Source organism: Bufo bufo, chromosome 6 (assembly GCF_905171765.1).
Source record: "Bufo bufo chromosome 6, aBufBuf1.1, whole genome shotgun sequence".
Taxonomy (NCBI): Eukaryota; Metazoa; Chordata; class Amphibia; order Anura; family Bufonidae; genus Bufo; species Bufo bufo.
In genome coordinates, this window is record NC_053394.1 from 38,749,227 (window position 1) to 38,998,922 (window position 249,696).

The window sequence follows — 249,696 nt, forward strand, 5'->3', positions numbered from 1 at the left end:
ACTGCTACATCTAATACACATGACAGCTGCCCCTGCACACTCAGCTCTGCTACATCTATACACATGACAGCTGCCCAAACACACCCAGCTATGATACATCTATACACATGACAGCTGTCCCAGCACACCCAGCTCTGCTACATCTATATATCTCTAAGTATTGCTATACAGTAGATAGATATATAGAGATATAGCAGTGCTGAGTGTGATGGGGCAGCTGTCATGTGTATAGCTGTAGCAAAGCTGGGTGTGTTTCGGCAGCTGTCATGTGTATAGATGTAGCAGAGCTGGGTTTGCTGGGGCAGCTGTCATATATAGAGATATAGTAGAGCTGAGTGTGCTGGTGCAGCTGTCATGTGTATAATATGTAGCAGAGCTGGGTGTTCTGGGGCAGCTATCATTTATAGAGATATAGCAGAGCTGAGTGTGCTGGGACAGCTGTCATATAGAGATATAATAGTGCTGGGTGTGTTGGGGCAGCTGTCATGTGTATAGATGTAGCAGAGCTGGGTTTGCTGGAGCAGCTGTCATATATAGAGATATAGTAGAGCTGAGTGTGCTGGTGCAGCTGTCATGTGTATTAGATGTAGCAGTGCTGGGTGTGTTGGGGCAGCTGTCATGTGTATAGATGTAGCAGAGCTGGGTTTGCTGGAGCAGCTGTCATATATAGAGATATAGTAGAGCTGAGTGTGCTGGTGCAGCTGTCATGTGTATTAGATGTAGCAGTGCTGGGTTTGCTGGGGCAGCTGTCATATATAGAGATATAGTAGGCTGAGTGTGCTGGTGCAGCTGTCATGTGTATAGATCTAGCAGAGCTGGGTGTGTTAGGGCAGCTGTCATGTGTATAGATGTAGCAGAGCTGGGTTTGCTGGAGCAGCTGTCATATATAGAGATATAGTAGTGCTGAGTGTGCTGGAACAGCTGTCATGTGTATTAGATGTAGCAGAGCTGGGTGTGCTGGGGCAGCTATCATTTATAGAGATATAGCAGAGCTGAGTGTGCTGGGACAGCTGTCATATAGAGATATAGCAGTGCTGGGTGTGTTGGGGCAGCTGGCATGTGTATAGATGTAGCAGAGCTGGGTGTGTTTGGGCAGCTGTCATGTGTGTAGATGTAGCATAGCTGGGTTTTCTGGGGCAGCTGTCATATATAGAGATATAGTAGAGCTGAGTGTGCTGGTGCAGCTGTCATGTGTATAATATGTAGCAGAGCTGGGTGTTCTGGGGCAGCTATCATTTATAGAGATATAGCAGAGCTGAGTGTGCTGGGACAGCTGTCATATAGAGATATAGCAGTGCTGTGTGTGTTAGGGCAGCTGTCATGTGTATAGATGTACACTTAGCCAGCTATAACAGTAGAAGTCTCATATTTTTTCAGTCAGTAGCAAGGCTGCTCTTATGGCTGTGTGGTTAAATGCTATGCCTCTGATACAGAAGATCGTGGGTTCGAATCCCAGCAGAAACTTTTCTGAAATACACAAGCACTGACTCCATATATGGACATACAGGGCGGGACACAGGAAGAGGCTGCATTGCATCGCTGACATGGAGGTAAGTAGAAGTGTTTTTTTTTAATACCCGACTGTTACTGCCATGGGGGGAGCGGGAGGCACTTGATACTGGCACATGGGGGGAGGGGGGTTGGCACCTGATACTGGCACATGGGGGGGGAGATGGCATGGCACTATGATACTGGGACATGGGGGGGGGAGAGAGGCACTTGATACTGGCACTTTTTGGGGGGGGTGAGATGGAATGGCACTATGATACTGGGACATGGGGGGGGAGGCACTTGATACTGGCACTTTTGGGGGGGGGGAGATGGCATGGCACTATGATACTGGGACATGTGGGGGGGGGGAGAGAGGCACTTCATACTGGCACATTGGGGGGGGCATCTATGGGGACACTAGGCCGGCAGCCTATCAGAGGCCGGACACTGAGAGCATCTACTGGCGCACTATATATGGGGCATTTTATACTGGTATATTATGGGGGGCACTAGCAGGAAGGGGGGAGAGGAGTACTATGGGGGAATTCACTGGGGGCACTATATAGGGGTATTTTATACTGGGACATTATGGGGGCATTAGCTCAATTGGGGGCATTACAAGGGGGTATTTTTTGCACTGTCACATTAAAAGGAGAATTATTTCTACTAGGGGGGGATGGGGCATTATGGTGGGCTTTATTACTCCCCCATGGTATGACCCCCTAGTAGAAGCACCAGCCTCTCCCTGCTCTGCTATCCCTCTGCCCCTTCTCCAAATCCTTATTATGAAATCTTTCTTATTAGGATAAAGCACAACATCAGCTCCGCCGAGCCCCCGACCAAAGTGTGGAAGTGGCGTCCGAGATCCCCAAGGGCCAAGCCAAGTAACTGTAAGTGTTCATGTGAAATATGTTTATGTTATACACATATAGCCTACACGGTGCCACACAATATACAGTATACCGCTACACTGTGCCCCACAATATACAGTATACCGCTACACTGTGCCACACAATATACAGTATACCTCTACACTGTGCCCCACAATATACAGTATACCTCTACACTGTGCCCCACAATATACAGTATACCTCTACACTGTGCCCCACAATATACAGTATACCGCTACACTGTGCCACACAATATACAGTATACCTCTACACTAATGCCCCACAATATACAGTATACCGCTACACTGTGCCACACAATATACAGTATACCTCTACACTGTGCCACACAATGTACAGTATACCGCTACACTGTGCCCCACAATATACAGTATACCGCTACAATGTGCCACACAATATACAGTATACCTCTACACTGTGCCCCACAATATACAGTATACCTCTACATTGTGCCCCACAATATACAGTATACCGCTACACTGTGCCCCACAATATACTGTATCCCTTTACACTGTGCCACACAATGTACAGTATACCGCTGCAATGTGCCACACAATATACAGTATACCGCTACAATGTGCCACACAATATAGAGTATACCTCTACACTGTGCCCCACAATATTGTCACGGAACCATGAACCAGACGTACAACAAGAGATAAGTGAAAATAAGAAGGCTTTATTGAAAATAAAGCTGTAAAGCAAAAGTCCAAACGGATGGTGAAACCGAGCAGAGTCTTTGCGAAGCCAGAGGTCAGGAACCAGAAGGGTAGTCAGACGAAGCCAGGATCAGGAACCAGCAGGGTAGTCAGACGAAGCCAGGATCAGGAACCAGCAGGGTAGTCAGACGAAGCCAGGATCAGGAACCAGCAGGGTAGTCAGACGAAGCCAGGATCAGGAACCAGCAGGGTAGTCAGACGAAGCCAGGATCAGGAACCAGAAGCAGCAGCAGTCTTAGAAGCATGTGAACACAAGAGGACCAAGCAAGGAACTGAAGCCACAGACCTCCTATATATATGAGCTAGGCATCCAGCTCCTCCCAGGGGAAGGAGGAGCCGCAGGGTGGAAGGCTACAAGAAACCCAGAAACCAAGATGGCCGCCAGCACATGTCAAACGAAGGAGAGCAGCAAGCAGGTAAGACCATGACAGTACCTCCCCCTCAAGGGCCCCTCCTCCGCGGAGCACAAAACGGTTTCTGAGGGAAGCGTGCGTGGAAGGCTCGGAGCAAGGCAGGAGCATGGACATCTGCGGAGGGAACCCAGGAACGCTCCTCTGGACCATAACCACGCCAATGGACCAAAAACTGCAACCGACCGCGGACCAGGCGTGAGTCCAGGATATTGCTCACCTCATATTCCTCACGATTGCCCACTTGGACCGGACGAGGCCGAGGAACCGAGGAAGTGAAACGATTACACACCAGTGGCTTCAACAGGGAGACATGAAACACGTTGGAGATCCGCATGCCAGGAGGAAGCGCAAGGGCATAGGCTACCGGGTTTACCCTGCGAAGCACTCGGAAGGGACCAACAAAGCGAGGCGCCAGCTTGGGAGTGGGCACTCGAAGGTTGAGGTTGCGGGTGGACAACCATACACGGTCTCCGACCTGGTAGGAAGGAGCAGGCGCTCGTCTGCGATCAGCCTGGAGTCTCTGGCGCTGCGCAGAGACCTCAAGGGACTTCTGGATCTGTACCCAAGAAGCACGTAGGACGGAAAGGTGATCCTCCACAGCCGGAATATCCTGGGGAGAGAATACCTCCGGTAACACGGCAGGTTGGAACCCATAATTGGCCATGAAGGGAGACGTCCCAGAGGAAGAGTTCACCGCCGTGTTCCTGGCAAACTCAGCCCAAGGCAGGAGGTCAACCCAATTGTCTTGGTGATCGGAGACATAGCAACGAAGGAATTGCTCCAAGGCCTGATTGGATCGTTCTGCGGCCCCATTGGACTGAGGGTGGTAGGCCGAGGAGAAGGAGAGATGAATCCCCAACTGGGAGCAAAAGGCGCGCCAGAACCTGGACACAAACTGACTCCCCCGATCCGACACAATCTCCTTAGGCAAACCGTGCAACCGGAAGACCTCCCTGGCAAAAATCGTGGCCAACTCTTGTGCAGAGGGTAACTTCTTGAGAGGAACACAGTGGCACATTTTGGAAAACCGATCCACAATCATGAGAATGACCGTATGGCCTCGGGATGCAGGGAGGTCCACAATGAAATCCATCCCCAGGTGTGACCATGGGCGCTCCCCGGTGGCTATGGGTTGCAGAAGGCCCAACGGAAGGTGCCGAGGGGACTTACTCTGGGCACAAACGGAGCATGCCGCTACATATGCGGCGATGTCGGAACGTAGGGAAGGCCACCAGAACAGACGTGAAACAGCCCAGGACAGCTGATTCTTTCCAGGATGCCCCGCGGTCTTGGAGTTATGGTAGGTTCGCAACAACCGAGTGCGCAACTCCTCAGGCACAAAACATCTGCCGTTGGGTCTCCCAGAGGGAGCACCAGATTGAGCCGCCAAAATCTGCTCACCCAGGGGAGAGGTCAGGCTGGTGCGAATGGCGGCCAGGATCTGATTCGGAGGTATGACCGAAGTCGGAATCGACTCCTCCCTGGACAGCTCGGAGTACTGCCATGATAAGGCATCCGCCCTGATGTTCTTGGAACCGGGTAGGTAGGAGACCACGTAATTAAAACGTGACAAGAACAGAGCCCATCTGGCCTGACGTGGTGTCAATCTCTTGGCCTCAGAAAGGTAGGTCAGATTCTTGTGGTCCGTCAGGATGAGAACCGGAACCACCGAACCCTCGAGCAAGTGCCTCCATTCTTTAAGGGCCTGCACGATGGCCAATAACTCCCTGTCACCAATCTGATAGTTGCACTCCGCGGAAGACAGTTTCCGGGAGTAAAACCCACAAGGAAGCAGAGGACCCTCTGGTGTTCTACGCTGAGACAGAAGGGCGCCTACTCCCGTCTCAGACGCGTCCACCTCGAGGACAAAGGGCAACCCAGGGTTGGGATGCGACAGAATCGGAGCCGACACAAAAGCGGACTTTAGGGCCTCAAAAGCTCGGATGGCCTCGAGCGGCCAGACCTGGGAATTACTGCCCTTCCTGGTCAGATCCGTGAGAGGCTTGGCCAGCATGGAAAAGTCCCTGATGAACTTCCGATAATAATTGGCGAAGCCCAAAAAGCGCTGCAGGGAACGAAGACCACTGGGCTGGGGCCACTGTAAGACAGCCGAAACCTTCTCAGGATCCATGGAGAACCCCTCAGCGGAAATGATGTAACCTAAGAAGGTTACCTGGGATCGGTGAAATTCGCATTTCTCAAGCTTACCGAACAGCTTGTTCTCTCGTAACCGTTGCAACACTCGTCTGACATCCAGAATGTGGGCCTCCATGGATTCAGAATATACCAAGATGTCATCCAAATAGACTACCACACACTGCTGCAACAGGTCACGGAAAACATCGTTGATGAATTCCTGAAAGACTGCGGGCGCATTGCACAACCCAAAGGGCATAACCAAGGATTCGTAATGACCGGTCCTGGTGTTAAACGCAGTCTTCCACTCATCGCCCGCCTTGATCCTTACCAGGTTATATGCCGCCCTCAGGTCGAGTTTGGTAAAGACCGTGGCCCCTTTAAGGCGATCGAACAGCTCGGAAATCAAGGGTATCGGGTAAGCGTTCTTGATCGTGATGCGATTGAGACCCCTGTAATCGATGCAAGGCCTCAACTCACCGCCCTTCTTTTTCACAAAGAAAAATCCAGCCCCTGCCGGGGACGAAGATTTGCGAATGTGTCCGCGTGAAAGCGCCTCCCTCACGTACTCCTCCATGGCCTCATTCTCCGCTACCGACAGTGGATAGACTTTGCCACGAGGAGGAACGGCACCAGATTGTAACTCTATGGCACAATCGTATGGGCGGTGCGGAGGTAGGGCAACCGCGCGCACCTTATCGAATACATCCCGGTACTCCTCGTATTCAGGAGGCAACAGAGAGTCCGAGGAAGTACACAGCAACCTGACAGACCCATGGATGCAACTAGCCCCACACTGCGGTGACCACGAGAGGATCTCGACCGATCTCCAATCGAAAGTCGGATTATGCTTCTGGAGCCAGGGGTACCCCAAGACCACCGAGTAGTGTGGAGACGAAATAACCTGGAGGCAGACCGACTCTCTGTGAACGGCACCAATGGCTATCCCCACTGGAAGGGTCTCATGAGTCACGTGTGGCGGCAGAAGGGGTCTGCCGTCTATCGCCTCAAGAGCCAGTGGGGAACCTCGAGCCTGCAGAGGAATGGAATTGGCGGCAGCGAACACACTATCAATGAACAAACCACCAGCACCAGAGTCCACCAACGCCTGGGTCGTCACCGAGCCCCCGACCCAGGAGAGGACAACAGTGATCAGTGGTTTGTCAACACGGGAAACCGGGGACGAGGAGACTCCACCCAAGATCTGCCCCCGACAGGATCTCAGGGTACGAGCGTCTCCCGGACGGTTCGGACATGCCAACCGAAAATGCCCACCGAGACCACAGTACATGCATCGGCCCTCGCGTCTCCGGAGTGCCCTCTCCCCCTCGGACAGGCGAGCAAACCCCAGCTGCATGAGTTCACCCCCAGACAAGTCATCCCCAGGAGGCGTGGGAGGAGAGGGAGGCACGGGTGGGACAGCAAACGTAGGCACCAATCTGTTAGAAGACCTCCGCAGGTTCTCCTTAAAGGAAGGTCTCTCCCTGAGTCTGGTGTCAATCAAAATCAGGAAAGAAATAAGAGACTCGAGCTCAACTGGTAGGTCCTTAGCTGCAACCTCATCCTTCAAGGCATCCGAGAGACCATGAGAGAAAGCAGCGACCAGAGCCTCATTATTCCAGCCCACCTCTGCTGCCAGGGTACGAAACTCAATGGCGTATTCAGCTACGGATCGTGAACCCTGTCTGATGGACATAAGGAGCTTCGCAGCAGAGGCAGCACGAGCCGGCACATCGAATACCTTCCGAAGAGAAGCAACAAAACCGGAAAACTCGGCAACCACCGGATTGTTGTTCTCCCATAAAGGGCTGGCCCAGGCCAAGGCCTTGTCCGAGAGCAGCGAGATCAAGAAGCCCACCTTTGATCTCTCAGTAGGAAAGGCATGTGGCAGCAACTCGAAATAAATGCCCACCTGGTTATGGAAACTTCGGCACTGAGTTGGCTCTCCCCCAAAGCGCTGTGGAAGAGGGGCAGAACCGGTCATACCCCAAAACACCGCAGGCGCAACAACAGGTGTCGGGGTAGACTCTGGCGCAACAACCGGAGCGGCAGTAGGAGCGAGCCCAGGAGCGACAACCGACCCATCGGCAACGGGAGCGAAATGAGCCGTGCGTTCAAGCAGGGTTTGCAACGCCACAGCGAACCGACCCAACAGGTGATCCTGCTGATCAAGTCTGGCAACCAGCGTGGGTAGCGAGGATGGCCCTGTACCGTCAGAATTCATGGCTTGGTCCTAATGTCACGGAACCATGAACCAGACGTACAACAAGAGATAAGTGAAAATAAGAAGGCTTTATTGAAAATAAAGCTGTAAAGCAAAAGTCCAAACGGATGGTGAAACCGAGCAGAGTCTTTGCGAAGCCAGAGGTCAGGAACCAGAAGGGTAGTCAGACGAAGCCAGGATCAGGAACCAGCAGGGTAGTCAGACGAAGCCAGGATCAGGAACCAGCAGGGTAGTCAGACGAAGCCAGGATCAGGAACCAGCAGGGTAGTCAGACGAAGCCAGGATCAGGAACCAGCAGGGTAGTCAGACGAAGCCAGGATCAGGAACCAGAAGCAGCAGCAGTCTTAGAAGCATGTGAACACAAGAGGACCAAGCAAGGAACTGAAGCCACAGACCTCCTATATATATGAGCTAGGCATCCAGCTCCTCCCAGGGGAAGGAGAAGCCGCAGGGTGGAAGGCTACAAGAAACCCAGAAACCAAGATGGCCGCCAGCACATGTCAAACGAAGGAGAGCAGCAAGCAGGTAAGACCATGACAAATATACAGTATACCTCTACATTGTGCCCCACAATATACAGTATACCTCTACATTGTGCCCCACAATATACAGTATACCGCTACACTGTGCCCCACAATATACAGTATACCGCTACACTGTGCCCCACAATATACAGTATACCTCTACACTGTGCCACACAATGTACAGTATACCTCTACACTGTGCCCCACAATATACAGTATACCTCTACACTGTGCCCCACAATATACAGTATACCTCTACACTGTGCCACACAATGTACAGTATACCGCTACACTGTGCCCCACGATATACAGTATACCTCTACACTGTGCCCCACGATATACAGTATACCTCTACACTGTGCCACACGATATACAGTATACCTCTACACTGTGCCACACAATATACAGTATACCTCTACACTGTGCACCACAATATATAGTATACCGCTACACTGTGCCCCACAATATACAGTATACCGCTACACTGTGCCCCACAATATACAGTATACCTCTACACTGTGCCACACAATATACAGTATACCTCTACACTGTGCCACACAATGTACAGTATACATCTACACTGTTCCACACAATATACAGTATACCGCTACACTGTGGAGTCTGTTCTATAAGCACCATTGTTTTGTGGTGGCGGACAGAAAATAATCTGGAAGTGCCCCTCCCGAGACCAGGCTCTGACTGTTAGGGGGGGTCTGCTGAGCTAACGGATGCCCCCTATGGCAGTAGCACCACCATAGCCCCCATATATGGCAAAAAAAAATTGCTTCGGGGGGGGGAAAGGGTGACACCATTTTCTACTGCACCGGGTGACACCAGCCCTAGCAACGCCACTGGAAACAAGAGCTGCATCCAATTCACTGAAAAATGAAAGGCCGGTCACCTGAAAATGAACTGTTCAATCTGGAAAGCTGAGCAGCGAAAGCGGGAGCTACCCACGAAAGAAAGAGCAAAAGTGGTCATGAAAGAAAATGAAAGTGCATCATGGAGTGGTGGTACTTTAAAAGTGACTCACACGGATGGTACATTGATTCAGAGCAACAAGTCCCATGACAAGTGACGAGACATTCTTCACAGAAATTGATTTTAGTGTAAAAGACAAAGACTTCCTAGCAAATGGGAAAAGTATTACAGCGGAAGGTAATGGTCAGGGGTTTCTGAGCTGCAAAATGTCATCAGGGGCAAGCAGAGCATCCTTGTAAAGAATGTTCTGTGTGTCCCAAGTCTAGAAGGAAACCTCCTATCAGTTAAAACCCTTGCAAGCAATGGACTCGCTGTCCAGTTCAGAGGTAATGAATGCACAATTCAAAATGGAAAGCAAATTCTAGCAAGAGGAAGGTTAAATGAACATCTGTACAAACTCGTCACTGAAAGTGAGAAAGCTAAAGCGGCAACTCATAACCCACATGACAAGTGCATCGATTGGGGCATCGAAACCCAGAAGCTATAAAGAACTTTGCAAAGAGAGGTCTATCAGAAGACATGAAAATATTGCCTTGCAACACACTCAGCAAGTGCACGTGTTGCATCAAAGCAAAGGCTCTCAGTCAGAGAAAAACCATTAAACCTATGGGACTGATACTGTAATGGGGAGCCAGCGACGCGCTTCCTCCTAGCGCCGCCGCCGGCATCCCGCATCTGTGCAGGAGCGAGGACGCGGCCGCGCACGCCTCCTGTCACGGAACCATGAACCAGACGTACAACAAGAGATAAGTGAAAATAAGAAGGCTTTATTGAAAATAAAGCTGTAAAGCAAAAGTCCAAACGAATGGTGAAACCGAAGCAGAGTCTTTGAGAGGCCAGAGATCAGGAACCAGAAGGGTAGTCAGACGAAGCCAGGATCAGGAACCAGCAGGGTAGTCAGACGAAGCCAGGATCAGGAACCAGCAGGGTAGTCAGACGAAGCCAGGATCAGGAACCAGAAGCAGCAGCAGTCTTAGAAGCATGTGAACACAGGAGGACCAAGCAAGGAACTGAAGCCACAGACCTCCTATATATATGAGCTAGGCATCCAGCTCCTCCCAGTGGGAAGGAGGAGCCGCAGGGTGGAAGGCTACAAGAAACCCAGAAACCAAGATGGCCGCCAGCACATGTCAAACGAAGGAGAACAGCAAGAAGGTAAGACCATGACAGTACCTCCCCCTCAAGGGCCCCTCCTCCGCGGAGCAAAAAACGGTTTCTGAGGGAAGCGTGCGTGGAAGGCTCGGAGCAAGGCAGGAGCATGGACATCTGCGGAGGGAACCCAGGAACGCTCCTCTGGACCATAACCACGCCAATGGACCAAAAACTGCACCCGACCGCGGACCAGGCGTGAGTCCAGGATATTGCTCACCTCATACTCCTCATGATTGCCCACTCGGACCGGACGAGGCCGAGGAACCGAGGAAGTGAAACGATTACACACCAGTGGCTTCAACAGGGAGACATGAAACACGTTAGAGATCCGCATGCCAGGAGGAAGCGCAAGGGCATAGGCTACCGGGTTTACCCTGCGAAGCACTCGGAAGGGACCAACAAAGCGAGGCGCCAGCTTGGGAGTGGGCACTCGAAGGTTGAGGTTGTGGGTGGACAACCATACACGGTCTCCGACCTGGTAGGAAGGAGCAGGCGCTCGTCTGCGATCAGCCTGGAGTCTCTGGCGCTGCGCAGAGGCCTCAAGGGACTTCTGGATCTGTACCCAAGAAGCACGTAGGACGGAAAGGTGATCCTCCACAGCCGGAATATCCTGGGGAGAGAATACCTCCGGTAACACGGCAGGTTGGAACCCATAATTGGCCATGAAGGGAGACGTCCCAGAGGAAGAGTTCACCGCCGTGTTCCTGGCAAACTCAGCCCAAGGCAGGAGGTCAACCCAATTGTCTTGGTGATCGGAGACATAGCAACGAAGGAATTGCTCCAAGGCCTGATTGGATCGTTCTGCGGCCCCATTGGACTGAGGGTGGTAGGCCGAGGAGAAGGAGAGATGAATCCCCAACTGGGAGCAAAAGGCGCGCCAGAACCTGGACACAAACTGACTCCCCCGATCCGACACAATCTCCTTGGGCAAACCGTGCAAACGGAAGACCTCCCTGGCAAAAATCGTGGCCAACTCTTGTGCAGAGGGTAACTTCTTGAGAGGAACACAGTGGCACATTTTGGAAAACCGATCCACAATCATGAGAATGACCGTATGGCCTCGGGATGCAGGGAGGTCCACAATGAAATCCATCCCCAGGTGTGACCATGGGCGCTCCCCGGTGGCTATGGGTTGCAGAAGGCCCAACGGAAGGTGCCGAGGGGACTTACTCTGGGCACAAACGGAGCATGCCGCTACATATGCGGCGATGTCGGAACGTAGGGAAGGCCACCAGAACAGACGTGAAACAGCCCAGGACAGCTGATTCTTTCCAGGATGCCCCGCGGTCTTGGAGTTATGGTAGGTTCGCAACAACCGAGTGCGCAACTCCTCAGGCACAAAACATCTGCCGTTGGGTCTCCCAGAGGGAGCACCAGATTGAGCCGCCAAAATCTGCTCACCCAGGGGAGAGGTCAGGCTGGTGCGAATGGCGGCCAGGATCTGATTCGGAGGTATGACCGAAGTCGGAATCGACTCCTCCCTGGACAGCTCGGAGTACTGCCGTGATAGGGCATCCGCCCTGATGTTCTTGGAACCGGGTAGGTAGGAGACCACGTAATTAAAACGTGACAAGAACAGAGCCCATCTGGCCTGACGTGGTGTCAATCTCTTGGCCTCAGAAAGGTAGGTCAGATTCTTATGGTCCGTCAGGATGAGAACCGGAACCACCGAACCCTCGAGCAAGTGCCTCCATTCTTTAAGGGCCTGCACGATGGCCAATAACTCCCTGTCACCAATCTGATAGTTGCACTCCGCGGAAGACAGTTTCCGGGAGTAAAACCCACAAGGAAGCAGAGGACCCTCTGGTGTTCTACGCTGAGACAGAAGGGCGCCTACTCCCGTCTCAGACGCGTCCACCTCGAGGACAAAGGGCAACCCAGGGTTGGGATGCGACAGAATCGGAGCCGACACAAAAGCGGACTTTAGGGCCTCAAAAGCTCGGATGGCCTCGAGCGGCCAGACCTGGGAATTACTGCCCTTCCTGGTCAGATCCGTGAGAGGCTTGGCCAGCATGGAAAAGTCCCTGATGAACTTCCGATAATAATTGGCGAAGCCCAAAAAGCGCTGCAGGGAACGAAGACCACTGGGCTGGGGCCACTGTAAGACAGCCGAAACCTTCTCAGGATCCATGGAGAACCCCTCAGCGGAAATGATGTAACCTAAGAAGGTTACCTGGGATCGGTGAAATTCGCATTTCTCAAGCTTACCGAACAGCTTGTTCTCTCGTAACCGTTGCAACACTCGTCTGACATCCAGAATGTGGGCCTCCATGGATTCAGAATATACCAAGATGTCATCCAAATAGACCACCACACACTGCTGCAACAGGTCACTGAAAACATCGTTGATGAATTCCTGAAAGACTGCGGGCGCATTGCACAACCCAAAGGGCATAACCAAGGATTCATAATGACCGGTCCTGGTGTTAAACGCGGTCTTCCACTCATCGCCCGCCTTGATCCTTACCAGGTTATATGCCGCCCTCAGGTCGAGTTTGGTAAAGACCGTGGCCCCTTTAAGGCGATCGAACAGCTCGGAAATCAAGGGTATCGGGTAAGCGTTCTTGATCGTGATGCGATTGAGACCCCTGTAATCGATGCAAGGCCTCAACTCACCGCCCTTCTTTTTCACAAAGAAAAATCCAGCCCCTGCCGGGGACGAGGATTTGCGAATGTGTCCGCGTGAAAGCGCCTCCCTCACGTACTCCTCCATGGCCTCATTCTCCGCTACCGACAGTGGATAGACTTTGCCACGAGGAGGAACGGCACCAGGTTGTAACTCTATGGCACAATCGTATGGGCGGTGCGGAGGTAGGGCAACCGCGCGCACCTTATCGAATACATCCCGGTACTCCTCGTATTCGGGAGGCAACAGGGAGTCCGAGGAAGTACACAGCAACTTGACAGACCCATGGATGCAACTAGCCCCACACTGCGGTGACCACGAGAGGATCTCGGCCGATCTCCAATCGAAAGTCGGATTATGCTTCTGGAGCCAGGGGTACCCCAAGACCACCGAGTAGTGTGGAGACGAAATAACCTGGATGCAGACCGATTCTCTGTGAACGGCACCAATGGCTATCCCCACTGGAAGGGTCTCATGAGTCACGTGTGACGACAGAAGGGGTCTGCCGTCTATCGCCTCAAGAGCCAGTGGGGAACCTCGAGCCTGCAGAGGAATGGAATTGGCGGCAGCGAACACACTATCAATGAACAACCCACCAGCACCAGAGTCCACCAACGCCTGGGTCGTCACCGAGCCCCCGACCCAGGAGAGGACAACAGTGATCAGTGGTTTGTCAACACGGGAAACCGGGGACGAGGAGACTCCACCCAAGATCTGCCCCCGACAGGATCTCAGGTACGAGCGTTTCCCGGACGGTTCGGACATGCCAACCGAAAATGCCCACCGAGACCACAGTACATGCATCGGCCCTCGCGTCTCCGGAGTACCCTCTCCCCCTCGGACAGGCGAGCAAACCCCAGCTGCATGGGTTCACCCCCAGACAAGTCATCCCCAGGAGGCGTGGGAGGAGAGGGAGGCACGGGTGGGACAGCAAACGTAGCCGCCAATCTGTTAGAAGACCTCCGCAGGCTCTCCTTAAAGGAAGGTCTCTCCCTGAGTCTGGTGTCAATCAAAATCAGGAAAGAAATAAGAGACTCGAGCTCCACTGGTAGGTCCTTAGCTGCAACCTCATCCTTCAAGGCATCCGAGAGACCATGAGAGAAAGCAGCGACCAGAGCCTCATTATTCCAGCCCACCTCTGCTGCCAGGGTACGAAACTCAATGGCGTATTCAGCTACGGATCGTGAACCCTGTCTGATGGACATAAGGAGCTTCGCAGCAGAGGCAGCACGAGCCGGCACATCGAATACCTTCCGAAGAGAAGCAACAAAACCGGAAAACTCGGCAACCACCGGATTGTTGTTCTCCCATAAAGGGCTGGCCCAGGCCAAGGCCTTGTCCGAGAGCAGCGAGATCAAGAAGCCCACCTTTGATCTCTCAGTAGAAAGGCATGTGGCAGCAACTCGAAATAAATGCCCACCTGGTTAAGGAAACCTCGGCACTGAGTTGGCTCTCCCCCAAAGCGCTGTGGAAGAGGGGCAGATCCGGTCATACCCCGAAACACCGCAGGCGCAACAACAGGTGTCGGGGTAGACTCTGGCGCAACAACCGGAGCGGCAGTAGGAGCGACAACCGACCCATCGGCAACGGGAGCGAAATGAGCCGTGCGTTCAAGCAGGGTTTGCAACGCCACAGCGAACCGACCCAACAGGTGATCCTGCTGATCAAGTCTGGCAACCAGCATGGGTAGCGAGGATGGCCCTGTACCGTCAGAACTCATGGCTTGGTCCTAATGTCACGGAACCATGAACCAGACGTACAACAAGAGATAAGTGAAAATAAGAAGGCTTTATTGAAAATAAAGCTGTAAAGCAAAAGTCCAAACGAATGGTGAAACCGAAGCAGAGTCTTTGAGAGGCCAGAGATCAGGAACCAGAAGGGTAGTCAGACGAAGCCAGGATCAGGAACCAGCAGGGTAGTCAGACGAAGCCAGGATCAGGAACCAGCAGGGTAGTCAGACGAAGCCAGGATCAGGAACCAGAAGCAGCAGCAGTCTTAGAAGCATGTGAACACAGGAGGACCAAGCAAGGAACTGAAGCCACAGACCTCCTATATATATGAGCTAGGCATCCAGCTCCTCCCAGTGGGAAGGAGGAGCCGCAGGGTGGAAGGCTACAAGAAACCCAGAAACCAAGATGGCCGCCAGCACATGTCAAACGAAGGAGAACAGCAAGAAGGTAAGACCATGACACCTCCTCAGAGCGGCCGGCATCCTCCTAGCTGAAAGAGGTACTGAGCGCCGATCGCAATATATATCGGTACTCAGATGGTTTGGGTTAGACTTGGGTCACGTGACGCTGGCCATGTCACTTGACCCGCTTGTTCTGGTAGCCTGTAAATGGTCTTGCTACCCTCACCAGCATTTTCGTATTGTGCCTTCTGTGTGTTTTGGACCTCGGCTCTGTTTTTGACCTTGACCTTGTAACCTCCCTGGAATTGACGTGACCTCTTGGCTTCAGACTCCGGATTGTGTTTTGACTTCGTTATCGGATTGCTCCCTGTGTACCTGCGTGACCTCCTGGCTTTGACTTTGGCTTGTCTGACTCTGTTACGGTACTTCTGTTATCTTCTTATGCCCCTGCACATATCTAAGCGAGGGACTGCCGCCAAGTTGTACGCCGTTGGTTAGGACGAGCCGTGCAAGTAGGCAGGGACAGAGGTGGGGTGGAGTTTAGGGCTGCACTTCTCCCTCCCTACACAGTGATGTGCGCGGACCAATGAAAACCACCACACCCGGCGGGAACAGATATTTACTGACTTTCATTGATGATTATTCCAGGTACTCAATAACGTATCTAATGAAGCACAAAAGGGAGACATTAAAAAAACCTTTTTTTTTCAAGAGTTTGTAGCTATGACAAGCAACAAGTTTCAAAGGAAACCTGGAATAATACGCACTGACAATGGAGGGGAATATATGAGTACAGAGATGGAATCATACCTAAAGAAACCAGGTATTATACACCAAACAACTGTACCATACACTCCTGAGCAAAACGGCGTAGCAAAAAGAAAGAATCGCACTCTTGTAGAAATGACCAGATGCATGATTTCAGACGCTGCCTTACCTAACAAATACTGGGGAGAAGCGATAATGACTGCAACATACCCGCAAAACAGGCTCCCATCAAAAGCTATTGAAAGTACACCATATGAAATGTGGAATGGATCAAAACCTAACGTAGGGCACATCAGAGTGTTTGGCTGTAAAGCATAGGCCTACATTCCAAGTGAGAAACGCTCCAAGTTGGAGAACAAAGCCATAGAAGGCATTCTAGTGGGCTACAGTGAGCAGAGTAAGGGAGATAGAATCCTTTGTCCAAAGACCAACAAGGTCACAGTAAGCCGCAGTGTTTATTTTGATGAAAGCGAAGCACCGGATAATACAATTCTTGAAAAATGTGGAGAGGATTTGTGCGCTGAATCAGCAAGAAACGCTGACCCATGCGAAGCAGGACAAGAGCCAGAACAAGAAGTGGAACTTACAATCAACGAGCCAGTAGAACCCACTAAACAACAAGAAATCAGAAGATCCTCTTGGATGACAAAAGGGATACCACCCCGCAGGTTATCATACGCTGCTAAAACAGATCAAACACAGGAGCCAACATCCTGGGAAGACATAGAAACTTTGCCAAGGGAACGTCATTGTTTTCCAAAAAATATATAATTATGCACATGCTGTTGAGAAGGGGTGTTGGGGATGCTACAGCATGTACCATATACAGTATTGTGTACATTTATCACTTGACCAGTAGATGGCGCTGTACATTAAGGTTACCAGTTTTGTATATCTGTTAAAACTTGTTGGTTTCTCTTTCTCTCTCTCTCTCTCTCTTTATACCAAGATGGCTGCTGTTACAGTTTGCTGAAATGTTTTGTATGTTTGGAACTTAATCCACACAAGTAAACCAAGTTTTGCCTCATCACAAGCTCCTAGTGTTTTCTCTAATACATAACCAACAGTAAGAACATCTGATATGAGGAAGTGGTTTTATACAAGAGCTGTCATAGAATTACCAAACGCGAGTCATTAACGGCTTTAGTCACTAATTAAATGCACTCAATGTTAGTCCATTTCAGTATCATTTTAAAAGAAATATCATATGTCATACAACAGGTTCTCCGTGTGGACCACGCTAGGTCATGTTACTGGCCGAGAGATCCTACTGACATCCCATGTCGGGATGAAACGCATCAGGATAGGGACAACAATGGGTCAGGTTCCTGCATTTCTGACCCCCACCCGTAATTGTAAAATTGTTAAAGGCCCTTTTACAATTAGCCTTCATAAGAACACTGGTTCCCCATCATTGCCCCGAGCAAACACTCTGCTGATCGGATGTTTTATCTGAGCATAAAAATGCTTATCGGTAACCATTGCTCTGCATGTAAATAGGGGACGCGCTGCCGACATAATGTGAAGTCTGTGGGGGATGAATTAGCGTAGTAGCTATCGATGATCCTCCATCCTGCATCAGTGATCCTGTCCATCAAGAAAGGGAGGGAAGGCTGGAGGAGCAAGGGTGCACAGAGTGGCTTGCACCCACCCTTGGTGAACTTAACTTCTCATTTGCATATAAATTAAAAGTACTTTTTCTCAAAAATGAAGGATGGGATCACTGGAGACAGATTCTGTAAGTTCACATTTGCGTACTTTTTACTTTAACTTGTCCAAATGCATTTAAGAACTGATCACAAAAATGAACTTGTCTGCTTACACATGAAAATATTGGAACTTCAGAAGGCCTAAGGCCGGGTTCACATCACCGTTTAGTTTTACGTTCCTTTGATCCGTCAAAAGAAAATATAAAAAAGTATCATTTTGAGCATCTGTTGTGCTTATTTTGCATTTATTTTAGCCATTTCTGTCTGAGATATGTTATTTTTGACGGCTGAAAAAGTCACTTGTTGAGGACTTTTTCTCCCATCAAAAATAAGGGATGCTCGAAATAAAGGATCTTTAAAAAAATATAAAAATTCTGTTCTTCTGACGGATCAAAAGAACGGAAAACTAAACAGTGATGTGAACCTAACCAAAGATGTGTATGGGCAGACGGATATAAGAGCTGGGTGACCTTAGTAAGGTGCATGGACATCTGAAATGGGCACAGTCTTCATCGACCTTCTCATGAGAACCATGTGGCCTCGTGGTGGGACTGAAGTCTCTGCTCACACATGGTGACTTCCAGAATTGTAGATGTCTTCTATACTGCATACAGTATAAATCTTCTGAGACCTGTATATGATGGTTATTATAGTAAATGTGATGACAGAGCGTGATACACATTGCCTCATTCCCCTAAGGAGGTGATTACAATAATACGCTGTTAAGAATAACATAGGTTTATAGGTCTTACCCGGCTTAGGCCTGCTTGTCATTACTGATGTCATTAGCACTGAAGAAAAAACCTAAATGGTGAATGTTTGCAATGTATTAACATACACAGATCAGCTATACCATCAAAACCCTGACCCACTGAGCCACAGGCTCCGCAATACCTCTGAAGGTGTCCTGTGGTATTCTGGCACCAAGACAATACCTTCTAATTCATGTAAATTGCAAGGAGCGGCCTTCCTGGATCGGTCTTGTTTTTCCAGCACATCATAAAAAGATGACAATCAGGTTAAGATCTAAGGAAGTTGACACCTTGAATTTCTTGACATGTTCTTCAAACCATTCCAGAGAAATGTGCTTTGGCCGGGGTATAATCCTGCTGAAAGAGACCGCTGCCATTAGAAAATACCAGTGCCATGAAGGGGGTACTTGTCTGTGCAATGTTTAGGTAGGTGGTGTCTACTACAGTAGCTTCTCTCTAGGATCGGACCAGTCAGGCTAGCCTTTGCTCCTCACCAGCATCAATAAGTCTCAAAAGGGTTTTCCAACACTTAAATACTGATCACCTATCCTCTGGAGAGGTCATCAGTATCTGATCGGTGGGACACCGGGGACCCCCGCCAATCAGCTGTTTGAAAAGGCACCGCTGTTCCTGTGAGGTCCACGGCCTTTTCTCAGCTCACCATGCTGTACATAGTATAGCGGCTGTGCTTGCTATCGTAGTTCAGCCCCACTTCTATGGGGCTAAGCTGCTCCTAGGCCACATGACCGATGAACGTTTCCTCACATGACCTAGCGAAAGCTAAGAGTAGGCACTGTGAGCGCTGGTGCCTTCTCAAACAGCTGATCAGCGGGGGTCCCGGGTGTCGTACCTCCACCAATCAGGTACTGATTACCTATCCAGAGGATAGGCCATCAGTATTAAAGTCTCGGAAAACCCCTTTAGGCATCCATGACCCCGCTGACGGTTTACCAGTCGTCCTTCTTTGGACCATTTTTGGTATGTACTAAGGTTAGTTTCACATCTGCGGCCGGCTGTTCCAGCCACCTGATCTGGCAGAGGCACGCAAAGGTTTTGTCCGGCTGATTGTCAGCATATTTGCCGGGTAGGGCCCGGATCTCTGCCTGACCCGATTATAATGGGGTCCGGCAGGCAGCAGTATCCAGCACTGCCGGATCTGGAGAACTCCGGCAGTCTGTTCCCTACCGGAACAGCCTCCGTGAGGCTTTGCTGCAGATAGGAAACTAGCCTAACCAGTGCATACTGTGAAAACCCACCCACAAGAATTGCTGTTTTGGAAATACTCCGACCTGGTCATCTAATTATTACAGTTTGGCCCCCTCAAAATCAATAAGGTCCTTACTCTTGCCCATTTTTCTTGTTTCTAACACATCACAGTTCATGAACTGATCACTTGCTGCCTACTATAGTAGAAACCAGGCCTCTCTTAACCTAGGTCTTTGTAACTGCAGCATTCCAGTAAATGAGCCTGAGCTGCAATTCCCGTCATGGCCAATGGACAAGAGTGGTGCTGATTCTTGAAAAAAAAAAAATCTGATTCTTTTTAGTTATTCCAAGCAATTCCTTTTGTTAAGCTTGGCAGGGAATAGAGAAGAAAACAGAAAATAACTAAAAATGTACAAATTAAGGTCCATTGCCCATAATACCTAAAGAGGTTCTCTCATCTGGACGTTTATGTCGGATAGGTGTAGGTCCCACCTCTGGGACTCTCAAGACCAGGGACCTGCCAGCAATAGTCAGCACTGCGCGCATGCATGGTTTTCTCCATTGTCTGCTGTGGGATTTCCACTAAGTCTCATAGCAGTGGATTGAGAGGACACCCACACACCCATGGTCACACTTCCATTCACCACTATGGGACTTCCAAAAAATTGCCCAGCCAGCGCTTTTCCATTTTCAGAACTCCCATAGCAGTGAACAGAGAAAGCCGTGCATGCGCAGTGTGCTTTCCGTTCATGGTGGGGCCCTGTTCTTGACATAGGAGGGGCATGGGGCCTGGTGACTGAGGCGGGCCAAAGGACTCTTGATACATCGGTATTATAAATGACACATGGATAGCGGGGGCCTTGTTATACCTTTTGCATCAGGCCCTTCGACTTACATAAAAATCTTCATGACCTGAAAGCAGTAAGATAATATTACACAGTAAAACATTTCACAGAAGAAGTACAATGGCTGATTATACCTATTGGGAATTGAACAGCCGACAACTGTGGTTCCCACTGAAACCAATAGGCAGCGGGGCTGGCTTCCAGCGCGAGGATACGGCTGACTCATATTTCTTATTCTGTGAACCTAAAAGCCTCCAGAAGCTCCAGCCGCGGGATGAATACCGTCACACAATGAACGACGTCTCTGATGTTACAACTAAAGGCCTTATTATAAACCCTGCGGGATAAAGGCGCGCTCCACTGAAGAGTCATCTGTGTCTCCTTTGGTCCCAAATAGCGTGCCTTCAGTATGATGCTTAAGTCGTGACATGAGATTCCAGGCAAAACGATGACTTTCTCCAGTTTATCTTCGTGCTAAGGATATTTTGGATAAAGAACAATGGAAAAAATAGATGACTTGTATGATAATTAGCTGGAAGTCACGACGACATGTGGCCGAGGCCTCCAAGGAAGGAACATGCTGCCAAAAGGCTGCTTTCATGCCAACGTGCCGTAATAGACACACAATCATAGGCACCGTGACTTTACAATTACACACAGTTCGAAGGTCAAATTTAAAAAATGAAGGTATGAAGTCAGGGGTATACTGAAAACATAGGAAGTACCACTGCAAAGATCACACCAATATGTAGAGGACTATGGCGCGGGTTGGCAGCCGCTGGTAGGCGAGGAGGATGGATGGCAGGGTTCATCCCTCGCCTAACATACTTGCCTGTGGTCTCGATTGTCATGTGTATGGGGAGTGATTTATGCAAATTTGCATTAAAGGGGTTTTCCAAGATTTTAATACTGACGACTTATTTCCTGGATAAGTCATCGGTATCTGACCGGTGGGGGTCTTACACCCGGGACCCCCGCCTGATCAGCTGTTTGAGAAGGCACTGGCTCTTGCAGTAGCGCTGCAGCCTTCTCTCAGCTTTTCCTAGGCCTAGGAGCAGCTCAGCTCCATAGAAGTGAATGGGGCTAAGTGATATACCAATGATACAGTATATATATATATCTTCCCCATGTTTTTTTTTTCAATTTGGACTTCCCTGACCCGTTTTTGCCATGTGAACCAATCCTTCTAATTTGTTTCCTTCCTGTTTGTAGCACTTCCCTGTTCCTATATCTAACCAAACCCATAATGCACCTCTCCGTTCTCTGCCACAGCTCCAGCACCGCCCCTATCATCCAGTTATTTATAGCCCCTCCCACTTAGCTAGTTACACAGACACTCCCCTATCACTGCCCCGCCCATGGACACGACATCACAGGAAATAAGCAAGAGCTGCATGGACAAGATCACAGCCCAGAACAGAAGAAAGGAGCAATAAAGTTAAAAGAAATACATTACAAAATTACAGCGACCTTCAAAAATGATTGTTTTACAGGATGTTAATGTAAACCAGAAAACCCCTTTAAATACATTTTGTACAGGATATGCCATAAATGCCTAAAATATGTGGGTCCCACCCTCAGGATCTGCACCCATCTCCAGACTCCACAGTAGGAGTACCCCAATCCCTCTTCTGTCTGGTGTTGAGGACGCTGGTTGCTGCAAAAGACATGAAGCAAAGGTCTTGTATATCTGCAGCTCTCACCATTGGGAGTCACAGAAAGTGCCGAGGACTTTTGCTCATCGAAAGCCCATAGGAGTCAGAAGGGTGTTACCAGTTGGGGGAGGGGGGTGTCCCTGCACACTCTGACATTATCCAATCAGTGCTGCCACTATTAGACTGGTCAGAGACACCTGCCCCCCCGCCCTCCCCCCAAACTGGTAACACCCATCTGGTTCTTTGCTGCAAACTGATAGCAATCCATTCACAATAATAGAATAATATATGAATGGCACAACAAGAATAGATTCTCCAGAATTGTGATCACATGGGGAAGGCAAGTAGTTACTAAATCAGACATGTCAGGAGAGGTGACAGGTAAAATCACTGGTTATAACTATAGGTGGAGCTGTAAATGTATTCCACTTCTGAAGAAACGAGCAATCATCCTTCCAGCTCATTACCACTGTATACTCGGGCCATTAAGAGGATTCATAAGTCACATTGTTATGGTCTGGATGTCATCAGTGTGTTTAGCTTTTAAATAGGAAATTAATGTGATATTAATGGCAGGCGGGAAACGAACCAAGGAATTACACAATGGTTTACTGACTGCTAAATACTAAGGGGGTCATTTAATATACTGAAGTATGCCTATATTAGGTGCACTTTAGGCGCAGATGGCCGCCTACTTTTTTAGACCTGGCGTGAGTGGTTAAAAGTCGCAGATTGCGGCGCAACTAACTGTTGCACCGCATTCTGCGACTTCTCCCCACTCACGCCAGGTCTAAAAAAGTAGGCCTGGCATGGGCGGGGAAGGAGACGGGCCTGCCAGCCCATCTCATTCATCATTTACTACGCCTGTTTAGGCGTCGAAAATGGTCTAAATGTAAGACAGGAAGGAAGCTGGCTTACTATAACTTCGGCGGATCCACTGCCACATATAGGGATTATCAAGACCGGCGTCTAAAACGCCGGTCTTAATAAATGACCCCCTAATATTCTACTTGCACATAGGGGGAGATTTATCTAAACTAGTGCAAATGAAAGCTGGCTTAGTTTCCCATAGCAGCCAATCAAATTCCACTGTAATGACCGGCGTCACCAAAGGGAGGGAAAAGGAAAAGCCCTGCCCAAGGGAGAGGGAAAGGTGGTGACCCCTAACTCACTTTGCGGCTGGCACCTGACTGCCCTGACGTCCCTAGACGGGTTCCTCACCCGTACGCCGATCACGTGCCTAAACCCTGGCTTTCCCTAAGATGAGCCCTATGTAGTGAACGGGGCGGTGGGATCACTAGTCCGCACCACTAACACTAAGAGGAAAACACCAAGGAGAGGACAGACAATACAGACAAACATATAATCCCAGGTGGGCGACAACAGCAGACCACAAAGGCCCAACAGGGATCCGGAGGGTAACACTCTGGAACAACAACCAGGGATCTCAGCTACTCATCTCCAGTGGGTCAGTATAGAAGTCCAGGTAGGAAGCTCTATATCTGGCAACCAGAGAAGTGGGAGAGGGGAATATAAGGAGGTTGGGAGTGCTGGACAAGAAACAGCTGAGGAGGAGAAGCTACGGATCCCTGAGTGAACCAAAAAGGATTGCAAGGCAAACCCAGAAAGCTACCATTACGAAACAGCACTATCTTTATACATAGAGTGCGCAGCCACCCGCTGCGACTTCCTGACCCCTGGTATAACGGAGTCAGACGTGGCTCTTGACACCCTCGTGACATCCACCTTATATTTTTAAGAGCTCATTTAGAAAATGAAAGGTAGAATATGATTGGACAATTAAGTCAGTTTACCTTTACACCAGTTTTGATAAATCTCCCCCACAATGTTCATGCAAAAAACATCATAGAAACTGTCCGAGTTTTCCCCTGTAAGGCTTTTTTTTTCTGCCATTTTCCCCATATAGGGAAAACACCAACATTTACAAATAGCTGCTAATTAAATGAAATGCCAGAGACCCAAAGACTCTACCTGTTATCACGGGGTAATGTGGATAACAGGTACACCAGATAAACAGACGGCATAGGATAACAGTCTAGGCCTTGAAATTAGTGAGGGAGAGATGGTTACCTCCTAGCAATCCCTGAGTCTCTCCCTGACTCCTGACAGTATGTGCAAGCCCTGATGGTGGACGAACACATACACTCGTACCTAGACCCTGCTAATACTGTAGCAAACCCTAGATTAGGGAACGGGGAGTGAGACTGCCGATACCTTCCACAGTGAAGGGGCGAGCGTCTCCCTGAGACCTAGACTGACACAAACAACACAGAGCAAAAGTGGAACTTAGCTTGGGAAGAGTGAGGAACAAGGGATCCACAAACAACCAGCAGGAACTCCAGAAGGAAATATCAACCACATGGTGAGAAGTCAGAGGTAGACTGAAATAGAGCCTCTAACAAGCAAACGAGCGGAACCTGTGTAGAGGTGGGATCCGGCCCACAACAACAAACTGAAAGGAAACACCTAGACCCTGTCAGATAGACTCACGTGCAGCAAGTCTATCTGATCTCCTCAGATCTCTCACAGGGCCGGCAGTGACAACACCTTTTTTTTTTAAATAGTGGGGGGGAATCGCAGTACGTCTTATAAAGCAAATACTAATGAGCGCTTGCATTATGGAAGGGCTCACTAGTATGCAGGAGGTGCGGGGAGCAATGAGTGTAGCTCTGCTAATGCTACCTGTACTCGCCGCTCCTGGCTGTCTCCGGCCACTGCACTGTCCTTACTGCATCAGGACACTGTGCGATGTTGTCACGGAACCATGAACCAGACGTACAACAAGGGATAAGTGAAAATAAGAAGGCTTTATTGAAAATAAAGCTGTAAAGCAAAAGTCCAAACGGATGGCGAAACCGAAGCAGAGTCTTTGCGAAGCCAGAGGTCAGGAACCAGAAGGGTAGTCAGACGAAGCCAGGATCAGGAACCAGCAGGGTAGTCAGACGAAGCCAGGATCAGGAACCAGCAGGGTAGTCGGACGAAACCAGGATCAGGAACCAGAAGCAGCAGCAGTCTAGAAGCATGTGAACACAGGAGGACCAAGCAAGGAACTGAAGCCACAGACCTCCTATATATATGAGCTGGGCATCCAGCTCCTCCCAGTGGGAAGGAGGAGCCGCAGGGTGGGAGGCTACAAGAAACCCAGAAACCAAGATGGCCGCCAGCACATGTCAAACGAAGGAGAACAGCAAGAAGGTAAGACCATGACAGTACCTCCCCCTCAAGGGCCCCTCCTCCGCGGAGTAAAGAACGGTTTCTGAGGGAAGCGTGCGTGGAAGGCTCGGAGCAAGGCAGGAGCATGGACATCTGCGGAGGGAACCCAGGAACGCTCCTCTGGACTATAACCACGCCAATGGACCAAAAACTGCACCCGACCGCGGACCAGGCGTGAGTCCAGGATATTGCTCACCTCATACTCCTCACGATTACCCACTTGGACCGGACGAGGCCGAGGAACCGAGGAAGTGAAACGATTACACACCAGTGGCTTCAACAGGGAGACATGAAACACGTTGGAGATCCGCATGCCAGGAGGAAGCGCAAGGGCATAGGCTACCGGGTTTACCCTGCGAAGCACTCGGAAGGGACCAACAAAGCGAGGCGCCAGCTTGGGAGTGGGCACTCGAAGGTTGAGGTTGCGGGTGGACAACCATACACGGTCTCCGACCTGGTAGGAAGGAGCAGGCGCTCGTCTGCGATCAGCCTGGAGTCTCTGGCGCTGCGCAGAGACCTCAAGGGACTTCTGGATCAGTACCCAAGAAGCACGTAGGACGGAAAGGTGATCCTCCACAGCCGGAATATCCTGGGGAGAGAATACCTCCGGTAACACGGCAGGTTGGAACCCATAATTGGCCATGAAGGGAGACGTCCCAGAGGAAGAGTTCACCGCCGTGTTCCTGGCAAACTCAGCCCAAGGCAGGAGGTCAACCCAATTGTCTTGGTGATCGGAGACATAGCAACGAAGGAATTGCTCCAAGGCCTGATTGGATCGTTCTGCGGCCCCATTGGACTGAGGGTGGTAGGCCGAGGAGAAGGAGAGATGAATCCCCAACTGGGAGCAAAAGGCGCGCCAGAACCTGGACACAAACTGACTCCCCCGATCCGACACAATCTCCTTGGGCAAACCGTGCAACCGGAAGACCTCCCTGGCAAAAATCGTGGCCAACTCTTGTGCAGAGGGTAACTTCTTGAGAGGAACACAGTGGCACATTTTGGAAAACCGATCCACAATCATGAGAATGACCGTATGGCCTCGGGATGCAGGGAGGTCCACAATGAAATCCATCCCCAGGTGTGACCATGGGCGCTCCCCGGTGGCTATGGGTTGCAGAAGGCCCAACGGAAGGTGCCGAGGGGACTTACTCTGGGCACAAACGGAGCATGCCGCTACATATGCGGCGATGTCGGAACGTAGGGAAGGCCACCAGAACAGACGTGAAACAGCCCAGGACAGCTGATTCTTTCCAGGATGCCCCGCGGTCTTGGAGTTATGGTAGGTTCGCAACAACCGAGTGCGCAACTCCTCAGGCACAAAACATCTGCCGTTGGGTCTCCCAGAGGGAGCACCAGATTGAGCCGCCAAAATCTGCTCACCCAGGGGAGAGGTCAGGCTGGTGCGAATGGCGGCCAAGATCTGATTCGGAGGTATGACCGAAGTCGGAATCGACTCCTCCCTGGACAGCTCGGAGTACTGCCGTGATAAGGCATCCGCCCTGATGTTCTTGGAACCGGGTAGGTAGGAGACCACGTAATTAAAACGTGACAAGAACAGAGCCCATCTGGCCTGACGTGGTGTCAATCTCTTGGCCTCAGAAAGGTAGGGCAGATTCTTGTGGTCCGTCAGGATGAGGACCGGAACCACCGAACCCTCGAGCAAGTGCCTCCATTCTTTAAGGGCCTGCACGATGGCCAATAACTCCCTGTCACCAATCTGATAGTTGCACTCCGCGGAAGACAGTTTCCGGGAGTAAAACCCACAAGGAAGCAGAGGACCCTCTGGTGTTCTACGCTGAGACAGAAGGGCGCCTACTCCCGTCTCAGACGCGTCCACCTCGAGGACAAAGGGCAACCCAGGGTTGGGATGCGACAGAATCGGAGCCGACACAAAGGCGGACTTTAGAGCCTCAAAAGCTCGGATGGCCTCGAGCGGCCAGACCTGGGAATTACTGCCCTTCCTGGTCAGATCCGTGAGAGGCTTGGCTAGCATGGAAAAGTCCCTGATGAACTTCCGATAATAATTGGCGAAGCCCAAAAAGCGCTGCAGGGAACGAAGACCACTGGGCTGGGGCCACTGTAAGACAGCCGAAACCTTCTCAGGATCCATGGAGAACCCCTCAGCGGAAATGATGTAACCTAAGAAGGTTACCTGGGCTCGGTGAAATTCGCATTTCTCAAGCTTACCGAACAGCTTGTTCTCTCGTAACCGTTGCAACACTCGTCTGACATCCAGAATGTGGGCCTCCATGGATTCAGAATATACCAAGATGTCATCCAAATAGACCACCACACACTGCTGCAACAGGTCACGGAAAACATCGTTGATGAATTCCTGAAAGACTGCGGGCGCATTGCACAACCCAAAGGGCATAACCAAGGATTCATAATGACCGGTCCTGGTGTTAAACGCGGTCTTCCACTCATCGCCCGCCTTGATCCTTACCAGGTTATATGCCGCCCTCAGGTCGAGTTTGGTAAAGACCGTGGCCCCTTTAAGGCGATCGAACAGCTCGGAAATCAAGGGTATCGGATAAGCGTTCTTGATCGTGATGCGATTGAGACCCCTGTAATCGATGCAAGGCCTCAACTCACCGCCCTTCTTTTTCACAAAGAAAAATCCAGCCCCTGCCGGGGACGAGGATTTGCGAATGTGTCCGCGTGAAAGCGCCTCCCTCACGTACTCCTCCATGGCCTTATTCTCCGCTACCGACAGTGGATAGACTTTGCCACGAGGAGGAACGGCACCAGATTGTAACTCTATGGCACAATCGTATGGGCGGTGCGGAGGTAGGGCAACCGCGCGCACCTTATCGAATACATCCCGGTACTCCTCGTATTCAGGAGGCAACAGAGAGTCCGAGGAAGTACACAGCAACTTGACAGACCCATGGATGCAACTAGCCCCACACTGCGGTGACCACGAGAGGATCTCGGCCGATCTCCAATCGAAAGTCGGATTATGCTTCCGGAGCCAGGGGTACCCCAAGACCACCGAGTAGTGTGGAGACGAAATAACCTGGAGGCAGACCGACTCTCTGTGAACGGCACCAATGGCTATCCCCACTGGAAGGGTCTCATAAGTCACGTGTGGCAGCAGAAGGGGTCTGCCGTCTATCGCCTCAAGAGCCAGTGGGGAACCTCGAGCCTGCAGAGGAATGGAATTGGCGGCAGCGAACACATTATCAATGAACAAACCACCAGCACCAGAGTCCACCAACGCCTGGGTCGTCACCGAGCCCCCGACCCAGGAGAGGACAACAGTGATCAGTGGTTTGTCAACACGGGAAACCGGGGACGAGGAGACTCCACCCAAGATCTGCCCCCGACAGGATCTCAGGTGCGAGCGTTTCCCGGACGGTTCGGACATGCCAACCGAAAATGCCCACCGAGACCACAGTACATGCATCGGCCCTCGCGTCTCCGGAGTACCCTCTCCCCCTCGGACAGGCGAGCAAACCCCAGCTGCATGGGTTCACCCCCAGACAAGTCATCCCCAGGAGGCGTGGGAGGAGAGGGAGGCACGGGTGGGACAGCAAACGTAGGCGCCCATCTGTTAGAAAACCTCCGCAGGCTCTCCTTAAAGGAAGGTCTCTCCCTGAGTCTGGTGTCAATCAAAATCAGGAAAGAAATAAGAGACTCGAGCTCCACTGGTAGGTCCTTAGCTGCAACCTCATCCTTCAAGGCATCCGAGAGACCATGAGAGAAAGCAGCGACCAGAGCCTCATTATTCCAGCCCACCTCTGCTGCCAGGGTACGAAACTCAATGGCGTATTCAGCTACGGATCGTGAACCCTGTCTGATGGACATAAGGAGCTTCGCAGCAGAGGCAGCACGAGCCAGCACATCGAATACCTTCCGAAGAGAAGCAACAAAACCGGAAAACTCGGCAACCACCGGATTGTTGTTCTCCCATAAAGGGCTGGCCCAGGCCAAGGCCTTGTCCGAGAGCAGCGAGATCAAGAAGCCCACCTTTGATCTCTCAGTGGGAAAGGCATGTGGCAGCAACTCAAAATAAATGCCCACCTGGTTAAGGAAACCTCGGCACTGAGTTGGCTCTCCCCCAAAGCGCTGTGGAAGAGGGGCAGAACCGGTCATACCTCGAAACACCGCAGGTGCAACAACAGGTGTCGGGGTAGACTCTGGCGCAACAACCGGAGCGGCAGTAGGAGCGGGCCCAGGAGCGACAACCGACCCATCGGCAACGGGAGCGAAATGAGCCGTGCGTTCAAGCAGGGTTTGCAACGCCACAGCGAACCGACCCAACAGGTGATCCTGCTGATCAAGTCTGGCAACCAGCGTGGGTAGCGAGGATGGCCCTGTACCGTCAGAATTCATGGCTTGGTCCTAATGTCACGGAACCATGAACCAGACGTACAACAAGGGATAAGTGAAAATAAGAAGGCTTTATTGAAAATAAAGCTGTAAAGCAAAAGTCCAAACGGATGGCGAAACCGAAGCAGAGTCTTTGCGAAGCCAGAGGTCAGGAACCAGAAGGGTAGTCAGACGAAGCCAGGATCAGGAACCAGCAGGGTAGTCAGACGAAGCCAGGATCAGGAACCAGCAGGGTAGTCGGACGAAACCAGGATCAGGAACCAGCAGGGTAGTCGGACGAAACCAGGATCAGGAACCAGAAGCAGCAGCAGTCTAGAAGCATGTGAACACAGGAGGACCAAGCAAGGAACTGAAGCCACAGACCTCCTATATATATGAGCTGGGCATCCAGCTCCTCCCAGTGGGAAGGAGGAGCCGCAGGGTGGGAGGCTACAAGAAACCCAGAAACCAAGATGGCCGCCAGCACATGTCAAACGAAGGAGAACAGCAAGAAGGTAAGACCATGACAGATGTCAGGTTACAGTGCAGCGTGGGGCCTGGAAGAAGACCAGGGAGCAGTGAATGCAGGAAGAGAGGTTGGATGTGCAGGATGGCAGCACCATCAGAAGCGGTGAGTTCATTTACCGTAGTTATTTTATCTGATCTGAGGTCTGATATGGCTATCTGATCTGAGGTCTGATATGGCTATCTGATCTGGGGATCTGATCTGAGGTCTGATATTGAGGTCTGATCTGGGGATCTGATCTGAGGTCTGACATTGAGGCCTGATCTCGGGATTTAATCTGAGGTCTGATATGGGGATCTGATATTGAGGTCTAATCTGAAGTCAGACTTCAGGATATGTCTGAGGTCCTGATATTGGGGTCTGATCTGAGGTTGGATATGGGGGTCTAATTTGGGGTATTTTTTCAAATTTTCCTCCTCTAAAACCTAGATTACCCCTCTTCCTTACCAGGCCAATTTTTCAGTTTAGCAATGGGCCTATCTAACTGCAAATAACAATTTTATTTCTGAGCCAACCTACATGTATATGATATGATTTTTCACAGGACATCTTAGACCTTTCTTTTGTGCCATTAGATGGCAGAATTTAATATTTAAAAATAATATTTAAAAAAATGCAGGACCTGAGTCATGTGATGGTTTCTTTAGCAACATATACAAACAGGCCCCATGTGGTTCTAGCATCCTGGTCACCTGACCTGTCGATCGGGTGATACATCCGCTCATAGAAGACTGCCTATATCGGAAGGATTGCGGAAGCAGCATTGCGCAGGCGCAGTTGTTTCTACACCTCGCCAAATCTCCATGTGTCGCTCGGATCCGAATCAGGTTACAAACGTTCAACCTTTGTTTTTAATAATGTTATTTATTAGATCAGCTGGGTTTTAATGAGTGGCTTAATTAATATGAAATATGACTTTTAGTCTCTTATGTATTGTTGAGGATACATTCATCGATGTCACTTACATGCTATGTATGGTTTTCACTTGGGTTTTGATTGTACAATTTGATTGTGATTTATACTTTTATGAAATTTATTATATTTTTTACTTAATTATTTTATTGATTAATTGACACTGAACGTGCTATATACAGTACAGACCAAAAGTTTGGACACACCTTCTCATTCAAAGAGTTTTCTTTATTTTCATGACTATGAAAATTGTAGATTCACACTGAAGGCATCAAAACTATGAATTAACACATGTGGAATTATATACATAACAAACAAGTGTGAAACAACTGAAAATATGTCATATTCTAGGTTCTTCAAAGTAGCCACCTTTTGCTTTGATTACTGCTTTGCACACTCTTGGCATTCTCTTGATGAACTTCAAGAGGTAGTCCCCTGAAATGGTTTTCACTTCACAGGTGTGCCTTGTCAGGTTTAATAAGTGGGATTTCTTGCCTTATAAATGGGGTTGGGACCATCAGTGGCATTGAGGAGAAGTCAGGTGGATACACAGCTGATAGTCCTACTGAATAGACTGTTAGAATTGGTATTATGGCAAGAAAAAAGCAGCTAAGTAAAGAAAAACGAGTGGCCATCATTACTTTAAGAAATGAAGGTCAGTCAGTCAGCCGAAAAATTGGGAAAACTTTGAAAGTATAGGCTATTTGACCATGAAGGAGAGTGATGGGGTGCTGCGCCAGATGACCTGGCCTCCACAGTCACCGGACCTAAACCCAATCGAGATGTTTTCGGGTGAGCTGGACCGCAGAGTGAAGGCAAAAGGGCCAACAAGTGCTAAGCATCTCTGGGAACTCCTTCAAGACTGTTGGAAGACCATTTCAGGGGACTACCTCTTGAAGCTCATCAAGAGAATGCCAAGAGTGTTCAAAGCAGTAATCAAAGCAAAAGGTGGCTACTTTGAAGAACCTAGAATATGACATATTTTCAGTTGTTTCACACTTGTTTGTTATGTATATAATTCCACATGTGTTAATTCATAGTTTTGATGCCTTCATAGTCATGAAAATAAAGAAAACTCTTTGAATGAGAAGGTGTGTCCAAACATTTGGTCTGTACTGTATATGCTATGTGCACTCCCTTTTTGTATCACTGCTTGAGAAAGGTTCCAGTGTGCGAACCAAAACGTTGCTATTGGTGAATAAAACTACCCGTTTTTACTAAGGAAGTGCCGTGGATTTTCTGGGATTATTTAAAGAAAGACATGTATATTTTTTTATAAATTAAAAAATATATATATCATTGCATTTGTAAATTTTATGCCCCCCTGAAACCCCCCCCCCCCCAAAAAAAAAAACACTATACTAAATATAGCTAAAAGAAGTACCTATATCTTTAGAATTTTTTATGAGGGAAAAAAAATATGCGCACGTTTGTATATTTAACACACTTAACACACTTAAAAATTTGCTATATATACTAAAACTATATTATTTAACTAGCCCGCCTCCATTATCTCCAAATCAAAGTGCCTAGTAGTAAATCAGTCTTAGTTGCCCATAGCAACAAATCAGGGCTCAGCTTTCATTTTTTTCAGAGCCTTGCAGGAACAGGAAGCTGAGCTCTGATTGGTTGCTACGGACAGCTAAGAACAATTTATTATTCAGTTTGATAAAAGAGGCCTATTGTGTTAGAAAGGTGGTGTTCTTCCTGGAACAGCAAATAGTGAATGTGGAAGGCGATGTGCGAAGCAGATTGATTAAGGAAACACAAGAGACCTTTGCCGACAAGTACCCAGGAACGTAACCACCAGCTAAACGTTATATTTAGAGTCTGGTTCAGAAATGGCATCACACATGAAGAAACCGAGGCTTCCATCGATCAGGACGGCTGAAGTTGTGCATAAAATTCGTCAGCACATTGCAGGTAGCCCCCAAAAATCATCTCGATGACGGTCTCAGCAAGTTGGTGTTTCAGGAACGAAGCTGAAATCTCTGAACCTGAAACCGCACCGTATAACGTGTGTGCAGGAACTGAAAGTGTCCGACAAAGCAAAAAGGCGGAAATGACTGGACTTGGTTGCTGACAGACATTTGGACCCATTGCTGGACTTCATGACGGACGAAGCTTGGTTTCATTTATTAGGTCACGTAAACTCGCAGTGTGAGGTGTCGGACCCCCGCTGATCTGATATTGATGACCTTTCCTGAGGAAAGGTGTTCAAATATTAAAAATGTGGACAACCCCTGGAACAAAATGTCTTTTTTTCATGTTTTTTTTTTATGTGGTGGACTTTCTTGTAGTGCTTGCAGTGCAATAGTAAAACAGTGAAAGGATAGGAGATAAATGTTCTGAGGAAACCCCTTTAATGTACACTATTCCGGTTCAGGCACAAAATTCTGTGCTAATTAATACATCTATCTTGGTCTTTCGAACATCCTGATAAGATTATGGAGGACATGTAGAGATGGTAAATGCATATGTATTTATATAGCTGTCAATGTATAAATAGGAAGACAATGAGCTCCCCCCAGTGGTGGCCGCAGGTAGTCATTCTGACAGTGTTATAGTACTGCAGTTCAATATCAGGCGCATGAACTAAGTAAAATTGTCTGAGTTCAATAAAAACTCAGGTAGCCCGTGTCGATGTGGTACAATAACAAAATAATCAATACTCACCCCTGCAGCTTCCAACGCTAAAGCTGTTTTACACTCTACTTGAGGCCTCTTGCACATTTCCGTGTCAGTGACACGTCTGTGAAAAAAGCGTACATGTTTCATCCGTGAAGCTGTCCGTGAAGGATCCGTGTGTCCATTTTTACCATCCATGTGTCATCCGTAATTCACTGACGTTGCTCAGCTGAAAATTAATTTCCAAAGAATCTCCTATCAGTCTTCAGTGTTGTGCCATTCGTGTTGTGTCTGTGATTTTCACGGACCCATAGACTTCTATGGGCGTGCTTGGTCCGCATCACGGATCAAAGTAGTGCGTGTCTCCGTCATTTTTTTACTGACCCACAGTCAGTAAAAAATACTGAAATATGAAAAGACACATTTAAATCAATGGGTACGTTTGCTGTCCGTGGAAAATGCGGACAGCACAAGTCAGTGAAAAATGTAAACGTGGACGAGGCCTTACACTGCAGGCTGCTCTGTACAAATATATGCCCATTTCAAAGTTAAAGGGGTTCTCCAGGAATAAAGAAAATGAAAATACTTACATATTACTTTATTATAAATACATTCCAAAATTCCTTTCATTAGTTATAATGGCTTGTTTTGTCTGGGGAGCAATCATTAGGAGAAATAAAATGGCCGCCGTCCTATTAGTACACACAAAACCTGTCCTAATCACACAGCAGGACAAGTTACTTCACAACACTGAGCTAAAGAGCTGCCTCATCCTCCTCTCTTCTCTGCTTGTCAGGGATTATGATCCTGAATACAGCGGATAAGATCTTCAGCTGAATCTCTGTAGGAATGGAGTTCATGAGGAGACATGAAGCACAGAGAGAAGGTGGGGGTGTGGATAATGAGCAGCAGCACTTGTATGCAGTCTCCATTACCACAGCCTGTCTGTCCGTCCTCTCTGTACTTCTTGTCTCCTCATGGGCTCCATTCCCCAGAGATTCAGCTAAAGATCTTATCAACTGTGTTCATGATCATAATCCCTGACAAGCAGAGCAGAGAGGTGGATGAGGCAGCTCTGTAGCTCACTGCTCTGAAGTAACTTGTCCTCCTGCCTGGTTAGGACAGGTTTTGTGTAACCATCAGTGTCTGTAGCCTGCAGGACCCTGTCTATGCATAAAGAGCTGATTTATATTACAAAACTAATCAGCAAGGGGCCTAGAATGAAATAATTATAACATAAGGTATATTATAATATGTCATATATATATGTCAGACTTCCACATCCGGTGCCAGACTATCCGAGGCTGACTTACAAAGGAGCTGGATTGTTATGCATAGTTGCCAACTCAAATGTCAAATTTTCGAGGAGTGTCCCTAATTTTCAGAGAAGGCCTAAGCAAAAAATGTGCAGGGCTTATGTAAATCCCATCCATAAGTGAGTGGTCCCCATGGATTTTGGAATTCCAGGGTTAAATGTCCCGAATTTACCTACAATGTTGGTAAGTATGTGCTGCCCGTTACAGCAATCACTATCACTAAGCATGCTGAATGACATAAAAAAAAAATTAATCTCTCAACACAAATGACAAAACCTGCCGTCGATCCAATGTTAAATACTTAATGGTATGGAAAATTAATTTTAGTTATTGAATGACCTAGTAAGAATGGAATGGGACCTATAGTAGAAGTGATAAGAAGAGGCGAAGCTGATCTCCCTGCGATTAGTGCTGAACCTGAAGAGCTAGCTTTATTCTTAAAGGGAACCTGTCAGAACGTTTTTTGCCACTAGTACCTGCCCGGTGATTTTCCAAAGGTATCCTTAGGCTGGTTTCACACGGGCGTTGCAGGAAAAGGTGCGGGTGCGTTGCGGGAACATGCACAATTTTTCCGTGCGAGTGCAAAACATTGTAATGCGTTTTGCACGCGCGTAAGAAAAATCTGCATGTTTGGTACCCAAACCCAAACTTCTTCACAGAAGTTCGGGTTTGGGTTAGGTGTTCTGTAGATTGTATTATTTGGGTTATAAGGGAAAATAATAGCATTCTTAATACAGAATGCTTAGTACAATAGGGCTGGAGGGGTTAAAAAAATAATAATAATTTAACTCACCTTAATCCACTTGATCGCGCAGCCGGCATCTCTTCTGTCTTCTTCTTTGCTGTGCACAGGAATAGGACCTTTGATGACGTCACTGTGCTCATCACATGGTCCAATCACATGGTACATCACCGTGGTGAGGGACCATGTGATTGGATCATGTGATGTGACGTCACCACAGGTCCTTAGCCGGCAGCTCAACATTACAGAAGAAGACAGAGATCCGCAACTAAGCGATCAAGTGGACTCGGTGAGCTAATTTCTATTTATTTTTTAACCCCTCTATCACTATTTTACTTTGCATTCTGTATTCAGAATGCTATTATTTTCCCTTATAACCATGTTATAAGGGAAAATAATACAGATCGGGTCCCCAGCCCGATCATTACCTAGCAACCATGCGCGAAAATCGCACCGCATCCGCACTTGCTTGCGGATGCTTGCGATTTTCACGCGGCCCCATTCACTTCTATAGGGCCTGCGTTGCGTGAAAAACGCAGAATATAGAGCATGCTGCGATTTTCACGCAACGCACAAGTGATGCGTGAAAATCACTGCTCATGTGCACAGCCCCATAGAAATGAATGGGTCCGGATTCAGTGCGGGTGCAATGCGTTCAACTCATGCATTGCACCCGCGCGGAATACTCGCCCGTGTGAAAGGGGTCTTAGTGTTCCAAAAATGAGACTAATCATGCAGAAAATTGAGTTTACATCCCGCTCTTGCTGTATGCTGATTAGGTCTTTAGAGTCAAGGAGGAGGTGCCGCTGCCAATATGCAGTGCCCCACTAGGCCAGTGCCGGTGGTTAAGGCAGGGATATTCTATAGACTTCTATATTATGTGATGTATTTCTGATGTTTTGCGTTGTTTTATAATGTTTTGTGCCATCTGCATAGAAAACATAGGCTATAAGCTGAAGGGGTTTTCTGAGACTTTTAAACTGATGACTAGTGATGAGCGAATTATTGAAAAGTTCAATTCGGCTGCTTCGGGGCAAATTACTTCGTCACAAATTTCATTTCTTTTTCAGTAGTGGGTGCAATGACAGAGAAAGGTGATTGCACTGCTCCCAGTCATTGTACTCCTCAGATGCCGCGTTCATACATGATCAGGGCATCTGAGTGTAAAAATGCAGTGTAAAATGTAAAAAAATAAATAATCCATCCTGATCTATTTGCTCACAGAATTTCTTGCGTGGTGATTTTAGGCGGGATCTTCTTCATGCAAGATGGCGTCCAGCCCATTGCGAGCAAATGGATCAGGTAAGTATGATTTTTTTTTTTACACTATTTCAGGTTAATTTGATTCGCTACCATGAAGCACAAGAAAATTTGGCTTCGCATAGAATCGAATTTATCCTGAAATTCGGATTGAAGTCCACCTCTGGATAGGTCATCGGTATCTGATTGGTGGTGGTCCAAGGCCATGTGACTTACGAACAGGATTTCACATGGCCTAGGCTAAGCTGCAAGGAGACCATGCGACTGCTGTGGGGCCCAGTCTTAGTTGGGATTATCTCCTAAAGGAGGTGAAAACTTGGTCAGGACTCTACCCTCTAAAAAAAACTACTTTTAGCAAATGAGGCAGTGGAAAAATGGCCCAAGGGTCATTGAAAGGGGTTTAGGCAGAAACCATTCTGTCCTGTGTGGGGGGCCTGGTTTTTTCTTTGTTTTCGGGCCCTTACTTCTATATGTACACCACTGGTTGATGGGAAGGGGTCCAGTTGTCGGACCACAACAGAGGACGGGTCATCAGTATAAAAGTTTCGGAAAACCTCTTTAAGCTCTTAAGTTCGGCGTCTCTTTGGTTCATTTACAGTCTGCGTTGTACCAGGGATGCTGATATAGCAACTTCCAGTCCTGTCAGTCAGCATCAGCCCCAAAGGACTCCAGTGAAGCCCTGAGATTGCGGGATTTAGTCTGTGAAGGTAACGCACGTCTACAGCTAACAGACCTAGCTCTCTGGGTATTTTAGATTTCCGGTTGCCCTTTTCTACAAGTTGGCAGATGTCATTGCTGCTTTTTGAGTCTGCATTTAGAAGTTAGGAACTGCTGACATTGCAGAAGAAATTGGATTTGTGTAGCCCCCCCCCCCCCCCCAGTTGGAATGGTATGCAAGGAATTGCTATATAAGGATTTGCATCTTGGAGGCATTTTGGAGGTAACCCATGGTTCAGCCAGAAATTGTTGGAGCTGTTTTGCTAAGATTTGTGCCTCCATTTTGTGTCAAAATGTTTTGCTTCTACTCTTCAAGTAAAGACTCCACTCTGGTCTCCGCACCTCACCATCAAGGGCCCCCACCTTCCACCAACCAGGAGACTTTGCACAGGGTATGCCCTGAGGAACTAATACTCTTATATTGCGGACCCCCTCTTCACTGTGCCAGACCTGGGAGTGAACAACAGGTCGGAAATCTTATAATGCATAGGTCTGGTCTGTGGTCTTATAATTAGAGGGTCTGGTTAAATTAGGGAACTGATAATTTGGGGGTTTAAGGTCTGATAATTTAGGTATCTGAGGTCTGGCATTTAATTGAATGGGGTTTGATTTGATGTCTGAATTAAATTAGGTATTGGAATTGGTCTGTGAGCTGAATGAATTGATGGGTTTCATCTGGGTTCTGATGTATTTTGGAGTCTGGTCTCGGGTCTGAATCAATTTCCATATATTGTCTGGGGTCTAATTTACTGTTATACTCAAGGACAGACCCATTTTCTAGTTACTCCCCTGTATCAAGACCTTTTGCAAAGTTGCTTAAAGGGGTTGTGCACCTGTTTGTATTGATGACTTATCCTCAGGATAGGTCATCAATATCTGATCGGGGGAAGTCCAACAACTGGCACCCCTGCCGATCAGCTGTTTGAAGAGGAAGTGGTGCTCTATGCGAGCTCTGCTTCCTCTTCATTACACTGTTCGTTGTCTCCCTTGTGGTGGTAGCACAGTGTAACTACAAGTACTGCTCCATTCAAGTGAAGTAGAGCGAGTCCTTGGAACGGGCAGTGTTATGAAGAGGAAGTGGGGCTCCTCCTCTTGAAACAGCTGATCGGCGGGGGTGCCGGGTGTTGGACCCCCACTGTTCAGATATCAATGACCTATTCTGAGGATAGGTCATCGATACAAACAGGCTGCAAGACCCCTTTAATTTATTTTTAGATGCATTGGCTGCAGAAGTATACACACCCATTAATACTTCAGCCCTCAGCTCCCTCCTACTTGGATGAGCCCTTACTAGTATCTCAGATGAAACTATTTTCCACTACTGCTAATCTCAGTGAGAACCAACATGTCTGTCGCTCATTTATCTGTTTGACTTTTTGTCTTTGCTCACTCAATTTCCATGCCAATGTGAAAACAGTTTACGGAGTTCTGTTCCGAATCCTCAGCGTTGTGATCGCAAAAACAGAATTTCCCTTTTTTATTCATACATCTACACATATTCCATAGTAATAATGTGGGGAATTTCTCTATAAAACGAAATCAATGACCAACTGTTCGCTGTGACTTTTGAGCAGATTGCGCCTGATCCTGGGAATTATACTGACCCATCTAAAATACAAAGTTTCAAATAGAAATATTGAAAGTGTATCAACAATTAGAATGCAAAATATAGTAGAACCTCTCTGAGACTACCACTCAAGATTACAATGAAAAGTGGTCTTTTCAAGGAGAAGTGGGCCACAAAATGGATTGGATTCTACAGCTGGACTATTAAAATTTGAGATTTGCATAAAACCAGTGGCATACCTAAAAATGACTATGGGACCCAGGGGAGCTTGGTGAATAGAACTTTTTTACAGCTTCTAGTGAGCTAAACGGTAACTGTATAAATTCCTATGCACTTAGCTCCCTCTAGTGGTGGCTGTAGGAAGCTGGTTTTATCATGTGCTATGTGAATGGAATTTGGGGGAGATTTATCAATGTATTGACACCAGTTGTTTGGTGTAAGTACGCTGAGCAATATGGTGAGCGTCGGATCATGTTTTTTTTTTAAAGAGTAACCAAACTTTTAAACATCAGGAGTCCGCTCTTCGCAGCTGAAAGTTCTCCTGTAATGAAGTGCTATTCAGAGATTTCAATTGAGCGAGGGGGGCTCAGGCAGGATCCAGCTCCACTCAGCTAAATCCTGGCATAGCACATCGGTAAGTGTAAGTTCCTCTTTAAATTAAAAATCATAATTTGTTTTATATCTCATAGGGGGAGGCCATACTAAAATGAGCTATGGGGCCCTATGAGATCTCTGTATGCCTCTGGTTCTGTGTCCAATCCTAGGGCAAGTCGTGAGATTTGAAGAAGTTTTCTGACTTTTTTTTTATACTGATCCTCTGGATAGGTCACAACTATCTGATCGGTGGAGGTCCTGGGTGTCAGACTGTTTGAGAAGGCACCAGCGCTCACAGTAGCACCACGGGCTTCTCACGGCTCACCAAGAACAGCACCGTACATTGCATAGTAGCTGTGCTTGGTATGGGACTGAGCTGCGTCTAGGCCACGTGCCCGATGAATGTGACATCACTGGCGAAGGGTAAGATGCGAGAAGGCCACTGCGCTCCTGTTCTCAAACAGCTGATTGGTGGGAGTTTCGAGTGTCAGACCCCCAGCCATCAGTATAAAAAAAGTTGGAGAACTCCTTTAAGGCAGCTGATTTCTATTACCATTGTGTGTGATTGCATTCGTTTTTCAGGGCTCCATACTGTGCGTCTTCCCTGGTTATCAGACTTCTGGCTTCTTTTTGGATTATCCTTGTGGTTATTGCTCCTGCTTATATCTACTTTTCTGGTAATGACTCTGACCAGTCTTTGGATTAACCTCTCATGTTCTTCATTCATCCTGCTTGTTGACTTCTCCTTTTCTTCGCTGGTCATTCTGGTCTGCCACTTGTGTGCCCGCACCAGTATTCTGTTATTAGCTCTGCAGACATATCCTGGGTCACTAGCAGCCGAGTCCATCCTGGTAGCAGTATTGGGGTTCACTGGTGGTGGTCCGGAAGATGAGGGTAGTGCTTCCTACCAGCACCCCTATAGAGCACAATGGAAATGATGAATTATAGGTACATGGGTAAAAGAAGTTGCCATTTAAAAAAAATATATATATTTCCTATGTCGCCATCTAGTGGTAGAAATAGAATTAGCAAGTGGTGTGGTATTCCAGTACTGCATAGTGGAAGCACAAAATTCATTTAGTGTATATTGAGGTAGACAGGTGAAGATCTATTGTTGTAACCAAGGAAGGTCTTCAGATCTGCTAGGTGATAGGTTGTGACAGGATCATACAGGATAATACAGGGGCACAGGCAAAATACATGACAATTACATTCAGTGATTCACAGGTGACATCTTCTACTCAACAGTAATAGGGCAATATCTCCAAAAGTGACTGTGCCAGGATGCAACATAGTAATACTGTCCCCAAAAGTGCTGCCAACAGTAATAATTATCCCCTCAGAGAGTTCATTAGTAATAGTTATCCCCCATAGTTCCCCAAATGCTCCCCATATGTGCCACTATTACTAATAATGCCCCCAAAATTAATTGGAAAAAAATAAACACTTTCCTAACCTTGTTAGTAATAGTGCAGCACCTTCTATATAAGACAAGTGGTACTGTGCAATGTTTACACGTATATATTGTGACACAGTGAGAGGTTTGGTTTGGGAAAACAGGTATTTTCCTCCCAGCATGTGCTGCTGGGCTGATTTACAGCCAGGTGAGGTCAAATACCGGACCGGATTTTAAATGCTGGTCCGGGTTTTAGCAGCACCTGGCTGTCCTTAAATAGGCAGCTGGGCTCAGAAGCGATGTCTCTGTGTTAGGATCTGGGAACCTTGTGTCTGGATGAAGGCTTGCTATCTGTTTGGCGTGAAAACAGGTTGGTGCTGCTATCAGCAAGGACTCTTTGAGGCAGAATTGCCGCATGGTGTGAATTACCACCAACACCGCAAGGTGACTTTTTGTTTGAATATGACTGCTTGTTTTGTCACTTGCCTAAAGTGTGAATAAAACACTGAACTGTTTCATCCAAAGAACTTGTTGCCTCTATACTGCGTCCGTTAATCCTGTCTACCAGAGCAATACCCCACAATACACTGACTATCAAATGGTAACAATGTTTCAAACTTTTGACTTTGACTTCTCCATATCTCACCATCCACTACAGCTTTGAACATTAGACTCCCATCATTTTATAGACATCTTGGCTATCTCATACATAAATTGGACCTGCAACTATTTAGCATATGATTAGTTCTGCAGATTCTTGTAATGTAACTGCATTGTTACTGTTTTGCTCCTAAAATTCAAAATTTACATTTTTATTATTTTGTTATTATTTTGTAAATCCATCTTTGGCTTTCAACACTGCCTGAATCCTTCTGGGCATGCTCTCGATCAGATTCAAGCATGTCTCGACTGAAATCTGTTCCCAGGTCTCTTCTACACGTTCCCAATATTGGTGCATACTGGTCAACTCACTTGGGCACGAATACAGCATTTTCTTCAACTCTACCCACAAGTGTTCATTTAGGTTGAGGTCTGGGGACTGTGGGAGCCAATCCAGCACCTAACAACTCTACTTCATTTACATTGAACCATTTCTTCACCAATCTCGATGTATGCTTCGGGTTGTTGTCCTGCTGGAACACTATGTCGTCCTTTTCATACCCATAGTACTCAAGTGTATGAAGTAACTCATCTTGTAGGATACTCACATATGGCTCAGCATTGAGACCACCATTGATCCTTTGGCTGTGAAACAACCCCATATCCTCAGGCTTCCTCCACCAAACTTTACAGTTCCTTCAGTTTCCCGATCCGTTAGCCCCCTTTTCCCTTGTTCCTTCAGACCAATTTGCACCCATCAGAGCCCGGTCTATTGACTTTCGTCTCATGGCTCCAAATCACCCGTTTCCAATCTTCTACTGTCCACTGTTCATACTTTTTTACAAACTTGAGCCGACAATTCTTATGAGGATAGTGAAGTTAAGGCTTCTTCACCTTTTTTTGGGCCACCATTCCAGAATTGTGTAATGCATATTGAATGGTGCTTGCATGGATGCCTGTGATCTCACTATTATGAGACATACGAGCCACCTTCACTGCCGTGTTTGTCGTGCCAGAACTGATAGACCTTGTAATGAGCCGACTTGACTGATATTTTGCCTGGATGTCCACCTCTTGGCTTTGGAATGGATGGACGGACTTCATTTCGTATTCTTCCGTCATGACGCTCACATTTTCCTGCCAGAAATACCGCTATCGATGAGCTGGATGATGCTGTTTCTCTTTTCTTGGGAAATCTTCTTCATGGCTGCTCCTGGATTCAAACCAGTGACCTTTTACTTGGGAATCAACTTAACAACACACGGAGCTATTAGGGAATGTGAGAACAGGTTGTAATTTGTAGTCTGCAAGAAGAAAAAGACTGTTCCACCACCAGGAGCGAAACAGTAACAATGCAGAACTAATGATGTGCTAAATATTTGCAAGTCCAATTTATGTATGAGATAGTCAAGATGATTGTCTGTAAAATGATGCACTTTCTGAACAGACCTGGAAACAAAAGGCATAGCAGTGTCGCACATTGGCTAGGCATTAGAGACAGTAGCAGGTTGTAGGAATGGTAGTGCCCGCTCTGGGGTACTACAGTAGTTTCAGGTTCGAAGCTGTAGTGGATGGCCGGAAAGTCAAAACATTGTTACTCTGTTGCTCGTCAGTGTGTACCTTGGGTAGGATGGGATGAACATTGTAGATGAGCGACACTTGTGTGTAATAAACTGTAAGTATGAGTTTATTGCATTGGGATTCTGCACATATATTGCACTAGGGCCGCCTCCAGTGATAGTATAACGAGATGAACGAGCAAGTGGATTGTTTTTTTTGTTTTTTATTACCCACAACCTTTCTAACACAATAGGCCTCTTTTATCGAACTGAATAATAAATCAGTCTTAGTTGCCCATAGCAACCAATCAGAGCTCAGCTTTCAGTTTCTACAGGGTTCTGGAAAAATGAAAGCTGAGCTGTGATTGGTTGCTATGGACAACTAAGACATATTTACTTTTAGGCAGTTTGATTTGGAGATATTGGAGGCCGGCTAATTTTTCATGGGCCACCCTGAATAAATGTATGCAGTGTGTATATATGTGTGTTGTGAGCTGAGGTTATGCTGCCATCTGCTGACCAGCTGTATTATTACTGATGGATAATATACATGAGTGCAAGCCTTTTTAGGTCCTTAAAGGGATATTCCAATTATATTAAAGGGGTATTCCGGTAATATTCAGTTAACCACTATCCACAGGATAGGGGAAAACTATTAAAATTGTGGGGGGGAAGGGGGGGGTCCTACCACTGGGATCCCCACCAATCACAAGAATAGGGTCCCCATACCCCGTGGAGCATGCCGAAAAATGAGCAGGGTAGCTAATTGGGCATGTGCACAGCTGCTTCATTCATCTCTATGGAACCTGCCAGAAATAGTCGGGCGCTGTACTTGGCGATCTAGAACGCTCCCAAAGAAATGAATAGAGCGTCCAGCAGCTCTATTTGGTTTTTTTTGGGGGGGGGGGGGGGGCTCCAGGGAGTATAGTTAGGACCCCTCACCAATCTAATAGTTATCCCCTAACCTGTGTATAAGGGATAGCTTCTTATAACCAGCATATCCCTTTAAAGGGTTTTCCCGAGATTTTGATGACCTCTCCCTCAGGTGGACCCCCGCCGATCTGCTGTTTGAGAAGGAGTTGGTTCTTCTGTTAGCGCCACGCTCTACTCGCAGCTTAGCAAGCACAGCGCCATACATTGTATAGCGACTGTGTTTGTTATCGCGCTCAGCCCCGTTCACAGCCAATACCAAGCACAATGTACAGTACAGCGCTGTGCTTGGTAAACTGCGAGACGGCCGCGGCGCTCCCAGGAGAACCGGTGCCTTCTCAAACAACTGATCAGCAGGGTCCCGGGTGTCGGACCTCCACTGATCAGATACTGATGACCTATCCTGAGGATAGGTCATCAGTATCAAAGTCTCAGAAGAAATTAGGATAACTATTAGATCGGTGGGGTCCTACTGCTGGGACCAATAATGAAAACGCGGTTCACTTACCATGTGGTGCCCCCTGAAATGAGCAGAGTTGCTGATCAAAAATGCCCTCAGCCGATTCACTCATTTCTATGTGTTCCAGAGATTGTCAAGCACTGTACTTGACTATCACTGGAACAGCAGACACAAACCGGGTGCAATACTGTGTGATGGAAAGAAGAGCATACTGTAACTGTACTGATTGACCAGGCAATGGCAACGCAGCCAGAGAGGAGCTGACCACAAAAATTTGTAGAACTTGTGTGCAAAAGGAGCAATGGTGACGCCCTCACTGCACCAAAGGCATCATTTGCATATTAGGAAAAAGTATCATAACTCGGGAAAGGAGCCTCAGATCAACAAAAGAAAAAACTGAGTTTTAACCCCTTAAAGACTGGGCCTATTTTAATTTTTATATTTTTGGTTTCTCCTTCCCACGTTCCAATAGCCATAACTTTTTTATTTTTCAGTTCACATAGCCATACGAGGGCTCATTTTATGCGGGACAAGATGCATTTTTTTTTTTTTTAAATCAGATAATTTTTATTTGACATTTTTTGAAAATTACAAAAATACAAAGAAAGAAATTGGCCTGTACATTATACATGCATCAGTTGATAATATCAGTATCATAGTATTACAAACCGGATTCCAAAAAAGTTGGGACACTAAACAAATTGTGAATAAAAACTGAATGCAATGATGTGGAGATGGCAAATGTCAATATTTTATTTGTAATAGAACGTAGATGACAGATCAAATGTTTAATCCGAGTAAATGTATCATTTTAAAGGAAAAATACGTTGATTCCAATTTTCACGGTGTCAACAAATGCCAAAAAAGTTGGGACAAGTAGCAATAAGAGGCTGGAAAAAGTAAATTTGAGCATAACGAAGAGCTGGAAGACCAATTAACACTAATTAGGTCAATTGGCAACATGATTGGGTATAAAAAGAGCTTCTCAGAGTGGCAGTGTCTCTCAGAAGCCAAGATGGGTAGAGGATCACCAATTCCCACAATGTTGCGCAGAAAGATAGTGGAGCAATATCAGAAAGGTGTTACCCAGCGAAAAATTGCAAAGACTTTGCATCTATCATCATCAACTGTGCATAACATCATCCGAAGATTCAGAGAATCTGGAACAATCTCTGTGCGTAAGGGTCAAGGCCGTAAAACCATACTGGATGCCCGTGATCTCCGGGCCCTTAAACGGCACTGCACCACAAACAGGAATGCTACTGTAAAGGAAATCACAGAATGAGCTCAGGAATACTTCCAGAAACCATTGTCAGTGAACACAATCCACCGTGCCATCCGCCGTTGCCAGCTTAAACTCTACAGTGCAAAGAAGAAGCCATTTCTAAGCAAGATCCACAAGCTCAGGCGTTTTCACTGGGCCAGGGATCATTTAAAATTGAGTGTGGCAAAATGGAAGACTGTTCTGTGGTCAGACGAGTCACGATTCGAAGTTCTTCTGGGACGCCATGTCATCCGGACCAAAGAGGACAAGGACAACCCAAGTTGTTATCAACGCTCAGTTCAGAAGCCTGCATCTCTGATGGTATGGGGTTGCATGAGTGCGTGTGGCATGGGCAGCTTGCATGTCTGGAAAGGCACCATCAATGCAGAAAAATATATTCAGGTTCTAGAACAACATATGCTCCCATCCAGACGTCATCTCTTTCAGGGAAGACCCTGCATTTTTCAACAAGATAATGCCAGACCACATTCTCCATCAATCACAACATCATGGCTGCGTAGGAGAAGGATCCGGGTACTGAAATGGCCAGTCTGCAGTCCAGATCTTTCACCTATAGAGAACATTTGGCGCATCATAAAGAGGAAGGTGCAACAAAGAAGGCCCAAGACGATTGAACAGTTAGAGGCCTGTATTAGACAAGAATGGGAGAGCATTCCTATTTCTAAACTTGAGAAACTGGTCTCCTCGGTCCCCAGACGTCTGTTGAGTGTTGTAAGAAGAAGGGGAGATGCCACACAGTGGTGAAAATGGCCTTGTCCCAACTTTTTGGGGATTTGTTGACACCATGAAATTCTGATTCAACATATTTTTCCCTTAAAATGGTACATTTTCTCAGTTTAAACTTTTGTTCCGTGATTTATGTTCTATTCTGAATAACATATTAGAAGTTGGCACCTCCACATCATTGCATTCAGTTTTTATTCACGATTTGTATAGTGTCCCAACTTTTTTGGAATCCGGTTTGTACATGATCGGCAAAGAGTTACTTCCATGAGTATGTAATATGATAACAGGCATATCATAAGATGCACCTAAGATCAAGTAATCTAGTTACACAGTATACCATGTACAAACCACCTTTCCATCCATTGTAATTAATGAACATAGGATCAACCCTCCCTGCCCAACAATAACCCAATTCCCCCCCCCCCCCTTACCCGAGCGATGGAACGGATCCGATCTCCAACATCAGTTATTTTATTAATGTATCTTAATCATAGCCTTTGGTGTACATCTCCTATCTGTTTAACATTCTTCTTCACACCCATCCTGTGTAATGCTGAACACTTTCATACATCTTACGTCTATAGCTGATTAAGCTGAAGAACAAAAGAAATCAGGGACTGTGCCTCTACCTTCTCATAGTTCACCTAAGATGAGAGGCTAATCCGGACACTGTATCCGAAATTTCTCCCACTTATCCCATATTTTGGTAAACTTTGTTACACATTGCCTTTTAACATATACACCTTTTTCTAGGCGTATTATATCTGACATCCTATTAAGGAATTCTCCCCTAGACGGTGGTTGAGGTCTAAGCCAGAATCTGGCTATTAATTTCCTAGCCTGGAATAACAGACGCTGCACTCCCAAACGGTGATGGCGATTTTTGATGTCTAATATTCCTACTACACATGTTCTCGGACCAGGCGGAACCGTGATATTAAATGCGTCTTTTATTAAGGCCAGAACTGAGGACCAGAAATTCCGGAGCTCTGCACAATCCTAGAACATGTGTATCAAGGTAGCAGGGCTCAAGCCACATCTAGGACAATCCGCATCCTCCCGAACACCTATCCGACATAAAAACTCTGGCGTCCTATACACCCGGTGTAATAAAAACAACTGGGACATACGCTGCCCCTCACAAACTGCGGGCTGAGTGCTAGGATCATCTTCCACTGCTCTTCTGAAATCGGCCCAACCTCGCTTTCCCATTTAGATTTAACTGCTAAAACCTCTTGTTTAATTGACTTCACATATAAGTTCCTGTAGGTAGATGATATTAAACCGCTCGAGGAACTGTTAGTAAGAAGTTGCTGAAACAATGGGACCGTAGTACATTTCAATGATATAGAGCTAGCCTGTTTCTGAAAGGCATGCCGTAGTTGCAAAAATTGATAGAAGGCCGTATTTGGGAGACCAAATTCAGTTCTCAACTGCTGCTGTTGACGTAGATACCTCACTCCTTTGCGCTCCCAGGGTGAAAAGCCATCTAATTGGAATAGTTCAGGAAGATGCCTATTCCTCCAGATAGGGGAAAACTGTGTAAATCCTTTTACTGATAACAGCGCCCAACATTTCTGCCAAACTTTGTATATCATGGAAAGTGTGGGATGCCCTGGCAGCTTACCAACAATTCCGCTATTTTCCAACAAGACCACCGGTGAGTCGTGACCGATAATGTGCGCCACTAATCTGGCTGAGGCAACGTCTCCAGGAGTCCTCCCCCATCCCCTCAACTGTTGCAACTGTGCTGAAATGTAGTAGAGCCATGCATTCGGTACAGACAGCCCTCCCTCCTCTTTTCCTCTTTGCAGACTATCTAGTTTAATCCGTGCTTTTTTATGGCGCCAAATCAGATCCCTAAATAACCTATACATTTTTATGAATATCCTACGAGGAATCCATACTGGGGAATTATGCAATAGATACATGAGCTTGGGCATGAGAATCATTTTAAGAAGATTGCTCCTCCCAATTTCAGATAACGGCAACTTGCACCAAGCCTTGATTTTATCCAACATTGTGATTAAGAGCGGCTCTATATTAAGTTTAATATAGCTGTTAGGATTTGCTGTAACTATTATACCCAAATACTTGACCTGATGCACAATTTGCAACGGACTGGATCTGGGGACGAGATTCACAGCAGAGTCATCTAATGGTAAGAGAATGGACTTGTCCCAGTTGATACGGAGCCCAGACCTATCACCAAATTCCCATATAAGAGCCATGACAGGACTTAAAGACTGTTCCACATTACCTAAGTAAATTAACATGTCATCAGCGTAAAGGGACACTCTCTCCTCCCAAGAGCCACAGGGAAATCCTACAATCTTATCAGATGAGCGCAGCAGGCAAGCCAGTGGCTCAATTGCAATAGCAAACAGGAGGGGGGATAGTGGACATCCCTGACGGGTCCCTCTTCCCAATCTGAATGACTCCGATGTTCCCCCATTCGCCCGTATCCTAGCCGAAGGGCCGTTATATAACAATTGGACCCAGGAGATAAAGGTCCTCCCAAATCCCATGACTCGCAGCACTTCCCAAAGATAGCTCCATTCAACATTGTCAAAGGCTTTAGCTGCATCCAATGAAAGAATGGCACGACCTCCGATAGACTCAACTCTTCTCTGAGTATTAAGAAAAAGGCGTCTAAGATTTACTGAAGTAGATTTGTCAGGCATGAAACCCGCCTGATCGCTATGAATAATAGTGGAAATGACGGACTGTAGACAAGATGCATTTTTTAATGGCGCCATATAATTTACCATGTCTTGTATTGGAAAAAAATAAAATAAATCTTTGTGGGTTAAAATAAAATAAAAAAAAGGGTTTTGACATTGTCATTCACTGTGCACTAAAAATGACCTGACGTCCTTATTCAGTGGCTCAATACAATTGTGGCGATACCAAACTTGTATAGTTTTTATTTTGTTTAATTCTTTGAAATAAATCAATTTTCTTTGCATTTCCTTATTCTGACAGCCATAACTTTTTTATATTTTGGTCTACAGAGATGTATGGGGGCTTGATTTTTGCATAACAGACTGTAGTTTTTATTGGTACCATTTTTATGGTATGAACAACTTTTTGATCACTGTTATTTAATTTTTGGAGAGGATAAGACGACAAAAAATTTTTTTTAAATACACTGCTCAAAAAAATAAAGGGAACACTTAAACAACACACTGTAACTCCAAATCAATCACAATTCTGTGAAATCAAACTGTCCACTTAGGAAGCAACACTGAGTGACAATCAATTTCACATGCTGTTGTGCAAATGGGATAGACAACAGGTGGAAATTATAGTCAATTAGCAAGACACCCCCAATAAAGGAGTGGTTCTGCAGGTGGTGACCACAGACCACTTCTCAGTTCCTATGCTTCCTGGCTGATGTTTTGGTCACTTTTGAATGCTGGCGGTGCTTTCACTCTAGTGGTAGCATGAGACGGAGTCTACAACCCACACAAGTGGCTCAGGTAGTGCAGCTTATCCAGGATGGCACATCAATGCGAGCTGTGGCAAGAAGGTTTGCTGTGTCTGTGTCACAACCAGACAGTTGAGAAGCTCTGACAGGAGCTTTCCAGATCCTCCTCCTTGAGTTTCTTTGTTTTGGTTAAGTTCCCCATCTCGTTAGTCTATCTCAGCTGTCATGCAGTTGGACTGATTGCTGCCCTTTAAGTTCCTCCCCAGAATGCAGTAGTGTGCGGCTTATACAACTTCCTGGAGTGTGTGTGCATGCTGTTCCTAGTTCCCAGTCCACAGTCCCCAGTCGTCTGCAAGATAAGTTCTGTTTATGTATTTATGATTTTCTGTTTTCTGGATCCAGGTGACCCTGACTCCCTCCGTGTCTGTGTAGGGAGCCGGTGGTCGTGTCCCCTCACTATTGTAGGGTCTTCAGGTGTAAGATAGTCGAGGTACGTGGATATGCGCCCATCCACCTTTGGGGTGGTCGCATAGGCTGAGCAATAAGGGAGAGCGGCAGATCTCTTGCAGGGGTCTCCCTTTTGTTCCTTAGTTGTGGATCCAGTGAGTCATTGTTTATTTTGTATTGTCTTGTTTCCTGTACACCATCCGTGACATTATAAGCCGCCAAAACCGTCTCAAGCATGGATCCGGTTTCACTTTTGGCTGAGCGCTTCCAGGGTATTTCATTGGAGGTAGCTGATCTCCGTAAGACTTTTTCTCAGTTTCAAGTGACCGGTTCAGCTTGCGTTCATGGAGTTTGTTCTGAGCCTAAGATCTCGCTCCCGGATACGTTCTCCGGGGGTAGTGAGTATTTTGTGCGTTTTAGAGAGGCTTGCAAACTCCATTTTCGCCTTCTTCCCCATTCCTCTGGTGATGAAGAACGGAGGGTGGGGATCATTATATCGCTGCTCAGGGGTAACGCTCAATCCTGGGCCTTTTCGCTGCCGGAGAGGGCACGGCCCCTCCGTTCAGTGGATGAATTCTTTTTAGCCCTGGGTCAGATATATGATGATCCGGATCGTATTGCTCTGGCTGAGTCTAGACTACGTCTGTTATGCCAGGGTAAACAATCCGCAGAGATATACTGCTCAGAATTTCGGAGATGGGCAGCTGATACTGGTTGGAATGATGCTGCACTCCGAAGTCAATTTTGCCATGGTCTTTCAGAGAGATTGAAAGATGCATTTGCCTTTCATGAGAGACCTACCTCCTTGGATTCTGCTATGTCTCAGGCCGTTCGTATTGGCAGACGTCTTAGAGAGAGAGGAGAGATCTCTCCTTCCTGTCATACTCAGTCCCGGGACAGTGCAGCGGTCTCTTTCTGTGCGCAGGGGTCTCAGTCGCTGTCAGCCCCTTCTGAGCAGGAGCCCATGCAGCTGGGGTTGATTGCCTCTGACAATAGAAGATTCAGCCCGCATGGGAGGGTTTGTTTTTGTTGTGGAGGTATAAATCATTTGGCAAATGTTTGTCCCTCTAGGAGATTCAGGCAGTTTTCTGGGAGTAATAAAGAAACAAAAAGGAAAAAATCTTTTAAAAATGTTCCGTCTGTTACTATTGGCAGGGTTGAGGCGGAAATTGAAGGTTTTCCGTTTGCTTGTAGTTCCCGTTTTGTCCTGCCTGCTAGGGTGGCGCTAGAGAGCAAAAGCATTTTTTGTGAGATTTTTGTGGATAGTGGAGCAGCTGTCAATCTCATTGATAATCAATTTGCAATAACTCATGGTTTCCAGGTATGCACTTTGGGAAAGGATATTCCTGTTTTTGCTATTGATTCCGCTCCACTTTCTCAGAAATCATTAAAGGGCATAGTTCACAATATCCGTTTAATTGTGAGTGATGCTCATGTTGAGGATGTGTCATGTTTCGTCCTTAGCGGTTTGCCTACTCCTCTAGTGTTGGGGCTACCCTGGCTCACTAAACATAACCCCACCATTGATTGGCAAGCGAGGCAAATAAATGGTTGGAGTGACTTTTGCAGAGAGAATTGCCTCATGACATCTGTTTCTGACGTTTCTACTAAGACTGTACCACCTTTCCTCTCTGAATTTTCGGATGTCTTCTCTGAGAGTGGAGTTCAGGATTTGCCCCCGCACAGGGAGTACGATTGCCCTAATAATCTCATCCCAGGCGCCAAGCTGCCTAAATCTCGTTTATACAATCTCTCCCAACCTGAGAGGGTCGCTATGCGTGCTTATATCTCTGAGAGTCTGATAAAAGGACACATACGACCCTCGAAGTCACCTGTTGCAGCTGGTTTTTTCTTTGTTAAGAAAAAAGATGGTTCTTTAAGACCTTGTCTGGATTTCAGGGAGCTGAACAGTATCACTATTCGTGACCCTTATCCGCTTCCTCTGATCCCGGACCTGTTTAACCAGGTTGTTGGGGCTAAAGTCTTTTCCAAATTAGACCTAAGAGGGGCATACAACCTGGTCAGGGTCAGAGAAGGAGACGAATGGAAGACGGCTTTCAATACCCCTGAGGGCCATTTTGAGAATTTGGTTATGCCTTTTGGTTTGATGAATGCCCCAGCCGTTTTTCAGCATTTCGTGAACAGCATTTTTTATCATTTAATGGGAAAATTTGTATTAGTGTATTTGGATGACATTTTGATTTTTTCTCCTGATTTCAAGACTCATAAGGAACATTTACGTCAGGTCTTGCTCATCCTGCGGGAGAATAAATTATATGCGAAACTGGAAAAATGTGTGTTTGCGGTTCCAGAAATTCAATTTCTGGGGTTTCTTCTCTCCGCTTCTGGTTTTCGCATGGACCCCGAGAAGGTCCGCGCTGTGCTTGAGTGGGAGCTTCCTGAGAATCAGAAGGCGCTGATGCGTTTTTTGGGCTTTGCCAATTATTACAGGAAATTTATTTTGAATTATTCCTCTGTTGTTAAACCACTCACTGATATGACCAGAAAGGGGGTAGATTTTTCTTCCTGGTCGGTAGAGGTGCGTAAGGCCTTTTCTAATATCAAGGAGAGTTTTGCTTCCGCTCCCATCCTGGTACAACCTGATATTTCGTTACCCTTCATAGTTGAGGTTGATGCTTCTGAGGTAGGGGTGGGTGCGGTCTTGTCTCAGGGTTCCTCTCCTGCCAAATGGCAACCGTGTGCCTTTTTCTCAAAGAAACTCTCCTCCGCAGAGAGAAATTATGATGTGGGAGATAGGGAATTGTTGGCCATCAAGTTGGCTTTTGAAGAATGGCGCCATTGGCTAGAGGGAGCCAGACACCCTATTACTATGTTTACTGACCATAAAAATCTGGCCTACTTGGAGTCAGCCAAGCGTCTGAACCCGAGACAGGCCAGATGGTCTTTGTTCTTTTCAAGGTTTAATTTTGTTGTCACGTTCCGCCCTGGGGTTAAGAATGTGAAGGCAGATGCCCTGTCACGTTGTTTTCCGGGAGGTGGGAATTTTGAAGACCCGGGTCCCATTTTGGCTGAAGGTGTGGTGGTCTCTGCTCTTTTTCCTGGGAGGTTGTTTGTGCCTCTCGCTTTGAGACACAAGATTTTTAAGGAACACCACGATACGGTCCTTGCTGGGCACCCGGGGGCAAGAGCCACACTGGATCTCATCGCTCGGAGATTCTGGTGGCCTGCGCTTCGTAAGTCGGTTGAGGGTTTTGTGGCAGCTTGCGAGACTTGCGCTCGTGCCAAAGTCCCTCATTCACGGCCATCAGGTCCTCTCCTTCCCTTACCCATTCCTTCCCGTCCTTGGACACATCTGTCCATGGACTTCATAACGGACTTGCCTCGTTTCTCGGGGAAGACTGTGATTCTGGTGGTGGTGGACCGTTTTAGCAAAATGGTGCATTTCATCCCTTTTCCTGGTTTGCCCAATGCTAAGACGCTGGCGCAGGCATTTATTGACCACATTGTCAAATTGCATGGTATTCCTTCAGACATAGTCTCTGATAGGGGCACGCAGTTTGTTTCCAGATTCTGGAAGGCTTTCTGTTCTCGCTTGGGGGTTCGGTTGTCATTCTCTTCTGCTTTCCACCCGCAGTCGAATGGCCAGACGGAGCGCGTCAATCAGAATCTGGAGACATATCTGCGCTGTTTTGTGGCGGAGAATCAGGAGGATTGGTGTTCTTTTTTGTCCCTTGCTGAGTTTGCTTTAAATAACCGTCGTCAGGAGTCCTCTGATAAGTCACCATTTTTTGGTGCAGTTTGGGACTTTCTCGGGAGAGGGGTCTTCTGGTTTACCTGATGAGGACAGATTCTCCTCGTCTTTGTCATCTATTTGGCAAAAGATTCAGGATAATCTAAAGAGCATGAGTGAGAGATATAAGCGTGTGGCAGATAAGAGACGTGTGCCTGGTCCGGACCTGAATGTTGGTGATCTGGTGTGGTTGTCTACCAAGAATATCAAATTGAAGGTTCCCTCCTGGAAGTTGGGTCCTAGGTTTATTGGGCCTTACAAGATCCTGTCTGTCATCAATCCTGTTGCCTACCGTCTTGATCTTCCTCAGACTTGGAAGATCCATAATGTTTTTCATAAGTCCTTATTGAAACCTTATGTTCAACCTATTGTACCCTCGCCTTTGCCTCCTCCTCCGATTATGGTTGATGGAAATCTTGAATTTCAGGTCTCTAGGATTGTGGATTCTCGTCTTGTCCGCGGTTCCCTCCAGTACCTCGTTCATTGGGAGGGTTATGGTCCTGAGGAGAGGATGTGGGTCCCAGTGACGGACATTAAGGCCACTCGTCTCATCAGGGCTTTCCATAGGTCCCATCCTGAGAAGGTGGGCCCTGAGTGTCCGGAGTCCACTCGTAGAGGGAGGGGTACTGTCACAACCAGGCAGTTGAGAAGCTCTGACAGGAGCTTTCCAGATCCTCCTCCTTGAGTTTCTTTGTTTTGGTTAAGTTCCCCATCTCGTTAGTCTATCTCAGCTGTCATGCAGTTGGACTGATTGCTGCCCTTTAAGTTCCTCCCCAGAATGCAGTAGTGTGCGGCTTATACAACTTCCTGGAGTGTGTGTGCATGCTGTTCCTAGTTCCCAGTCCACAGTCCCCAGTCGTCTGCAAGATAAGTTCTGTTTATGTATTTATGATTTTCTGTTTTCTGGATCCAGGTGACCCTGACTCCCTCCGTGTCTGTGTAGGGAGCCGGTGGTCATGTCCCCTCACTATTGTAGGGTCTTCAGGTGTAAGATAGTCGAGGTACGTGGATATGCGCCCATCCACCTTTGGGGTGGTCGCATAGGCTGAGCAATAAGGGACACTTAAGTATGCCCCCGCCCTGACCCCTTCTGGACGTCTGGGTGGTGATATACCCCCCCCCCTTTTTTTCCCTGTGTTCATTACATATATATCATCACTGTATTCCAAAGCAGCACCCTGTTCCCCTTTTGTCTATGACCAGGGCCTGACTAGGGTCACTTATCAGGATTAGAGTTCCTGTCTGGGCCACCCCTTGCGGGGTTTTTTGGACCCCGTCCTTTGGATACTTTATAGGGTTTACAGGACAAGTAGGGAGGTACTAGGGCCAGTGGGCAATATACACCGTTACCCCTATCGCCCAATCTGACCTTCCACTTTGTACTTATTTCCCGAGTGAGATATATGTCTGTGTGTTGTGCCTCTTTTGGGCACGTCTTATTTGTTGTTAGTCTAGTAGGGGCTATTTTATCTCCTTAATTAATTAAAAGCGAAGTTTTACCCAGTTTACTGCCCCTTTAGTTTTTCAATTGCATTATTTGAGCAGTATATCAGGGAGGCTCTGACTGCCCCTCCTGAACGACCACTACTTGTGCAATAAGGGAGAGCGGCAGATCTCTTTCAGGGGTCTCCCTTTTGTTCCTTAGTTGTGGATCCAGTGAGTCATTGTTTATTTTGTATTGTCTTGTTTCCTGTACACCATCCGTGACAGTCTGTCAGCGTAGTGTCCAGAGCATGGAGGCGCTACCAGGAGACAGGCCAGTACATCAGGAGACGTGGAGGAGGCCGTAGGAGGGCAACAACCCAGCAGCAGGACCGCTACCTCCGCCTTTGTGAAACGGTCAGAAACAGACTCCATGAGGGTGATATGAGGGCCCGACGTCCACAGGTGGGGGTTGTGCTTACAGCCCAACACCGTGCAGGACGTTTGGCATTTGCCAGAGAACACCAAGATTGGCAAATTCGCCACTGGCGCCCTGTGCTCTTCACAGATGAAAGCAGGTTCACACTGAGCACATGTGACAGACGTGACAGAGTCTGGAGACGCCGTGGAGAACATTCTGCTGCCTGCAACATCCTCCAGCATGACCGGTTTGGCATTTGGTCAGTAATGGTGTGGGGTGGCATTTCTTCGGAGGGCCGCACAGCCCTCCATGTGCTCGCCAGAGGTAGCCTGACTGCCATTAGGTACCGAGATGAGATCCTCAGAACCCTTGTGAGACCATATGCTGGTGCGGTTGGCCCTGGGTTCCTCCTAATGCAAGACAATGCTAGACCTCATGTGGTTGTAGTGTGTCAGCAGTTCCTGCAAGACGAAGGCATTGATGCTATGGACTGGCCCGCCCGTTCCCCAGACCTGAATCCAATTGAGCACATCTGGGACATCACGTCTCGCTCTATCCACCAACGTCACGTTGCACCACATACTGTCCAGGAGTTGGCAGATGCTTTAGTCCAGGTCTGGGAGGAGATCCCTCAGGAGACCGTCCGCCACCTCATCAGGAGCATGCACAGGCGTTGTAGGGAGGTCATACAGGCACGTGGAGGCCACACACACTACTGAGCCTCATTTTGACTTGTTTTAAGGACATTACATCAAAGTTGGATCAGCCTGTAGTGTGTTTTTTCACTTTAATTTTGAGTGTGACTCCAAATCCAGACCTCCATGGGCTGAAAAATTTGATTTCCATTTTTTTATTTTTGTGTGATTTTGTTGTTAGCACATTCAACTATGTAAAGAACAAAGTATTTCAGAAGAATATTTAATTAATTCAGATCTAGGATGTGTTATTTTTGTGTTCCCTTTATTTTTTTGATCAGTGTATTTTAATAGTTCAGACATTTTCAGATGCGGCGATACCTAATAGGTTTACAGTACTTTTTAAATTGTTTATATATTTTTAAATGTAAAATTGGCAAAGGAGGTGATTTAGGGTACTTTCACATTAGCGTTTTTCTTTTCCGGCATAGAGTTCCGTTCTAGGGGCTCTATACCGGAAAAGAACGGATCCGGCATTTTTTTCCATAGGAATGTTGCCGGATCCGTCCTTCCGATCTGCGCATGCGCAGACCTTTAAAAATGTGAAAAAAAATAGAAACGGATCTGTTTGTCCGTATGACAAACAGACAGACAGATCCGTTCTTGCAATGCATTTGTGAGACGGATCCGGATCCGTCTACAAATGCTGTCCGTTTGCATGCAGATTGCCCGATCCGGCAGGCAGTTCCGGCAATGGAACTGCTTGCCGGATCACTCTGCCGCAAGTGTGAAAGTACCCTTAAACTTTTAGTATTTTGGTTATTTTTTTTATTTATTTTTTACTTTCTTTTATTTCTTATTTATTGACTATTAGTCCCCTTAAGGGGCTAGACTCTAAGTTCTTTTGATCCCTTATCCTATTCACCCTAATAGATAAAATAGGATGAATAGGATTTTTACACTGTCCATGCCACACCATTGCACTGTAGGGCAGGGACGCTCAACCTGCGGCCCTCCAACTCCCACCATGCCCTGCTGTAGGTTGATAGCTGTAGGCTGCCCAGGCATGCTGGGAGTTTTAGTTTTACAACAGCTGGAGGGCCGCAAGTTGAGCATCCCTGCTGTAGGGGATTAGAAGGCAGAGGGAACTGCATCCCTCTGCCTTACCTCACAGATGCCGCAATCAGCGTTGATCGAGGCATCTGAAGGGTAAAATGACGGGGTTCGGCGGGATCGCCATTCCCCGTGATTGCGGCCCGGTGCCTGCTGTATTATACAGCAGCCGCAGTGTATGGAGCGGGCTCAATACAATGTACAGAATTGTGTTTTAAGGGGTTAATCAGGTGAACCACAGCAATGTGTCCATGGAGAGTTTGAGGGAGGTCGCTGGTGACAGGTCCTCCCGTTTCTCAATGGGTGTCTCCTTCTCCAATCACAGCGGAGAGCGTCACAGCCAGGGAGAAGTGTAGTGTACGGGAACTGTAATACCCGTCACTACCAAAGTGTCACTTGGTGTGCTGTCGTCCCTCCTAATTATGGGGAAGTTGTTATATGTCAGTTTTATAAAATGTCATGTAATGCAATGTTATGTATTTCCCTGTTACTGTGAAACTTGCATGTACAGGCCTGCAGGGGTGTCATTCCAGCTTCTAGTCGCTAGAGGGAGCTAGGGAGCCCTAGTTTATATAAGGCCCAGTCAGGCAAGTGCAAGGCAGACGGAGTCTAGTGTCTGTAATCTACAGTTGGAGATTAGACAATGTCTGAGACAAGTCCAGGCCTGAAGCCTGCTGTCCAGGAGAAGATTCCCTCCTGAATTCCCATATGCAGAAACAGGAATATGTTAGCTCAAGAGCCTGAGGAAGTTTCCAGAAGCTGAGAGAGACAGAGGCAAAGATCAGGAAAGCCAGAGGTACTCAGAAAGACAGAGGAGGTACTTATAGAAGCCATAGCCAAGGATATAAAGCCAGAATTAGGTTAATGGGCCTTGGTGAAGAATTGCTGTATTCCAGGATCAGACAGAATTAGAGTGCAAGCTCCTGTGCTGCAAGTCCTGTGTTCAACACTCTGTAATTACCCTGCTATAACTGAATTGCCTGCATCGACCGAATTGCAAAATCGACTGTATGCTTAGGAACTGCATTTCCAATATTGTCTCTGCTTGCAAAACTACTAAAGTTGGAGTTCTGTTTTAAGACCACGTTTCCTCGATTTATTCCTGCATCCGCAAACGGCGTGCCACCGCTTACTTGGCACTGGCGTCACGAACTATTTCTACCTATACCTGCCCTTGCAGAGAGTCAGCTGTACCAGGTTAGTGTATATTGCACTACATCACCCAGAAACACCTATTGCACACAACTTGAGTACGCTGCACCTCTCTTTTGGCGTCACGAACAGGATACGCACGCTTTCTAGTGCAAGAAGCGTGAACTTTGTGCCTTATACCGTTGCCCTGTGACCAAAGTGACAATTTTCCTGTTTATTGCAAGTGGACTTTGTGGACTGAAAATCATACCCAAAGTGTACCAAAAAACTCTAAAAAGCGCTGTGCAGTGTTGCGCTACACAGAGGAAGAAAATCGCCGCATTGGAGTGTGGTTTTGTGGACTTTTTACAATCCTGCTTGCTGTCAGTGAATAGACAGCGTTTATACCCAAAGATGGCTGCTGGGCTTGCTGAATTTACTGCTGCGTCACCTTCATCCCGAAAAGGCGGGAAAAATTGGCGCCTTTCTGAGGAAAAAGCGGGAAGAAGGTCAAGGGCAGGCGCCACGGCTTATCTGGACATTTGCATGTCTGCCAGCATGGACACCGCCTTCCATATACTGGAATACCTGGGGGGCGGCTCCCCAGAGCAGTGGGAGGAGCTGGCTGCTGTAATTGACGCGACCCTATCGCTCTCCTCAGAAGGATCGAGCATGTTGGATAGTGAGCAGAGTGTTACTGTAGCGTCCGCACCTGAAATTGCAAAGATGACTGATATCGGTGTAGAGCCAGAAGAGGCTCCACCAGCCTACTCTCCGGGACCGGAGCAACCCGCCTGCCGCCCAAGGGAGAAAGAACCCGAGCCCTCCTATGGCTCGTGGAGGGACGTTTCCCAACCATCTTTCAAATGGTCCTCCCTGATGGCGGAGATCCGAGAGGCCGCTATCAAGCGGAATACAAAGACCAAAATCATCTATGAGGAACTAACCAAGACCATACATGAGAAGCATACGCACACCCAACCCCGCCTGGAAAGGAGAAAGGGAGTGGTGCTGTCATTTGACAAACCCCGTGGCTACGGGTTTATTCAGGACTATCTAACTGGCAGAGACCTCTATGTTAATCGAAGGTCTGTCAAAAGAGACTACCTCCCTTCGTACCAGCACAGCCTCCGCGAGGGAGAGGAAGTGGAGTACACCCCTGCCGAGAGCCTACGAGGCCCTTATGCAACTGCCGTGACCCGTCCCAAGCGAGCTCCTGAGGACTGGGAGGCAGAAGAAGGAGAAGACTACTCTGGCTGCGAGCGGGAACCGGAACGCTCTCCAGAGCCGGCCCATCACGCCTTCCAGGAGCGGAGCTCCTTCATTGGGCCTACCAACCGTGGCAGCCAACCGTGTTGGAGAAATGGGTGAGCCCCTATCCTTCCCCCGAACTGCCTCGTCGGGAGAAGACCATATCTGAGCTGGAGCAGTTAAAAGGACTTAGTGCTACCTTTCAGAACATCCGGATGGGACGGAGACCAGACGCATCGCCAGAACCTGCAGAGGCCGAGTCCGCGTCATCGGTGACTGTACCTGCGCCGGCGGCGCCAGCAGAGGACAGCGACTCCGACACAGAGAGCATCGGTGAGCAGATCGTCCGGCTGGAGGAGAAGTTGCGGGAGTTGCGCAAGACATACACCGCCAGGATCCAGACACCGCCGAGGAAGGATGAGGTAAGGGTGCCTGTCACCACCCGTAGACCGCCTTCTGTTGCCACCGCTCCGTCAGTGCCCCAGACCGGACCCGCGATTGCCGTAAACTGCTGCACCCAGAGCACCGGACCGCTTGCTGCGGCGGTGCCAAGCGCATTACACCCTGCAGTGATCATGCAAGGACCGGCAAGGTCCACCAGAGGGTTCACCCCTAGGCCTAATGGGCCAATACCTATTAGGGGCCCCTTTACCCTACAGCTGCCCCCTGACACTGTTATGTGGGCACACCCTCCTGTAGAAGAATACTACAGACGATACCTGCCAGCGGAGCCAAGTGGATATGATATGCCACTGTAATCAGCCTGCTAGGCCTTTGATTTACTTCACTGCAGAAGTTTGATGTTAACCCTTCCAGGACAGGAGTCCTATGTTTCTGGTCCTTTGTTGCGGCTGCCAGTTTGTCCACGGCTCAGTGGTAGGTGTTGACCACTGAAATCACAAAGTCAGCAAGGCCACGTTTGTTTCCAGGATCTCCTGCCTGCTTTTGCTACCCACGCCAAGTTGTGCCTGTTCCTTTAGTTGCACCTTTTACCCTTCACCCCCTTTTCAGGTTGATCAGGGGTATTACAGCACTTGTCTTTGCTGTCCTTTTATTGTGCAACTTCATACTAAGGAACCGTGCCCGGAGACAGACTCAAAAGTACCTGAGCCTCTGAGATTCTTATTCTTTTAAAAGTAATGTGCCCAGAGATGGACTCCACCGCATGAGAGCCTCTGTGATTAATAAGAAATAACCTGGGTACGGACTCATGTTTGTTCTTTGAGCCTCCAAGAACTTTTATACTGTTTTATCTATTTTGCCGTTCTATCATGGACTTATTCATTGTCATGGACTATCCTGGTTATAATGTTACGCTGTGCCAGGTCAGCGCCCCTGTTCCATTCATTATCCTGAGAGAAGAGAACGACGCCCCTTGTCACCACACTTCACCTTTGCCAATTGGACCTGATGTAAATATAAATGCAGATGAATTACATGTATGTATGCCTGCATGTCTCTTTTTCTATTTCAGGTAGAGATCCCAGTTGGGCGACCCATGATGGAGTACGAGGTCGTACTCAGCTTAAAGCAGTGGGGTATGTAGTGTACGGGGACTGTAATACCCGTCACTACCAAAGTGTCACTTGGTGTGCTGTCGTCCCTCCTAATTATGGGGAAGTTGTTATATGTCAGTTTTATAAAATGTCATGTAATGCAATGTTATGTATTTCCCTGTTACTGTGAAACTTGCATGTACAGGCCTGCTAGGGGTGTCATTCCAGCTTCTAGTCGCTAGAGGGAGCTAGGGAGCCCTAGTTTATATAAGGCCCAGTCAGGGAAGTGCAAGGCAGACGGAGTCTAGTGTCTGTAATCTACAGTTGGAGATTAGACAATGTCTGAGACAAGTCCAGGCCTGAAGCCTGCTGTCCAGGAGAAGATTCCCTCCTGAATTCCCATATGCAGAAACAGGAATATGTTAGCTCAAGAGCCTGAGGAAGTTTCCAGAAGCTGAGAGAGACAGAGGCAAAGATCAGGAAAGCCAGAGGTACTCAGAAAGACAGAGGAGGTACTTATAGAAGCCATAGCCAAGGATATAAAGCCAGAATTAGGTTAATGGGCCTTGGTGAAGAATTGCTGTATTCCAGGATCAGACAGAATTAGAGTGCAAGCTCCTGTGCTGCAAGTCCTGTGTTCAACACTCTGTAATTACCCTGCTATAACTGAATTGCCTGCATCGACCGAATTGCAAAATCGACTGTATGCTTAGGAACTGCATTTCCAATATTGTCTCTGCTTGCAAAACTACTAAAGTTGGAGTTCTGTTTTAAGACCACGTTTCCTCGATTTATTCCTGCATCCGCAAACGGCGTGCCACCGTTTACTTGGCACTGGCGTCACGAACTATTTCTACCTATACCTGCCCTTGCAGAGAGTCAGCTGTACCAGGTTAGTGTATATTGCACTACATCACCCAGAAACACCTATTGCACACAACTTGAGTACGCTGCAGAAGGTGAGGTTTTTTTTTTCTCCCTGGCTGTGACGCTCTCCGCTGCGCCCATTGAGAAACAGGGCAGTCTCCTCCTCCCTGTACCGATGCTATTCATTAGCATACCAGGCGGGAAAAGTGAATGGGAGCACAGAGGGCGAACGGAGCGGCGCCCACAGAAACTAATAAGCGATATTACATGCCTGCACTATGCCCTACATAACCTTTTAGTTATTTCATATTGTCTGGACCCCTGAAAGGTTCCCTTTAAGTAGAAGCAGCAATGGCGATTTCCTAATCTCAAACAATTTATTGAAACAAAAGCCAACACCAGTGGTGGGTATACCCCACAAAATGTCAGTGGCCTTGAGCATCAATTAAAGCTTGACAACGACGTCTCATGCTTTTACAAGACTTATTCTCTGTTTTGGCATGGCACGGCCCTCAGGTTATTGAGGTTCTGAGGTACATAGTTACGAGCCTCTACAGGGCAACTCAGCTGATCCCATAGGTTTTCAATGGGATTCAGGGCTGGAGAAAGTGCAGGCCACTCCATTTAAGGTACCCCAGTCTCCAGCAGCCGGTCCCTAATGATGTGACCTTGATGAGCTGGTGTATTGTCGTCCATGAAGATGGAATTAGGCTTGTGTTGTTCATGCAGAGGCACAATGACTGGATTAATGACGTTCTTCAAGTAGTATGGGCTTGTCACTGTACCATTCACAAAGTGTAGGGCAGTTCCGTATTGACTACACCCACCTGCCCACACTGTAGCAACACCACCACCATGGCTGATGCATAGCCCTCTCCTTGACGTCTCCAACATCATTGCCAGCAATCATTTCTGCTCAGTGTGAATTGACTTTCATCAGTGAACCGCACTGAGGCTCACTGGTCCATGCAAGACGATGACGCCTCTGCCTGGTGATGTGGACGCTTGCAGGTCGTCTAGCTTGCAGACCACGCTGATGTAAATGGTTTTGAATGGTCTGATGTGACACTTGGTGCCTCTAACCCCCCCTAAATGTGCCTGGAGTTGTGTGGCATTCATCATCCGGTTCCGCAGGGCATTGTTCACAATGAAGCAGTCATCAGTTTGGGATGTGGCCAAAGCACGTCCACTTCCATGTCTTTCTGTATCTCCGATACAACCTGCTGATGACACTCTGTGACATTCTAAGCTCAAGGGCCACTTCCGTCTGAGGACATCCTGCTTGAAGCCTGGCAATGACGAGGTACTGTTGATCAATAGTTAGGTGTCTTCTTGGTCTCAGGATGTCAACATGTGAACAGCATGATGAGGAGGACTGTTTAAATACCAATTCTATTGAACCAGGAAATTTATTGGGCGATTCATGGATCAAACACCTGCTGTGAACTTACAGTTCAGCCAGATCGCAGCCAAGACAAGTAATCAGTTCATGTTATCCACAACACACGACTTGCAGGGTGTAATCTGCAGCCTCTCACACAACAGTCACACCCTGCCTCATGCTGCTGACTTTTAAACACAATCGTGGACATGGGCCATGTATAAACCCGGAGTGGATTGTGGGGAATAAGCACCCATCCAACTCTTTGCTTACTCCCAGTAAAAGCCAGTCCCGGATTAGCTGTTACCAGCTATACTAGGTAACAACAGTGTTCACTATCTATCTTAGTGGACACTCTATCTTCTGGCTTCCACTCCACCAAGGCCGGGTACCTTGGTGGCACTTCTCAGGTGCACCACAGCAAACCACAATATGTATCTCCTTAAAGCCTCTTGCACACGACTGTATGGATTTTTCAGTATTTTGCGGTCCGCAAAAAACAAATCCGCAAAAAATATGGATGACGTCCGTGTGCATTCCGTTTTTTGCGGAACGGAACAGCTGGCCCCTGATAGAACAGTACTATACTTGTCCATTATGCAGACAATAATAGGACATGTTCTATCTTTTAACGGAACGGAAAAACTGAAATACGGAAACGAATGAATGGTTCCGTATACGGTCCATATACAGAACGCAAAAAACAGAACGTAAACGGGGGAAAAAAACTTTCGTGTGCAAAAGACCTAATAGGTTTCCTGCACCATTCTGGGAGATACATACCTTCCTTCATATATGAGCCCTGTTACTGCCTCACATACCCCACCCCTCTGTTCAAACCTGTGGAGGGTGAACATTTGCACCAAAACATGATGCTCGTGACAGGGCATCCGAATTATCCTGTAGTTTTCCAGCTCGATGTTCCACCAAAAATTAAAATTCCGTAAGAAGAGAAACCACCTGGTGACCTGAGCATTTCTCTCCTTGGAATTTTTCATCCAGGCCTACGGTGAATGGTCCGTCACCAGGCGAAAATGTCGCCCTAGCAGGTAGTACCTTAAGGACTCCAAGGCCCACTGAATAGCTAGGCACTACGCTGTAGTTCTTTTCTGCTGGAGTAAGCTTTCTACTCCAATGGCACTAGTAGCTGCTCCACTACCTCCTGTCGGACCGTGTTGACACGGTACAATAAGCCCTGGGAAACAGCCATATGGAGAAACACCGCTTCTGCGCCCGGTTGTTGGGCTACCCCAATAACTACAGTCACTCTCTCTCTGGCCCATACCAGAGTGGGGTCCTGGAGTTGGGTGGTCCCGAACTTGTCCCGGGACACCTCCAGCTCCGGGATAGATGTGGCCTCTGCGGCATCACCGGCCAATATCTCTAGAGGAAACCTATCGGGGTTACACTCTGGCCCTATGATTGGGACCCCTACGGCCGGTACCCAGGAATCGGGGTCTTCGGGTTTAGGACCCGGAGAGTCTTTCTTCACAAGAGATAGTGCTCCGCCCTTCCAAAAGGACCAGAATATGGGTAAGTCTCTTCCCAAAGTAGCCCCGTATGGAAGATTCTTTACCACTCCCACCACGTGCTGTACCTCCCCGCCCGGTGTGACCATGACATCCATCGCCGTCGGATACTCTCGGATATCCCCATGGATACAGATAACAGAGACCTTTTGTTCAGAGGGATTTTTCTGACAAACCAGTGACTCGTGCACTAGGTTCACTAGACTCCCGGAGTCTAACATCTCGTTTATGCGGTACCCGTTAATGGACACCTGGCACATGGGAGCAGGGCCGGACTGGCCATAGGGCAGACCGGGCATTTGCTCGGTGGGCCGGGCCGCCTGGTGGGCCGGGCCGAACACAATCAGCAGGGCCGCCGGCTGAGTTTTATTTATTTTTTTTATTAATGTGGCAGCAGCCGGGCAGGAGTGGAGATGAGCGCTCATCTCCATATTCATCTGTATCGCCGTCCTCAGGACAGCGATACAGATGAATGGAGCAGGGGAGAGGCGTCTCCCTTGCCCATTCCTCTGATAGGCTACAGGCACTGGGCCTGTAGCCTATCAGAGGACGGTGCAGGCGGAGCGATGACATAATTGCGCGCGCCGCCCGAGCCGTACAGCGCGGGACACAGGCCGGAAAAGGCCTGCATCGCATCGCTGACAGCAGCATGGAGGTAAGTATATGAGTTTATTGTTTTTATTATTTAATTTTATACTATACTGTGGCAAGAAGGGGGGTGGGGGCCCTATATACTGGCACAATATAGGGGGGGGTCGGCACTATGGAGAAGAGGGGAAGCACTATGGGGCCATATATACTGGCACAATAGGGGGGGCCTATATACTGGCACAACATGGGGGGCACTATGGAGAAGAGGGGAAGCACTATAGGGCCCTATATACTGGCACAATATAGGGGGGGCACTATGGGGCCCTATATACTGGCACAACATGGGGAGGGACTATGGAGAAGAGGGGAAGCACTATGGGGCCATATATACTGGCACAATGTGGGGGGGGGGCACTATGGGGCCCTATATACTGGCACAATATGGGGGGGACACTATGCAGAAGAGGGGAAGCACTATGGGGCCATATATACTGGCACAATATGGGGGGGCCTATATACTGGCACAACATGGGGGGGCACTATGGAGAAGAGGGGAAGCACTATGGGGCCCTATATACTGGCACAATATGGGGGGGACACTATGCAGAAGAGGGGAAGCACTATGGGGCCCTATATACTGGCACAATATAGGGGGGGTCGGCACTATGGAGAAGAGGGGAAGCACTATGGGGCCATATATACTGGCACAATAGGGGGGGCCTATATACTGGCACAACATGGGGGGGCACTATGGAGAAGAGGGGAAGCACTATGGGGCCCTATATACTGGCACAATATGGGGGGGGCACTATGGGGCCCTATATACTAGCACAATATGGGGGGGCACTATGGAGAAGAGGGGAAGCACTATGGGGCCATATATACTGGCACAATAGGGGGGGCACTATGGGGCCCTATATACTGGCACAACATGGGGGGGGCACTATGGAGAAGAGGGGAAGCACTATGGGGCCATATATACTGGCACAATATGGGGGGGGCACTATGGGGCCCTATATACTGGCACAATATGGGGGGGACACTGTGCAGAAGAGGGGAAGCACTATGGGGCCATATATACTGGCACAATATGGGGGGGCCTATATACTGGCACAACATGGGGGGGCACTATGGAGAAGAGGGGAAGCACTATGGGGCCCTATATACTGGCACAATATGTGGGGGGCACTATGGGGCCCTATATACTGGCACAATATGGGGGGGACACTATGCAGAAGAGGGGAAGCACTATGGGGCCCTATATACTGGCACAATATGGGGGGGGTCGGCACTAAGGAGAAGAGGGGAAGCACTATGGGGCCATATATACTGGCACATTATGGGGGGCACTATGGAGAAGAGGGGAAGGAGCACTATGGGGGCATCTTCTGGGGGGACTATATAGGAGTATTTTATACTGGCACAAATTATAAGGTCACTATGGGCACCTAAGCTCAACTGGTGGCACTAAGTGTTTTTTGTAGTGGCACACAGTACGGGTCATTGGAACACATGAGGGCACTCTGGAGACATTGGCTCTACTGGGGGCACTAAGAGGAGGTATTTCTTTTTTTACTGCCACACAACGGGGCATTTTTTGTACTGGTGCACATTATAAGGGGGGGGGGGTTCTACTGTCACACATTATAAAGATAATTATTACTATTGGGGCATTATGGTGGGCTTTATTACAACTGGGGGACTATGGGAGCATTATTACTTGTGGGACACAATTACTGTTGGGGGCACTGTAGGAGCACTATTACTACTAAATGCACTCTGGCAAAGAAATAATTACTATTGTTGGGACTTTGGGGGCACCCTGGCACAGCATCAGCTTAGCACAGTTCTTTTTGCAGTATAGTTTTGGGGAGCACAGCTTCTCAGTATTGGGGGTGCATGATGGGATGTTAATTGGAGAATGATGGAAAAATAGGAAACTAAGAAACTAAAACTCTGCAGAGAGAAGAGATGGCTGAAAGAAATCATCATGGCGGTCTGGTCTGAATGGAGAAGATGAAGAAAGAGAACATCTACATCAGAGGAGACGTCACTGGATATAAGAGGTATGGGGCGCTGTATTAGGCTACTTTCACATCTGCATTAGTGATCCTGGCGGCTGTTCCAGCTGAGAATTCACTGGATCCGGCACTGCTGGATGCAGACAGAATGCCCGCCAGCCCCATTAACTATAATGGGGTACGGCAGAGATCCGGCCACAATCTGGGAAAAATGCAGAGAATCAGCAGGACATAAACCGCTGCATGCTGTGCTTTGTGTCCAGTCGATTCCTTTCATTTTGTGCCAGATTAGGTGGCCGGATCGTACTAAGACCCCTAATGTCACCTGGGGACCCCCAAAGACGCTTGTGTGTTGGCTGAAGCCTTCCTATCTTACTGGTGGCTGGCCCTGCCTCTCAATTGTGCTTCTGGTTTTGGCTCCGCCTCTAGACTGTAAGGGGGTGGGGCCTGTTGGGGGTCATGTGATTGGGCTGCTCAGTCAAAAATGCCCGGGCCTATTTTTTGTCCCAGTCCGGCCCTGCATGGGAGGTTCCCCAGCGCTCAGCAGAGTGTCTGCGGTACAGGCAAGCCTGGTGTAGAATGAGGACCGCTGAGCAAACCCGCAGTCCATGGGTTAAGTGGTCAAGGGGCAGTTAGCAGTCCTATGTGCAGGCCCCAGGCTGACCAACTGGGTCCGCCTGACCCACCCAATGCTGAATGGCCATTTGCAGAGTACACACAAAGCGATCCACCATCTGGGCTGGCCCAAAGTCGCAGGCTGGAGCCACTTTTTCTTGAGGTGCAACAAATCATAAGCCTGACACCTAGCGGGCCAAGATTCTACAAATGCCCACTGGTATACTTGCTGGGCCCACACATATGTATTGACCCCCATGGGGGCCAGGACCTCACCTTTTAAGCGTCCCATAGTTCTGGGCGTCCTCGCGGCTAAGGTCAAAGTAGAAATGTGGGTGATTCAGTCAGCACAACCATATATGCAGGTGCACATACCTGCCTCCATGCTGGATGAGGCATTGGTGTACATTTTGGCCAAAGCGTAATAAGCCACTCACCACGTCAAGGTCACCTCTATGGAGTGGTCCCTAACACTAGTTCCTACCTGTTTATGGGCCATGACAGCCACACAAAGTCCAGGGAATGCAGGTATAGCATGCACGCCAAGCACACTCTGCTTTTAACCCCGTCCGGTGCCATTACAGCTTTCATCGGATCCAGGGATGCAAGTACCAACATGCATGCTGAGCCCACTATATACTTCTCCTGGAGCCAAATGGCTACTGGTAGGTGCTATATAAGCAAACTGAGTCAGGAAGGAACTAGTGTTAGGGACCACTCCATAGAGGCGACCTTGACGTGGTGAGTGGCTTATTACGCTTTGGCCAAAATGTACACCAATGCCTCATCCAGCATAGAGGCAGGGCAGAATGCTGGTTGCAGAGTGCTATTGCATTTGTGTTCTTTTCTTTGCATATGTATTTCGCCATAGCGATGTGCACCTGCATATAGGGTTGTGCTGACTGAATCACCCACATTTTTTCTTTGTAGTATATATTGGAGGCGTGGCGATCTCCTTTGAGTCATGCACACCTGACCAGTCAATCTGTCCTGGAGGCTGGTTTTAAAGTCAGTATAAAACTGAGTCTGCATATATAGCACCTACCAGTAGCCATTTGGCTCCAGGAGAAGTATATAGTGGGCTCAACATGCATGTTGGTACTTGCATCCCTGGATCCGATGAAAGCTGTAATGGCACCGGACGGGGTTAAAAGCAGAGTGTGCTTGGCGTGCATGCTGCACCTGCATTCCCTGGACTTTGTGTGGCTGTCATGACCCATAAACAGGTAGGAACTAGTGTTAGGGACCACTCCAATGCCTCATCCAGCATAGAGGCAGGGCAGAGTGCTGGTTGCAGAGTGCTATTGCATTTGTGTTCTTTTCTTTGCAAGGTCAAAGTAGGCCTTCTGTGCATCCCCCACCAGAAACGGAGCCAGCACTTCAAGCCCACTGGTCGGACGGCAAAGTCACTTTAATACAGTTTATTGCTTGTTCCAGCCAACTTGGGCTTCGTTCGCATCAGCGTTCAGCCTTTCCGTTCTCCTACTCCGTTATAGGGGCAGGAAAAATGGATTCGGCACATAACTGAGCCGAACGGAGCCTACGGACCCATAGACTATATTGGGGTCCGTTAGGTTTACGCTCAGAAGATGATTTTGGAGCGGAGACAAAAGTAGTGCATGCAGGATTTTTATCTCCGCTTCAAAAATCTTCCTCTGGGCGGAAACCTAATGGACCCCATTATAGTCTATAGGGGTCTATGGGGTCTGTAGGCTCCGTTCGGCTCAGTTATGTGCCGAATCCGTCCTTTCCGTTTTTCCTCCCCCTATAACGGAGTAGGAGAACGGAAAGGCTGAACGCTGATGTGAACTTAGCCTAACAGTTCAGTTCAGCCGGGTCGCAGCCGGGACATCAGTTCATGTCATCCACAATAAAGTCAAGCAGTCTCGGGGGTCCTTTAGAAGCGTCCACAGGCTAGTGTTTGCGTCACACATGCTGTGTAGGGTGTAATCTGCAGCCTCTCACACAACAGACACACCCTGCCTCATGCTGCTGACTTTTAAACGCAATCGTGGACATGGGCCATGTATGAACTCCGGAGTGACTCGTGGGGAGCAGAGGTCGCACTACATTTTTTCCAGAAGAGTAAAAATACTCCTCTTAACAATTTTGAGGAGTATTTTAAGCCGAGGAGGAGTACGAATTTTGCGGGTAATTCATATATATAATGCATAGGCCCACATATTGTTATGAGGCTGATATTTCTGCAGGGAAACCATTGCTAGTCTCCCATGCAGACAATTTTACATTTATCCAACATTACACACTAAACATAAGACCACTGCTGCCATACACAGCGCCCACCTGACGCTGCCATACACATCGCCCACCTGGCGCTGCCTTAACTGCACCCACCTGATGCTGCCATACACAGCGCCCACCTGACGCTGCCATACATAGTGCCCACCTGACGCTGCCATACACAGTGCCCACCTGACACTGCCATACACAGCGCCCACCTGACGCTGCCATACACAGCTCCCACCTGACGCTGCCATACAGTACGCCCACCTGACGCTGTCATACACAGCGCCCACCTGACGCTGCCATACACAGCGCCCACCTGACGCCGCCATACACTGCGCCCACCTGACGCCGCCATACACAGCTCCCACCTGACGCTGCCATACAGTACGCCTACCTGACGCTGTCATACACAGCGCCCACCTGACGCTGCCATACACAGCGCCCACCTGACGCTGCCATACACAGCGCCCACCTGACGCCGCCATACACTGCGCCCACCTGACGCCGCCATACACTGCGCCCACCTGACGCTGCCATACACAGCACCCACCTGACACTACTATATACATATTACATACACAGCTCTACCACATGCCCGTTACACAGATAGTTTACTATATACACATTGCACACACAGCTCTGCTACATGTTCATTACACAGATAGAACTACTGTGTGCACATTACACACAGAAAACTGTACAATAGATTGGTTACACTGACATAGCCCTGCTTAATACACACCTTCCATATATAAAGTACCTCTGCATTCTCCACCAGCACAGTCCTACAGGGAGCCTGTGTTCCCTAACTCCTCCTACACACATGGCTGATCACATGACTGTGACATCACCACAGGTCCTGTAACCACAATGTAGTGTTTAGTCCAGACTCTGGAGCTGCTCCTGGTGAGAGAGATGTCCGTGAGGGGCGGGACTTCATGTGTGCCGGACCTGGCAGCTTCTGATACAGCGCTCCTGACTAGAAAAAGACCATGGGTAAAAATACGCATGAGTCTTTTTCCAGAGAGTAAAATGGCCTCTATGGCGCTTGTACAGGCGTTATTGCGACCTCTGGTGGGGAGTAAGCACCCACCCAGCTCTTTGCTTACTCCCAGTAAAAGCCAGGCCCGGATTAGCTGTTACCAGCTATACTAACATTGTCCACTATCTATCTTAGTGGACACTCTAGCTAGGCCGGGTACCTTGGTGGAATGTCTCAGGTGCACCACAGCACACCACAATATGTATCTCCTTAATAGGTTTCCTGCACCATTTTGGGAAATACATACGAGGCCTGGAGATACATATATGAAGCATGTCACAGTCTCTGGTGTTGGGGGTCTGAACAGCCCAGGGCTAAGATTGCAGTGTGAGGGAAGGTCACCGGCCCACAATCGGTATCAGTCTCTCCCTACTTTGTGATGCCCACCTTCAAGCCCCTGTCCAGTGGGTGCTGCGGGCACTTGCCTCTGCGACAGTAGGACTCCTCTGACCTCCTTGGCGGTTGTCCCTGCTCTGCTATGTGCATCTCTTCAGCAATACACGCAACTAGTCCATAGAACCTCCAGCGGGCTATCCAAATCCACTCTCCGCAGCAGTCTGACTCAGTAAGCTACTTCCTCTGGCTCCTCAGCATATGGCTGGAGCCGTCTGTGCTTCTCTCTTCACTTGATGAAGGTGCTATACCTCTGCATGGCCACCCTCTGCAGCTCTCCCTTCAGCTGCTCGATTCTCACATAGGCACATGTGCAGTGACCCACCGGGAGTGCAGTGACCCATCGGGGAGAGCAGTGACCCACCGGGGAGAGCAGTGAAGATTACAAGAGTGATAGTGGTGGCACACATAGGAGTAGAAGTGTTTTATGGTGGCTGTCCTCACCCTGGTTCTCCTTCAGTAATTGATTTTTAAAGTGGAAAATCACTTTAAAACTTGAAACCGAACTCAGGTTCGGTTCCGACTGGTACCTCGGAAACCGAAACCGAGTTCGGTTCCAAGTTTTAAAGTGTTTTTCTACTTCAAAAATCAACTACTGAAGTTATTCAACGAAGTCGAGCGCAAGTTTGCGAATAACTAACTTCGGCTCATCCGATCCCATACATTCTAATACTGTACAGATGTATTAAACAAAATCCCAAATGCAAGGATCATAAAATAAGGTTACATACACTCAGCCCAGAAGCCGAGACCCCTGTGTTGCACATCACGGCGCCCTTCGATGGTAGCCGAAAAACACTTGAGCAAATTTACCTACTGCGAGCAGAGTTAGCACTGCCTCTCCATACCTGTTATTACCCTAAAGAACAGGAACAATTATTTGGGGTGTAAGGTACAGGCTAGCCCGCGGTGCAACACAGCTGCTTACAATCTTACCAGATTATACAGTAATTTCCCCCTTCCTTTTCCCAAAACTGGTAATGTGGCACGTGCCAAATATATCACTCCCGATAAACACGCTGGGATAACTGGAGATTATGATGAAGACCTCTCTATTTTCCGGAGAGAACCACAACTTTAACTGTTAAGTCCTTGTGATAAATAAGCAGCAATTCTTTGTAGCCTGCCACACAGCAACACTAACTAACTACCGGCAGGTTTGATCTCAGTCTCTAGTATTTTAGGCGCCAATCCTATATTGAGGTGCGTGCATGATTTGTCTTACCGACCCGGGTCTGCTCTGTCTCCACTGATGATTTCGAACCGAACAAGCAGTCTTTCAAACGAACATGCGGTACCACAGAATGGGTAATTTGTTCCTCAGGTCTCATCAGCACTCCTGGCAGATGTCCTCTGTCTCCTGGGCAGCAGTACTCCTCTTTCTGGACGAGATCCGGGTCCTAGACACATTCAGCTCCCCTGTGCTGCAGTTCTGGATGCCAAAGAACACTTCCAAACACTTGGATGCGCCCCCTATCCTTGTAATTCCCGTGGAAATAATTGGAGTGGCCGCACACATGCTCGACAAGCAGCTCTGTTCATTTTAGGGGGTTATGGGACCCCCGGTCTCATGATCGGTGGGTATCCTATCCTGTGGATAAGGGACAACTTCTAACAACCGGAATACCCCTTTAACCCCTTAGTGACCACCCATACGTGTTTTTACGGCGGTCATTAAGGGGCCTTAGCCGCGGCCCTGCTCTAACAGCCTGGACCGGCAGGAGTGCCGATCCGGGATGTTTAACACTTTACATGCCGCAAGCAATGGTGCCCACCGCATGTAAAGTGCTGACAGAGGGAGCGGACTCCCTGTGTCTCCCAACGGCAGGGTGCCGATGTGTGTAAAGGCAGGCTGGGTTCTCATGTAAGCCCCAGACCAGCCTCGAGTAATTTTCAGCAGGCTGCACCTCTCTGGCGCTAAATACTGTCTGTTATAATTGGAGCGGCCGCACACATGCTCGACAAGCAGCTCTGTTCATTTCAGGGGGTTATGGGACCCCCGCTCTCATGATCGGTGGGTATCCTATCCTGTGGATAAGGGACAACTTCTAACAACCGGAATACCCCTTTAACCCCTTAGTGACCACCCATACGTGTTTTTACGGCGGTCATTAAGGGGCCTTAGCCGCGGCCCTGCTCTAACAGCCTGGACCGGCAGGAGTGCCCGATTCGGGATGTTTAACACTTTACATGCCGCAAGCAATGGTGCCCACTGCATGTAAAGTGCTGACAGAGGGAGCAGACTCCCTGTGTCTCCCAACGGCACCCCGCAAATGCGATCGCAGGGTGCCGATGTGTGTAAAGGCTGGCTGGGTTCTCATGTAAGCCCCAGACCAGCCTCGAGTAATTTTCAGCAGGCTGCACCTCTCTGGCGCTAAATACTGTCTGTTATAGTCCCCTTGTGGAACTATTAAGTGGTAAAAAAAAAACTGAAAAAAACCCCACTTTCATTAAATTAAAAAAATTCATTAAAAAATACGCTTTTTTTCTATTGAAAATATGCTTTTTTCAATTAAAAAAATTGCCAAAAAAAAATCTACCCCATATGATTGGTATTTCCATGACCAAGACTACATAAATATCACGTAAATTATCCCCTACGGTGAACGCCGTAAAAAAATAAAAATAAAAAAATGACAGAATTGATCATTTATTCCTAGTTGCCACCAAAAAAAACTTAATAACAAGCGATCAAAAAGCGTAATTTACTCCAAAATGATACCAATTTAAAATACAAGTCGTCCGCAAAAATCAAGCCCTCACACAACTCCATAGAAAGAAAAAGAAAAAAGTTATGGGTCTTGGGAAGCGGAGATGCAAAAAGATTTTTTTTACTTTAAAAAAAAAAAAACGGGGTTTATTGCAAAAAAGTAGTAAAACTTAAAAAAAAAAAATATGTATTTGGTATCACTGTAATCGTACTGACCCAGAGGATAAAGATATTATGTTATTTCTACTAAAAAAATGAACGCCGTAAAATTTATAAGGTAAAAACGCAGTGGCAGAATTGCTGTTTTTCCCATCTCCCTCCCAGAAAAAGTTAATAAAAGTTAATCAGAAAGTTATATGTAAGCCCAAAATGGCGCAATTAAAAACGATAACTTTTCCCGCAAAAAAACAAGCCCTCATACAGCTATATAGACGGAAAAATAAAAAAGTTATAGCTCTTGGAAGGTGACAATGAAAAAAAGGAAGAAAAAAGCTTGGTCACTAAGGGGTTAAGGCAGGTAGCCCTCAGGAGCTAGTCTACCACAACCCTTTGCCTGCTTCTTCAGCCATTTCAAATAGGTGACAACTTCAATACTGCAGCCATATTGGTTATCACCCAGCTTTCCCAGAAACATCATTATTCACTAAATTTTACTCATATTTATTTTTAATAAGGAGAATATTTTCGTGTCAGCCCTAACACACAGCACGCTGACACGTCGACATGGTTACAGCTTCCGAGGAAGGAACTCCCCTCCAAGGCGCTGCCGCCGGTTGTCACGCAGGCGCGCCCGCCTCACTGCGCATGCGCAGAGCTGGGGCTTTGGCGGCGTGATGGAGGAAATCTTCCGCGCATGCGCGTCAGGTCTTGCGTGCGTGTGCCCGGCGCATGTGCAGTGGACCATGCCAGCCGGGACGCTTTTTTGTGCTTGATAAATTGTAGTGAATCCGTTTTTTTTTTTTTTTTGGTTTTTGCTGCTGGGACTGTGCGGACTCCGCAGGCGGTGAGGGGGTAAGCAGGGGCGGCAGGTCACCTGCGACTTTTGTGGATGGGTGAAACCATTTGCATAGTCAGCAATGTGCGCCATATGAAAGGTGCTGCGTGCGACGCTTTGTCTGCCGTGGTTGGGTTTACAGAATTTTGGGTTGCAGCGTGTGTTTGTGGTGTGCACGGTGTGCAGATCCTCTCTGGATGTAGGAAGTTTGTAACAATGTTGCAGTTTGTATTTAGATACATGTGTCATGTCCACTGGTGGACGACGTGGCAGAGGAGTGGGGGCACCGTCACTGCCAGGCTACCCAAGTGCAACCTGCTAGATCAGAGAGGCACACTACAACTCCCAGCATGCACACTTGCTTAGCTGTTTACAGAACTCCCATGGAAGTGAATGAAGCATGCTGGGAGTTGTAGTTTCACCAAATCAGAAGTGCTGAAGGTTGCTGACCCCCCCCCCCCCCCCCTGTGCTAGATGATTTAAAGGGGGTAATGCATTAAATCGGTTTTCGTAAATTTGACCCCTTGTTGCCATTGTGCTTCCGTCATCACTTTCTTTATCCGCTGCCGCGTTGTGATTTACATTGCGCCAAATCGGGGGCCCAAATGGGCGCGTGACCTCATGGACGTGATGGCGTGTCACACACCTGTGAGCCGGAGGCAACCTCTTGTGAAACTACAACTCCCAGCATGCACACTTGTACCGTACGAGTCAGTGGGGCATGCTAGGAGTTGTAGTTTCATGGTACCTGTAATGTTGGTGCGTGCTGACGGACACGTCACTGGGTATCCTGGTTGTGAGAAGTTATCCTCTGCCCATAGAACTATTTGACCGTTCGGGTGTCCCTGAAATAAACGCACTGACGGGTCAGGCCTGAGTACTGCTGCTCCAGTCATCTCTACGAGAATTTTAGAGACCGCGCTCGGCTATTTCCGGAGCAAGATGAATGGAGCAGCAGTACTCCTGTCTGATCTGTCACGCCATTCATTTCAAGGGGACCCCATTCTCATGATCAGTTGGGGGGGGGGGGGGGGGGCCGGCCCACTAGTAAAACTCCCACTGCTCTAATAGTTAATTCCTATCCTGAGGATACCCCTCACGTTTTACTCGCTGGGAGCTGAAACCACTATCTTGGCACCCAGCGCGTAGTTGCGTCTCTCCGTGACTGCTGTCAGTCTGTACATCCCCCTTTAAGAGGTGCAGCATAGGACCATAGATTTTGTGTCCAGCATAAAACCTAGACCTGCCGTCAGGCTGAATTCAGATACAGCGTTCCTGCTACTAATTGCTGCGCAGCCGTACCATTTTTGCCGCATGATCCTCCGTCATGTAGTAAGAACCGCGGCCGCCACGTCTGAATACAACCCTAGTAATTAGAAACGTTGTAATCCTAATACCGATTCATGGCCAGTGATGGTGTACCAGAGATTCTACCCTTGTATTATAAGCAGTGAGAGTGGGACAGGATCAGGACGGGTTTCAGCTTCCATTCACTGAGAGGAAGCAGAGATCTTGAAAACGGTGACCAACTCAAACGCAAAGTGTGTTAGAAAGTTGCAGAAAATAGTTTTAAAGTGTCCCTTGAGAAATTATATTTATTTATTTAAAATCTGCTTTTGCACCTCCCACAGTGTGTTGCCAGACACTGGCTGTCAGAACATGCTGGGAGTAGTAGTTGCAGATCAGCTTGAGAGTTGGGTCCAGCTTTGCACCGGGTGCTGCTGACACAGGGTTTGCCTCCTGGCATCACGCCGCGGTGCATTGTCTGGTGGTGCGTCCTGCACATTCTGTTTATTGCCCATTGCTGTGTGATCTCCTGCAATCCTGCACGAGGGTTTCATCATCTCCCGTGTGTTCATCGTCCTGCTGAGCTCATAGGCTGCTGCTTCAGTCCATGCAGCCTATCACTGCACATGCAAACAGTGGGGGTAGGACTCTGGTCGGCTCTAGACGTGGTGGGTGACGGGACTGTCAGAGGCGGGCAGGGCATCTTTAATGTCTCGCAGATCAGGATTCCTGCGTCCAGCCTAGGGGATCACATAGTTAAAATTCAGATTTCCGTTTCTGGAAAAGCTGGAATAAAGACCAGTATGCCCATCATTCTATCTTCTACTGGAGTTGACCTCCAGCTTTCCTAGAATACAGAGTGGCAGATCTGCCTCCTTACAGCCACCCAAGTTGCCAGAAAAATTTAAATATATTGGCAAGTCCCCTCGGATTTAAGGTAGTGAATGGTCTAATTTCTATATCCCCTATATCTCATGTTTATGGCGGTGAAAAATGTTAATGACCCCATCCCTGGAGGTCTAGTATGGTGAGGAGGTTAATATCTGCATCCTTGGTGGTATAGGGCAGTGGTGGACTAGAGCAGTGGAAGGGTTAATCTTTCATATGATCACATGAGTGCGGGACAATAGCCCTGCGGGGGGGTGGGGGGGGGGGGGGGGCGACGTGCACAGCGTCATTGTAGTCTATGATGCTGTGCGCTGCCGTGCGCACGATCAATGCCGCTCCGGGACATATGGCCCGCTCACGGAGGCCTTAGGGCTCATTCACACGGCCATTGGTCTGGCGGGTCCGCAAATTGCATCAGAGATGCGGACCCATTCACGTGAAGCACTACGGAGGGTTTCTGTCCGTGCCTCCGCACCGCTCTATTTTTTTTTTTGCAGTGCGGGTGGATGACGGACCCATTCAAGTTAAATGGGTCTGTATCCATCGTGGCAGCCGTAGGGATGGTGCCTGTGCATTGGGGACCGCAAATTGCGGGCCACCAACACACGGAACGGCCAATACTTTCACCCTATGACAACACTTACCCTGGGTTCACACCTGAGCGTTCTGAAAGGAGCGCTCTGTATGCGCGATTGTACGGGCGTTTACAATCGCGCATACAGAGACAAGCGAACACACATTGTCGCGCGTTCCCAAAAGTCTATGTACGGGAACGCGCGACAAAACGCCCCAAAGAAGCTCAAGTACTTGAGCGTCGGGCGTTTTACAGCGCGATCGTACACGCTGTAAAACGCCCAGGTGAGAACCATTCCCATAGGGAAGCATTGGTTTCTCCTTGTTGAGCGTTTTACAGCGCGTAGGAACGTGCTGTAAAACGCTCAGGTGTGAATTTAGGGTTATTGTCCTGTGTGAATCCTAATCTACGTTCTAATGAGATTGGGAATGTGTAGACATTGATGCGTCTGGAGAATCTGAGCCACACCATGTCCCTATAACGAGGCTAGGGCGCTGGTAAGCGGTTTTGTATTTTGGACAAAGGCATAAAGCTGGGGTCAGCAACCTTCGGCACCCCAGCTGCTGTTTAAACTACAACTCCTAGCATGCACACTTGCTCGACTCTTCTTGTAACTCCTATAGAAGTGAGAAGATTTTACTTGTCTACTTGGCGTGGTTGAAGAACCCTTTCCGTGGCACCTTAGCTACCTCCGCAGTGTGCGATTCCGTTCTGTTGAGCCTATAGAAGTGAAGGAGGATTCTGGGAGTTGTAGTTTAGGACAGCTGCAGTGCTGGAGGTGGCTGATCCCTGGCGTAAAGGATCTCTTTATGGAACCCCTTGTGTTGACCTTTATCTGGACTTTTATATGGACCTTCTCTCTGCACAAAGTAAACTGCTGCCGGGGCTGATTTTCCTTCCGATGTCCAACCCTTTTATAGACTTTGAGGTGTGTTATATACTGTACTGACTCTGCTTCTAGTAACTACTCATCCCTTCTCTTCTAGCAAAATGTTGAGCCGGGCTGCACTGAGTTGTCGGGGCCCCATCCATGGCCCATGTCTGTTTTCCCGGGTTCGCACTACAGTATCTTCTCATATGAAATGTAAGTAGATTTCTGCGTTTTTGGCTTTGTCTTCCTGCTCGGAGTGTTTTATGTGGAGCTGTGATGTCAGCAGGATGTGGCTGATCCAGTTCAGTTGTATGTAATATACCCCCAGGAGTGGCGTGTGGTCACATGCTATGGTCGTATGGCCTCCTTTCTTTTTTTTTTTCTTTCCATTAATTACATGTAAATACAGCCCTAGGGATCATGCACACAAACGTATTTTCTTTCCCTGTCCATTCGTTTTTTTTTGGCGGTTTTTTGCGGACCGTATGCAGAACCATTCATTTCAATGGGTCTGCAAAAAAAAAAAAATAGAACGTCCTTTTATTGTCCACATTACGGATAGGACTGTTCTATTAGGGGCCAGCTGTTCCGTTCTGCAAAATACGGAATGCACACGGACGTCATCCGTATTTTTTGCGGACCGCAAAATGCATACGGTCATGTGAATAAGGCCTTAGTCCCTGTGATCATAGGCACCTGACGCCTAAAGATAGCAGAGCTGCTAGAATGGGGTCCCAGGGTTGTTCCTGTGGATAGGCATTAAAGGTCTGAGATGGTGAAATCTCGTTATAGCTCTGTGTGCTTTTATTGTGTAAAAAAAATACGATTTGATACATATGCAAATTAACCGGAGATGAGTCCTGTCCCTGACTCCTCTCACGTACAGGACTCATCTCAGGTTAATTTGCATATGTATCAAATCGTTTTTTTTTTATGCAATAAAAGCACACAGAGCTATGGGGACTGGGTATTGCGGATGTGCGGCCATCTAGCAACCCATGTCCTCAGCTCTATACACAAAATCCCGGTGACAGGTTCCCTTTAACGAGATTTCACCATCTCAGACCTTTAATGCCTATCCATGCCTTTGCACGCGTGTGAGAAAAATCGGCATGTTTGGTACCCAGACCCAAACTTCTTCACAGAAGAACATGGTTATAAGGGAAAATAATAGCATTCTTAATACAGAATGCATAGTACAATAGGGATGGAGGGGGTTAAAAAAAAAAAAAAAAATAATTATTTAACTCGCCTCATCCACTTGTTCGCGCAGCCCGGCTTCTCTTCTGTCTTCTTCTTTGATGATCTGTGAGGAAAAGGACCTGTGGTGACGTCACTTCCCTTATCACATGGTCCATCACCATGGTGATGGACCATGTGATGAGCGCAGTGACGTCACCACAGGTACTTTTCCTGAAAGAAGAGAATTTTTTATATATTTTTTTTTTTTAACCCCTCCATCCCTATTTAATAAGGATTCTGTATTAAGAATGCTATTATTTTCCCTTCTAACCATGTTATAAGGGAAAATAATAAAGATCGGGTCTCCATACCGATCATCTCCTAGCAACCGTGCGTGAAAATCGCACTGCATCCGCACTTGCTTGCAGATGCTTGCGATTTTCACGCAGCCCCATTTACTTCTATGGGGCCTGCGTTGCGTGAAAAACGCACAATATAGAGCTTGCTGCGATTTTTCACGCAACGCACAAGTGATGCGTGAAAATCACCGCTCCTGTGCACAGCCCCATAGAAATGAATGGGTCCGGATTCAGTGCGGGTGCAATGCGTTCACATCACGTTTTTTGTCCGTTCTGGTTTTTTTTTTTTTTTTTTTTCTTAACAGCCCGTGTGCGGAACCATTTATTTCAATGGGGCCGCATAAAACAACGTAAGTGTGCATTCCGTATGTCCGCAAGTCCGTTCCGCAAAAAAATAGAACATGTCCTATTCTTGTCCATTTTGCGGACAAGGACAGGCATTGTTACAATGAATCAGCAAAAAACTGATGTCACACGAACGTCATCCCTTTATTTGTGGATCCATGTTTTGCGGACCGCAAAATACAAACTGTCTCATGTGCATGAGCGCTAATAAAAAGGTGGTGTGATCCATCCAGAGGATAGCACGTCAGTTTAAAAATCTCGGAAAACCCCTTTAATGTCAGCATCCCTACTGGTCTAAAGCTGTAATGGCTTAATGTCAGCATCCCTGTGGTCTACTGCAGTAAGCAGTTGACTTCCCTGGTTGTCTAGGGTAGTGAGGGCTTAGTCAGTATTCCTACTTGTCTAGAACTGTAAAGATTTCATTTCAGCATCCCTGGTGGTTTAGGGTAGTAACGAGTTAATGTAGGCGTCCTGGTGGCTTAGGGCAGTAAGGGGTTAGTCAGCTTCCCTATTGGTCTAGGCAGTAAGAAGTTAATGTCAGAATCCCTACTGGTCTAGGACTTTTATTGATTTATTTTCAGCCTCACTAGTGGTCTAGGGCAGCAAGAAGTTAGTGACACCTTCCTGGTGGCTCAGGAGGGCAACAAGGAATTATTCTGCTTTGTGGTCTATGGTTTTGATTTTCAGTATCCCTGCTCCCTGGTGGTCTAGGGCAATAAGGAGTTAGTGTCATCTTCCTTGGCACTGTCGGTCTGTAAGAGGTTAGTCAGCATCCCTAGTGGTCTAGGGCAGCCAGGCGTTAATGTCAGCATTCCTGGTGGGATACCTTCCCAATTCTTACTTATCAGGGTGGATGAACTATCATTTATTAATACTATGTTCATGATCTAGAGAGGAAGTTTGCGGTCTGTTTGGATGATGGGTGTTGTGGTTCTAATCAGTGTTTGGTTTGTAATGCAGGTGTTCCAGCCTCCATCTCTGCCCGGCAATGGAGCAACATTCCTTTTATGACTATGCCTCTTATCCGCTCACATGGAAAGCCGTTCGCGCACCGCAGCGAGCTGAAGCACGCCAAGCGTATTGTGGTAAAGCTCGGGAGCGCTGTGGTGACACGAGGAGATGAGTGCGGCTTAGCACTAGGTCGGTTGGCATCCATCGTAGAGCAGGTGAGCAACATTGGCATGTGACAGGAGAATGGCTGTAGAAAGTTACCTTTGGACTGAATGCAGACCTATTATAAAACCTGTATCGTTATAACCAGAGGACATGCGACAGATTATAATCTACAAAACTGAGCTGTATGACGGGGATCTCTGCCCTGCAAGCTCTTCCTTTAAAGGGGTTTTTCGGGAATTAAGAAAATGCTTAAATATTAGTTTATTATAAATATATTCCCAAATACATTTCATTAGTTATAATGGCTCTTCCTGTCTGGGGAGTGATCTTTAGGAGAAATAAAATGGCCGCCGTCCTATTAGTACAGATAAAACCTGTCCTAATCACACAGGGGGACATGCTACTTCACAACACTGAGGTAAAGAGCTGCCTCATCCTTCTCTCTGTTCTGCTTGTCAGGGATTATCATCCTGAATACAGCTGATAACATGAATCTCTGTAGGAATGAAGTTCATGAGGAGACATGAAGTAGAGAGAGAAGGTGGGGATGTGGTAATGAGCAGCATCCAATGGCAGACGGGACGAGCCTCCCTAGCATCGCGGGTGACTCTAGGGAGGCTCGCCCCTGCCTGCCATTGGCTGCTCCCGAATGTTTTTATCTGTGTTCAGGGAGAAGGGGCCCGGCACATGTGGGGAGGTTTTAAGAAATTGGATAACCCCCTTTAAATATTTTCATTTTCTTAATTCCAGGAGAATCCCTTCAAGGTCCCTTTCCTCGCCTGCTCATCAGTGAAGGAGAGACCGCTCTATTTACATGCAGTGATCTCCTCCACAGTATGGGGAGCAGTCATCGCTAATGCCATCGCTCTTCCCCCATACTGTCTCGTAGTTTGCCAGCAGCAGAGCTTGTTTAGACACCATGATCTGCTGCTAGTAAACGATAATTTTTGTATGTGCACAAATGATCTAAACGTTCGTTCATCGGGTAATCGGCGGTACATTTACACTGCCAGATAATCGCTAATGAGCATTTTATAGGAATTATCAGCCTGTGTAAAGGGCCCTTGAGGCTTTTGCTGCCTTGCGTTCACATGACTGTTTAGGCCAGAGGTCAGCAGCCTCCTGCACGCCAGTCGTTGTGGAACTACAACTCCCAGCAACAGTTTTACATGCTGGGAGTTGTAGTTTCACAACAGCTGGAACACTGAAGGTTGCTGATCCCTGATTTAGCCTCTGTCTGGGCTGGATTCATAGATCCCATGTTTGCTAGATATACAGTATTTACAGGCAAGATAGCCTTCACCTCACCTCTTGCAAAGTGAAGAAACGCGTCGGACGGTGACGTGGGGGGGGGGGGGGGGGGCGGCGCATCTGTATTCCTACAGACATGTCTCTCTCTGGTCAGCATAGGCTCCTGTAGTGACTGCTGGTGCTATTTAGAACTATATGGAGGGGTTTATATAGCCCGATTACTCTGACTGGTGCAATCATTTATGGCAGTGATGCCCAACCTGCGGCCCTCCAGCTGTTGCAAAACTACAACTCCCATCATGCCCTGCTGTAGGCTGTCTGGGCATGTGGGGAGACGGGAGTTGTAGTTTTACAACAGCTGGAGGGCCGCAGGTTGGGCATCTCTGATTTATGGTGTTTAGCACCTATTTCTAATTCAGTATTCGCTGACTGACTATTTATTAATATTTTTTGCATTATACCCTCAGATACGTTGGACGGCCCTTTTTATATTTTTCTGTATTACGTTCTTCACCTGTCATATGTTTTTTATGGGGCTTGTGTATAGCTTGCCAATTAATGAAGTTATTTTGGTATAATAATCTGTATTTATGGTTACCCTGGTATTTAAAAATTTGGTTTGTTATACATTTTAAAGAAGTTGGTCCATCTCATACATTGGGAAATATCGCGGAGCCTGCAAAGTGAAGGAGAGCGGACTGGCCACCCTCCACCCTTTTCTATGGGGCTGCTGAAAATAGCGGAGCACTAGCTTGGCTATTCCCGTCAGCCCAATAGAAGTGAATGGAGCAGTGGCCGCCCCGCGTACTTCCACTGAAATTAATGTAGAGTGGCCGCGTATTTGGTCTGCTCTCCTACACTTTGTGTGCTCCGTTCTAGGGATGGGTCCAGGTCCCACCTTTGGTACCCATCCCTATCAGACATTGGGGGTCATATGCTCGCAATATGCCCCCAATGTATGTGATGGGCCAACCCCTTTAATGGCCTAGTTATTTATTTATTTTCGTAGATTGGCTAAGGGTACTTTCACACTTGCGGCAGGACGGATCCGACATGCTGTTCACCATGTCGGATCTGTCCTGCGGCTATTTCGCCGTGCCTCCGGACCGCACCTCCGTCCCCATTGACTATAATGGGGACTGGGGCGGAGCTCCGGCGCAGCACGGCAGTGCACGGCGAAAGGCCGCCGGACTAAAATTACTGCATGTCAGGTTTTTTAGTCCGGCGGCTTTCGCCGTGCTGCGCCGGAGCTCTGCCCCCGTCCCCATTATAGTCAATGGGGACGGAGCGGCGGTCCAGAGGCACGGCGAAATAGCCGCAGGACGGATCCGACATGGTGAACAGCATATCGGATCCGTCCTGCCGCAAGTGTAAAAGTAGCCTTAGTATTAGTTACATACACCCATTAAATTGCGTCCCCTATCTGAGATAGCGATACGTGCTTGGTCGGTGCGTTCTGCCGCTCCATTCATCTCTATGGGACTGCTGGAGATGGGTGAGAGCTGTATTTGGGTGGTCCCATAGAGATGAATGGAGCGGCAGCACGCCTGATTGACCGCAGCTTCATTTATATGTGGAGACCCAGGGCCCCGGTAATCATGGTGGGTAGAGTCTTAGGCTCCATTCACACGTCCAAGGTGTGTTGCGGACCCGCAAATTGGGGATCCGCAACACACCCGCCCGGCACCCCTATAGAAATGCCGCAAGCTGCGGACAAGAATAGGACATGTTCTATCTTTTGCGGAGCTGCGGACCTGAAGATCGAGGCTGCGCTCCGCAAATGCGGACAGCACACTGTGTGCTGTCCGCATCCATTCCGTCCCCATAGAAAATGAATGGGTCCGCACCCGTTCTGCAAAATTGCGGAACGGATGCGGAACCATTTGCGGACGTGTGAATGGAGCCTTAGAGGGTATTGTAATTGACTGTAGTTTGGAAAGTCTGTACAAACCCATTTGTAAGGGGATTGTGATGTTCCACCCCCACCCTTTCAGCCGCTCAGTGTCACCGGAACATACTGCTCTTCTGCCGCAGGTGTCTGTTCTGCAGAACCAAGGACGGGAAATGATGATCGTCACCAGCGGGGCCGTGGCTTTTGGGAAGCAGCGTCTCCGCCATGAAATTCTATTGTCGCAGAGCGTGAGACAAGCCTTGCATTCGGGGCAGAACCAGCTGAAAGACATGGTGAGCAATACAACCACCATATAGCTGTATAGCCTTCAAAGCGGATGTGTGCGTGAATTCTAATTAGTATTTATTAGTATTATGTAGCAGTATTATAATAAGTATTTTTATTTTATTTTTTCCTTTTTTTTTCAGCAAGTTCCGGTACTGGAGGCACGAGCCTGTGCAGCGGCCGGGCAGAGCGGGCTTATGGCTCTCTATGAAGCTATGTTCACCCAGTACAGTATATGTGCCGCACAGGTGAGTGGCGGTGCAGTATCAATAACCTCTTTCTATAGATCAAGGTGGGTCCACCTTCTATATGCCGGAGCCGACAGGGGCTAACAAGCAGCAGGTCTGTGTATCCGGTAGAAGATAGGTTGTTTGAATGGCAACATGTAGAAGTACATCTCTCCTATAGCCGTCACTGCAGGGGTAGTAAACAGGAGACGGTCACTTCCACCAGTAAAACCAGCTGTTTGCCAGTGGTGTTTGGAACTGGATCCATGGCAATCGGACTGATAGAGACCACCGTAGTGCTTTTACAAACAGTCTGCAATGGTAAAATGGCACCTCTGTCTGGCACCCAAAATCCCCGCTGATGAGCTTTTGTCAGCGTTTCCTCGCAGCTCGCCAAGCACAGCGCTGTCCATTGTATCCTGCATGTGCTTGGTATCGTAGCTCGAGCCCATTGTCTTAATTGGCGCTGAGCTGTGCCTAGGCCATGTGACCGATGGATGTGACGTCACTGGCCAAGGAAGAAGCTGCTGCGCCCACTAAACACTGTAGCCTCTTCAAATAGCTGATCGGCAGGGATGCCAGGAGTCGGAGCCCACCGATCCGATATTGATGACCTAACCTGAGGGCAGGTCATTAGTATCAAACACTTGGACAACCATCTGGCTGCAAATTTTTGGGGATTTTTTTATTTTATTTTTTTCCTGAAAGCTGTATTTTACCACCCTAAGGGTAAAATCCATTGTGGAACCCATGAGTCCCATTCAGTGTGGCTAATCAGATAGCGGCCACCCACCATGGTTTCCGTGCAGAAACAGCAGCAACAATTGACTCTCTGCAGCGTCATTGCTAATTCACATGTGGAAAAATTCCAAGGGAAGCGGAATACAAGTGGTTTTCGGTGTGGAATATGTGCCGAAATCTATCATGTGAACCTAAGGGGTTGCATGCGATGAAACAAACCCTTTTAAAGAATTGCATTGTAATATGGTTTGTGAGGCTGAAATAAGAGCTGCGTCCATCCACTTCAGACTGTTCACCTGCAATGTTGATCCAGAGGAAGGCAAAAAAAATCCCCATGAGGTAGAAAACGTGGACACCGGCCATGTGCGTTTTGCACTTTGCTGACCGCACGTGGCCGGCCCTGTTATAGACATGCCTATTCTTGTCCGTGGCTGCGGACCACAATAGGACATGCTGTATCTTTTTTGCAGGGCCGCGGAACGGGACTGCGGATGCGGACAGTACACAGTGTGCCGTTCACATCTTTTACGACCCCATAATTGAAATGAATTTGCCCGCCCCATACCACAAAATTGTGGAACGGATGCGGACCCGTTCATACGCAGGGCCGTTTCTAGGGGCGGGCGGGACAGGCGGCCGCCCGGGGCGCTGTCAGAAGGGGGGCGCCGGCAGGGGCGCCCTCTTGTCGTTTCTCTGCCGTGCGCCCTGTGTGGTGTAAAAAAAAAAAAAAATTGGTTATATATAATTGCCGGCCGGCGGCGCCCGTCATGCTGCGCCTCCTGAGCGCTTGCCGCTCCTCTAAAGAATCTCCTGCCTGCTGTCTCTGCTCTGTGCTCATGTTAATGTAGCGTGGCCGAGCTCTGTTCGGTCCGCGGTACAGGAGCATTTGTTTCCTGTACCCGGCCGGACTGACAGGAAGTGCTCACTTAGTGTGCACTTCCTTTCAGTCCGGCCGGGTACAGGAAGCAAATGCTCCTGTACCGCGGACCGAACAGAGCTCGGCCACGCTACACTAGAGGTGACAATAGAATGGAAATTAGTGACAAGGGGGGGGGGGGAATGGAAATTAGTGACAAGGGGGGGGAGAATGGAAATTAGTGACAAGGGGGGGGGGGAGAATGGAAATTAGTGACAAGGGGGGGGGGAGAATGGAAATTAGTGACAAGGGGGGGGAGAATGGAAATTAGTGACAAGGGGGGGGGGAGAATGGAAATTAGTGACAAGGGGGGGGGGAGAATGGAAATTAGTGACAAGGGGGGGGGGAGAATGGAAATTAGTGACAAGGGGGGGGAATGGAAATTAGTGACATGGGGGGGGGATGGAAATTAGTGACAAGGGGGGGGGAATGGAAATTAGTGGCAAGGGGGGGGGGGAGAATGGAAATTAGTGACAAGGGGGGGGGGGGGGGGGAGAATGGAAATGAGTGACAAGGGAGGGATGGAAATGAGTGACAAGGGGGGAATGGAAATGAGAGTGACAAGGGGGGGGGGTGGAAATGAGTGACAAGGGGGGGGAATGGAAATGAGTGACAAGGGGGGGATGGAAATGAGTGATAAGGGGGGGAATGGAAATGAGTGACAAGGGGGGGGGGGGATGGAAATGAGAGTGACAGGGATGGGGATGGAAATGAGAGTGACAAGGGGGGGGATGGGAGTGACAAGGGGGGGGGTGGAAATGAGTGACAAGGGGGGGATGGAAATGAGTGACAAGGGGGGGGGATGGAAATGAGAGTGACAAGGGGGGGGATGGAAATGAGAGTGACAAGGGGGGAATGGAAATGAGTGACAAGGGGGGGGGGATGGAAATGAGTGACAAGGGGGGGGGATGGAAATGAGAGTGACAAGGGGGGGAATGGGAGTGACAAGGGAGGGGGGGAGGAAATGAGAGTGACAAGGGGAGGGGAATGGGAGTGACAAGGGAGGGGAGGTAGAATGAGAGTGACAAGGGAGGGGAGGTAGAATGAGAGTGACAAGGGAGGGGAGGTAGAATGAGAGTGACAAGGGAGGGGGGGAGGAAATGAGAGTGACAAGGGAGGGGGGGTAGAATGAGAGTGACAAGGGAGGGGGGGTAGAATGAGAGTGACAAGGGAGGGAGGGGGGGTAGAATGAGAGTGACAAGGGAGGGGGGGGGGGAGAAGAGAGTGACAAGGGAGGGGGGGGGGGGGGGGAGAAGAGAGTGACAAGGGAGTCCCCAGAGCCAGACTGCAGCCAGAGACCAGATCATCTTATTGTCCTGGTGGTAAGTAGACAATGCAATATGTTTATTATTTAATTGTTTAGTTATTAATACTACATTGGAGACTAATTTACCTCACATTTAGGGTCCATTCACACGTCCGTATGTGTTTTGCGGATCCACAAAACACGGACAGCGGCAATGTGCGTTCCACATTTTGCGGACCGCACATTGCCGGCACTAAGAGAATATGCCTATTCTTGTCCGCTATTGTGGACAAGAATAGGACATGTTCTATTTTTTTCAGGATCGGAATTGCGGCCCCATAGAAATGTATGAGTCCGCAATTCCATTCCGCAAAAAGACAGCTACAAGAAGCTGGATTAACCGTAAGGGAAGCATAGCAGTTATTTTAATTTAAAAGCTGAGAAAGGGGTGGAACATATGTGATGTCTGATAAGGGGGGGGGGCAGCAATTTTTATCTTGCCTAGGGCGGCAAAAATCCTCGCACCGACCCTGCCTCCCTCTGACATCTCGCCTGACCTGTGCCCGAGTGCCGAGTCCTCTCACTCTTCAGACAGTGCGGGCGGCACTTACTGACGTCACGCGCCTGCTCCTCCCACTAGGCGGCGCAGGCGTGTGACATACAGTAAGTGAGTGAGCGCCGCACTGCCTGCCTGTTACCGCCCGCCCTGAGCCCCTGAGCAGTGCTGATGCCTGCTGTGAGGCGAGTGATGGTCTGGGGGGAGCATTAATTACAATGGGGGGGCATTAATTACAATGGGGGGGGGCATTAATTACAATGGGGGGGGACATTAATTACAATGGGGGGGGGGCCACTGTGGGAGACATGAAAATGGGGGCCACTGTCACTGTGGGGGACATTAAGTTTAATAAGGATCACTATGGACATTATTTAGAATGGAGGCTGCTGTTGGTGTCATTACTCATTATAACTGTATAATGTCTGATAGGCCTAGTCCTGAGTTATATCACCCTGCCCTGTATAATAATGTACCCATCCCTGATACCCCTTAGTTATATTACCCCGCTGGAGTAATATAACTAAGGGGTATCAGGGTACATTATTATACAGGGCAGGGTAATATAACTCAGGACTAGGCCTATCAGACATTATACAGTTATAATGACACCCACAGCAGCCTCCATTCTAAATAATGTCCATAGTGATCCTTATTAAAAATAATGTCCCCCCACAGGCAGGCAGTGCGGGCGGCGGCGCTCACTCACTGTACCTCACGCACTGCGTGACGTACAGTAGTGAGGTGAGCACCGCCGCCCGCACTGCCTGCCTGTTACCGCCCGGAGCAGTGCTGAGAAAGAAGCCTGCTGTGAGTGAGAGCCTGAGTCTGTGGGACAGTGCGTCACTGGGTGCGTCACTGTGACCGTCCGTGCAATGTGGTTCCACATTTTTTACAATGGGGAGACACTTATTTCATCGAGCAGTTTTGAGGGGGGGGGGGGGGGAGTTTTTTTGACACTCGCCCTGAGAGAAATTTTACCTAGAAACTGCACTGTTCATACGGATGTGTGAATGGCACCTAACTGTAGATTAACACTTCTCCAGAAATCTAGTAGCTATAGTCTGTAATATTATTACACTCCAGAAATACATCCAGGCCCCTCTTGAATTCCTTTATTGTACTCCCCATCACCACCTCCTCAGGCAGAGAGTTCCATAGTCTCACTGCTCTTACCGTAAAGAATCCTCTTCTATGTTTGTGTAGAAACCTTCTTTCCCGTAGTCGTAGAGGATGTCCCCTTGGTATAAACAGATGATGGGAGAGATCTCTGTATTGACCTTCGATATTTTTATACATGGTAATTAGGTAATCGGGGAGTTCAGTTATGGCCATGCAAGTCTATCCGCAGAATGTAGTTTACTGCACTCAGTATTCAGATTGTGAAGCTGTCAGCAGTCATTAGTAAAATCGTCTGTATCTAATATGGGATGGCAATAATAGAAGTTTTGTAGGGAATCGTTATTTCTGTAATTGCCTATCCCACATGTCTTGGCTTTTTACCCTTATCTCCATGTTGGTCCTGCGCCCTCTGTAGACCTTGTCCTTACTGGAAAGCAGACCTGGCAGCGTCATAAACCAGACCTTTCTGTATTATTATCCTCATCTACTTCAGATGGTGGAATTTGGAATATGTGATATTTCTATTGACATTCTCTCCATGTGATTTTTCACCTGAACAGACCCTTTGGCGGAGGAGGTGACTTGGCTCTATGAATAGAATGGAAAAAAAAAAATCTAAGTCTGGGCTTTTTGCCAGCAGCCGGGTCTTGTGCTGTGCCCTGTGGAGTATAGGTCACGGACCTAAAGAGGAGCCGTCGCCTCTCCTGACCTGTCCGCTTTAGGAACGACTTGCATTCCCTATGTAATAGCAACACTGGAGCATCTATTCCTTTATTATTCCTGCTAGAAGTTATGAAGGAATTACTAGCTGTTTGCACGGATTGTCTAGCTGGGTGTTACCAGTTGGGGGGGTGTCCTGTACAGTCTGACACTATCAATCAGTGCTGCCAGTGTTGGGCTACTTTCAGACTTGCATTACTAATTCTGGTATTGAGGCTCCAAAAAAAAATAAAAATGATTCATCACTAGAATTCGTTTGCGATTTGTTTACTCGTAAAAGCAGAATTGCGTCATGGATTCCGTTACCACACGGACCGTAACGCAATTCTATGACGGAATGCATAATGGGATGCCTTTAGAGGCATTCTGTTATTCATTCCGTCATAATAGAAGTCTATGGGCTGCCTGACGGATCCGTCCTAATTCCGTTATGCAGGAAAGGACTCCCCTGCATAACGGAAACGGGACGGATCTGTTTTGCAGCCCATAGACTTCTATTATGATGGAATGAATAACGGAATGCCTCTGAAGGCATTACATTGTTTTCAGTGCCAGATCTGTTTTTTAAAATTTTTATGACCGTTTGCAGCGGTTTTGTGTCTGGTCACAAAACAGAATGCTGCCGGAACGGATCTCTTTCCATTCAGAATGCATTGGGACTAAACAGAACCGTCTTTTTCCCCGGTATCGAGATCCTCTGCCGGATCTCAATACCGGAAAACTATACAACACAAGTGTGAAAGTAGCCTTGGACTGTGCAGGTACGCACCCCCCAACACATTAAACCCAATTGAGGGTCCTTTCCTTTCAGTGCATCCTTGTCCTTCCCTCCTCTCCCCAAGCGAGTACTACTCTTGCTTGGCCAGGATTTCTGCGCATGTGCATTACATCCTCTCATTCCTACCCTACAGAGGAGAAGATTACTGCGCATGTGGCACTACTGGGCTTGGCCAAGGGATCTTAAACATTTTTAGATGTAAAGTCATCTTTTGAATGTGTTTTTCCTCATAGATCCTGGTCACGAACCTGGATTTCCACGATGAGCAGAAAAGACGGAATTTAAACGGCACTTTACACGAGCTGCTGCGGATGAACATCGTGCCGATTATTAATACCAATGACGCGGTTGTTCCTCCTCCAGAACCAAATAGTGATCTACAGGGGGTAAATGTGGGTGAAGTATTTCTGTGGGCTGTATGCAGAGCTGCCCTAGTAATAGTGCATGGCTTGGCTAACTAACATGGGGAGTGCTACAGATGGCGAAAGTAGGTGACGTATACATCTGCCGAGGGGCGTTATGTGCTTCCGAAGTTTCAGTGCATAGGAAAATGGTCAAATCCTGACTGTGCGAGTCATCCTGTATGAGGAGCATTAATGCTAGCATTGCATGTGCATCTAATCTGCAAACTAATTCCTATGCTTCACATGCATAATTCACGCTTCAAAGGAGCTGCTCATAGAAATGTGTGGGTACGTGCCGAACCTCCGATTCCTGATGGAGGCCTCTGCAGATGAAAAAATAAATAAATCTATGAGCATCTCCTCTAAATTTCACTTACAATGTTCCTCTATACGGGGCGTATAGTCTTATGTTTTTGAGGTGCTGCCTTATACAGGGCGTGTAGTCTTATGTTTTTGGGGTGCTGCCTTATACAGGGCGTGTAGTCTTATGTTTTTGGGGTGCTGCCTTATACAGGGCGTGTAGTCTTATGTTTTTGGGGTGCTGCCTTATACAGGGCGTGTAGTCTTATGTTTTTGGGGTGCTGCCTTATACAGGGCGTGTAGTCTTATGTTTTTGGGGTGCTGCCTTATACAGGGCGTGTAGTCTTATGTTTTTGAGGTGCTGCCTTATACAGGGCGTGTAGTCTTATGTTTTTGGGGTGCTGCCTTATACAGGGCGTGTAGTCTTATGTTTTTGGGGTGCTGCCTTATACAGGGCGTGTAGTCTTATGTTTTTGAGGTGCTGCCTTATACAGGGCGTGTAGTCTTATGTTTTTGGGGTGCTGCCTTATACAGGGCGTGTAGTCTTATGTTTTTGGGGTGCTGCCTTATACAGGGCGTGTAGTCTTATGTTTTTGAGGTGCTGCCTTATACAGGGCGTGTAGTCTTATGTTTTTGGGGTGCTGCCTTATACAGGGCGTGTAGTCTTATGTTTTTGGGGTGCTGCCTTATACAGGGCGTGTAGTCTTATGTTTTTGAGGTGCTGCCTTATACAGGGCGTGTAGTCTTATGTTTTTGAGGTGCTGCCTTATACAGGGCGTGTAGTCTTATGTTTTTGGGGTGCTGCCTTATACAGGGCGTGTAGTCTTATGTTTTTGGGGTGCTGCCTTATACAGGGCGTGTAGTCTTATGTTTTTGGGGTGCTGCCTTATACAGGGCGTGTAGTCTTATGTTTTTGGGGTGCTGCCTTATACAGGGCGTGTAGTCTTATGTTTTTGGGGTGCTGCCTTATACAGGGCGTGTAGTCTTATGTTTTTGGGGTGCTGCCTTATACATTGCGTGAAGTCTTATGTTTTTGGGGTGCTGCCTTATACAGGGCGTGTAGTCTTATGTTTTTGAGGTGCTGCCTTATACAGGGCGTGTAGTCTTATGTTTTTGGGGTGCTGCCTTATGCAGGGCGTGTAGTCTTATGTTTTTGAGGTGCTGCCTTATGCAGGGCGTGTAGTCTTATGTTTTTGGGGTGCTGCCTTATGCAGGGCGTGTAGTCTTATGTTTTTGGGGTGCTGCCTTCTCCTGCCCTTGGCTCGTATCCATCTCAAACCCCACATGCAGTATGGCAGAGCTCAGACTTCCACACCACTGGCTTCTCTTGCTTCGTTTCCCCTTTACATCCCGCCTGTCTTCTCACTTGATATGCAGGTTTTCTTCGCTGACGTTGGTTTCCTCCGCAGGTGATCAGCATCAAGGACAACGACAGCCTGGCAGCCCGACTAGCTGTTGAAATGAAGGCCGATTTAATCATCGTCCTATCTGATGTGGAAGGTAATTTTCGTGATATTACTGTATAGCTTGCCAGGGTTCGGCGCCGATAACTGGACGTGACCCCATTAACTGGCCTTAATGTCCTCCTATCATGAGGCGTCATAAAACAATAAATGAGTCTGAGAATACTTTGAACATTTGCATGTGGTGCCCTTCTGGGTGTCCCTTTTGGGTGTGGTGGGGGGATGACTTTGGACATCTGGTTTTTCGCCTACTTTCACACCTGCGTTAGGTGCGGATCCGTCTGGTATCTGCACAGACGGATCCGCACCTATAATGCAAACGCTTAGATCCGTTCAGAACGAATCCGTTTGCATTACCATGAACAAAAAAATAATAATTTTTTTTTTGTTCATGATAATGCAAACGGATCCGTTTTGACTTTACATTGAAAGTCAATGGGGGACGGATCCGTTTGAAAATTGAGCCATATTGTGTCAACTTCAAACGGATCCGTCCCCATTGACTTACATTGTAAGTCTGGACGGATCCGTTTGCCTCCGCACGGCCAGGCGGACACCCGAACGCTGCAATCTGCGTTCAGGGGTCCGCCTGCTGAGCGGAGGACAAACGGAGCCAGACTGATGCATTCTGAGCGGATCCGCATCCACTCAGAATGCATTAGGGCTGGACGGATCCGTTCGGGGCCGCTTGTGAGAGCCTTCAAACGGAGCTCACAAGCGGAGCCCCGAACGCTAGTGTGAAAGTAGCCTAAGCCAAAACTTCGTTTTTAGGACTGGTGGGTGTGTGGAGGGCCACGTATGCAAGTGCTGGACCGAAGATGGGAACTCTGTAAGCTTGGTCAAAAAAAGGCCAATGGTTCTTTTGCAGGGCCTTCAGACTCGGGGTTGGGGTATATGTCCGGGGACCATTTTCCTTTTGGAGACTCTCTTCTTTGTTTCATTGGCAGTTGTAGGTAATCTCTGCACTTCTTGCCTGCAGGACTTTTCGACAGCCCACCAGGGTCTGATGATGCCAAACTTATTGACATTTTCTATCCGGGAGATCAGCAGTCGGTGACGTTTGGGACTAAATCAAGAGTCGGTATGGGAGGCATGGAGGCCAAGGTACGTCTCCACTTTATACTGGTGTTCTCTTATTTTATTTTTAGTATATATTTCTAGATGGGGATTTTGGTCATGTGGAGAAGAGGTGTAATGTCACATACTTTCATCCTTTGATCATTAGGCCATTTACTGTTAAAGGGTTTGTCCCACGGAAAATATTCTACAGTTTTTAAACCAGCACTTGGATCTGAATACTTTTGTAATAATTATAAATTTTGCATAGGCACTGGGCTATTAAATAAAATGTATCTGTATAGCACCACCTGCTGTCGGTTTTTTTTCTTTTCCTTATTTCTTGGTCCTGCTCACTGAGAAGGCCGCACATGCTCAGCTTCATCCTTCATCTGCCCCCTGAGCTGTGATAGGGAGAGCTGAGACACGCCCCCTGAGCTGTGATAGGGAGAGCTGAGACACGCCCCCTGAGCTGTGATGGGGAGAGCTGAGACACGCCCCCTGAGCTGTGACGGGGAGAGCTGAGACACGCCCCCTGAGCTGTGACGGGGAGAGCTGAGACACGCCCCCTGAGCTGTGACGGGGAGAGCTGAGACACGCCCCCTGAGCTGTGACGGGGAGAGCTGAGACACGCCCCCTGAGCTGTGACGGGGAGAGCTGAGACACGCCCCCTGAGCTGTGACGGGGAGAGCTGAGACACGCCCCCTGAGCTGTGACGGGGAGAGCTGAGACACGCCCCCTGAGCTGTGACGGGGAGAGCTGAGACACGCCCCCTGAGCTGTGACGGGGAGAGCTGAGACACGCCCCCTGAGCTGTGACGGGGAGAGCTGAGACACGCCCCCTGAGCTGTGACGGGGAGAGCTGAGACACGCCCCCTGAGCTGTGACGGGGAGAGCTGAGACACGCCCCCTGAGCTGTGACGGGGAGAGCTGAGACACGCCCCCTGAGCTGTGACGGGGAGAGCTGAGACACGCCCCCTGAGCTGTGACGGGGAGAGCTGAGACACGCCCCCTGAGCTGTGACGGGGAGAGCTGAGACACGCCCCCTGAGCTGTGACGGGGAGAGCTGAGACACGCCCCCTGAGCTGTGACGGGGAGAGCTGAGACACGCCCCCTGAGCTGTGACGGGGAGAGCTGAGACACGCCCCCTGAGCTGTGACGGGGAGAGCTGAGACACGCCCCCTGAGCTGTGACGGGGAGAGCTGAGACACGCCCCCTGAGCTGTGACGGGGAGAGCTGAGACACGCCCCCTGAGCTGTGACGGGGAGAGCTGAGACACGCCCCCTGAGCTGTGACGGGGAGAGCTGAGACACGCCCCCTGAGCTGTGACGGGGAGAGCTGAGACACGCCCCCTGAGCTGTGACGGGGAGAGCTGAGACACGCCCCCTGAGCTGTGACGGGGAGAGCTGAGACACGCCCCCTGAGCTGTGACGGGGAGAGCTGAGACACGCCCCCTGAGCTGTGACGGGGAGAGCTGAGACACGCCCCCTGAGCTGTGACGGGGAGAGCTGAGACACGCCCCCTGAGCTTTCAGCTTGATATAAATCTGTGGATCAATGTGAGGTACAGGGCTGGTTGTAGCTTTGTTAGAAAGATGGTCGTGTACTATATGATGTCTGATTTTAAGTTTTTATATTAGTCATGGGATAACCCCTTTAAGGTAGAGCTCTGGTAAATCTCCAGTTTGATGGCGAGAACTCCTATATGTACTTGTTTCTTTATTTCAGGCGGACTATCTTTAGGCTATAATAACTGTTTTTTTTTTATTTTTTGCTACAGGTGAAGGCTGCCCTTTGGGCCTTACAGGGTGGCACCTCAGTTGTAATTGCCAATGGAACGCATCCAAAAATATCAGGCCACGTAATCGCTGATATTGTTGATGGGAAAAAAGTTGGAACGTTCTTTTCAGAAGTAAAACCTGCTGGTGAGTTAAAAAAAAAAAAAAACAGGGGCCTTAAAGGGGATTTCCAGCTGTAGTGATCTTTTTTACTTCCAGCCAATACTGTGCTGTACACAAATATAGGAAATCCTGATGCTCTGCTCTGATACAGAGGCTCCTCTCAGCGATGCTTGCGGTCCTAGACTTGGTCATGTGCATTGCTGTCGCCAATCGCTGACCTCAGCAGTGACATGTCCCCAAGCAATGTCGCCTAAAAGTGACTTGGCGCTTGAGGACATGTCACTGCTAAGTCCAATGATTTGCTGTTTGGATGTGTAAATGCCTGGGACTGGAATCCTCCCTGAGAAGTGCCTCTGCGCTGGAACTGATCAGTGAAGCACAGGTAAGTGGTTTTCTTTCTTCAGAGTAGTACTGACTAGAAGTCCAAAGCTTGAGTACACCTTTAACATTTTATGGAACTCCACCGTTCATGTACGGTGGAGGTCCAGTCTTTAAAGATGGTGCCAGCTTGCGAGCACAGCAGGTGCCATAACCACCTGGTTTGTGCTGTTTTAAACAGCAGAGGCCTGGGGCTAATGTCTGCGATCGGCAAAAATTCTGATCGGAGACATTTGACCTCTTATACCATGTTCAAATCTGACCACGGCATCGAAGAGCACTAAAACTGGAAACCACGTGCTTCCTAGATCGGTCTGCCTTCCCCTGTCTGAGATTGGAGAAGACATTTCATACTAGTAATAGGCCTCAGCCTGTACAAGGCTACCAGACCGATTACAAGTATATTCCAATGCTGGCCTGCGGGTGGCAGTGCTGCGTTATGCTTAATCTTGTATTCTGTAGTGAATAGAGATCTATTACAGAATACATGTGGCAATCTAATGATTGCTTGTTATAGTCACCTAGAATTTCTCCAGAATGATTAAAAACAAAAAACTATAAAAGATAAACATGATGGGTATCACCGCATCCAAAAATGCTCATACTATTTCGTTGTAACATGAAAAAATGTCCCATTCGCCACTTTTCTTTTGATGGGGGTCAGAATGTGGGGATTTATTTATTTTCAGCATTATAACACAAGAAAAACTATATAATTGTGGTATCGCCATAATTGTACTGACCCAGAGAATGAAGGGAACAGGTAAGTTTTACCACATAGGGAACCCCGTAAAACAAAACCCATAAAACTGTGGCGGAAATATTATTATTTTTTATTTTTTTTCAATTCCACTCCATTTAGAATTTATTTCCAACTTTCCACCACATTGCATACAGTATTAAATCGTGCCATTAACATGTACAACTTGTCCCCCCAAAAAGCAATCGTTCATACTGCTATGTGAACAGAAAAATAATAAAGTTATGGCTCCGAGAAGTCAGTGGGGAAAAAAAAAAGAAACCGCCAAAATGGAAAATTGCATGGTCCTGAAGTAGTTAATGTGCAAAGCCAGTGTCTTGCCTTACCAGCTAGGAAAACTGTAGTCTCTCTGTATGTAAAGCAGAACTCTGCGTTTATCTCTGGGTCTTGCCTGATCTTTTTTCAGGGCCCACTGTGGAGCAACAGGCTGAAATGGCCCGGACAGGCGGAAGGAGTCTGGCAACGCTGAAGCCCGAGCAGGTGATGGAACGATCGATACATCTTTTCCTTTTGTTATTTAGAAATACTGCCCGTTATCTATGGCTAGGCCCCTATTTACACCTGACAGAGCCCAAAAGAGCGTCATATTATCTCTCTATCAGGTCGATGTATCTGTATACTTTTATTTATTTATTTTTGTTTGTTTTTCTTTTTTTCTATGGGCGGTTGTAGAATAGCAAAGTCAACTAGGCTATAAAGTAAAAAATAAAGCGTATACCGTGCAGTACGTAGTTTATTTTTAACGTGGGAGCTTATGGCTGACAGACGCCTCCGTATGCCTGCACAGCGGTATGCGTCGGTGGAATCCCTCCAGTGCATACCTCTGATGTATGCTGTGAATGCCCCTTAAGACGTTCTTTGGAGTAGGGCTGGCCGATATGGCCTAAAATCTATATCTCGATATAATTTGAACCATGTGTGAAAACGATAGATATCGCGATATATTATTTTCAGCGCCATCTGCCCCATGTCCTAGCCATCCTCCAACCCCCCGGGTAGATACGGACCCCTGATAATATACTTGCCTTTCCTGCAGGGTGGCTGATGGAGTCCGCAGGAGACGGACCGTGTCTTCTTCCCAGCATGCACTGGGAGGGACCTGACGTCGCACACAGCGTCAGCCAGCGCGCTGACGATGTGTGCACGCAAGGCCCTGGCCAGTGCAACGCGGTGCCGAGTCGGGAGGCCACGGAGCGGTGAGTGAGAAGCTTCTTCAATTCACTACCGCTCCGTGGTCCTCTATCGCGATAGGGCGATATAGACAAAATCTATATCGTTGCCCAAATTTATGTTTATATCGCCCACTCCTACTTTGGAGGATTCTGTGTTGAAAACGCAGAGGCGGTGGAGTGCCAAGGTAGCAGTCGAATTAGGCCCTTGCCTACGGGGGTCCACAACAGCCTATTTTTTACATAAGTATTATAAGCGCATGGTAGGAAGGGGTCCTGTTACAGATATTACATCGGGGCCCAGAAACTACAATTTGTACCTCCTGTACCCGGAGCCTGTTGAATGTCTCGGTGGTTACTATAAGAGCGCTAACATTTCGTCATTTCCCGCAACAGAGAGCAGAAATCATTTATCACCTGGCTGACTTACTGACGGATCACAGAGATGAGATTCTTGCTGCAAACAGGAAGGACATGGAAACAGCTGAGGAGAAAGGTAAGTTCTTCCCATAGGGTTGGTTTACCACAAAGTATGAAAGGTCTAAAACATTAAAGGGGTTTCCCATGACTAATGTAAAAAATGGAAATCAGACCTAGAACCAGCCCTGCACCTCACATGGATCCAGAGATCTCCCCATTCATTGCTCTGCTAGATTTATATCAAGCTGGGAGCTCAAGGGGAGTGTCTTTTCTGCTGCAGCTCAGGGGGCGTGTCTCAGCTCTACCTATCACAGCTTAGGGGGCAGTTGAGGATGAAACTGAGCATGTGCGTCCATCTCAGTGAGCTGGACAAAAAAATATGAAAAAGTACAAACAGCAGGTGGCGCTATACAGATACATTTTATCGAATAACTCACTACCGGTAGCTATTCTAAATTTTGAACGTCATGCTATTATAAAATAATTCAGATCCAGGTGCTGGTAAGAAAACTGTAGACTATTTTTCATGAGACTACTCCTTTAAGCATTGGAAATGGCGAGTCAAACATTGGTAAGCAGAAAAATTTAGAGTGATTAAAAGCAGCCTGAAATTAGAAGAAAGTGTGTGGGTTTTTCTAGAGACGGGGCCATCTTTGTCCAAAAATACAATCCCATGAAAGACACCTTTTGGGGGCATTTTTATTGCATTCTACTTATTTTAGGCAAAAAAAGCCTTAAATGAGTATTTATGAGCTGTCGGGGAACTAGAGATAAGGGCTATAGATTCAAGACGCCAAAGCAGCTGTCTGACATTCATTGAGAAGGAGAAAAACAACCTGCAGATGCTGGGAAACTGTAGGCTGTAGAAGAAAATGTTTAACAAGGACCAGCTGAAAATGTAGCCCAAAATAAGTAGCATGCAATACTATAAATGCCCCCAAAGATATCCATTTTGAGAAAGAATTGTGAAATTTTAACGGCGATGTACACCTTTGGGGCATTTTTTTTCTATTATTGCATTGTATTCACTTTGAGCTAAAAATATTTTTTTTTCAAATGGTCATTATTAATTATTTTGAGCCCTTTTCTCTGTACAGCCTTTAGATTCTTTAGTAGCAGGCTGTGTATTTCTACTGTCTTCCGTCAGGCAGCTCAGCTGATGGCTCCTTCTCTCCCATCTCTGACCTCCTAAACACTCATTATAGCTCAATTCCTATGTTAATGATAAGAATGTGTCTTAAATAAGTGTTTATGACCTTTTAGTAGTTTAGAGATAAAGTTTATTAGATGACCAACACAAATTGAAAGTACCAGTCACACAGCTAGACAAACGGTTAACCCTTTGTGACAACGTCTGAATAAAACCAACTGAAAAAATTGATTTTTACCCAAAATGAGTAAAATGCCATTGTTAAAGAATACACCTGAATGTGTACATGGCCTTTAAGGGGAAAGATTTTACTTTTTTCTCAATTTCTTTCTGTTTTATAGGAAGACTGGCACCTCCGTTATTGAAGAGATTAAGCCTTTCAGCAGCAAAACTGAACAGCCTGGCCATAGGACTTAGACAGATAGCAGTCTCCTCCCAGGACAGCGTGGGGCGCGTCATACGTAGGACCCGGGTCGCTAAGGAACTGGAACTAGAACAAGTTACCGTACCCATAGGAGTCCTGCTTGTTATATTTGAGTCCCGGCCAGACTGTCTTCCTCAGGTACTACAACCTGTGTAAAGGTTTATGCTGGAGGATAGTATGAAGTCACCCTGATTCCTGCAGTGGATCACTTACTGACAATATGCATCAGTTTTTAAGAAAATCACGCTTTATTAGGTTCAGCGAGATGTGTGAGCCGAGAGTCCTGAGGATGAGCACGTGCCATGAAGTACTCCGTATTTATGGGCAGCAAGCTGCCCCTGCCACTGATTGACTGCTTTCTCCCTATGTGCACAGTAAGGGCTCATACACACAAACGTATTTATTATTTTTTTTTGTACATTCCGTTTTTTGTGGCCCGTATGCAGAACCATTCATTTCAATGGGGCCTCAAAAAACGGAAATGACTCGGTGTTCATTCCATATCCGTATGTCCCCAAGTCTGTTATGCAAAAAAAATACAACATGCCCCACTCTTGTCTGTTTTGTGGACAAGGAAAGTCATTGTTAAAATGGATTCCCCCCCCCCCCCAAAAAAAAAAAAAAAGCAACCCTAAATACGGTTATGTGCATGAGCCCTAATGGGGAGAAAGCATTCCATCAGCAGCAAGGTGGGGAGGGACTTGGCCTGCTCTAGTGAATATAATGACTCGCGCTGCAACTTTTTTTTTTTTTTTTAATTACTGGTAATTAAGTGATATACCGCTGGAATCAAGGTCTGTCACAAGTTTACATTAAACCTGATGATGAATTGTACATGACCCCACCAATGTATTTTGCATGATGACATTCTTTCTGCCAGCAGCCACCACTAGGGGGAGCTGAGGAGCCAGCCAGTTACCTTTTTATATTATTGAGGTCAATGCATACAGCTGGTACATACCCGTGTATCGAGAAGATGCCGAACATCTCTTATTCTTATTCTGGCCTCTGTGTGGTAAACTCTGATGCCCGCTTATCTCTTCTCGTCTTGTGTCCTCATCAGGTTTCTGCATTGGCTATAGCCAGCGGCAATGGTTTGTTGTTGAAAGGAGGAAAAGAGGCGTCTAACAGCAACCAGACTCTGTACCGGCTCACCCAGGAGGCACTGTCTATTCATGGGGTCAAGGATGCCATCCAGCTGGTACGTAATCTTAGTTTTTGGTTTTAAAGCTTTTACTTGATAACTATTACTGTGCCGCCATCGGCAATGTAATGTTTTAGCATAATGTTTGTATGGGCGCTAGAGCAGGATCACCCCCTATTAAACCACGGATACTGCCTGGTAGGGTTGATCCTGATGATTAAAAGGATACCAGTCTCGTGCAACTCATTTGTGGCGTTTCTGAGAAAACAAGACATTTATTCTGCGTGCAACTGAGGGCCGTGGACAACCCGGTGAGACGTGTCACCTCTATGAACAAAGCGTTATCACGGAGGAACTGCGCAGAATTAGAAACCAAAGCATGTTACACAGGGATCCGCCTGCAATAAAGAGGTGATCATTACCTACCTGGCAGATCTTGTGTCGCAGGAATGACATCACGTCAACATGTGACCGCTGCAGACAATCGGTGGCTTCGGTGGAGCACCAAAGAGGCCAGTGATGGGCTGCAGTGGACACGTGTTGTCAATGTCATATCTCTGCTGCAGCCAGGTAAGCAGATCCCGGGTTGGGAGAACAAGTGCAGGGACACCAGCTAAGTATTGATTACTTGTTTATTGCAGACTGACCCTTGGTGTTGACAAGTTTCCACCTGAAGCAGGAAGACCCCTTTAAGGCATTTAATGCAAATCCCTATTTTATTTGCCACCACAGGGCCGGCACTAAGCACAGCTCAGTTTTACTTGCCGTGTTCCTTCAAGGCCTGTCTTCACTGCACTTCTGCTGTGTGAGCATTAAAGGGGTTGTCTCATCATGGACAATGGGGGCATATCGCTAGAATATGCCCCCGTTGTCTTATAAGTGCGGGTCCCACCGCTGGGATCTGCACCTATATCGAGAATGGAGCCCCGCAAGGTGGTGGCTGGAGGACTCCGGTCCGGCCACCACCAAGCCGGCTCCCCATAGAAGTGAATGGGAGCGTACCGCGCATGTGCGGCCCCCCCCGCTGCCATTCATTTCTATGGGGCAGACGGAAATAGCCGAGCCAGCGCTCAGCTATTTTCGCCTGCCCCATAGAAAATGAATGGAGGGCGGCTGCGCAGTGCGCCCTCCTTCACTTGCGGGGCTTTGTTCTCGATATAGGTGTGGGACCCGCACCTATAAGACTATGGGGGCATATCCTAGCGATATATGCCCCCATTGTCCATGATGAGACAACCCCTTTTAAAGGGGATGTCTGGACCATAGACAAGAGCACGCTCAGGAGGAGAGAAGCATGGACCAACCCCTTTAAGTCGGTCATAGATGATGTGTAGGAATGTATTCGTGTCTCACAAACGTTCAGCAATCACACGATCACACCAGTAATACGTGGCCACTAATCCGTCCATTGCATTTCAGGTGAACACCAGGGAGGATGTTGAGGATCTGTGCCGCTTGAATAAGCTGATTGACCTGATCATCCCGCGTGGTTCTTCTCATCTGGTCCGGGATATTCAGAAAGCTGCGAAGGGAATACCAGTCATGGGCCACAGTGAGGGCATATGTCATGTCTATGTGGACAATGAGGCCAGTGTGGAGAAAGTCACAAGGATCGGTAAGTACAGGAGTCCATAGCAAGTTAGGAGCAGTTTATACCTGCCACACACACCGGATAGAGGTTGGCTGATTTCCGTTCTGACTCTGACTCTCCTCCAACGGCGGAAGGTTTGGCCATGGTGGATTTCAGCATGGCGTTCCAAGAAGCCCTGGCAGTGGCTTTTGAAAAGAACATGCAGAATTGAATGGGGGAGCGGCTATGGGCCAGAATTTCGTTTTGACCAACGACTATACAGCTGTCTGAAGTCTATGGCCTAACCGCGCCATGAAAAGAAAAACAAAAAGAATGACATTGAAGGTTTTTGTGACAGCGTCTTATGGGCACTATGTATTTTAATTTTTTTAAATTAATATCCTTCCTTAGTTCGAGATTCCAAGTGCGAGTACCCTGCGGCCTGCAACGCTATGGAGACTCTGCTCATCCACCGAGATATACTGAGAACACCGCTGTTTGACCAAATCATCGACATGCTGAGAGTGGAACAGGTGATTGATTCTGCCGGCCGCCGCTTTTACTATAGATCTCTATAACAGCCGTGTATGACTAAATCACGTTATTTAAAGGGGTTTTCCAATGTGCCAATGTCGCTTCCTTTTTCCAAGTTTCTAGTCTATGGATGAGAGGATGTCACTTCTGCATCCCAGGGTAGGTCCTGTGGATGGGGCCAGAACTGAATCCACCTCCTCTTCACATGTGCCTTGGAGACGAGTAGTTCTGGACCCCACCACCGCACCTCCTCCGTCCTGGGCAGCGAAAGTGACTCCCCTGTCCATAGACCAGAGCAGAAACCTGGTAAAGTATGAGATGTCAGTGGATATGGGATATTTCAGACGGGAGCGTTATGTGAGCGGGTTCCAGAATGGCCGAGCCCCAGTCTTATGTGGGCGAGCGACGAGTAATCAAAGGGCATCTGTCAGCAGATTTGTACCTATGACACTGGCTGACCTGTTACATGTGCACTTTGCAGCTGAAGGCATCTGTGTTGGTCCCATGTTCATATGTGCCCGCACTGCTGAGAAATTTTTTATTTATTTTTTACATACACAATTGAGCCTCTAGGAGCAACGGGGGCGTTACCATTACTCCTAGAGGCTCCGCTCCATCTGCACTTTGACAGGGATCATGTTTACACTACCCGGCCCTATCAAAGTGCATAGGACGTGGCAGTTGCAGAGAGAGCAGAGACTCTAGGTGTAATGACAACGCCCCCGTTGCTCCTAGAGGCTCATTTGCATATATTAAAACCCCCTTTAAGATGGGTTGCTGGGTCCTGGAAAATCCCTTTATCCTATGTATAATATATATCTCATAAATGTCTGAAGTTTTAAAGCCATCCGTATTTGCCTAATGCCAGAAAAAATATTGGTAAGAGGGGGTTTAAAAAAAAAAGAAAAAAAAAAGCAATGCTCACCACCCCCAATCCCCAGCTGCGCCTGGTCTCGGGTCCCCGGTAAGTGCCAGAGCAGGCATGGTGGGGGATCAGAGACATGAGTCTCAGTTCTTACATTTTAGTTTTTTCACCCAGTCTGAGCCCCACTGGACAGACCCTTTAATCTTTCTTTTATATAATAATGGAACTAAAAATCGACTATTGCTACGTGCAGGTGAAAATCCACGCCGGTCCAAAGTTTGCCTCCTACTTGACGTTTAGCCCCTCTGAAGTAAAATCTCTGCGAACGGAATACGGAGATCTGGAGTGCTGCATTGAAGTGGTGGACAGCGTGGAAGACGCGATTGCACATATCCACAAATATGGCAGCTCTCACACGGATGTGATCGTCACTGAGAACGGTGAGCCTTCCTCCCTTTCACAAGTTAAACGCGTGTTGGCCTGATGCGATTCAAGACGCGATGATCTATGTCTTTCCACTTTACAGAAGAGACAGCCGAATTTTTCCTTCAGCACGTGGACAGTGCCTGCGTATTCTGGAACTCCAGCACTAGATTTTCAGACGGTTACCGATTTGGACTTGGTAGGTTTAAATCGTCAGATTTATTGTGAAATTATCATTCAACTATGACGTAGTCATTGTCTCATATCAGCCCCCATACCACAGAGCACATAAAATAGAAAAATCCACTTACCTCTCTGCTCCGGGCGCTGCCGCTCCTCACCACCAGCGCTCTGTCTTCCTCTTCCTGCCGCGGTTGTGCTGCGACCCGACGCGCACAGTGTAAGGTCACAGAGCGCCCTCACGCTGTGCGCAGCCACAGCCGAGGAGCAGGAAGCGGTGAGTACAGAACCTTCACCGCTTCCCAGTCCTCCGGTACTAATGAGCGCTTCCATAATGGAAGCGCTCATTAGTATTTGCCCCATAAGATGCAGGAACATTTTTTTCCCCCCATTTTGGGGGGAAAAAAGTGTCTTATGGGGCAAAAAATACAGTATTTACTGTGAATCCAATTTAAATGTTTTTTTTCAATGGATAATGATCTCTCCCTCGGATAGGTCATCGGTGTCTGGCATGGGTCTCACCTTAATCCACTTGTTCGCGCAGCCGACATCTCTTCTGTCTTCATCTGTGAGGAAAAGGACCTTTGATGTCACTACGCTCATCACATGATCCATCACCATGGTGATGGACCATGTGATGAACGCAGTGACGTCATCAAAGGTCCTATTCCTCAAAGATGAAGACTGAAGAGATTCCAGCTGCGCGAACAAGTGGATTAAGGGGCGTTAAATTATTATTATTTTTTTAACCCCTCCAGCGCTATTTTACTATGCATTCTGTATTCAGAATGCTATTATTTTCCCTTATAACCATGTTATAAGGGAAAATAATACAATCTACACACCACCTAACCCAAGCCCGAACTTCTGTGAAGAGGTTCGGGTCTGGGTACCACATTCAAAACTGACTGCAATTGGGTACCTGCTCGCGCGGGTTTGCCGCAATGCACCGGGACCTAATCCGGACACGCTCGTGTGAAGGAGGCCTTACTCCGGGCATGGTGCGAACCTATGGAGGTTACTCTTTTACATAGTACTTATCCTGCCTCGCTCGCCCTGTTGCATGCTGTGGGCTTTTCCATCAGGGTCTCAAACAGATACAGCAGCTTCTTTTCCTATTTGGCTGCATTATAGTCTAAGTAGCCTAACCGGAAAAGTGCCAATATCTGGGCAGAACAGGTATACGACAATGCAGTGGGGACGGCCACATTGAGGGAGGGTAAGTACTATGTAAAAAAAGCTCAACTCCACAGATAAGCACCATGTTGTACAAAATGACTGACTCCATACATATTAATGTTTTTCTACTGTCATAGGAGCGGAAGTTGGCATCAGCACAGCTAGGATCCATGCCCGGGGGCCAGTGGGTATAGAGGGACTTCTTACCACCAAGTGGTTGCTGCGGGGCGAGAATCACGTGGTGTCGGACTTCTCTGAACAAGGAAGCATGAAGTATCTACACGAGAACCTTCCCGTACCACAGAGTAACATTATCTAGAATCCAAATTAACCTCAGTACAGACCACGTCTAGTGGCAGGAACCACCAAGCAGTCACTATGCTGACAGGCCGTGTCCTCCTATGTGAGATAAAGAAACTATGCACATCAATGAAATACCAGAGACCCCAGTTTATCCCGAACCTTCACAATGCACTGGATGTGCCCCAAGACCCGTGCGCTCCAGCCGCCGATGGTAGTAGGTCCCGTTAGCTTTTAATTCTGCACAGTAATGTATTGGTCAGTGTCCGGCACTTGCAGGGCTCGTGGTGTAGAGCGCCTGATGGTTTTACGGTTATCAAATAGAAGTCCATAAAGCTTAAGCTGGAAATCAATTTTAAGTGTCCTGACTCCAGCCGACCCGGCTTCTGTATAGAAAACCTTTAATTTAGCAGTGATCCAGCTAATTTATTACCGATGATCCAGATGAGAAGACGGGCCAGTGTCGGCAAATCTAAAACGGATCCCTTGCAATGCTTTATGGACTCATCTTCTCGGGGCATCTGAAAATATTATTTCGTTTTGTTTTCAGTTCCTAAAATATTTTTGGTACTTTTTTTGCTTTTAAAATTCCTAACTTTGTACAGTTGGTTCTTTGTGACCGAACGATTAAGAAAATTATGAAATGTTTGATTCCACTTAATAAATTTGTCAAACACTTTAGTGAAATCTCATGTCTTCATTCACTGCACTTTATATAATATGTAGTTATTACTGTTTTACACACTTGTATAGCGCTGACATATTCCACAGTGCTTTACAGACATTGGCATCACCCAATAGAGCTCACAATCTAAGGTCCCTATCAATGTGTCTTTGGAGTGTGGGAGGAAATCGGAGAACCCGGAGGAAACCCACGGGGAGAACATGCAAACTCCATGCAGATGTGCCCTCGGTGGAACGCGAACCTAGGACCCCAGCGCTGCAAGGCACCAGTGCTAACCACTGAGCCACCGTGCTTCCTAACTAGAGATGAGCGAACTTCTGTTTTAAGTTCGGCGTCTAAAGTTCGGCTTCCGGTTAGCGGAGGATCCCGATATGAATTCCGTTGTGGTCCGTGGTAGCGGAATCAATAATGGCCATTATTGATTCCGCTACCACGGACCACAACGGAATTCGGAATCCATATCGGGATTCTTCGCTAACCGGAAGCCGAACTTTAGACGCAGAAGTTCGCTCATCTCTATTCCTAACCTAAGGATTCGGGGGCACTAGATCTCCTTATGGAGAGCGCCTGAACAGCGTGTGGAGTCTTATAGACCAGACCAGACAGTGCTCCCCCTGGAATTCTGGGAAGGGGGTCTGCAAATGAGCTCTTAGCAAATCCAGGTCATGTCTCAAGGCCTGTTTAAAAGGTTGATCATTGACTTACAGGATATCCACCTTTAAATCTGGTGGCATTAGAGGTAGAGCTAGCTAAGAACTCATTTGCATATACCCTCTAACCTAAGAAGTTAATTTACAGTGCTTTCACACATTTGGGGCAGAGGGAGGTCTAATAAAAATTTAAAAAAAATGATTTTATTAGCATTTTTTTCCCCCACCGATAGAGAAGTCTATGGGAGAACATCAAAAAGAAATGCTACACTCAGAGCATAGTGCAATAAAAAAAACAAAAAAGCCAAGGGAGCATAAAACGCAATAAAATATCTAGAAAACCTAAACTTAGACCGGCTGTCTAAACCTGCACCAGATTTTTCAAAAGGGCTCAGGCTGGAGGATAAATGTCTAGAGGTGGCCACACACACACTAAATAGCTGTCGTCCGACAGCTGACTCCCCCGTACACATACTGTACGTGTTCAGCTTGGCCGAACGTATGTGTATTCAATGGGGAGAAAGCTGCTGCAGGACACTGCTGATGGTGGCTTGTCTCCTGGGAGCACAAAAGGATCAGTTGGAAATATTTATTTCACTCGAGCCTTCTCTTCCTTAAAAGGGTTGTCTCATCATAGACGATGGGGGCATACTGCTAGGAGGTGGGACCCGCACCTACATATCGAGAACGGAGCCCCGCAAGGTGGTGGCTGAAGGACTCCGGTCCGGCCACCCACAAGCCAGCTCCCCATAGAAGTGAATGGGAGCGCACCGCACATGACCGGCCACCGCTCCCATTCACATCTATGGGCTCGACAGAAATAGCTGAGCCAGTCGCTGGCCCCATAGAAAATGAATGGAGAGCGGCTGCGCATGCGCAGTGCGCCCTCCTTCACTTTCAGGGCTCTATTCTTGATATAGGTGTGGGACCCGCACCTATAAGACAATGGGGGCATATCCTAGCGATATATGCCCCCATTGTCCGTCAGGAGACAACCCCATTAATATCTGTCGGGAGCTCCCAATACACATTAAACTGTCAGCCGAACCTGCCCTTCTCTGCAGAAGCAGGTGACTGTGTATGGAGGCCTTAAAGGGAACCTGTCACCATGAAAATGCTACATAATCTGCAGGCAGCGTGTTATAGAGCAGGAGGAGCTGAGCAGATTGATCTATAGATCTGCAGAAAAAGATTCAGTAAAACTTGTATTTTATTCATTAATATCTCTGCTCATTCTGGGACCGCCACCTGGACTTCAGAGCCCAGAATAAAATACAAGTTTTACTGAATCCCTTTCTACAAAACTATACGTCAATCTGCTCAGCTCCTCCTGCTCCCTGCAGCTCGGACACCATGTTTTAAGGGGTTGTCTCTCACTTCAGCAGATGGTATTTATCATGTACAGAAAGTTAATACAAGGCACTTACTAATGTATTGTGATTCTCCATATTGCCTCCTTTGTTGGCTTCATTTATTTCTCCATCACATTATACACTGCTCGTTTCCAGGTGTTACGACCACCCTGTAATCCAGCAGTGGTGGTTGTGCTTGCACACTATAAGAAAAAGCACCGGGCCTCTCTGGTGGCCGAGACTGTGGGAGCGAGTTAAGCACACATGCGCAGCAGCTCCCTGACTCCTCCTCCTATCCGCAATGCAGCGGCGGCCATAACCCTTGGACACGAGCAGTGTATAATGCTATGAAAAAGTGAATCCAGACAGAAAAGGAGGCAATATGGAGAATCACAATACATTAGTAAGTGCCTTGTATTAACTTTCTCTACATGATAAATGCCACTTAGTGAAGTGAGACAATCCCCTTTAATATCACAGGTTCCCTTTAACTCAGTACCAGGGAACTCCAGCTTCTGTAAAACTACAAGTCCCAGCATGCACACTTGCTGAGTTCTTGTAACTCCCATAGAAGTGAATGAAGCATTGTAGTTTCAGAACAGCTGGAGTCCTGGACACTTCCGATACCTGCGTCTATACTGACTATTGGTTGGCTTACCTCGAGATAGAACTTTATGCCAGAAATGTGCAGTTTTGGAGCAAAATGTTGCATCTTAGACCTCGCCCCTTTTCTGGTAAGTCAGAAAACTTTTAGAAATAATAGTCGCGCCACGTCAGGTTCTAGGCCCAGACACGTGAGTAAATCTGGGCCTGCGTTTGTACGACATTTTAGAATTTCCTATTTGGCTAAAATGTAACATCTGCAAAAAAAAAAAAAAATGCACATATGGGGGGAAAAAAAAGTGTGAAACCACTCTTTAAAAGTAAATTATTAGTGATGCAGAAGATGTACAGGATGTGCCTAAATATGACGGGGTGGTCACTAATATTGCTGCCATATGTGCCCCAAGCTGTGAGAGCCCTATAGTAACTACCCGCCGGTGCTGCTGTATGAAGAATGGGAATGAAAGAGGTCTCAACTGGAACACCACTGTCCCCAATGAATCTACCACCGTGACCAGCTGATTGTTGTGGGCCGTTTACTGGGAAGTGAAAGGTTATGGGTGGTCTCTGGTTATGCTCTCTGGTTCTTAAGAGTCCAGGTCACTGAGGAAAGTAAAGAGCAGGAAAGCATGACGCTTATATAGTTTATTTCCCAGTAATGATATCTATATCCTATAGCGGTTGTATTGTATATCACATCCTTGATCTCCTTTTAGGCCTCATCACTAAACACTGCAGTAATCTGCAAACCACATAAAACGGTTCTCGGGGACGTCCCTCATGTAAGCGGACCTCTCATGGTGGTGTTTGGGATATCTTCTACAGAACGGCCTCTCTGTGTCTTGCCCTCCTCTGTAAGAAGTTTGATGATTTGTAAAACCGTCCCAGTAACTTGTCACTCGAGGCGGTTGGTCGTGGCATGAAAGGTTAAAGTTTCGAGAACTGTGCTGTCGTCTTTCAACTGGAGTTTTTTTTCGTCCAAGACCCTGAAGTATTGAAGACAGAAGTGTTTACCGGCATAAATATTAACGTCTCTGTCCAGTGTAACGAAATAAAGAATCTCTCTCCCCCCCAGTCATTGGTTGATACAACCCTCATGGTAGAGACTGCCTGCTTGAATCAGTGCTGAGGCTGCTGTAATCACAGGACTTTACAAGCCACCAAGTTATTTCTACAGACAAGTTAAACACTTTGCATCTTTCTTAGGGCTCATGCACACAAACGCATTTTCTTTCCACTTCCGTTCTATTTTTTTGCAGACCGTATGCGGAACCATTCACTTCAATGGGTCCGCAAAAACAACGGAAGGTATTTTGTTCCGCAAAAAAATAGTGCATCTCCTATTATTGTCTGCAAGTCACGGTCTAAGGCCCCATTCAAGTCAATGGGTCTGCAAAAAATACAGAACGCACACGGAACACATCTGTATTTTGCGGATCCATACTGTAGAAATGCTATGCCCAGCCCATGTTGCTCATGTGTTTGGTGATTGATAAGTTACTGTCTCCGTTTCTGATCCTCAAAAAACAGATCTTATACGGATATGTTTTGTGGAATAACGGAACGGAGGGGAAAAAAAACCCCGCAGATACGGAACAAAGGATCCGTGAACAATGGACTGCAAAACAACAACGATCATGTGCATGAGCCCTTAGAAACATGTAAGTAGGAATTTGTACTGATGAAATTAAAATGTTCTGTGCAGTATTAATCGCTTACCTGAGCCTTGAAGACACAGAAGTCGCGGATGAAAACAATAAAAATGCTGAAACCCATTCACACGAAAAATGGGCATGTGACAGATTTTTTTATTTATCTATTTTTTAACAGCCGTCACACGTCCATTTTATGAACAATGGTAGTCTATGGGGTTATTCACACGGCAGTTTTTTCGACAGCCTGTGAATAACGGACGTAAAAAAATAAAATATATACATTTTCTATATTGTCCGTTTTCACTTACCAACAGCCTCTATAGAAGGGGACTGTTTTTGACGTCCGTTGATAACGGACAGTTGATCTGTTTTTAAAGGACGTTTTTTCAGTGATGCCTTTCTGAGAAACGGACATTGAGAACAGTCCCCTTCAATTGTACGGGAGATGTTGGTCAGTGAAAACAGACAACATAGAAGATGTTCTGGTTTTTGATGTCCGTTATTCACAGACCATAAACCATGCACACGACCGTTCCGTCTTTTTGCGGTCCGCAAACCATGGATCCGCAAGAAACTGAAGCCGCCCGTGTGCCTTCCGCAAATGGGTGACCAAATGATTTCAATGGGGTCCGGCTGGCTATTAAAAAAATATCAGCCATGTGAATAGCCCCATAGACTGCAATTGTTCTAAAAAGGACTGTGCCACGGCGTGGCCTTTTTCCAGTGCTGTGTGAATGTAGTCTTCGTTAATGGCCCTGCCTGGTGGGGTCTTTGAGGCTGGGTTTCCATGTACATTATTTTTTGTTATAGAGTTTTGGAAGCCAAAAAGAGGCGAAGACTCGGTGTCGTGACTCTCTTCAAAGTGAATTGGATAAATGGACGGCCTCAGAACATCTAGTGCCGCCCTGGAGCATGGATGGGGAACTGCAGCTCAGCAGCAGGAGGCACGCTGTATATACTTACAGAATCCAGGTATTCTCCGGCCCCCTGGGTCAGGTTCCTGTTGTCATGTGCAGAGAAAGGGAAGCCATTCTGCAGTTCATTCTGTAATGAAATCCATTTAGTAAAGTGCTCACTCCATCCCCGGACACTGAAGATGAGAATACATAGAACGTAGCTAAGGTCTGCTCCCTAACCGTGGGGGTGCAGGATCGGGCAAAAATAGTGAACCTAAGGGACTCTATGCCCCTCCTCTGCGCGGGCTCTAGGCTCACAAATCTGTGTCATCATGTAAGGCTACTTTCACACTTGTGGCAGAGAGATCTGGCAGGCAGAACGTATGCATACTGATGGCATTAGTAAGACTGATCAGGATCATGATCAGTCTTAAAAATGCATTGAAAAGTCGGATCCGTCTTTCCGGTGTCATCCGGCAAAATGGATCCGGCATTTACTTTTTTCACCTTTTTTTCAGTCTGCGCTTTTGGACGAATCCGGCACTAATACATTCCTATGGGAAAAAATGCCGGCATTCAGGCAAGTCTTCAGTTTTTTTCGCCGGAGATAAAACCGTAGCATGCTGCGGTTTTCTCTTTTGCCTGTACAGTCCAAACAACTGAACTGAAGACGTCCTGATGCATCCTGAACGGATTACTCTCCATTCAGAATGCATGGGGATATGACTGAAAAGAAAAACGCTAGTGTGAAAGTACCCTAACCTGGAGGGGCGACTGGTAACTCAGCTGAGATTTCAGCTCTGGAGCTTTCAGACTTGTGAATGAAACTCTGAAAATAATATTTGGTACAAAATAAGTAACATTAACATTATGTATTAACAAAGTTACTCCACTTTATGTGTAGATTAAAAACACGACTGAGCAATTATTAATTAAAAATGAGAACAAACGTCAAAAGATTAGGAAAGAAAAATCATCTTTATAGTGACATCAGATAGATATAGATAGACACAGGATAGATATTAGATATAGATATAGATAGATTACCCTGTCACGGGTGCTGCACAGATGGGGCAGTCTGGCCTCTCTCCATGGAGCTGTTCTCGCCCGGTGAAGCGTCTCCTCGGTGCTGCTCATCGGCAGTTTATTATTGACATCAATGTGGGGGAACTACAGAAATACAACATACAGGAGTGCGGTTTATAGACTCTGACTGATCTACAGAAAATATAAGACTGTGTTCACATCTGTGTCATAGGCTCCTTTCACTGACCGCAAGCAGTGGTGTTCTTCCCATCAAAATGACAGAACCCAGTGTACCCCATTATAAGTCACTAATATCAGTGGATCCAGCACTGATGGAAACCAGTACACAGACGTAGACAGCACCCCTCCACCTGGAAAAGCTGGGTGACACCAATATCACCATCCTCCACCCGGAAAAGCTGGGTGACACCAATATCAGCACCCCTCCACCCGGAAAAGCTGGGTGACACCAATATCAGCACCTCTCCACCCGGAAAAGCTGGGTGACACTAATATCAGCACCTCTCCACCCGGAAAAGCTGGGTGACACCAATATCAGCACCCCTCCACCCGGAAAAGCTGGGTGACACCAATATCAGCACCCCTCCACCCGGAAAAGCTGGGTGACACCAATATCAGCACCCCTCCACCCGGAAAAGCTGGGTGACACCAATATCAGCACCCCTCCACCCGGAAAAGCTGGGTGACACCAATATCAGCACCCCTCCACCCGGAAAAGCTGGGTGACACCAATATCAGCACCCCTCCACCCGGAAAAGCTGGGTGACACCAATATCAGCACCCCTCCACCCGGAAAAGCTGGGTGACACCAATATCAGCACCTCTCCACCCGGAAAAGCTGGGTGACACCAATATCAGCACCTCTCCATCCGGAAAAGCTGGGTGACACCAATATCAGCACCCCTCCACCCGGAAAAGCTGGGTGACACCAATATCAGCACCCCTCCACCTGGAAAAGCTGGGTGACACTAATATCACCATCCTCCACCCGGAAAAGCTGGGTGACACCAATATCAGCACCCCTCCACCCGGAAAAGCTGGGTGACACCAATATCAGCACCTCTCCACCCGGAAAAGCTGGGTGACACCAATATCAGCACCCCTCCAGCCCTCCTTTCCTGATCTGGCAAGTTCTGCAACATTAAAACATCTGGGTCAGCTTTCCCATATACACACATATCTAGACAAACAGCAGCACAGAGGATTTCAGTTGCCTGTTCTTACCCAGATCCCCTCCTTTTCAGTTGGAGGATTGCACAGCCGTCCTTTAGGCATTGTCCTCCTCCCCTCTGCTGACCAGATGTATGAGTTAATCCCTGCTCATACACTCATGGGCATGGCCGTCTCCCTGCAGATTAGCCCCGTGTGTCCTCACAGCTGTCTAGTCTCCAGGGAGCGTCTGAAGTTTCTACGGTACCATAGCAACATTAAAACTATACTTCCGGCAAACGAGGATACTTCTTAGTTTATAAGAAGTCTCCAGATCAGGCGCCATTTTGTCGTAGCCTGCAAGCGAACAACACTAATCTACCAACAAAGTTGTGCTCTTGCGTATCCCCTGCTCTCTGTGGTAACGGTGTTCCGTTGTTCCGTTAAAAGTTGGTACCTGTAAAAAGTTGGTACGCTCGTCACTTCCGGTAGTGTCGTAGAGGCATCGGAAGGCTCAGAACTAACTATGGTACCAACATTTCACGGCAAGTGAATGTGAACGCGCCGACGGGGGGGCGGTAGGTAGATTTATGGCCCACGCGCATGCGCAGGGAGCCTTAGCAGAGAGGGTAGGCAAAAATTATGGGCCAGTGCGCACGCGCGAGTTGGGTACCAAAATTCCACGGCCAGTGCAGGTTAGATTTATGGCCCATCGCGCATGCGCCGGGAGCCTCAGCAGAGTTGGGGTAGGCAAAAATTATGGGCCAGTGCGCACGCGCGGCGGACAGGGAGATCTATCATAACGAAAATGTTCTATAAAATCTCACTACCGCGGCGCTCAGGTCAGTCTCTCCCTGCTCCCAACACTCAGACACGTGTGCAGTATATGCGGGTGCCTGCGCACATTATATTGGGGGGGGGGTCTGTGCAGTATATTGGGGTGCTCTCTGCGCAGTATATTGGGGGGCTGTCTGCGCAGTATATTGGGGGGCTGTCTGCGCAGTATATGGGGGGGCTGTCTGCGCATTATATTGGGGGGCTGTCTGCGCAGTATATTGGGTGGCTGTCTGCGCAGTATATTGGGTGGCTGTCTGCGCAGTATATTGGGGGGCTGTCTGCGCAGTATATTGGGGGGCTGTCTGCGCAGTATATTGGGGGGCTGTCTGTGCAGTATATTGGTGGTGTCTGCGCAGTATGTTGGTGGTTTCTGCGCAGTATATTGGGGGGCTGTCTGCGCAGTATATTGGGGGGCTGTCTGCGCAGTATATGGGGTGCTGTCTGCGCAGTATATGGGGTGCTGTCTGCGCAGTATATGGGGTGCTGTCTGCGCAGTATATTGGGTGCTGTATGCGCAGTATATTGGGGGTGTCTGTGCAGTATATGGGGTGCTGTATGCGCAGTATATTGGTGTCTGCGCATTATATTGGGGGGCTCTGCGCAGTATATTGGTGTCTGCGCAGTATATGGGGTGCTGTATGCGCAGTGTATATGGGGTGCTGTATGCGCAGTGTATATGGGGTGCTGTATGCGCAGTGTATATGGGGTGCTGTATGCGCAGTGTATATGGGGTGCTGTATGCGCAGTGTATATGGGGTGCTGTATGCGCAGTATATTGGGGGGCCGTCTGCGCAGTATATTGGGGGGCTGTCTGCGCAGTATATTGGGTGGCTGTCTGCGCAGTATATTGGGGGGCTGTCTGCGCAGTATATTGGGGGGCTGTCTGCGCAGTATATTGGGGGGCTGTCTGCGCAGTATATTGGGGGGCTGTCTGCGCAGTATATCGGGGGGCTGTCTGCGCAGTATATGGGGTGCTCTCTGCGCAGTATATTGGGCTGTCTGCGCAGTATATTGGGGGGCTGTCTGCGCAGTATATTGGCGGGCTGTCTGCGCAGTATATTGGGGGGCTGTCTGCGCAGTATATTGGGGGGCTGTTTGCGCATTATATTGGGGGGCTGTCTGCGCAGTATATTGGGTGGCTGTCTGCGCAGTATATTGGGTGGCTGTCTGCGCAGTATATTGGGGGGCTGTCTGCGCAGTATATTGGGGGGCTGTCTGCGCAGTATATTGGGGGGCTGTCTGCGCAGTATATTGGGGGCTGTCTGCGCAGTATATTGGGGGGCTGTCTGCGCAGTATGTTGGTGGTTTCTGCGCAGTATATTGGGGGGCTGTCTGCGCAGTATATGGGGTGCTGTCTGCGCAGTATATGGGGTGCTGTCTGCGCAGTATATGGGGTGCTGTCTGCGCAGTATATTGGGTGCTGTATGCGCAGTATATTGGGGGTGTCTGTGCAGTATATGGGGTGCTGTATGCGCAGTATATTGGTGTCTGCGCATTATATTGGGGGGCTCTGCGCAGTATATTGGTGTCTGCGCAGTATATGGGGTGCTGTATGCGCAGTGTATATGGGGTGCTGTATGCGCAGTGTATATGGGGTGCTGTATGCGCAGTGTATATGGGGTGCTGTATGCGCAGTGTATATGGGGTGCTGTATGCGCAGTGTATATGGGGTGCTGTATGCGCAGTGTATATGGGGTGCTGTATGCGCAGTATATTGGGGGGCTGTCTGCGCAGTATATTGGGGGGCTGTCTGCGCAGTATATTGGGTGGCTGTCTGCGCAGTATATTGGGGGGCTGTCTGCGCAGTATATTGGGGGGCTGTCTGCGCAGTATATTGGGGGGCTGTCTGCGCAGTATATGGGGTGCTCTCTGCGCAGTATATTGGGGGGCTGTCTGCGCAGTATATTGGGGGGCTGTTTGCGCAGTATATTGGCGGGCTGTCTGCGCAGTATATTGGGGGGCTGTCTGCGCAGTATATTGGGGGGCTGTTTGCGCATTATATTGGGGGGCTGTCTGCGCAGTATATTGGGTGGCTGTCTGCGCAGTATATTGGGTGGCTGTCTGCGCAGTATATTGGGGGGCTGTCTGCGCAGTATATTGGGGGGCTGTCTGCGCAGTATATTGGGGGGCTGTCTGCGCAGTATATTGGGGGGCTGTCTGCGCAGTATGTTGGTGGTTTCTGCGCAGTATATTGGGGGGCTGTCTGCGCAGTATATGGGGTGCTGTCTGCGCAGTATATGGGGTGCTGTCTGCGCAGTATATGGGGTGCTGTCTGCGCAGTATATTGGGTGCTGTATGCGCAGTATATTGGGGGTGTCTGTGCAGTATATGGGGTGCTGTATGCGCAGTATATTGGTGTCTGCGCATTATATTGGGGGGCTCTGCGCAGTATATTGGTGTCTGCGCAGTATATGGGGTGCTGTATGCGCAGTGTATATGGGGTGCTGTATGCGCAGTGTATATGGGGTGCTGTATGCGCAGTGTATATGGGGTGCTGTATGCGCAGTGTATATGGGGTGCTGTATGCGCAGTATATTGGGGGCTGTCTGCGGAGTATATGGGGTGCTGTCTGCACAGTATATTGGGGGTGTCTGTGCAGTATATGGGGTGCTGTCTGCACAGTATATGGGGGGCTGTCTGCACATTATATTTTGGGTGGGTCTACGCAGTATATGGGGTGCTGTCTGCGCAGTATATATTGGGGGGTGTCTGCGTAGTATATGGGGTTTTGTCTGCGCAGTATATTGGGGGTGTCTCCACAGTATATTTTGGTGGGTCTACGCAGTATATTGGGAGGTTTCTGGGCTATATATTGGGGTGGTCTGTGAAGTATATTGTGGTGGCCTGTGCGTTAGATGTTTGGGGGCAGTGTATTACATTGGGGGCAGTGTATTACATGGGGAGTAGTGTATTACATGGGGGGCTGTGCGTTACATGTGGGGGGCAGTGTATTATATGTGGGGGCTGTGCGTTAGATGAGGGGCATTGTATTACATGTGGGGGGGCTGTGCGTTACATGTGGGGGGGCTGTGCAGTACGTGTGGCCTGTGTGTTAGATGTGTACAACCCTATTTTCAACCAAAAATTTTCCCCCTAGATCTCCTCTGCCATGGCATGCTTTTTCCTATGAAACTGCAGCCATCTCGTCACTCGGAGAAGGATGAGAAGCTGCCCCCCAGCAAGAGGGACTGCCCCACATCTGCCACCAAATCCGTCGCTCACTTGATTCAGTAATCTCCGTCTGTGTGTCTGTCTGCTGTATATATGTGGACCGTCCGTCTGCTGCACTGCGTCTGTTCTGCCATTTACTCTAACCATTTTATTTTTGTTTGTTTTTTGTGTGTCCCAACTCTGACCAGCATGTTCTCCTATGGAACACGAAGTACCTGAAGAGGAATGAAGAAGCCCATGTTTGAGGCCCGCGCCCTCTGACAGGTGACAAGCTGCTCCTGTTTGCACCGCTACTTCAGCATTGTGTACTGTGATCACCGCGAGGTCAGAGGTCGGCAACCATAGGCCGTCCACATGCTGTGAATTACATCTCCCATCATGCTGGCAAAGCATTATGGGAAGTGTAGTCCAAAACATCTGGAATACCAAATACGTATGAATGAAAAGTATGGTGTGTGTGACTGGTCAGTAACAAGGGTTGGAGCCTTGACGTGGCGTTACTGCTCACATGTGTATCCATGTGCCAATTCAACCAATGTGAGTGACTGTAATACTGATGAGGTAACTAAATACTGTGACGATGGAGAATTAAACGATCGTATCTCCTACACACTGCATATAAAATGACTAAATAGAAACGTACGCCATTCCGAGGATCCGTAATGCGGTTCATTTTGTCCTTTTTTTTTGCCTTCCTCTGGATCAACTTGCAGGATAACCGGCCGAACTGGATGGACAGATGTCTTTTTTCGACCTTATGTACTATGTTACTATTGAAGTCTTTCATGATCTTATCTCCATGACCAAATGAGCCTCTATACCACCATTACTTACTTGTTTGTTTGTCTGTAGGGGCATTTTTTACCCTTATATTTATTAAAAGTGAAGTTTTATTTAGTGACTGCCCCCCTCTAGTACACAATTTTCAGCTTTGGAGCAGTATTCAGGAAGAGCTTTACCTGTCTATCCTGACCGACCTGCCTTAGTTTGCAGTACAAGGACATCCCTCTTGTCCTTATATCTGACCAGCAACAGGTTTCCACTGGTAAGGGCACGGGTCTCACCCCTGGGGATAGGTACCTGGAGGGGGTGGCAGGGCTCCAGACTAAAAAAAATATCAAGGAGCCATTGGCTCCTAACCTGAAAAATTTAGGAGCCAAATAAAATTTTTAGTCGCCAAACTTAAAATACGTATAATATAGCTGGGATGCTTAGGAGCATGGGGTTTTCTAAGCTACAGCCCACGCAGCTAAAGGGGTTGTGCACTCATTTCCATGACCTGTCGGACTAGCCGCTTTGGTAATCCCTAGGTGCTGGGTCCTGGCTCATTCGCTTCCCGACCTCCGCTGCTTGTCTTGGGTTTCTCCATGAAAACGTTTGGCTGCAGTGGCATCAAGACAATCGCTGGCCACAGTGTGAGGGGCGGATCTTCACCCAGCAGACGTCTGCAGCGTGTGTCTGCTGGAAGAAAGCCAGAGCAGAGCAGAGGGTCCAGGCGCAAATGGCGACAAGACAACAAAGTCTTGTTGCCATTCTGCAATTCTATTCAATTGCATTTTGGTCGCCATCTGCAGCACTGGCGTCCGCAAAATCCTATTTTTTGCGGATCTATTGCAACAATGTCTATCCTTGTCCGCAAAACGGACAATTTCTATCTTTTTTGCAGGGCTACGTAACGGACATACGGACACAAAAACAAAATACGTTCGTCTGAATGTTGCCTAAGGCTGGGTTCACACTTGAGCGTTTTACAGCGCGTTCAAACGCGCTGTAAAACGCTCAACACATGAAAACCAATGCTTCCCTATGGCCCTGGTTCTCACTTGAGCGTTTTACAGAGCTGAAAAACGCGCTGTAAAACGCCCTACGCTCAAACAAGTACTTGAGCTTCTTTGGGGCGTTTTGACGCGCGTTTGTGGCCATAGGACATTGCAGTCAATCACACAAACGCGCGTCAAACGCGCGTTTACTATTGCAAAAAACGCGCATATCAAAGACGCTCAGGTCTGAACCCAGCCTAAAGGTGTATTCACACGCAGCAGATTTGTTCTAGAAATTTCTGTGACCGAAACGCACTTCCAATCATCTGAATGGGGTTGTTCCTGCAGCAGGTGCATAGTTTACTGCCTTCAGTTGAATGGGACAGTCACAGAAATGTCTCCAATAAATCCGCCACGTGTGAACACACCCTGACACCAGAATCACTGTAAAGGATTTACTAAGAGCTAAGGGGGTTCATCAAACTGGTGTAAAGTAGAACTGGCTGAGTTGCCCATAGCAACCAATCAGATTCCTCCTCTCATTTTCCAAAGGAGCTGTCAAAAATGAAAGGTGGAATCTGATTGGTTGCTATGGGCAACTCAGCCAGTTCTACTTTATACCAGTTTGATAAATGAAAAAAAAAATAAAAAAAAAAAATAAAACCTTCATAAGGCTGTATCCTTGCTGAGGGGCACCAAAAACTGCAGGTGTCCAGCCTAAACAGTCCCCCCCAATTATTCTACCAGACAAGAACATTTTGGGGCGTCATATCCTCTGTGTAGCAGTTGCCCATAGCAACTAGTCAGCCTGCAGCTCAGAGAACATGAACGGGTCCGATTGGTTGCCAAGGGCAACTGCTAACCGTCCTCTCCTACCTGCCGCAGTGAGCGCCTCACACGCCGCCACCTGGAGCTGTCGCTCTCCTCCTGTCCCGATGTGAGCGCGGCAGCCCGGACTTCAGCGGTCACCAGGAAGACGGCGCTGAGGAGGGAGAGAAGAGCGGACACCGCAGACCTGGCACACACCGGGGCCATCCTCCGTTATCACCTCCTGGCCATTCACTTTACTGGCAGGCAGCATAACCATCCCGACCACAGCGCCCCCAGCAGGCAGGAGCTTACAGGTATCCCTCAGTATTTCCCGCCGCTGGCGCTGTGATGCCGGGAGTACCAGCGATTACAGGAAGAATATCAGTCCGAAGCGAATAGTCTGGTTGAGGGGAGGCCGCGGCTGGTCTGGGCCCGGTTTCTCCCGCTTGCACTGGTTTTCATGTTTCGGGGTTCCATGCTGTGAGGCCCCCTGTTCAAAGAGGCAGAGCAGTGGAGGGTCTAGGCGCAAATGGCGACAAGACAACAAAGTCTTGTTGCCATTTTGCAATTATAAGTCGCATTGGCGACCATTTTGGTCGCCATCTGGAGCCCTGGGTGGGTAGGGAGGCCGCGTTGATTTTTCCGCACGGTCCCACAAGCGGACGTGGATCAGAGAAAGGTCTCAAAAAATGTTGGACTCCAAACCTTGCATTCACAAGACCCACTCTAATGGAAGAAGCAGTCAATGGGTCCGTGAAAAAACACGGAGGCACACAAGATTGTCATCCGCGTCCGTTTTTTCCCTATCATTTGCATGGCAAACTTGACTTAGATTTTTTTTCACTTTCCTTCATGTCTGGTGATCCTCCAAAAATCAAGGAAGACACACACGTAAACAAAAACGGATAACGGAACAACGGAACCCCGTTTTGCGGACCGCAAAAAAATACAGTCGTGTGCATGAGGCCTTAAAGGGAATTTAAAAAACGAAATGTTAGCTTTAAAATGTCCTGTGTAGAGATGCGTGACTTAAAGTTGACAATGAGGAATTCGATCCGAATTACATGAAAAATTTGATTCACATCAAATCCGAATTTCCTAACGCTTCGCGGTAACGAATCGCATTTTTGTGAATAGGGTTGTTTTGGCTCGAAGCACATGGATTTCTCCAAGCCTCATTCAGATGAATGAACTGATTCTCAGTCGCAGTGAAGGCGCCTCAGGCTTTAAGTTCATTTATGTCACTATTTTGTACGAATCCTAAAACAACTATTATTTGATGGATGGTATTTTTGTAGGGAAAGATGGCCGCTCTGCATGTCACCCAGCACCATGCTTGTGCATTGTGATGTCACCCAGCAGCAATCTCTATTGTGATGTCATCGGGGTATATAAGGAGGCGCTGGGCACAGAGCAGTCACTCGTCAGTTGGATGTGACACGTGAGTACTCCATCATTACCATGTCCGTACCTGTAGCTGAGAAATTAGTGCCCCCTTCCCAAATCCATACCCTCCTTTCTTCAGGCTTTGGAGATTCCGGACCCAATACACATCTCAAATCTCCATCTCTACAACAAAGCCTCTAGACTTCAGGGCATGCTGTGTCTTGTAGTTCTACAATAATAAATAATTCAGCTAGACCCATTGGGGGAGATTTATCAAACTGGTGTAAAGTAGAACTGGCTTAACCACTTAAGGACCACAGGTTTATACCCCCCTAGTGACCAGGCCCTTTTTTACAAATCGGCACTTCACTTTAGCGGTTTATTGCTCGGTCATGCAACTTACCACCCAAATGAATTTTACCTCCTTTTCTTCTCACTAATAGAGCTTTCATTTGGTGGTATTTCATTGCTGCTGACATTTTTACTTTTTTTGTTATTAATCGAAATTTAACGATTTTTTTGCAAAAAAATGACATTTTTCACTTTCAGTTGTAAAATTTTGCAAAAAAAACGAAATCCATATATAAATTTTTCTCTAAATTTATTGTTCTACATGTCTTTGATAAAAAAAAAATGTTTGGGTAAAAGTTATAGCGTTTACAAACTATGGTACAAAAATGTGAATTTCCGCTTTTTGAAGCAGCTCTGACTTTCTGAGCACCTGTCATGTTTCCTGAGGTTCTACAATGGCCAGACAGTACAAACACCCCACAAATGACCCCATTTCGGAAAGTACACACCCTAAGGTATTCGCTGATGGGCATAGTGAGTTCATAGAACTTTTTATTTTTTGTCACAAGTTAGCGGAAAATGATGATTTTTTTTATTTTTTTATTTTTCTTACAAAGTCTCATATTCCACTAACTTGTGACAAAAAATAAAAACTTCCATGAACTCACTATGCCCATCACGAAATACCTTGGGGTGTCTTCTTTCCAAAATGGGGTCACTTGTGGGGTAGTTATACTGCCCTGGCATTCTAGGGGCCCGAATGCGTGAGAAGTAGTTTGAAATCAAAATCTGTAAAAAATGGCCGGTGAAATCCGAAAGGTGCTCTTTGGAATGTGGGCCCCTTTGCCCACCTAGGCTGCAAAATAGTGTCACACATGTGGTATTGCCGTACTCAGGAGAAGTTGGGGAATGTGTTTTGGGGTGTCATTTTACATATACCCATGCTGGGTGAGATAAATATCTCGGCAAAAGACAACTTTTCCAATTTTTTTTATACAAAGTTGGCATTTGACCAAGATATTTATCTCACCCAGCATGGGTATATGTAAAATGACACCCCAAAACACATTCCCCAACTTCTCCTGAGTACGGCGATACCAGATGTGTGACACTTTTTTGCAGCCTAGATGCGCAAAGGGGCCCACATTCCTTTTAGGAGGGCATTTTTAGACATTTGGATCCCAGACTTCTTCTCACGCTTTAGGGCCCCTAAAATGCCAGGGCAGTATAAATACCCCACATGTGACCCCATTTTGGAAAGAAGACACCCCAAGGTATTCAATGAGGGGCATGGCGAGTTCATAGAATTTTTTTTTTTTTGCCACAAGTTAGCGGAAATTTATTTTTTTTTATTTTTTTTCCTCACAAATTTCAATCTTTCATGGACTCAATATGCCCCTCAGCGAATACCTTGGGGTGTCTTCTTTCCGAAATGGGGTCACATGTGGGGTATTTATACTGCCCTGGCATTTTAGGGGCCCTAAAGCGTGAGAAGAAGTCTGGAATCTAAATGTCTAAAAAAATTTACGCATTTGGATTCCGTGAGGGGTATGGTGAGTTCATGTGAGATTTTATTTTTTGACACGCTCACGCGAGATGACGCCCTATTGGCGTTAGTGTTGCGGGAAGTGGTTAAATGTCCATAGCAACCAATCAGATTCCTTTCATTTTTCACAGGTGGAATCTGATTGGTTGCTATTGGTAACTAAGCCATCTCTTCTTTACACCAGTTTGATAAATCTCTCCCATTATATTTATGGTGCAAAACCCATCCCTCATTATCTTTCTAGTACAAGCTGTTGTGGGAGCCTTAGGGGGTCATTTATCAAACTGGTGTCAAGTAGAACTGGCTTAGTTACCCATAGCAACCAATCAGATTCCTCCTTTCCTCCTTCAATTTTCCAAAGAAGCTGAAAGGTGGAATCTGATTGGTTGCTATGGGTAACTAAGCCAGTTCTACTTGACACCAGTTTGATAAATGGCCCCACTTATACTCACTTCTCTCCGTTTTCTCAGGTTCGCAGGCTGAAGGGATATAGTGACGATACGTCATGCGATTCTTTGCGTCCTATTATCTGCTGCTGCAGATAATAGTATTTCTATGTGGAGCTCAGGTAGCGACATCTTGCCTGAAATGCTTCACCACCCCAGCGGACAGAGCCAGCATTTGTTACCATGCGGTCTCGCTGGACAAAATGGGGGCCGAAGAATGTCTCCAGAGGCTACACTGGGGCTTTGACCCCCTGAATAACATCTCGATAGGTAACGGCTTCATCTTCTATATAGTACATGTGTTTCTCTGCCGACTAAAGCTTTACTTGTAGCTCATTAACCACTTCAGCCCCTAGTGCTTAAACACCCTGAAAGACCAGGCCACTTTTTACAAATCGGCACTCCACAACTTTAGCGGTTTATTGCTCGGTCATGCAACTTACCACCCAAATTAATTTTACCTCCTTTTCTTCTCCCTAATAGAGATTTCATTTGGTGGTATTTCATTGCTGCTGACATTTTTCCTTTTTTTGTTATTAATCGAAATTTACAGTTTTTTTTTTTTTTTGCAAAAAAATGACATTTTTCACTTTCAGTTGTAAATTTTTTTTTTTTAAAAAAACGACATCCATATATACATTTTTCTCAAAATTTATTGTTCTACATGCCTTTGATAAAAAAAAAAATGTTTGGGTAAAAAAAAAAATGGTTTGGGTAAAAGTTATAGCGTTTACAAACTATCAACAAGGTCCCTTTTAGAGACCCTCGGGCTATTTGTTTAATTATATTCTAATGGTCTGTAGGACCATAAATCCCTGTAGGGGTCCCTAACTAATAGTTAAAATCTTATCTTTATTATTTAGCTACAAAAAAACATATAAGAAGTGAATGGAAAAAAAAAAGAACACAATTAAAACTTTCAGTTACCAATGGAATGTGAGGTAATTATTGTTACTGCTGGTTGCTGGCTGCAGCCATTTTGGTATATTGATATCTGTGGATTACAAAGTGCATGGGGATGTTTATTCCATATATGTATTCACATTTATCCTGTGGGGGTCACAGGTTGGTGTTTAGCGTCCAAATTGTCCTTAGGTTAACATAGACACGAGTATTTCAATTTCATTTGTGCACCATGGCGTATCCTATTCACAAAGTCACACTTGCAAAGTAGTTGTGTCAAAAAAGGGGGGGGGGGATGCAGAGAGCTACCACTGTCTAGCCCACACACTAAGGGCAACAGTTTGGTTGACAGTGTTGCCGCCCCTTAGGGCTGACACTATTGTGGCAATCCGCAATTAGACACTCTTTGCTAGTATGATCGCTCTATATCCACTCCCCTTTTGTATGCGGCTCTGTCTATGACAACTCTGTATCGGCTCTATACTATTATCGGAACGCTGCGAGTCAGTTGAACACCACTCTGTATTTTATCCCTCACTATGTTCAGTTCAGGGTCCCTACGCTACTCCTAAATCATCCACAAGACATTCCTCACTTGCTCCGTAACTGTCTAAAATTGAATCGCACTATTCCACCCCTCCCGACATGTTTCGCCACAGGCTGTGGCTTCGTCAGGGGATATGGGGTATGGCTAGACAGTGGTAGCTCTCTGAATCCCCCCCTTTTTTGACACAACTACTTTGCAAGTGTGACTTTGTGAATAGGATACGCCATGGTGCACAAATGAAATTGAAATACTCGTGTCTATGTTAACCTAAGGACAATTTGGACGCTAAACACCAACCTGTGACCCCCACAGGATAAATGTGAATACATATATGGAATAAACATCCCCATGCACTTTGTAATCCACAGATATCAATATACCAATAATGTTTACAAACTATGGTACAAAAATGTGAATTTCCGCTTTTTGAAGCAGCTCTGACTTTCTGAGCACCTGTCATGTTTCCTGAGGTTCTACAATGCCCAGACAGTAGAAAAACCCCACAAATGACCCCATTTCGGAAAGTAGACACCCTAAGGTATTCGCTGATGGGCATAGTGAGTTCATAGAACTTTTTTTTATTTTTTGTCACAAGTTAGCGGAAATGATGATTTTTTTTTTTTTTTCCTTACAAAGTCTCATATTCCACTAACTTGTGACAAAAAATAAAAACTTCCATGAACTCACTAGGCCCATCACGAAATACCTTGGGGTGCCTTCTTTCCAAAATGGGGTCACTTGTGGGGTAGTTATACTGCCCTGGCAATTTAGGGGCCCTAATGTGTGGTAAGTAGTTTGAAATCAAAATGTGTAAAAAATGACCTGTGAAATCCTAAAGGTGCTCTTTGGAATGTGGGCCCCTTTGCCCACCTAGGCTGCAAAAAAGTGTCACACATGTGGTATCGCCGTACTCAGGAGAAGTTGGGCAATGTGTTTTGCGGTGTCATTTTACATATACCCATGCTGGGTGAGAGAAATATCTCGGCAAAAGACAACAACTTTTCCAATTTTTTTATACAAAGTTGGCATTTGACCAAGATATTTATCTCACCCAGCATGGTCATATGTAAAATAACACCCCAAAACACATTGCCCAACTTCTCCTGAGTACGGAGATACCACATGTGTGACACTTTTTTGCAGCCTAGATGCGCAAAGGGGCCCAAATTCCTTTTAGGAGGGCATTTTTAGACATTTGAATCTCAGACTTCTTCTCACGCTTTAGGGCCCCTAAAATGCCAGGGCAGTATAAATACCCCACATGTGACCCCATTTTGGAAAGAAGACACCCCAAGGTATTCAATGAGGGGCATGGCGAGTTCATAGAAATTTTTTTTTGGCCCAAGTTTGCGGAAATAGATTTTTTTTTTTGTTTTTTCTCACAAAGTCTCCCTTTCCGCTAACTTGGGACAAAAATTTCAATCTTTCATGGACTCAAAATGCCCCTGACGGAATACCTTGGGGTGTCTTATTTCCGAAATGGGGTCACATGTGGGGTATTTATACTGCCCTGGCATTTTAGGGGCCCTAAAGCGTGAGAAGAAGTCTGGAATATAAATGTCTAAAAATGTTTACGCATTTGGATTCCGTGAGGGGTATGGTGAGTTCATGTGAGATTTTATTTTTTGACACAAGTTAGTGGAATATGAGACTTTGTAAGAAAAAAACAATTTCCGCTAACTTGGGCCAAAAAAATGTCTGAATGGAGCCTTACAGGGGGGTGATCAATGACGGGGGTGATCAGGGAGTGTATATGGGGTGATCACCCCCTGTCATTGATCACCCCCCTGTCATTGATCACCCCCCTGAAAGGCTCCATTCAGACGTCCATATGTTTTTTACGGATCCACGGATACATGGATCGGATCCGCAAAACACATACGGACATCTGAATGGAGCCTTACAGGGGGGTGATCAATGACAGGGGGGTGATCACCCCATATAGACTCCCTGATCACCCCCCTGTCATTGATCACCCCCCTGTAAGGCTCCATTCAGACGTCCGTATGTGTTTTGCGGATCCGATCCGTGGATCCGCAAAACACATACGGACCTCTGAATGGAGCCAGCCTTACAAGGGGGTGATCAATGACAGGGGGGTGATCAGGGAGTCTATATGGGGTGATCACCCCCCTGTCATTGATCACCCCCCTGTAAGGCTCCATTCAGATGTCCGTATGTGTTTTGCGGATCCGATCCATGTATCCGTGGATACGTAAAAAACATATGGACGTCTGAATGGAGCCTTACAGGGGGGTGATCAATGACAGGGGGGTGATCAGGGAGTCTATATGGGGTGATCACCCCCCTGTCATTGATCACCCCCCTGTAAGGCTCCATTCAGACGTCCGTATGTGTTTTGCGGATCCGATCCGTGGATCCGCAAAACACATACGGACATCTGAATGGAGCCAGCCTTACAAGGGGGTGATCAATGACAGGGGGTGATCAGGGAGTCTATATGGGGTGATCAACCCCCTGTAAGGCTCCATTCAGACGTCCGTATGTGTTTTGCGGATCCGATCCATGTATCCGTAAAAAACATACGGACGTCTGAATGGAGCCTGACAGGGGGGTGATCAATGACAGAGGGGTGATCAGTGAGTCTATATGGGGTGATCAGGGGTTAATAAGTGACAGGGGGGGGGTGTAGTGTAGTGGTGTTTGGTGCTACTTATTACTGAGCTACCTGTGTCCTCTGGTGGTCGATCCAAGCAAAAGGGACCACCAGAGGACCAGGTAGCAGGTATATTAGACGCTGTTATCAAAACAGCGTCTAATATACCTGTTAGGGGTTAAAAAAATCGCATCTACAGCCTGCCAGCGAACGATCGCCGCTGGCAGGCTGTAGATCCACTCGCTCACCTTCCGATCCTGTGAACGCCCGCGCCTGTGTGCGCGCGCGTTCACAGGAAATCTCGCGTCTCGCGAGATGACGCGTATTTGCGTGACTCTGCCTGCAGCTGCCGCCTTAGGCGGTCCGGAGGTAGTTAACAGTTGTCCGAGCAGGAAATCTCTTCTACATTCTATCTATCCAGATTGCCTACAGCGCTCTATGATGGAGATGGGGCAATGTCCTAAATCTCATGTGTCTTCTCCTTACAGCCTTCAACCAGATACAGAACATCAGAAAGTATCTCAAGACCTTTGAAAAAGAGGTCAAGAAAATTGAAAAACTATGTAAGTTCCTGAAATCAAGAATTTCCCCAATTTCTTTTGAGTCATAAATAGTAAATATAAGTTTTCCCAATTTTTTTTTTCCACCAGCTTGGGTAGAACAGTTTGACAAAAAGATGGCTGAATTTGTCAAAGGCGTGAAAGATCGTGTCGCAAGTAAGTGACTAAAGATCCTCATAAAGAGCCAGGAGACATATTCTATATACCGTATTTTTCGCCCTATAAGACGCATCGGCCGTTAAGACGCACCTAGGTTTTTGGGGAGGAAAATAAGAAAAAATATATTTTTAACCAAAAGGTGTGCTTTTGGTGGGTTTGGAACTAATGGTGGTCTGTGGATGGCACTATTACTGGGGATCTGTGAAGGACACTGTTATGGGGGGGATCTGTGGATGACGGACACTGTTATGGGGGGATCTGTGGATGATGGACACTATTACAGGGGGGATCTGTGGATGACGGACACTGTTATGGGGGGATCTGTGGATGACGGACACTGTTACAGAGGGGATCTGTGGATGACGGACACTGTTACAGGGGGGATCTGTGGATGACGGACACTGTTACAGGGGGGATCTGTGGATGAAGGGCACTGTTAAAGGGGGGATCTGTGGATGAAGGGCACTGTTACAGGGGGGATCTGTGGCTGGCACTGTTACAGGGGGGATCTGTGGCTGGCACTGTTACAGGGGGGGGATCTGTGGCTGGCACTGTTACAGGGGGGGGGGATCTGTGGCTGGCACTGTTACAGGGGGGGATCTGTGGCTGGCACTGTTACAGGGGGGATCTGTGGCTGGCACTGTTACAGGGGGGATCTGTTGATGGCACTGTTATATATGTGCCATCCACAGACCCCCCCACCCCTTAACTGTGCCATCCACGAATCAGCCCCCCGCCGCCCCCCCAGTATACAAATATAAAATGTCTTATTCAATTAAAATTTATTACATATGCCCCCTCACTCCTAAATTCCTAATAGTACCTTACATCCCATTCCTAATAGGTTCTGTACAATGCAGGCAGGCCGAGCGGCCGGCGCGTCACTCACTGACGTCACTTGCCTGCGCCGCCTGCTTCATTCATAAAGTAGGCGGCACAGGCACGTGACATCAGGAAGTTATGCTGCCGCCCGCCCGGCCTGCCTGCCGGCATTGTACAGAGCCTATTAGGAATAGGATGTAAGGTACTATTAGGAATTTAGGAGTGAGGGGGCATATGTAATAAATTTTAATTGAATAAGACATTTTATATTACTATACCGGAGGGGCGGGGCTATAGTACACTGACTGCACCACCCCGCCGCTATTCCCGGCCCCCAGCTCCTCCTCCCAGTCCCTCCCCCGGCCCCCGCTCGTACATCGCATCCAGCGATGTTAAACTGTCAGTATTCGCCCCATAAGACGCAGGGGCATTTCCCCCCCATTTTTTGGGGGGGGGGGGAAAGTGCGTCTTATGGGGCGAAAAATACTGTATATCATCATCCATCCTTAACCATATTTGATTTCTTCCATTAGGTCATCCACCGTTGGATTGCAGACCTCCATGCGGTGAGTAATGTCATTAGATTAGACAATTTGAGGAGTGGCCTCCATTACATACATGGTGGGGTCATCATTTACCTCAGACATTAGACCCCTCTCTCGATTTCTTTCCCTAGGGCTTCAAAAAGCTGCCCGAACCTTTTCATGCAGCCGATGTGCTGAGGAGGACTGCAATATCCCGGTGACCTGTCCCCGTAAGATAATTTCTACCATTAGTTTGGGAACCTCTTATGAACCTGTTAGCTCATTGCTGCATGTCATTGACCGTGGTTTCCCATTTCAGTTAAGGACATCAAGGTGGAAGAGCTGGAAGAGACCCGAATCTGGTGCACGGCGTCCTTTATCCTTCCTGATCATCCGAAGGTTGTTTGGAAGTACGCCAAAAACGTAAGTCGCATATGCCATTCTATTACAGTGCAAATTCATACTGCTATTTATACTCCACATAGGACACATGTCTCATACGATGTCATCAATGTTTTCACTTTCAGATCAAAAAAACGGATTTGAGTAACTTCAAAGACTTCTACATTGGGAATGACCTGGATGTACACATCAAGCCAACCAGAGTCAGCCATAAAGGAACTTATGCCTGTGAGATAATTGATGAGGATGATGACATCATACTCCGAAGATTCTTTTATCTCGATGGTAAGACTTAGTTTTCTCTCTCGAATGTTCTCTTTTCTAGACCATTTGGATAAATATATATATATACGATAAGAAGCCCCTCCTGCCTCTGCTCTTACAGTAAAGAACTATTTCTGATAACTTCTCAGTCTTTCATTCAGCACTGCAGAAGACAACGTTCTCCTCATCGCCTTATTTATTGTATTCTCTTCTGTTTTTCAGTGACGCAGACTAAATCCAAGGCAATGGAGGAAATAGAAGCTGAATTCAATCGAGCTCTGGCACAAAAACTACCTACCCAGGAGGAAGAGGAGGAGAGGATCGAACATGGTCCCTCCACTAAAGACATCATCCTCGCCTTCCTCCAGAGCCATGTCAGCTATGCCATCTACGCTGCTGTCTGCTGTCTTATTGTCACCGTATTGGTCGGGTTCCTTTGGCGTCATGCCCTGAGCGTAGACTGGTCGAAAAAAACATCAGGACCAAGAACCAGCTTCCCACCAAAACACTACCTGCCGCCATAGAACAAATCAGCCATCTGGAGTCAACAACAACAGACTCCCAAGGGGTATCACCAACTACCCCTCATCTGCAGCAAACCATCTCTGCAGAAAAAAAAACTATCCCTTACCCCCCCCCCCCCAAAAAAAAATAAAAAAAATATCCCTTACCCCCCCCCCCCCCCCCCCCCCAAAAAAAAAAAAAAAAAGCAATCCTGCAGAGGCACAGAGAGAACCCCTCAACCCTGGATGTGATTTTCATCACTGGTCAATGTGGTGCACCCTGAAAAGACATCGAGACATTCAGGATAAAGAGGATCACCATCAAATCACCTTTAGCTTGTGCTATAAGATCTTGCTGGATTGTTACCAAAAAAATTATAAAAACTAAAAAAAAATCTTTTCTTGAGTAACTGTTTTATTATCTAAAAGGTACAAATCTTCTACAGAGTGTGAGAGGGGGGAGGGGGGGCGTAAGGAGGAAAGAAACAGAAGGTTTGTAAAGGGGGATCAGAGGTGGAAAATGGGTGGATAGAGGAGGACATCAGGGGGAGCAAAACATTAGGACCACACATTTCATGGCTTTATTTCTGGTTGTCCTCTCTCTCTCTCCGTTTCTGGCTGTTCTCTCTCTCTCTCTCTGTCTCTCTCTGTGTCTCTCTCTCTCTCTGTGTGTCTCTCTCTCTGTCTGTCTCTCTCTCTCTGTCTCTGTGTCTCTCTCTCTCTCTGTCTCTCTCTCTCTGTGTCTCTCTCTGTCTCTGTCTCTCTCTCTGTCTCTCTCTCTGTCTCTGTGTCTCTCTCTCTCTCTGTCTCTCTCTCTCTCTCTCTCTCTGTGTCTCTCTCTCTCTCTCTCTCTCTCTCTCTGTCTCTCTCTCTGTCTCTGTGTCTCTCTCTCTCTCTCTCTCTCTCTCTGTGTCTCTCTCTCTCTCCAAAGGATCCCAGCAGTCAGATATCTTTTATTCTAAAAATGAAAATACTCGGCGCGGACCGACGCGTTTCGGCGATGTGCCTTCATGAACAGGTATATCCAAATACAATCTTAAAAAACGATATATACTCTACAGTAACCTCCCACAGGGGCTAAAGTCCATCCCATAAGGGGAATGGCTACAAAGATACAGGTGTAATCAATTTAATAATAAACAAGCCAAAAAGCATCTAGATGGATATTTCATCTTACATTTGTAGATAATTCTCTTGTATAATGTTCAGATTTTCAATATCTGATAAATAAACAACAGATACATGACCTCATATTCCCTATTAAGGCCTCTGGGGTGCAATGTGTCCAATGTATGGATCCAGAAGGCTTCCCTCCGTAGCAACATCTTATTGATGTCACCCCCCCCCCCCCCCCCTCCGTGGTCTGATCACCTGCTCTATAACCTGAAATTTCAGCTGGGCAATAGAGTGTCTACACTTTTCAAAGTGGCTTGGTATGGGTAGTAGCAACTTTTTGGTTCTAATAGTTGATTTATTCACATTCACTTGCCGTGAAATGTTGGTACCATAGTTAGTTCTGCGCAGGCGCTAACACACCTTCTTTTCAGCCACTGAGGTGGCGAGCTCGGCGACACACCTTCTTCTGAGCCTTCCGGGTATAGAGATTTTGCAGCGCAAAATATTGCATCAGATCTCCCTACCCCACAAATCATCAGTTGCAGTTCATCCTTACCGCAGAGCTGAGTGCTGGATACCGAGGTCACCAGTCGCCTGCGCACTCAGGGGTAGGGAGATGTAATGCAACATTTTGCGCCGCAAAATCTCTATACCCCTAAGTGCGCACGCGCAGTGCACGAAGTACTCCTTTGGTAAGCCGGTGTTCCGGAATTTTATGCTACCCGGAATATTTTGCTACCCACGTCACTTCCGGTAGTGACGTGGGAGGTGTGTCTCTCACCTCGGCTTCTCATTGGCTCTGCCGGGGGTTTGTCGGTGCAGGCGCTGAGGATTCACCCATAGCGTGAACGCGCCGAGGGTAGCAGAAAATTCCGGACCACTGCGCATGCTCGAACGACACGGTCGAAGGTAACAGAAAATTCCGGCCCACTGCTCATGCGCGAAGAAGACCGACAGAAGGTAGCAGAAAATTCCGGCTTCGCGCCTGCGCAGTAGGCCGGAATTTTCTGCTACCTTCGGCTGCGCCTGCGCCGAGCGTCTTGTATAGCGAGCCGAAGGTAGCAGAACATTCCGGACCACTGAGCATGCGCGAAAAAAGACGGTTTGGCGCAGGCGCAGTAGCGCCGAGTCAGTTAACAGTAAAGTTTAACAAAATGCAAATATCTAGACCTCTTCAGCACCTCTGTGACGTTTACTTGACAGTATTATGTCTATATTGTGGAAGATAGTTTTAAGGAAATGAAATAAAGATTTAAAATGTTATATTAGTCAGCACTTCAATCTAGACGTAATGTGGTCTGAGTGACCAATTAATAAAAATACTGTGAACGCGCCGAAGGTAGCATAAAACTCCGGCGCACTGCGCATGCGCGAAGCCGGAATTTTCTGCTACCTTCGGTCATCTTCTTTGCGCATGCGCAGTGGGCCAGAATTTTCTGCTACCTTCGGCGCGTTCATACCACTGCGCATGCGTAGCAGAAAATTCCGGCTTCGCGCATGCGCAGTGCGCCAGAGTTTTATGCTACCTTCGGCGCGTTCACAGTATTTTTATTAATTGGTCACTCAGACCACATTACGTCTAGATTGAAGTGCTGACTAATATAACATTTTAAATCTTTATTTCATTTCCTTAAAACTATCTTCCACAATATAGACATAATACTGTCAAGTAAACGTCACAGAGGTGCTGAACAGGTCTAGATATTTGCATTTTGTTAAACTTTACTGTTAACTGACTCGGCGCTACTGCGCCTGCGCCAACCCGTCCAAGACGCTCGGCGCAGGCGCAGTAGGAGCCGAAGGTAGCAGAAAATTCCGGCCTACTGCGCAGGTAGGAGCCGAAGGTAGCAGAAAATTCCGGCCTACTGCGCAGGCGCGAAGCCGGAATTTTCTGCTACCTTCTGTCGGTCTTCTTCGCGCATGCGCAGTGGTCCGGAATTTTCTGCTACCCTCGGCGCGTTCACGCTATGGGTGAATCCTCCGCGCCTGCGCCGACAAACCCCCGGCAGAGCCAATGAGAAGCCGAGGTGAGAGACACACCTCCACGTCACTACCGGAAGTTGTCGCTTGCGCACACCTTCCTCCAGCTGATTCCTGTGGGGGTATAGAGATCTGGCAGAACACCGTCCCTCTGCTCTCTATGGTATCGGGAGGACTGTCTGGTCTTCCAGTCCTGATCTTCGATGCGTGTGGTGGGCGGGGTTAGGTCTGGGCTACTTCCGGTTATTGGTACCCGGTGGTCTGGAAGTTTCTGGTGACAGCCCGTGTGCGGCGGAGGACGGGTCTTGGATGGTGACGGGCGGCTGCGGACGGGATGGAGGGGGACACTGACCTCACGGGGAGCGGAGGCGACATGAAGCCCCCCTGTGAGGAGGGCGCGGAGCAGGTAACGGCGGCAGGCTTGTGTTGACATGTGTGCGCTGCCGTCCAGAATAAGGGCGCCCCCCATGAGTGTGGCACATTACTCCCCCAGTCAGTGCCAGCGGGGCAGTTCCCAGTGAGTCCCTTTATCAGCACGTGCAGCCGGGGATACATTGTATCAGATGCCTGCAGACTGCATCCATAGGGCAGGACTGCGGGGTCCACGTTCTGAGGAATCTGTGTTATATCTGAAATCCTGACTGAATCCTGAAGCTCAAGTGTGAACAGGGGCTTATATATAATGCATTGTGTATCTTACAGACAATGTGTGAGGTCATTGTACTAAAGGATTGGCAAAGTATCAAATACTGTCTTCTAGAGGTTGTCGCACAGCGCCATGAGAGCACCCCCAATACAACGACACCATAAGGTCACCCCATGCCAAGAGCTTTAAGATCACCCCCATACAGTGCCATGAGAGCATCCCCATACAGTGCGAGCGCCATGAGATCACCCCCCCAATAGAGCGCCATGAGATCACCCCCCCAATAGAGCGCCATGAGATCACCCCCCCAATAGAGCGCCATGAGATCACCCCCCCCCATAGAGCGCCATGAGATCACCCCCCCCATAGAGCGCCATGAGATCACCCCCCCCCATAGAGCGCCATGAGATCACCCATCCATAGAGCGCCATGAGATCGCCCCCCCATAGAGCGCCATGAGATCGCCCCCCCATAGAGCGCCATGAGATCGCCCCCCCATAGAGCGCCATGAGATCGCCCCCCCCATAGAGCGCCATGAGATCGCCCCCCCCATAGAGCGCCATGAGATCGCCCCCCCATAGAGCGCCATGAGATCACCCCCCCCCCATAGAGCGCCATGAGATCGCCCCCCCATAGAGCGCCATGAGATCGCCCCCCCATAGAGCGCCATGAGATCGCCCCCCCATAGAGCGCCATGAGATCGCCCCCCCATAGAGCGCCATGAGATCGCCCCCCCATAGAGCGCCATGAGATCGCCCCCCCATAGAGCGCCATGAGATCGCCCCCCCATAGAGCGCCATGAGATCGCCCCCCCATAGAGCGCCATGAGATCGCCCCCCCATAGAGCGCCATGAGATCGCCCCCCCATAGAGCGCCATGAGATCGCCCCCCCATAGAGCGCCATGAGATCGCCCCCCCATAGAGCGCCATGAGATCGCCCCCCCATAGAGCGCCATGAGATCGCCCCCCCATAGAGCGCCATGAGATCGCCCCCCCATAGAGCGCCATGAGATCGCCCCCCCATAGAGCGCCATGAGATCGCCCCCCATAGAGTGCCATGAGATCGCCCCCCCATAGAGCGCCATGAGATCGCCCCCCCATAGAGCGCCATGAGATCGCCCCCCCATAGAGCGCCATGAGATCGCCCCCCCATAGAGCGCCATGAGATCGCCCCCCCATAGAGCGCCATGAGATCGCCCCCCCATAGAGCGCCATGAGATCGCCCCCCCATAGAGCGCCATGAGATCGCCCCCCCATAGAGCGCCATGAGATCGCCCCCCATAGAGCGCCATGAGATCGCCCCCCCATAGAGCGCCATGAGATCGCCCCCCCATAGAGCGCCATGAGATCGCCCCCCCATAGAGCGCCATGAGATCGCCCCCCCATAGAGCGCCATGAGATCGCCCCCCCATAGAGCACCATGAGATCGCCCCCCCATAGAGCGCCATGAGATCGCCCCCCCATAGAGCGCCATGAGATCGCCCCCCCATAGAGCGCCATGAGATCGCCCCCCCATAGAGCGCCATGAGATCGCCCCCCCATAGAGCGCCATGAGATCGCCCCCCCATAGAGCGCCATGAGATCGCCCCCCCATAGAGCGCCATGAGATCGCCCCCCCATAGAGCGCCATGAGATCGCCCCCCCATAGAGCGCCATGAGATCGCCCCCCCATAGAGCGCCATGAGATCGCCCCCCCATAGAGCGCCATGAGATCGCCCCCCCATAGAGCGCCATGAGATCGCCCCCCCATAGAGCGCCATGAGATCGCCCCCCCATAGAGCGCCATGAGATCGCCCCCCCATAGAGCGCCATGAGATCGCCCCCCCATAGAGCGCCATGAGATCGCCCCCCCATAGAGCGCCATGAGATCGCCCCCCCATAGAGCGCCATGAGATCGCCCCCCCATAGAGCGCCATGAGATCGCCCCCCCATAGAGCGCCATGAGATCGCCCCCCCATAGAGCGCCATGAGATCGCCCCCCCATAGAGCGCCATGAGATCGCCCCCCCATAGAGCGCCATGAGATCGCCCCCCCATAGAGCGCCATGAGATCGCCCCCCCATAGAGCGCCATGAGATCGCCCCCCCATAGAGCGCCATGAGATCGCCCCCCCATAGAGCGCCATGAGATCGCCCCCCCATAGAGCGCCATGAGATCGCCCCCCCATAGAGCGCCATGAGATCGCCCCCCCATAGAGCGCCATGAGATCGCCCCCCCATAGAGCGCCATGAGATCGCCCCCCCATAGAGCGCCATGAGATCGCCCCCCCATGGAGCGCCATGAGATCGCCCCCCCATAGAGCGCCATGAGATCGCCCCCCCATAGAGCGCCATGAGATCGCCCCCCCATAGAGCGCCATGAGATCGCCCCCCCCATAGAGCGCCATGAGATCGCCCCCCCATAGAGCGCCATGAGATCGCCCCCCCATAGAGCGCCATGAGATCGCCCCCCCATAGAGCGCCATGAGATCGCCCCCCCATAGAGCGCCATGAGATCGCCCCCCCATAGAGCGCCATGAGATCGCCCCCCCATAGAGCGCCATGAGATCGCCCCCCCCATAGAGCGCCATGAGATCACCCCCCCCATAGAGCGCCATGAGATCACCCCCCCCATAGAGCGCCATGAGATCACCCCCCCCATAGAGCGCCATGAGATCACCCCCCCCCATAGAGCGCCATGAGATCACCTCCCCCATAGAGCGCCATGAGATCACCCCCCCATAGATCACTCCCCCATAGAGCGCCATGAGATCACCCCCCCATAGATCACTCCCCCATAGAGCGCCATGAGATCACCCCCCCATAGATCACTCCCCCATAGAGCGCCATGAGATCACCCCCCCATAGATCACTCCCCCATAGAGCGCCATGAGATCACCCCCCCATAGAGCGCCATGAGATCACCCCCCCCATAGAGCGCCATGAGATCACCCCCCCCATAGAGCGCCATGAGATCACCCCCCCCATAGAGCGCCATGAGATCACCCCCCCCCATAGAGCGCCATGAGATCACCCCCCCCCATAGAGCGCCATGAGATCGCCCCCCCATAGAGCGCCATGAGATCGCCCCCCCATAGAGCGCCATGAGATCGCCCCCCCATAGAGCGCCATGAGATCGCCCCCCCATAGAGCGCCATGAGATCGCCCCCCCATAGATCGCTCCCCCATAGAGCGCCATGAGATCGCCCCCCCATAGATCGCCCCCCCATAGAGCGCCATGAGATCGCCCCCCCATAGAGCGCCATGAGATCACCCCCCCCATAGAGCGCCATGAGATCACCCCCCCCATAGAGCGCCATGAGATCACCCCCCCCATAGAGCGCCATGAGATCACCCCCCCCATAGAGCGCCATGAGATCACCCCCCCCATAGAGCGCCATGAGATCACCCCCCCATAGAGCGCCATGAGATCACTCCCCCATAGAGCGCCATGAGATCACCCCCCCATAGATCACCCCCCCATAGAGCGCCATGAGATCACCCCCCCATAGAGCGCCATGAGATCACCCCCCCATAGAGCGCCATGAGATCACCCCCCCATAGATCCCCCCATAGAGCGCCATGAGATCACCCCCCCATAGAGCGCCATGAGATCACCCCCCCATAGAGCGCCATGAGATCCCCCCCCCATAGATCCCCCCATAGAGCGCCATGAGATCACCCCCCCATAGAGCGCCATGAGATCACCCCCCCATAGAGCGCCATGAGATCACCCCCCCATAGAGCGCCATGAGATCACTCCCCCATAGAGCGCCATGAGATCGCCCCCCCATAGATCACTCCCCCATAGAGCGCCATGAGATCGCCCCCCCATAGATCACTCCCCCATAGAGCGCCATGAGATCGCCCCCCCATAGAGCGCCATGAGATCGCCCCCCCATAGAGCGCCATGAGATCGCCCCCCCATAGAGCGCCATGAGATCGCCCCCCCATAGAGCGCCATGAGATCGCCCCCCCCATAGAGCGCCATGAGATCACCCCCCCCATAGAGCGCCATGAGATCACCCCCCCCATAGAGCGCCATGAGATCACCCCCCCCATAGAGCGCCATGAGATCACCCCCCCCATAGAGCGCCATGAGATCACCCCCCCCATAGAGCGCCATGAGATCACTCCCCCATAGAGCGCCATGAGATCACCCCCCCATAGATCACCCCCCCATAGAGCGCCATGAGATCACCCCCCCATAGAGCGCCATGAGATCACCCCCCCATAGAGCGCCATGAGATCACCCCCCCATAGAGCGCCATGAGATCACCCCCCCATAGATCCCCCCATAGAGCGCCATGAGATCACCCCCCCATAGAGCGCCATGAGATCACCCCCCATAGAGCGCCATGAGATCACCCCCCCATAGAGCGCCATGAGATCACCCCCCCATAGATCCCCCCATAGAGCGCCATGAGATCACCCCCCCATAGAGCGCCATGAGATCACCCCCCCATAGAGCGCCATGAGATCACCCCCCCATAGAGCGCCATGAGATCACCCCCCCATAGATCCCCCCATAGAGCGCCATGAGATCACCCCCCCATAGATCCCCCCATAGAGCGCCATGAGATCACCCCCCCATAGAGCGCCATGAGATCACCCCCCCATAGAGCGCCATGAGATCACCCCCCCCATAGAGCGCCATGAGATCACCCCCCCCATAGAGCGCCATGAGATCACCCCCCCCATAGAGCGCCATGAGATCACCCCTCCCATAGAGCGCCATGAGATCACCCCCCCCATAGAGCGCCATGAGATCACCCCCCCCATAGAGCGCCATGAGATCACCCCCCCCATAGAGCGCCATGAGATCACCCCCCCATAGAGCGCCATGAGATCACCCCCCCATAGAGCGCCATGAGATCACCCCCCCCATAGAGCGCCATGAGATCACCCCCCCCATAGAGCGCCATGAGATCACCCCCCCCATAGAGCGCCATGAGATCACCCCCCCCATAGAGCGCCATGAGATCACCCCCCCCATAGAGCGCCATGAGATCACCCCCCCCATAGAGCGCCATGAGATCACCCCCCCCATAGAGCGCCATGAGATCACCCCCCCCATAGAGCGCCATGAGATCACCCCCCCCATAGAGCGCCATGAGATCACCCCCCCATAGAGCGCCATGAGATCACCCCCCCCATAGAGCGCCATGAGATCACCCCCCCCATAGAGCGCCATGAGATCACCCCCCCCATAGAGCGCCATGAGATCACCCCCCCCATAGAGCGCCATGAGATCACCCCCCCCATAGAGCGCCATGAGATCACCCCCCCATAGAGCGCCATGAGATCACTCCCCCATAGAGCGCCATGAGATCACCCCCCCATAGATCACTCCCCCATAGAGCGCCATGAGATCACCCCCCCATAGATCACTCCCCCATAGAGCGCCATGAGATCACCCCCCCATAGAGCGCCATGAGATCACCCCCCCCATAGAGCGCCATGAGATCACCCCCCCATAGAGCGCCATGAGATCACCCCCCCATAGAGCGCCATGAGATCACCCCCCCATAGAGCGCCATGAGATCACCCCCCCATAGAGCGCCATGAGATCACCCCCCCATAGAGCGCCATGAGATCACCTCCCCCCATAGAGCGCCATGAGATCACCTCCCCCCATAGAGCGCCATGAGATCACCTCCCCCCATAGAGCGCCATGAGATCACTCCCCCATAGAGCGCCATGAGATCACCTCCCCCCATAGAGCGCCATGAGATCACCTCCCCCCATAGAGCGCCATGAGATCACCTCCCCCCATAGAGCGCCATGAGATCACCTCCCCCCATAGAGCGCCATGAGATCACCTCCCCCCATAGAGCGCCATGAGATCACCTCCCCCCATAGAGCGCCATGAGATCACCCCCCCCCATAGAGCGCCATGAGATCACCTCCCCCCATAGAGCGCCATGAGATCACCTCCCCCCATAGAGCGCCATGAGATCACCTCCCCCCATAGAGCGCCATGAGATCACCCCCCCATAGAGCGCCATGAGATCACCTCCCCCCATAGAGCGCCATGAGATCACCTCCCCCCATAGAGCGCCATGAGATCACCTCCCCCCATAGAGCGCCATGAGATCACCTCCCCCCATAGAGCGCCATGAGATCACCTCCCCCCATAGAGCGCCATGAGATCACCTCCCCCCATAGAGCGCCATGAGATCACCTCCCCCCATAGAGCGCCATGAGATCACCTCCCCCCATAGAGCGCCATGAGATCACCTCCCCCCATAGAGCGCCATGAGATCACCTCCCCCCATAGAGCGCCATGAGATCACCTCCCCCCATAGAGCGCCATGAGATCACCTCCCCCCATAGAGCGCCATGAGATCACCTCCCCCCATAGAGCGCCATGAGATCACCTCCCCCCATAGAGCGCCATGAGATCACCCCCCCCATAGAGCGCCATGAGATCACCCCCCCATAGAGCGCCAACGCCGAGAGCCATGAGATCACCCCCATACAGCGCCATGAATCACCCTCATACCACCACAGCTACATGAGATCAGCGCCATAGCCATAAGAGCACCCCCATAGAGGGAGAGCGCCCTGAGAGCACCCCCATAGAGGGAGAGCGCCCTGAGAGCACCCCCAATACGACACCATAAGGTCACCCCACGCCAAGATCTGTAAAATCACTATCCATACAGTGCCATGAGAGCATCCCCATACAGTACCAACACCATAAGGTCACCGCACGCCAAGAGCCATGAGAGCATCCCCATAGAGGGACAGCGCCATAACACAAGTAAGGATTCTCCTGGTCTTTCTCTTGTTTTGCAGTCGCTGTGCTGCGGTATCAGCTTGTAACAATGCACTTTTACAGGTGAAACACGAAAAATGTAAATGTCGTGCAAAAGTTCATTTATTTCAGTAATGCAACTTAAAATTAGAATGTTGTGAAAAGGTTCAATATTCTAGGCTCAAAGTGTCGCACTCTAGTCAGCTAATTTAATCCATACCCCCTGAGCAAAGGGGACCTCAAAATTTAGACTTTGGGGTTTCATAATCTGTAAGCCATAATCATCCAAATTATAACAAATAAAGGCTTGAAATATCTCGCTTTGCATGTAATGAGTCTATCTCATGTTAGTTTCACCTTTTAAGGGTACTTTCACACTTGAGTTTTTCTTTTCCGGTATTGAGTTCCGTCCTAGGGGTTCAATATCGGAAAATAACTGATCAGTTTTATCCTAATGCATTCTGAATGGAGAGAATCTGTTCAGGATGCATCAGGATTAGTGTTGAGCGAACTTGTGTTTTAAGTTCGGCGTCTAACGTTCGGGTTATTGAAGAATCCCGTTATGGATTCCGCTACCATGGTCCATAACGCCATTCTTCGATAACCCGAACTTTAAACGCCGAACCTAAAACACAAGTTCGCTCAACACTAATCAGGACGTCTTCAGTTCAGTCTTTTTGACTGTTCATGACTGAGATAAAACCGCAGCTTGCTACGGTTTTATCTCCGGCCCTGAACACTTGCCTGAATGCCGGATCTGGCATTTTTCCCCATAGGAATGTATTGGTGCCGGATCCGAAAAAAATTTGAGAAAAAATCAAAACAGATCTGTTCGTCCGTATGACAGACGGATCCGGTATTGCAATGCATTTGTGAGACGGATCTCATCCGGATCCGTCTACAAATGCTGTCCGGTTGCATGCAGATTGCCTTATCCGGCAGGCAGTTCCGGCGGCGGAACTGCCTGCCGGATCGCTCTGCCGCAAGTGTTAAAGTACCCTAAGTTGCATTACTAAAATAAATTAACTTTGCACGATATTAAAAAATTTTGAGTTTCACCTGTATAAGCTGTAGACTTTGGCCCTGATTAACCATACCTTCACTCCAGAATTTTAGGACTTTTGCGACTTTTAGCATTTTTACACCACTTGCTCCAGTTTTGTAATGTGGGTGGAAACGTGGGCGTGGTTAGCTATGTTACTGAGTTTCACTCCAGATTTATCATTGAGAATAGTCACAATCGCACTCCGGGAGGAGGGTGGAGTAGGAAAACTGGAGGGGCTTCTGTAGAAAGAAGTGTTAGGTCTAAGGATAAGACAAATTTACCAAGTAACCTGTGACATCTGATAAATGTGGCATAAAGTTCTCCAACACAGACTCAAGCAAAACTGACTTCAAATTTTCCACCTCTTTCAACGCCCTTGTTCACTTGATTGACAGGGCCAGGCCAGCGTTGGTCTCCTCCTGCCTGCGAAATCTCGCGCCTGCGCCTTCCTGTTCAGTATTCAGCACAGGCGCAGTCAGTGAAGGACGCTCGCCGGCTGCTGGCTTCCTCACTGCGCCTGCGCTGAATACAGCCAGCATCGCAGAGAAGAGGGAGGAGAGAGCGGTGACGTCGCTGGATCCTCCTATGTGGTAAGTATTTGCCTAATATTCCCACTGATACCACCAATGATCAAGGGGGCATTAGAAGAATAAATCTTTTACACAAAAAACCATTCTACCAATAATAATTATATTTATGGCCACTATATCACCAACGAATCAAATTAATTTGGCCACCAGATAATAAATAAAAATATATATATATATATATGTACACTCACCTAAAGAATTATTAGGAACACCTGTTCTATTTCTCATTAATGCAATTATCTAGTCAACCAATCACATGGCAGTTGCTTCAGTGCATTTAGGGGGGTGGTCCTGGTCAAGACAATCTCCTGAACTCCAAACTGAATGTCAGAATGGGAAAGAAAAGTGATTTAAGCAATTTTGAGCGTGGCATGGTTGTTGGTGCCAGACGGGCCGGTCTGAGTATTTCACAATCTGCTCAGTTACTGGGATTTTCACAGACAACCATTTCTAGGGTTTACAAAGAATGGTGTAAAAAGGGAAAAACATCCAGTATGCGGCAGTCCTGTGGGCAAAAATGCCTTGTGGATGCTAGAGGTCAGAGGAGAATGGGCCGACTGATTCAAGCTGATAGAAGAGCAACGTTGACTGAAATAACCACTCGTTACAACCGAGGTATGCAGCAAAGCATTTGTGAAGCCACAACACGCACAACCTTGAGGCGGATGGGCTACAACAGCAGAAGACCCCACCGGGTACCACTCATCTCCACTACAAATAGGAAAAAGAGGCTACAATTTGCACGAGCTCACCAAAATTGGACTGTTGAAGACTGGAAAAATGTTGCCTGGTCTGATGAGTTTCGATTTCTGTTGAGACATTCAAATGGTAGAGTCCGAATTTGGCGTAAACAGAATGAGAACATGTATCCATCCTCTGATGGCTACTTCCAGCAGGATAATGCACCATGTCACAAAGCTCCAATCATTTCAAATTGGTTTCTTGAACATGACAATGAGTTGACTGTACTAATATGGCCCCCACAGTCACCAGATCTCAACCCAATAGAGCATCTTTGGGATGTGGTGGAACGGGAGCTTCGTGCCCTGGATGTGCATCCCTCAAATCTCCATCAACTGCAAGATGCTATCCTATCAATATGGGCCAACATTTCTAAAGAATGCCATCAGCACCTTGTGGAATCAATGCCACGTAGAATTAAGACAGTTCTGAAGGCAAAAGGGGGTCCAACACCGTATTAGTATGGTGTTCCTAATAATTCTTTAGGTGAGTGAGTGTGTGTGTGTGTGTGTGTGTGTGTGTATATGTGTGTGTATATATAGAGATAGAGATTATAGATAGAGATTATAGATATATATATATATTCTCTATCTATATATAATCTCTATCTATATTTCAAAATATAGCAGCACTTGTTCCAAATAGAACCCGGGTGCAAATCCTGATATTCCTGGACAGGAATCCAATAGATAGAAAAAACAAAAAAGGCAGCACTCCAGAAATCTGAAAAAAAACGGATCCCTTTATTCCACCTCTGCAACGTTTCAGCTGCTCAACGCAGTCTTTATCAAGCAATGACCACAAGTGCGTCTCACATATAAAGTGCACGTGGGAACAAGATAACTGAAACATGATTGATGTCATAATACAAAGCATGAGTGATAGAAGTAATATAGTAATACAAATACATGATTCAAACATATATAATCCCATAAAAATCATTGTCACCATATAGTTAATGAAGTGTCTAAGTGCATTAAAGTGATCAGTGACAAAATTCATAATTGATCAAATATACATATATAAAATCCATGATTGTGGTGAATAATACAAAAGTGTACACCTGTGAATTCAATAAAATAGCTCATTTGGATGCGATTAAGGAGTTTGTCAGGTCCAGAGACTCACCATTGTATTGATCAGGATAGTGTCCAGTACGCGCGCCGGCATTCCCAGCAACATGTGGGAATCGAGGAGGGCGGAAGCAGCATCAGGCGCTACATTGCGCATTGCCGGAAAAGTCAGCGTCACGCGCGCCATTTGCCAACAGAAACTAAGGGCAGGATCATGCTCAAGAGGTAACTGTGCCCATGCCCAAATACCGCTGGAATCAGAGAATCGGCTAGATAAAACTCATTCCTATATCAAACTATGTAATGTCACCATAAGCTCCACCTTATTACCACCTTTAAATCCCCATGGAATCAGACATCTATTACACACCAAGAACCCATCAAGGGAAGCTTCGGCTTAGAATTGCCATCCAAACTGCTGCGACCCTGAGTCTAGGGGGAACAGCAGTCACAAAAGTGGTTATGCGCCCGAACCAGGGGCCTTTTAGGCAAGATAAAGGGAGGAGAATACATATATCCTCTGCACGCAACTTCACTATTCCTCAGCCATAAATATAAACATGTGGAGAAAAGTGACAACACTTTATTTGGAGCAAAAAAAGACTAAACACAGCCACAGCGTCTCCGATTCCAACGCAACTTATAAATCATCAATGCTTAACAGTGACACCAAAGGCCTGATGACCTCCCAAATTAGTAACATATAAGTGAAGATAAAAATCAAAAACGTGGCGAGTACAAGTAGACATGGCAATCCTAGACACGGTCCAAAGGGGCTTCAAGCTTGAAATAATCTAAAAAATAGAAAAAAAAGAGAAATTACCATAATGTCAAAAAGACAAAGTAAAAAATATATATACGTTTCCTACACTTGTATTTCCCCACAATCAGGATCACAAGTCACCATAACCCCACAGGACCAAGGGTCAAATTACCCTAAATTCCACATTTAACCCTCCAGGCTTCAAAGAGTGCAAATGGTAAATCCAATAGAGTTCTCTCCGTTTATGGAGAGCAACCCTATCACCCCCACGTCTCAACATTGGGATCTGATCTATTATCCTGAACCTTAAATCTTTTTCAGTATGCTTAGCCTCCATAAAATGCTTGGAGGCCGGTAGGTCCATCCTTTTCTCTCGAATAGAAAAACGATGTTGATTCAGGCGCGTCTTCACTTCCCACGTCGTCTCCCCAACATAGAGTAGGCGACATGGGCATTCAAGAAGAAACACAACATAAGTGGAATCGCATGTAAGGTACTTCTTTATCTGAAATTTTTCACCAGTAACCGGGTGACAAAATGATCCACCGAATTTCGGTAGTCACGAAATGACTCCCGTTCAGTGGCCGTGCCAATCCAAACGAGGAAAATGTCGTCCATGTAGCGCCACCACCCCAAGATGAAATTGGAGTGGTGGCCCACATAGACATACTTGGCATCATCAAGCACCCCACAAGAGTCAGCCTGGCGAGTTTTGGGCACTTAACATGTGTCCTCTTCCTCAAGCCCATGTGATGTATAATAATAATAATTTTTGCCCCTTTTTCCATTTCTACCTAGTCTGACTCATTTTTGTGTGTATCTTCTGTTTGATGGGACTATTTCTAACTAGTACCGACCCCCTCAGGAACCCATACGGGGGAAATGCGTCGGAGTTATGTTATAAATGACCTAAGTCATCTAGGGCAGGGATCAGCAACCTGCGGCTCTCCAGCTGTTGTGAAACTACAATTCCCAGCATGCTCCATTTATTTCTATTGGAGTTCTGAGAAGAAAACAGCAAGTAGGCATTTTGGGCATTGTAGTTTCACAACATCTGGAGAGCCGCAGGTTGCTGATCACTGATCTAGGGCATTCCAGGGTTTTGTAGGACAGGTACGAGGACAGGGAGACCCCACCATCAGGTGTCGTCCCTGGGCTGAGGTGTTACTAGAGTCTCCATAGGGAAAGTGTTCCCCTTTGGATATCCCACCCTCTCTCATTTGCACTACCCATTCACCCTGTTGATTTCCTGTCCCTTTTATCTCATTTAACCTTTTTTATCAGACCTGTTCCTGTTATCATTTGGATACTATTTCTACTAAATTACATGGGTTTTCTGGCCCATAGTAGTGATCTCTATCTTTGGGTTTAAATTTTAACATAATCTAAATAAAGTTGATGTTTTTAAGGGTCTTTTTTTTTTCTGCAATTGATTTACTTTCTAGTTTCCAAGGACACCACTACTATCTTTGATATCTTTAGTTCTGTTCTTTGTAACCACAAAACATAACTTTCCTCAAACTGCGACATAAAGATATTAGCATATGTGGGTGCCATTTTGGAGCCCATCGCGGTACCACGCAATTGAACAAAAAAATCGTCCTGAAACATGAAGTAGTGACACTGTAAAACACACTGCAACAACTTTGAAAAAAATTCTTGACAATCATTTGAATAGGCAGAATTTGAAAGACATTCCTTTATCGCTACAATGCCCTTTGTGTGATTAATAGAAGTGTACAAACTGAAGCTAATAGGGCACCACAGGGTGGTGTAAGATCACTCATTTTATTTATCTTGGGTAGGGGTGGGCGATATAGGATATAAATTTGTGCCACGATATGGATTTTGTGCATATGGCCGGACCGCGATATGACCACGGAGCGGTAGTGAATGATCGCGCTCTCGGCGCGCACCATGTTCTCCTGAGCCGGCACAGTGGAGAAGGAGGGAGTCCCTCCCTCCCCACTGTGCGCGGCTGCTGCTGGCCGCCAATAAGAACAGAGTAGGAGGAGGAGGGGAGGGACTGTGGCCACTGCGCCACCAATGAATGCCTGAATACCGTTCATGTGCCGGCCATATCCCGGCCCCTATGACTGCACGCTGCGATCTGCCGCAATTAACCCCTTTAGTTAAGAGGTTAATTGCGCGGATCACAGCGTCCTGTCAGAGGTCGGGTGCCGGGAATGTTCTTCAGTCTCTGCATTGGTGGCAGTGGGCAGTTCCGATCGGAGTCCCAGCAGTGTAATGCTGGGGCTCCGATTGGTTACCATGGCAGCCAGGAGTCACACTACTGAAGTCCTGGCTGCCATGGTATATTAGTGAGCAGCATTATACTCGCGTGAGCCGTGGCCGCCGGGCACTCCTTCTGTATGTGCGGCGCATTGCTAATTCTTATAGCATTAGCAATGCGCCGCACAGACCTATGAGAAGGAGCGCCTGGCGGCCACGGCGCACATGAGTGTAATGCTGCTCAGTAACCTACCATGGCAGCCAGGACTTCAGTAGCGTCCTGGCTGCCATGGTAACCGATCGGAGCCCTAGCATTATACTGCTGGGACTCCGATCGGAACTGCCCACTGCCACCAATCATGGGGGGGAGGAGGGGGACCCTGTGCCCACTGCCACCAATGATTAATACTGGGGTGGGTTTTAGTTACCAGAGGGGGCTGATAAGAGGGAGAGGCTGGGGGGCGGATGAGAGGCTGGCTGCCATGGTCAGCTCCCTGTGTTGTGTGCACAAAGCACAGGGCAGCAGGGAGAGTGTAAAGTCCTATTCACCCTAATAGAGCTCTATTAGGGTGAATATGACAAGGGTTCTAGTCCTTAAGGAGGCTAATAGTTATTAAATAAAAAGTAAAAAAAATTTTATAATTTAAACCCCCCCCCCGAAATATAGAAAACAATATATCGCGATATATATCGCACATGCTTAAAATTATATCGCAAATTCTAAGGCACCAGGGCCAGACGGATTTACCAGGGAATACTATAAGGCGCTAATAACTCAGATTTCACCAGTTATTGTTGAACTGTTCAATGGAGTATTTCAAGGACGAATGGCATTAGATGGTGAAAACATGTCCTATATTAAACTACTGTCCAAGCCGGGGAAGGACCCCTTGCTTCCAGGGTCCTATAGGCCCATATCCCTGATTAATGTTGATGCCAAGCTTTTGGCTAAGATCGTAGCAGATCGTTTAGCCAATATAATGCCCCAACTGATGGGGGAACAAGTGGGATTTGTCCAGGGTAGGTCTGCTGTGACTAATATTAGGACAGTTTTAACAGTTTTGGACAGGATACATAATTTGCCTATGAGGGGGGAACTCCCAGCCATGCTCACCTTGGATGCCGAGAAAGCGTTTGATAATGTCCGTTTAGCAAGGCTGGGAGCGGTACTGGACAGGATGGGGTTCTCTGGGGCTTTTAGGACATATTTATCCCAGATGTACCAAAACCCAAAGACAAGAGTGTACACCCAAGGTTTTTTATCTAAACCCTTCAATCTTCAGAAGGGGACGAGACAGGGCTGCCCCTTATCGCCCCTTTTGTTTAATCTAGCACTAGAACCACTAGCTAGGGAACTGTGTAGCTCTGTTTTCGAGGGGATTAGAGTCGGGGAAACCCAGGTGAAAGCTGCTTTATTTGCAGATGATGTAATTTTATTTCTTTCCAAACCGAAAGATCATTTGGGGAAAGTGATGGACCTGCTGAAGGAATTCGGAAAATATTCTGGGTATTCGATCAATATATCCAAATGCGAATTGTTACCATTAACACAGGGCGATGACGGGTCCTATGTTAGATCCTTGGGACTGGGCATCACCAAAGCGTCGTCGCAAATCACATATCTAGGTATCAAAATTGGAAGATCTCCCCACTATTTACCAGCTAAATTACCCTCCATTGATAACAAAGATAAAAGGTGATTTAGAGAGGTGGCAAAATCTGCCCCTTTCTCTGATGGGGCGTTGCCATCTGATCAAAATTATAGGGGTGGCGAAGCTGATGTACCCATGTACCCTCTCCAAACTATACTGTTGCTTTTACGCCATGCTGAAGTGACAGAATTAGAAAAAAAAATTTGTCCGGTTTCTTTGGGAGGGGGGGGGGGGGGCGGGGGAATCTCTTAAAAAAAAACTGAAGCTACATAAGGGACATGGCGGACTTAACTTCCCAGACTTACGGGGTTACAACCTAGCATGCTTCAGTAGACACATAATAGACTGGGCTAACGCGAAGTCTTACTACTCCAGTTTGGATATAGAAAGGCAGCTTGCAGCTCCATGGGATCTGATGGCCCTCTTGCATACTGGGATACCAAAACTCCCTTGTATTGCAAGGAGATCGTTAATCTTGCGTGACACAATTATCGCTTGGAAAAACATCAGGAAATTGTACGGTCTCTCCTACCAATTTTCTAAACGCCTCCCTTTACAGGGCAATCCCAATTTCTTCCCCGGGAATGATGATAAACACTTTAAATCATGGGCGACCAAGGGGGTGAAGAGGATAGGAGATTTGTTTCATGAGCGGGAAGCTCGATGGATGACATTGAGAGAACTGGAGGAGAGATGGAACCTCCAGGGATCGAACTTGTTCCCTTATATGCAGGTGAGGAGCTATGGTAAGAGTCTAGTTAAGGATTTATCTAGAGAATGGCGATGCCATCTATAAAGAGGAATAATAAAATCTCCATCTCTTGGTTGTACAATTCACTCAGAAGCGCTTGGGAGGACCAAATATCTGCAGGTTTATTTAAAAAATGGGGGGACCACCTGGGGGTGTCAGAGATTGGGGGGGGGGGGGGGGGTTGAAAAAGGAAAATATGTGTTTGCCATATTTCAATTGTTGCTGTTAACAAAGGAAAAATATGCAATTGTATTCAATGAAATGTCTTATTACTGTTTCTATATGATGAGTGATTGTGGCATAACAACAATAAACAATACTTAAAAAAAAAAAAAAATAATTATATCTCAATATAGATTTTAGGCCATATCGCCCACCCCTAATCTTGGGGTGGTGGTGCTACATAGACATTTTCCTCGTTTGGACCGGTTCGTCCACTGAATTGGAGTCATTTCGTGACTACCTGAATTTGGTGGCTCATGATGTTCAATTCACTCTCACATACTCTGACTCGGGGATGCAATTCCTGGATACACTGGTGTCATTTGGTGAGGGCCACCTTCGTAGTGACCTTTTTCACCAAAAGTACAGACCAGAATACTCTCCTTATGAATAATAGTCGCCATCCAAAACCTATGATTAGATCTTTGCCCTATAGCCAATTATTGAGAGTGAAAAGAATTGTGGATGACGAGATTTTAATTAATAATCGACTTAATGAGATGGGAGAGAAATTTGCTCAGAGGGGCTATCCGAGGTCCCTTATTAAACATCATAGGGATAGGGTATTGGAAATTTCTAGGGATTCCCTACTTAACGGGAACCTGTCACCAGTTTTATGGTGTCCTAACTAAGGGCAACATAAATAAGTGACTGATTCTCTTAGCAAAATGCTGGGTCACTTTCTTTAATTGACCCAGTCAATCTGCCAACATCTTGTATTGAAAAGCTCCAGCTGATAATAAGTCATGAATATTCATGAGCTCCTGACTCCCCCGCCCACCTGCTGCTGAATGACAGTTTGTTTCCATATGAACCAGCAGCAGGTGGGGAGGGGAGGGGCTATAGCTCTGAATAAAAAAAACGCTGGACTCAGTGATGTCACGCTGGACTCAAATCAGCTCATTAGCATGCAGCATCTTTGTGTGTATATTATGAGATAACCATCTGTCACACCAGTAAGTGAATACATCTAAGGTACTTTTTAGTAGTTAATGATTGTATATAATTAGTTAGATTATAATCAAATATCCACTTGACAGGTTCCCTTTAAGGCCTCATGCACACGACAGTGTTTTTTCACTGTCAGTGATTTGGCTTCAGTGGTCCGTGTCCGATTTTGCTTCAGTTGTGTTTCCTTGTGTCTTCCTTTTTTTTTTTTTTGTCTGACAGGGGGAAAAAAGGAAGGTTAATGAAAAGTGTAATTTTATTGCACCAAGGTCTTGTAGGACACGGATGACATACCAGTTGTGCATCAGTTTTTTTTGACTGACCCATTGACTTAAATGGGTCCGTCCTCCGTTTTCCACTGACAAGAATAGGACAGGTTATATTTTTTCGACGGACTGGAATCACGGATCACAGATGTGGAGAAAAAACGGAGGACTATCAGTTTTTTTTCACAGCTCCATAGAAATGAATGGGATCTCTGCTAAACGGTGAAAAATGACGGAACGGAGGCGGATGCACACAACGGTCGTGTGCATGAGGCACAAGTCTAATGTTAGGGTTCAGAGAGAACCCCGTGTTCCTTATGTTTCTAATTACACTCTCCACAGATCGGTGCTATTCTTAAGAAGCACTGGTCGATTCTGGGGAGTGTCTTTATTAGAATTTAATAGACCTCCATTATTATCATACCGCCGTACACGTAAATTGAAAGATGGTCTCGTCCGAGCGGATGTTGGTACAAAAAAGGTTCCTTTTAAGTACTTATTTTGGTTCTAAAAGAACTGGTTGCTTTTCTTGCTTTCCCTTATGTTGAAAGGTTCTGAATTTTGTCACCCGGTTACTGGTTAAAAATATCAGATAAAGAAATACCTTACATGTGATTCCACTTCTGTCGTGTATCTTCTTGAATGCCCATGTCGCCTCCTCTGTGTTAAGCCCCTTTCACACGGGCGAGATTTCCGCGCGGGTGCAATGCGGTAGGTGAACGCATTGCACCCGCACTGAATAAGGACCCATTCATTTCTATGGGGCTGTTCACATGAGCGGTGATTTTCACGCATCACTTGTGCGTTGCGTGAAAATCACAGCATGCTTCTCTTTGTGCGTTTTTCACGTAACGCAGGCCCCATAGAAATGAATGGGGTTGCGTGAAAATCGCAAGCATCCGCAACCAAGTACGGATGCGGTGCGATTTTCACGCACTGTCGCTAGGTGACGATCGGGACCCGATCATTATTATTTTCCCTTATAACATGGTTATAAGGGAAAATAATAGCATTCTGAATACAGAATGCATAGTACAATATAGGGTTGGGCGATATACCGGTATCACGATATACCGCGGTATTAAAAAAACGGCGATATGGCGATATCGCTGTTTCCAAAATACCGCGGTATTTTGTGACGTCATCAAAGCGGTCAGCTCACATTGTGCACTGACCGCTTCTAAACGTGCGCCCGCCCGCCGCTGCACCTTGCATAGCGCTGCCGCTGAGTAACATTACTTCCTCTCGCTCCTGGCCTGGTTCCTTCTTGCTCCGCCTCCCTTAGTCAAGTCTCCACCCACCATCTGACATCATCACCGTCGTCACCCACCGGCTCTATTGTATATGTGGAGATGGCGAATCGATCCCCTGTGTGAGTACTGTTGTCTCTGGAGAGACTTTTCCTGCAGCTGCCTCACTAGTGTGTGCTCTGGTGACGAAATTATAAACTTACTACTTCCCGCAGCGGCCGCCCCCGGCTCTCCCTCCTCCTTGCTCCCATATTCAAATCTCTGCCCACCGGCATCTGATGTCAGAATCGGAGCACACAAGCGAGGCAGCCGCGGGAAAGGTATATCGCAAAGTATTACTGCATGTATGGTGGCCTGTGGCCACAAGACCTTATTATAACACCTCCTTGTGGCCCCCCATACAGTGTAACGCCTCCTTGTGGCCCCCCATACAGTGTAACGCCTCCTTGTGGCCCCCCATACAGTGTAACGCCTCCTTGTGGCCCCCCATACAGTGTAACGCCTCCTTGTGGCCCCCTATACAGTGTAACGCCTCCTTGTGGCCCCCCATACAGTGTAACGCCTCCTTGTGGCCCCCCATACAGTGTAACGCCTCCTTGTGGCCCCCCATACAGTGTAACGCCTCCTTGTGGCCCCCCATACAGTGTAACGCCTCCTTGTGGCCCCCCCATACAGTGTAACGCCTCCTTGTGGCCCCCCCATACAGTGTAACGCCTCCTTGTGGCCCCCCCATACAGTGTAACGCCTCCTTGTGGCCCCCCCCATACAGTGTAACGCCTCCTTGTGGCCCCCCCATACAGTGTAACGCCTCCTTGTGGCCGCCCCCATACAGGATAACGTCTACTTGTGGCCGCCCCCATACAGGATAACGTCTACTTGTGGCCGCCCCCATACAGGATAACGTCTACTTGTGGCCGCCCCCATACAGGGTAACGTCTCCTTGTGGCCGCCCCCATACAGTGTAACGCCTCCTTGTGGCCCCCCCCATACAGTGTAACGCCTCCTTGTGGCTCCCCATACAGTGTAACGCCTCCTTGTGGCCCCCCCATACAGTGTAACGCCTCCTTGTGGCCCCCCCATACAGTGTAACGCCTCCTTGTGGCTCCCCATACAGTGTAACGCCTCCTTGTGGCCCCCCCATACAGTGTAACGCCTCCTTGTGGCCCCCCATACAGTGTAACGCCTCCTTGTGGCCCCCCCATACAGTGTAACGCCTCCTTGTGGCCCCCCCCATACAGTGTAACGCCTCCTTGTGGCCCCCCCCATACAGTGTAACGCCTCCTTGTGGCCGCCCCCATACAGGATAACGTCTACTTGTGGCCGCCCCCATACAGGATAACGTCTCCTTGTGGCCGCCCCCATACAGGATAACGTCTCCTTGTGGCCGCCCCCATACAGGATAACGTCTCCTTGTGGCCGCCCCCATACAGGATAACGTCTCCTTGTGGCTGCCCCCATACAGGATAACGTCTCCTTGTGGCTGCCCCCATACAGGATAACGTCTCCTTGTGGCTGCCCCCATACAGGATAACGTCTCCTTGTGGCTGCCCCCATACAGGATAACGTCTCCTTGTGGCTGCCCCCATACAGGATAACGTCTCCTTGTGGCTGCCCCCATACAGGATAACGTCTCCTTGTGGCTGCCCCCATACAGTATAACGTCTCCTTGTGGCTGCCCCCATACAGTATAACGTCTCCTTGTGGCTGCCCCCATACAGTATAACGTCTCCTTGTGGCTGCCCCCATACAGGATAACGTCTCCTTGTGGCTGCCCCCATACAGGATAACGTCTCCTTGTGGCTGCCCCCATACAGGATAACGTCTCCTTGTGGCTGCCCCCATACAGGATAACGTCTCCTTGTGGCTGCCCCCATACAGTATAACGTCTCCTTGTGTTTTTTTTTCTTTTAAACGGGTATTTATCGCGATATATATCGTTATCGCGATAAATTTTTTAATATCGTTATCGTCTGAATATTTTTGATATCGTCCAACCCTAGTACAATAGGGATGGAGGGGTTAAAAAAAATAAAAATAAATATTAAACTCCCCTTAATCCACTTGTTCGCGCAGCCGGCATCTCTTCTGTCTGTCTTTTGTGAGGAATAGGACCTTTGATGACGTCACTACGCTCATCACATGGTCCATCACATGATCCATCACCATGGTGATCGATCATGTGATGAGCGTAGTGATGTCATCAAAGGTCCTATTCCTTACAAAAGAAGACAGAAGAGATGCCGACTGTGCAAACAAGTGGATTAAGGGGAGTTTAATATATATATTAATATAAATATATATATATATATATATATATATATTTTTTTTTTTAACCCCTCCATCCCAATTGTACTATGCATTCTGTATTTAGAATGCTATTATTTTCCCTTATAACCATGTGATAAGGGGAAATAATACAATCTACACAACCTTGAACCCAAACCTGAACTTCTGTGAAGAAGTTCGGGTCTGGGTATCATATTCAGTTTGCACCCGCTGGATAAAAACTGAACGGAACGCAATCGCAGTCAAAACTGACTGCAATTGCGTACCTACTCGCGCGGGTTTGCCGCAATGCACAGAGACGCATCCGGACACGCTCGTCTGCAAGGGGCCTTAGGGGAAAGACGTGAGATGTGAAGACGCGCCTGAATCAACATCGTTTTTCTATTCGAGAGGAAAGGATGGACCTACCGGCCTCCAAGCATTTTATGGAGGCTAAGCATACTGAAAAAGATTTAAGGTTCAGGATAATAGATCAGATCCCAATGTTGAGACGTGGGGGTGATAGGGTTGCTCTCCTTAAACGGAGAGAACTCTATTGGATTTACCATTTGCACTCTTTGAAGCCTGGAGGGTTAAATGTGGAATTTAGGGTAATTTGACCCTTGGTCCTGTGGGGTTATGGTGACTTGTGATCCTGATTGTGGGGAAATACAAGTGTAGGAAACGTATATATATTTTTTACTTTGTCTTTTTGACATTATGGTAATTTCTCTTTTTTTTTCTAATTTTTAGATTATTTCAAGCTTGAAGCCCCTTTGGACCGTGTCTAGGATTGCCATGTCTACTTGTACTCGCCACGTTTTTGATTTTTATCTTATTCACTTATGTTACTAATTTGGGAGGTCATCAGGCCTTTGGTGTCACTGTTAAGGATTGATAATTTATAAGTTGCGTTGGAATCGGAGACGCTGTGGCTGTGTTTAGTCTTTTTTTGCTCCAAATAAAGTGTTGTCACTTTTCTCTACATGTTTATATTTATGGCTGAGGAATAGTGGAGTTGCGTGCAGAGGATATATGTATTCTCCTCCCTTTATCTTGCCTAAAAGGCCCCTGGTTCGGGCGCATAACCACTTTTGTGACTGCTGTTCCCCCTAGACTCTGGGTCGCAGCGGCTTGGATGGCAATTCTAAGCGGAGGCGTCCCTTTATGGGTCCCTGGTGTGTAAGGCTGGGTTCAGACGGGCGTTGCGGGAAAATGTGCGGCTGCGTTGCGGGAACACCCGCGATTTTTCTGCGCGAGTGCAAAACATTGTAATGCATTTTGCACTCGCGTGAGAAAAATCGTGCATGTTTGGTACCCGAACTTCTTCACAGAAGTTCGGGCCTGGGATCGGTGTTCTGTAGATTGTATTATTTCCCCTTATAACATGGTTGTAAGGGAAAATAATAGCATTCTGAATACAGAACGCATAGTAAAATAGAGCTAGAGGGATAAAATAAATAAAAAAAATTTAACTCACCTTAGTCCACTTGATCGCGTAGCCCGGCATCGCCTTCTGTCTCCTTTTGTTGAATAGGACCTGTGGTGAGCATTCATTACAGAAACAGGACCTTTGATGACGTCACTCCGGTCATCACATGATCCATCATCGCCCGTGTGAGCGCAGCCTAACAGATGTCTGATTCCATGGGGATTAAAAGGTGGTAATAAGGTGGAGCTTATGGTGACATTACATAGTTTGATATAGGAATGAGTTTTATCTAGCCGATTCTCTGATTCCAGCGGTATTTGGGCATGGGCACAGTTACCTCTTGTGCATGATCTTGCTCTTAGTTTCTGTTGGCAAATGGCGCGCGTGACACTGACTTTTCCGGCGCATGCGCAATGTAGTGCCTGATGCTGTTTCCACCCTCCTCGATTCCCACATGTTGCTGGGAATGCCGGCGCGCGCACTGGACACTATCCCAGTGTTTCCCAACCAGAGTGCCTCCAGCTGTTGCAAAACTACAACTCCCAGCATGCCCGGACTGCATTTGGCTGTGCGGGCATGCTGGGAGGTGTAGTTTTGCAACAGCTTGAGGCACACTGGTTGGGAAATACTGCACTATCCTGATCAATACAATGGTGAGTCTGTGGACCTGACAAACTCCTTAATCACATCCAAATGAGCTATTTTATTGAATTCACAGGTATACACTTTTGTATTAATCACCACAATCATGGATTTTATATATGTATATTTGATTGATTTTGTCACTGATCACTTTAATGCACTTAGACACTTCATTAACTATATGGTGACAATGATTTTTATGAGATTATATATGTTTGAATCATGTATTTGTATTACTATATTACTTCTATCACTCATGCTTTGTATTATGACATCAATCATGTTTCAGTTATCTTGTTCCCACGTGTGAGACGCACTTGTGGTCATTGCTTGATAAAGACTGCGTTGAGCAGCTGAAACGTTGCAGAGGTGGAATAAAGGGATCCGTTTCTTTCACATTTCTGGAGTGCTGCCTTTTTTGTCTTCTCTCTCCAGGTTTCTGTGATGTAAAAAAATGAGACAAAGATAAATAATTTCAGAACTTTTTCCACCTTTAATGTGACCTATAAACTGTACAACTCAACTGAAAAACAAACTGAAATCTTTTAGGTGGAGGGAAGAAAAAATATAAAAATAAAATAATATGGTTGCATAAGTGTGCACACCCTTAAACTAATACTTTGTTGCAGTACCTTTTGATGTTATTACAGCACTCAGTCTTTTTGGGTATGGGTCTATCGGCATGGCACATTTTGACTTGGCAAGATTTGCCCACTCTTCTTGGCAAAAACACTCCAGATCTGTCAGATTGCGAGGGCATCTCCTGTGCACAGCCCTCTTCAGATCACCCCACAGATTTTCAGTCGGATTCAGGTCTGGGCTCTGGCTGGGCCATTCCAAAACTTTAATCTTCTTCTGGTGAAGCCATTCCTTTGTTTACTTGGATGTATGCTTTGGGTCGTTGTCATGCTGAAAGTAGGGCTGCAACGATTAATCGATAATATTCGATAACTGGATTCGTTGTCGACGAATCCCGTTATCGAATAATTGGCCAATTTGTTGCTATGCGGGCGGGAGCGGTTTAATTTAACTTTTAATCAGCGCATCTTTATTACCTTACAATGAAGCTCCGGTAACAGGCAGAGCGGGAGGCGGCGTAATGTCACTAACTCACGTGATGCACCTGCTCCGCCTGCTTCATTCATAAAGTTGGCGGAGCAGGCGCATCACGTGAGTGACGTTACGCCGCCGCTCGCTCTACCTGTTACCGGAGCTTCATTGTAAGGTAATAAAGATGCGCTGATTTAAAGTTAAAGTAAAAGTCACTGCCGGGCCGGAGCTGTTATGGGGGGGGGGGGGATCTGTGGATGGCGCTGTTATGGGGGGGGGGGGGGGGGGGGGGGGGGGGGGGGGGGATCTGTGGATGGCGCTGTTATGGGGGGGGGGATCTGTGGATGGCGCTGTTATGGGGGGGGGGGGGGGGGGACTCTGTGGATGGCGCTGTTATGGGGGGGGGGGGGGGACTCTGTGGATGGCGCTGTTATGGGGGACGACGACTCTGTGGATGGCGCTGTTATGGGGGGGGGCTCTGTGGATGGCGCTGTTATGGGGGGGGGGGGACTCTGTGGATGGCGCTGTTATGGGGGGGAATCTGTGGATGGCGCTGTTATGGGGGGGAGATCTGTATAGTGTCGTCCATAGATTCCTGCCCCACCCCCATAGCATGGTCATCCACAGATCCCCCTCCCCATAACAGTGCCATCCACAGATTCTCCCCCCCCCCCCCCATAACAGTGCCATCCACAGATTCTCCCCCCCCCATAACAGTGCCATCCACAGATCCCCCCCCCCATAACAGTGTGTCATCCACAGATCCCCCCCCCCTCCACAGTGCGTCATCCACAGATCCCCCCCCATAACAGTGCGTCATCCACAGATCCCTCCCCATAACAGTGCGTCATCCACAGATCCCTCCCCATAACAGTGCGTCATCCACAGATCCCTCCCCATAACAGTGCGTCATCCACAGACCCCCCCCCATAACAGTGCGTCATCCACAGATCCCCCCCCCCATAACAGTGCGTCATCCACAGATCCCCCCCCATAACAGTGCGTCATCCACAGATCCCCTCCCCCCATAAGAGTGCGTCATCCACAGATCCCCTCCCCCCATAAGAGTGCGTCATCCACAGATCCCCCCCCCCATAACAGTGCGTCATCCACAGATCCCCCCCCCCCATGACAGTGCGTCATCCACAGATCCCCCCCCCATGACAGTGCGTCATCCATAGATCCCCCCCCCATGACAGTGCGTCATCCACAGATCCCCCCCCCATGACAGTGCGTCATCCACAGATCCCCCCCCCATGACAGTGCGTCATCCACAGCCCCCCCCCCCATGACAGTGCGTCATCCACAGATCCCCCCCCCATGACAGTGCGTCATCCACAGATCCCCCCCCCATGACAGTGTGTCATCCACAGACCCCCCCCCATGACAGTGCGTCATCCACAGACCCCCCCCCCGACAGTGCGTCATCCACAGATCCCCCCCCATGACAGTGCGTCATCCACAGATCCCCCCCCCCATGACAGTGCGTCATCCACAGATCCCCCCCCATGACAGTGCGTCATCCACAGATCCCCCCCCCCCATAACAGTGCGTCATCCACAGATCCCCCCCCATAACAGTGCGTCATCCACAGATCCCCCCCCCCCATAACAGTGCGTCATCCACAGATCCCCCCCATAACAGTGCGTCATCCACAGATCCCCCCCCCCATGACAGTGCGTCATCCACAGATCCCCCCCCATGACAGTGCGTCATCCACAGATCCCCCCCCCCCCACAGTGCGTCATCCACAGATCCCCCCCCCATAACAGTGCGTCATCCACAGATCCCCCCCCATAACAGTGCGTCATCCACAGATCCCCCCCCCCATAACAGTGCGTCATCCACAGATCCCCCCCATAACAGTGCGTCATCCACAGATCCCCCCATAACAGTGCGTCATCCACAGATCCCCCCCATAACAGTGCGTCATCCACAGATCCCCCCCCATAACAGTGCGTCATCCACAGATCCCCCCCATAACAGTGCGTCATCCACAGATCCCCCCATAACAGTGCGTCATCCACAGATCCCCCCCCCATAACAGTGCGTCATCCACAGATCCCCCCCCCCCATAACAGTGCGTCATCCACAGATCCCCCCCCCCCCCCATAAGAGTGCGTCATCCACAGATCCCCTCCCCCCATAACAGTGCGTCATCCACAGATCTCCCCCCCCCCCCCATAACAGTGCGTCATCCACAGATCCCCCCCCACCGCCCATAAGTGCGTCATCCACAATTTTTTTTTTATATGGCTTTTGAACATTATTTTTTTAAGTAAAATTATCCCCTTTTTTTGTCCTCGATTAATCGATTATTTAAATAATAGTTAGCTGCAGCCATAGCTGAAAGATGAAGTTCCTCTTCATGTTCAGCTTTCTAGCAGAAGCCTGAAGGTTTTGTGCCAATATTGACTGGTATTTGGAACTGTTCATAATTCCCTCTAGCTTAACTAAGGCCCCAGTTCCAGATAAAGAAAAACAGCCCCTTGGCACGATGCTGCCACCACCACCATGCTTCACTGTGGGTATGGTGTTCTTTTGGTGATGTGCAGTGGTGTTTTTACGGCAAACATTTCTTTTGGAATTATGGCCAAAAAGTTCAACCTTGGTTTTATCAGACCATAACTCCTTTCCCCACATGCTTTTGGGAGACTTCAGATGTGTTTTTGCAAAATGTAGCCTGGCTTGGATGTTTTTCTTCATAAGAAAAGGCTTCCATCTTGCCACTCTACCCCAGACCAGTTTTCTTCTCGTCTTTTCCTCCATTTTGGAGGGACGTCCAGTTCTTGGTAATGTCACTGTTGTGCCATATTTTCTCCACTTGATGATGACTGTCTTCACTGTGTTCCATGGTAGATCTAATGCCTTGGAAATTCTTCTGTACCCTTCTCCTGACTGATACCTTCTAACAATGAGATCCCTCTGATGCTTTGGAAGCTCTCTGTGGACCATGGCTTTTGCTGTGGGATGTGACTAAGAAAATATCATTATTATTGGTAGAATGGTTTTTGTGTAAAAGATTTCTTCTTCTAACGCCCCCTTGATCATTGGTGGTATTAGTGGGAATATTAGGCAAATACTTACCACATAGGAGGATCCAGCGACGTCACCGCTCTCTCCTCCCTCTTCTCTGCGATGTCCTTCACTCACTGCGCCTGTGCTGAACAGGACGGCGCAGGCGCAAGATTTCGCAGGCAGGAGACGACCAACGCTGGCCTGGCCCTGTCAATCAAGTGAACAAGGGCGTTGAAAGAGGTGGACGAACTGAGCCCCCCCCGCTCCTAGAGGCTAATTAGCATATAATAAAAGTTAAAATTGTGCAGTAGGGGGGGGCGCCCATAAACATAAAAATAGGCTAGTTAGGGTCTGCTGACATTAGCACATCGCTGATGTCAGCCAGTCTAATAGGGTTAATCCTGGTGACAGAAACCCTTTAATAATGTGTATATATATTTTTTTATAGACTAGGCGGTGGGGGCTGGGTTCTGCTTTTTATTCTGCAGTCATATAATGTAACCGAAAAGGAAAAGTTCCCTCGTTATTTATTGTAGAGAACAAGTGATCGATGTCTCTTATGTATTTGAGTTTTTTAGGTTGTGGATGAATCGAACGTTGGGTCTGACTTTAAGGCCTCTTGCATACGAACGTATTTTCTTTCCATGTCTGTTCTGTTTTCTTTGCGGACTGTATGCGGAACCTCAATGGGTCCGCAAAAAAAACGAAAGTTACTCCGTGTGCATTCCGTTTCCGTTCCGCAAATAAATAGAACATGTCCTATTATTGTCCACATTACGGACAAGGATAGGACTGTTCTATTAGGGGCCAGCTGTTCTGTTCCACAAAATACGGAATGCACATGGATGTCATCTGTGTTTTTTGCGGACCTCAAAATACCTACGGTTGTGTGCAAGAGGCCTAAGTTTGTCTTTGTGCTGCAGAAATCCGTGTCATCTAATGGGGGCAATGAAATCAAGAGTCGCGCTATCGTGAAGTACTCTTCTGCTCCGCCGGCTGCGGCGTTTGCTCGTCTTCAAGAACAAACTGACTTGAAGCTGCCACCTGCTAATTGGCTGCGAGAGAACGCCAAGCTCGGCCCTACCATTCTTGGAAGCAGTAAGAAGAGCAAACCATTTTCAAGGTATGATATACACTAACCTGGGGTCCGGTGTAGACGCCTCTCCATAGTTTAGCCAATTCTTATTCTGCAAGGTTATTCAGGTTAAAAGATATGGACACCTTTTGAATTGATTTCATCTTTCATTTGCTTACTAAATGGAAAATTAAACCATTTTCTAAATAATCCTCACTACAAATTTCTTAGGGCTCTTTCACGCGAGCGGATCCCGTGCGTGTAATCGCAGCGTGAGAGAGAGCCAAGCCCCGTTCCGGACAGCAGAGACACGGAGCATTAACATGACTGATAATGCTCCGTGCCTCTCTGTGATCTTTTTACTACAAAATCAGAATGAGAGAAAGTTTGTCACCATGATTTTGTAGTAAAAAGATCAGAGAGGCACGGAGTATTATTAATCATGTTAATGCTCCGTGTCTCTGCTGTCCGGAACGGGGCTTGGCTCTCTTTCACGCTGCGATTACCTGCACGGGATCAGCTCGTGTGAAAGAGCCCTTACACACACTCTGCAGAAGCAAAACAGTAAGTCCTTCACCTAGCTGGTGAATATTATATCAAAGTACCTGCAAATGGTGCGGATTACGCGCATTTGTTTCCACACGGATTTTGTGCGGAAAACCGCATCATAATACAGTACCAGAAAAGTGTATGAGATTAAACAAATCTCATGCACTGTTGTTTTTTTCTTTTTTTTTTTTCTTTTAGGTGGGGACATTGACATTCTGTGCGGATTTTGTAATTTGCTGCATGTCAATTGGTGTTGCCTTTTTTATGCAGATTTAGTGAAGATTTATGTGTGTTTTTTGCTGCAGATTTTCTGCTGATAAATCTGCACCATCTGCAACCACCCTCATTTTGTCAGAGCTCTAGTCTTGTTTCTGACGGCTCCCTGTGCAGAGGAGGGTAGTGTTCAGTAAAGTAGATGTATGTGGAGAAGGGGACAGCATCCAAGTAGAAAGCGCACACAAGGCCGTTTGCAGGGGAAGACTGCAGCATCCTGGACACACAGTTCCAGCATGTATTACTGGGAGAGAAACTTCCACATGAGAGAGGTCTGAAAGCAGGAGCGCGGTGTAAACGGACTATCGGGGTCTCAAAATGCAAGAAAGAAAATTGCGTATTAAAAAATGCGGAGTTTGTTCTTTGGCTAGCCCCAACAACACTAAAGGTACTCTTAGGCCAGTTTCACACTGGCGTTTATCTTTTCCAACAGGCTGATCCCCTGCATGAACAGCCTGCCGGAAAAGATAAATGCCAGTGTGAAACTGAACTTACACATTTAAAATATGTTAGCTGAACCTGTCTGTTTCAAGGTTACCGGCCAGTTGTCTATTGTGCATACAGGCCAACCTGTATTTGTCAATTGGCAAACTTCGTGGGAAAGTAGCATCTGACATGTTGGCGTTGAACATGTCCAATCTTTTATTCACAAGAGATATGCTGCCACCAGGCTTATTCACTTTTCCCAATTTAAAACGCTTCCACATTAGCCAAAATTCTGAAGGAATAGCTTTCTGCCAAACAAATGTACAGCTGGCAGCTCTATAAGGTGTTTCTCTGTGTTATCCTGGTTCCTGCTTGTCTTTTTCCTGTTGCTCCTTTTGTGTGTACATATGATGAGGACGTGGATATAATTTTATTGCCCATAATGCACTTCTGCTGTTGGTGTAATGTTACTCATTTTCCCCTAGGTGACACGGTTACCTAAGCTATTAGAATCATTCTATTAAGGGTTAAATATCCAAGTATGACTTTATCTCACATACTATACACATGACCTTTTGAACCTTTAATTAGAGCTGAGGGATTAATTTTGACACGTCTGCCAATTAAGCACAGACTTTTAGGCACCATTTGACTTTTCCCATACTCTGATTTATGTACCGATAAATAATATAATGAACACTGTACTCTCACAAAGTTATCTGTGCCTCCTCTGCTACTCCAATGGGTGATTGATGGTTAGTTAAAATAACACATCTTTCCCTAGACAGAGACTCATTAACAAAATCCACACTTTAAATTCGTGCTTTAGGAGTATATGCGTTTTCCTAGTGAGAAATATATATATATATATATATATATATATATGTCCTTAATACGTAACAATAGAAAACAATACATAGGTCCTATTGATTTTCTTATACAAAAACAAAGGTTGACTATACGTGTATATAGATATTGCATATATTCTTCTTCATTAATGGATACCAAACTGTAGAGGTAATTAGTACTAGTTGTGTCCAGAGAATATCCTTATCTAAGTCATAAATCCAAAAGGAGACAAGAATGACTTTTCTCAGACTGGTACATGAACTGTGTCCTTTCCATGAAACTCTTTCGGCCTTCTTTAAAATAAATACACAATGGTGAATATAACACACGTGGCCTAATATATACCAAATCCACTGTAATTAGGATATTTTGATATAAATGCTGTACACCTATGGAAAAGCACAACAATATCTAACTCTTCATCCTTCTCATTCCAGCTTTGGGATGGCCTATGACTTCATTGATTCTGTTGGGAAGGAAGTTGATGTAGTGGCAGATTCTGAAGTAAGTGCAATTGTATCTAAGGCCTCTTTCACACTTGCGTTGTCCGGGAGCCGCACGGACGGTAAGTATACTGCTCCCCCGCTCCCCACTACACTTTACCATGGCAAACAGGACTTTAGCGTCCTTGCAGCCATGGTAACCATTCAGAAAAAGCTAAACGTCGGATCCGGTAATGCGCCGAAACGACGTTTAGGTTAAGGCCGGATCCGGATTAATGCCTTTCAATGGGCATTAATTCCGGATCCGGCCTTGCGGCAAGTGTTCAGGATTTTTGGCCGGAGCAAAAAGCGCAGCATTCTGCGGTATTTTCTCCGGCCAAAAAAACGTTCCGGTCCGGAACTGAAGACATCCTGATGCATCCTGAACGGATTTCTCTCTATTCAGAATGCATTGGGATAATCCTGATCAGGATTTTTCTGGCATAGAGCCCCGACGACGGAACTCTATGCCGGAAGACAACAACGCAGGTGTGAAAGAGCCCTAACACTGCAGTACAAGGAAATGTAAATGTTCTTGATCATGGAGAGCAGGACTGAACAGACTTGTCACTAGGTCGACCTTGGACTGTGTTTTTCTTCCTGCTCATCATACATTAGGTGTTTGTGTCTCTGCATGCTGCTGTGACTACTGGGAATGTGGGGAGGGGTCTACTGCAACTACTTGGGAAGAGAGGCAGTACTTTCTTTGACTATTGAGAAAGGGAGGTCTTTGGGGTGGAGGAGGGGGAATTATTCCTTGTGGAGATACAATTGGTATAGGGAGTCTTAAAGTGCATTTACACCTTGCAATGAGCAGCAGATTATCGGAAAGGAAGCATTCCTTCCTGACAGTCGGCTGCTGGCTTGGTGGAGGGGAGCTGTATTTACATGCAGCGATCTCCTCCGCTATTGCGATCCCTCGTCCTCATACAGCTGCATTGTTTCTGGGCAGCAGATTGCTATTTAGACAACAAGATCTGCTGCAGCAAAAGATAATTTATGTGCCTGCATGAACGGCCGGGTCACCCAATAGACGAGCGTTTCGTCGCACATTTAGACTGGCAGATTGTTGGGAACGAGGATAATCTGCCTGATGATTGTAACATCTAAATCCACCTTTAGAGACAATGTTTCCTGGGAAAATTATACATACTTACTCTCTTCTAGAATTGGAGCTCTGTATTGACTAATGGGGGCAGCACAGACCTTTAAACAGGCGGTTGCAATGTGTTTGAGGGATTTTGCTCTTCAGCCTCAGTCCCTTTTCAGCCTCTTGGCTGGGACCTGGTCGTTCAACATGTTATTACTGCCTCCTAGACTTGGCCTGGTAAAGTGTGTAGAGAATGCTAACATCAATAGGACCTGACCATCCAAAATGTATCCTTTCATAGTGTCTGAATGCGGTCATAGACATCAGCAAAATGTTTTCTAGCTTCGTGTAGGATTACGGCCTTGGGACTTTCGGATAATTTAGGTTACATGCTGTTATACAAGAGGCGACTTTTCATTCCTTTTTATGAATTTTTGCCTTTTTACTTTTCAGAACATCAAGAAGCTCTTAAAGATCCCATACAGTAAGTCCCACGTCAGTATGGCCGTCCACCGCATTGGAAAGACTCTGCTGCTGGATGAGCTGGACATTCAGGAGCTCTTCATGAGGTCGTCTCAGGTAAAGGATGGTTGCGATTTGCTCATACTCTTGATCTATGACTTTCTTTTTCTCTTGTTTTACACTTCTCCTGTAGTAGTCGCAGCAGGGGAAATGCCTGGCTGCAGCTTCTACCTGCAAAATCGGCGGTTTGTTGACACTGCCCCCCCCCCCCCCCCCCCCCCCCCCCCCAAATGCCTGGGCCCCTCGTATACATTATACTTACCTGCTCACTGGCACCCGCGTCACTCTGGATCTTTGCACAGCCGCCATGACGGGGAGCCAGGGGGATGGGGGGAGTGGGGGGTTGTTCTAGGGTGCACCCCCTTTAAGGCCCAAGAGCCGCCCCTGGTCATGAAAGGGTTAATGACTGATGACGTATTGATGTACTGAGTGGATGCAGTGAATAGATCTGCTTTCTGCACACATACCCTTTAAAGGGGATCTGTCGCCTGTTTTATGATGTTGTCTAGTGTTGAGCGATGTGAGCTTCAGATGCTTCATCCGAAGTCGCTTTGTTCAAAACTTAGGAATAATACTCTACGGAGATTTGTCTCTGTACAGTATTAGAATGTATGGGCTCTGATGAGCCGAAGTAAGTTATTATCTTCAGTAATTGATTTTTAAAGTGGAAAACCACTTTAAAACTTGAAACCGAACTCTGTGTTCCGTGAATAGCCCATACGTTCCAGTACTGTACGCTTATTTAACTGCCCAAACTTGTGTTGAACAGCCCCAAAGCACGCTGAGGAGTGCTGATATTCATGAGGTCCCTGCTCCTACCTCCCACCTGCTGCTTTCAGTTGTCATAGCAGTCAATTCACGGCATGGGGCGGTGGGGAGAGTTGAAAGGTCATTAATATGAGGACGCCTCAGCATCTGCGGGAGTGGATTTAAAAGTAAGGCAGAATAAAACTGATGACAGCTTCCTGTTGAATAGTATACCACCCTGTGACCCTAATAACAGCTGTACCTTGTTTTTCACTTTGCAGACAGGTGATTGGACCTGGTTGAAGGAATTTTATCAGAGACTAATGGATCAAAAATGGCAAAGAAAGAAGAAGAGTAAAGAACATTGGTACCAGAAAGCCATACTCTCCAAGTTCCTCTATTACAGGTAGCGCTCCTCCAGCTGTAAGCCTTTGTTTCCATAATCCTCAGCATTTGCCTTACAATTCTCTTTCCTTCCAGTATTAATGGGGATGATACGGCTGAACCCATTCCATCCACTTCTCATCAACCCAGTGAGGAGCAGGATCTTAGCGAGCCGTCTGGAAGTGATCACGTCGCGTGGCCCGCTCCTTTTGAGACATTAAGTTCTGTGCCAGACGAAGGTGGGGCATCCAATCAGGTGAGTCTCGTAACGTGAAGAAACCGTTTACAATCTGTCTGAAGGCTGCTGTGGTCGTCTTTTTTCACTTGTGTATGTGTTTTTTTTTTGCTATTTCTAGAATATGTCAGTATATTAAGGTTTTGCTCCACCTTTATGCCTATAACCCTAGGGGTATTAAAGTTAGAACAAGTTATACCTTATTCACTGGGTAAGGGATAGCTGTAAGATTGGTGCAGTAAGGCCCCATTCCCACGACTGTTGGGCCACCGTCCGTGCCTGTGTTGCTTGACCACAAACCTTGGGTCCACAAAATATGGACACCAGCTGTGTGAGCTTCACATAGCGGTGCAGATCCATTGACTTGAATGGGTATGCTATCCGTAAGATACGGCAAAAGATAGGAAGTGCCCCATCTTTTGCGATGTAGAGAGACTGGTCCGGAAGCCCATGGAAGGGCCTCCTTATGTGTCCGTTGGCTTCTGGGACCACTCGTCCGCACTGCAAAAGATAGCACATGTTCTATCTTTTGCCGTATCTTGCGGATTGTGAACCCATTCAAGTCAGTGGGTATGCACCGCGATGCGGAGTTCACACGGCCTGTGCCTGTGTTTTGTGCATTTTGTGGCCACTACAGTCATGTGAATGTGACCTACGATTGGTTCTCTGGAACGGAGTCCTATAACCTCTGTATAAATTCAACAGCAGGTTGAATTGGCTGTCCGGCTTTGGAACTGACAGACCCTGGGGGACTGACCTGTGCCCCTGAACATAAAACCCTCCTCCCACTTGTCCGCAGTCACTCTGCTCTGTTCCGGGTGTGTCCCGTCCCATGACCACTGTGGCCAGTCACAGGACTCACAGCAGTTTGAACACTAGTTCACAGCAGCTGAGGCCTGTTATTGGCCGCAGAAGTCACAGGACCAAACCTCCTGGTTCTGTGGGGACTGGAACGTCACTGTTGCAGGACTGTGGACAGGTGAATGGGGATTTTAATGTTTGTGGGCAAAGGTCATATTCATCTGGATGGCGCTTACAGAAATCCATGTTAAAACAGCCCCATCCATATGTATAAAATTTATTTTGCAGTTACAGAAATTTGTGCAACGAATATGATGTGTGAACATACCCTTAAAGGGGTTTTAATGGGACTTTGTTATGGATTCAGGAGGCAGAGGTTAGAATCTTGACACGGCCAATTATTAGAGCCTAAAGGGTTTGTCTGCTTTTTACTACTTATCACCTATCCTCAGGATAGATCATCAATATCATGTCGGCCGCGGTCCGACTCCCGGCACCCCCACCGATCAGCTGTTTGAAGAGAAGACAGCGCTCATACGAGATCGGCCTTCCCTGCTCTCTTTACCTGCTCGCTGCAGCAATTGCAATGGTGAGCAGTGTAATTACAAGTATGGCGTCCCCATTCACTTCTATGGGACGGCTCTGTCTGGTCAAGTGAATACTACAGAGACATCCCATAGAAGTGAATAGGGACGCCATACTTGTAATTACACTGCTCACCACTGCAATTGCTGCGGCCAGCAGGTAAACAGAGCAGAGAAGGCAGATCTCGTACGAGCGCTGTCTTCTCTTCAAACGGCTGATCGGCAGGAGTGCCGGGTGTCGGATCCCTGCTGATATGATATTGATGACCTATCCTGAGGACAGGTCATCAATAGTAAACAGCGGACAACCCCTTTAACTCCTGCTGCATTCTACTGACCAGAGAGGGGCAGAATAGACCCCAATATTTTATCTCCTGAAATGCCTTTAAAGAGGTTGTTCCATCTCGCGGACACTCCATACCTGGCCAGTGCTCCGCTGTTCCCGTAGCTCCAGTTGCAGTGAATGGCAGCTATGTAAACAGTACAGCAGAACAGCTATAACGCCTCAGTTACAGGAATAGCTTGGCTTGCTGTGCTGCGATATTTGCGTAGCTCCTATTCACTGCAATGGAAGCTGCAAAAACAGCAGAGTTCTATCCCGCTCCGCAGTTTCCATAAGCCCGGCCGCCTGTGGAAATGGTAGGAAGAGACAACCCCTTTAAAGTGTGTGGCCAGCCACCCAGCATGGCCCTATTCACTTGTATTGGGACACACTGCCCTTCCCTGCATAGTGGCTGGCAAGGGTGCTGCCCTAAGCCGGACCCCTTAGGGTACTTTCACACTTGCGGCGCAGTTCTTTCTGCAATCTGCATGCAGCCGGACAGCATTTGTAAAGGGATCCGGAAGCGGATCCGTCTCAGAAATGCATTGCAAGAACAGCTCCGTCTGTCCGTTTGTCATATGGACAAACGGATCTGTTTCTTTTTTTTTTCACATTTTTAACAGTCTGCGCAAGTATTCAGTTTTTTTTTTGGCCGGAGATGAAACCATAGCATGCTGCGGTATTCTCTCCGTCCTGAACAGTCAAAAATACTGAACTGAAGACGTCCTGATGCCTCCTGAACGGATCGCTCTCCATTCAGAATGCATGGGGATAAAACTGATCAGTTCTTTTCCGGTATTGAGCCCCTAGGACGGAACTCTTTGCCGGAAAAGAAAAACGCTAGTGTGAAAGTACCCTTACTGATCATAAAGTTATGGCATTTCCCAGCGATATCCCTTCACTCTCAAAATGGGTATATCCCTGTAGGGTATGGTCACATGAAACATATACTGCAGGCTTTCTGCCTGGGATTTGAAGAAGGAATATCCACAGCTTATTGAAGTAGCTGCAGAAATGGACACGAGATGGATGTTAAATCTGCAGCATGTCTGTTCTTTCGGTGGATTTTCGCAGCGGATTTATGTAAAGCATGTGGGGGTTTGCTAGGGCTCTGTAACAAAATCCCTGGCAAAATGTATTTCATCATGTGTGGACTTGTACTAAAGCTTTAAAGGGATTTTCGAAGGTTTTTTACTGATGGCCTATTCTCTGGAAGGCATCGGCACTCGCGGTAGCACCGCTGCTTTCTCTCCGATCATCCATACATTGTACAGTGCCTGGTATCGCGCTCAGCCCCATTCACTTCTGTGGGGCTGAGCTGCTCCTAGGCCACGTGACCGATGAAGTGACATCACTTGTCCTAGGCAAAGCTGGAGACGGCCGCGGCGCTACTGTGGGGTCCTGGGTGTCGGACCTCCTCCGATGAGATACTGATGACCGATCCTGAGAGTAGATCATCAGTAATAAACTCTTGGAAAACCCCTTTAATGCTATAGGTGTATTATTATTATTACTGAGATGTGAAACTGTGTCTGAAGCATCTGACTGGACTCTTCCAACAACCAAATCTCATGTGCTTGCCCTCTTCACAGGGATATGTGCCCACTGAGCCCTCCCAACTAGTGGGGCACGTGGCCTCTTCCGCTAAAGAACACAATGTCCCCAGTTTCTTTATTGACAGGGAGAACAGTCAGGTACGAATGATCTGAAGCCACAGAGTAAACTCTGAATTCCCCAGCTCAAGCAATCATCGCTGCGTGAAAGAAATCAATGCCACATCTTTAACCAATCACAGTAGTTGTAGTTGGACACATCGGTTATTATTATTTTTTGCTTTCCTATCACATTTTCTTCGGTTTTATGTTAACACGAGACATTTCCATCCATTTCTTTGCTGCCCCTTTTTTTGCTCTCCCCTCAGCTTGTTGAAGTTAATTCTCATTTATCTTTCCCAGGGTCTTAAAAACGATTTCGTCAGGAATATCCTCTGGACATTTGAGGACATCCACATGCTGGTTGGCTCCAACATGCCTATTTTCGGAGGAGGACGATACCCAGCTGTCAGCTTGCGTCTACGGTAAGCTTGCAGGGCGAAAATAAATGTATAATGGAACACTTGGCAACTCTCCCAGAGAAAGGGTAGATCTCCCAGGCTCCAGAAGAGGCATCAGAATCTCTCACATGCTCACCTCTGACCATTGTCTATGTCCGCTCTGTGGAGCAGGTGGACGCGCCAGAATAGGGAAGAGGCGAGTTGGTGAACCCCCATCCTTGCTGGGCGCTGCCACCAGTACAGAGCTGGAATCTCCAGCGAAGCAGCGCTGCACACAGGACCCAAGGATAGCTGTTTGTTTGTTCTGCTCCATTGGTTCAACCTATTGTTTACATGGTAGAGGGTGGAGGAGGCAGACGGGTGCCCTACAGTCATGGCCATAAGGAAATCATCGCCCGGTCACTGAGAGAGGGCAGTTATATCGGTGACCTGTGCTATAGAGCACTGCATATGCAGCCCCCAGACCAGTGTGTACTGGGAGCAGAGAGAAGAAAAATCTAGACTCAGCCGATGCATTTTAAAAAATTATCTATAAAACATTTTTGTGATAAAGTATATTAAAGAGGTTTTCTGAGACTTTATAACTGATGACCTGTCCTCTGGATAGGTCATCAGAATCTGATCGGTGGGGGTCTGACACCCGGGACCCTTACCAATCAGCTGTTGGAGAAGACACTGTAGTCGGCAGCTTTTTCTCAGGCCAGTGATGGCTAACCTCCAGCACTCCAGATGTGGTGAAACTACGACTCCCAGCATGCTCTATTCATTTCTATAGAGTTCTGAGAACAGCCAAGCAAGTGTGCATCTTGGGAGTTGTAGTTTTACCACCGCTGGAGTGCCGGAGGTTAGCCATCAAAGTCCTAGGCGCAGCTCGTCCCCTTAGGAGTGAATGGGGCTGAGCTGCGATACCGAGCACAGCCGCTGTACAATGGATGGCGCTGTGCTTGGTGAGCGCTTATTGGTCTATTAGTAATTTATTATGTTCTCTTAAAGACATCCTGGATCCTGGTGCATTATAGCCGTGACAATGGCTTTGACCAATCGGATTCAAAGGATCATAGGATCAGCAATTTAGCTGCGACCTTTTAAAGGATACCTAAACCTTTAAAAAATAAAATAAAATACAAAGAGGCAGAAGTGCTGCGCTGAGTAATTTGCCCCTTTGCCTTTTCAAGAGTGTGGAGTACATAGGAAGTATATGGCTCTGTGCTCGAGAAGCCAAGCAGAGCTGATGAAGACTGATGCAGCATCTGTGCCCCTCCTCGCCAAACAGGGTGCTGGGTGTCGAACCCCCGCTGATCAGATATTGATAACCTATCCTGACTATAGGTCATCAATATATATTGCCAGAGAACCCCTTTAAGTACCCTTTAAATATTCTAAGGGTTGGGACAAGAGCCAAGCCCTTAATGAATATTCATTAGCAGCCTTTTATTATAGGAATCTGTAATGGTGTGGCCAAAGGACTACCAACATTTTGAAACTATTTCGATACCAAAGTGCTGCTTTTCTAAGTCCTTTGTAGGGTTGCACTGGGTATTGAATTATCGATGCCTAATCCATACTTTTGTACTGGTATCGATTCGATATCGGGACTTGCCTTTAACCGATACTAAGCTGTGCTACTGCGCAGCCCAGTATCACAGAACATGGCGCGCGCTGCTCTCAGTGCGCGCCATGTTCCCTCAGCAGCACAGGGGAGAAGGAAGCACTCTCCCCCTCCCCCTGTGCCGGTGCCACCAATGAGAGGAGAGAGGAGGAGGGGCCACTGCTCCACCCATGAAGATAACTAAACCATTAATACAAATACAGGAGGCGGGTCTTGGCTGCAAAATCACATAGCCGGCACCCGACCTCTATAACAGGAGCCGCGATCAGTGGCATTTAACTCCTCAGGTGCAGCACCCGCCTCCTGTATTTGTATTAAACGTTAGTTATCTTTATTGTTGGCGCAGTGCGCCCCCCAGTATTAAATCATTAGTGGCAGTGGCCACAGGGTCCCCTCCTCCTCATTGGTGTCAGTGGCAGCTTCTGATCGGAGCCCCAGTAGTGTAATCGGTTACCATGGCAGCCAGGACGCTACTGAAGCCTTCCGTGGTAATCTCCCTGCTGCTGTGTGCACAAAACCCATGGCAGCAGGGAGAGTGTGAAGTCCTATTCACCCTAATAGATCTGTATTAGGGTGAATAGGACAAGGGATTTAAATAAATAGTTATTAAATAAAAAGTAAAAAAAAAAAAAACACAGCTAAATATTAAGTATAAATCACCCCGTTTCCCAATTTTACATATAAAATATATAAATAAATAAATAAACCCACTACATAGCGCCACGTCTGAAAAGTCCAAACTATTGAAATATTAAAAAATATATCTCCTATGCGGTGAACGCCGCAACAGGAAAAAATAAAAACTGCGCGATGCGCCATTTTCTCGCCCATATTCTTTGGGGGACACAAGAACCGTGGGTATAGCGATGTCCTCTAGGAGGCGCTGACACTAGTGAAAGCTGTTAGCTCCTCCCCTGGCAGCTATACCCCCTCCAGCCTGGAGAGAGAGCTTCAGTTTTTTCTAGTGTCAATAGGAGGCAAGACCTTCCTGCTCTGCAGGGGATCTCCTGAAGATTTTTTATTTTAGTTTATTTTTTTCCCTTCTTTTTCAGATGGGAAAACAGTGGTCGCCTCGCCTCCCTGTTCTCCCAGGGTCAAGTTGCGCCAGTGCCGGTCCCCGCACTGCTGCTGCCTCCCCCACAGAAGACAAGGTGGACCAGGGCAGCCTCGCTCCCCTGCATCCCGCCAGCCAAGGGGTCACCCATTCAAGCCCCCCTTTTCCAGCGTCCTGCCTCTACGGTGCCAGTAGCTGAAGGGGTGACCCTGCTGGACCAGAGGAGGGGTGAAGATGGCGGCAAGACAGAAGATGAGGTGAGTACACGGGACTAGGTAAGTATTAACCCCTTCCCCCTCCCTCCCTTCCTCTTGGCATGGTTCTCCCCTGGTGCTTCTCCCTCTCGGCATAGTTTTCTCCTGCCCTCAGGGTTAACTAGGGGGCCCTTATTATCTCTCAAGACCCCTATAACAGTCCCTCTCACTCCCCCCTAGGCGGGCCGCAACTCTCAGCCAAGGGCGAGATGGCGCTGCGGGGTGACAGTGTATACATCAGCGGGACGGAGAGGAGCGCACGGCTCCCGCTCCCCGCTACCGGCACTCTCTGAAAAGCCGTGCAGCGGCTTGCTTGGGCTGCAGCCTTTGTTTTCCAGTCACCTGCTGAGCCGGTCTGAGACTGCCTTAACCCTTCATGACCACCTACCATTCTTGGGCCGGCACCTATCTGGGGTTCTTTCCCTGGGTACACTGTACATGAGTGGAGGATTTAACCCCTTCCTGCCTCTTGTCGTTGAGGCTGTCTTCCTAGTTTAAAAAAAATAAAATAAAATAAAAATAATAATAATAAAGGAAATGTGCGTCCATACGGGTCTCCCTCCTCAGCCGCAGGGCCACCCGGTCTGTGTGGTCCCACACTGGGCCCGTGCCCTATCTCTGGTAAAGGGGGACCTCGCATAGTTCCCAATTGCCCTCAGTGTCCGTTTTGGTTGACTATTCTCAACCTGCGCAATCCAGTGACGGACCATTGCAGGATCCCAATCCGTCCTCCGGGGCCGTTTGGTTGATTCTCCACCTGCGCAATCCAGTGACGGACCACTGCAGGATCCCAATCTGTCCTCCGGGGCTGTTTGGTTGATAATTCTCCACCTGCTCAATACAGTGGAGAACTTCTGGAATTCCCAATCCACCTCTGGGGTCGTTTGGTTGATAATTCTCCACCTTCGTAAATCACGTGGAGGACAGCTGAAGTATTCCAAACCCACCCTCCGGGCCGTTTGGTTGATAATTCTCCACCTGCACAATTCAGTGAAGGATCTCCGCAGGTTTCTCAATCCGCCCTTCGGGGTCGTTTGGTTGATAATTCTCCACCAGCGTGTTCAATAAGGGACCTCTGACTTTCCCAATCCACCCTCCCGGGTCGTTTGGTTGATGATTCTCCGCCGGCGCAATTTTATACAGGACCTCTGTTCCCATTCCACTCCCTGGGTAGTTTGGTTGCTAAGCCCCCACCTGCGCAGTCCGCATCTGCCAGGGGCGAGGTTCTGAGGGGCAGACCTGCGCGCTGGCGGACCACAGCAGGTCATCTTCTCCTCGAATATCTCCACACCACTCCTTTCCTCCCCGGGTCACGCTCTGGCGCACCCTCTCACAGGTGCTGGTCCGTCCGAGGGAGGGGGGGAGGAGAATCACTGATTCAGACCCTGGCATGAATCCGAAGCAATCTCCTAAGATTGCGTCTACGGTGGCCAGCAGCACTTGTCGTAGGCATTACCCCCTTCTTTAGGCGGAGTAATTGCACTACTTTGGGATACAGTACTGACCTTATACATTGTTCCCTGTCATAGGTGGACTAAGTGCAATAACACTGATTTCAGTGCCGGACGTATACATTCCCCCTTCTGTAGGTGGCGGAATTGCATCTCCACATTGCATCTCCACTGGGCTCAGTACCTGCCGTATTTCATTAGCTTCTTCCACAGGTGGCGGGATGACATTATCACTGGTTACAATGTGTGCTGTATGCATTACCCCCTTATTTAGGGCTACTTGCACTCCCACAGGGTACAGGACTCGCCATATGCACTAGTTCTCGCCGTGGGCATTAACCCCCCTTCTTAGGTGGGGTCTTGTCTAGGAGTGCACCGAAATTCCGGCACCCGAAAATATCGGCCGAAAATGTACCTAATCCATTTCGGCCGATATTGTTACATATCGGCCGAAAATATGGGGTGTGGGATTTGTCACCCACCATCTGCGGGCGGTTTACTGCATCTTTATTTTACCTTACAATCGTGACGCTCCAGTAAGAACTCTGCAGGCAGAGCGGAGGGCGGCGTAACGTCACTTACTCACGTGACGCGCCTGCTCCGCCTCCTTCATTCATAAAGTGGGCGGAGCAGATGCGTCACGTGAGTAAGTGACGTTACGCCGCCCTCCGCTCTGCCTGCAGAGTTCTTACTGGAGCGTCACGATTGTAAGGTAAAATAAAGATGCAGTGAGTGATGCTGTGAGCAGCAGGGCAGGGGCTGTTATGGGTAGGGGGATCGGTCTATGGCACTGCTATGGGGAGGGGGGGATCTGTGCACTGTTATGGGGAAAGGGATCTGTGCACTGTTATGGGGAAAGGGATCTGTGCACTGTTATGGGGAAAGGGATCTGTGCACTGTTATGGGGAAAGGGATCTGTGCACTGTTATGGGGAAAGGGATCTGTGCACTGTTATGGGGAAAGGGATCTGTGCACTGTTATGGGGAAAGGGATCTGTGCACTGTTATGGGGAAAGGGATCTGTGCACTGTTATGGGGAAAGGGATCTGTGCACTGTTATGGGGAAAGGGATCTGTGCACTGTTATGGGGAAAGGGATCTGTGCACTGTTATGGGGAAAGGGATCTGTGCACTGTTATGGGGAAAGGGATCTGTGCACTGTTATGGGGAAAGGGATCTGTGCACTGTTATGGGGAAAGGGATCTGTGCACTGTTATGGGGAAAGGGATCTGTGCACTGTTATGGGGAAAGGGATCTGTGCACTGTTATGGGGAAAGGGATCTGTGCACTGTTATGGGGAAAGGGATCTGTGCACTGTTATGGGGAAAGGGATCTGTGCACTGTTATGGGGAAAGGGATCTGTGCACTGTTATGGGGAAAGGGATCTGTGCACTGTTATGGGGAAAGGGATCTGTGCACTGTTATGGGGAAAGGGATCTGTGCACTGTTATGGGGAAAGGGATCTGTGCACTGGTATGGGGAAAGGGATCTGTGCACTGTTATGGGGAAAGGGATCTGTGCACTGTTATGGGGAAAGGGATCTGTGCACTGTTATGGGGAAAGGGATCTGTGCACTGTTATGGGGAAAGGGATCTGTGCACTGTTATGGGGAAAGGGATCTGTGCACTGTTATGGGGAAAGGGATCTGTGCACTGTTATGGGGAAAGGGATCTGTGCACTGTTATGGGGAAAGGGATCTGTGCACTGTTATGGGGAAAGGGATCTGTGCACTGTTATGGGGAAAGGGATCTGTGCACTGTTATGGGGAAAGGGATCTGTGCACTGTTATGGGGAAAGGGATCTGTGCACTGTTATGGGGAAAGGGATCTGTGCACTGTTATGGGGAAAGGGATCTGTGCACTGTTATGGGGAAAGGGATCTGTGCACTGTTATGGGGAAAGGGATCTGTGCACTGTTATGGGGAAAGGGATCTGTGCACTGTTATGGGGAAAGGGATCTGTGCACTGTTATGGGGAAAGGGATCTGTGCACTGTTATGGGGAAAGGGATCTGTGCACTGTTATGGGGAAAGGGATCTGTGCACTGTTATGGGGAAAGGGATCTGTGCACTGTTATGGGGAAAGGGATCTGTGCACTGTTATGGGGAAAGGGATCTGTGCACTGTTATGGGGAAAGGGATCTGTGCACTGTTATGGGGAAAGGGATCTGTGCACTGTTATGGGGAAAGGGATCTGTGCACTGTTATGGGGAAAGGGATCTGTGCACTGTTATGGGGAAAGGGATCTGTGCACTGTTATGGGGAAAGGGATCTGTGCACTGTTATGGGGAAAGGGATCTGTGCACTGTTATGGGGAAAGGGATCTGTGCACTGTTATGGGGAAAGGGATCTGTGCACTGTTATGGGGAAAGGGATCTGTGCACTGTTATGGGGAAAGGGATCTGTGCACTGTTATGGGGAAAGGGATCTGTGCACTGTTATGGGGAAAGGGATCTGTGCACTGTTATGGGGAAAGGGATCTGTGCACTGTTATGGGGAAAGGGATCTGTGCACTGTTATGGGGAAAGGGATCTGTGCACTGTTATGCCCATAACAGTGCACATATCCCCCCCTCCATAACAGCGCCACCCACAGATCCCCCCTCTCCATAACAGCGCCACCCACAGATCCTCCCTCTCCATAACAGCGCCACCCACAGATCCCCCCTCTCCATAACAGCGCCACCCACAGATCCCCCCTCTCCATAACAGCGCCACCCACAGATCCCCCCTCTCCATAACAGCGCCACCCACAGATCCCCCCTCTCCATAACAGCGCCACCCACAGATCCCCCCTCTCCATAACAGCGCCACCCACAGATCCCCCTCTCCATAACAGCGCCAATCATTAAAAAAAAAGTATTTTAAAAGTATTTGGGCAAAAAGGCAGTTTCGGTTTTCGGTCAAGGGCATCCTGAATTTTCGGTTTCGGACCAGAATTTTCATTTCGGTGCACCCCTAGTCTTGTCCCTACCACTGGCTTCAGTACCCCGTACGCATTCCACCTTCCGTAGGTAGGGTAATTGCACCACCATTGGATACGGTCCGACTGTCGCGCTATCCTCCCATAGGCGGAGTGTTGCACATCACTGTGCTTCCTGCCTGCCTTACCCCCTTTCGCAAGTGATCCATTAGCGGGGGAATAACTGAATATCTTCAGATACGGCAATTCAACAGTCGGTACCCGGTACTCTTACTCTAGTGCTATATGAGGCCGCCAGTGGATACGGTGGCTATTCTCATTGTGTTCTTTTGGTGCTGGTTTTGGCCATGATTATAACTCCTCTGTCTTCTCAGGGGGTTTACTAGCATCACTTGTGTCCTAGAGACTCCCATCTCCACGGGTCTTCATTGTTCCAGTCGGTCATGATATTGTCCGCATCAGTAGTAGTGCGTACACAATTGCATATATATGGTGTGTACGTTCCAACTTACTCAGTGCTCACTGACTGTATTCTCTATCCACTACTCCTCCTTCTCGCTCTTAGACTGGGGCGTTATGGTTCGTGGCTTCTACGGATAGTCTCAGGCCTCCCTCTCAGTTTTTTTGCGCTGACGGGGCGAGCGCTGGCTACTACTGTGGGAGCAGTATTGCATACCACTACATACTTGGGTTCTGTCTGTTCAGTTTTTCATCAGTTGATGGACTCTTCTGCAACTGAAATCCTTGGCTAATTCTGTATAGCGCCAGTCTCAGACGGGAAATGGGCTTGGACCTAGCCTATTCGTCCACTGTCCTCCTCTGGATCATGATTCATAGACACCCCTTGGTAGTTCCTATGTTACTACCTTCCCTCATCTGCATCTGCACGGGGTATTCTTTTGGTGGCCTTCCATTCCAGACACTTCTCCGGTCCCGACTGGTGGGCTGTGGCGCCCTCCACATCCCTCCTTCTATGGGGACTCCTTCCATTGGTCTGAGTGTGCTAACGGTATCTACACGAAAGCTCCCCACCTTCTCTCCCGAGCAGGAGTTCTGGAAACATACGACATGGATGCCCTGACATCTCCTTGGCGGGAGTTCTCCCTCCTTACGTGTTTCTTCTCTCCTACCCAGGGTTCTACGGAGGATCAGATGGAGGGAATTGCGACAAATCCTGGTCGCTCTGGATTGGACCTGTCGCGCGTGGTACGCCGATCTCGTTCTCCTTCTGGAGATGTCCCTGGTCACTGCCACTCGGAGACCGGTCTTACATCGGCAGTTAGGTTCTTGGTTGACGGTGTGGCTTCCCCTGGTGCCCATGGGTAACCTTCCTTTAAGGAGTGGCACATACGGTTCCTCCGTACCGTCCTTTACCGCCTTGGGATCTGAATATAGTTCTCTCAGCGTTCCAGTATTCTCCCTTTGAGCCCTTGGGGAGACATCTCTCTCCGGCTCCTGTCCTAGAAGGTAGCTTTTTTTTCTTTTCTTGTGGCGCTCACATCCATCAGACGGGTGTTCGAGTTGGCGGCGCTCTCTTGCAGAGAACCCTTCATGGGTCTTCACAAGAATAAGGCGTTTCTCCGGCCCATTCCTTTTTTTCTCCCGAAGGTGGTCTCTGTCTTCCACATCAATGTAGAAATTGTCCTTCCTTCACTGTCCCTCTCCTTCACTGTCCCTCTCCTTCACTGCCTAGGGCAGGGAGTTACGTCATTATTGGCAGCCTCCAGTCCCATCCGGTGTACGGAACCCCTTTTTTGTCATCCAGAGGTTCCACGAAAAGGAATGGCATCCTCCGAGGTGGCAATTGCACGATGGATTCGGTCTGCAAATGCTGTACCATTCCGCACCGGTGCGGGGTTCCGCCCTTAGCCGTCACGGCTCGCTCCACTGAGCGGTGGACGCTTCTTGGGCTCTGAGGCATTGCGCCTCGGCTGCGCAGTTGTCTAACGCGGCTACCGGTCCTCCTTACACACATTCACAAAGTTTTTCCAGGTGCATTCTTATGCATCGGCGGCCGCTGCTTAGCCCGCAAGGTCTTGCAGGCGGCAGTTTCTTAGCTACCAGCAGGGACGCTTGCTTCCATGGGTCTGTGGTTTTTCCCTCCCCGTGGACTGCTCTTGAACGTCCCACGGTTCCTGTGTCCCCCAATGAATATGGGCGAGAAAAGGAGATTTTTGTATAACTTACCAGTAAAATCTCTTTCTCGCTCTTCATTGGGGGACACAGCACCCACCCAGTATTGTTGTTCGGCCACAGTGTGGCAGTTGCTGGTTAGAACCCTGTTAGGTCTTTTGGCATGGTTGGTGTTCCACGTTTTTTCGTTGGTTTACTTCTCCTACTGCTTGTGCACAAACTGAAGCTCTCTCTCCAGGCTGGAGGGGGTATAGCTGCCAGGGGAGGAGCTAACAGCTTTATCTAGTGTCAGCGCCTCCTAGAGGACATAGCTATACCCACGGTTTCGGTGTCCCCCAATGAAGAGCGAGAGAGAGATTTTACTGGTAAGTTATACAAAAATCTTCTTTTTTTTTGTCACCTTGTTCCCCCAAAAAATAGGATAGGACTGTTCGATTTTGGGCCGTACGTTCCATAAAATGCGGAATGCACGCTGCTTTTTTGTTGTTTTATTATTTTTTTTGAATGGTACAGAGTATCGCAATACTTTTTTATGTTATCGAAATCGATTCAAAATGTTGGTATGGTGACAACCCTAGTGGGTGTGTCCTTTCTGCTGCAGCTCTTTTCCTGTAACTGCCGCAGCTTCTAACAGAACGTATGGCTGGTGGCAGTTCGTCCAGCTCAGGAAAAGCACAAACAGCAGGTGGCGCTATACGGATACACGTTATTGAATAATTTACTGGCTCTACAAAATGTTTAATTACATGCAATTACAAAAGTATTCAGATCAGGTGGTGGTTGGAATAAATGTTGAATATGTTTTGTGACACAACCCCTTTAAATGATTTTGCACTATAAATGTTGACATCCAAACATACATTATGCGTAGAAGTGTTCAAATGATTGAGCAACAAAGGGTTGACACGTTCTAAGTGCAGGTAGTTTTCAGTATTATTATTTTTTAGGGAATTGCATTCGGTAGTTTGTTACATCATTCGCACGTCCTCCATGTGAACATTCCTCATGGCCAGAACCCTGGTGATCGTCGCATGTCGCCCGCAGCTTTTTCTATCCCGGGCAGCCATTGAGGTTGCAGGGATGACACAATTTTACATTGATCACCAAGGGGTCGTGTCTAGTGTTGAGCCAACTTGTGTTTTAAGTTCGGCGTCTAAAGTTCGGGTTGGGGTTATCGAAGTATCCCGTTATGGATTCCGCTACCATGGACCATAACGGAATTTAGAATCCATAACGGGATACTTCGATAACCCGAACTCGAACTTTAGACGCCGAACTTAAAACACTAGTCGTGTCCTTACTCCAGTCTCGGCAGGCTTTCTCGTGGCTACTACCTGATGAAATACTCTCCGTTTCTCCCTATTTTGCTCCCACAGCTTAAGTAAAAAAAATAATGCAAATTTCAAAAGCAAATCTTTCCTGGCACAATGCTCATGAAATGATGTCCTGTGCATCCTCAGGGCTATATGTCCAGTCTTTTACTTCTTTTTTGCTTGCCACAGTTTAATGTCCACAAATGTATGTATATTTTAGGGACAACAACAAGCCAATCAATGTGCTGACGGGGATTGATTATTGGCTTGACAACCTGATCTGTAACGTCCCGGAGCTCGTCATGTGCTTCCATGTGAATGGAATTGTGCAGGTAAGGTGTGAAGCACTGATCTGACTGTATTGTATAAGCGCATACACAAGGTAAGTGTCCTGGGTCGTATCTCCCCCGACTTCCTAGACGCTGATATTGACCAGCTGTGCATGCTTATTGTCATAGGAAAGCGGGATGAGCCGCTGACCCCTCTGGAGTGCTTACCTCTCGGGGTATGAAGGACGTGACTCCATGCGTTTGCAGTCAGAGGAAGTACACCTCATGCATCCTGGATTTAAACAGTAAATCCAGGATTTTGTTCCGCATTTTGCGGAAAGGAATTGCGGACCCATTCATTTCTGCGGGTCCGCACGATGTGCAGCCCGGCTCCGGAAATGCGGACCCGCACTTCCGGGTCCGCATTTCCGTTCCCGAAAAAAATAGAATATGTTCTATTCTTATTCGCAATTGCGGACAAGAATAGGAATATTCTATTAGTGCCGGCGATGTGCGGTCCGCAAAATGCGGAACGCATGTTGCCGGTGTCCGTGTTTTGTGGAACCGCAAAACACACTACAGACGTGTGAATGGAGCCTAAGGGCTCGTTCACTCAAACGTTTTTTGCGTATACGGTCTGTATAAGGAACCATTCATTACAATGGTTCCGCCAAAAAATCTTAATGTACTCCGTATGCATTCCGTTTCCATTTTTCCGTTTTTCTGTTCCTTTGAAAGATAGAACATGTCCTATTATTGCCTGCAAATCACGTTCCGTGGCTCCATTCAAGTCAATGGGTCCACAAAAAAGACGGAACACATACGGAACGTACTCGGTATGTCCTTCCGTATCCGTTCCGTTTTTGCGGAACCATCTATTGAAAATTTAATGCCCAGCCCAATTTTTTGGTAATTACTGTATATGCCATACGGAAACACAACAGAAACAAAAAAACGGAACAACGGATCCGTGAAAAACGTACCACAAGACACTGAAATAGCCATACGGCTGTGTGCAGGAGGCCTAAAGCAGTGCTGTAGGTTCCTGCAGTGGGTGACCATGCTGCAGCTACAAGAAACGTACCGAGAGGGACACTACAGTAAAGCAGCATTGTACCCACCTCATTCTCATAGGTTCCTGCAGTAAAGCAGCACTGTACCCACCTCATTCTCATAGGTTCCTGCAGTAAAGCAGCACTGTACCCACCTCATTCTCATAGGTTCCTGGCAGTAGGGCCACTGGTGATCCAAAACTGATGTAATTTCCTACATAAGAAGCCCTTTTTAATGTTCAGAGATTTAATGAGACTTTCAGACCCAAAAAAAACATTCACAGTAGGACTAAAGGCATGCAAGAAAAATTATAATAGGTTTGGCAATAGCTACTTGTTGACAGTTTCTGGCCCCAACAGAATCCACTAAAAGGGCCCTTTGCACGGACCGAGAATTGTAAAGATCATCGCTAACCAGCGTTTATAGTAAAAGATGTAGGTGTAAAAGACATTTCACGTACTCACAAGGTAATTAGGGTTTCTGAATGGATTTGTTAAAGGGGTTGTCTGGCTTGCGATATTGATGACCTATCCTCAGTATAGGTCATCAATATCAGCTCAGTGGGGGTCCGACACCCGGCGATCAGCGGTCGGAAGAGTCCATAGCGCTTGTGCCCTGCATTCTATTCACTGTTTACCTGCTCGCTGTCAACATTGCAGAGGTGAGTGGTGAAATTACATCTCCGCTGCCCTGTTTACTGGAATAGGATGGAGTGTAACTACAACCGATCCATCCCATTCAAGTGAATGGGACGAGCTGTAAATAGACCTGTTCACCGCTGCTGCAATGTTGACGGCGAGCAGGTAAACAGTAAAGAGAACACAGCACTCACAGCATTCAGTCACACCGCTAAATGGCTGGGGTGTCGGGAGTCTGACCCTCTCCGATCTGATAGTGATGATCTGTGCTGAGGATAGGTCCTCAATATTGCAAACTGGCTAACCCCTTTAAGGGTACTTTCCCACTAGAGTTTTTCTTTTCCGACATAGAGTTCCGTCCTAGGGGCTCTATCCTGGAAAAGAACTGATCAGTTTTATCCCAGTGCACTCTGAATGGAGAGCGATCCGTTCAGGATGCATCAGGACGTCTTCAGTTCAGTCTTTTTGACTGTTCAGGACGGAGATAATACCGCAGCATGCTACGGTTTTATCTCTGGCCAAAAATCTGGAACACTTGCCTGAATGCTGGATCCGGCATTTTTTTTTTACACAGGAATGTATTAGTGCCGCATCCGGCATTAAAAATACCAGAATGCCGGATCCGTCACGAAAAAATGTGAAAAAAAGAAATGCCGGATCCGCTTTTCCAGATGACACCGGAAAGACTGATCCGACATTTCAATGCATTTGTAAGACGGATCAGGATCCTGATCAGTCTTACAAATGCCATCAGTTGGCATACGATTTGACGGAACTGCCTGACGGATTCCTCTGCCGCAAGTGTGAAAGTAGCCTAAAGGAATACTTTTATATTGATGGTATAGGCCGAATGCACACGGCCGTGTTCCGCGGCCGAGAGCGGTCCATGGTATGCCGGGCTGGATTCCTGTTCAGAGCAGGAGCGCACGGCGTCATTGGTTCATGCCGCCGCTGCTTTACAGTAATACACTCGTATAGATCATACGAGTGTATTACTGTAGTGCAGCGGCGGCATGAAGCGCACGGCGTCATGGCAACCAATGACGCCGTGCGCTCCTGCTCTGAACAGGAATCCAGCCCGGCATACCACGGACCGCTCTCGGCCGCGGAACACGGCTGTGTGCATTCGGCCTTATCCTCAGGATAGGTCTTCAATATCTGATCGGCAGGAGTCTGACATCCGGCCGTCTCACCGATCAGCAGCAGGTTATTGCAGAGTGGATCCCATTGAATAGGAGACGACCTCTTTTGGTTTGAGATTTGCTTTGGCAGATTTCAGAATATAGGTGCACACAAAGCACTTTCCTCAACTGTATGGACTACGTAGTGTTAATAAGAAATATTGAGCTTTACTTTGAAGGGTTTATCCCATCAGAAAAACATACATCTACCCTAATAAAGCCTATGGATATTTATAGAGGTGGGGACCTGCGTAGGAAATTCGTAGAGTGGCTCTCGCTTTGGGATGCTGGCATGTATTGCGGCCCTTCCTCTGCAGCAGACAGCCAGTCGCTGGGGGTTTCTGCTGAAGGACCTATGGCACGGTGTCTGGCCTAAGGTTCTCACGGATATTTTTCTTTCTTTCCTTTGAAGAAATATGAGATGATTAAAACAGAAGATATTCCAAATCTGGATAACTCCAACTTCTCCACCAAGGTGATTAAAGACATTGCGCAGAATATTTTATCTTTTTTGAAGTCGAACTGCACAAAAGAAGGCCATACGTACTGGCTGTTCAAAGGTAATGTAGGGGTGCACCCGCTAAGGGCTTCTTCTCCTCCCTGTAAGTGAGTTTTGTTCATTCACTTTTGCCTCTTGTGTTCTCTCGGGCAGCCAGCGGCAGTGACATTGTGAAGCTCTACGACCTCACCACTCTGTGCGAAGAGACCGAGGACAAGTACCAGAACCCCTTCACTATGCCGGTGGCCGTGCTACTCTATAAGTAAGTCCTTTACTGACTGTGTTCAATATATACGTCTGGAAGGTGTTCTCATTGTTTCCTTTCACTGACAACAAGCACAGACCTTGAGAACTGCTGTTCCAACGCTTACTAGGTCCCCACATGGGTGACCCGCCTCACCAGTGATTGGCCGAGAAGCCATCTCCAGGCATTCCCTGCGTGTCCACCCGGCACCAGGTATCGGATACTAATCAGGACCCAGGGCAGGGGATCACGGAGGAGGAGGAGGGTGCCTTTTTTTATTTTTTTTTATTCTCCCACACTTTAGAAAGGGCTCAAAGAATTTTCTTTGAATGGAAAACCCTGTTTTAAAGGGAACCTGTCACCTTGAAATGACTGCGATCTATGGAAAGCATGTAATAAAGCAGGAGGAGCTGAGCAGATTGATATATAGTTCTGTAGGAAAAGATTCAGTATAAGGCTACTTTTACCCCTCCGATTTTATTTCTGGCAGGCTGTTCCGGCAGACAACAGCCTGCTGGCATTCTCCGGATCTGGTGCTGCCGGAGGCAGATGGAATGTTCACCGGCCCCATTTGGTATAATGGGGTCTGGCGGAGATCTGTACGCATTCCGGCAGACAAGAGGAGACCTGGCCTGACACAAACCGCAGCATGCAGATGACCCTGGTCAGGAAACACGTTCTGTGTCTCGGCTGCATCTCCCGGGCCGACCGCAGCTCCTCTGAACCAAACTGACTGTGCCATAGTAATGTATGCTATAGTCATTCTGTATCTGATTTGGGGACTTTTGCAGTGTACTCACATGTTATCTACACTGCAATATCCCTGCAGTCAGATGGAGACTTGCTGTATCATAAATTAGACACGACTGTTGTTTGGGTCCGCATCTGAGCCGCGGTTTTGGTGGCTCAGATGCGAACCCATTCACTTCAATGGGGCCGCAAAAGATGCGGACAGCACTCCGTGTGCTGTCCGCATCCGTTGCTCCGTTCCGTGGCCCCGCTAAAAAAATATAACATGTCCTATTCTTGTCCGCGCTTTGCGGACAAGAATAGGCATTTATATTGAAGGCTGTCCGTGCCGTTCCGCAAACTGCGAAACGTGCACGGACGCCATCCGTGTTTTGCGGGTCCGCGATTTGCGGACCACAAAACACACCACGCTCGTGTGCATGAGGCCTTAATGATGCATAATAAAATACGAATAACCCCCACAGAAAAGCTAGTGTGACACGATATACTGTCATCGGATATAACTAAATAACTGCTATATACTGCTAACATACACAGGCATAGCTAGGGCATATTATAGATGGGTATATACAATGCGGGCTATTTGGTGCAGGTTCTTACGCTTCCTGTAATTTTTACGTGGTGCCACTTGATGGAATAACTCACGGTTCTTGTGGTTTGGGAGGATGACGCTCACCGAGTTATAAAGTCACCAGAGAAAATGTTGTCGGGAGATGAATTGTCCCTGGGTGTCCCTTTTTGGCTATCCCTGCCTAAAAGCGGAGCACCCTCAACTACGTTGGGAAAACGAAGCGCGAATTGAGACGCAGTGTAGGTGACCACCTTGTCATCGCCGTGACAAAACCTATAGCACGTCACGTTCTGGAATACCACAACGGTGACTACAGGACTATTACATTTCAGGTAATCGAGGTAGTCCGTAGATCCCCTAGGGGTGGTGATTGGGACAAGAGGATTCTCTGTAAAGAGGCACAGTGGATACACAGTCTAAAAACGGTGTCTCATCTCGGCATCAACGAACAGACATTGGTCGCCTGTTTCCTTCGAAGAAACTTTTCCCTCGCTTCTTTTCTTGCTTTGTTTAGTAACTTCGTCCTCCTTTTCTAATTTTGTGTACTCTTGTTAATCTGCCTTTTAGTATCGGACCAGAATAAGTCATATGTGTACATAATGTATCTAATGGGGTTTCTGGGCTTTATGGGTATTTATCCCTTATCCTTGGTTTATTAATCTTAGTCTCCCTCACTTTGTTTATTCAATTTCTGGTCAGCCTCAGTAAGCCTGCCCGAGTCCCCTCTCCCGTTTAATACAGATATTAATGTTGATTGGTATCTGCCCCAATATCACGTGCAGCAGTTCTTAAAAAAAAAAAAATAGGGCGGTGGAACACATGTTCACAGTCCATTTCCATCATTCTACGATCTGCGTTCCATTCCGCTTCCTAATGCGTTCCACGGACCGGAAGTGCGTTTCATCCACCGGAAGTTGTTTTTCTTTCGGTTCACACGCACAGTCCGACTGGTCCCTTTATTTATAGGGATAATCCTATCCCTCACTCATCTAATTCGCCTTTATAAAGGCAATTTTTCGTATGTTTAGCATAATTTTTTTTATTTTATGATCTACGCATGTATTAACATTGTGGAACGCATTTGCGTTTCATACACCGGAAGTCATGTGCAATTTGCATCCTCTTCAGGTAATCACGCTCCTGAGAGCTGGAGGGTCATGTGCAAACACAGGTATTTTACTGGGTATAAAAGAGGGGGTCTTTGGGCATGTATTTGCGCTCACTTCATCCTGGCTGCCAGTATCTTTTTGTCCCCTGATGAAACGCGTCAGGACTCGGTTTCACATATTCATTTAGGGCTTTCTAGGGCATTTTTTCCAGGGTTTAGTGGAGTCGCCCCTTTCGGGGCGGGTTCTCCGCTTTTAGGCAGGGATAGCCAAAAAGGGACACCCAGGGACAAGTCATCTCCCGACAACATTTTCGCTGGTGACTTCATAACCCGGTGAGCGTCATCCTCCAAAACCACAAAAACCGTGAGTTATTCCATCAAGTGGCACCACGTAAAAATTACAGGAACCGTGAGAACCTGCACCAAATAGCCCGCATTGTATACTTGTATGATATTACCCATCTATAATATGCCCTAGCTATGCCTGTGTATGTTAGCAGTATATCGCTAACAGTTATTTAGTTATATCCGTTGACCATATATCGTGTCACACTAGCTTTTCTGTGGACATGTTATAATTGATGAAATTATCATCTTTCTGTGGGGGTTATTCGTATTTTATTATGTATCAGTAAAAGTTACATTTTAGTTTTTTCTCTACTTGTAAGCCAGTGTTCTATAACTCCGTTATTTATGTCTTGATTAGGAGTCCAGTGGGCGGTGCTATCAGTGATTGACGACCTTCTCCTATAAAGTGTTAACTGTTTATCACGGATTACGACCGCCCACTGGACTCCTAAGCCCAGAATAAACAGAGATTTGAATCGATAAGTTACAGGCCTAGTTCACGCAGTCAGTGGGGCTTATTTATAAAGGGGCTTGCGACTATGTTAGACATAAAAATAGTCACAAGTCTCCTTTTTGACCGGACAATATTAAGTTTCACGGCTTGTGTTGAAAGGTTTTCTCAGTGCGACGTAGGGGGAGCAGGTGCGTGTCGGGGGACAGCAAATTTACTAACACGTATGTACATGTTGGCTAAACACTACAGCAGCCTTCGTGGCGTAGTTGTTCCACCATGCACACGGCGCTTCGTCATAAATCAGGCAGATCGTCCGGTAGCAAAAGGGGAATCCAAGACCGGTGTGAGAAGTATCCCCCTCCCCTCTGTGCAGCTGACTGGTGATAGATCTAAAAGTCTGTTATTATAAGATCCTAATTTCCTGTGCAGGGAAGGTTTTATTCTCGCCCCGTAGTACTGTTACGTCTGGTGTAATAAGCCTCCCGTGCAGGAACAGGTGATAATATGTCTGAATAGAACGGGGAAATTGACGTGAGTTACGGAGCGTTGCGTCTCCGTGGGACTTTAAAAGAGCCACTCAAGAATAATTAACTGCTGATGAGCGAAGTAATTAAATCCCATCCCTCAATCCCTTCTTGCTAATAATACCAATGGAAGGCTGGATCTTTTTGAACACTTCTGTGTTCGGTAATCCGTGTCACTTGTAATGTCTCCCTGAGGTGCACTTGTAAACAAAGCCGGCGTCTCCGTGGAGTTGTGCTCGGTACGATAGCATTAAATATTTTAGCATCGTGCATTAAAACTGTAAAGATTTTACGGCCTCGAAAAAAGGGAGCGCAGCAACAATGAGACAAATGGCATCCGGGCGTGAGGGGGGCGACCTCATGTGGCCGCTGGTGGTACTGCAGGAACATTACACAGATTCTGACTCCTGATTGTTCTTGTGATTTCTATATAGGGTGGCGTGTAACATGATGATGAAGAAAACCCAGAATAGAAAACATTATGGAACTATTCGCACTTTGTTGTTGAACTGTCTGAAGTTAGTGGATAAAGGAAGGCACCCACAGGTATGTTTAAATGGTAGTTTATCTATTAAAGAGGTATTCCCCGGTTAGATGTTTATGGTATATCCACAGATTATGCCATAAATGTAAGACACCCACACCTATGTGCAGAACAGGGGGACCCCTGACCTGCCGGGAGAAACGGCCTCTGTATCCAGGTGGAGCATAACTGTACAAGTAGCGGTGCATGCTCAGCTCTCATCCGCTGGTATGGCAGTTACAGAACCTGTTGAGTTTTCCCTTCCAGCTATTTTCCTCGTATATGCCCAGCCACCTCTCCATCCGTTCTCCACCCGGATGCAGTGACCAGCGGCCGCCTCACCGGTCGTCTTGGGGTAGGGTCTTCCAGAGGTAGGACTTGCATCTATTAGACATTTATGTTCTACCCCATGGACTATGGGGCACGCTTTTTTTTTTTTTAAGACCGGCATTTTAGACACCTCTCTTAATAAAGCCCCATCGCTGGCAGAGGATCCGCCGAAGTTATGAAGAGGTGCTGGCCTCTCACCATAACTTTGGCGCATCCAGCGCCAATTCTAAATGCAAGATGGCTTCCTTGCTGTCTTACATTTAGACCATTTTCTACTCTTAAAACAGGCGTAGTAAATGGTGACTGAGACGGGCCTGCTGGTCCACCCCCGCCCACAATTTCTGAACTGGCGTGAGCAGGGCGAAGTCGTAGATAGTGGTGCAACTTACCGTTGTGCCGCCATCTGTGCCTGAAATATGCCTAATTTAGGCGTATTTCAGCTTAGTAAATGACCCCCTGTGTTTCTATGCACACTACGCATCGCCCATTTCCCCTTCTCCTGCCTAAACCAACAGCCTGGAGGCTCCAGTGCGTTGGGCTTTCATGTGTCTGAGCAGTGCTGACCTTTTCCTCTTGATATTAGATGAGAAACTGAACGGTTATGTTGCTCTGCATCCCCAATATGTCTGTTCGGCACATGACAGGACTGATCTGGAGCAATGGGTCAGTGCCAGTCTTCACTTATGGCCTAATGGGGTTCAGTAGGGGATATTTGGAACGGTGGATTTTAGTTGAGTAAGATTTGGAAGGTTCTGAACTCCATAACCCTGGGCTAAAACAGCTTTATTGTTCTGTCTGTGTAAAAAAAAATATATATATTTTTTTAACGCTTGACGAACAGGTCCAGCTCCTTCAGTCCATCACTCATCCTGGTGCTCCAGTCCCCACATGTAAACTTCCAGCACCGGCAGGGTGACGTGCCCTGCTGCAGCCCAAGGTGTGTAACCCATTATTGAGTCGTGTGCCACTTGGGGTACACATCACCCCTGCGACCAGTTATTTTGGCTACAGTGGCACACGTGATACCCGTCCATTGAGGCAGTTCACATGCGGGGATTGGAGTGCGGAAAGGAGACCGCTGGACCGGAGGAGCTGGATGCGAGTGGCTAGAAACAGGTAATTGTACTTCGGATGGGGGAGAATCCTAAAAAAGTATAAAAAGCTGGACAACCACTGGACTCGACTTTTTAATAATGACTGCCGATTCGGCGTCTAAGCATTGACTAAGCACATATGTTTGTTCTTCCTGTTAGATTATTGCTTCAGCCAACTACATGCTGTCAGAGCTGTTTCAGCTGGAGCCTAAGAAAGAAGAAAGTGGAGAAGGATCTCTCAATGGGAACTCTGATGAGAGCTATAGCGAGGAGGAGGAGGATGAAGAAGAGGAGCTGCCCGATAGTGATGAAAATGGTTCATACAGTCATCCGCCTAACCCCCCAGAAGACTGCAAAGCTGTGGCCATCATAAAATCTGTCCGGGAGCTGTCTGTTCCAGAGAAGTACAAGTCCACTCATCAGATCAGGGTAAGGAGAGAGCGGCGCGGCCAAACATTTGTATGGAGGCTGAAGATGTGAGCAAAACCTTCCCAGAGCTTAAAGCGAACCTGTCACCATGATTTTGTGCATAGAGCTGGGGACATGGGCTGCTAGATGGCTGCTAGCACATCTGCAATACCCAGTCCCCATAGTTCTCCGCGCTTTTATTGTGTTAAAAAACCGTTTTGAGTGATATGCAAATTACCTGATATGAGTCCTGTAGCCGGAGATGAGTCAAGCGGAAAGGAGCCCAGCACCGCCCCGCGTCCTCCGAATCTCCTCCTTGCTGGCTGACGTCACAGAGCTGGAGCGCCGAAATCTCGCGATGCGCGAGCTAGCGCATGCGCAGTGTCGGCATCATGTTCATTCCCTGTGCTGGCATCAGCACAGGGAACGAACTACGCATGCGCTAGCTCGCGCATCGCGAGATTTCGGCGCTCCAGCTCTGTGACGTCAGCCGGCAAGGAGGAGATTCGGAGGACGCGGTGCGGTGCTGGGCTCCTTTCCGCTTGACTCATCTCCGGCTACAGGACTCATATCAGGTAATTTGCATATCACTCAAAACGGTTTTTTAACACAATAAAAGCACACAGAGCTATGGGACCTGGGTACTGCAGATGTGCTAGTGGCCATCTAGCAGCCCATGTCCCCAGCTCTATGCACAAAATCCTGGTGACAGGTTCGCTTTAAAGTCTAATATTTTGTTTTGCATTTTTTTGTTTTTATAACAGGAGAGTATATTCTCCATCTAATGCCACTTCCTATGTATCCCTCTAAAAAAAAAAAAAAGCAGTTGCAGAACACCAGCAAATGAGCCTCAAAAGTCGTAGACAGAGCAAGCTGCAATTTTCCAAAAATTGCATTTTTGTACTGGGTTTCCAAAGTACCTACGACTTACAGCTAACATCTGGAGATGCTGGGACAAAGGGTAAAAAAAAAAAAAAAGGAGATGAAGAAAATCATAACAGATAATTAGGATTTCAGTTGAGTCAGGCGCTCACCTTCCAGCCTTCACGGCCCTTCCCTCTTATTACATTAATTTCTCAGCCCAATAAATGCTATGATTGCCGGTCATTATCAATCGTTGCATGCGTCTTCCAGTGTTTAACCATCAGGGCTGTATTTTATTTCCAGCCAAGCTGCACATTCCCAGTTTGCAGTGACACAGAAGAACGCTGCCGCTTGGTCCTCAGTTACGTCCTAGAAGTAAGTTGTGCGCGTATATTAGACTCTTACATCAGGTTTTACAGCAACCATCTCTGATGAGGTTCAACATGAAGCTTTGTGCTTGTTTCAGGGGTTGAAATGTATTGACAGCAGTATTAAAAAGGAAGGCGAACTCCCAGCAGCTGACCCCCACACGCCAATACCCCTAAAATATGAAGATGAGCCCGCCAATGTCGTCTCCGAGTGCCTGGAAAAACAGATGGCACTGTTTCTGCAAAAAAGTAGGTTTTATGCTTTGCTTTACTGCACATGGTATGCAGGAGCCTCCAACACAGATGTGAACAGCGCCTTTAAGATATGGATGGCATGCCCACTTCTTTGTGTTCAGTCCCGAAGGGGTGCCAGCAGAAGAAGGAGGCATGGGGCACATCCACTCTGTTTTCATTACCTGCAAATGACACGTTGGTGAAATGTCTCTCTGACATGGAGGTTTGCATTTGGTGAACCTTCACATGCGTTAGGGAATTGCACGTGTATAGGCTACATGTACCAGTTGTTGTAAACTGGTTTACAGTGAATAGCTGTTTGTTTTTTTAACAGATAGTTTCTCGTTTGTCATTGGGGGACACTGCACCATGGGTATACACCCAGCTACCACTAGGAGGCGACACTAGATATCAAAAAGATTGGCTCCGTCCAGATGGGCTATACCCTCTCCACAGACACTAGGCTAATTAGTTTTAGTCTAGTGTCCGTAGGAGGCAGACATGCCTTGCTGCTTTTTTATTTTTATTCTTTTATTTTATTCCTTTTGTCTGCAGGTCTCGGCCTGTTGCAGGATGGGGCTCTATCGTGGATAACCACTTTAGTTGCACCTCCTGCCGGCTCGTACTTTGAGTACCTCGCCGGTCACCCAGTCCCCCATTACTGCATCCGTAGTGGCATGCCGGTAATCCCACGTAAGTGTGAGTTTGCCGAAGGGGTGATGACGGACGTTAAGTATTACCCCCTGCGTCCCCTGTCCCATGGGGTCTCGGATTAGTTCCCCTCCTTTGGCCAGGGGGTGGGTTTCACTTTATTCGGGGGTTCTGGGAAACCCTCCTCCTGGCCACCCATGCTCCTCCCCGGCCTTCCCTTCTACCTTAGTCCCCGGTTTCTGCCGTGACTAGGCCGCATCTTCTCTGGCCTTTCCTCAGGTCCCAGGTGCGCCTTTTGCCCCGTTTTTCCCCTCCCTGAGCATCGCTCCTCCTCAGGAGCCCCCACACCAGTTTTTTTTTTTTCTTTCCGGAGGACACCCGGCTCCTGCGGTTCCGCTTCATTAATCGAGGCCCCGGCCTTTACCTTGACTAGGCCTCATTCTCTCCCGCCCCCTTCTGGCTTCCCAGGCTTTTTTCCTGGCCCCTCCCCGATCCTCTTGACTTTTGGGAGGGGCCTCCTCCCCCCTATCTCATTCAAGCGCGGGCTTTAGCTCCGTGGGCGGAGTTTTCACTTAACTCCGGCTTCAGGGCCCCCATCTTCCCAGCATCAAGGATCATCCCATACAGCCTTCCTGCACGCTTCTGCGGCTGCTGCAGCATCCCTTCGGGGACACAGCACCTGGGGTCCGGTAGGACAGCGTCCGGCTGACTGTTTTTTTTTTCCGGGTTCCAGGCTGACAATGCTGAGAAGTCCCCCATTCCCAGCCCACCTTCGGGGGCGCCACGTATTTTTCGTGCGCCCGTTGTAGAAAGTTGCCATGCGATCAGCCTTGACCCTGTTTGTGTGCAGTGCCTGGTTTCCAGGCCCCCTCAGGGCTCCCTGCCCCCCCTTTCTGCGTAGGCCCCTCCTGAATGTGTCCCTTCTCTGTCCCAGGCCATAGGGAATCTAGCCCTACCCTCCCAATCCATGGTGGAGTTATTGGACCGCTTGCCTGCCCAAATGCGGCCGCCTCTGCCCCCCCCCCCCCCCCCCAGGGACTCCTCTGCTAATGGGGTACTCTCACGCTCAGACATCAGGTCACGTAATCAAAGGGTTATCTCAACCAGGTCCTGCTCCTACTCTGTGTCCTCTGGTCACTTCCAGGACAGAAATCCCTGCCCTCATGCGGCAGCATCAGCCCCCCCGGGAGTCCTTTGCTTCCTGCCTCGGTCAATATCAGGGGGCAGAGTCCAATAGCAGCCTATGGTCTCCCCTCATAGGTCCCGCTCACCCCCTGCATCCTGGTTTCCTCCCAGGACGGGACTAGCACTGAGGGAAATGCCTCAGGTTTCTCCTGCCTCATCGGGGGACTCCTTTGCACCCAGTCTGACTCGGAACAGAGCATCAGGCGGTCTTCCACCATACAGAATCTCTCTGGGTGGTCAAAGACAAATGTCCACTGAGGAACCTCTCCTCTCCAGGGTTGGTATCACCTTTAGTGGATTTTCAGATGGCACTCCCCTGGTTGCACAGGTAATTATCCACACAGGTAAGTCAGCTTGCCGCCTCTGTAGTAGGTGGTTCTTTACCCGCCACCGTGTTTAGCACCCCGGCCCACCTATGTGGTGTCCCAGGTACGTACTCCTTCCCCTTCACAGGGGGTACTCGTACCACTGCCAAATGCTGTATCTGGCAGACTTTTCTGGTTCCAATGTATCTCCTTTTCAGGTGGAGTAATTTCACTATTACCAGGGGCTATATTCCAGGTATTACTTCTCCAGACACTGTAGCCAATACACCATCTTGGTGCTAGTGTGCACCATGCAACCATATTACTCCCTTATTAAGCTATAGCCATTTCACCTGTCTGGTTCTAATGCGCTCCATGCACTATATACTCCATTATTGGGTGCAGTACCCGTACCATCTTCAGACGCTATAGTCATTTCACTTGTCTGGTACTAGTGTGCACCATGTAGCCACATTACTCCATTATTGGGTGGAGTACTTGTACCATCTCCAGAGGCTGTAGCCATTACACCTGTCTGGTTCTAGTGTGCATCACGCAGTCATATAACTCCTTTATCAAGCGGAGTACCTATACCAGTTCCAGATGCTGTAGCCATGTCTCCACTCTCATTATAGTGTACATCATGCAGCCAGATTACTCCTAGTCTCGGGAAGAGTATTTGTAGTATCTCCAAGTATTTGGTACAATCTGTGGCCCATACGGCTCCTGCATTGCCCTTTCCTGGCTCTGTGTGATAGGCAATCATGTGGCCCCTCTTCATGCGGAGTGATGGTACCATCCCCAGACGCTGTATTCATCACTCTGTTCTGGTTCTAGTTTGCATCTGGCACCCATTACCGTCGTCCTCGGCGGTGTACTTGTACTATCTCAAGGCGCTGTATCCGACAAACCATCCTAGTTGTAGTATGTAACTGGTAACCATATGTTCCCCCCCTTCTCGGGCGGAGTAGAGTTGCAACTGTTAGATCCAGTATATGGCTGCCCTGTTCAGATCTGACACCCGGTGCAGTACCCCCTGAACCAGGCCCTCTGAGTGCACCAAGTCTTCTCATCGCCCCTGTACTAGGCATGATTTTTACTTATGCTTGAAGCATTAGTTAACAAGACTTCTCAGACAACCACACTCCCTCCGCCATGGGCAGGTTGTTGGCTATCATGCTAGGTTTATTTCTTTGTCAACCCTATAAAGTACTACTGTATTCTGCGCTGCCACGTTACCCCATTTCATGGATGGAGTATTCGCGTCGTTGTTACTGCCTCTCTGCTTTCTTTTCACAGAATTAGGGCTCATGCACACGACCGTATGCCCTCCGAGACATACGGTACGTGAGCGGGCCATTTGTCCCGGAGCGGCATACATTGTGTGCACAGGAGCGCACAGGATCATAGGTTACCATGATGCTGTGCGCATCGGGCCGCCTGAAGGACTGTTGTCCCGCACTCATATGATATTATGAGTGCGGGACAATAGCCCCGCGGGCGGCCCGATGCGCACAGCATCATAGTAACCTATGATGCTGTGCGCTCCCGTGCGCATGATGTATGCATGAGCCCTTACATGGTCCAGTCCTGGCAGAGTACCTGGATCACCACTGGATGTTCTTTCCTGCAGGGTGCTGTACTTGGCCTTCACATGTACAGCATTGGCTGGAGCTGGGTGTTTCCCCTTGTTCCCTTCTTGCATATGGCCTTTTTTCCCCAGGCACGTGTCCTTGGGATCCTAGCGGTCTACCATAATTTTTCTCTGTCTCTTCCTGGTCCTGGACCCTCTCGGCTCACTTCCTTAGTTTTCTACCTACCATTTCATGCTATGGCCTCTCCTGGTCCTGTTGGGTTATATGGTTCTCGTGCACCTGTGCGCCCAACTTTTTGCATGAGAGTTCCTTCCCACCCTCTGGGACTGCTTTGGGAGGTCCCATAGTCCTGTGTCCCCCAATGACATTAACAAGAAAATTTGATTTTTGTACTCGCCATTAAATTCAGTTTTTCGTTCAATTCATTGGGGGACACAGATCCCACACTTTGTTTTCATTCTCTTTCTGTCACCGGGCTGCTGTTCTTCTTCCTTCTCCGTTCCAGGACATGTTGGTTCTTTGCTATTGGTTCAAACTGAATAGCCTAGTGTCTGTGGAGAGGGTATAGCCCACCTGGGCGGAGCCAACCTTTTTGATATCTAGTGTCGCCTCCTAGTGGTAGCTGGGCATATACCTATGGTGCTGTGTCCCCCAATGAATTGAACGAGAAACTAATTTTACGGTGAGTACAAAAATCCATTTTTTTTAATATGTAAAACATGCATAAAGCGCATGAACAAAAAATGTAGTGCAAAGTCAATTTTACACAAATTAGCCCTTAGGTGCAAGGAGGGCGTTGCTCTTGCACCCGAGGCTCGCTCACTTGCCTTTGAATTACAAAGCCAGGCAGTGTAGACGTACTTAAGCCTGGTGCAGAAGGCTCTGTGGAGTGTGTTTGGCGAATGCGCTGTACATGGCTATAGATCACCGGGTGTTCCTGCAAGACTTCAGGGCCAGGCGTGAGTACGTCTACACTGCCTGGCCTTCACAGTCAAAGCGGGACATCAAGACAAGTAAGCTGATCTTCGGTTGCAACGGCAATGCCTTAGTTGCACCAGGGGATAATTTGCATAAAATGAAAAGCATTAAAATTAAAAAGAGCATTACATTGACAAGTGCACATCTGAAAATGCGACTGATTGTAGTTACGGGTACCTGGTGACAAATTCCCTTTTAAAAGAACAATTGTCCCCTCTCCTAACATGCCAGTTCTAGTAACATTTGCATTGCCTACAGAATAATAATTATTTTGGAGCGTCTATTTTTATGAATCTATTGTTCCCACTTTATATTTATGAATATATTTCCAACTGGGTCTTACCATTCCCTTGTTGACAGTGTTGTGTCCCTGCACAGTCTGACTGGACAGCGTGATGAGACCATGCAGGGCACACACCCCATTATTAACATCTAACTGGCAATTTATTACATTTCTAGTAGAAATAACCTAGGAATGGCTTAGTACATAGTCATAAGAATAGATGCTTCAGAATTGTCAGTTCACATGGAATACAATTATTTACCAAAACCATCATGTCAGGAGAGGTGACAGGTCAACTTTAAAGGGGTTATCCCAGGAACAGCTTTTATCTATAATCAGAATATGTGTTAAATAACAGATTGTCGGGGGCAGACTGATGGGACCTGCAATGATCCCAAGAACTGGGGGTCCCAAAGTGCCCAGTCTGAAGGGATTGGTTGTACGTATAAAAAAAAAAACACGATGCAACAGCGCTCTGCAAACAAAGTACAATAATTCCATAGTTATAGAAGATATTCTGGTGCTAATGCTACGCTTATTTTTGAGATTTTTAGCAAATAGATTTTGAACAAAATTATTTGGGCCCGTCTGCCGACGTCAAGGCGAATCTCTATCAGACGGGAACCTAACACTAAATACTTTATGTGCCATACTGGCCACCATAAAATTCAGGGAATGCTGGTTCCACATGTATGCTGGGTCCACTCTGCCATTTGCCATTGTTTTGTGCCATTATGGCCTCCATTCAATCCAGGGAATGCAGGTACCAACATGCATGCTGAGCCCACTCTATACCTCTCCTGGTGCCAGACAGCTTCCAATTACTTCAAGGAGAGCAGGCTACAGCTTTATACTTACACAGATTATGGGGTAGACAGGCCGGTCAGGGGTGCAAGACCAACTGGAGTCTGCCACACCTCCAGCTCAGTACAACTCTTCGTTTTTTTTTCTTCGTGTTTTCTAGCCATGACGGCGTGCATTGGGATGTGCTGACTGACCCCCTTTTCCTTGCTGTGGTTTTACGTATGTCGGTCCACCACACCATTCACTTCTATGGGACTGACTGAGTGCTGTCCGCTCCAGTCCCATAGAGGTAAATGGAGCAGTGGACTGACATTCATTCAAACAAGGTGCTCGTGGATACGTGATAAATGATGTTCCGGGGATATCGCCTTTTAAAATGTCAGGGATGCGGCCCTCCAGCTGTTTTAAAACTACAACTCCCACCATGCCCTGCTGTCGGCTGTTTAGGCATGCTGGGAGTTGTAGTTTTGCAACAGCCGAAGGGCCGCAGGTTGGGCATGCCTGGCTTAGGTAATTAAATCCCTGATTTAAAAAAAAACATGGTAACAGCGGTTTAATTTTCTTATCCTTTCTAGTGGAAAGTTCTAAGAACCAGTGCTCCAGCAGATCTGGGATTGTCCCCGGCTCCTGGCAGTTCAAGATGAAGCTCCAGCTGATTATTAAAGCCTCAAAAGCGTATTATGTGTTGTCGGACGCCGCAATGAGCCTGCAGAAATACGGCCGAGCCTTGCGATACGTTAGGCTGGCCTTACAGTGCTATGGTAAGCTGCTGACTGTAACTGACACAGGGAGACACTTTTAAAGGGGCGCTACGCTACCATGAAGAGTTCAGGGGTCGCCACTCTACCATGAAGAGTTCAGGGGTCGCTATTCCCTGCACACCGGCACTACTCACCACTGGCTATTTGGGAAACTGCAGCAGTCAGAGCCTCTGCATATGATGTCAGGCCTGAATAGAGAGTCAAAGCAGATGAGTAATGGATGGAGCGGACTACTACAGTAATCAACGCCGTTCTCTACACAATGGTCATAGTTACTGAGCTACTCTGGAACAGCTGATAGATGAGGGGGCAGGATGTTGGACCTCTGCTGATCAGATATTGAAGGCCTATCCTAAAAATAGGCCATCAATATTAAAAGTACTGTATTTTTTGCTCTATAAGACGCACCTAAGTTTTGGAGGAGGAGAATAAGAAAAAAATATTTTTCATTAGACCTCAGATCAGACACGCAATGTGAATCAGAGCTTAGCTCAGAGCCCCAATCAGACCCCCAATGTTAATAAGGCCCCCAGTAACACCTCAGATCAGACCCCAATGTGAATGACCCCCAATCAGACCTCAGATTAGGACCCCAATATGAATAAGAACCCAGCCCCCCATTCAAATCTCAGATCAGACCCCCTATGTGAATAACTCCTAGACCCCCGATAACGGCCCCATTATGAATACCCCCCCATTCAGACCTCAGATCAGACCCCCGAATGTGAATGACCCTCAGATAACAGCCCCATTATGAATATTTCCCCCATTCAGACCTCAGATCAGACCCCTGAATGTGAATTATCCCTAAACCTTAGTACAAACCCCCTTGCTCAGAGCAAATGAATAAAAAAATCCACTTACCTCTCCTGCTCCGGACGCCGCCTCCGCTCCCAGGATCCAGCCACTGACGTACTCGCGCTGTGTGCAGTCACAGCACAGCTGACGGCAGAGGATCAGGAATAGGTGAGTACAGAGCCCGAGGTGCGCTGCATTCACCGCTTCCCGGTACCAATGAGCGCTTCCACAGTGGAAGCGTTCAATAGTATTCACCCCATAAGACGCACTGGCATTTTCTCCACATTTTTGGGGGGGGGAAAGTGCGTCTTATGGGGCAAAAAATAAACTACTACTTTAAAGGGTTGGCCAGTTTCTTATATTGGATCAATATCTGATTGCCCGCACCCCTGCCAATCAGCTGTTTGAAGAGAATGCAGCACTCCGTCATTGCAGCGGTGAGCAGGTGTAATTACATCTGCTCCATCCCATTCACGTCAATGAGAAGGAGCCATTAAACTGTCTGCTCTTTCCCATTGAAGTAATTGGGATGGACGAGGAGTAATTACATTACTACGGTAGTTGCTGAAATATCAACGGCGAACAGGTTAACAGTGAAGGGAACGCCGCGCTGCATTGTCTTCAAACAGCTGATCTGATTTCCGACACCCCCTGCTCATCTGAAATTGATTACCTATTCTTAGGTATAGCAAACTGGCCAACCCTTTTAAGGCAAAATATAGCCTGGTCTTCAAGGGTTAAAGGGATTATCCAACCCCTATAAGGCCCCCCCCACCAATGCCCGGGCTCCTCAGATAGGTTATACTTACCCCGCTCCCCGACACCCGCATCGCTCCTGATGCCCGCACAGCCGCTGCATCTCCCCATCACGCAGATCAAAACATATCCACGGGTGGGCTGGGGCAGCCAATAGCAGGCTGCAGCAGGACTAGCCTCCCTAGCATCGCGGGTAACTCCAGGAAGGCTCGCTAATGGCTAGTCCCCATAGATGGTTTTGTCATTTAGGGACAGGACTGATAAATACCACAGTACCGGGGCACTGACAGGTATACAGCTGCTCTTCTACTTTCCCTTTGTCTTCTCCTGTGTAGATGCTTGCAGCTGCCTTTGTACCAACCAAGTTCCCGAAGTGATGCTGCTGCTGTGTCAGTACCTTACTCTCTGCGGCGACATCCAGCTCATGCTGGCGCAGAACGCCGGCAATCGAGCTGCATATTTTGAGGAATACAATTACCAGACGAGAGATGATCAGGAGATTCTGCACAGTCTACACAGAGAATCCTGCTGTGAAGGTGAGTCCTACTGATGTAGTATGCACTCCTTCTAACGTACAACCCCCATTACTCTACATTACTTCACTAGCATGCCACCTGGGTAGCTACCTTTATTGAGTTGAACTAGTTGCACCCAAGAATAGTTAAATATCGAGGACGGCATGCTTTGCCTACTTCCGACACAGAAACTGTGTCTAGTATAGGCGATGGTGAGGTGCTAGGGCTGCGCGCGACGAGGCGCTGCATGGGCTGGGCTGCGCGCGACGAGGCGCTGCATGGGCTGGGCTGCGCGCGACGAGGCGCTGCATGGGCTGGGCGCGACGAGGCGCTGCAGGGGCTGGGCTGCGCGCGACGAGGCGCTGCAGGGGCTGGGCTGCGCGCGACGAGGCGCTGCAGGGGCTGCGCGCGACGAGGCGCTGCAGGGGCTGGGCTGCGCGCGGCGAACGAATAGAACCCTAGACTGCAATGGTTTTGAATACTGACGTTTTTCACGGTCATGTGAATGTAGCCTTATGGTCCCTTTACACGGGACGACGATCTAGCAGATTGTCAGAAAGGAAGCATAGGTAGCGATCTGCTGTTCGCCAGTGGAGGAGACTGGTGCATAGGGCAGCATGTTGGCTCAGTGGTTAAAATCCGACCAAGGACAATATCTGCATGGAGTTTGTATGGGTTTCCTTCAGGTACTCCTCTCTTCTCCCACACTCCAAAGACCTTATTGATAGTGACCTTAGATGGTGAGCCCCATTGGGGACAGCGTGATGCTAATGTCTGTAAAGCGCTGCGGAATATGCTCGTTTTGCTCGTTCATTGTGTGCTCAGTGGTGCATGTACACCACAAGATCACCGCTAATGAGCATTACTAGTAACGCTGGTTAACGATGACCGAGTGTAAAGGGCCCATTAGAAAAGAGGGAAAATGACGTGTCAGTCAATGGTTGACAAAGGGAAAGAAACTTCCTGTAAAATCAGAATGTGACAGACAGCTTCTGCATAAGCAGATAAGCAGTGCCCATGTAGTGCCGCTGATCTCTGCCTCATTGTCACGTTCTGTATCTTCAGAGTGTGATGTGTATTATAATAATTTTACAGACCATGCACATCATGCATACAATCTGAGTGCATTATATAATATACAGAAACGCGCTCGTTCCTGTGCGCTCTGCTGACCTGATCATGGCCGTAATTCCATCGATAACTTGTTCTTCTTCTCAGAGTTTTCATTTGTGAGCGACCTGATGACTGACTTGGAGTGCCAGCTCTTCATCAGCTGTAAGTGTTATGAAGCCACCAGCGACATCCTGGTTGTCACCAACCTCAAGACCCAAAACCCTGAGCTGCAGTCTCAGCTGCTGAAGCGACTGGGCAATATCCGCAACGAGGTCGGAGTGTTTTATATGAACCAGGCAGCTGCCCTCCAGACCGAGAGATCAGGTAGGTGCTCCAGACTGGTCTGTGCACGGAAAAAAGATACAAAACATCCTGCACGATATTGTATGTAAATATACGGATGTGCATGGCTACATTTATAAAGCCACGGAAAATAGTGCACTAAAACAATAGATGTAAACACAATATATGGACTAAGCCCTCACTCTAATAAATAAAATATGAGACACTCAGCAATATTTTGATCAAAACACATCTGTGCCCGCCTACCAGCGCCACGGTGGTCTCAGTCAGGCAGGTCCTACTCTAAATCTATTTATGCCGTATGGGCATCTATATTTAGTAGAGCAGACCCTGCACATTCAGTGTGCTGCTCCAAGTTACCTCTGTGTGCACTAAGTAACCAATGAGAGGAGGAGCACGGGGTGTAATATAGGCAATTATATACATCTGTGTGATTACCGTCATTGGAAATCCCACTCCTCAAATAATAAAGGAGAACTTTATATTTCTCTAGTTCGATTTTTATGAACTCGTCCAGGATTTTAAAAACATGGCTGCTTTCTTTTCAGTGTCACACGTGTCCATGGGTTGTGCCTGGAAATGCAGCTCAGCATTGCCACTATACCCCACAAACGTACACCAGTTTGGCACTGGTTGCTGAAGCAGGCAGCCATTCTAAGAAGTCGGACCTCTACTAATCTAATATTGATGGCCTATCTTCTTACAGTCTTGAATACCTCCTTTAACAAGGTGTTGGACCATTCGTTGAGCCAAAAGTGTGTTATGGTTGGACCCTGACCAAGAAAGAGAAGTCCCTACTCCTAGTTAAAGGGAACCTGTCACCAGGATTTTGTGTATAGAGCTGAGGACATTGGGTTGCTAGATGGCTGCTAGCACATCCGCAATACCCAGTTCCCATAGCTCTGTGTGCTTTTATTGTGTAAAAAAACCTATTTGATACATATGCAAATTAACCTGAGATGAGTCCGGTACGTTAGATGAGTCAGGGCCAGGACTCATCTCAGGTTAATTTGCATATGTGTCAAATCAGTTTTTTTACACAATAAAAGCACACAGAGCTATGGGGACTGGGTATTGCGGATGTGCTAGTGGCCATCTAGCAACCCATGTCCTCAGCTCTATACACAAAATCCCGGTGACAGGTTCCCTTTAAAGGCTATAGACACATTTTTTTTTATGATTATGTCTTACTCATTTTGGTCTTAAAATAATTTTTCCAATTGGATTTTATAAAAAAAAAAAATCTGCAGTTTTTGTGATACATGCAATTAAAAATAAGACTATTTGCAGACTCTGCCTCCTGAGTTCTGTCAACTGACGGCTCATGTGAAGCCTTATCTCTGAAATCCTGACATCATAAACAGTCATTATAGCTAAACGCTTATTAAACTGATAAGAATGTGGCTTAATTGAGTGTGTATGAGGCCAGGAGATCAGAGGCAAGGCATCACATGAGCTCACAGCTGACGAAACGTTATGTATCACAAAAACTGCAGCATTTTTTTTATAAAAACGAATTGAAATTTTTTTATTTTTCCCCAAAATTAGAGAAATGCAATCATAAAAAAATTGCTCCGAAGGAGTCCATAGCACAGGGATCAGCAACCTTCGGCACTCCAGCTGTTCTGAAATTCTGAAACTACAAATCCCAGAATCCTCCTTTCACTTCTACGGGAGACACAAGAACAACCGAGTAAGTGTGCACGCTGGGAGTTCACAGGAGCTTTAGTGACGAAGGTTGCTGATCCCTGCCATAGCATTTAGGATCAGTACAGAAAAAGTAATGTATGTACACAGTGACTACAACAGCAGAATAGGGAGTACAGCTCTGGAGTATAATACAGGATGTAAGTGAGGATCAGTACAGGGTAAGTAATGTAATGTATGTACATAGTGACTCAACCAGCAGAATAATGAATCGCAGCTCTGGAGTATAATGTAGGATGTAACTAAGGATCAGTACAGGATAAGTAATGTATGTACACAGTGACTGCACCAGCAGAATAGTGAGTGCAGCTCTGGAGTATAATACAGGATGTAACTCAGGATCAGTACAGGATAAGTAATGTATGTACATAGTGAGTGCAGCTCTGAAGTATAATGCAGGATGTTTTACACAGCTGACATCTGCCCACAGTATGTGGGATCAGAGATAACCGACCCGCAGGCGGACCGGGGCTGCCCCATTGTAGTATTTTGAAGCAGAATCTGCTATTGGAGGTGCACTTGAAGTTAGCAGGCGCGTTCCTAGTCCCCCTGTAACCTCGTCGGCCAACTATAATGTGCTAATGATTTCTGTACTGCGCTTTGTTCAGTTGCATATATAGTTAAGCACTAGAGCGGAGTTCCTGCAATTTTCATTTTCCTTTTTCCTGTTATTTTGAGTAGTGATTTTTCAGAGTCTGATGGAGATGAACCTTATATTTACATCCTCCTCATTTACATTTTTCTGGGCAATTTTCATGCAATTTCAGTCCATTTTCCTTTGAAAGGGATGAAGCTAGGATTCAGCGGTAACATTTAAGTGACAAAAACGAGTGTTTAATGGCAGTCGGAAAAAACACTTTTTCTAGTTGGGTTGATTATATGGGTGGCGTACATGACAGGCTTATCCTGTGCAGTGTCCTCTGGGACCTTTCCGCAGAGTTTTAGGAACTCATTTTTTTGGTCACTTCCTTAAGAAGAACCTGCTGGTATGCCACACACACCACAGTTCCTCAAGTAACCCCTCTGATCTTGACAGTTGGGGACCAAGGTCCTGTTTGCATTTCTCCTGCATAATTATGTTATTGGCCATCCACCATGCTGAAAACTGCATCACAGCTCCATCCAAAATACAGAAGTTCAGCACATCATCTCCTTAAAGAGGACCTTTCACCGATCCTGACATTGTGAACTAAGTATCATGACATATACAGCGGCGCCCAGGGATCTCACTGCACTTACTATTATCCCTGGGCGCCGCTCCGTTCTCCTGTTATGTCCTCCGGTATGTTCGGGGACTTGGTTATAGTAGGCGGAGACTTAGGGGACTTGGTTATAGTAGGCGGAGTCTGCCCTTGTTCTGCTGGGCGTCACCTTCTCCTAGGCTGTAGCACTGGCCAATCGCATCGCAGAGCTCACAGCCTGGGAGGTTTTTTTTCTCCCAGGCTGTGAGCTCTGCGATGCGATTGGCCAGCGATACAGCCTAGGAGAAGGAGACGCCCCTAAGTCTCCGCCTACTATAACCAAGTCCCCGAACATACCGGAGGACATAACGGGAGAACGGAGCGGCGCCCAGGGATAATAGTAAGTGCAGTGAGATCCCTGGGAGCCGCTGTATATGTCATGATACTTAGTTCACAATGTCAGGATCGGTGAAAGGTCCTCTTTAATCTTACTTCTTGCGCCCTTTACCTGCTCCACGATCTAAAACGTTTTATTACATTATAGATTTATAATTTACTTTATTTCCTAATATTACTAATAAATATCAACCCTTGAAAAATCCTTAGTGACAGACACTTTTTTTGTGCTTTTACCGCACATGGTGGTTAAGCAGTCCTAACTTTATTTGTTTTGTGTTTTTGTGACACCTAGTGCTTTTTATTAACGTTTCTTTTTTGTTTGAGAATTGTGTTTTTGTTTTTCTTTAGTTTTATTTGGGAAAACTCAAAAGATGAAAAAGTCTTGAAGGGGTTCCGCAGGCCCAGTGACGTCACGACTAGTATCAATGGCCTGGGCGCGGCTAAGCTCCATTTAAGTGAACAGAGCTTAGCCCCGCCCAGGCCACTGATACTAGTCGTGACGTCACTGGGCCTGCGGTAAACAGCGAGAAGGCCACGGCGCTACTGCCTTCTCAAACAGCTGATCGGCAGAAGTCCCGGGTGTCGGACCCCCGCTGATCAGATGCTGATGATCTATCCAGAAGATAGATCATCCGTTTAAAAAAACTGCAGAACCCCTTTAAATATGCAAAAAAATAGGACACCAAAATAAATTACTATAATGGGTTCCCTAATTAGTACAGGTCATATGGATATATAATATGTATCATTTCATCTGAATGGGGCGATAATGGTGTTTTCCGTTGGCGTGGGCATTTTTATTTTTTGCTTTTATTTGGATTGTATTGTATTTTTTTTACTTTGTTTTTTTGAGACATTTTTAGCACATATGTCATTAAACTTCATTTCTTCTGCCATTTTTCAGCAAACAAAGGCGTCTCTAGTTCCGAGCAAGACTTGTGGAAGAAAAGCTACTCCAGCTTCGAAAAAGGAATCTCTAGCTTTGAATCGATTGAGGACACCACGAACACCTCCCTCTTGTTGTGTAACATGGGGCGGCTGATGAGGCTGTGCGCCCAAGCTCACTGCGGCAGTGGGAACGATGAAAGGAGAGGGGAATTCTCTCCAGATGAGGCGCTGTACTATAATAAGGTATGGATGCGCTGTTGTAGAAGCCATTCACAATCACATACATTGTATGATTAGTTTGGCACTGATCTTGACTTGACTCCTGAGCTGCGGTCACAATTCTGTTATCGGAAACAGCCTTGGCATCTGATTCATCCACGGATTTTGTTGCAAATCCACAGCGGGGTCTTCATGAGTTACATGCAGATTTTGCTGTGGATCCACTGCAGAATTCACCCCTCCTGCCTCAAAAATGATGAAAATCCTTGGCAAATCAACAACATAAGGATGCACATGGTGCAGATTTATGTGCAAAAATTCTGCATGAAACACACAAATCCATACTTTTGTGCTAATTTCCAAAAGATCTCACCCTTCCACTGAAAAGGGTGAAATCCACACAAGCGCAACAGTTGACTTGCTGCAGATTTCAAAATCCGCACAGCAGGTCCGTTTCTGCACCTAAGAAAAAAACCATAGTGTACATGAGATGTGTCTAATCTCATACACTTTGCTGGTACTGTATTACACTGTGGTTTTTCTTAATGAATATCCCCATTGAAAAAAACTCACATAATCCGCATCATGTGCAGGCAACATTATTGTCATGCAGCAAATCTGCAGCAATTGCTTCCCATGTGCAGTTACTCTAACATTCCCCATATGGAAAATATGCGGCTGTAGACTGTAATTCAGACTGTACCGTGTGTTTTATGTACCTTCTTTTCATAAAATGTTTAATTGTGTTCAAAGGCAGCCGTATGTTTTATTGTATAAAGTAATGGTGGCACATGACTAGTCCGGTAGGGTCTTTCTTTCTCGTGCATGGCATTGGGGGACACAGCACCATGGGTATATGTCCAACTACCACTAGGAGGCACTAGACACAAAAAGTGTTGGCTCCTCCCCGTTGGGCTATACCCTCTCCACAGGCACAAGGCTATCCAGTTTTTTGTCTAGTGTCCGTAGGAGGCAGACCTGTCCTGCTTTTTTGCAGGTCCTGCTGTTTATTTTTTATTTTAGTTTTTATTCTTTTTTTTTTCTCTCTTCTGCAGGTCTCGGTGATCTCCACCGTTATACCTGCTGCAGGCTGGGGCTCCATCGTGTTCCACCTTAGTTGCCCCCCCCCCTGCGGGCGCGTACTTCTGTACCATCGCCGGTCACCCAGTCCCCACAGACTGCATCCGCAGTGGCTTGCCGGCATTCCCACGGTTCCCGTGTTGAGTCTGCCGAAGGGGTGACCCTGCGGCGCCCGAAGACATCAGATGGTGAGTATAGTGAGTATATTCCCCTGTCCCTGCCCCAGGGTTAGGTTCCCTCCTGTGGCCAGGGGGGTGGGATCCACCTTAGCTGGGGGTCCTGGGAAGCTTCCATCTTCCAACACCTTTCTCTTCCCCCTTGGTTGGTTTTTTCTCTCCTCCCTGGCCACACAGTCCAGGCGTCGCTTCTTCTGGGCCTTCCCCGCTACTTTAGTCCCCGGCTTTTGCAGGGACTAGGCCTCATCTTCCATGGCCCGTTCCCGGCTCCCAGGTGCTCTGTTTGCCCTGTTCCGCCCACCCCCAGGCGTCGCTCCCCCCCCCCCCCCCCCACCCTCCTCACCTAGTTTTGTGGGTCCGGAGGCCCCTCGGTCGGCCGCGATTCGTCCCGCCCCCCTCGCTCCATTCCCGGCCGCCTCATAAATCGAGGCCCCGGCTTTTGGGCCTGCTAGGCCGCGATCTTCCTGGCCCCTCCTCCTTGCTTCCCGGGCTTTTCTGACCCCGCCCGGCCCTCGGGAGGGGCTATCTCCTCCACCCTTTACTGGTCTAACGTGGGTTATCTATACCAGTGGATAGATCCTCAGTTTTAATAGAACTGCAGACCCCCTTTAGGTCATTGTCCTATGTACTGTGTGAAGGCAGCTAATGCTGTACATGGGGATCACTCAAGTCGTCCCCCCCCCCCACCCCTCCTCAATTGCTTCATTTCTCCTGCAGCCTCTATAGCTGCTGCAGCACCTCTTTGGGGAACATGGCATCCGGGTCCAGATATGACAGCCTCTGCTGGCTGCTCTATGGGGGTCTCCTCTCCCAGCCTCTCCTCGGATCGCCACGTCTTTTCACGTGCGTCCGCTGTCTACGAAGGCTGCCATGCGGTCGGCCTGTCCCTGCTTGTGTGCAGTACCTCTTTCCAGACCCCATTGTGTCCCCTGACCAAATCCTTTTGTGTAGGTCCCTTCTGAATGGTCTCCCTCTTTGTCAAAGCCATGGGAACCTTGTCCGACTCTCCCAATCCCTGGCGGAGTTGCTGGACCGCTACCTATCCAATTGCGGCCTCCTATGCCCTCCCAGGGTCCTCCCTGCAGATGAGGCATGCTCAGATACCGGGTCCGGCAAGGGGTAGCTCACAGTACAACCTCGGGTGGTCTCAACAGGATTCCACCCCTCCTCGGCATCCTCGGGTCCTCCCCAGGACAGGCCTGAGGCTGGTGACGAATCCTTTCCCGTCACCCCATCCGTTGCCTCGGGGGACACCTCTGCACCGATTCCCTCGGAACAGAGCATCAGGCGGTCTTCCTCCATACAGAAGCCTCTGGGAGGTCAAGACTAACGTGCATGGAGGAACCTCTCCTACCCAGGGTTGGTATCCCCTCTAGTGGATTTTCGGATGGCGCTTCCCTGACTGCACAGGTATTCAACCGCACAGGTAAGGCAGCCGTCCCCGTGTTTAGCATAATGAGTCACCTACTTGGTGTCTCTGGTACGTACGCCTTCTCCTTAACAGGGGGGTACCTGCACCACTGCCATAGGCTGTACCTGACAAGCCTTCCTGGTTCCCCTATACCAGGGACTATGCTCTACACATTTGAGAGTGTTTCCACCGGGTCCCCATCCTGGTGCTGGTGTTCGCCACTCTACCTCATAACAGGGGGTCCCTGTTCTAGGCAAGCGCCTCCTGTAGGTTGGTAAGGAAAAGCAATTATATATGGCTGTTTCCATCCGCCTTGCTCTTTTTCATAGGTAGAGTACCTACACCTACTCCAGATGCTGAAGCCATTACTCCTGGCTGGCTCTATGGTGTTCCATGCGGCACTATTTCTCCCTTCCGGGCGAGATACACAGGCCGCCTTCAATTGCCTTGGCAATTGCACCTGTCTGTTCCCAGCCACTTTGCTCCTTTCATAGGTAGAGTACCTACACCATCTCCTGATGCTGTAGCCGATACCTCTGGCTGGCTCTATGGTGTTCCATGCGGCACTATTTTTCCCTTCCGGGCGGGATATACAGGCCGCCTTCAATTGCCGTTGCAATTGCTCCTGTCTGTTCCCAGACTTTTTTGCTCCCTTTCTTAGGTAGAGTACCTACACCATCTCCGATGCTGTAGCCAATACCCCTGGCGGGCTCTATTGTGTTCCATGCGGCAACATTTCTCCCTACGGGCGAGATATAGAGGCCACTTTCAATTGCCGTAGAATTGCCTCTGTCTGGTTCTAGTCGGCACCAAGCTGCCACCTTGGTCCCTTCATAGGTAGAGTACCTGCACCATTTCCTGATGCTGTAGCTGTTGCTCCTGTCTGGCTTTATGGTGTACCATGTGGCATTTTCTCTCCCTTACCGGACGAGATATTGAGGCCTCCTCCAATTGCCGTGGTCATTGCACCTACCTCATCATAGTGTGCACCAAACGGCCATCTTACTCCCTTCATAGGTAGAGTTCCTGCACTGTCTCTGATGCTGCAGCCGTTACACCTGTCTGGCTCTATGGTGTACTATGCGGCCCTGTTTCCCTTTTTTTCAGGCGAAATAGAGGGCCTCCTTCAGTTGCCATTTCACCTACCTGATTGTAGTGTGCACCTGTCTTGTTCTTTGTGGTACCGTGCAGCCCTATTTTCCCCTTCCCGGGCGGAATATAGGTACCATTGCTAATGCGGTAGCTGTTGCACCTCTCTGGTTCTAGGGTGCACCATGTGGCCACATTGCTCCGATCTTAAAGGTAGTACCTCTACCATCTCCAGATGCTGTACCCATTACACCTTTCTGGTCGTTTTCTGCACTACGCAGCCATATTTCTACTTTACAGGTTGAGTACCTGTACCCTCCAAATGCAGTAGCATTCCCAGATTCTGTGGCTATGTTTCCACTCTCCTTAGACATGCAGCCACTTTACCTATATTTTGGGCGTGTGGTTGTATTACTCAAGGTGCTGGGCCCTATGGTGCAATCTGTGGCCCATACAGTTTCTGTATTACTGGGTGCTTTCTGCCCCCAGGTTCTAATCTGTGCTTCGGATGTTGGTTTCACCCTTTTGGTTCTTCCATACATCTCCACTCCGTTTCTGTCGTGCTCAATGGTCTCCTTGTACTTCTCAGGGCACTGTCTACAACAGGCCATCCTGGTTCTGCATGTGCATGGTTTCCATATCTGGCAGGGGTGGGCCAGCCCAACCCCCACCTTGTCGGTCTAGTGCTACTTATTGTAGCTCCAGTATATGGCTGATCTGTTCTGATCTGGCGGGTGGTCCATATACAACCATGCTCCCTACACCATGGCCAGGTGGTTGTTGGCCTTTGTGCTAGGGTTGCTCTTGCCATCTCTATAAGGTACTACGGTTTGCTGCGCTTCGCGTTACCCCATGTTATAAAGGAGTACTCGCGTTGTTTCCTATTACAGAGTGGCCTATTCCTGGTGGAGTACAGGGATCTCCACTGGATCTTCTATCTTGTTGGGGCACGTAGCTGGTGAGCATCGGCCGCTGCAGCAGTTTTCGGTCATCGCTGGATGTCCTCTGCCACATGGAATCCTTCTGGGGTCATCAGCATTTTTCATCGCTGGACGTCCTCCCTGACGGGTCAGGGACAGGACCACTGAGCGCCACACACCTGCCTGGTAGGTAATTTTTCAGCTGGTTGCTCTGGCATCGGACAGGGTCCCGTAGTTCCTTCTGGGTCCAGGTGTTCTCGGTATTCCCTTATATTCTCTGCTTGGTTGTACTACATGACAGAGGGGCAGTCCCCTTGGACCTTGCCGTCGTTTGCACCTGTCAGGTACTTTCTCCCCCCTGGGAGTTTTCAGTACGCCGGTCGCGGCTGGTTTCTACATTTCTGTGTAGTCTCACCCGGCTTTTTCATGGCGACTTCTGCATTCCTTATGCATATGGATGTCTGTCAATTTAGTGGTACATCCCGAGCTGCTGTACTTGTCCTCTCTGGGACAATGTATACAGTTTGCTAGTCACTGTTCTTGCAATGGGTAGTTGTCCATGGCCAATGTCCCTTCCCCTATGGTAGTTTCATCTCTCCTTTCCTGGATATTCTGGCTTGCGTTGTCTTCTGGTGGTTCAGCTCCTGGTTCCTTGTGAGCCCATCCCGGGTACTCCTTCTGGAGTCCCTGGTCCCTGTTTATTTGACCACTCAGGTTCTGCATGGCAATCGTTTTTTTGGGGGGATCGGGGCCTGGGTTGATTGTTCCCTTTTTGGGTTCCAATAACCTTGTGGTCTTCTTGGGATTCGTGTCTCTTTTCCCATCCTCCCACGTCAAGTACCTGGTATTGAGTGGCTTAGCACAACGGCTTGCAATTCCGCCGTATGGTCTCCTTCGGGAGGGACCTCCTCCTGTTGTAGAACCTTTCCTCCTTAGGCGGTTGGAGTACTCTCCTTCTACTTCCATGTCTTTCAGTCCAGTGTGTCCTGCTGAGATTTCCTGGGCCTGTATCTGGTTCCTTTTTTCCCTGATGCTTCACATGCCCAGAGTTTCCTCTGGTCTTACGCTTCACAGTGATATCTTGTTTTCCGAGGCTCGGGCCTCATCTCCTGTTTTTGGGACGCAGGTCTTACTCTTTTTTCCTGCTTTTACCTACAACCCCCTCCTTCTCCAAGGGTTGGCGGTTTCCTCTAGCAGCCTTGGGTTTTCGCCTTTTAAATAGGGCGCATAACTTCATCATCTGCCTTGCGGTGAGGGGAGACCTGCTCCCTTCACAGGTGAGCCTTGCTACGGCTTCACTCACTCGTTTGGCTTCCAGTACTTCCTTGTTTCCTTTCTCCCCTGGCCTGTCAGGGGTTGGCCACAGGTTTTTTTCGCTCTTTGGGTCTGAGACAATTTAGAGCGTTAGGTAGTCCCAACACGCGGTGCTGTCCTAATTTTTTCTCCAGCCCTTGGCTGAGCTCGGTGTTCCCTTTTGCCGCCTTCTTGCATTTGGGATTTTCTTCCAGGCATTTTTCCTGGGGTGCTTACAGTCTTCTCTGATTCTTCCTTGAGGTTTCTTCCTTGTTATGGAACCTCTTGCCCATTCCGTGTTTTCTACTGTTGGGTCACATGGTTCTCCTGCACCTGTATACCCAACCGGTGGCATGGCTGTTCTTTTCCCACCCTCGGGGACTGCTTTGGGACGTCCCATGGTGCTGTGTCCCCCAATGCCATGCACGAGAAAATTGGATTTTTTGTACTCACCGTAAAATCCTTTTCTCGTAGTAGGCATTGGGGGACACAGATCCCACCCTATGTTTTTACTTCCGATTTTCCGGGCTGGTCTCTTGATCTTTCCCGGTACGGGAGTTGTTGGTTCCTTGCTTTTTTTCTCTCTCCTACTGCTTTTTGTACAAACTGAATAGCCTTGTGCCTGTGGAGAGGGTATAGCCCAACGGGGAGGAGCCAACACTTTTTGTGTCTAGTGCCTCCTAGTGGTAGTTGGACATATACCCATGGTGCTGTGTCCCCCAATGCCTACTACGAGAAAAGGATTTTACGGTGAGTACAAAAAATCCAATTTTTCACGCTGCTAATGGGGAAGTAATGGCGTGTAATCTTTCTTGCCTTTGCAGGCCATTGATTACTATCACAGAGCATTAAAGTCGCTCAATAATCGAGAAACTCATCAGGCTGTGTGGGATTCAGTTTACTGGGAACTGTCTACAACATATTTTACGATGGCCACTCTGCTGCAGGACTACGCCCCCATCTCCAAAAAAGCACAGGAACAGGTAATTAAAGGAGGCCCCATGACGCTGGCTACAGCTCCCTTTTTCCCAGTGACTATGGCAGAACATTTATCTGACCTGCTTTAAAATAATTACCTTAACTTAATTACCATATTTTTCACTTTACAAGACATACCTGAAGTTAAGACGCACCGAAGATTTTAGAGGAGGCAAATAGGAAAATATTTTTCATCAGATCGCAGAACAGATCCCCCGTGTCTGACCTCCCATCGGACCCCCGTGTCTGACCTCCCATCGGACCTCCGTGTCTGACCTCCCATCGAACCCCCGTGTCTGACCTCCCATCGGACCCCCGCGTCTGACCTCCCATCGGACCCCCGCGTCTGACCTCCCATCGGACCCCCGCGTCTGACCTCCCATCGGACCCCCGCGTCTGACCTCCCATCGGACCCCCGCGTCTGACCTCCCATCGGACCCCCGCGTCTGACCTCCCATCGGACCCCCGCGTCTGACCTCCCATCGGACCCCCGCGTCTGACCTCCCATCGGACCCCCGCGTCTGACCTCCCATCGGACCCCCGCGTCTGACCTCCCATCGGACCCCCGCGTCTGACCTCCCATCGGACCCCCGCGTCTGACCTCCCATCGGACCCCCGCGTCTGACCTCCCATCGGACCCCCGCGTCTGACCTCCCATCGGACCCCCGCGTCTGACCTCCCATCGGACCCCCGCGTCTGACCTCCCATCGGACCCCCGCGTCTGACCTCCCATCGGACCCCCGCGTCTGACCTCCCATCGGACCCCCATCAAAGATTAAAATAAATCTACCTCTTCTGTCCCACCGCCACTCTGCAGGATCGGCCGTCTCTCCTGCGATCATGCTCCCTGGATTTCATCGGGCCCGGAGTGCACTGTGTCCTGACTGCATACAGGGTCAGGTCATAGTGTGTACACAGTCAGGACATCTGCAGCTCCAGAGGTAGAGCAAGAAGTGGAGAGTACAGCCAGCATAGCTGCGCTACAGTCACTGCTTTCTGCCTCCTGTATACTAGTGAGCGCTTCCATATTTGGGGGGAAAAAAGTGTGTTTTATAAAGCGAAAAATATAGTAGATACTAAATATCCAGTTCAGACTAACTATCCAGATATCATTACTGGCTGTAATCTGTGCTGACCATGGCCTTTAAAATTGAGCTTAAACACAAAGGGGACTTTTTTTCAGAAATACATGTATTTTTCACAAAAAAAAAGCTGGCCTCTCTTTTGACTTGAAGAGAATCTGTCCCCAATATTTCGCCTGTGTGACTAATGCTAACGTGCTGTTTTGCAGTCAGACTTTGTTTAATGCATACCTTTGTTATCTTTATGTGCATTTCTTATTGCAATGAAGTTTGTCAAATATGTAAGTGAGGCTCAAAGTGCCCAGAAGGGTGTTTCTAATTTTATCAAAGAGCCCAAGCATCTTCTCCTGCTCCCAGTACCTCCCTCGTGCTTTCCTAACTCCATGGGATGTGGCTGATGCCCTCGCCTTCTGCCTGTGACATCATCTCTCCACTGGCGGTCTGTCTGGCTCTGCGCAGCCCAGTACATACTGCAGACATTTCGGTCATCGTGTGTACTGCGCCCCTGGCTTCACTGTGGGACCACCGAGATGACTGTCGTTCTACTTCTGGCGGTTCTGCAGTGATGAAGCCAGCCGCACTGAGCATGTGCACTACATACAGTGAGGCCGATTAAAAATGCACATAAAGATAACGAAGGTATGCATAAAATGATGTTTGAGTGTACAACAGCATTAGTTATATAGACAAAATATTGGTGACGTTCCCTTTAAGTTTACATTATGTAGTTGTAAAGATTTCAGGTTAGATTTACGTTCAGGAGAGCAGAGAGCTTAAAGGGGTATTCCCATCTGAGACAATGGGGGAATATCGCTAGGATATGTCCCCATTGTCTGATAGGTGCGGGTCCCACCTACACCGAGAACAGAGTAGGGAAGGTGGTGGCCGGAGGACCCTGGGTTTCCCTGGGTCCGGCCACCACCAAACGCTTTCCCCATAGTAGTGAATGGGAGCGCATGGCGCTTGTGCGTCCGCTGCTCCCATTTATTTCTACGGTGCCAATGGAAATAGCCAAGCCAGCGAGCAGAGCCCCCAACTTTCAGGCTCTGTTCTCGGTGTAGGTGCAGTTCCCAGAGGTGGGACCTGCACCTATTAGACAATGGGGACATGTCCTAGCGATATGCCCCCATTATCTGAGATGGGAAAACCCCTTTAACTGATGGATTTCTCACAACGGTACTGAGCAGCCTGCAATGTATGAGGGCACATGCTGGCTGCAGGAATTACATTAAATCTGACCCTTGTATGTGCATTATATATGATTTTTTTACCAGCTACCCTTTTGCAGACTCTTTATCTAATTGTAAATTATTCCTGAGCAAGTGTGTGAACACCAGCTGCTATGATGTCTCCCATACACAGCACACAGAAAGTAGAGGAAATTCCGCTATCACTATATTTCATGTACAGTATCCGCAAGGAGGACACTATTACTGAGCAGTGTAGCTGTGAATCCATTGTTAGGTTGAGCCAGTAAAACAATTACTAGAAGCAGCAGCATCTGTGCCTCTCTCTCTGTAGGTGCCCCTCTCCATAGATTTCTAAAGGCAGCAGCTGTAACCTGATCCCTCATTGAGCCTGTAGTCCATCATCTCTGCCTCATGTGTACAGATTTTATCAGTAATCTGACAGTAAGGGGGTGGATGGAGAGCAGCCTGATAAGTGGAGAAAGAGGCATTTTTTTTCTCTGAGACATACGAAACTTTTTAATATTTTCACTTGAACGCCTCAATCAAACGCCTCGCTCATTTCTCCTTCTTGATCATGTGCTCGAGCACTCCCTGAATACGGTGCCCTATAGATGTGCAGACGAATGTGCCTAATGCCCCCCACTAATCAGCTGGCTACTGCTGGTCCCTCCCCAGTAATCGGCTTTGTCCTGGTCACGGTCGCCCTACACATACGCCTACGAGAGCGGCGGAGAGTCTGCACCCTTAATATGACCCCCTGCGTATTTATGGAGAGGGGGTTCTGTGAGCAGCTGGTCTCCATGATTCTTTGTGACATGTAAGAATCCGCCTGCCAGCCTGCATTACATCCACCTCCTCGTCTCTGATGCGAGCACATTACTTTCACACAGTCCGTGTAACAGATCAGTCAGCTGAATTGATGGCGACGTCTTCGGTTCAGCTTCCCCACCATATGTTGCTTTTCACAATCTGATGCTTCTTAGAGGATATTACATGGAGCACTAATGGTGACTTGCGGCTCTGATTACCCACCAGTCTATCAGGGACTATACCACATAGGGCTATTTAAAGGGTTTCTGTCACCTGAAAAATGGTTAAGTTGTCTGAGCCTTTATTGAGAAAAACAAACTTTTATAATATGCTAATTAACCTCTAGAAGCGCGGGGGGGGGGGGGGGGGGGGGGGGGGCGTTGCACCTGCTCCTAGAGGCTCCGTTTGCCCACCTCTTTTCACGCCTCTTCTTTTGATTGACAGGGCCAGGCAGCGCTGCTTTCCTCCCGGCAGCCGCGTCCCTCACTGCGCCTGCGCCGAATACTGAACTGCGCGAGATTTACACTGCAGACACGGCCGGCGGGAGGAACGGAGCCTCTAGGAGCAGGTGCAACTCCTTCCCCCCCGCCCACCTAGAGGCTAATTAGCATATTATAAAAGTTCGTTTTTTACAATAAAGGCTTCAGGCAGTGAGATGGCACTAATACAGTTATGTTCAGCTGACATTAGCACATCGCTAATGTCATCCAGCTTAATACCCATTTTTCAGGTGATGGAAACCTTTTAAAGGGCTCGTCTGCTGTACATGAGCCACTTCTGTGTGTTTTCTTGGGGTACATGGGTGTGGTACGGTAGGAGACCCCATATTGCTGGAGGTCTCAGTTCATCCATCATTGCACAGTTGGACCATTGATTTCCAGAGGATGCCATGCGTTGCTTCCTTTCTCCTGCAGAAACTAAAGTCCGGGTTGTCCTATCCCATGGCACGATCGTCTGACCCTAGGAGACCCAGAGGGATTGCGCCCGTTAAAGAGAACCTGCCAGCTTCTCCGTTTTTATACTTGCACTGCCCATGAAATAACTATCATTCGGGAGCATCATTTTTGTTGAACACTGCTTCATGCTGTTCCTCTATTATTCCTCCTGGAAATGTATGAGTAACATCTAGCTGTTATCTTTTCAATTGTCAAAGGTTTCCTCCACACTCAGACCATGTCAGATTGGGTAGAGAAATTTCCAGGAAGGATAAAAGAGGGACGTCACAATGTACAGTTCTCTGAGCTGACCAGCTTTTACAGGCGAGTCAGACTATGTGCTGGGAATGCACTGTATAGAGCAGGGGTGGCCAACCTGCGGCTCTCCAGCCTGTTGTAAAACTTCAACGCCCACCATTCCCTGCTGTAGGCAGTGTGGGCATGCTGGGAGTTGTAGTTTTGCAACAGCTGGAGAGCCTCAGGTTGGCCATCCCTGGTATAGAGTCTACAGCCAGTCTGTCTCTGATTAACTAAGGACTTTTAGCCTTAAACCCCCTTTTTTTTTTTTTGCCCGATGACCATGTTCTACCCAAAGTAAGAAATGCACTCACCTGCTCCCTGATGCTTGGTTCCAGCACTGGTCGGGGTTCACATGCGCTGCTGGCGGTTTTCACTGGCCTCAGCGGCGGTGTGTCCCCAGCAGCACCTCAGCGCCTAGGTCACATGTCGATTGGGGACACATCAGTGCTGAGGCCATTGAATGGCTGCAGGTTGTATGTGACCCCATCTGGAAGTTTACAGGCCGGGCACCAGAAGGATTGCTGACTGGAGCTTCGGAGCTGGAATCGAGGAGACGGGTGGGTGCAGGCGAGTGCTTTTTTTTTTGCTTTTAGGTAGAACACAGTCCTGCCCCATTAAAGTAAATGTTACCAGCTCCCTCCACTACATGATGGACAGAGCTGTGTAGTTCCAGCACTGAAGATACAAGGTAACCGCTTATCTTGAGGATAGGCCATCAATCTCGAAATTCTGGAGAACCCTTTTAATGGGAACCTGACATCTAAATACCGTAATTGTATTCCACGTGAAATGACAATTCTGGAACAATTATTCTTATGACTCTGTTTTGGCATTCTTGTTTTATTCCTGCTAGAAGTTTATTGGTAACGGGTACAGATGGGTGTTACCAGTTGGGGATGTGTCCCTGCACAGTCTGTTATTGTCCAATCAGTGGAAGACTTTGCAGGGACACCCCCCCTCCCCTCCCCCAACTGGTAACACCCACCTGAACCTTTATCCATAAACTTCTAGTAGGAATAAAAGAAGAGCAGCAAAACATAGTCATATGAAATGATTCTCCAGAACTGTGATTGCAAGTAGCTACTAAAACCCACAGGTCAAGAGAGGTGGCGGGTCCTCTTTAAGGCCAAATTACGTATATATTCTCTTTTACCATAATGCGCTTTGTGTTCAGTGCTTTCCTGGTGTGCGCTGGGCAGACACTGCGGACTCGGTGTGCCCCCACTACTACATGAAGAGGAGGGTGAATGATGTGTAAGGCCAGGTGATTCCCCAGTGGTGGTCACTAGTCAGTATTATATTCCCTTCTGTATTTTATAGATCGAGAGAGAAGTCACCGAAGCCATGCTGAAGTCTTTGAAATACTGCGATGTGGACAGCGTGTCCGCCCGGCAGCCCTTGTGCCAGTACAGAGCAGCCACCATCCATCACAGGCTGGCCTCCATGTATCACAGCTCTCTGCGCAACCAGGTAGGCGTCCATGTTTAGCCGTTTTACTTGTACACATGGGCTGTACGTACTCCTATTTAGTTTTACATTGCACTTCTGAGGTCATATTGGTGCCAATATTGCACAATTTCTTATTATTCAGATCTCTAAATCTCCTGCTTTCCTTCACGCAGTCATAGCGTTAAAAGGGTTTTCAGAGGAAATACATTTTATTATTTTAAAGGTGTCACAAAGGGTTAAAATTTAAAAAAAAGGGGAAGGGGGGTGGAATGCCAAGGTCAATCTCGCCAATCTCCTGCCGTTCTGACTCTGGTCCGATATCAGCCGCTCTTCTCTTCCATGGTCCTGGGTTGACATGCTGGAAATGCCTGGAAAGGGCCAGAGCAGTGTCAACGTCCAGGAAGAGCAGCTGGGAACGGACCAGCGTCAGAACAGCATTGGTGGAGGGGAGGGAATATGGCCCTTTTTTAACCCTTCATGAATCTGTAAAAAAAAATAAAGTTCCTCCTTAAGATGCTAAAATTCTGCCCGTCTGTGGCCACCACTAGAGGGGGCTTACTACATACAGTTTTTTGTTTTTCTTTTTGTAATGGGAGCTTGTGTAAGTATGCATGCAGCTGCCCCTATAGGTGGCCACGATCAACTCTACAGTTGTGTCACCAATCCCAAAAAAGTGAGATATTTGTATGATCTAGTTGGCCATGCTTCCCTGAGCATTTCACACTTTCTCAGACTGTAGTGAGACTTGGCAGCGGTTTGGTCTCCTCTTTGCAGCGACGTCTCTCTCCGAAAGCTACGGTAAAGCATGGTCTCCCGAGATCCCGCTGCATCCGGAGGCTGACCAAAGGGGATGAAACTCCCCCTAGCAAGAGACGTAGCTAGCCTTACCTCTGTGGCTGGTTACTGCAGACTGACACGCAGTGCCAAATATATCCGGGGGACATTACTGCGGAATGGGGGAGGGCGGGTGCATATCCATAAGTGAAGTCTGCCCTGCTCAGGGAATCGTGGCCAACTAAAATATATTAATACCTCACTTACTTGGATTGGTGGCCGGTGCTCTTTAAAGGGAACCTGTCACCAGGACTTTGTGTATAGAGCTGAGGACATGGGTTGCTAGATGGCCGCTAGCACATCCGCAATATCCAGTCCCCATAGCTCTGTGTGCTTTTTATTGTGTAAAAAAACCCGATTTGATACATATGCAAATTAACCTGAGATGAGTCCTGTTCCCGACTCCTCTCACATACAGGACTCATCTCAGGTTAATTTGCATATGTATCAAATCGTTTTTTTACACAATAAAAGCACACAGAGCTATGGGGATTGGGTATTGTGGATGTGCTAGCGGCCATCTAGCAACCCATGTCCTCAGCTCTATACACAAAATCCCGGTGACAGGTTCCCTTTAAATTCTAGCAGATAATACATATTTATTAGGATCAATTTAAAGAATGCACAGGCGTTCAGCGATCCAGTCGAGTGTAATGCGTTCCTATGTATTGACCTCCCATTATCTCATAGAACGTGGGTCTTTTTTTTTACAGGTGGGTGATGAACACTTGCGGAAGCAGCATCGGGTCATGGCAGATCTGCATTACAGCAAAGCAGTGAAGCTCTTCCAGCTTCTGAACGACGCTCCATGTGAACTGCTCAGGGTACAACTAGAACGAGTGGCCTTTGCAGAGTTCCAAATGTCCAGTAAGTGGCACCTTCAATCCCTTCAAGTGCACCGTCTACCTCCCCCCAACAGTATCATCTGTACAGAAGACTTGGCTAAATGACCAATGCATTATATTACGCGGCTCTGCAACTGAAGTGACGGGGGCTGAACAGCCATAGCAGTCCATAGCGTCCATGGACAAGAGTAGCGCTGTGTCTTGGGGACCCTTTTTTCCCTAATGTCATACAACCTTTTAAAGGGGTTGTCTGAGCCCTGAAAAAAATTTGCGGTTGGCTGGGCATGGTGTGTGAGTAAAACCGAAAAAAAACCTAAATCCCCACTCACCTTCTCTGGTTGGCCTGGTTCCCGCGTGGTTGTCCATCCCCGCCTGTGACTTGTAGAGAGTCGGCAGGTCACACTTCCAGCCAGGCTAGGACTGGAAGCGGAAGGACGAAGATGTGCTGCAGGAACCAAGACGATCAGAACAGGCGAGAGTTTCTGGCGATTGTCTGGCCAATAATTTTTTTTAGAGCCATGACAACCCCTTTAAAGGGTTTGGTCATCTCTGAATTCATCTCTTACACTGCTGAGCAAAAATAAATGTGATTTGTCAAAGTCATCAGTGAACAAGGCTGCATAACAGAACTTCTAGTAGGAATAATAGAGGAATGACACAACCTAGTTATATGAAGGGATGCTCCAGAATCGTTATTGCATATAGTTACTAAAGCAGACATGTCAGCAGTGGTGACAGCTCATCTCTAACTGTGGATGTTGGATTACTTGAAGTTTGTATCTTAGTAATTTATTCAGCGTTGTAGTAGTTAATTGGCGGCTTCACTCCACGAGAAGGAGATTTAGTGAACGGCGATATGCTATAAGCCGCGTGCTGAGTTATGCGTTCATATTGTTCTCATTGCAGAATGCGTGACTTGCATAAAAATGCCAGTTTGTGTCGACGGATTCCTTTTTTCTTTTCCGTCGCTGCTTTTATTTCGCTCTCTGCTTTCATAGCGCCATGGCGTTGCCGTCTGCAGCGGGTGTCCAGCCAGAGGGTATTAGACGAGCAGATGCACAGGCAGCGTGTGTGGTACATGCAAACAAAGATGCTCATTACGATAAAACCTCTGCACGCGGGTGGCTTCTGACCCCGCGTATTACAAACCTGCAGGCTAAAATTACCCAAAATCTGCAAATCCGATTAATTCAACTGAAACATTGCTGCGCTGAGAGAAAGCAGACGGGGAAAGAGAAAAAGGAAAAAAAAAGGGATTTTCTGCCCAACTTCGTTCACACTCGCTGCCAAATAGTGTCAGTAGCGGAGCGCTGGTCTAATCCACGGAATTGATATGAAATGTGTCTGTGGCGAGATTGGGCTGTGAACACAAGCTCTTTGCTAAGTGGATGTACAAACACTCGGAGAATGCGGGGGGCTTAAGGATTCTAACATAAAGCCCGTCCAGAAGTGAATGGATTCTTGTTTGCAGCTGACAATGCCAATACGTTTTATGCTGCCATCTCTCCGTCCGCTCTGCCCCTCCTCCACCTCTGTTCTGTGCTCCGACCTGCCGTCTCTTCTCTCCGTCCTCTTTTCGGCCAGGAGTCTTTTTTTACCTGTTTTCTCCCATTTTCTCAGCCCAGCGTTTCCTTGATCAGTTCTACCCTTTAGGGTCCATGGGTCCGCATCCATTCCGCAACTTGCTGAACAGGTGCGGACCCGTTAATTCTCTATGGGGCAGGAATAGATGCGGACAGCAGACAGTGTGCTGTTCGCATCCACATTTCCGGAGCGCGCCGCCGATCTTCCGGTCCGCGGCTCCGGAAAAGAATAGAACATGTCCTATTCTTGTCCGCAATTGTGGAAAAAAATAGGCAGTTCTATGGGGGTGCCGGCCCGGTGTATTTCGGATCCGCAATACACTGCAGACATGTGAATGGACCCTTACTAGATGACTCTCGTTGCACCAGATTATTAGATACATTTTTACACCCATCAGACGTGTTACACGCTTTTCTCCTCCTGGCGCCACCTCCTGGCTGGGGCATAACACAGTGGGGGACATTTATCAATTATGGCGTAATTTGCGCCAAAAAAATACTAACATTACAAATCAAAAATGTATCCAAAGGCGCTCGCCACTTTTAAAATGTGACTTTTTAAAATCTAAACCTGATTATCTGCCGGTTTCTCTCTATTTGAAACCTTTTAACACCAATGGAACCAAAATACAACTTTTTCAAACTAAAACGCCCCACCCTCCTACCAGCCATACCATACTTGAGACATTTGAAACATATAATTGCGACTTTTGAAGCATATTTGCAACATTTCCAGGAGTAAATTGCGACTTTTGTCTCAGATTCGGAACGTTTTTGTTATTATTTTGTTTTTGTTGAATGTCAATTTAGGCTACTTTCACACTAGCATTAATATTTTCCGGTATTGAGATCCGTCATAGGGTCACATTACCGGAAAGAAATGCTTCTGTTCTGTCCCCATTCATTGTCAATGGGGACAAAACGTAACTGAACAGAGCAGAACGCTCCAAAATGCATTCCGTTCCGTTTTGTTGCGTTCCAATACCGGAGAGCCAACCGCAGCATGCCGCGGTTTTCTTTCAGTCATGGGATGCGGAGTAAGATAGTTCCGTCATGACCCACAATGCAAGTCAATGGGGACGGAACCGTTTTCTCTGACACTAGAAAACGGATCCGTCCCCCATTGGTTTTCCTTTTTATAAATGCGACTTTTTACACAAAACACCCCCACATACGCCGGCTTAATTGTTCTCAACAATTTGAGACCTTTCTGCAGATAAAGGGATGATAAATGAGGCGTAATATGCCCAATTTCATAGCCCCGCCCACTTTGACATTTAGAACTCCTTTCTGGCGTGATGCATTCTTTAGAGTGAAAATTCTGGAGAAAACAGTTGATATATTTTCCGTAAATCAAAACGCCATTTTTTTTGGTGCAACATGCTTAGTAAATGTCCCCCAGTGTTTTTTTGGAGCACGTGGGCCCAGAATTACTAATTCTAAAGATGGCGGAAGCTTAAACAGGCCGGTTGGCTTACCTTGAGACCGATTTTGCCTGTCTGTATCTCTTTGGCCCGCCTGTGTCTCTCTCTTCTCTTCTATCTCTCTCTCTATCTCTTCTCTCTATCTCTATCTATATCTCCCTCTCGCTCCCCTAGCTATGACTGTCCCCCCTTGTCTGTGGTAGCTTGCATGCTCTCTGATACTAGCAGTCTATTCTCATTAATAATTATCAGTATGTAGAATACATCCTCTGATATTACATGTCCGCTCTTAGTGGAAGCTGTCTGATATTACATGTCTGCTATTAGTGGAAGCTGTCTGATATTACATGTCTGCTATTAGTGGAAGCTGTCTGATATTACATGTCTGCTATTAGTGGAAGCTGTCTGATATTACATGTCCGCTCTTAGTGGAAGCTGTCTGATATTACATGTCTGCTCTTAGTGGAAGCTGTCTAATATTACATGTCCGCTATTAGTGGAAGCTGTCTGATATTACATGTCCGCTATTAGTGGAAGCTGTCTGATATTACATGTCCGCTCTTAGTGGAAGCTGTCTGATATGACATGTCCGCTATTAGTGGAAGCTGTCTGATATTACATGTCTGCTATTAGTGGAAGCTGTCTGATATTACATGTCCGCTATTAGTGGAAGCTGTCTGATATTACATGTCTGCTATTAGTGGAAGCTGTCTGATATTACATGTCCGCTCTTAGTGGAAGCTGTCTGATATTACATGTCCGCTATTAGTGGAAGCTGTCTGATATTACATGTCTGCTCTTAGTGGAAGCTGTCTGATATTACATGTCTGCTATTAGTGGAAGCTGTCTGATATTACATGTTCGCTCTTAGTGGAAGCTGTCTGATATTACATGTCCGCTATTAGTGGAAGCTGTCTGATATTACATGTCTGCTATTAGTGGAAGCTGTCTGATATTACATGTCTGCTATTAGTGGAAGCTGTCTGATATTACATGTCTGCTATTAGTGGAAGCTGTCTGATATTACATGTCTGCTATTAGTGGAAGCTGTCTGATATTACATGTCCGCTCTTAGTGGAAGCTGTCTGATATTACATGTCCGCTATTAGTGGAAGCTGTCTGATATTACATGTCTGCTATTAGTGGAAGCTGTCTGATATTACATGTCCGCTCTTAGTGGAAGCTGTCTGATATTACATGTCTGCTATTAGTGGAAGCTGTCTGATATTACATGTCTGCTATTAGTGGAAGCTGTCTGATATTACATGTCCGCTCTTAGTGGAAGCTGTCTGATATTACATGTCTGCTCTTAGTGGAAGCTGTCTGATATTACATGTCCGCTATTAGTGGAAGCTGTCTGATATTACATGTCCGCTCTTAGTGGAAGCTGTCTGATATGACATGTCCGCTATTAGTGGAAGCTGTCTGATATTACATGTCCGCTATTAGTGGAAGCTGTCTGATATTACATGTCCGCTCTTAGTGGAAGCTGTCTGATATGACATGTCCGCTATTAGTGGAAGCTGTCTGATATTACATGTCTGCTATTAGTGGAAGCTGTCTGATATTACATGTCCGCTCTTAGTGGAAGCTGTCTGATATTACATGTCTGCTATTAGTGGAAGCTGTCTGATATTACATGTCCGCTCTTAGTGGAAGCTGTCTGATATTACATGTCCGCTCTTAGTGGAAGCTGTCTGATATTACATGTCTGCTATTAGTGGAAGCTGTCTGATATTACATGTCCGCTCTTAGTGGAAGCTGTCTGATATTACATGTCCTCTCTTTTATGTCTGTTTTTATGATGGTGATAACTTCTAATTTGTCCTCTTCTGGATTCTCTGTGGAGCTCAGGCCAGAACAGCAGTGCGGGGAAGCTGAAGAGCCTGTGCGGAGCGCTGGACATCATGATGAAGACGCGCGGTGCCTTTCTTGTTCTTCTAAAAGAATTTGAGTGTGAAAGTGATCAGGTAAGAAGTTTTCTGAGCCGCGGATGTGCTGACTGCGGCTTTCTGACCACCTCTAATTAGGACTCTGACTTCTAATGTGTCTTCTCTGAACGGGAAACCCTTCCGGATATTCTCATAAATCCCAGCACTGCTCGTCCACAAATCTCCAGTGCCTGGCACTAACGCAGGCTGCTTCTTCCAAGGGATCCTCTGCTGGAGCTCTCCCGATAAGAGAAACCGAGACTTAATCTGCCTCATAAACCAGGTTGTACTTAATTGGGGGGTCATTAGCTATATATGTTGCCGACTACAGGGTCCGATTCCCTGCAGTCCTTCTGGCAAAATCATGTTTTAGGGTCCATTCACACATCTGCAAAAATGGGTCCGCATCTGTTCCGCAATTTTGTGGAACAGGTGCGAACCCATTCATTTTCAACGGGGCCGGAATGTGCTGTCCGCATCCGCACTTCCGTTTCACCAAAAAATAGAACATGTCCTATTCTTGTCTGCAATTGCGGACAAGAAAATACATTTTCTATGAGAGTGCGGAAATGCAGAACGCACATTGCCGGTGTCTGTGTTTTGCGGATCCGCAAAACACATACGGACGTGTGAATGGACCCTTACAGTGATATTGGGAGCCAGACTCTGACTGTGTTTATGGACTCGGACAGCATGGCTGACTCCTTCATCACAAGGACAACTGTGTTGATTTTGTGGATCCTCTCAAGGACAATTTCACCTAAACAGTTGTGAAGCTTGTTCTGGGTGACTCCGGTTCTGCTGCATTCACCTGTCGCCGCTGCTGCGCTGCGCTTGATCAGCGTTTTATCAGCCTCTGCAGTGTCTCAGGCGACTTGTCACTTTTTCCTCCTTGCCTCTGGGAACAAGTTCATGAATTTCATTTTGCATCTCCGTACCCGTGACTTCCTCATCAAGTGCATATTGTGGGCTGTGTGCGCTCGGGCAGATGCAGACACTCTCATAGACTGGGTATGGAAGGAGATTGCAGATGTCTGCCCAGCGCTGATCATCATGGCTTACATCCGGGATCAGCAATCTCCGGCACTCCAGCTGTTCTGAAACTACAACTCCCAGAATCCTCCTCTTCCGTGGGAGTTACGAGAACAGCCGAGTAAGTTTGCATGCTGGGAGTTGTAGTTTCACAGCATCTGGAGTGCCGAAGGTTGCTGACCCCTGCCTTACATCCTAATACGAGGGCGGTCACTTATATGATGCAAGTGACCCAAATATTTGATGTTGGCTCGAATTGCTGCCCCCTCGCCCCACGATGTATTAGATTGTTGTCCTAACATTTGGCCTTTTAAGAAATAATTACGTGCTGGCCTTCTGGCGTCTTGGATTAAGGCATTTTCTAATTATATAGATTTTTTTTTTTCAACGTTTTTATTGGTGAGGCAAGAGAGAAGGTAGGTTGGCTCTTGATATGGGTTTTTCAACATTAAGAACCTCATACAGCTCCTCCCAAATGGAGAAATAAGGGGACCCCAACGATGATCCGATTCACGTCTCCAGTCTACTCTAACATCTCACTCACTTTTTAAGCTTGTCTGATTTATTTTATTTTTTCTGAGGGGGTTCTCTCCGAAATCCCTTTAGGGCCTCTTTCACACGAACGATACGCATTCTGTCCGGATGCGTTCAGTGAAACTCGCACAATTTCGCCAGCAAGTTCAGTCAGTTTTGTCTGCGATTGCGTTCAGTTGTTCAGTTTTTTCCGCGCGGGTGCAAATGCATTGTTCAAACGCATGATAAATAAAATGACGGTTTACAAACAACATCTCTTAGCAACCATCAAGGAACAGCGCATCGCACCCAGACTGCATCCAGGTTACATTCGGATGCGATGCGTTTTTTCGCTGAAGCCCCATTCACTTCTATGGAGCCAGGGCTGCGTGAAAAATGCAGAATATAGAACATGCTGCGATTCTCATACAACGCAGAACTGATGCGTGAAAAACAACGCTTATGTACACGGACCCATAGAAAGGAATGGGTCCGGATTCAGCGCGGGGGCTGTGCGTTCACTCGCTTGTGTGAAAGGGGCCTAACCTATCGTTAACAGGGGACAATTTTCACAGTTTTAAAATGTACAAATAAAACCTAAATTACAAAATAAAAAAATCATTTAACCCCCCCAGACCCTGGAACTTTGTCAAAATGCCTCTCAACACTTTATATGATAAAAGACAGTCTGAACACAAAGGTGCTACTAGTGCAGTGATGGCGAACCTATGGCACGGGTGCCAGAGGCGGCACTCAGAGCCCTCTCTGTGGGCACCCGCACTCTGGAAAAAGTCTATGGTCTACCAATATGCCTTAGACTTTTCCTGCCATTCATCAGCGCAGGGCGCACTATGAACAGCACAGGCAGCACACTGAATGTAGGCAGGCTATTATAGCTAAATGATAAAGTACATAGAGGATATACTACACTGGACTGTAGTATTGAGGGTAAATTGCCGTGCTGGCACTTTGCTATAAATAAGTGGGTTTTGGGTGGCAGTTTGGGCACTCGACATCTAAAAGGTTCACCATCACTGTACTAGTGCATCACATAAATGGTTAAAGGGCTTATCCAGGAATGGATAATGATGACTTACCCTCAGGATAGGTTATCATTATCACATCGGCGGGAGTCTGAGTCCCGGGATCCCCGCCGATCAGCTGTTTCATGGAGCCACCGCAATCACTAGAGCTCTGGTGAGCGCAGCCTTGCACAACGCCATACAGTGGCTGTGTTTGGTGTTGCAGCTCACCCCCTATTCACTTCAGTGGGGCTGAGCTGCAACTAGATCATGTGACCGATGTTTGATGATGTCACATGGCCTAGGAAGAGCACAGGGAGCGCCGGCCTCATCTAACAGCTGATCGGCGGGGGTCCCAGATGTCAGACGCCCACCAATCTGATATTGATGACTTATGGGCGACTAGTTACCGTTTAACCCCTTTGAATAGCATACACACATCTTGCTTTCACCACATACTGTCTGGTTGTACAAAGGCAGGTTACAACATTGACAGATCGCAGTAGTATGACGGATCCGCAAATAAACGCTAATGTGAAAGTAGCCTTATGCAAATAAAATGTAGTCTGCAGAAAACCGTAAGATGTAATGCGTTCATAAGTACCAGACACATTCAGTGCTGCATGTCTTAAAGAAATGCAAAAACTGCAGGAACCAGCTGGGGATTAAGTGTTGGGAGTTGCTTAGTATATGATTCCCCTCCCCCTATATAAACTGTAATCTTAATTAAAGAGGTTGTCTGCTTTTCTTCATATTTGTGACCAATCCTAAGGATAGATAGGTCATCAATATCAGATTGGCGGGGGTCTGATCGGCCCAACCGCCCCCCCCCCCAGCTGATCAGCTGTTTGAAGAGAAAGCAGCGCTCGTATGCTGCCTTCTCGGTTTACCTGCTCGCCGTCGAGCAAGTGTAATTATAACTAGACCGTCCCATTCTCTTCAATGGGATGGCTCCTTCCTATTCACTTGAATAGGAAGGAGACGTTCCTTTAACGTACGAGTGCTTTATGCTTTGCTTGGCATATGGAAAGAGGTTGCCCCTTAAGTGCAGCACTACTTGCTCTGATTTAGGGAGAGTATTAGAAGCTACTGTGTGACACCTCAGGGTGAGCTTCTCACCTAGGGAATAAAGGACCGGTGTTTAGCACTGGGACTGCAAAATCTCTTTTTGGTTGGCCTTGTTGCTTTGCAATGCTTGGGGACCTGGGTTCGAACATGACCAAAGATAGCATCTGCATGGAGTCTGGAAGTGCTCCTTATGTTTGCAACCCTTGTAAATGGCCTAAAATAGCAAAGGATTCGGATACTCAACTGCTTTCTCCGCTGTTTCTTCGAGCGCTGGCCTCAGCCGTGCACAGGACTAGTGTTGAGCGAACTTCTGTTTTCAATTTCGGCATACAAGGTTATAAGAATTCCTTTATGGTTTCCGCTACCACGGACCATAAAACTTATGGTCCATGGTAGCGGGATCCATAACGGAATTCTTAGATAACCCGAACCTTGTACGCCGAACTTGAAAGCAGAAGTTCGCTCAACACTACACAGGACGTCTAAGGCCAGTGACTTCACGGAAAGTCCCTGCTGCAGCCAGAAAAACAGTTAGCAGTGGTGAGGAGTCGAGGACCGAAACGCAGCAGAGGAGAAAACGGGTGAGTATATATTAATAGGTTTTAGTCCAGGCATGCTCAACCTGCGGCCCTCCAGCTGTTGCAAAACTACAACTCCCAGCATGCCTGAACAGTTTGAAGTTAATACCTAGATCTGGAATTGGCAACCTTCGGCTCTCCAGCTATGGCGATACCACAATTCCCAGCATGCACACAGACTCCGCAGCTCTTGTAACACGTGTGGATGTGAATGCAGCATTCCGGTAGTGTCGGAGGTTACTGATCCCGGATCACAGCAAGTAGTAAAGTAGCACGAAGATCACTTTACTGTACGTGCCCCAGCTCTTATGCAGCAGCTCTCTCCCCCCCCCCTCTTCTTCTAGTAGTACAGAGATGGTGCTTTCCTCTGTTATCTGGAAATGTGAATGGAGTCAAAAATGTGAAAAAAAAAAACTAGATAAGGCTACTTTCACACTTGTGGCAGAGTGATCCGGCAGGCAGAATGGATCCGCATACGCAGACCGGAAGGACGGGTCCGGCATTGCGGTATTTTTAATGCCGGATCCGGCACTAATACATTTCAATGTATTCCGGCAACTGATCAGGAATTTTGGACGGAGATAATACCACAGCATGCTGCGGTATTTCCTCCGTCCAAAACGCAGTTCCGTGACTGAACTGTAGACATCCTGCTGCATCCTGAACGGATTGCTCTCCATTCAGAATGCATGGGGATAAAACTGATCAGTTCTTTTCCGGTATAGAGCCCCTTTGACGGAACTCAGTGCCGAAAAAGAAAACCGCTAGTGTGAAAGTAGCCTAATACAGAGGAGGTTCTCTGTGTATTGTGTTTTACATTCACGCTGTCCTAGGAAATCCAGTAGCAGAAAACAGCGCAGACATACATTCCACTAATAAGCTTATCTGCCGGCCATTGATATTCAGCAGCAGAAGAATGTAAGAAAAGCTAGTGACTACTTCTTCATGCCGCCGCACTCATTCAATGGGTATTCAGAGTCTCTAACACTGCGGGGTATTGTGTTCACAGGGCAATCAGTCTGGTGTAGATACCTCCTTATGTATCTGCATAATAATTGATGTCTTCTCCCACACAGGGGTCGGAGGAAGGGAACGAACCGACCGTCGACTCCTCGGAAAACCTCCAAAAGGAAGAAGTGGTGAAACTTGTCACTATATTTGAATCTCGCTTGTCTTTTGTTCTCTTACAATTTGTGAAGCTTTTATCATCAAAGAAGAAGAGCAGGTAAGCGGCCGCGAAGTCCTCCTCCCCCGATTTATAGTAAAAGTGGAAATCTATAGAATCAATGGCATCTCTCATAGCAGGGGTCAGCAGCCTTCAGCGCTCCAGCTGCTGTGAAACTACAATTCCCAGCATGCGCCATTCACTTTGATGGGAGTTCTGAGAAAGGCAGAGCCAGAAACTAGGAAGTCTACAGCCGTTCAATCCTCATGAAACCGTCTTATTCATATGCATTAGAAATGAAGGATTTGGATTTCACTAGAAATTAGAGCAGGTTCTTTAAAAGAAGTTTTTTTTTTTTTTTTTTTTTTAAGACCTGTCCCCTCCCCTGGCCTGTCCCCTCCCCTGACCTGTCCCCTCCCCTGACCTGTCCCCTCCCCTGACCTGTCCCCTCCCCTGACCTGTCCCCTCCCCTGACCTGTCCCCTCCCCTGACCTGTCCCCTCCCCTGACCTGTCCCCTCCCCTGACCTGTCCCCTCCCCTGACCTGTCCCCTCCCCTGACCTGTCCCCTCCCCTGACCTGTCCCCTCCCCTGACCTGTCCCCTCCCCTGACCTGTCCGGTTTAGTAAAACCTTGTATTCTCCATAAACAATAGCAGAACACAACACGCTCCGTGCAGGTTTCCTTCATCAGTGTTGTGTTCTGCTATTGTTTCTCCTGGAAATGTACGATTTGAATCGACAACTGGGCATGGCATTTCCCCTTGTCAGTAGGTCTGCTACTTACCATTCATTGCGGACAGTGTCAGACCTTGGGCCCCATTCATGCAACCGTATTTTTGGTCCAACATCCGTTTTGCGGACAAGAATAGGCATTTTGTTACAACGGATCTTCAAAATACATACAGTTGTGTGAATGCACCCTTAGGCAGGCCTGTTAGAGAAGAAGTGGGCGCCAGCGTCAGGAATAAGTGAATAATCCTTCCTTTACGGGTCCTGCTAAGTGGGCAACTCGTCTCTCCTCTGTCTTTGCCCTTCTTTCCGTCTCTCCTCTGTCTTTGCCCTTCTTTCCGTCTCTCCTCTGTCTTTGCCCTTCTTTCCGTCTCGCCTCTGTCTTTGCCAGTCTTTCCGTCTCGCCTCTGTCTTTGCCCGTCTTTCCGTCTCGCCTCTGTCTTTGCCCGTCTTTCCGTCTCGCCTCTGTCTTTGCCCGTCTTTCCGCCTCGCCTCTGTCTTTGCCCGTCTTTCCGACCTCGCCTCTGTCTTTGCCCGTCTTTCCGCCTCGCCTCTGTCTTTGCCCGTCTTTCCGCCTCGCCTCTGTCTTTGCCCGTCTTTCCGCCTCGCCTCTGTCTTTGCCCGTCTTTCCGCCTCGCCTCTGTCTTTGCCCGTCTTTCCGCCTCGCCTCTGTCTTTGCCCGTCTTTCCGCCTCGCCTCTGTCTTTGCCCGTCTTTCCGCCTCGCCTCTGTCTTTGCCCGTCTTTCCGTCTCGCCTCTGTCTTTGCCCGTCTTTCCGTCTCGCCTCTGTCTTTGCCCGTCTTTCCGTCTCGCCTCTGTCTTTGCCCGTCTTTCCGTCTCGCCTCTGTCTTTGCCCGTCTTTCCGTCTCGCCTCTGTCTTTGCCCGTCTTTCCGTCTCGCCTCTGTCTTTGCCCGTCTTTCCGTCTCGCCTCTGTCTTTGCCCGTCTTTCCGTCTCGCCTCTGTCTTTGCCCGTCTTTCCGTCTCGCCTCTGTCTTTGCCCGTCTTTCCGTCTCGCCTCTGTCTTTGCCCGTCTTTCCGTCTCGCCTCTGTCTTTGCCCGTCTTTCCGTCTCGCCTCTGTCTTTGCCCGTCTTTCCGTCTCGCCTCTGTCTTTGCCCGTCTTTCCGTCTCGCCTCTGTCTTTGCCCGTCTTTCCGTCTCGCCTCTGTCTTTTCAAAGGGAAGAGATGGATAAGGGCCAGGCATGCTGAAATCCGACAGCCCGATCCTTCTTTTCCATGACATCTGCCATCTCTGTATAGGCAAGTGGCCCTCATATATTTCAGGCGGTGGGGCTGTGCGTATATAGGTGTTTTTGACAAATATGTTTCTATTCTGTACATGTGAGTTTATCACTTTTATGTTTGTGTCTGTATCTTGTATAAAGTGCACGTGTATATATTTCAGCACATTACAAATTATTTTTTTAAATATGTGTACTTCTTTACAGTTGTTGTTTTTGCTGATTCCTGGCAGAGGGCGAGGGGCCCGCTCTCCTGTTGTTGCACAGGGGCCCTCTACTTTTGTGCTCCCCGCTTAGTACCAGCTGAGTTGTCTTCCGTCTAAACAAGATTTAAAAGCTCATTAGCCAGGTTTAAACTGTGTCTATAAAGCACAGGGGCACAAGCTATCCACAAGATGGCAATAGAAACACGCCGTATTTCACCCAGCGCCAGGCTGCCTCCTAAAGAGCTGCTTGTTTAGTGTAATTGTCCAAAACTGGTAATTGTTTCTGCTCTCTGGTGTCATGATATTTCATCAGCTTAAGGCTTTATCCTGTGTAATATAAGGAAACCTGCTCGTCTTTATCTCTTTTATATACACTGTATTTGCTGCCAGGATCGCTAATCTGCAGAGGTAAATTAGTTTTTATGTACTGGGCCCTGTCATCAATTCTAAGCAGCTCACGGACGGATAGATCAGGAGCAGCAGCGAGGAGTTTGCTGCGGCTTCATACACACATCACGTGTAATCCGACAGGTGATCTCTCCCACCTAGTGCATGGGACCCACACTTGGGGTGTAAGGTTAGATTTCCTGTGAATGGCATCATTCATCTTGCAAGTGCTAGATTAAAGTATTTCTATATTGAGGAAGGAAGCACGTGCGACTGCCAGGCGGAGTAATAGAGGGTTTGCACAAAAAAAGTCAAAAGTTCTTGAATAGCTTTTTAAGTTAATCGGGCATGTCCACCATTTTACAAGTGATGGCCTGTACCCAGGATAGGCAGAAATTTTCATAAGTGTCTTTATTTTTTAAATCCATTCTGCATCTGATATAAGGCTTGTTTTAAGAGCGTCTGTCAGCAGTTTTGACCCCTCAAAACTGCTAACAGTGCTCTATAGGTGATGGCGGGAGCATTCATGACTGTGAAATCCAAATTTTACTCCCCGGGTGCTGCAGGTGCCATGGAGGCAATTCTCTTCATGTTCAGTGCTTGCCGCACTGAACGGTTTCCTAGCCCCTCCCCTCTTCCCTGAGTGACGGCCGTGGCGTCCAAACAGGAGACTGCTAGATCCGTCACACAAAGGGAGGGGCTGGGGAGGTGAACATTAGGGGAACACCTCTATAGCCTTGTGATTGGGGAGCGTCAATTACCTAAACTGAGCTGTCAGCACTTTTGGGGTGTGAAAACTGCTGACAGAATCCCTTTAACAAAGAGAAGGGAAAGTTACATTGCTGTATGAAAAATCGCAAGGGTTTTGCCAAGCAGGAGGGCTGATAATGGGGTGTTTAAGGAGGGGAACCCCCGATTGATAGTGAGAAGAGGCTCAAAAGGAGGTCTAGGAAGCCATTGTCAGTGTAGGCGCTAACCTTACAGGGACTGTCTTGTGCATTGGAGTTCATTGGTCCAACGAGTCCTAGGAGGGGGGGGGGGGGGGGTTATTGATCTCCAAATACTGGGAATTATGATTTCCCGTAACAAAGAGGGAACGCCTGAATACATTCTCTTTTACCTAAGAGGACCCTGGAGGACAGATAGTAGTCAGTATAAATGTCATATGCATGCCTGTGGAGTAAAGGAGCTGTGATGTCACCCCTTATGGGCAGGATACGGTGACATCACCCTAGGGGCTCCATGGGCCCTCAAGGATCCGGGTGGGAGGGAAAGATTGTATGAAGCCAGACCAGAGTCTTACAACATCTCGTCAGGATCTTGTAGGCGTCGTCATGAATTTTACGTGATGTAGACAATGTCTTTGAAGGCTTTCTCTTTACCTTGCATGTGCAGCCCCTGCTCTTCCACCAGTCCTGTGGGTGACTTAGATGTAAGCACACGTGTAATCCAGGCATTGACCCCTGTGTCATGGTTTCTGTCTTGCAGTAATCCCCCCAAAGAGGAGGCCTCTCTGAAAACCTACAAGCAAGTGTATTCCAGCCTCTTACGGGCTTCAACCAACAAGACCTCCACGCTGACCGAGAGACTGAGCGTGCTCGTCAATTTACTGGATCAGCTCACTCCAAAGAGCGAGGCGAATGAGACGTCAGTCAGCGAAACATGATTGTGCCTGAGATGCAGAGCGGACTCCGTGCCTTGTTAAACTCGGGATCGCTGGTCTGTTCCACTCGCCGCCACCTTCTTGCCATGGTTGAAATGAAATGTGAAATCTTCAGGGAAGCTTCTTGTGCACGTCGGTCGTTACACGCACTGCCCTGCAGGGGATTTGGGGACGTACAGGTTTTCTCTCTTATTTATTTTCTGATGACACGTTCGCTCCGGCACCACTTATCTCTCGTTCTGGTACACAGTTCATGGGCAGCTGCGCCGAAGGTAATAAATCTATAGCTGTCTGTAGACCCGATAGAGCTGAATGCAGATGCCTCAATTTTCCGCAAGATCTGCAAAATCCTGTATCTACTGGGCTGCAAATTAGGTGCATAGATGGCAGGCTGTGGGACATCGTGCCTCAAGAGGTAGTGCCCGCCGTCCGTTCTTACCTCATGTGCGCACCCATGCCAGATGTGCTTCTTAAAGAGGACCTGCCACCTCTCCCGACAAGTCTGTAAATACTTGTATTTTCTCACAAAGTATTAATTCTGCAGCATATTTTCTGTAACGCTCTGTTCCTCTGTTATTCCTCTGAAATTTTTGAATAAATTGAGAGCTGGGTGTTACCTTGTGTTCCTACCGCCTGACTCTGTGAGGACTGCTTGGACACAGTCAGAGGTTTTAGCGCCAAACCTCAGTTGGTAATACACACTTGTTGTTATTAAATTGCAGGAGGTAGAACAGAGGAACGACTAAAAGAAGATCCAGAATTATGTTATGGGGTAAACGCGTATTTATGAAGACTTGTCAGGAGAGGCGACAGGTCCTTATGAATAGATTCTTTTCATGTTGGATTTTACAGGGTTAGAAATGGGCAGACACGTAAGCTGAACCCCGCCGCAGCCTGAGAAGAGCAGCCGCAGCTTCCAGTATGAACAGGGGTCTAAAAGGGCTCAGAAAATAGATGCAGCCATTTATACTTTTTTATGATCAATGTGCCTGGATTTATGTTGGGGAGACTGGAGTGCCCCTTTATTACATTAGAAAATGAACGACAACCAAGGTTTGTCCTACATTACTTCCCTTAGACTTTCCTCCATCTTGGCCCATGTTACGCCAGTCCAGAGTGGCAATCACAGGTGTATTTTATGACCGCCCATGGACCGGTGTGGGGCTGTTTTTCCTTTCATAAAGCAGCCATGTTTTTCTAATCCTGGACAAAAAGCTGTGCAAATCTATCTATTACAGCAGGCATTTTCTAAGGCCCAAATGCCCAGAATTATTAGGAGGCTTGCTTCCTCTTAATACATTTGGTGCCCTTTACTCCAGCACACTTCAGATTAAAATTGGCGTATGAAATGGCACTCTTCATAAATCTGCCAGTTAATGTCTTGATTTCAAGTTATAGGGGAGATGTATCAAGACTGGTGCGTCCATCCCTGGCGTGAGGCGCCTGATTATTATTTTAATTTTTTTTTAAGAGGCAGAAGCAAACAAATCGGGCGCATTTGTGCCCTGCCATGCGCCAGAAACTGAAGTCTATGCCGGTGTGGACTTCAGCTAGAACTTCCGCCACTTTCTGGCAACGCCCACTTCTGTAAAGCCCTACCTCTTTTATCCTGCCAAAAGTGGCATAAGGCCTCTTTCACACTTGCGGCAGGACGGATCCGACAGGCTGTTCACCATGTCGGATCCGTCCTGCCGCTATTTCGCCGTGCTGCTGCTCCGTCCCCATTGACTATAATGGGGACGGGGGCGGAGCTCCGGCGGTGCACGGCGAAAGCCGCCGGACTAAAAAGTCCTGCATGTCCGACTTTTTAGTCCGGCGGCTTTCGCCGTGCACCGCCATGCTGCGCCGGAGCTCCACTCCCGTCCCCATTATAGTCAATGGGGACGGAGCGGCGGCACGGCGAAATAGCGGCAGGACGGATCCGACATGGTGAACAGCATGTCGGATCCGTCCTGCTGCAAGTGTGAAAGAGGCCTAAGGCCTAAATAAAATTGCAAACTATGGCGCACATATGGCTTGTGCCATATTGTGCGGCTTTTTTACGCCACAATAGTGGCGTAATTAGCTTAACATATGTCGCTCCTGGTGTGTCTCAATGTGACGTGTAGGTAGTCCATTGTCTGGTCCTCCGATGCTTCGTGGAATGTGAAAAGGGAAGTCCTCCCCCCCCCCCCCATGTCATTTTTTTAATTTTAAAAAGGTTGTGCTCGGTATTGCAGCTCAGCACTACTGACTTGAATGGGGCTGAGCTTTAACTAGGCCACGTGATCAGTACACGGTGACGCCATATGGCTTAGGCCTATTGCACACGGACGTTTTTTTTTCCCGTTTACTGGACGTTTTTTGCGTTCCGTATACTGTCCGTATACGGAACCATTCATTTCAATGAGTCCGCAAAAAAAACGGAATGTACTCCGTATGCATTCCGTTTCCGTATTTCCGTTTTTCCGTTCCGTTTTAACATAGAACATGTCCTATTATTGCCTGCAAATCACAGTCCGTGGCTCCATTCAAGTCAATGGGTCCGCAAAAAAACGGAACACATACGGAAATGCATCCGTATGTCTTCCGTTCCGTTTTTTTGCTGAACCATCTATTGAAAATGTTATGCCCAGCCCAATTTTATCTATGTAATTACTGTATACTGTATATGCCATACGGAAAAACGGAACGGAAAAACGGAACAGAAACGGAAACACAATGGAAACAAAAAACGGAACAACGGATCTGTAAAAAACGGATCGCAAAACACTGAAAAAGCCATACGGTCGTGTGCAATAGGCCTTAGGAAGATGTCGGAGCGCCCGGCCACTTCTAACAGCTGATTGGCGTCTTTACTTTTTAACGTATTCTAATATTGGCAAATGTGTTTCCCTACCTATCTGTATAGGAGGCTGGAACCCTTCCCAGTAATCACACACTGTATGGACTAAAGCACTGGGACACGCTTCTTCATTCGAGTGTTTCCTTCAGTCCAATTTCCACAGGTGTATAACATCCATCTTCTAGCCATGCAGTCTGCATATACAAACATTTGTGAATGAATGACTCCTAAAGAGCTCCATGAATTCCAGCGTGGTCACCACTGCCACGGGCCACTTACTGACATTTCTTCTAGATCTTCCACCATTACCGGTGAGCAGTATTACTGTCAAGTGGACGGAACCGCAGCAACTCGGAGGCCATGTGAAGTCACTGAGCGGGGTCACTGAGTGCGGAGGAACATAGTGCATAAGTCACCAACGCTCTGCTGAGTGAAAAACCTCTGCCATTAACCTCAGCACAAAGACTGTACCCAGAGTGTCACGGCATGGGTTTCCATGGCTGAGCAGCTGCATGCCAGCCTTACATCGCCAAGCACAATGCCAAGCGTCAGTGGTGTAAAGCAGGCCACCATCGGACTCTGGAGCAGTGGAAACCTCAACTGTGGAGTGATGGATCACACTTCTCTCTGCAGTCTGATGGACCAGCCAGGAGAACGTTGCCTACCTGACTATATTGTGCCAACTGTGCAGTCTGGTGGGGGAGGGATAATCCTGTGGGGTGTTTTTCAGGGCATGGCCTCAGCTGCTTAGTGCCAGTGAAGGCAAATCCTAATGCTTCTGCAGACCAAGACATTTTGGATAATTGTTGCTTCCAGCTTTGTGGGAAGAATTTGGGGAAGGCTCTTTCCTGTTCCAGCATGACGATGCCCCAGTGCACATAGCAAGGTCCATAAAGACGTGGTCGGGTCTCTTGTCCAGCATTGTCTGACCTCACAAATGCTCTTCTCGATGAATGGGCAAAATCTTTAAGAAAGTCTTCCCAGAAGAGTGGAGGGGACAAAATTTGAATACCTATGGATTTAGAATGGGATGACATTAAAAGCGCCTGTAGGTGTCCCAATACTTTGGTCCATGTAGTGTGTGTCTGACCCCTGTTCTATTGGCTCATTGCTGGGAATAGATGAAGGATGAGACGAGCACAAGCCCCCGTCCTTGCCGCACAGCGTACGTCCTGGACGCAGCGCCCCGACATGGTGTTACATGTTTTCACAACCTGCAAATCTGAATAGCTTGTTAATAAATAAAGTTCTAATATTTTATTTATCACGACTGCAGTGATGATGATATCTGTGTCCTGAGTGTAACCCCGGATCTGACGTGTAGGGTCTGGACAGAGACCTTCTGCAGCAGGTAGGTCACCTTACACCACAATGGCTGCCCCCCTGCACAGTGCGCGATTTACATACATTGGTGGAAAGTAGAAGACGACCAGTTACCTCTCTCCACCTGATTTAGTCAGTATTTACATCCTTCTCCATGAAATCATTATGGAGCAGCTGCACGGTGCGGTTCCTCTAATGCAGAGATGGCCAACCTCTCCAGCTGTTGTAAAACTACAACTCCCACCATGCCCTTCTGTAGGAGTTGTAGTTTTGCAACAGCTGGAGGGCCGCAGGTTGGCCAGCCCTGCTCTATTATGTCTCCTGGAAATGCATGACAGCTGGGCTTCATCACACCCCTTGTCAAAGGTGTGTCAATATCCATTGTGACACTGTCCAATCAGTGCTGCCAGTATAGGGACACGCCCTTTTCACAGCAGGAATGGTCGCCGCCAGCGGTTGATTGTATACATACATTTCCAGAAGGAATAACAGAGGAAGGGCACAATACCAGACATCTAAAAAAAAAAGGTGCAGGAGAATTGATATTGTGTGGGGAGTATACTTATTTACTTAGGCCTCGTTCACATCTCCGTGGATCCGGCAGGCTCCGTGGACCTGATTGCAGTCAGTGGGGATCTGGCGGAGAAGTAGAGGATCCGGCAGGCTCCGTGGACCTGATTGCAGTCAGTGGGGATCTGGCGGAGAAGTAGAGGATCTGGCAGGCTGCTCTGTGCCAGAACAGCCAGCCAGATCCACAAACGGAGATGTGAACGAGGCCTGAAACAGACACTCACAGGAGAGCGGTCGCGTTCTCTTTAAGGCTCTGCGCTGTTAATTGCTGCAGGTGGTGAGTTATTCTATTCCGTCTTACTGTAAGTAAGCTTCTTGGGTATCGTACATTACTGATGAATGTTACCGTCCTTTCCCAACTGCTTCAGTGCCCTATGGAGTAGCTGAACCCGTTCCCTAGAAGCAGATTGCGCTTTATGAGAAGGCATCCCTCCAGCTCGCACAAGGGCATTGTTTGGAAAAGCTGCCATTTGTAAACCAGCGACTAAACAGCTTGCACAGCGGCTCCAGCGACATTCAGCATTTTTCCTTCTCCATATGGTGCAGCGTGACATTTCCCTTTTTTCAGGGTGAAAGTCTGTGTGTGTTGAATAGGGACACAGGGCTGTATTATCGCTGGGGGGCTCCTAAGGCCATGGCATGAAAATGCAGAGACTTCTCTCACCGCGACCCAGCGGCTTCTTGTGGCGAGCAGCTCCCGGGCACCTATGGTGTCTGCTTTATACACGGGTGAAGTGTACATTCAGAAAAACACTTTTCAGGGAAATTTCCTGGTGGACCAATGCCCAGGCGGCCGCCCTCTTCACGGCTGCCAGCTGTAAAAAAAAAAAAAAAATCCTCACCCTGTACATAACTTTTACATTAGTTTTTTTCTTCAGGATCCTGTCTTGTTTTGAAATGAAACGGTGATGTGAACTCTCCCTTAGGGTCCATTCACACGTCCGTTTTTTCTTTCCTGATCTGTTCCGTTTTTTCAGGAACAGATCTGGACCCATTCATTTTCAATGGGTCCTGGAAAAACGTTGTTCCGTTCCGCATGTCCGTTTAAATATAAAACATGTCCTATTCTTTTCCTGAAAAATCGGATCCTGGTACAATACAAAGTCAATGGATCCGCAAAAAATGGAAGACATTCGGATGTCATTACGTATGTCATCCGTTTTATACGGAATCCGTTCCTGGAAATTACATTTTAATTATTATTATTATTATTATTATTGAAATTTATACATGTTTCCGTTTTTTGCGGATCCGCAAAAAACGGATGACATACGGAAACATTTTCAGGAACAACGGATCCGCAAAAAACGGACAGAAAATTGGATTATAGAAAAATACTGACGTGTGAATGTAGCCTTACTTTGTGTTGCTCTTTCTTCTGTCAAGTTGGACCCACCTACAACATGGGGCCACTTTTAGTTTATTTTTTTGTTTTGTTTTGTATTTTCCCCCCAGGACCACTTTAATTTCCCAGTCCGTCCATGGTTATTTATCACAGCCCGGTTTAAGGCCCGGGCTACACTGGCAGATGAAGCAGGCGATTGTCGGGAGGAGAGCGTTACTTCCCTGCAATCGCCTGCTCGCTGGTGGAGGAGACCGCTGCTACTACATGCATCAATCTCCTCCTCAGTATGGGGACAAGAGATCGCTATGCCTTCGCGCTTTCCCGTTACTGAATCATTGTTTGCCAGCAGCAGAGTGCTGATTACACGGCACAATCTGCTGCCAGTAAAACATGTTGAAAGACTCTGATTACTCGATGAACAAGCAAAAAGCTCGTTCACTGGGTAATTGGTGGCAGAAGTACACTGCCAGATCATCGCTAACGAGCGTTCATATGAACAAACAGCGGTCCGCAATGCAAGGGCACAGGCTGTGTGCACTCCGTATTGCGGTGCGGACCCATTGACTTGAATGGGTCCGTGATCTGCAAGATACAGCCAAAGATAGAAAATGTTCTAACTTTTTGCGGTTCGGAAGCATGGACCCCAAAGCCCACAGAAGCTCTTCGTAGTGCCTCCGCTCCGCAAGAGATAGGTGAAGTCCTATCTTGCAGATCACTGACCCATTCAAGTCAGTGGGTTCACATCCGCAGCACGGAGTGCACAAAGTCTGTGCCCGTATATTGCGGACCCGCCATAAGGGCACTGAGCCCTTACGTTGGTGTGCACGAGCCCTATAGGGCTATTCCAACATTATAAAAAACTGGTCTAAAAACAGGACCGTGTCCCATCAGGATAAGGATACAGAACCATTGTATGGCAGGGTGGAGGGGGCTCTGCCGCAGCAGGGGATGGAATGGTAGCTGATTTTTGCAGCAGGGCGGTAACTTTGTGGTTATGGTTGTTTCCTTCTCTTTGCAGAGCCAGCAGGTGTGATTTAGTGGGGCAGTGTGTGAGTGGCTGCGGCATGTGTCCTGTGAGTAAGGCCTCTTTCACACGACCGTGTTTTTTTTTTTTTCCGTCTACGGGCCGTTTTTTTGCGTTCCGTATACGGAACCATTCATTTCAATGGTTCCACAAAAAAAAAAAACTATGTACTCTATGCATTCCGTTTCCGTTTTTCCGTTCCTTTGAAAGATGGAACATGTCCTGTTATTGCCTGCAAATCACGTTCCGTGGCTACATTTAAGTCAACGGGTCCGCAAAAGAAATAACGGAACACATACGGAAATGCATTCGTATGTCTTCCGTATCCGTTCCGTTTTTGTGGAACCATCTATTGAAAATTTTATGCCCAGCCCAATTTTTTCTATGTAATTACTGTACACTGTATACGCCATACGGAAAAACGGAAACACAACAGAAACAAAAAACTTAACAACGGATCTGTGAAAAACAGACCGCAAAACACTGAAAAGGCCATATGGTTGTGTGAAAGAGGCCTAAGGATGGGTTCACATCACTGGTTATTTTTCCGTTCTTCTGATTCGTCAGAAGAACAGAAAATGAAAAAAAAAAAACACATTCTGTATTTTAAACATCCGTTATGCTCATTTGGAATCCGTTTTAGCCATTTTTTCATGCAGCATCTTCCCCAGATGGTGTGAATAAAGCTTTATAGTTTCCATTGGAAACCACCCCTGGCAGTGCATCCTCTGAGCCCAACGGAGCACCCTGATTGTACCCATGCAGTGTCCAAGGGGCGACAGATTCTTTCCTTGTGTGAATGCCTGTGTCATACAGCGCCCCATCAAACCCTGGTACTATGCACAGCGCAGAATCTATTTTTGGTGTATTCCCATATGCAGTATTCTGCCGTGGGGCCCACGTGTGTCCTATTTTTATTTTTGCAGTGCATTATCAAGGGTGCGTACAGGTTGTTTTATTGTTGAGGCAGCCAGAAGAGACGCTTCTTGTTGGTGGGTTTCTTCTCTGGCTTCCATGTGGGGCCTCCCTGAATGATGTGGGTATAAGGCTACATTCACATCTGCAGCATCCCAGGTCCAGCAGGCTGTTCTCCGTATCCAGCATAGCCAGATAGTGCCACGCGCCGCCAGACCCTATAGACCTGGGGGTCAGCATCCTCCGGCACTCCAGCTGTTGTGGAACTACAATTTCCAGCATGCTCTCTTCACTTTCATGGGAGTTCGGAGAACAGTTGAGCAGCTGTGCATGCTGGGAATTGTAGTTTCACAACAGCTGGAGGTTGCTGACCTCTGCTATAGACTATAATGGGATCCGGAGGCTTTTTTGGTGAAATGCTGGCTTTTGGCTTGTCAAAAAAACGTTTCATCAAACGTTTTTTGTCCGGCCGAAACCTGACGTTTATGCTGGAATTTGAATGCAAGTCGGACTCCTTTTGGCTACATGCGCACAATCAGGATTGCGTGCGGATTTTCCGCACCGTAAGTGTCATGCACATTGTATTCTAAAAGAATTTGACATTCTCATGCACATGATGTAGATTTTTTTCCGTGCGGATTGTGACATGCGGTGCGGATTTAAAATTTCCGAGGCATGTCAATTTATTCTATTTTCTAGATTTTCTGCATTCACTACAATGTGGGAGAGTAAAATCCGCACCAATTGATGCAGATTCTCTGCACATGAATCCCGAACGTGTGCATTTACCCTTAAACATCTATGTTCAGTGCAGAAGGAAGAATCGGATGTTGTGTGCAGCCGCTGGATGCCACTTCTAGCAGATGAACACTACTCCAACGTGTGCAGCCATGCCGATTGTGCAGTAAAACCATGGGGACATTAAGTCCAACTGCACCCGTTGCGGAAAACGCACAGTTTTTCTGCGTGGAAAAACCGCAGTGTAGTACAGTGCCAGCAAAGTGTATGAGATCACACAAATCTCATGTACACTTTGCTGATTGTTTCTGTGCGGAAATTGACCTGCATTACAGATTTCCAAATCCGCACCATGTCAATTATGTCTGCGGTTTTAGCTGCGGATTTCACCCTTTTCCATCGGAAGGGTAAGATCTCGACAAAACTGCATCTAATCCATACCAAAATCTGCTAGGTGCGGATATGCTGCAGAAACGCATGGAAATTCGTGTGGATCTTACATGCGTTCACCCGCACCCGATACATGGCTGA

The 249,696-nt window shown here is 48.0% G+C and overlaps 5 protein-coding genes across 8 annotated transcripts in view; 3 read left to right on the forward strand and 2 right to left on the reverse strand.

Annotated features, from left to right (window-relative positions):
* ENTPD1 (ectonucleoside triphosphate diphosphohydrolase 1) overlaps positions 1 to 40,738 on the reverse strand; it is a 149,000-nt gene extending 108,262 nt beyond the window's left edge. The window contains exon 1 of the mRNA XM_040436544.1: positions 40,721 to 40,738. The gene's annotated coding sequence lies outside the window, so the exon portion shown is untranslated. The remainder of the gene's footprint in view (positions 1 to 40,720) is intronic.
* A 35,615-nt stretch (positions 40,739 to 76,353) lies between these two features.
* ALDH18A1 (aldehyde dehydrogenase 18 family member A1) lies at positions 76,354 to 109,141 on the forward strand. 3 transcript variants are annotated; one of them, XM_040435756.1, is made up of 18 exons: positions 76,354 to 76,510; positions 80,229 to 80,326; positions 82,960 to 83,165; positions 86,401 to 86,550; positions 86,686 to 86,790; positions 93,082 to 93,240; positions 94,962 to 95,052; positions 95,995 to 96,119; positions 97,850 to 97,994; positions 99,515 to 99,588; positions 100,674 to 100,773; positions 102,189 to 102,409; positions 103,335 to 103,472; positions 104,835 to 105,030; positions 105,397 to 105,518; positions 106,638 to 106,824; positions 106,911 to 107,006; positions 108,304 to 109,141. In XM_040435756.1, the coding sequence occupies exons 2-18, from the start codon at positions 80,233 to 80,235 to the stop codon at positions 108,483 to 108,485; spliced, it is 2,391 nt and encodes a 796-aa protein (XP_040291690.1). In that variant the 5' UTR covers positions 76,354 to 76,510; positions 80,229 to 80,232; the 3' UTR covers positions 108,486 to 109,141. The 3 variants fall into 3 exon arrangements, with proteins under 3 accessions (XP_040291690.1, XP_040291692.1, XP_040291691.1); XM_040435758.1 differs by having other exon boundaries at positions 93,082 to 93,234; XM_040435757.1 differs by lacking the exon at positions 76,354 to 76,510 and adding an exon at positions 78,546 to 78,717.
* A 3,254-nt stretch (positions 109,142 to 112,395) lies between these two features.
* Positions 112,396 to 116,769, reverse strand: TEX36 (testis expressed 36). The gene is made up of 4 exons (XM_040436634.1): positions 116,579 to 116,769; positions 115,355 to 115,477; positions 114,375 to 114,455; positions 112,396 to 112,742 (listed from the first exon to the last, which is right to left on the reverse strand). The coding sequence occupies exons 1-4, from the start codon at positions 116,627 to 116,629 to the stop codon at positions 112,482 to 112,484; spliced, it is 516 nt and encodes a 171-aa protein (XP_040292568.1). The 5' UTR covers positions 116,630 to 116,769; the 3' UTR covers positions 112,396 to 112,481.
* Positions 116,770 to 117,265: 496 nt separating this feature from the next.
* Positions 117,266 to 134,180, forward strand: LOC121004598 (sperm acrosome membrane-associated protein 6-like). The gene is made up of 11 exons (XM_040436823.1): positions 117,266 to 117,345; positions 120,438 to 120,775; positions 124,380 to 124,522; positions 126,775 to 127,020; positions 131,306 to 131,380; positions 131,468 to 131,533; positions 132,892 to 132,924; positions 133,035 to 133,112; positions 133,202 to 133,305; positions 133,410 to 133,569; positions 133,771 to 134,180. Exons 4-11 carry the CDS (start codon positions 126,810 to 126,812, stop codon positions 134,070 to 134,072), a joined length of 1,029 nt encoding a protein of 342 aa, XP_040292757.1. The 5' UTR covers positions 117,266 to 117,345; positions 120,438 to 120,775; positions 124,380 to 124,522; positions 126,775 to 126,809; the 3' UTR covers positions 134,073 to 134,180.
* A 3,203-nt stretch (positions 134,181 to 137,383) lies between these two features.
* On the forward strand, positions 137,384 to 240,933 carry EDRF1 (erythroid differentiation regulatory factor 1). 2 transcript variants are annotated; one of them, XM_040435203.1, is made up of 25 exons: positions 137,384 to 137,553; positions 165,394 to 165,593; positions 168,080 to 168,146; positions 169,668 to 169,793; positions 170,765 to 170,889; positions 170,964 to 171,123; positions 174,402 to 174,503; positions 174,765 to 174,886; positions 185,814 to 185,925; positions 189,147 to 189,294; positions 189,387 to 189,495; positions 193,667 to 193,778; positions 195,339 to 195,608; positions 196,755 to 196,826; positions 196,918 to 197,068; positions 203,430 to 203,615; positions 205,505 to 205,705; positions 206,903 to 207,121; positions 211,292 to 211,518; positions 218,288 to 218,446; positions 224,079 to 224,228; positions 225,755 to 225,908; positions 230,748 to 230,863; positions 236,114 to 236,262; positions 240,252 to 240,933. In XM_040435203.1, the coding sequence occupies exons 1-25, from the start codon at positions 137,482 to 137,484 to the stop codon at positions 240,427 to 240,429; spliced, it is 3,687 nt and encodes a 1,228-aa protein (XP_040291137.1). In that variant the 5' UTR covers positions 137,384 to 137,481; the 3' UTR covers positions 240,430 to 240,933. The 2 variants fall into 2 exon arrangements, with proteins under 2 accessions (XP_040291137.1, XP_040291138.1); XM_040435204.1 differs by lacking the exon at positions 174,402 to 174,503.
* Positions 240,934 to 249,696: the final 8,763 nt, after the last annotated feature.

What these genes read in the sequence shown, in the direction of transcription:
- ALDH18A1 (XM_040435756.1), top strand. Translation starts at nt 80,233, where the DNA reads ATGTTGAGCCGGGCTGCACTGAGTTGTCGGGGCCCCATCCATGGCCCA. An exon ending in TTCAGAAGTAAAACCTGCTG is followed by an intron (nt 97,995 to 99,514) that starts GTGAGTTAAAAA and finishes ATCTTTTTTCAG; the next exon opens with GGCCCACTGTGGAGCAACAG. An exon ending in TGTGATCGTCACTGAGAACG is followed by an intron (nt 106,825 to 106,910) that starts GTGAGCCTTCCT and finishes TCCACTTTACAG; the next exon opens with AAGAGACAGCCGAATTTTTC.
- TEX36 (XM_040436634.1), bottom strand. Translation starts at nt 116,629, where the DNA reads ATGCCTAAAGGACGGCTGTGCAATCCTCCAACTGAAAAGGAGGGGATC. An exon ending in TGTGCAGCACCCGTGACAGG is followed by an intron (nt 114,456 to 115,354) that starts GTAATCTATCTA and finishes ATTTCATTACAG; the next exon opens with AATGAACTGCAGAATGGCTT. An exon ending in CCGGAGAATACCTGGATTCT is followed by an intron (nt 112,743 to 114,374) that starts GTAAGTATATAC and finishes TCAATACTTCAG; the next exon opens with GGTCTTGGACGAAAAAAAAC.
- LOC121004598 (XM_040436823.1), top strand. Translation starts at nt 126,810, where the DNA reads ATGCGATTCTTTGCGTCCTATTATCTGCTGCTGCAGATAATAGTATTT. An exon ending in CCTGAATAACATCTCGATAG is followed by an intron (nt 127,021 to 131,305) that starts GTAACGGCTTCA and finishes TTCTCCTTACAG; the next exon opens with CCTTCAACCAGATACAGAAC. An exon ending in CAAGAAAATTGAAAAACTAT is followed by an intron (nt 131,381 to 131,467) that starts GTAAGTTCCTGA and finishes TTTTTCCACCAG; the next exon opens with CTTGGGTAGAACAGTTTGAC.
- EDRF1 (XM_040435203.1), top strand. Translation starts at nt 137,482, where the DNA reads ATGGAGGGGGACACTGACCTCACGGGGAGCGGAGGCGACATGAAGCCC. An exon ending in GTGGCCGTGCTACTCTATAA is followed by an intron (nt 189,496 to 193,666) that starts GTAAGTCCTTTA and finishes ATTTCTATATAG; the next exon opens with GGTGGCGTGTAACATGATGA. An exon ending in AGGCGCTGTACTATAATAAG is followed by an intron (nt 211,519 to 218,287) that starts GTATGGATGCGC and finishes TTGCCTTTGCAG; the next exon opens with GCCATTGATTACTATCACAG.